Source organism: Anopheles merus, chromosome 2R, assembly GCF_017562075.2.
Source record: "Anopheles merus strain MAF chromosome 2R, AmerM5.1, whole genome shotgun sequence".
NCBI classification, from domain to species: domain Eukaryota; kingdom Metazoa; phylum Arthropoda; class Insecta; order Diptera; family Culicidae; genus Anopheles; species Anopheles merus.
The window spans coordinates 37,796,904-38,085,261 of NC_054082.1; the positions used below are offsets into that span (position 1 = coordinate 37,796,904).

The 288,358-nt window shown below is 43.8% G+C and overlaps 6 protein-coding genes across 14 annotated transcripts; 2 read left to right on the forward strand and 4 right to left on the reverse strand.

Moving 5' to 3' along the window:
• Positions 1 to 4,822: 4,822 nt before the first annotated feature.
• On the reverse strand, positions 4,823 to 18,115 carry LOC121587663 (putative aminopeptidase W07G4.4). Its single transcript, XM_041904649.1, has 4 exons — positions 17,964 to 18,115; positions 17,021 to 17,203; positions 5,206 to 6,580; positions 4,823 to 5,129 (listed from the first exon to the last, which is right to left on the reverse strand). Exons 2-4 carry the CDS (start codon positions 17,032 to 17,034, stop codon positions 4,962 to 4,964), a joined length of 1,557 nt encoding a protein of 518 aa, XP_041760583.1. The 5' UTR covers positions 17,035 to 17,203; positions 17,964 to 18,115; the 3' UTR covers positions 4,823 to 4,961.
• A 111-nt stretch (positions 18,116 to 18,226) lies between these two features.
• LOC121587664 (protein BCCIP homolog) lies at positions 18,227 to 19,735 on the reverse strand. The gene is made up of 3 exons (XM_041904650.1): positions 19,352 to 19,735; positions 19,134 to 19,260; positions 18,227 to 19,051 (listed from the first exon to the last, which is right to left on the reverse strand). The coding sequence occupies exons 1-3, from the start codon at positions 19,469 to 19,471 to the stop codon at positions 18,393 to 18,395; spliced, it is 906 nt and encodes a 301-aa protein (XP_041760584.1). The 5' UTR covers positions 19,472 to 19,735; the 3' UTR covers positions 18,227 to 18,392.
• A 4,065-nt stretch (positions 19,736 to 23,800) lies between these two features.
• LOC121588609 (T-complex protein 1 subunit zeta-like) lies at positions 23,801 to 26,030 on the forward strand. The gene is made up of 2 exons (XM_041906729.1): positions 23,801 to 24,040; positions 24,257 to 26,030. Exons 1-2 carry the CDS (start codon positions 23,904 to 23,906, stop codon positions 25,713 to 25,715), a joined length of 1,596 nt encoding a protein of 531 aa, XP_041762663.1. The 5' UTR covers positions 23,801 to 23,903; the 3' UTR covers positions 25,716 to 26,030.
• A 54-nt stretch (positions 26,031 to 26,084) lies between these two features.
• On the reverse strand, positions 26,085 to 28,226 carry LOC121588610 (CDP-diacylglycerol--inositol 3-phosphatidyltransferase-like). The gene is made up of 4 exons (XM_041906730.1): positions 27,987 to 28,226; positions 27,771 to 27,905; positions 27,358 to 27,511; positions 26,085 to 27,284 (listed from the first exon to the last, which is right to left on the reverse strand). Exons 1-4 carry the CDS (start codon positions 28,042 to 28,044, stop codon positions 26,948 to 26,950), a joined length of 684 nt encoding a protein of 227 aa, XP_041762664.1. The 5' UTR covers positions 28,045 to 28,226; the 3' UTR covers positions 26,085 to 26,947.
• Positions 28,227 to 80,883: 52,657 nt separating this feature from the next.
• LOC121603419 lies at positions 80,884 to 227,167 on the forward strand. Of its 9 annotated transcripts, XM_041932083.1 has the most exons (17): positions 80,884 to 81,040; positions 81,589 to 83,101; positions 116,098 to 116,428; positions 177,001 to 177,123; positions 192,886 to 193,056; positions 199,752 to 199,896; positions 200,594 to 200,721; positions 207,548 to 208,126; positions 217,538 to 217,778; positions 217,851 to 218,242; positions 218,322 to 218,488; positions 218,571 to 218,931; positions 218,997 to 219,061; positions 219,141 to 219,369; positions 219,455 to 219,582; positions 219,652 to 219,762; positions 219,956 to 227,167. In XM_041932083.1, exons 3-17 carry the CDS (start codon positions 116,383 to 116,385, stop codon positions 220,241 to 220,243), a joined length of 3,174 nt encoding a protein of 1,057 aa, XP_041788017.1. In that variant the 5' UTR covers positions 80,884 to 81,040; positions 81,589 to 83,101; positions 116,098 to 116,382; the 3' UTR covers positions 220,244 to 227,167. The 9 variants fall into 9 exon arrangements, with proteins under 9 accessions (XP_041788017.1, XP_041788016.1, XP_041788010.1 ...); XM_041932082.1 differs by having other exon boundaries at positions 80,884 to 83,101; XM_041932076.1 differs by lacking the exons at positions 80,884 to 81,040; positions 81,589 to 83,101; positions 116,098 to 116,428 and adding exons at positions 123,518 to 124,188; positions 129,293 to 130,008.
• Positions 227,168 to 281,220: 54,053 nt separating this feature from the next.
• On the reverse strand, positions 281,221 to 283,520 carry LOC121603607 (luciferin 4-monooxygenase-like). The gene is made up of 3 exons (XM_041932597.1): positions 283,065 to 283,520; positions 282,766 to 282,973; positions 281,221 to 282,680 (listed from the first exon to the last, which is right to left on the reverse strand). Exons 1-3 carry the CDS (start codon positions 283,191 to 283,193, stop codon positions 281,383 to 281,385), a joined length of 1,635 nt encoding a protein of 544 aa, XP_041788531.1. The 5' UTR covers positions 283,194 to 283,520; the 3' UTR covers positions 281,221 to 281,382.
• Positions 283,521 to 288,358: the final 4,838 nt, after the last annotated feature.

Here is a 288,358-nt window from a genome sequence, read left to right on the forward strand (position 1 = left end):
AGGTTTTGATAATAAGAATCGTTGAATATAAAACTATTGCCATGAGGAGAAGTGCCGTATAATTGTGCACAAGTGGTGTGGTATATGGACGAGCGTTTCTTGCGTTTCGATACTTAGATTTGATCAACAGATGATCTACCAATTGATCTACTGCTATCGTATGACTACAAGTGCGTAGCAGATGTTTTATCCATGAATTTGACGTGTTAACTGGAAATGTTTACTCGTGCTGAAGCGTATTCACCACAAGAAAATTTTCAATAGTGAACCTTAAATTGGATTATTTTAGCAGAAAAAAGTCTAGGAGGTAATATTCAACTGCTGAACAACTAACTCTTCCTAGGCATAAACTGATCAAAGATCGTTTATCATAGTTACTTTTGTAGCAATGCAATGGAATGCAATTACTTTTGTCATGAGTGGAATAATAATTCCATGACAAAGTAATAGTGAACTACAAATATGTTTCTATACCTTCGCACCTGGAACCAATTATGTCACTATTCATAGAACTTATAAGGAAGAGTGTCTTCAACATAAAGAGTATTTCGATACATAGAGTATTAAACTCCTTATGAAAGGTTCCACTGTATATCTATCAACTTCTTATAGCAAGAGAGCAAAGGTCGGATAACTATTCAATAGTCAGACCACGGACAAAAAACAGAGAAAAATAAACTGAAAACAATTGAAACCATTTTTCACAAAATCAATCACAGATAAAATCAATGTCACTCATATGGGAAGACCATTATCTTTTAAGAGTAGTTTGGCGCAGAAAACCAAGCTACCGGATTTTGATTCCCATTTTTCCAAATAGAAAAGGACTGCATTCTTGCATCACAGTATCACAGAGCGCAATTCTAACGCATCCCAACCCGCAACCGAGTAATAGATAGCCGAGAAGGAAGCATTAACCTCACACTCCAACCAATCAAACCGTCTCTAGATCCCCTCCCAACTGCTTCCACCAAGTCCCGGACCCGGACTGCCGCAATCAACTATGCTCTGTCCCGCACCGAGCTGTGCCGCTCCGATCGCGACCAAAACACCATAAAGCAACAATGTCTATAATCATCTCGTTTTGCCATAAATTTATTGATATTAAAACAACCCTGCATCATCCAGCCAGTCCGTTCCGTCTGCCGTTGGCTTGCCGTGCACGGAACGAGAGTTCTGTGACCGCGGGACCCCGATCCCCCGACCGACCGCCCCAGAGCGCTGCTGCCCAGTTGCCCTGCCGGTTTTATCTTTCTCCGGCAGCTTCCGTGTACAATATTTCAAACCTAGCAGCAAGCGACCAGCCGACCCCATCGGTTGGGACCACCCGCTCCAACGCTCGACGCTGGAACGAGCCTCCGCTAGGCTTCGCTGCCGCGCGGAGACGCCGGAGAGGCCGGAAGGACCCGTGGTCCAGCGTGCCCAGCACGAGAGCCGAGCCCACGGTGGAGGCGAAGTGGACAACGTTGGCGTGCCCGGGCTTTCTTTTCTTCCATCCCATCCCATCGGGTGTGCCCCTGCAGCTTTTGTTTCTCCCTCATATTTTTTGCCCCACCCATCAGGCCCCGGCATGTGTGTGTGTGTTCTGTGTTCGGTCTTTAATTAAAATTATACCCATCTACGGACAGCACGTATGATCGGTGCTCGCGCCGTGGCTGCGATCTCTAGTGTGTGATCGTGGATCACGACGCCTGGAAGCGCAAGGGCCGATCGGTCGTCAACCAATGGGAACCCTCGAAGGATGTTTGCATCTTTGCGTCTTCCATCCATTTTTTTTTCCTCCGGGAGGGAGAAAAACCGGGGGAAAGAAAACCACCCAGTGGACCCACACTGCGATCCCGAGATCCGTTAGATCCAGGGGAATCGACAGCGAACCTTTTATGGAAGCGCAGGGGTCGTCCGCCGAGGACTGGCAGAAACGATGAGACCGAGATGTCCGCATCTTTGCGTGGCGTTCGGGGTGGGTGGTAGGTGGTGGATGTTACATAATTCTAAGCTCAACCCTCTTCTTTAGCCCTCCGTCCCGTCCCCGTCCCGAGTAAACTTCCGTCTCAGAGCAGGGCGCAGAGGTTCTTTGTTTTGGACATCGGGTTCGTCGCACCTTTGCGAACCTTTTGCCAGCGTGCGAGCGGGTGGGGGTGGGTTTGGCCCGGGCTGAAGATTGGAATAAATCATTAGCTCTGCAAGCTGGGCAGACCGATTTTCTAGCTTTCCTCCATTCTATGCTGCGCGGAAACCCAACACATACACGAGCAGCGGGCCCGTACGACATGCTGCTGCTGCTGCTGCCGCTGCTCGGTCTCTGCTGCTCTTCTTTGTTCCCTGTTTTCCTTCGCCAAATTCGCTGCATCCAGTCGAGCCGTTGCGGGCTGCTTAAGGGAAGGTTTCTGTTCTTGTGCACATGCCCAGGAGGGCATCGGCTGGCCTACTTCGAAACCGAAACGGCCGAGTCGCTGCTGCTCTCCCACGGCACCCGCAAGGGGGGGAGGGGTTCCACTGCAGTGCGACCCACGTTGAAGGGAGCGCCGCGAGTAAGGTGAAAGGGAAGCACCAACAAACACACACACAAACACAGCGAAAAAGTAACGTTATTTACACTCCCCCACACACACTGCTCCCCATTCACCGTGCCGACATCGGGAAGAATTATGTCCCTTTTCGAGGTGCCCTTCGCCCGGGGGTGGGGAGGCGCAACAGGGTGAGGGATCAACAACCTCAGCCAAGCCCACACGAACAATGCGGAAATGCACGCGAAAGCAGCGGGTCTCTTTCGCTGCGCAAACCAAACCCATCTGCCACAACCGTTACGCCACTCTCGGTTCGTAGCCGGTTGAGCGTTGAACTCGTTCGTTTTTGTAGCGTGGCAGAGGTCACACGGATTGCCGATGACAAGCCTACCGAGAAAAGGGGGAACGGAACGATCGCCGTCGTGTGCATTAGAAAGCGCCCGGCGACGGACGGTCCGCCCACACGGCCCCACGGGAAATGTCAATGCACTCACTAAGAGTGCCCTGTGCCCCGTTGCTTGGCCGTTGGTGAAGTTTCGTTCCGTTCCAGGATTGGGGGGGGGGGGGTGATTTTGCTTCAACTCTTGTTCCGTCTCCGGGTAGTAAACCGCAACCTTTGAACCGAGGCGGGCGGGTAAAACGGTCAAACCACCAACGAGGTTCCGGTTTTGTGGAACCATACGAAAAATCCAAACCACCTTTCTTCGACCAACCAGCGCTTCGAAACACGTACGCGCGAAGAAAGATGGGATAAATAACATGCGCAACAAACTAAGTGAAATGAACCCACACGGAGGAGGGAGGGGAGGCTACGGACACTGCAAAAGGCACTCACGGAAACGCACATTAAACGCAGTTTTATTTTCATCCCCCTTTGCGCACGCATTCCCTCCCCACGCTGGGAAACGACACATTGCGTATGGGTGCTTTCCGCTCGCCACGGCATTTCCGCGTTCAATGAACCTTTCGCGCGCCGAGATGTGCTGCACCACTTTCACCGTGGGGTGGGTCCGGCCAAACAAACTGGCAGCAGCAGCAGCAGCCGGCGAAAGGTGCGCGCAACATGAACAGATTGTTTCCGCGGCCGTTGCGATTTCGGCTTCCCGCAAGCACCGTACCGCGCACCGTTGTGTCTGCCCAATCCCGCACTGCTGGCTCGATTTAATGGCTCCATTTCCATCGCAGACAGGCACCGCGTGTCACCGCATGTCAGCGTTGGTGGTACACAACTCCCACGAGATGTTGCGCCCTGGCTAGGACCGGAACTCGCTTAAAAAACCCCCTCGTGATTGAAGTACGTTGCGAGTAGTGATGGGTAAAGTTGGTAAAAATCTGGAGTCCGAATTTGGATAATTTCGGAACCGATACCGGAAGGTGGATTCGCCCAGCATTATCTTTTGGAATCGTTGCGGAGTCGTTGGAAGTCGTTCGGAGTCATTAGTAGTCGGAGTCGTTCGAAATCATTCGGAGTCGTTCGGAATCGTTCGGAGTCGTTCGGAATCGTTCGGAGTAGTTGGAGTCATTCGGATTCGTCCGGAATCGGTTAGAGTCGTCCGGAGTTGTTAAGAGTCGGAATCATTCGGAGTCGTTCGGAATCGTTCGGAGTCTTCTGGAGTCGTCCGGAGTCGTTGGGAGTCGTTAGTAGTCGGAGTCATCCGGAGTGGTGCAGAGTCGTTCGGGATCGTTCGGAGTCGTCGGAGTCGTCCGGAGTCAGCACTAAGACCTGTATACGAATTGCATGCGCAAAATGAAAGAAAAAAAAAACACAACGAAATGAAATACCTGATCACAAACACATCGCACCGGACGGTACCTGTTGACTCCGGCCAACTCCGTTTCCGATTGACTCAGATCGACTCTAGACGACTCGGAATGACTCCGACTCTGGACAACTCCGAAGGACTCCGGGCTACTCCGACTCTGCGCAGAGCTAGTGGTTCGGAATTTGCCGGAGTGAATTGGACTAACAACAGCCGGAGTCGGATCGGAGTCGTGGGTGCGCTCCAAAGAGCACATCACTAGTTGCGAGTCGAGACGCACTGCATGGAGCAAATTGTCATCCGGAGCAATGTGTAACACAGGGCGAGAAAGCAACAGAAAGCGAGATGCACAGCACACAGAATGGCCAGAGAGGTTTGGTGGTCCAGTTGTAGCTTGTTTGTGAAAGTTCAACAGGTCATTGTACGCTTGCGTTAACCCAGAGGATATTGACCGGACTGGAGTGTGGGAACAGTGAGAACAAACAGTGGGTGGCAAGGGGATGTGGCGAAACCACAATCTTGTCAGCCCCAAAGTGAACAAGAACCGTTAAACCATTTAATAAACCATCACCGAACCGCAAACTGCGACTTTATCTTTATTTCATTAAACGTAATGGAAATTCGATTCCAGATCCAATTCTCACCGGCTTCACACTGGGGAGGGGGCCAAGGGGCAAAATAACCCTCTATTGCTCTATTGCAGATGAGCCTGCGCCAGGGCCAGGATGGGCGATCCGGTCGGTGTGTCTGGAACGTCCCCGGCACTGCCAGCAATGTCCAGATGGGAATACTTGATCGGGTGGGCCGAGCTGAGGCCACATTTGTCCAGCCCGGTTGCCAGCATCAGGAACGCCGCCGGGCCCTGTTGGCAAGCAAAAAGTGGGTGATAAAAAAGCGATTACATTTCCACCACCAACCGGCACATTAGCAGCACCTACCTGATGACCGCGGGGCGTACGGCTCGATGGGAGATTGTTGGCCTGCAGCACGTCCTCGCCGTAGCATTTGCCGCGGTGGAAATCAAAGTCCTCCCGGCGCAGCACCGATATTTCGAACGGATCGCCCACCACCTCACCGGCCCTCTGCAGCTCGGGCCCATGGTTCGCGGCACGGGCCGGCCCGTTGTCCATCACGATGGCACTGTTGCCGACGGCCAACACCGCATGCCCCGTCAGCGTGGCGACCGTGTACAGGTGTGGATCGGGCAGGCCCTCGCTCAGCACGCGCTCCTTCATCTGGCAGAGCGCATCGGCCATGGCCATGCGACCCTCGGCATCGGTGTTGCCGACGCGGACGCGCACGCCAGCCCGCGACGTCACCATTTCGTCCGACACGTAGCACTCCTCGCCGACCGAGTTGCGCACCATGCAGAGCACACCGATCGCGTGCACGTCCTGCGGTTGCCGCTGCTCGACCACCTTCATGAAGCCGGCCACGGCAGCCGCACCACACTTGTCCCGGCTCATGCCCGCCATCACACCGCCCGCCTTGATGTCGGCACCGCCGGTATCGTACGTCACGCCCTTGCCGACCAGCACCACCGTCTTGCGGGCCGGCTTCGGCGGCCGGTACTCGAGGAAGACGATGCGGCCCCGGTGCCGCTCGACCGTGCTCGCCGCCCGATTGACCGCCTGGAACAGCGGGTAGTCGCGCTCGAACACGCGCGGATCGTCCACGACCGTCACCTTGACCGGGCCGCCGGCGAACGCCTGCAGCACGTACTCGGCCACGCGCGGCGGTGCCATACGCTCCGGATCGCCGCCGCCAATATCGCGCGCCACAAACCGACCCGCCTCCAGCGACTGCACCTGGCGCAACAGATCCTGTCCGCGCTGTGCGCCGTCTGGATGCAGCAGGCCAATCTTCGCGTACCGCTGGCGCTTCGCCGGTACATCCTCGCGCAGCTGCAGGGGCACGTACAGCTCGTGCAGGGCACCGAGCAGTGCTACCAGCGGGGCAGCGAAGAAGCGTTCGGTTGGCGCGGGTAATACCAGCAGCGGAAACTTTGCGCCGGCCTTCAGTGCGCGCCTCATCGCCTGACCGGCAGCTTCCGCGTACCGACGCACGTCATCGAAATCGGACAGCTCGCCGACGGGGCTGTACACGACGCGAACCGGCTCGCTGCCAACTGTACAGCGAAAACAGCTCACCTCGGAGCAGATACCGGCGTCGAACGTTTTCTGCTGTTCAATTTCGCGGGCCAGCACCGGATGGAGATTGGCATCATCGATCACGCACAGCGTGTCGCAGCGGGCGGCACGATTAAGGGCAACTTCCAGATTATCCACCGGGTCAATCTCGCACGGAAGGTAGCTGGGGACGAAAGCAATTGGGTAAAATTGTATGAGTTGGCTTGTTAGATTGAACTGTTTTTACAGGGTTTTCCAAGTCACTTTCGCATGTAAACATTGTTATTCACTGCGTGCAAGATATTAATCCACATCAATCTGACATTTCATCGCCATCATCATAATTTTTAATTTCTTCAGCATGTATTTTCAACACGAATCAAGCTGGACTGAATTTGACAGTTTTTTTTGTTATGTATTGAAAATATGTGTTGTAACTGAAATTTCATTTTGGAGGAAATACACCATTTGATAGCTGTTGAAAAACATCTTGGATACGGTGAATAATTTTGTTCACATTCGAAAGTGACATGGAAACCCCTGTATCATGGACAGAAAAGGACTGAAAATCTTATCCGTGCAGTGTTTAGCCATTTGGGTCGGATGAACACTTAACACTGTACAGTCTGTTCTCGAGTTACACGGTTCTCGACTTACGCGGATTCGGAGATACGCGGTTTTCTAAATTTGACAGATTTAATGTCAAATCGGTACAATTTGTTTCAAGTTCGTTATAAATTGCATTTTGGCTAACAAATTGAAACCGCTTAAAAGCCAGAAAGGTTAAAATTTTCTGCACGAATCATGTCAAATAAATGATAAAGTGTATAAAAGTACTAAATAAAATAAAAATAATCCGATTAATCAATAGTATTTTAGTCAAAAAACGTGAAATTCGACTTACGCGGATATTTGAATTACGCGGATTCGTCGGGAACGCAGAAACCGCGTAACTCGGGAACAGACTGTATTGCGTCCTGTAAGGCGTCATCCATCAATTATGTAACGCTGATAGGGGGGGGGGAGGTGGTGTCGTCAAACGATACGATTTGTTACATGGGGGTGAGGGGGAGTTCAACTTTTGTTACGAAACGCAAAATAAAATGTTTTAATTTTTTTATTTCAAGTAACAAATTAGTAAAAAACGAGGATCCTTCTTGGTGACTTCACAACCTTCGCCGGCATAACCGCTACCGCTTAAGATCTCGCTACTTTTTTATGTACTACACATCCGAATAGTCCGTCATTTGGTCCGTCGAATTTTGTTACGACGGACGGACGGACGGACGGAAAGTTGGATTCCTTTACTGCGAAGACTACAGTCTAATTTTCGTCAAAGATTGGTCAAAATTGTATAAATACATCGAAAATGCAGCCTAAACTGTTGCAAACATTACCGATTATGTAGGACATGACACGATATGTGAAATAGAATAATTAATGTGATGATGATACAACCTCTAAAGCCAATGAAAAATTTCTAGAAAGATAGACATATTTATGGAGGACCAGGAATATGGCTGGATGAAAAACGCTTCTGATGATGGTGATGCAAGTACGTTGCAAACCGTGCTGGGGAACCGTTTATCAGAATCTTTTTGAATTTTATTGCTGCATGGGACAACTTTTCTTTATATAAAATATAATGTAATTGTTTTTATTTTTTGTTGATTAAAAAAATGTTAATATACCAGAATAAAGTTAAAAAAAGAAAAACATACAAAAAATCTGATTTTGTTAAATAAACTAAACTGTTTGAGGGAGTTGGGTCCATCTGTTACGTAATTTGGGGGAAGGGGGGGGGGGAGGGGGCAGTTTCTTCTACGTTACCGTTTTGTAACATTAGGGTGAGAAGGGGTCGAAATTTTGCAATTTTTGCGTTACGTAATTCATGGATGTCGCCTAAGTACCTCTTTTCCATAGGCTATACTAACATACATTAAAAAATATTTAAATGACACAATCATCTCAATTATTACTTTTAAACATGATTAAAGGTTCGTTGATTTAAAACGTTGTCAGTCCAAATAGTGCCATTGATAATGAAAGAAATAGTTTATTTTTATTTAAATAAGCTTTATTACGGCTTCGGCCGTATTTAAAAAAAGAAAAATAAAGTTTAAACTGGAAAAATCGAACAAACATCACGCTTTAGTAATCCAACTTAAGTTAATTGTGTATGTTTTTACTCGCTGTACGCATTTCATTTAATTTTCTCTTGCATCATTCTTTGCTATGTTGCTTTAACTACATTATGCGCATTGCAAACATTCCCAATCTCACATTGCTAGTAGTGCGACACATTCGTCATCCTTTTCCCGTAACTGCTAATCGTGTTCTAAGGCAGGACAGGGCCGATACTGTCCATCTTTGTAAAAATATATACATTTTACAGAACAACAGTTCTTACTCAACATTTTTCTCTAGAAGATCTTTGCTTCATTCCAGGTGCTTTGTCACTTCCCGTTTTTCGTTGCCGTTACGCTATTGTAACTGTGCAGTGCCCACACCCACCCACCAAGCCATCCTGCCTACGACCCACTTGCATCCCCGGTGCGACAATGGGGCAGACGACAGTTGTCCCAGAATCTGGGTCAACGACAACCGCTTCGAAGTTCAAGGAGTCGAGCGAAAGAAAAAAGCGAGAAAAAGGCAGCACGCGAGCAAGAAGCGCGTTTAAACTCCCCACCAAACCGACCGTAGGTGGTGGTGGGGATGGGGGTAAGGTTAGTTACAAACAACAGCAAGAACAAATCGAGCCATCTCTCGATCTCTCGCCCTCACGGGCACGCTCGCGATCACGTATCCCCCCACGTGAGACATGGGAGAAGGCTAGCTTTTGTTGCATTGCGCGATGCTCCCGAAGCACCTGAGCAGCAGTAGTGGTGCCCATGGTGGTCTTTACAGATTAACGAAAAAAAAGACAAAAACACGCCACGAATCAAGAAGACCACAAAGATCGCGAAGAGTCGCTGGGAACCATGGCAGCAACGGGAGCGAACGAACAGAAATCCCCATCCCCGAGCCATGTGCCGTCGCCGCCGCCGCCACCACCACGAGACGAAGACGACGACGACGACGACGCTTCCGCATCTTGTTCTGTCCCGCGAGCACTCGAGCGTCCTGGCATCCGTGTACCTCTTGTACCTCGTGGGGGTACTTTGCTGTAGGAATACAAAAAACACACACACACACACCGATCTTGCGTCCCTTCTTTTGAGCTTCACCTTTGCAGTACTGCCATGGCAAAGCTCACCAAACCCCGTTGCGGCGTTGGCCCGCTCAGAACCGAACAACACCTTCTCTCCCCCACCAGCGTACGCCAATCCAATCCGAACGAGCCCGAAACGAGCGAATGACGAGAGAAACGGAAAACTAGGTTAGGAATATCTTCTTCTGCTCGTCCACCGTCCGGCCTGCACGGTGCCGCTGGTGCCCTCGTCTCGCGTGGCCTGCGCGTTACGGGCCCGGAGCCGGCCGCAGCAGCAAACACTAATAAAAATAATAATAAAACTCATACACCATCCGTAGCGGGCGACCACCATCCCCTTCCCCCTTAGACCACCCGGTCCCCCTCGTCCGTGCCGACTGCCACCAGCACAAAATGCACATTTACACGGCTTTGTGGCGAGAGAGGGGTTCGATCAGTGCGATTCAGAACGGTCACACTTTAACACTGGGTTGGGTGAATGGGGGGGGGGGGGGGGGGGGGGTTGGTAGCGCCTCTTGAAGGAGGAAAGCTTAACGGTAAATTTGATGATTTTACTGTATTCGTTTCACTTTGGCAGCGTGTTCGCCACTAAGAGACGGGAGAGTGAGGCTGCACGTGAGGCGCAGTGTAAGGCTCTGCATCGCACCTGAACTGTCACATCGTGTGCGAGTCGCGTGTATCATTTGCGTATTGTAAAAGAGGCACGCGTGTACGGTCGCCCATGTCAGCTTTTTGCTGCGAAAAGCCGAAGAAATGCGGTCTCATTGTCGCAATAGAATGTTCTAGAAAAATCTGTTAAATGCATACATACATACATACATGTGTAGAGTTCTGGTTCGGTGTAATATTTATTCGCCCGTCTTCGGCGGTGGTTCAATAACAACTGTCAACCTATTCTCCCTACTTGTACATGCTGTCCCTCTCTGTCACTGCTATTGCATTCTACAATCCCTTTCCTCCTCCAAGAAAAACAGTGAAAAAAAGCCTCTCTTATATTCTGTTATACAGATTTTCTATGGTTTTTCAACTTAAAACAAACAATTCACGGTTTACAATATCGATTGTATATACATCTACGTCTAATCCTTAAATCCTAACAAAAACCAAATTTGCATGGTCTAACTTTTTAATTGTCATAATACTTCATGATTCTGACTACTCTGTCGTGGTTTCTTGCAAATGATTTTTTTTTGTACATCTACATCTCGATCTTCTATTCTTCCACTTCCTTCATAGCATTAGTAACTTGATGGTTGTATCATATATGTGCTCCATCTCTCCACGTGTTCTGAAATCCTATTGCGTGTAGTACATTTCCGTGTCTCGGCCACCTCGAAGGACTTCTCTGCATCATGATTCAGGGTAAAGTCTTGTGCATTACGCTAAAGATAAGCTGCAAAAAAAAAATATTTTTCAAAATAATTTCATTTTTCATTTAACATTCCCAAACTCAATACTTATCCGATACATGTAACTGTAACTACAGCTGATTTTTCTTTGAGATCTGCGCTCAACCGCTTCAACATCCTTCGTTGGTTCAATTCTACCCGTTGTCACTTGCTTCTGCATTGCTCCTATAAATTCCGTGTCATCTTCCTTCTCGCTTTCTTTGCTTGACTTCATTCTTAACACTTCAAACACATCTACATTTATAACTGTCCTCATCGATGACTCATGTCAGACTTTTTTTTTGCAAAGTACATTCCTATTCCAACGCTTACTTATTTCAACATCTCAAAGCCTTTTTGACATAAATAACATATATTCTACATATTTGCAGTAATGTTCGATTCTTGTCTTATTTACTTCTTCTATTTATCACAATTCCTACAATACGTCGCTTCTTCGAACTATCTTTTGTATCTATAGTTCTTGTTAACTTTGCTCTTCCGTATTTTCCTAACTCATTCCGATGCATTTTAGCTTTTGTCAGTCTCACAACCATGATCAATAGACATTACATAATCTTTCATTACATTATTATGGACATTATCTTTCAGATATCATCTTAGCTGGTCTTACGGGCTGGTTTTACAAACTTGAATTCTCACGTATAATCTACTGACCTGGGACTCGTCCAAAATGTTTGTCAGTTACTCTTTATTCCATGAAGGAATGATTTTTTCCTGCACCAACTTTTGCTATCTACACGTACTGGAAGGTGTGGCAAAATATCAAACATGTTATTGTATATGCTCTTAAATTTTCTTCTTTCTTCTTTTTTTTTAACCTTATGTTTCATTTTGTCTGTAATGAATTTTCATTTCCCTTTTTTGCGATGTAAGATTGCAACTACCTTAAGTAGTCATTATGATCTCTTTTTTTAATTGTTAAGCATTAAAAATTAATTTCCCATCCCATTTTAATATTCTTCATAATCAGCTTGTTACTCTGTGTTGTCCGTGTGTATCAATCTGTTAGTGACTTCATTTCGATTACTTTAACCTTCGCTCGCGTAGAAAATTTTGCCCATTTGTCCAATCATATGCCTGTCTTCTTCTAATTGCTTTGGCTACTATCCTCGATGAAGCCTAATTTTTACCAGCTGTTTGCGTTGACCTTATTCAACCCTACTTCAAGACCTTAACCGAACTTATCGCTAATTTGCTCTAAACCAGGTACCAAAATCGGTCAGTAGGCTGTCAAATTGGACGTCCTTTCATCCTAGCAGCTATCATAGCAATTAGCCTAGCTCCATCTGGAATGGGTTGAATTTGGGATTGGTCGATCTGGATCTGGAGATCTGGACAATCTATCTGGATTGCTATTATAGCGAGTAAACCCTTCGGACCAATGTTTTTTTTTAACTTCTTCCTGTTATCAATTTTGGTATTGTATCATAAGCATAGGAAGAGCAATGATTCCCTCTAATATTTTTGAAATACTCTATCATTACCACAAACCTCCAAAGCAACTGCATTCTTAAAATACTACATGTTGTTGGATATACACAATAACGATTAATGAAATCAACAAATTGATTATTTTTCAATCTCCAATAGCTAGATCCATAGTTTATAATCAAGTCTTCTAATCTATCTATCATCATGTGCATTCCGGTTGAATCACAATTCTGTCGTGATGTATTAGCATTTGATTTGCAAACAAATCCCGTTTGTTTATATAAATGCATGACTAACGATTTTATGTAATTATTTTTAACAGTAGGAATTATTCCCTGATTTTCGTTCGCATTACATTACTTTCTTTGAAGTTATCAACAAGATTCCTAATTAACAAGACTCTAACAAAATTTGCCTATTGTATTTTTTTATGCATCAAAAGAGCCTTATTAATCAAAAGTCAGCACCACATCTAATTTTGTTTTATTCTATTAAATGTTATCACATAATACAAACTATGTCTACATTCTTTTCGTTTTTTTTTGTTTACTGTATCCTGTCTCTCAATTGTATTTTTCCTCTAAATCTTCAATTTTATTTTCTCTCTCTCTCTCTCTATGTCTCTCTCTGTCTCTCTCTATCTATCTCTATCTCTCTCTTTCTCTGTCTCTCTCTATCTATCTCTATCTCTCTCTCTTTCTCCGTCTCTCTCTATCGCTTTTTTTATGTGCAACTGTGCACTTCACATAACAGCCGGAATCGCATTCTTTTTATCGCACATAATCACATTCAAGATGTCACGCACATTGAGCTTCTCGCGCTGCCAGCCACTCTTTAGCTTGTTTTTATATTAATCTAAGTTGTCTTTTATGTGACAACTTGGCTTGCCAGATTAATCTCTTTTTCCACCACTATACTTTCCTTTCTACTTTTGTCGTCAGCGTATGCTGCATAATATCAATTTTCCTATTTTAGTATGGCAATTCTTCTAACTTGATTTCTATGTTATGGAACCATACCGGTCTAACATTAGTTTTAATGCGGCACTTCGAAATTCCTCGGTCTTGCCTTTGGTGCTAAATACTGGATATTCATACTAGATCATACTGGACTCACATTCTCATTACAATATGGCACTACAGATTTCTCTAGACTTGCCGTTTGTGCTACGGAATCATACCGGACTCACATTAACTTTAACACGGCACTTCGAGTTTTTCGAACTTGCCTTTTGTGCTACGGAATCATACCGGGCTCACATTCTCATTATAATATGGCACTACGGATTTCTCCGGACTTGCCCTTTTGTGCTACGGAATCACACCGGACTCACATTCATTTTAATACGGCACTTCGAATTTTTCGGACTTGCCTTTTGTGCTACGGAATCATACCGGGCTCACATTCTCATTATATGGCACTACGGATTTCTCCGGACTTGCCCTTATTGTGCTACGGAATCACACCCGACTCACATTAACTTTAATATGGCACTTCGAATTTTTTCGGACTTGCCTTTTGTGCTACGGAATCATACCGGGCTCACATTCTCATTATAATATGGCACTACGGATTTCTCCGGACTTGCCCTTTTGTGCTACGGAATCACACCGGACTCACATTCATTTTAATACGGCACTTCGAATTTTTTCGGACTTGCCTTTTGTGCTACGGAATCATACCGGGCTCACATTCTCATTATAATATGGCATTACGGATTTCTCCGGACTTGCCCTTTTGTGCTACGGAATCACACCGGACTCACATTAACTTTATTACGGCACTTCGAATCTTTCGGACTTGCCTGTTTACTATGGAAAAACTGCGCTATGGATTTGTAAACAGACTCGCATTTTATTTGTTTCGGATTGCTGTTCGCTACGGTCTTCGACCGGACTCGCATCTCCTTTTACGACTGTTTGTTTTTTATAAAATATTTTTATTTGCACTGCGGTCTTTAACCAGACTTGCATGCTTCTTACTGTTTCAGTTTTCATCAAAACCAGTGCGCTACGGATTTTTAACCGGACTCGCATCTTTTTTTTTAAATTGAAATTTTTCAACATCTTTCTGTTTCTGCAAACACTGTGCGCTTGGTGTTTTCAGCCGGATTCGCATTCTTTTTTATAATCATTATAATTATTTCGATATGCACTACGGTCTTCAACCGGACTTGCATGCTATTTTAAAATTATATTTATTCAAAGTCTCTTTTTATTACAAACACTACTTTGCGCTGCGGAGTTTCAACCGGACACGCATTCTCTATTTTTAATCAATAGTATTATTTTGGGTATGTACTACGGTCTTCAACCGGACTTGCATTCTTCTCGATTTTTCATATTCTTTCTTATTTTTTTTTTTAGTTTGCCAAACTGCGCTGTAGATTTCAAACCAAACTCTCATTCTCTTTTCCCGGTCAGCAAAAATAATCATGCTTTCTCGCTCTTACATATTAAAATGTTTGTTGGGTTCTGTTAGTAAGCGTCAGTTTTGTTGATTGGGTACGCAACATGGCTGTCATTTACACTTGCGCCTTTTCCACGTTTGGGACAATGCTTCGGGATTTTGCCTAACTCACCTTTTTGCCTTTCTTTCGTAAAACGCTACGTGCTACAACTTTTTTTCCCAGACTCACTCTTTCCATCATCTCTTATCTGCACGTTTTACACACCACCAACAAAAAATCGTACCGGCTGCGCCAATTGTAGAGTTCTGGTTCGGTGTAATATTTATTCGCCCGTCTTCGGCGGTGGTTCAATAACAACTGTCAACCTATTCTCCCTACTTGTACATGCTGTCCCTCTCTGTCACTGCTATTGCATTCTACAACATGCTGTAGCATTAAAAACACATTTTCAACGTGATCAAAAAGCAGAAAAAAACGATCACGATCACCGCCATCGAATGTCCCAAAATTACCGCTTTCCTTGTTGCACTCCAATTAACCTCATTGTACAGCGTGCTGCTGGTTTTGGTCTTCTTTTTAAAATTCTATCCCAGTGCCACTGGCACTGCAGATCACCCACGGAAGTGGGTCAACGAGAAAACAATCCGGGGCTTTGCTTTCGTCAGAAAGTTAGTCGTCTTCGGTGCACGTCACGCAACAGTAACGCAAACCGCTTTATCGACCGAGGAAAAAAATGTGTTGAAAAAGAAGCCTCCAATTTGTGAGGGCAAAGTGTTACAAGAAAGTAAAGCGTAACAGGGGAGGTTGCTTTTATGTGAGTGTGGAAGTACTGCCCGCCGTAAGAGTTGGTTGAATGCAACGCACTAAAGAGAGCATGAATTAAATGCAAACACAAAGGCATCACATGAATCATTACACTTATGATTCAATTCTGATTAAGCCGAAGAAAGTAGATGATAGTGCGAACAAAGAGGTAGTGATCGTGCTGAATATGATCATGTTCTGAGTGACACGTGACATGTGAGTTGGTTACACTTGGTGGAGGGCACTCATGAGCCAACGTGAAGCTAAACTCTTCTCAAGATGAAGAATGTGCGAATTGGTCTATTTACGACGGGTAGAACTGCGAATCGTTAATTTTTAGAACGCTATCAACGCTCACTCGCATAGAACTAGAACCGGGCCATAGCGAAAGAGCAACAAAAAGAGCCCATCCGTCTGTATATGATCGTTCGCTTGGAGCTACAATCGCGGGCTGGGGCACTTTTTGGCAAAGAGAAATGCTTTCGACACGCATTGCGGGATCACGTGATCTACATGATTAATTGCCAGAACATATCAGCATTTTGTACCGTCTCCTCCTCACATACACACGCACTCTCTCTCACACACACACACTCTCTCTCTCTCTATCTCTAACTATCAATCATGGTCTACTCCGCAATCGCCATCAATCATCTTCTCCCAGTCCAAGGACCGATGGTAAGACCAACACCAAAAAAAAACCGCTCATTGCGTGGCCAAAAACCATTCCAAAAGGTCATTGGCCGTCGCGCGACCAGCTGTACGCACCAATTCAAACACGTGGCCCCAAGCATGGATGGTGCCGGCGGCCAGCCAGTCTGGGCGAGTTTTCCACCTTCTCTGGGGAAATAAAAATTGTACTCCTCAAACCTTCTCCCCAACCGGTGAGAGATAGGTGAATAGGAACCGTCGAAGAAACCGCATGTCTAGGCTCGGTTTCATCTTCTTTCACGGCATGCTACGTTCAGCGGTGTTCTCGTAGGCAGTTTGGCACTCCGTACGCATCTCACGTACCAGGCAGGCGTAGTGCGTCTAGATGATGATGATGATGATGATTGTGATGAGCGGCTGACCGTCTGCGAAACCCGTTAATGACTACATTTCGTCTAACGGAGCGTTTGGATTCGCCGAAATGGCAGACGTGTGCGTCTGGCTGATCGCTCGTTCTGGAATCGATCCGATCGCCGGATGCAGCCAAGAACGATGTCGGCCCGATTTTGCATCATGACTGGGGGCACGTTGTTTTATTCCCTTCGTTCAATTGTGTTTCCAAGCGGGAGGTATTCGCGCACAGTCGATCTTGAGAGGCGTGTTGCTTCTGCAGCTATCTTCACTTCAGCTTAGCTTATCACTTACCCTTCGACGCCCATTGTGTCTGTACCACAGGGCTGCTATCGTTTCCTCGTGCACGGTTCGCTCCCGTCTGCTGATAGCTGTTTGCTGTTGCTCCGGCGGCCGATTTCGTTCAACTGTCGTCCTCACGCCCCAAAGCTGTCCCGAAGAGGTTTGCAAACCAGAGCCACACTTGATGTCTTTAATCTGTGAATGGAAGGCCCGGGAATGGTTTCCCCGATGGGGGAGGAAGGAGAGATAATGCGCGCACTTGTATGAAAACCGTCCAAAAGATTGATAGCACCAATGAAGGGAGAACTGTTTTGATTGCGTTTGTATCACTGTGTAAATGATTGTGCTCCGCCATCTCTGCTTCTTATACTAGTGTATGGCGTCGTTTGATTTGCGTGTATGCAGCGCAGTCAAATGTTCACAAAGAGCTGCGCGCACGATCAATTTCAATGGCCCCTTTTTCTGCCCCGGGTTCATCGGGGGTAGCGTGCACGGAACGCACACAACACGTAGCAAAGCCACTAATGAGCACGGAATCGATCTGGTTGCATGTACCGAATTTAACACGAACGCAGGTGTGATTCAATCGACCCTGTGCGACGATCAACTTACTTCTATATTCTAGGGCACGATAAAACTTCTATAAATCACGATCGTCCGGCTTCTTAGTCATACCGGGTGTGTGGAACATCATCACGTCGCGCCTTGTGTGACGTACGTTTTTCCAGGCTGACGTGCTTCATACATTTTAATGCAAATTATGAAAACACCAATCTATAGGATCACTGATGCAGGGAAATGATCTTTTCTATTCTACAACACACATGCTCGTCACCGAAGGGTTAACGAATATTGCACAGGCCCAGCTTGATGGTGCCTTTGAGGTTAAGAACTACCGTATCTATTTGGCTGGAAATACGATAACATTACTATTTTTACACCTTCCACTACATACCTGGTCGGTTTGCTAAACACCGGCGATGTTGTTTATGCCCGCGTTTCCCACTATTTTTGGCCAATATCACTTTGCTCGCGATAAAAAAAGAAACATGTACGGGCACAGTTTGTGCTGAATTGCGTTTTTCTGCGAAGTGTCAAATAACCACAACAAACCCCGCTCGTGCGGGGATGAATCACCATGGAGAAAGGGGTGTAGAGCGCAGACAGCAACCGAGTGGGGAGAGAGAGAAACGCTTCGATTCGAGGCATGTAAAACGCTTCATTTTACCGAATAGTCGGTACAAACCCCATCGTTCTGGAGGCGAGGAACTTTCGTTTATTTTTCATTATCAGTTAGCACAAAGCTACGGCACAAGATTAGACACACACTCACACTAAGGGGAAGATTTTTTGAAAAAATAGAAAACTTATTCGATCTACAACTCTACTTGTTCGCCACGGACGCTACCAGGTTCTTGATGGTGGCCACAATGCCGGGCAGTTTGCTCGCTTCGATCAGCAGCACCTTGCGGAATGGTTGCAGCTCCTCGTCCTTCTTCTGCCACTGGCCCGCCAGCGCCGTCGTGGTTTCCTTCTGCACGGAATAGTCGAAGCTGGCGCACGAATCCTTGATAAAGTATTCCTCCTCGTCGTTGCTGTAGATCACCTCGGCCGGTTTATCGCCGGCGGCCGCATGCTGGTAGTATTTGACGAACATCAAATAGTAGTCGAACGCGAATGGCATGCCCTTGGTGCGGGCCCGCTCCATCTCGGACAGGAGGTTTTCACACATCGGCACACAGACCGCGGCCGGAATGTTGATGAAGCGCTCGTTCAGCAGCAATCCCGTCGTTTTGGAGCCGCCCTCGAGCGCCTCGCGGAACTGCTGCTGCACCAGCTCGGTCGCGTACTTCTCCGCCTTTTCGAAGATCATCTTCTTCAGCTGCCGGACGGAGGCCAGCTCCTGTTTGTTGGCCAGATTGATGATGGTCGTCACGCCAAACACCACCTGGCACGGGTCGCCCATGTCCGTGTCCTCGTCCTCCTCGTCATCGTCCGCATCGGTGTACGCTTGCTTCAGCACGCTGCCGACATAGTTTTGAGCTGCAATATATAGCACGAGCAAGCAAAGAACAACAACGTTAGTGGAGTCGAAACAACAAGCCCGAGCAGCCTGTGAACTAACCCACAATAACGCCGGCCAGCTCCGTGAGGTCGATGTGTGCCTTTACGAAGAGCTGTCCCAGCAGCTGTTTGATGCCGTCCAGATCGGGGTCGATCGGATTTCTTCCCTCGAAATCGACGGTGATACCCTAATGGGGAGAAGGAAAACATTTAGCATCATCCTACTGCCACCCACGAGGAGCGATACCACGCCGCTGCGTCGGTGTGCCCGCAGTTTACCTCATCCCCCTCGTATGCTTCGTCATTTTCTTCGTCACTCGACTCATCGCTGCCGCTTTTCGCATCCATACGCTGCTCCTCTTCATCTTCCGCCTCAACTTTTAGCTTTTTGCTGGTCATTTTTACGGCTTTTTCCTTCACGAAACTGTTAGCGACCTCACTTTATTTACAATTGTTGCTCGAGAACGCGTGCGAGTCCGGCAAATCAGGAGAAAAAAAGTGTGTTTAATGCGACTGGGTCGAATACTTCAAAGCGTATGTCGGAGAGCTTGGAAAGGGTTTGGAAATGTTCGTGAATGTGTAGAAAATGCAACAAGGATACAATTTTAGCTTTTTAACCGTTTTTACACATTTTAACTGCATTTTTACACTAAAATTGTTTTTTTGGAAAACCAACAAATTAAAACAAATTCCTACCCCTTGGATGGACAGGTCGAATGACAGCTGCTTTGGTTGGGAAGATGCGAAGAAGAAAAGCAAGTGCTGCGAAACCAGTGTGGCCAGATTATTTTGGCAGTTTTCGGTAGGCGCATCAAAATTTTATCGGTAGTTTTCGGTAGGTTAACCGTCTTGTGTACGACCAAAAAACTTTACGTAATCGGACAACCGCCTACCCGGGTAGGCCATACATTTTGTATGAAACAATGATGTTTTTTGTGGTTAAAAGAGTATATCTTTTGAATTTCTAGTAAGATTTGAATGAAAACTGTCTTAAAGGTTCATAATAATGTTTTATAACACATCGTAGTAAAATTAGAATTTTGAAAATCCTATCGAAATTTTTTTCTATCAAAAATATGTTCTAACTCCACCACCATACTGGCCAGGCGGCATGTTTTATGTGGATGATTAGTCTTTTCTAAGTTTTACTTACGTTTCTTTCAAAAGTTCTCAGAAAAAGTTCAAAAGTTCAGTTCAAAAGTTAAAATATGCTCATTATGTTTATTAAAAACCGGCTCCGACCGGCTTCAGACAACTTCGGAACCTCCTCCACTCCAATCCAATGGAGTCGGCTCCGTACCGTACGGCTCGGAAGCTGACTCCACTCCAGCTGCTTTGGAACCGGCTCCGCACCAACGACTCCGCACTCATGGCTCTGAAGCCGGTTTTTACAGATTACACCAAAAAAATCATTTTGAATAAAGTATCAATCGGGAAGATCCATAAATAGGTGAGTAAATAATGTTGAAAGGAATCTATAAAAAAATTGATAAGTGTTGAACATTGTTCAACAATCACACAATCACATCGGGTGTTAGCTTCTACACTTGCGAGAAGATAGATTCGTTTTTTAGGCTATCATACAATGAACGTTAGTCCAGAGCCGTTGATCCGGAGCCTTTGATTCGTCGCCGGCTCCGGGGCTGTTTGTACGGAGCCAGCTCCGGAACTGTGGTGCGCTTCAAAACACCCATCCCTATTCGGCAGTAACATTATGCCAAAAGTATGAATGTGTTGCGCAGCGACCACATCGAAGGTGGCTGTTTGAATTTATAATTAAATAATTTATATTTTGTTCTTAGTAGGCTATGATAGCTTGTAATTTAGATTATAAAAGGAGGAAATAATTATAATAAATCAGTCTTACACCAGCATTTGATGAGTGCGTTTCTCTGTTTGGTGTTAAGATTCTCCCGGGTGAAGCTTTGGGCGAATACGATTGCCTTCTCGACAACGCTTAACGAAATCAGTAGCGGCGCTACCACGGAATATACCTCCCAATTTACATTGGAAAAGAGGTAACATTTTTGATTGAAACAAATATTGATAGGATTTTTAAAATTCTTATTTTACAACGATATGTTATAAAACATTATTGTGACCTTATGAGACAATTTTTATTCAAATTTGACAAGTAATTCAAAAGATATACGCTTTTAACTATGAAAAACATAATTCTTCCATACAAAATGTATGGCCTACCCGGGTAGGCAGTTGTACATGTGAAGGGTATATAAACTTAAATAACTTAAAAAAATATTTGAACATATTTGATATTTTTTATATTTTGCACATGGGTAGAAAACATCTTTTCTGAGGCATTTTTAAAATTTGAAATCGATACGATTTTTTAATTCAAAGTAATTTTGGAATAAAGATGCAAGACTTACCCGGGTAGGCGGTTGTACACATGACGGTTAAAACTCGAAACTTAACTGAGTAAAAAAAGTAAAAGCGAAAGAAGTGTTAAGCGGGAGGGGGGGGGGGTTGGGTACTAATAAGCAAAATCAAAGTTCCATCTCACGAGAATATGCATCCTTTATCTGGGATATGGATTAGATTTGGTTCAGCGGTTACACAAATGAAGGTCTTTCTGAAGTGTCGATGTGAACATTGTACTGGGAATTCTAAGCCAAAGAAGGACTAAGATGCACATTTTTTTCTCAGTGGTGACAAGTTCTTTTTCTTGGGGCTCCACGTGATCGCTTAGGGCCGCAGCAGTGCTCCATTGGATACGATTTAATCATACGTGCTGTCATTAGATTTTCGCTGGATTATTTGGATTGATTTGATTGTTTGGCTGAGTTTTATAGTTCAATGATTAAAAAATTGAGATTTTTTCCTTCAAACCCTAAATATATATATACATCGATATTTCTGGTCACTTTGCCCACAGGGCAAGGCGAGCTTTTTGGCGGCCACCGTCGCAAAACCGTCGCAAAACGTCAAAACCGACGTCGCATGTACTGCAAAGCGACGTCGCCAGCGAGCGAAACTCGCAACGATTTCGAGGCGCTAGCGACGGTTGTTTTTGACGTTTTGCGACGGTTATTGACCTTTCGAGCGAGCTTTTGCCCTGCGGACCAGTGTGGCCAGATTATATTGGCAGATTTCGACAGGAGCACTGTTGAGAACGCAACCGCTTTAACCTTTAAGTTGGCAACCGGATACCCGGGTATTTTTTTCAGCTTCGAACTGCAATAACTTTTGATTCATTGCTTTTATTGACCTGAAATTTTCCGTAGCCTCCCAACTTTTAATTTATGATTTTTTGGTGCATAAGTTGTAATTTTAAACAGCCTGTAAGTATTTTATTTTGAATTTTTTTAACTTTACCATGTAAGTTGGCAACCAGCATACCCGGGTATTCCATACATTTTGTATGGAGAATGACGTTTCTCTTTTTCCTCTTTTCGTATTGTGCTTATTTTCGAGTCAAAATCAAGCGATTCCAAATTTCAATTTGACCGTTATTTTTATCAAAAAAATGAAAAAACTTAATGAATAAATGAAATAGAAGAGAATATATGGTCGGCATAACTTGCTTACAGCATTGAAATATAGAAAGCATTGTTTACCTATGAAAATCGTTAATATTTTGCATCAAAACGTATGGAATACCCGGGTATGCTGGTTGCCAACTTCCCAAGCGCCACAGATTAAGCTTAAACGACTGGAAAATTGAATATCCATAGGAAAAAATGAAAGCTTCACAGCTTCATTGGTTTGATCAATAGATGGCGTATTACAACTCATCATTATATTGCTATCCTGTTCTTGCAATGTGTTTCGACAAGTTTCATCTTATCATGACTTATATAGCCTTATAACTTTCTGAGCAAAAATCTATGTGAATGGTCGTGTGGTCAGATACGTGGGTATCAACACCAATGACCATTGCTCAAATCTCACTTGCTTCAGTACTGGTGGTTTCCATTGGAGTTTAGTAATTAAACAATTGTATCGCCGTTCTAGTTCTAGCGATGCATAACTTCAATGCGAAACCATACAACAGTACAGAAGAAATGAGAAAGCTCTCCTCCAAGCGAGGAAGCTCCACAGGTTGGGTATCCCACAAACAGATGGCGCCACCAGCTTTTTTGCTATTTTTAGAATGCATGAGTCGTTTGCCGTCTGCTAAACGAAGTCTTTCTATATTCCGTTTAGGTAGAGAACTTGAGTCGTTTAGAAGCCGTTTAGTGGTCGTTTAGTGGATTTGTGGCACTTGGGTTTTCGCTATTTTTAGAATGCATGAGTCGTTTGCCGTCTGCTAAACGAAGTCTTTTTATATTCCGTTTAGGTAGAGAACTTGAGTCGTTTAGAAGCCGTTTAGTGGTCGTTTAGTGGATTTGTGGCACTTGGGGTGTGTAAATCTGGTTACCAACTCTACGGTTAACCGCCGACAGCGAAATGCAAATTCAAATTTAAATGATTTTCTTTGACGAGCAATTCTTGGAATCCATTCAACTGACATTTTCTACTTATTATGAACATTAAATCTTAACAGATAAAAAGTGCCAGGCAAACAAACGTGCCTCTGCGCGATAAGTAACAAATGAGGTTAGAAATCCTTGAAACAGCATCCCAAGCGCCACAGATTAAGCTTAAACGAATGAAAAATCAAATATCTGTGATTTTCGGTAGGATAAATGGAAAATCGGTAGTTTTAGGGCGGTCATCTGTGAATCCGTAGGCATATAAAAAATCGGTAGGAATACAGATAAATCGGTATTTCTGGTCACTCTGTTCGAAACACCGACTGGGCCGCTGCAGTGAAGTTCGATCTCGAGCTCAGACAATTTCATTGTAAAAGTAGTAGCACAGTGTTAAAATGGCCTCAATTAGCTTGCTTAATCCGAAGGCCGAGTTTGCCCGTGCGGCACAGGCGTTGGCCATCAACATCACCGCCGCGAAGGGCATTCAGGATGTGATGAAGACCAATCTCGGCCCGAAGGGAACAATGAAAATGTGAGTAGGAAGTGAACAACTGTTCGCAAAAAATCGTCATAAGTTCATAAGTGTGGGATTGCGGGGATACTTTTCATAAAAAATTGTTCCCAAATGAAGAAAAGATTAGATTTCGGCAAAGAAATGCGTTGCAGTCGACGCGATAGGCTGTTTTACCATCTGACTCACCTGACCCGTTTTCTAACCTCACTTTCACACTCACTCACACACCCACAGGCTGGTTTCGGGTGCCGGTGACATCAAAATCACCAAGGATGGCAATGTGCTACTGCACGAGATGCAGATCAAGCATCCGACTGCGTCGCTGATTGCCCGTGCCAGTACGGCCCAGGACGATGTGACCGGGGACGGAACCACCTCGATCGTGCTGATCATTGGCGAGCTGCTGAAGCAGGCCGACCTGTACATCGCGGACGGGCTGCATCCGCGCATCATCGCGGACGGGTTCGACCAGGCCCGGCTGCAGGCGTTGGACATTCTCGAACAGATCGCCCACCCGATTGAGGTGAACCGGGAAAATCTGCTCAACATTGCGCGCACCTCGCTCCGCACCAAGGTGCACCCGGATCTGGCCGATCTGCTGACGGACGTGTGCGTCGATGCGGTGCTGGCCATCCGCACGGAGGGTAAGCCGGTCGATCTGCACATGGTCGAGCTGATGGAGATGCAGCACAAGTCGGCCACGGACACGCAGCTGGTGAAGGGTATCGTGATGGACCACGGTGCTCGCCACCCGGACATGCCGAAGCGCGTGGAAAATGCGTACATTCTCACGTGCAACGTGTCGATGGAGTACGAAAAGTCGGAGGTGAACTCGGGCTTCTTCTACAAGACGGCGGAGGAGCGCGAAAAGTTCGTGCTGGCCGAGCGCGAGTTCATCGAGGATCGGGTGAAGAAGGTGATCGAGCTGAAGCGCAAGGTGTGCGACGGTACGGACAAAACGTTCGTCGTGATCAACCAGAAGGGCATCGATCCAATGTCGCTGGACATGCTGGCGAAGGAGGGCATCGTAGCGCTGCGCCGTGCCAAGCGCCGCAATATGGAGCGCCTGGCGCTGGCCTGTGGCGGTATGGCGATGAACTCGTTCGACAACATGGACGAATCGTGCCTCGGCTTTGCCGGGCAGGTGTACGAGCACGTGCTGGGCGAGAACAAGTACACGTTCGTGGAGGACTGCAAGAACCCACTGTCGGTGACGATTCTGATGAAGGGCCCGAACAAGCACACGCTGGCCCAGATCAAGGACGCGATCCGCGATGGGCTGCGCTCGATCAACAATGCGGTCGAGGACAAGAAGCTGGTACCGGGAGCGGGTGCGTTCGAGGTGCGCGTGCACAACAAGCTGCGCGAGTACGCCAAGACGGTGAAGGGAAAGACGCGCCTCGCGATTCAGGCGTACGCGGACGCCATGCTGGTGGTGCCGAAGATTTTGGCCGTGAACAGTGGGTACGACGCCCAGGACACGATCGTGCGGCTGCAGGAGGAGGGTCTGCTGAACGAGGAACCGATCGGGCTGGATCTGTCCACCGGCGAGCCGATGAAACCGGTCGATCTGGGCATCTTCGACAACTACATCGTGAAGAAGCAAATTCTCAACTCCTCCACCATCATTGCCGTTAACATACTGCTTGTGGACGAAATTATGCGTGCCGGCATGAGTAGCCTGAAAGGTTAAATGTTGAGAGTGATGCACCGCAAAGAGAAAGGAAGAGCGAAAGAGAGAGAGAGAGAGAGGAAGAGAGCATATGGATTCGCGAGCAGCGTATTGTATTGCATCGTTTAAGCCTTCGCGCATTGCGTCTTTAACGTTTCATTTACACTTTCATCTTACACTAATTTCTAAGCGTCGCAAGGGTGAAATCGGTTCAGTAGAACTTCGAATCCCACTCACCACTAACACAGCATCAGCGATGCGGCCAATGTATTCGCAGAACAATCGCACCCCCATAACACAAGTAATAAACGCACCAGCTTAATTATTTCTACTACATACAGAGACTGTTGCAGAAGTTTTCTTTCGAAGAATGTATTCGCTTTTCTACAATTTACAGAGAGAGGCTATTTATTTATTAGACACACGAGAAAGTCGGGGAGTTACAAATCACATCGATGACATGTATTCGAATCACTACTTCTCTACACAATTTGGGAGACATTTACACGAACCTAAATGTATTAGCCACATCAGCTCCTTTTTTCGATTGACGATACAATACCTGTAAGTGACAATGAGCTTGATGATATCTTCATGCTACACGTTAAGCAACAAATAACTACACGATTGACTCGACTGGCTAAACGTGCTTGCTTCTGGAGCTTTGTAGTGCACTTGCACAACACATCTGGATAAGAGAGTAAGTCTGATAGCAAAATATGGAGAGCATTTTCTATGACTCGGGACGCTTCTGTGGAATGTGCATTACTAATTATCGGTTGCCTTTCTTCTCGTGGGGTTTCTTGCATTCCAACAATATTCAACTCATTCTCACATGCTGTATCGTTTGTATGTGTTTTGTTTCGTCTTCTTTTTTGTTTGCAGTACATTGCATAATGGTCAGGTGCATAATGTTTGATCCCTTTCTCGCCCGACTACCGAACACACCGGGACAGTAGATGGTGGAGGGGTTTTACACAGTTTCAGCTACATTATTAGTTAACAACACTTAAATAGACTTGTTTTAAAACACATTATCATGCTTGTTTTTTTTCTTCTCCATTTGTTGTTGTCCTTTGGCATAGTGATTTTTACGTGAAGCGCTTAGAAACACCCGACCTCGGGGTCCGCCGGGAGAGGGACAAGCGTTGCATTCACTTTTAAAGTTGGGAAAATATTTCCGCATCGTCTTCAAAGAAAGAGGGGGGACAGCCCGTATTCTTTAGCGCATTCAGGGGATACCATCACCCCCTTTATTGCGGTTTCTTGTTCGCTTCCCGTTCGCGCTGTGCCGCCCGTTCCGCGACGTCAATTACGCCAATGTTGCAGCTGGCAACGAACCCGTGAATCACCGAGATGCCCGTCTTGACGACGGCCACCGGGAACGAGACGATGGCGAGCAGTTTAAACGTGGAGAAGCCCAGCAGCAGCGGCCCGGGCGTGAAATGCAGCAGGTACAGCGCTGCATAGAACAGCTCGTTGAACAGACACATGAAGCCAAGCACGGTACGGTTGGTGTAGTAGACACGCATAATCGGATTACCAGACATGTCGATAAACTTGTGCGACGTCTTGCCCTGGAGCACGGTCCTGGTGGGAGGAGCGGTGGTTGATTATCATTAGTCACAGCTGTTTTTTTTTCGGTTATTGCATTTTCGCTTACGTGTGCAGATAGAACCAGTGGCACGCGACATCGATCGCCATGGAAAGCTGGAACCAGAACATGTACTTCGGGTAGAAGTAGCTTAGCGTTACGAGCAGACCGCATGTGCCGCACCGATCGGTAAGCTGATCCAGCATGGCGCCGAACTTTGTGGCTAAAAGCATGAAAGATAGAGAGGGATAGAGAGGTAGGAAGCGCATTACAATTATCGTTATCAAACCGTGCCACGCGTTACCGATATCCCCTGGGGAGATAATTCGGCCCAATCGCACCAATCGTTATGCAATACCATTTAATTCGCACGCATACTCCGTGCTGGTATGATGGCGACGGACAAAAGAGGCCCAATCGAGCATCGATTTTCTTCCGCCCCATCCGGTGGCACAGTGGAATGGCACGGCGTGAATACTTACACTGGTTGAAATGCCGCGCCGCATGACCGTCGAGTGCATCGAGCAGTACGCTGATGATGTAGCACCAGCTGGCAATTACATAGTCCGTGGGCATGTAGTAGAAGGAAACGATTGCCAGCACGATCCGTGCGTAACCTGTGCCAAAACAAACAAACAAATCGCAACACAAATGATGATGACGCAAAACAGTTTAACACACATTTTCCACCCCCTTACCGATTATGTTCGGCACGAACAGATAGATATTTTCCTGCTCCTGCTGTTTGACCTCCATGGTGCAAAAGGTGACGAGGATTCGCACACGAGACACGACCGATAAGTAAATGCACAAGTTTGTTCCGTTTTTCCTACACAAACAACGGGGCGCGCACGCAATGAAAACTGCGCGATAGATTTTCCACCTTCACTCGCGTACGGCTGTGGGAGGAAAAGATGATGCGAAAGTGCGATGTTTATGTTTGTGCCTTTCTGTTGACAGCTGAATTGACATTCGGACGTTTTTGGCCAGCAGGCGGGTAGAATCCCACTGTGCACGATGTTGTTGGTCGCCCAGGAGACAAAAGGATTTAGTGTGCATTTCGTCTTAACAAGCTCTTAGGTCGCCACAAAGTCTTAGGTGGGCGCGGAAACCGAAAAACGATCGTACAGAAAACGAAATAACAAACGGATAGTAATGCTGGTAAGTGTAAACAATAAAAAAAGAGGTTTGTTTACCAAAACTTGGACAACTTCAGTTAAATGTGAGTTAAAATGTTGCACTGCAGAAGCATGCTAACAACTATTTCATTAGAATTTTGCAACGCCGGTGGGTGAATCTTGCGTAAAACACCGTTCACATAATTTTACAGAGTTTACCAAAAAATTATAATCACTTCACTGTACGTTCCTTCTTGAATTAACTTATTTAACATGGGCAGCAGCAATGAGACGATTGATGGCGTCAGTCTTGGACACATTGACGGTCTTGGTGCCTTGTACCGATGCCTCGCATTAAAAAGCTATGAAGTTATACCAAATTCGGTACACCTTCTTAACAAGCCAACAAGTTCCATCGCTAAATAGCCTCAAATCAGCTATAGCGTAGTATTGTTTCTAAGGTGTTATTAAACATAGTTATATATGATTACGTTATCCTTCTAAACGCATAAGTAGACCTTCGCACAGGTCATATAGTAATTCTCACCATGCGTTTTTACAACAGGCTTATCCACATGTCGAAATGGGTGAAAGGGCTGAGTGAGCAATTCAATTTTCATTTGATCAAATTTTCCAAAAAACAAGGACTTGTTGATTATGTTATGTTTGCATTTTCTTTTAAACGCATAAATTCAAAGGAGTGCATACTAGTGATGGGTAAAGTTGACAAAAATCTGGAGTCGACTTCTATCCGGCTCCGGTAATTTCGGAACCGACTCCAGAAGGTAGATCCGCTCAGCATTATTCGGAGTCTTTCGGAGTCATTCGGAGTCTGAGTCGTCCGGAGTTGGTCGTAGTGGTCCGGAGTCGATCGGAGTCGTCCTGAGTCGGCCGGAGTCGTTAGGAGTCGTTTGGAGTCGGTTAAAATCGTGGGAGTCGTCTGGTGTCGTCTGCAATCGGTTGGAATCGGAGCCGTCCGAAGTCGGCGTTCGAAACAAAGGCCTGTATACGAAGTGCACGCGCAAAGTGAAAGACAAAAAAGATAACACAACGATATGAAATGCCTGATCACAAGCACACTGAACCGGGAGGCTCCAGTTCACGCCGACCGATGCCGATTCTGGTCGACTCTGATCGATTCCGGTCGATTCCTGACGACTCCGAACGATTCCGAACGACTCTAGACGACTCCAACTCCGAACGACTCCAGGCGATTTCAATCTACCCCGAATGACTCCGGACGACTCCGGACGACTATGGACGATTTCGAGCGACTCCGGGTGACTCCGGACGACTCCGACTCCGGATGGAACTAGTGGTTTGGATTTCACCGGCATCGGACCAACAATAGTCGGAGTCGTGGGTGCGCTGCAAAGAAGACATCAATAGTGCATACATCGTAATAAAAATAAATGATTTAATCAATACTTTACGGCAAATTCGAGAGGATAGAGGCTGACACGTGTGCCATTAGATTATCGATTGGAATCTTTCTATTTAAAATTAAACTCATTTTGGAGCTTGGATGGGTGAGTACAGGTGAAGGGAAGCTCAAAATCCTTGAATTAATATATTTTATGAAACCTCGGTTGCATTCCATGAAACCTACAAAATATTCCTGCAGTAATAAATTCATAATCAAATTCAAGCGAAAGCAGCAACTGGAAAACACGATTCAAAGTGTGAGCAATTAGACGAAAATGCTCCCACTTCGTAAAATCAATTTAAATATCCTTTTCCCAGTCCGCATGCTTTCCAGTAATGGCTTCCATCCCTCTTCCTACACCCCGGGTGAGTAAACCATTAAACTTTCAATTAGCGTATTAAACCCAACACACGCGCTCAACAGGACACGGTTCGGTGACGACCGACCATGAAACCGGGAATAGACGATGCGCGTAGCGAATCGGAACCGAACCGAGCAGCATTGATTAATGGTCCGGGAAACGGGAATGACCCTCCTTGCCATGCCATTGCTACCAGCTGTGTAACCGTTTTTATTCCTTCTGTAAAACAACAAACGATGTCCAGGAGTGATGGTTCTTGCCTGCCACTCGATGTGCACCGGCTCGAAAGCACTCATCGGCGCCGAAGTCATGTACAATCAATTAAAAAAAAAAAAAACAAATCAATGCACCGATCGAACCTCGATACCCACGGTGGTTCGGTGGGATACCACGAAATACTTGTGTTTACATTTCATTAACCGCAGCATTTACCCCACTCGGGGATTCCACCACAGTGGGGCATGGTTCTTGAGAAAAAACAGCTATAATTTGCAAAGGAATTTGTCAGCTTTGCCTACCGATGGGCGAAAGTGGCGTGAAAGTGGCGCAATCATCGATTTCCCCAGCGAGATCAACACACCGAGAGATGAACCGACTCAATACGGGTTTCGTACACACTGTACCAACCGAAACCTTTTCCAAGCGTCTCGCATCGCCTTTTGAGCAGAGGGAATAAAAACACAGAAATGCGAAATAGTCCTGTATTATTTATCACTTTCTTATCGATTCTTCGGCAAACGTACATGCACACCTCAAGTTTCGCCCTTCTCCCCACAACCGCCCTAATCGGTACACATTTGATTTCTATTTTCACAACTTTTGCCCACACACACACACATGCCTTTTGTGTATGCGAACCAATTTCCAGCTAAAATCATTGATGGTTCTTGGAAAACGAACCACAGCTGCCAGCACCAACCCACCCTGCGGATGGATAAGATTGAAAGAATAGATAGACATGTGTGCAGGGGCAGAGAGGGAAAAAAGCGAACGATTTATCGATGTGGGACTTTTGCCTTCCAACAACAGCGTCACGCTTGTCTGCCGTGTGTGTGTGTGTGCCGGTATGTGGATATGCAATTGTTCGGCATCAGAAATACCGGTGATTGTATGTATGGTTCGAATAAAAATATAACAATTTCACACAACGGGTACGCACATTTGAGAAGGCGAAAGGCAAAGGTCGGGTTTGTTTTGCATAAATCGTTGAAATGAACCCAGTGAGCCACCCCGTGAGCCCATAGAGCACGAACAGCGCCAGCTCACTATCATAGGAATAGCGCGAATTCCAGTTATAGCTCGAGAGCAGTACCAAATCCTCCGCAAGTAATGTCGCATGGGTGGTAGTGGTGGTGGTGGTGGTGGTGGTGGTGACGGTGGTCGAAAAGAGGAATATCATCGTTGAGTTTCCCTGACCTGGCGCAATGATTTCCGGTCGCCTGAGCCCCACTGCAAGAGCACTTCTGGCTAAACGCAGCACAAGTGCGCGCGTAGTGTTATAGCAGCAACGCACGCAAAAAGGGCATCGTTTCCCCATGCATGAGAAGCCCACGAACCGCAGGCGAGCCCCGAGTGGGCAACCCCGAGTACCCCAGGCCGGCTGTATGCGCCGACGCAACAGAATTCGCGTGAGTTCCGGTTTAAGGAGGAGAAGCAGCATGAGAACCCGCGCCGTCGGTTTCGTCGATTCCGTTTGTGGCAAGGTACGGCTGGCCAGGCCAGCTGGATGTGTATGTGTGTGTGTGTGTGTGTGTCTGTGTTACCGGCACGCTACTGGTGCTGGTTCGTGCTGGGTGATGATGAATATATCTTGTTGTTGTTTTTGCTTCTCCTTACCAGAAGCAGGGACAGATTAGCACGACAAACACGTTGCACCTGAATGGCATACCGGAGCACCGGGGGAGGGATTCACAACCCCAAAAAAAAAAATCCGTCCACCGAGCATTTCAAGGTTAGTGCTCGCGGTTGGAGCTGTGGACAGGATTTCGGGAGGCCCTTTGGCTGCTGTGTCACCGGTGCAAGGGGACAGGGCTTTTCGCTTCGGTGTTATTGTCAGCATTGCGTGACCATGCCGTCCGACTGTTTGAAATAGAACCGCTAAAAAGCAGCACAAAATCTAGTCACGAAAATTTGTCCCCCTCCCCCTCTCCATTTCTGGCACCCATTTTGACCCTTTTTTGTGGTGACGTCCTTCCCCATTTTGTATATTACATCGACAAAACAGCACAACTCTCGGTGGTGGTAGTGGTGGTGGTGCTGCCGGAAGCAAAACCAACCCCGGTTGGAGCAAGGGAAGCAACGGGAAGAAATTTTAAAATCCGCAATGCAGCACAATGGTGCTTCCCGGTTAAATCCCTCTCCGTTTTACCCCGCATGCTCCACGTGCGGGATGCTACGACCAGTGCCAGAGCCGCAAGATCCGTCGGTCAGGCGAGAAATCTAGCCCTCATTTACATCGAACGGATGATCAATCTAGTGTGCGGTGCCGACCACCACCACCATCACCACCAAGCTCGTGCACTTGCTCACTCGCTTCTTGCAGGGCCGTTTGGAGAAGATGGACGCATTTCGGTGTGCGGCAGCTCATGAAGCGACTGTACCGGTCAGCCTGTCCGGTTGGACAGTGAGGTCAAGATGGCTCCCTCGAGAAAACGAATTAGGTCCACTTATGCTTAGGCCGTGGTTGTTTTTTTTGTGTGTGTGTTGCTTTACCTACCATACCAAAGACACATAGATGCCATGGGGAGCGGTCCCAGAGACGCCAAGGTTTTCATAAATTTGAAAATGCAATTTTCATACATTGTGCAATGGCGAAGCGAGAGGTTGATGGGTATGAACGATGGTGGAGCTGTGTGCTATTTGAACAAGCTCACGAACAACAGGGTTCAGTTCGGGAGGGGTGTGTGTGTGTGTGTGTGTGTGTGTGTGGTATCGATTGAAAGATGAGAGTTACCCAAGATAAATCAACCATGAAAATACACAATTCAGTGGTATTCACCACATGCAGGAAATGTGGCAAGCAGTTTTTTTCTCTCTTTCTACATTTATATTAATGATCTCATCCAACACTTCATAATTGTTTGAAAGGGAGTAAGGTATGCCGTAAAACACAAGCACACAGGATAATTAATCTTATTACATGCGATTGAACGGTGTTTAAATGAAACCGGAACGAATAAATTGATGTATCTCCTGGGAACCAAGTTTTCTTTTTTCTTCTTTATTTAAAAACGTTAATTCAGTGCAAAGGCTTTTGTCGCACACAATGATGTATGATGCTCAGTGGAATTTCCATATTATCATTAAATAAAATAAAGTTCTAAACATTCTGGCGGGACATTAAATGGTCCCTACCGCCCATCAATGGGCGATGAGGAATTTTTACAATGTGAACAATATTCCAGTAAAGGGTTCAGTATCCAGTTTAAGGACCGTATGGGTTTGAAATTGTTTCCAAGGCTGCATCGGTGCAGAATCACTTCTAGGTACGGAAAGGTATGGTTAGTAATAATATTCAGAATCAATACAGATTCATGGAAAGTTTCAAGACCAGTATGGGTCCAGCGTGAGGTCCAAAATCGGTATGGATTCAGAATCAGTTCCAGGACGTGGTGTAGGATTCAAAGCAATCTCAGGGCTGGTATGGGTTCGTGATTGGTTCGAGGATCATTAGGAGCTCGTGTGACTGTTCAAAGCGGAGTTTAGGCTTATTTCCTACACCGTTATGGATTAGTGATCGTGGTTCCCTGATTGAGATGGGTTTGAACGCCACAGTAGAAGTAAATCAGTAGCAGCGTATGTCATAAATTTTAAATTATTTCTCTTTTATCGCTGCAAAGCTTTAAAATTTGGCTATAAATTTAGTTTCCTTACCCGTGTAAAGCTCTCGGTTTCTTAATGCTAAGTCATAGTCACATGGAACGGAAGCAGAAGCTCTTGTGATATCAGGATTAAGTAGTATGCCAAGATGCACCGCAAATCAAATACCCAATTAAGGATGGAATCTTGTAGAAACGGATTTAGAATCAAGAACTACGATTCACGAAATGTTTCGTAAAATTATAATTGCAGATCAACCACAATCACCATGCGATGGTAAGAAAGCAACGCCATTAATGAATAGCAAGGCAAAGAAGGGAGAGGAAAAAACAAATCAGCTCGATAGTGCGTTTGACGACTAATAAGTAAGTATTTGAAAGTATTTGAAATTATCGAAATGAAATAAAACAATCTCTCGGAAACGAATTACGATGCATTGAGGAATTGAACATCACTACCAATTTTGCGTTGCCTTACAGCATGGACATAAAAACAATTTATTTCGATTGTAGGGAATTGCGAAGGGCCGTAATACAGTCGTCCACTAGCACGACTTAGCAACATGCCCATCGTGGGTTCAAACCCTGTGTAATAAGTTTGGTTTAAGGTTAGTAAGGTTTCCCTTACTGGAAACGTTGGAGTTTAGAAGCCTTACCTTGGGTAGGGGGGCATAACTAAACTCTTGAAATAAGTTGGAAGGCGAAGTATTAGGAAGCGTAACGTCCTATCTTGGCAGTCCGAACGAATCTGACTTGCCACGGTCGGAATTGGTTTTATTTATACTCAATATATGTTGTGGGTTTCGTACATTTGGTTTTGGAATATGTTTTTGTGCTAATTAAATGTTATTGTTATTGGTAACAATTTATAAATTGAAATGGTTTGGGGTGTTTGTCGATATGTGCCTATGCTTCGGTTTTACTATATTACGAAAGAAGGTGTCAACTATTGTTGCTAAAGAATGGACGTTTTCCACGCTGAGCTTATAACTTGCTATGCGTTCTCGGTTCACCTAGTTTGCCTGCAGTAACGCCTGATTTGCTTATTATGCGTCTTTCGGGTGTTTTCAAGAAGTGTGTCATAATTGTTTTTATATGAACGGTGGGGCCTGAATTCTTCCAGTTGCTTTGTTATGGTATGATCTGATTTGCTGAGTGTGTTATAATGAATGTGTTGCAATGGTGTGATTTGGCTTTCTGAAGTGTGTTACAATGGGTCTGTAGCTGATAGTGTGGTTTATAACAAGTTCTGTATAGCAGATATGCTACACCTGTATGAACCGAGCGACCAATACGAAGCGACTCACTAACGTGCTATGGGTACTTAATTAAGATCAGGGCTCGATCGATAAAGAAGTAGAATCACGAATCGAGAAAGGAATTATTGAGGATGAATTGATTTTAGTAAAAATACGACTAAGGTATTGCGTTTCTATTCCTGTACGGCCACTCAGAAATCTTAATCCCTTCGTTCGGCCGTACAATCATATTAGTTTAATCCGCAATCCAAATAGTAAGTATGAATGAACCGGAGAAACGACTTGATGTGCTCTAATTTGGTTAATTTCGTTTGTTAAGAATAGAGAGAGCCTGAATAAGGACGCATCAAGAAGACTGGTCATTTCTCGGTCAATTAGTAATCAATTATTTGCTAATGCCGGAGAGATTGCTTTCGATTCGTGAACCTGAGTCGGCTTTCTGATGGCAATAAACTGTCAAACATTCTTAATTGCATTTTTTTGTCTCTACTGAACTCCTAATTGCCCAGTCATTCACAAGCCCAACCTCATTTATTATTGATTGCAGATGGCTATTGATGTGATTATACAGTTTTAATTGATTAAAAGCAAAGGTAAATAACGATTTGATAGATAAAAAAGACCTTATTCCGTTGGTTCTCTCCTGTATAGCAACGCATACAAAGTAGAGAGATTCCTTATCGTGGCTAATACGATCACGGCAGCTGATTGCAGTTACTTACTCTACTGCGGAACCGCAACCAATGCTAAACATTCCGCACCACTGCTCACGGGCGCATGACTTCGGCAACCAAAAACCATCGTGTGCACCGTGTTTTTGCGGGCAACGTCGCAACTGCAGTACGGTTGCAGCTTGTGCGAATTAAACTTTCGCCTGTTTGGTACGCCGAGCATTAATTATGCATACGTCGAGCTTTGCATACGTACAAAGATTATCCACGCAGCGTAGCGAGGCCATCCCAAACCCGGGGTATCGCTCTTCGTCACCGAAAGCCCTGCGGATGCGTTTCTAAGCCGTGATGCAGTCTTGCCTGGCTGTCGCGCTGTACCTTCACCGTCGATGTGAGGCCAAGGACAGTGTGCATATCGTCAATGGGTGCATACACGGTAAACATTTGCACAGTGCAATAGTAGCGGTAGTAGCAGCAGCAGCAGCGGCAGCAGCAGCGTTATACCAGCAACCGTGCAATGGTAAGCAGTTGGCAATTTTAATTTCTTCCGCTAGTGCATTGAGTTTAAAAAGTGGAGCAGAATCTGCCATTTTCCTTTACCATCAATGGAGTTCGGGCTCGGTTCGTTGGTAGCACATAATGATGAGTGTTTTCATCAAATTCAAAAATGTTTCATTAGCGTAATGAAAGCATTTGTGTGAACAGGTTTACTGAAAGGCCCTATGGATGTGTCGTTCATCGTGCGGTTGGGAAATATTAGTCCCAGTGTAACATTTTCCAACCAGTAACCAGTGAACAATGTTTAATTTCACTGTAACCAGTTGCAATCGCATTGCTCAAACCAGTCATTTTCTTCGTTTTTTTCGTTCTTGTAAAACTTTCCCTGCTGACGATGCTGTTCTTACCAGGAACTTAAATCCCATTAAGATCCTTCCTTTGGTGGTGTAATTTTATTTTATGCTTACTTTAGATGTTTTCCAGTAGCTGTGTTTTTCTCTCTCTCTTCGTTCGCTTCCTCCAGCACAGTGTCACACTTTCAACCCTTTTACCCTGGAGGGCACTCGTGACTGACCTTCAAAGAAAACTCGGGTGCTCCAGCGAGTGCACCGTGCAGTTTGCGCGTCCCGTTTGGTTTGACAATCGTTTTACCAAAGGGGCAAGAAGGGGATAGCGAGCCAAACTGGAGCCGTAGGAAGGAAATGTCGATGGAAGAATTATTACCCAGCAGTAGTCGGCGGGCCGGCGGGCCCTCATTGCCACCGTTAATGGCACTTTATGGTTTTAGCCCCATAACTAACCATAAAACCGAACGCTCCGACCCCGTTTCCCGTTTTCCACCGGCGTGAGCGTGCTACACACATGCAGCCCTCTTTATTGTAAGAGCATTTGTACTATTGTGAGTGTGTGTGTGTGTGTGTATTTATCATGATACGGGGCGGAGCGGTTCGGGAAACTATCAACCAATGGTCCGATGTAATGGTTCCGGTTTTATAGCCCCGTATGATTATAACTCGATTAAGATGGCATTATGCTCTAGTTCTTTTTTTTTGTAACGCTCCGCCTTTAAAATCCGTCCTACCACCCGGATTGTGCTTTAGAGTGTCCGGCCACAGCACCGAACCCGGTTGGACGATCGTTTGCAATTTGATTACGAAACGGATTGCACGCTTAATCCCTTTCCAAGCACAGCATTTATAGATAATTTAATGAGCGTTGCCCGGGTTTGCCCTGCCAAGAGAGGTGCGGCTGCAGAACGGTGCAGTGAGGCGGTGCATGGTTTAACGTACAATCGGTTTGAAGAACCAGCACTTGGGCCGGTGTGCGAAGGATGAGAGAATCAGGGGAAGCTTATGCGCCCTTAAGACGCAGGAACGCTGAGCAAATAGTTGGCAAACACTAGATAGCACAAACAAACAACTCTTGCTATAGCAAAACATCTGTGGAGGGAAGGGGGGAGGGGGAAGGTAGGGGGAAGGGGGAGAGCCACAGAGAGATATTTTAATAAAAACAAGTGGCCAGTACATTAAACTGTTATTTTTTACCGTACCAGTAGGATTAAAGCAAATAACAAAATGGTCTGAGCTAAAGCAATTGCAGCTTGTTGCAGTTTTGTGATGAGTTTCTTTTTCACTACATTTTCTCTCTCTCTCTCTCTCTCTCTCTCTCTCTATCTCTCTCTCTCTTGCTCTCTCTCCCTTTTCTCTCTCCCTAATTTATCTCTTCTTGTTGTGATGCATTTTGTTCGTTCATTTTCTTCTCCCGAGCGTTATGATAAATACATTCCACGCTAAGCCGCACGCATCAAGCGGTTTCGATTACAAATCCTAAGCACATCTCGCACGCGCCGGGATTTCGATGTACCAGCGTCTCCACTGCGCTCTGCGGCAAGACTCGATTGTTCGTCGAGACGGCGCGCTACAAATTGAAAAGTAATTTTACCGAAAGAAATTGTACCGTAATTCCCTGGGCCTGATTGGATTACGGTCCTGTTGGCTGATTTTGCGACGTCGTAAAGCGGGCGCAACACACACACACACACACACACACACATTGGATGCACTTGCATGCCATGCGAGAGGGAACTTACCGTCACGTCGTGCTTTTACTTACCATCGGGCAACATGTTCTTACAGTGTCTGGGCAGCCAGCTTGATGCATCACTACAGTGCGGTACGCAATTTGTGATTTATGGTAAAACCGATGGACGAGGACGTTCTAAAGAGGGTTGATAGTGAGTTTAGACTCTATGTGTCCAAAAAATAAGGCAACATTTGATCTCAAACAACGCTCATCAAAGAAATTGGCGGATTGTTGTGTTTTTATTGTGTTTATTTATTGTACTCGTTGCGCTGTAACCATTTTTCTGCTGGGGATTGTTGAGAATGGTGCGAAAAGCCTTTGGTGATATAACAACGTCGAATTGTTTTACAAATGGCCCAATTTTTTACAGCATTCCTAAATGACCGTGAATGTGCACGATTTCGGGTTCAGTCGAGATTTCACACGTTTCAAGCGTGAGATTGATGGATTTCCAGGACTAGGACCAGGACCTAACATACAGTATTTTTTGTAAATTTTACATTGTAAAAATAATATTATTTATTAATAAAAAAAGTGTAGATGTAGTGCGTGTTAAGAAGCAAACAGTTGTAAAAGTTGCAAAATTGTATAAATCAACACGTAACAAAATATCACGCTTTCCACAATTTTTTAACGGCATCTTGAAGGCCTTGTCAGACGAATACTGTTTAAAAGTAAACCAACTTTTTTTTTGTGAATTACTTTTCACAAGCATAGCAAATTGTTAAGAGTGTCTCTAATTATTATTCGGTATTGAATTAGTAAGACTACAAACCAAAAGGTAAAATTACAATTTTATTTGTTGTAGTTATACCACTTTTTCCAATGGTGAGCATGGCACTGTACGGTGGACTGTGACAGTACTGGTATTGGTTGCAACACGTTCAGCTTCCCGAAGAATCCCTTCCCGTCCCTTTGTGTGTACGAAACTCAACTGCCACCGATACAACCGGGGTAATGCACCTCACCTCAGAGTAACTGGCAACAGTGCACTGAAACCGGTGCAACCTCGACGACGACGACTCGACCATCCCCTATCCCGGTGGCGTACAGCAGGACGCAACCGACGGTTGTACCGAAAGCGATTGAAACATTTTGTATTCTAAGCCATGTTTGAAGCTTAGCTAAGTCGCTACGGATGAGCTTTGGTGGCTGGCTAGCTGGGTGGGTAGACGGGGTAGAGCGTTGGTGGGTTGTTGCATTTTCTCTTGAACGTTACCGCCCGAACGACGCCCGGTGTTTGTGTGACGAAAGACGCAAAGCAAACCGCTGTGGGATGCTATGTCAGCAAGACGGTGCGCACAGAGCGGCGGTACACGTAGCGCTGTTGGTTATTTTTGGAATGCTTTTACTGCTGAAGCACAGAACTGCAGTCACCGGGCAAGGGGAAAGCGACGACGATGGACCTGGCCGGATGAGAAGTCTAGTGAGAAAAAATCGATATTCTTCTAGAGCCAGGCTCATCCATCTGCAGAATCCGAGGTTCCGTGGTGAAACTAAATACCGAAAACTTGCCCGCTTCGAGAGTGGGAAGGAAGATTAGGAAGCTGCACGAATCGATATGAAGCGTAATTTGTGCCGTTGACGTCGACCTGGTGGGAAAGGTCCTTGTCTAACCACGAGCCGGGTTATGGTGCGTGTGTGTGTGTGTAGGTTTGTGCATGTGACTAAGACAGAAGAAGTTTGTTGTAGCGAAAATGAATCCTCACTCAAGCGGTACATGGTTGCCGCTGGTGTTGTTGTGTAGTTTCGTTCGTTGTTGCAATTATACGTATGCCCGCCTTTAGCCTTGCGTCGGACGGAGTGAGAACAGCAGCAGTTCGCTTACCGTTCTTCTGCCGCTCTCGAGATAGGGTTGGCAAAATTATTGGCCAGTTGTGCATGAAGAACTACAAACCGGTATCCCTCTGCCGGGCCCCATTATCCGGGTGGATAAAAGCGAAGGGAAGCCACCGTGGTGAGTTGTTGTCTCATTGTTGCTTTGCTTTAATTCAACCTGGCGTAGGAAGTCTTGTGCTGCTTCGTAGCCGATTGGATGTGGGTTTTTGTGCTACTTTTGCTTCTGTAGTTAGTATGGCTAAAGCAAGTTAGTATCGTGGGTAGGTCTGACTGTCGCCAAATGTAGGCACTGTTGCGACGACTTGAAGGTTCGGTGATTCAATTAGTGCATGGAAGTCAATTCCCTCCATCGTGCCGTAATGCCATCCGGTGTATGACGGCACATTACGTCCTACATGAAGTGAAGAAGCTAAGAATTTGGTGTCGTTTGTCAACGCAACGCCGGGTTAATTGTGTGTGTGTGTGTGTTCTTTCATTTTCGGACACAATAAGCTTTCAATCACATCCTACACTCAAGCGCGATGTAATAGAGTTGACAACACAGCAGGGATATCCTTTCACACAGACAGTACTGCAACACGTACCTACGTATTCCTAATGGTTGGCGCATTGATTTCGCTCTTTTTTTCCCCGGCTACCGCATTCATCCATTTCCAAGCAAAACACGTTGCAAAGCAAAGGACGTTTTAGCATTTCCTTTGCCGTTGTTGGTTAAGTGTTTTTAAAACACACTCTCGGGCCCATTCAGCAGTCGATTTTGTGTAGTGCGAGGAGGGGTGGGTAGCCCGGTATAATGTCGTAATATCGTTGAGTGGTAACGTGCTTTGCAAAAAGTCGAATCGAATGGCGATGAGTCAGGATCGCCCCGTGTTTGCAGTGGTGCCGTGCGGGGGCTTAGGGTCCGGGTGAAAATAGATGCAAATTGACGGATGTATCATTCCGCCGATGGCCGGATGATGGGATTATGTAATTTAATTCCGCAAACCGTATCGATGGCCGTATCGGGTTCGGCAAACGGTTGATCGAAGATGAGATGAAAGAAGCTCGATGAATTCTTTTGCTGTGTGCATGTGTGTGTGTGTGTTTGCGTGTGTGTGAGGTTGAGGTAACAGTCAACAGTGCCATGGGACGATCGGTTGAATTGAATTGAAATTTAGAACCGACCGGTCCTGCCTGAATACTAATGGGAGTGTGTCGGGTCGGGCGACAGGGCTAGCTGGTTGGTAGTGGCCACACAGGGTGGACGGGGGTGAACGTTGTTGAGTGAAAATATTATTGAATCATTTGACAAAACTGGTTCCCCCGTGAGAGTGGAGTGGAAACATATTTGTCATGAAGATAGTAACTTTGTAAATTAAAGTGAACCGTTTGATGAATAAGCAGACTGGCATTGGATAGTATTATGGTGTGCTTGCAGATTGTATTAGAGTTGGATTACATTTTTGTCGTTGTTTTTATTTTATTTCCATAGATTATTTAAACCCACGAGATGCTTTTTACTAAAAAATTCAGGCTAAAATATTTTATGAAAATATAAATAATATTAAACATATTTCAAAGGAAATATGTAATGAAACTCAGTTTCACATATGTTTTTTTCATACTACTTACATAAAAGTTCTACAATTTAAACAATTTAAAAATGTAAAGTCTACAAAACAACATACATTTTTAACTGGTTTGTCTTTTGATAAATTTTATTTGATTTGATCGTTTGTAAATGTTATTTTAGTTTACTTCAGTTGATACAGTCAATTCTATAGATCAATGTATTACTGTAATAATAATAAATATTCACATGAATGAAATAATTAATAAGATATTAAAATGAGTTTTATATGTATTCCTTCAGAATATTTTATTAACAGTATCTAATTTTCTCATCTACTAGCTCATGTTCTCGGTTCGTTGGTATGCCAGTAAAAGTGTGTCAAACGGTCGCATAAGCAAGTTTTACTGATTGAACTGTTTTTATATCGTTATCTGCTAGATAAAAACAAAGTAAACAGTTTGTGACCGGTGGTTGATGTTTTCCCTCTGGTGGCGTCTTGAAATCTTACAAAGCTTGGGCTCCTCTCGACTCGCAAAAGTTTGCATAAAATCACAAACGAAAAGAAAAGCAACAACCGTATGAAAACAGCACGGCACTCCGGCAACAGCCGGTCGTCTGTTGAGGTGGTCCAGAGTATGTTTCCATTCCCTGCCATGCGGAAATTTGTTGAAAGGTGGAGCGTTGCATTGCCCGGACGAAGCTGGTGGTGGTGAGAGTTTCTTCGTATAAAATTGTACAGTTATCACATTGGTGAAGCAAGGTAGTTTTTATTTCCCTGGCTTCGTTTGGTTCCTTTGCCTTGCATTTTCCCTCCCCTTTTCACTCTCCACGCACCGATAGAAGGAAACGTACCAAAAATTTATTGTCACACTGGATTGCCAGTGCCGTTCCTCCGCCTCGCCACAGACGGTGCGACTAAACGTTCATTTACATATGGCAAGTTATCAGTATTCCAGGGATGCAGTGAAACAGTTTAGTCTTGCGTCTTGCAAAGCGGTGACCGACGGAGCTCCATCCCGGCGAAGAAAAGAAGCAAACCCACCAGCAACTACGGGAACTGGGAGTGATTGTAATAAATCTCTGAGAGCGTCCTCGACGTACGTACGGGAAAAGGACGATGCAGCCCACGGTGTGTTGGTACGGCGGTTCGTTCACCGAGCTACGGCAGTGTCCTCGGTCGGTCGGTTCGGCATCGGCGGGTAGGAAGAAGACCGCTAAGTTCAGTGCACGCTGAGGGCCACACTTGAGCGAGGAAACGGTAAGGATCATCAACATTAAAAAGCATGAGCATCCGCACCGTACTTGTCACGCGTGTGGCCCTTTTGCGCGTCTTCCACCACGAGTCCCAATCCCACCTCCCCATCCCCCTCAACCCAGCACACGACGGGTTGCGATGGTGGTGGTAAGGCACGTTCACTTATGCTTTTTAAGCACCATCACCGACATTTGCTCGTGCGCTTGGGTTTTTTGTGTGTGTATGTGTGTAGATGTTGTATGCGCTGGTTCTCTTTTCCTTCTGTCCTTCTGTTGTTTGTGTTGCGCCGGTGGCAATGTGTGAGCGGTCGGAAAATGGTTTAAATATTTAATGATTATATTTAACTCTCGAGTGCGCGCTACCCCGGCGGGGAGGTGGACGCTGTAAGGGAAAGAACGTCCGCAGAACGTGACGTGGTGGTCAGTCGGGGATGAGTAGGATGACAGCAAGCAGCAATCGGCATACGGGAGTCTGGAGTGCGGCGCCGCAGGTATTACTTTGCTCGCCATCTTTGCTCCGCGTGTGATGGGAGCTTTTGTTGGCGAGTGCTTCTTCTCCTTGCACCCGCCAGCTAAATGCTGTCCTAGATAATCGCTGCTGACGGTCTTGCAACCGAAACATGGCAAGACAGTAAGTAGTCAATCTTATAGTGCTGGAAAGCGTTGGTGCGAACAGAGACAAACACATGTCGGCGAGGAGAGTGTGTGTGTGTGTGCTTTTTCCCACAATGCGAATTCTTTTGAATGATGCATTTTGCAATTCTTTTCAATGAAGGAAACAAATGAAACATACTGTGTATATGTGCTTAAATGAAGAATACGAGCAACACCTGTCATATAATGATGTTTCATTTGCATGAATGAGACATTTTATGTAATAGTAGTTTGTAATTTGTGTAATCTTAAGGTAATATAAGCTTAATTATGATGTGAACATGCTGGGTGGTTATGTTTGAGAAGCAGTTGGTAGTTGACGATTGTGTACTCACAGGGAAAATACAACCAAACCGGCTCAAACAAACCGGCGAGGTTGTTCTCGGCTGTTTACCATAATACTCAAAAGGCCTTTTGTGCAGTAAACTCTGAATAAGATCGAATGTGAGGGACCAGACATAAGGTGTTTATTTTACCCTTCAATGAATTTAAGAACATAATAGGTGGTTTAAACTCTAACCGTCAATAATATAATTGCTTGAACCTATTTAATAGTGCTTTAGCGGGTTTTGTGTCGTATTGGATCTAGTGATGAACATGACTTTATCGATGGAATTCAAATAGTAAAAAATTATAGGCAAGTCGTTAGCTCATTTCTTTTTGGATTCTTCTTCTTCTTCTTTGGCACAACAACCGGTGTCGGTCAAGGCCTGCCTGTACCCACTAGTGAAGTGAGCTTGGCTTTCAGTGACTTATTATTGTTACCATAGCAGGATAGCCAGTCCTACGTATGGGGGCACGGTATATTCGGGCATGTTGTTGGGGGCACGGAACCCATGACGGGCATGTTGTTAAGTCGTTCGAGTTGACGACTGTACCACCAGACCGGACCCTCTTTTTGGATTACAGTTGCCATATTTATGGAGGATAAATAAATGAAAATAAAATAAATAAACTAAATAATGAAAAATGCGATTGATCATTGATTGATCATAAGTAAACGTTATTGAAAAAGAACTGTCAAACGTATTAAAATAAAGTAGAACTGGTCGTGATCGAAAAATTATTTCACCTCAAAGAACCTGTCGCGACGGACGAAGCTGACGAAGGCGCGAGACCGCGAGCGGTTTCGGACACTCCTGAGGTAGGCCAAGAACGCAAAGCGGGTGTAGCGCATGATAAGTAAGTAAGTGAGTGGTCGTGGCTTTTAGGTCTTGCTGTGTATTTGTACTATATGAGAAATCAGTCCTGGATGTGTTTTTAACGACTGTAAAACGGGACCTTTTTATCTACTAGCCACTGAAAGTTACACCATACGCAAGACGGTGTAGGTTTTTAGACAAACAGATCTTTTCGGAGATAATTTTCATACAATCTACCTACATAGATGCAGCTCACACAAACAAACACACATACACATACAAACAATCAAGCCAACTTTTATTCTACGACTGCCATTAATCTGTCAAACTTTCTCAAACAGCTACATCTCGAAAATCTTCCTACTCGCCGCTTAGTACGAGCTAAATGAGGGCGTAAAAAGCACAACAGCCCAAACATCCGCCAGCTTCCTGTGTGGCTTTTCGAGCAGCAAACATAATAAGGCATTGCTATTAGCTACCTCCCACGGGGGCATTTACTCACCTAATGGTTGCATCAGATAGCGGAACCGGCCATTTAAACTCCAACCGATGTCGAGAACTTTCACCGACATAGACACAAACACACACATGCTTTATATTTTTCCGGCACAAAACCAGTGCACACCCACTCCCGCCTTCGTACGTTGAAGCAAAGAAGCTGAAGCGTTAAAAAGCAGGCAGTAATTGAAACGAAATAAAATTACGTCGAAATTATTGATAAACAACACGGTTGTTTTGGAACAGTGTTAGCTGGCTAGAAACGAATGGAGCGGCATCCCTTTCAATCCCTACAATGTTCTACAGCGAACGAACTACACACACACACACACACACTCACTCACCTACACGAAGAATTCTATGTTTTTGCTCGTGCCGGTTGTCTCGCGTGGGAAAAGAAAATATTTTTCTTACGTTTGTTTGCCTCTACGGGGTGTGCGATGGCACTGGCACTCCTCCTTTCCCTCACGCCCCGTGCTCTGCCTCACACCGGCGCAGGACTTGTGGGTGGGTTAGATTACGTTTCGTGATTGTTTCCCGGTTAATTATCCGGCTTGTTATTATTCTGCTGGCATCAAAAGACGATGCGATCTTACCCGGACGCTCATAAGCACATTCACCGCCGGATGATAAGACCGCCCGCGTTGTTGTGCGGTGTGTATGTGGATGTGTGTGAGTGTGTGCGCGAGTGTTTTGTTTGGTTAGCAGTCGCATCCCGTTTTCAGGTGCTTAGTACGGTACGGGCTTGCGAGTTTGTCGCTTGTTTTACCTTTTTCTTGCTTCCTCGTGCCCGTACAAATTGAAGAACGTTTCACTACACTCGGAGCGGGAGGGTTGTTTCTCTTCCTTTCGGCGGCATGAGGGCCGCTCAGGGTACTCGTCTTGTGGAGGTTTAGTTTCGATTTCGATGCGCGATGGCGTGCTCGGAGTAGATTACCTTCTAAAGTGGCGGAAAAATAGTGGCAGGCGAACGCGAACGTGATCACTGCCGTCGGACCACTTCACACTGTTGTGGAGGGATGGTATAAAAAATCGAAACGAAATGAAAAGAAAAAAATGCTTGGAATAAAAAGGCAAAGCGAAGGCACAACCAATGGCCGCCACACTCGCTGGATGAAGGAAGGCAATTCTGTCCGCGGAAACTCTTGAGAAGCGTCCGAACCGAGGCTTCGCCGGCCCCATGCGAGCACAAACTCTCCACTCAGCTGGCCAATAACAATGGCCCCCAATAATGTTATCATTTGAAGGCATTTCGAGCTGGCCGCCCCGTTGTACGTGCCCTATTGGACTATCCCGGAAGGTGCAATTTGGCCGATTGCTTATGGGCTGGCTGGAAACGATTTAAGCGAACGGTTGTTTCCAATAATCCAATACAATAATATCCAATCAGTCGTGCTCCAGCGGACCGGGCCAAAATGCAGCTACACATGAAATCATATTTAATGGTGGAAGCGGGCTAGAAAGGTATGGTTTTATGGACTGCTGTCGTGTACCGAGCTTGGTATGGCGGGTGCGCAATGCGGCTCTTCACTTTCTCTTGGCGGACGCATGGAAACGTGTCCTCGCGTGTTCATTGGCTTTCCCTCCTTAACTCCCCCTGGCGGCACACGGTGTGACATCTTTTTTGTTTTTTAAGGCCCTATTTGCTGAGAGCCGGAGGAAACACAAGGTAAACAAAACGGGATCGTTAATGGATTGTGACGAAACGTCGACGCCATGGTGAGGAGGAGCCTATTTCGGTGAATCCATGGCACAATCAATCCCCACGCTCAGTGGGAGATTGCTGGCGCGGGAGAAAAGCTGCGGGTGTCGATAATCCGGTGTGCAGGTCGGTTAGCCTGGTAAGAGGTTTTCACGCAATGGTGGCGGTGGCTAAAGAGAGATAGAGCAAAAAAAAAACGTTTTCCCCATCAGGCGCTGTTCCGGTTGAAGTAGTTTGGTTAATCTGTTTGCGTTCGGTTATTAAATCATCCTTCAAGCGGTACGAACACGGGGCAGTGAACACACGAGCCACCGACACGAAACAAAGCAAAAAAGAAAGATACACACCGAACCGAAACAAACAACTGGCGGGCGTGTACAGAGGTCCGGTTGCAAAGGGAAACAGTGTGGGCTCCAGCTTTTGGGCGGAAAGCCGGATACAGCTTGCTCCCAGGCTTGCAGGTAGGAGCGATGGGGATAGCGTTGGAAGAGAGAGGCAAGTGCACGAAAGCAAAAAATGGTACCACCTCTTAACGCTTGCCAAAACGGTGGTAAATCATGCACACGGAATGGAACGGATTTTTCCGAATTCCCCCCCCATGCATCGTGATTGATGAGCGGTGATTTGTGCCGTACCGTGTCGAGCGAGGGCTGCTTTCGCTCTATTTATTTAGCCCTGCCCAGCACACGTCCACCGTACAGCCAACCCCCACCGACTCGCCCGGTCGGAGGGTGTGCCGTTCGACCACGGCCCACGGGTTTGTCCTGTCACTGAAAGCAGGGGGGTATTTCGGGATTTTGGCCAATGAGGAGCCCGCTGTCAAAAAGCGGCATGGTGAAGCGGCACCACTCACCAGGATGGCACGTTTTCGCTTTCTGCGTGAGCAGGTCGGGGGGTTGCAGTGGTCGTGCTGATGATGGACAACAGGCGAACGCAACCAGTCGGGTCGGGAAGCGCGGTGCTACAGCTCGGTGGATTAGGGCTGTGATAAACCATGGATTTACGCTTTTACATTGTCGGTTTGGGACAAATCGAAACAAATCAATTGAAGGTTCGGTTTGCTCACCCATCCGGTCCCTTGTGGGTTTATCTATGTGAAAGCTTCGCTTGAAAGCGCTTAGCCACTCGATGAGTGCTGATTGATTGTGGTGCATAGGCGATGCGCTTTGGTGGTGATTATGGGAAATGTCAGCGATTAGAGGGGAGGGATTTAAAATTCCGTTAGCAGGATGGTAAACTCATTACGTGGCTTTATTGACGTGGGAGCAAATTAGTACTTTAGTTTTGAGTAATAGAGAGGAAAGGTCCTCTAGAAAATAGAATTTATTACATGTAATATATTATTTTTAAGTTGTCTAGTACTCTTTATGAACCATTTAAGTTAAGTGCCGTAAATTCTTTTAAACATAGGATATTGATAAAAGTCTAAAAGTTGTAAATGAAGTTTTTAGTCAATTGATACGCGCGTCAATCCAATGACACAAAGCTTTCACACTGTTTTTTGTTAACACATGCTTCGCACCGCATATTTTAGACACAGCTTATCTGTTATCGACTTGGATGTTGTCTGTTCTCTGTACGCTTTATGTGCTGCAACATGTCCTACAGCTATGGATCTAAAAATACTTAACACTTCATGGTTTGGATCTGCATAACATCATTTTTGGTTCGATGGAAAACAAATTAGCAAATCGTTCGTGCATGCACAAGCCAGAAGCTGTGGCATCGTGTGTGCGGAAAATATGGAACCCAATAACACGTTCTGCATCAACATGCTCCAATTTCGTTGGATAAACGCTTCCCACCGCATGGTTTTTCTCCCGCCGCTCTGGTAGGATATGTGTATATGTGCCTATCTGTCCTCATAACCACTCGATACATGTCATGCTACAAGGTTCGAAAATAGAGCAGGAATTTTGAATATATTTACCCCGCTGCTCACACATTTTGACCCTTTCGATGGAGGCGCCTGGTGGCTGAGCAGAGTGGCTCGAACGTGTAGATGGAGATGCCCGGTAGTTTACTCGCTTGGTGTACAGGTGGTAGGTCAGTATGCTGCAAAAGGTTGTTTTTTTATAGAACTAGTCCGATGTGTGTCGATCGGTTGTATATAGGTGCGTTAAATGTATACCTTTTCACTAGGTTGCTGCAGTGACCTTGCTTGGGAAAACATATTCATGACTACATGATGTTGGTAAGCTGTTATGATACTTAGAAATATGTTTGAACTTAAAGTATGTTTGATACATAGAAATATGTATTCCACGGAATCTTTGTGGAATAAAAACATGCGATGTAACATATTTTTGTATTGTGACAACAATGGTGTGATTTTAAAATCTCAAACTAGTCGTTCTTAGTTAGTTTTGTATGTAGACGATTTATGTAAAGCACTCTTTATCGAAGATATTACATAGTTGGCATTAATCATATCGTGTTAGAAAATTATTATATGTATTAAAATAAAATAAAATACTTTGATAAGCACTTTGATTTTGTCAAAGAATATAAACAAAAAACAAAATCACACATAGTAGAGTGTCTGACGACTCAAGTGAATTTTTTTTATATTTTTTACTTACCCGCATGTTTACCTTCCCGATATGTATGTAATATATATATATATATATATGCATGTATTTCCAAACAATACAAACAATTGACACTCTAGGCTTGTTACAACAAATGGTAGGACGGTTGTGTGCCATCTTATGTATTGTGAAGTAATTGGTATTGAGTTGTTGGTCAGTGATATCCTGCCATTACAATTAGAGTAGTTCTTCACTATTCTTTTTCTAGTTATGCGTGTTGAACTTTATGATTTTGATATGTTTTACGAATTGTAAAACAGAAGAAAAAAAATATATATCCTGTCACGAAGGGAGCAAACGAGCTATGTCAGTCGTTTACACAATTCTTCCGATACGTTCTGCAATCGTACTACTCTACCACTCACACACAGTCCCGTATGTGAACTTTTTATAATCTCACTTAATCTTTCACCTTTCATTCCAATGCCGAAAACATCGATAGTCAGGTACGCTCCCGTAGGTGAGCACTTTTGCATCCTCGCAAATGTGTCACACGTGAAGGAACAACCTAGGAACGTACCGCACCGACTGCCGAGTCTTTTCCAATCTTTCAAGCAGCAATCAAGACCATCCGTCCATCACATTCGATGAACTTGGATTGCCCGTGGCAACTTTTTCAATTTAACTTCCAAACGATTTCGTCAGCTTCTTGTGTCACCATCGCACACCCACACCTTGGTTCTGGCCGTTGCTCTGGTCGTCTGTCACTGGCCAAAGTTTTGCTGAAGCAAAATCGAAGAATTCAATAATCATCTCGAAAAGTCATGCATGGCGTATGACGGGAGGATGGAGAGCCGGTGCTGCTAAAGACGCCCTGCATGATACTGCCAAATTTGCTGCCCCGTGCCGTACTTTCGTAGTCGTACTTTCGAATCGTGACGCTGATGCTGAAAATAAAAGTTTTCCGTCACGTCCTGCCCGAGAGTGAAAGCTGATCATTAGAAGGGTGAACAAGCTTCTGGGCGCTGCTCATACTACAGCTGCTCGTCCCTGCCGGTGGCCAAGAATCGTGGAAAAAAGTAAGCTTTTATCTAATTTCCTGCAATAAATTTTCCATTGCCGCCGCCGGATGTGGGCATGGTGGGAGGAAGCTTCGTCTTCGGCAGAATAGCAATTTGTTCCGGGCAAAAGGCTGACCGAAACGTTGCGCCGCTAACGCTGCGTGCTCGCACATTCTTCCATGGCAACGAGTTTGGCTCGAAATTTATATCCAATCAATCAAAATCAATCAGTCAGAGAGAAAATCATAACTAGGCAATGCGACGGTTCATCATTCACAGACCGTAGTAATGGTATATGTATGTATGATAGGGAGAGCGTATCAGTAACTAAAAGTAAACGTGTTATGGGAAAAGTATTACGTGTGTGTAGGCACTGTTGCGAGCCTAGCTAAGCTAGCATTAGTCAGCAGAGCATGAAAAACTTGAAATAAGTTAAGCAAAGTGTCAGTAAAGATTGACTGTCGTTGCTGTGGAAAGGTGTATGATTAACATATTTTAAAATATTATCACCCTCCGTGCTAGACCTACGGCATCCTTCTGCGAACTGTGTGCGAAGGAATAACGGTGGATCAGCAAATGATTGATTTGCCGAAGGTCGTGAGAGCAGTGAAAGTTGTTATGCCGATAATTAATTTGTCTATCGGTTGATATCCTACCGTCATTAGCAGAAATGATCGCTATCAAAACTGTTTAAAACCGTCAACAATGTACAGCTTGGTGTTTGCAAAGTTTCTCCAGTACTTCGAATTGTAAAAAGCGTTATGGTAAATGATTTTATGAAAAAGTTTTCAACAAACAAGGTGGAATGTATTACAAACTAAGAGAGTTATTTCCCAATTCATATTGCAATAAATTAAGGGTCTTGAAGATATTGAAACTGGGTGTAATTAACATTCTCCGTTGTTGTCTCATAACAACTTTCGAGATTGCAGAGATTGATGCAAATTAATGCAAGCACAACTCAATTTGTATATTCCTGCTCCTCCAGCTTGAACCTCGCCTTTGGTGTTTACCATATTTTCTACCATGAAGATGTTGACTCTGTAATCGACCAAGAAAAAGGTAAGAATGCACCAGCGACGCCGCACAGTGCAAACAGAAACCGAATCAGATTGCACAACACTTCGAATGCATAATCAGCACACCAGCTTCAAATGGTGATTAAGCGGTGGTTTCCTTTCGGTTTCGGATCGGAGAAACAAACTCGCCAACCAACGGCAATGGCAGCTCGTCTTGGACCATGGCCTCGTTTTGTACGCTGCAAAAGTGGTTTCGGGTTAAAATGCTCAAAACTGTAATATTTTGATTATCTTCGCAACCTGCTTTTGGGTTGCGGTTCGAGCGTTTCTTGCATTGTTTCTTGCTAATACGATCGCTTCTACTGCAGTGTCCTTGCAGATGGAACCCGTAATCGTACTTGTCTGCAGAGTGTGCTTTGTGCATTCGGTAGTTGTTTTTCTTTTTCTTTTTGCATTTCCATTAAGATGTTCGGTGTAGCGGGATAAAATGAAAACATAGCAGAAGGAAGATAATAAATACAATCAGAAGCATGCATACCGTATCAAACAATTTAATCGAATTACAATGAAGTTCCATGATACTTCTCCAATAAGACTGTACGAAAATTTATTGAAAGTTTAGGAAGCACACTGAAACTTGAAACACACTTAGGGGAGGATTTTTAAAATATTAGTCTAATTTTATCTACAAAGATTATGGCTTATTAGTAAGATATAATTTATAATAAGTTGATTCTAGCTAAATGGACAAGAAGAGGGATGTGTTGAACAGCTTGAAATAATTTTCATAATAATTTTAATTGTTAGGTTTATGCGGAATAGGAATAGTGCTTGAAAGACAGAATAAAAGCCATGTCAATATCAAGGGATGTCAATATCAAATTTAACTTCATTTATCAGTCAGTTGAGTACCGACCACTTAATGCAATACAACAGTATTCCACGGTCGTAGGTTTAAGTTGTCTAGTTCATGGTTTTTACATTGTCAATTCCATTAAAATAGAAGGAAAGCATTTCAAGAAACAAGCCGTGTTTTTCTGCAATAAAACTATTTGCATGATTAACTGTGAAGTACTAAAAAAAACTTTGCATACAATTTTCTAACAATCGCACTTGTCAAAAGCGTACGGTTAGGAATGTTCCATTGCGCAAAAAGGTGTATATAGTACGTGTGCAGGAGTAATTGCACGTCCGCCTCGAGCCTACATTCCCTACACAACTCGTTATCCGTTATCACCCGACCCGGCATGGCAGCCGTGCAGCAGCAGGTAAGCCGGGCGATGTGCATAACTTTTGCCACTTTATGAGAATGGTTGTGGTTTTTTTCCCCCCTTTCGGGGACAAGCTTTTGGAGCTTCCGGTTTTTACGCACGACGTTCTAAGCCTATACGGTGCGCTTTTATGGTGGTTCGTGTAAGAGCCGCTCGTAAAGGTGCCACACGCAATGCTTTTCAAACACACGCATACACACACACACACACAAAACCCAAGGCGCGCGGTCCAAGATCGGGGAGCCGTGGATTTGCCGTGGAATCTGTCGATACGAGTGCCCCCTGCCCATAAACACGGAAAGCATTCCGAATGAGTACGGAACGCACTCCGGTTGAAATCTTCCCCCATTATTTGATCCCCCGGTCTGATCCGGTCGGAAAGTCAAACTGTCAAGGACTAAGCAGCCCCGCGCCACGGTGATGAGGGAGCGGCAGGAGCGTAGGAAGCGTCGATAGGGCACCTCACCTTGGCGGGCCGGTTCCATGGTGCGAGGCGACGGTATCACTTCGTGCGAGTTAGTTCATTTTTCATGTACACTTTCCGGTCGTGCGGTCTCCGGTCCGGTTCAAGTCAATATCGGTTGCGAAGGAGATTTTTTCTGCCCTCCCTGCACTCTCTGCCTCTCCGCACGATCAACCCGCCTTCGTGCCAACTGCCGGTGCTGCCGGTTTGGGAAAGTTCTGGCCGCTCGGTTCACGCCGGTCGCTGGATCGGTTCGGCTGGTCTTTGGAAAAGCAACCGTATGAATAAAAAACTAGGCACTGTAAATTGCCCTCATCTAAAATTCATGCAGTTTCGTTCAGTCCCGTCACACGGTCACGGGGTGGTACGAAACGGGCGTGTGTTTGTCTGTTTGGCTTTTGGCTCCCGCTCCACACACTAGCCTGCCGCTGTGTGCGAGCGAGAGAGGGACACAATGTTGCAGAACTTTAGACACGACTGGAGCACTTAAAAAAAAAACAAGACTAGAACGAAAGCGTTGCCCTTTCGGTGGCACTAGCGGGAAATCCTCCCGAAAGCCCAGCTGAATTGTACGCCCCGACGGTTGTGCGGTGGGCCGGGCTATTCCGGGTTTTGCAGGCACGCGGAGACACCGGGACGATACAATTTTGAAATCAAATTGTATCGGTACGCCCAAAAAAACTGGCTGGCTGTTCTGCCCAGGTGTGCTAGCTGGAAGAAAGCGGGCAGAAAAGTTGTATCCATTTGCCCGAAAGCTACCTTTGCGGTTTTCTTGGAAATTCATGCGGGGAGATAGGTAGTTCGGGTGAAATGTAGTGGCGTTGGTGCCGCTCAGGGTGTTAGGCCACTCATGTAAACAATAGACACATGCATTAAATAAATACCAAGGTTTTTCGAGTTGAACAACTTAGCCGAAACAAAACTCGAACCATTCGAAGCGGTTGGCAGTTGTTTCAAAAGCTTTAACCGTCATTTTTATTGTTTCTCTTGACACTATAACATGTTAAACTTAAAGCAGTTATATTTCCGGGTAGCTTCCTTTTTGTCTTTTTTTTGTATTTAAAAGTTGGATAACGAAACTATAATCAGTCAGCAGTGTATATTCAAGCTATCATTAGACACCTTGCTACATTCACAGAGTAAAGAACATATAATTCCTCCAGACGATAATGAAATTAAATAAATTATTGGCACTATTGAAAATGTATTTTGTTTCATTTGCTAAAACTATCACTATCGTTTTAGAGTTTTCTATTCAGTTTTAAACATTTTTGAAATTTTTTTTAATGATTTATCAATGATTCTAAAACAATGAATCGTATGTTCGATTTGAAACTATTTTGAAAATCAAGAAACTATGAAAAATAACCTTTAGTCGAAATTTCGTAGCAACAAAAGTTGGCGTTAAAGAGTTTAATAATACTTGATGCCTAATCAGACTCCTGCTCTTACAAAATCACTGTTTCTAACAATGGTTTTATCCAACCAGGACCAGGTGTGGTATAACGTACAACCAACAACAAAACACCTATTATGATTTAAAAAAGTGTTGCACGTGCACTTTCGCCAATCACGGCTATGGAAGCGGTTTATGTAATAACACACAGAACACGCCACCGAGTGCTACAATGCATTTTGATTGCGTTGCTTTGCCGAAAAAGCAACCGCAGGTGCTGGGCAGTTGATGGAAAACGATAAAAAAAGAGGAACAAATCTACCACCGCCACCGTTATCGTTCACCCGCTGCAGGCCGTTGTCCACGGGCAACGGGTTCTCTCCAGCTGTGTAAGATGGTGTTCGCGATGGTCAATGCCGGACGCGCTGTGCCGTCCATTGAACTGGGTGATTTTGGTCCCGGACCTTGTAATAAAGTGAAATTTATGACTTGTGGGCAGCCACACCGTGCCCAGCGGGAGCCGAATGAACCTGGCCGCTGCCGCCGAGTGATTTATCGATACCGGAATGCGATGTGAGAAACGGAACGAATAGGAGATCCACCGTGCACGCCGGTGTGGGGTCAGTGTGAGAGGGGTCAGCGCATGGGAAGAAAGTTTTCATAAATATCTTACACAATCTGATGGTAGCGTAGGGAGGGGGGAAGGGCTTGCTTGGCCTTTGCTTATCTCGTAAGCGGATACGGATCGTGCGAAAGTCCATCGTGGCCAGGACTTGTGTTGGCAAATTTGGTTCGATGGGTCCGGGGGATCGGTTTCAAGTAGTGTGGATTAAAGCAACGGGACAAATACCTTTCAAGCCGATGTAAATCGAAGCCCTGGCTCGTGTTGAGTGAGTTGGAAGCGCCGGAAAGTGAAAAGCTGTCGGCTCGGTTATTAATATGAGTCAGCAGGCTCGGTAGACGAATAGATGGGAATCATTTGATTACAGTCGATGTCAATAAAAGGCTATCAGTGCCGTTTAGGATGTTCTTTTGATCGGAACGTGTGCCTGGCAGGAGCTTGAACCATGGCCTTCGTGTACCTTTTGCCGTGTTGCGTAATTATATTGACTCAAAAACTCGTGCGCAAATAGAGTGTAGATAATGCCTGCAAATTGCATTGCTTGCAAAGGACAATTTAGCAAACGGCCCTAGCAAATCCTCTTTCCAGTGTATGCTGGGGTATCATAGTAGAATCATCTAGAGTCAATGGTTGTTTCATCAAATAATCGCAATTAAGATGCTACACTGGTAGAAAGTGATTCAGTGATGCCGTTCTAGCTCTTTGTCAATGTTCGCTCAAGCGGCAAACTGTACTTTCCAGCCCTGCACAGAGGCTGCACAACCGATTGACTCCCAACCGCAATGCGTCCGTCACAAACATTCGCTCGTGTGTCTATAATCAACTGTGCTTGCTTAGCTTCGAGATTTCCGTAACACAATGGCATCGTTTAGCTTTCGGAATCATTGGTTTCGTCTATTGTGGATGTTATGGAAGATTTATCAACGAGTTCTGGGTCGAGTTGCTTGTCGTAGCTATCAGCATCCCTAGATTGTACTTCAGTTGTATTGGTTCTGCTTAGATTTATTTTGCCGCTCAGGCGAATGCAATCGAGTACAAGGGATTGTTCAAACGAACTTTCAAGCCGGTAGTGCTCTCGGGATGGCCAGCATCGTCAACGACTGTTCGTGGTAAAAAGGCTATCCCAAACGCAGGCAACAAAGGAAGCATCAGGGCTGAGGGCTTATTAAATTGGAAATGAATTCCATTGCCTTTGTTCCTTGCAAGCAAGCATGCTGGCTTCAATTCTGATGAACTGTTTGAAAAGAGAGACTCTGGTAGAGCTAAACGTCCTGCATTAAGCTTTTGCTAGGCATTAGTAAAAAGAGCATTAATGTCAACAGCTTCAATTATACAACCGGTTTTATAGTGTTGTACTACAAACCATCGTAGATGTAAATGAGCGAGCTGTAACTAGTGCACGCTACACTTTCCTGTAACCATAAATCATAGCTGTAAGCACAGCGAGTGCGTGCTGTATTGTTTTGCTCTGCTTTCTTCTCGATGGAACCATTCATAAGGCTGCGCTGCTTTGCATGTTATTGCCCGTTTTCCGGCGAAAGCTCTGCAAACCGGAACGAGCTTTCCGCTTACCTTCGGCGCACACCTGTCAGCCGTTGCTGCTGCTGCTGCTCTGTGCAGCAGCAATTCACGCCCACAATCTCATTGTAGCGTGAAAAAAATTCATTATGCGAAAACAAAAATGGGGAAAATGTGAAAAGGCGAAACATGCGAATTATAATAAAAAAAAACTTAATAACTGTTGTACTTGCTGTTAACAAGCTTTCATGCGGTGTTTTAATAAGCTACCAGCTGTTCGGTAAAAAGCTGCCCGCCCAGAAATTCAATTAAACGCCCATTTACCATGATAATCAAGGGGATGTGTTTTGTTTATCGATCGTTTCCTTTATCGTAATAAATTACCCAGTGCGAAAGGTTTACACAATAGAGAATGGCAGGTTGAGTGCTAATGAAGGCATATTATCAGTTCTCCGCTCGCAACGCGAAGTTGGACAGGGGCACAGGACACATCTTGTTAGCGATGGTGGCTATATTGGGTGCAGTAGTGTCTGCAGTTGCAGCTTGCACCATCTCTTGCACCGGTTTGGGATTGATTTTCATCCCGGTTTTCCGCGCTTCCGTTCGCCAGCAGCATCCAGCTGCTCAGCAATCCAAAGGGACGTTGTATTTTTGGCTGACCTGCTTTTGAGCCTGCCTGCCCGCTCGAGCAAGCTTGTTTGTGATCTATTATTCGGCTCGCTCCGCCAAGACCCCGCACACGGAAAGGCAGGGTGCCCGTGCGGCAGGAGCAAACAATAATTGCAACTCTCGGAACAAGCACGCTGAATAATTGAGTGACCGGGCGGGGTGAAGGGCTTTGAGCAGCCCGTGACGCGGCCCGGCTCATGAGTAGGGCAATTGCTTTTTATTTTATTTTACCGCTTTTTCGATGTCCCGGTGTACCGGTGCCGGGCCCAATCAAGTTAATAGCCACGCTACCGGGTAAGTGTTTTGGGTCTACGCGACTCGCTTTCTCGTTTCCGTTTCTTGGTGCTCTTGCCATGGCGTTTCTGTGTGAGTGTGTGTGTTTGTATCTGCGGGCAGTGCCATCGGTTATGCATAGTTAATAAAGCAACTTCCATCTGGTAAATTGAGTGGACAATTTGTTTCAAATTTTCACTCACCAAAAAGACAATTTTCGGTACCGATAGGGTGTGTGTGTGTGTGCGTGATTGTGACGCCACCGGTGGTCTATTATTGAACGATTGAAATAATTTAACACTGCTACTTGCAGTTACTCGATGGTTTGTGTCAAAACAGAAAGTTGGTTCAAATGTATTTTTCTTTGTCGTTTGCTTTTTGAGCCGAAGCGAAGACAACAATAAAAATAAAACACAGATCCAAAGCACTAGCAAGCAGGAAAAGTTGGTGCTCTAACCATTGCTTCGTTCCTATTTGCTACCCGCGTTTTGACTGTGGCTGTGGCGGAGGGTACATGTTTCTGCCAAGCATAAAATGAAACTTCCGCGGTGGAAAACTTTTAAAACAGAAGAATGACAAAGTTTTCTTTTGCCTTCCGAGCTTTGGTTATGTTTGTTTGGCATAGCGCGACGTGGAGGGCAGAAATTTGTTCTAGAAGCGAAGGGAAGCATCGGAATCAATGAATCCGGCCGGAAGTGATGTGCTTACTTGTTGTACTTTGCTGCATAGTACTTTCATCGATTTTCTTTGCAAAGAGTTTGTCAGTAGTATTCGGATCGCAGTTCGTTTAATGCTCGTTTGTTTTGAAAAGAAGTGTTTGCGGGATAGAGCTTGAGGCATTATGAAGGATATTCCGTAATTTATGTTATTTCAAGCACATCATAAAAGGTTTACGGATACTGTTATTTGCTGGTATTTTACTAATTGCGTATGTGAAAAATATTCTCACCATCATTTGAAGAAATCATGATTGACTTATTTTATGCATTTTCTATGAAAAATTCCCCTAAATCAGTGCTCAATTATTCACGGACAAGGAAGCGGCCAATACGTGTTGAGCTTCCGTTCACGCGCAGACAACGCAGAGCGTACAGGGAAAGTGATTGAATTTGATCAAGGGATTATTGAATTTCAAGTTTCCGGCAAACTTATGAGAAGGGTTTCCGTGAAATTGCCCGTCCATTGGTCGCTTCCCCTGGGCTCGAGGCGCGGTTGAGGAACGTCTTGAAACCTGCACGAAGGACATCCACATTCTGAGGAATTTGAACAATTTCCAATTGAATTATATTAGTTCGTTTCCGGGGGAACGGTGCGGTGACGGATGCGTAGTCGCAAGTGGTCTTCATCAATCGGTAGGCCTCTGTGGTCCGGGCACGTTGGATGTGAGTGAACGTTGTTCATTCAAGTTAACCGTATCTTCCATTCCATTCCGAAAATCGGACAGAAAATCAATACAATTCCTTCTGTGCCGGAATGGTGGTGCGCTGGGTTCTGTTTACATTTACGAATGGATTCTATATTTGCTCTGATTACGGTATATTTGCTGCAGTATAGTAGCATGTGTTTGCTGTTAAATTCATAATTTTTTTGTATACTCCATTTTACAATGTACGGACAAAGTGTAGCAGCCGAGCAACACCTCGAACCTTCAAATCACTTACAAACATGCAAAGTGACGCATTTTAAATGCGCGACCACACTGAAATAAATCCGCCAATAAATGTGTGCGTGTGTGCTCACTCCGTGTTTCAGTTGCACCCTGCGAACCTCGAACCTGCGGTTAAAATGCAAATATTTTATTCATCGCATCCCATCGCATGGTCACCGCGTAGTAGCGCATTGTGTTGGCCCATAATGGCCACCGGAATGTTGTATGTTAAGAGTCGGTCACGTGCGCGCTCTAGTGCGCTTATCTGCATTGCAGAAGGTCGGCTGCTTTCTTGGCTTTGCGCGAAACAGTCGTTCCGAAGCAGGTTCGAAGCTGCATTTGTCATACAAATAATGACCCATAAAGTATCATCTGCCGCTTTGATCGAGTAATGCGTACCAGTGTCGCAGGTTTATCATTACTATGGTTCGCTGTTCGATAAGAAAGCATTCGATTGACACGACCGATTCGTTCGAGACGCCTTTCATAGTGATGTATGTGTTTTTTTTGTCTTAATTTACTTATTCATGTCGACTCGCCTCATTTGGAATCGAGCTGGCAAACGAACCGAATGAAAAGTAATTAAGCAATTAATAAATTATGGTAATTATACGATGATCATCATCCGCAACGTCGGAAGAACTTTCGTGTCCGTTTTCTGTCCCATTTCCTTCGCTCCATCGCTTCTTCGCATCCGCCAAGCTGTACCTACGGGATCATGTCTCGCTTAATACGGTTTCGATTTCGCATGGAGCTGGTGTAATGGTACAGTAGGTCGGAAAACTTTGCCGTTTTGGTACGAACGCTGGACGGGGAAGATGGTTTTGGCACGACGTCGTCTTCGGCGACGGTTGGCTGGGATGGGGATTAAACGCGCACTCGGCTATAATTATGGCAATCGATCTTTCCGCTTACGTTTCGGTTTCAGATTACTTCGGTTCGAGGTTACTCGTTGTGCCATAGTTTGCTATTTGGGATACCAAGAGGGCGAGTGAGAGAGCAGGTTTTAATTAATAGTTAAAATGAAAATGCATTACAGTGGCTGGTATGCGATGAATGCGGAATGCTGGTGGATTTTAATGAGGTGTGATAATAGCAAGAAATTACAGCTTTTCATAAGAGTGAGTACATAAAAATAGTCATTGCACTGAGTGAAATTTCCTTTCACTTTATTTGTTCGATCTGACGGCAGACGGATGGTGGCTTGTTTCCATCGTAACATAGCCCTATCCATCATCTGCGTGTTTTATTTCTCTCCCAAGCTTGCTTCCGTTTTATATTATTTGCGGCAACCCATTACACGGCCTATCGCAAACAAAAAAGGCCTGTTCCGCATTCAATACAACTGACAGAACCGAACGGTGTTTACGGTGAACGACACTGGCAACAATGTTCGACACAAGGCTGAAGCATCGACATCAGCCGGCTTGTTCATCGTTCGCCTTCATGTAACCAATTTCGGGGCCCGATCTGGCCGACCGCTGCGGATCGCACGGGAATACACGCTCGGGCAGTGGGACGTGAAGCTGACAACTTCATTATTCATGTGTCATTCACACGGTGAGCGATCACGGGTCCAACATGCGTGCGCCAACCATGGCACCGGTGCACCGGTGGCTGTGACAATGCTTGCTCCTGTTGTTGGTCGCGTTGGCGCGATTCGACATGCGGGTGGGCTGAAGCGGTGCGGCTGTCGACCGCACGTTTGCTAAAAGTACGCAATGGACGTCGTTGAGGTTTTTTGGCTAATGCCCATCGTACCAGAAAACCACCCGAACCCGATCGGATGGGCAACCGAAAGACATCCAGCTGGAATGCGCGTTGTGAGGCGTAAGGGAAACGGGAAATAAAATACATACTCTCTCGTACAAGAACACATAATCAAAAAAAAAAAAAAAAGGTAGAAAGAAAAAAGGGCCATGCAAAATAGCACCCTTAGCTTGGGAAGGTAGTTGGCAGCAGCAGCTCGTCACACACGGCGACACGACATGACCACCACGGGACAAGGGAAATAAAAAGATGCCGGAGCGAAACAACATGCGATGCGCGGTACACAAAATCCTCCACTGACGAGCTGGGGCTGCCGAGGAATGCCGGCAACTCCTGTGATGTTAAGGCATGGGAAAATTGTCTGCAATGCAGTAATTGCTTACCGCGAGGTGTGCCGAGTCAGTACCGAGTGAGCGTGAGTGAGTGTGGCGGACGGCTGTGTGGCTCGGGGCGAAAGCCACGGGAACACAACCATACGGCAGACATGATGAACCACGGCACAGGGCAAACCATCAAAATTTCCCTGTTTTTCAGGCGCTGTGCTGTTTTTTCCGTTCCGATGAGTGGCGGTTCGTTCCCGGGTTTTTGCTCTGGTCGCAGTGTCTGTGTAGCAATGCTCCTACTTCCCTCATACCATTTGCTAGAAATAAGGCGAAGGGGCCTCGAACGAATCGCAAAAGGAGACGCAGAAAAACAAAATCATCATCATCCTTCCCGTAGCTCCGGAAGGCACTAACTGTAAACGGACGGCGGTGGCAGATGGTGGCCTGGCGAGTTGGTCACTTCTGGCGCTTTCTGATCCCTGCGCAAGCGGAACTCGGCCTCGGCAATGCTTCCGGTGCTTCCGTAACACACCGCGTGGAGTGGGCAAATAGGTAAACAGTCGTTAGAGACAGATTCACGCAAGCCTCAATCAACGGGCAACGGGGTCAGCCCGTTACCTGTAGTCGGGTGGCGTGTCTGGCATCCAGTATGGCCGAAACCCTTAGCACCAACGGCTCATGCATCGGTTGTGTATGGCAGTGATAGCCTGAAGGAACGAAGGGCATAACGAATTCCGTACGAGCTGCATGACGATAAGTGTTTGTGCTAGCGAAGAAAATACGGCTTAAAAAAGACACGATCCTCGCACTCAATAGTAACAAGCTGCTGTGTTATGAGTGTTGTATGAGGGTTGAAGTTGAACTTGAAGAATTCATTACAGAACATGGATTGGTTGCTGGTAGAATGTAGATCAGATTGGGTTCATAGTTAAAATATGATTAAAATATGAGAACAAAACAAAATAAAGTTGTAGTTTTTATCAGGATTCCTACAAGAGACACAAATTGATGACGGTGCGTTAGAGTCACACAATGATGCGCACTGTCAAAAATGTATGCCTTAGAGACAAACATTGATGCGCACTGTCAAAAATGGATGCCGTTCTGGACAAAAATTATGACACGCTGTCAAAAATTGGTGCCTTTAAGACAAAAATTGGTGAATCAGAGTAAAAATTTAGCGGCAACGACTGTAAAGTCGATTTTGTGATTAAGAGTAACTGAAATATTGTGTTTTGATTTTCATGCCCCGATGATATTAATTGTTAACCAGCGTCACAATCTATGTGTAGTAAATATTACGTTATTTATAATATATTACAGTGAGTAATGTTGCGTTTTTGTTGAGGAATTTTATAATCTTCTATTGATATATAAAAATAAATTCTGATTTTTTTGGATACAATGCAGTATTTTTCAATAATAAAGTGAAATGAAATAAAAAGGCAAGACAATACGGTACGGCCGTAGTTATAAACTAAAATAAACAAATACATAGATCAAATAGTAAGAAACTATTATATATGTGAACACTATCAGATCCATTATACCGTATAATTTCCATATTTACGTAACATTCTTGAAAGCATTACTATAAGATCTAAATCCAACATAAATAGCTGTTAAAATTAGTTAACTTCATAAGTTAACACAATTATTGTAAATTATTGTTTACACAATTGAAATTATGTAAAGGGCAAATAAACAAGATGTGCAGATTGAAACAATTGGAGAAAAAAAAGACTACTTAACAAATTTTTTAAATAGATGCAACGTTTCATAACTCTCTGATGGGCCGGGCTCCTGAATGTGCTGAAAATCGCGTGAATATGACAGAACTCCCTTCCCGAAGGAAATGCCCGTGGAAGTAACAAAGCAAAGCTTAAAAACCAAGAAGCAACTAAACACACAACAACAACAACAACAAACGTAAATCCCAAAGGGTACAAAAGTGCAGTATAATTTTCTTCATCCCCGCTGCAGGACGCAACAAACCCTCCAGAGCTGTGCGAGTTTCTTTGCCTAGCATTTTGGAGCATCGACGCTGTACACCGCCAAGCTCACATGCCTACACACATTGAAACACACACCGAATGGCGGCAAAAACACCTAGCACGCTAGAAAACATCATCATAGTTGCAGTGGTAGTTTCTTCTCCCACGGGTACAGTATATTTCCTTCGGACGGTACCCGTTGTAAGGGCAGCTGCTTTTTTATTGTTCCATCTTCCCATCCTGCTTTACTGCTTCGATTGTTGCAGCAAATCCTTTCCTTTCGAACCGGTTTTGGTATCTTGCGAAGCGGTCTGAAACCCGAAACGGTGGGTAAGGCGGAGGTTAGCATTGGGAAGCATAAAGCTTTTCCCGAGGTTTCCCATCCCAAACCCGACACGGCATAAATCGGCAAGGGATTTGCGTTGCATTCTCGTGTGTAACGGTTTCGTGCAAGGGCTTGCAAGTTGTTGCAAAGCGAAAATCGTTTCAGGAGTTGGTAAGAACGTGGGCTGGTGGGAACGGTGTAGAGGTATGAATATTTTCCCCACGATTTGACCCAATGTTTTGGAAATTGGAGATGGAGAGAGAGATAGAGAGAGAGAAGAGAGAGAGAGAGAGAGAGAGAGAGAGAGAGAGAGAAAAAAATGAGAGAGAAAAGATAGAGAGAGAGTGAGCAAGCAGGAAAGACACATACTTGGAAGGAAGCCGCTGAGTAATGGACACTTAGAAAAGGAAAGGTTGAGTGAAATGTCTGACAGCTTCATCTGGCCAGCAGGGTGGAGTATTTTTTTGTTGTCGCTCGCCATTGGCCGGGATTTACTGCAGCGTCGATGGTGGACGGTAAATCTTCTCATCCTAGCACTGGATGCATCTCGTGCTAGTTCCCCGTTTCGATGCACGTACAATACACGCTCCCGGGGTAAGTGTTTTTACACGATGTGCAAAACGTTAAATGGTTTCAATGGATCACACACACATATACATCCTCATTTTTTTTGGACGGGGATGGACCACCGTACAAAATAAGGGGACGGGCGAGCAGAGAGCAAAAACTAAGCATAGTATAATAGTTTTGTCTTTCCAGTGGTTGCCTGCTTACCGTCCAGCCAGATGGGACCATTTTCAAGCTAAATTAGCCGTAAAAAGCGTCTTGAGCAGCTCATACTTCAGACTATCACGTCTGAAAGTATGCATCTCCTAGTGGTGTCGTTGGTGTGCTTGCTTGCTGGCCGAAGCACGAAGCCAAAAGCCCCACGAGCGTTGGCAACGTAAAGTCATTTGCAGTTATTAAGCTTATCTTGTTTTCCAACGGGGCGGCCGGAATGAGGTGACACTTTGGTGGGGCGCTGTTTTCGGTGGTCTCTCTTTCCTAGGCCGTTCTAGGATAGGGAGCTGCTTTCTAGTTTTTTATGCCAGTAGCACGTCGCTGCTTGCTCAGTAAATGTTAGCCTTTGAGGAACGTTCCCATCTTTCACAAACACACACACACACACAGACAAACATACAAACGGAGGGCAAAAAAAACATGCAAATGATTCAGATTATTAGTGATGAATATTCATGGATGTTTTATCCTTTCGCGAACTGTCTCGTATTAGGCCTTGTGTATGTGTATGTGTGTGTCTGTAAGAATGAAAGTGAGTGAATATGGATTCAAATGATGCCACGGAAAGTGTGCTGATGAGTACTCGGGCTTGTGATTGCCGTTCGGAGACAGACGATTTTGGATTTTAAACAGCAAAGGAAGCCATGGCAACGGGCAATCACGAAGCAGCAGCCGACGACAGGGCGGCACTCGTTCGTAAAAGCTCTTTCGCGTGCTTTTGATGGCAAAACGCGGAGCGTCGGCATTGCCGGTGTGCGGGAAGGTGTGCGGTGGAAACATTGCAAGCTCAAAAGCAAACACTTTATCCGTCATCCGACTTCCAGTGGGTTTGTTTGATGTGGATGGAAGGCGGCAGAACGGCGAGAAACCGAGGAAATGCTAGTCTTTTGATCCGGCTGTGTCCGCCCCCCCCCCGTTCCACTACCGCGCCATCGTGGAGCGTGAGTAGTGAGGTGGAGAGGTAACATCTTATAAATAAATCTTATTTCGGTTCAATTTGCATAAATTTGCTCGGAGCTTCTTCCAAACACTTCACAGAGCCCACATGCACAGACAGACAGACAGACAGACTGTGGTACTGGTTTGGTAGTGGTAAATAGCGGATATCTGGAACATTTGCCATCTTGTGGTGAGGTCGATGGTTGTTTGGCCATAGGGAAGCCATCCTGCCCTTAGCTTGCGTTGGGCTGTTGCGAGTGCCTCCCCGCTGCTAATGATTCCCGGGATCTATTTTTCGCGCTTTTCCATTTCCCACTCTACATTTGTGGGGACGCGGAGCAAATTTCGTGCCCCGTTTGGCTCACTACAGCCAACACACTGCTTTCGCTGTGCGCGGCAGCACAACCTATGAGTGCTCGATACGGCGCACCGGTCGTTTCGCGTGTAGCCGAAAGATAGTGGCCCGTCAGGTGCGCCAATAGAATGGCATCGTAGCAAAGGCGACGGTGGCGTAGAGTTTCCATTACCGCTAAAAAATGGCAACGACACAAGTAATGATACGGCGTGTAGTGTCGCACACTTAAGATAAACACGATGACACGACGATGATTGCACAACATCCACCAGCGCAAGCCGCAAACCATCGCGGTCGGTGGTGGGAGAGTTGGAACTTACAAACTGCGCGACAACCGCAAACCCCGCGGAAAGCGTACTTAGGGCGCGCAACCTACGCGCGGACGTCGATTGTGGAACGTGCGTAATATGTTAAACAGTTTTTAACTTTTTCAATTTAAGTTAACCGCCACGTCCACACGGTCTACGATTATGCGGGTGGGTGGGGAGGGTGGTGTGGGTATTGCTGAAAACAATTCACGAGATGACGGCACGACGAAACCGGCGGATAATGAGGGCGAACAATGTAACGAACGGGGGGAAAAATTGACACATGGATCAAAGGTGTGAAACCGTGTTAAGCCGTCCGACTTTGCCGTACAAACATCCGCGCTTTGCCCAAGAACGGAGAAAGGATGGGATTATGGCGCAGCATTGTTTTGCACCAGCGATACAACCACACTACCGGACCGGTTCTGCACGGTTCTGGTGATGGTGGTGCAAGTCCGAACGATGACGGTGTGCATGCGGGACATGTTTTGTATAGCATTTTCTGCTCGCTGCTGGGATGGCGAAGACTTGTAAACCGTTGCTAAGCAATTCATGCAAGGAGAAGCATCGGTGTGATGAAAAAAAAAGTTAAACGAATTAAGGTGCAAAAATAACAGCGAGGGCAACAGCAGCAGCGGGAAAAACAAACATGTCACGCCAACCTTATTCTAAATGCTGTGTTGTTTCCATTCGTAGAAACGGTTTTGTTCTGTGGTGCGACATATTGTTGCTGGCTAGCGAACGATAAGGATGATGTTATGCACGTGGACACAATATTGTGTAACCAAGTGACCGTTGCGTATGAAAATAGTCGCGCCATAATCTTTTACAAGGAAAAGTCATCAGATTGAAACAGTTCGTGGGATTTCGTACTAAAGTTTTGTTGTGCATTGGTCGTTCGTAGTTAAAAAACATTTGCCATAGCTACCCACTGCTTATATATACGGAATTTTAATTCAACGTTAAATTAAACATAAATAGTCCTAAAAACAACATAAACAGGCTTAAAAGACAGGAAGCAGAAGTTGATTAGTGATATAGTTTTTACTGCCATTAAATTGATGGCTATAGCTTTTGGCGTAGAAATCATATAGACATAGCTAGCTTTTTATTCCTCTTTCATTAAGCAAACCGCGAAACACAGAGATCGATTGCACAAGTATCGTTTTTTGCTTCTATGAACCCTATAAATCAAAATGAATTGCGTTCGAGCGTAAAAACTGCACCTACCGAAAGATAAGAATTGTTATGATGTTGCGTATGAAATATGATTGGTACGATGTGGTTGGTACGACATTCAGCAAAAATGAGATAACTAAGGAGGATGGCGTCCAGCAAGATTTATAGCGATACAAAAAAGGTCAAACTGATGCCGGAATTTGGTAATATGCCTTCTTTTCCTTGAAACCAGTAAGTTTAGGTTTAAGGTGCTAAATAACAGGCAGAACTATTCGAAATTCGCTTCTATAAAATCAAAAATGTTTAATTTGCTCATAGCTCTTGGCGGTTTAGGTATTAATTTTGTGCCAAAGGAGAACTTCTGCAAGTCTTTTCTTTCCATAAATCATTATTTTTAAAGTCATCCGTTTATCTCCTGATGTATTGTACTCCATGGAAAAGTGTTCATGATTGTAGCCTCCATTTTGTCGCATAATATACGTAAGCTTTTTATTTAACATCTTTTGCCGATACTATGTTAGCTATATCATTTGTTTTGGTTTGTTATGTTTTACTGGCACAGCAAAAACCTATGAGAAATAACTTGATCAATTCATTCAAGCTATTTACTTATTTAAATGTTCTTTAGTGTTGCTTCATTATCATATGAATGGAACGTAGAGAGCCAGGTTATTAAAAACATATTTCACGTGATATTCATTTACGCACCAAAGTGTAAAAGATGCAAATTTGTGCGGATAAACAGCATAATGTGTGTGGTCACGAAACCCCATTTGAATGAAATTGAAAACCGCAATCCAATGTCCATTTTGCCTCATTATGAAATGATTGTGGATGGAGAACAATATCTGCTAGATCAACCATGCTTAATTTATTGGAATAAACCGCTCAAAAACCACACTGAAGAGAATTTTACAAATGGCTTAAATTTAAAATTATGTTGCACAATTCCTAAGAATGTAATTTTTTAACATTCTTATCTTTTTTTTCATTCCCCTACTGTTGCTAAGGAAAGTACTTTATTTTATTGCAAAATTGGTATCAAACCAACCTCAACAACAGCAATAAAAAACTAGTCCTCAACACGTTCAAAGCGCTTTGCTCGGTGTCAGTACACAATCATCACCGTACATTATGCATTTGTCGCATGCTTAAAGCACCACTCACTGTCTGCTCTTTCTTTCGTGAAACGATAATATGCTCAAGTGCAAGCCCGGATGCCTGGACCGGGAAACATACCGACCAACCTTCGCTTACCACAGACGCCCTACGCTCTGCGCTCGGGTGTGTTGGAAAGTTTGCGCATCCTGCTTTGCAAAAGTTTTATGATCTGTTGTTTGCTGGAGAAAACGCACAATTTACGAGATAATCTTTGAAAAATTACCAACATATTTATACATTATCTAGAGGTGCTCTTACACCGGCAAGCAATCCGGCAAGCAAGAGAAGAGATAGGCAACAGCAGCAGCGGCAGTGTACGAGTGCTGGTGCTGGTGTGGGCGAAAAATATGCTTGATTCATGTTAATTTATGTGCACCGTACAAGACCGCTTTGCAAAGTGGTTCGCGAAGTGGCTTTTATCCCGGCTTTTATCCTCGTAGCGAGCAAGCATCAAGCGCCTGTGACTGAACCAGCCCCGGTCAGTGCAAAGGACTGGTCTGGCGTGTGTGTGTGTGTATGTGAATGAGGAGTGTGATGTAACATTGTAATAATAAAAATAAATTGAAAATTCACATTTACCATAGAATGTACGAGTGTGTATGGTCACCATCGATCGATGATAATCGCCAAAAAGTCAGCCATCAGCTATGCTGCGGCAAAATGCGGAGGATTTATGATAAACGGTTGCCTCCGGGGGTGGCTCCAACTTTATATGCATGTTGATTGCCGCGTATCGTTTTTCAATTGGTCGTTGATTTTCAATCTGCTAGCGCTAGAGATGAAAATTCGCCGCTACTCGCTTATCCGATCAATAGATTGTCAGCCGCCGCTAGGGCAAGGGTGACTGTAGCGAAGAAGGGGGTTTCATGCGCTTTTGCCGAATAAACTGCGCGACAAACATGCCCACTCGCTCACCATAGAGTGTCTGTTTCGATTTATAATTTAACCACCGCTCTGGTTGCATATTTTAGCACGCTCCCAGCGACTGTCTCCGGCGGTGGAAAAGGTTTCGCCAGGTGAAAGGTACGAAAGAAGCTGAAACTGCCATTTGTTGGCACCGTCTCAATGGAATTGAGGGTACGATCGGTTGAGGGTGTTTTGGTCAGTTTTAGCTCACTGGGACAATTGAGTAATGGATAAATGTTTTACGGTCGACAGGCATCGATTCGAGCTGGTACCATCTTTCGGAAGGGATTTTTTGGGACAAGGGTTATCGATCGTAGGGACTCCCCGGTCGGTTACGGTGAAAAGTTAAATCAAACATTGATTATTGATTTTACGTGCAGTGTGGCCCTTCCTCGCCAGCAGGAGTTTGTTCGGGATCGACATTCGATGGACACACGTTTACACACACACATACATGCATGAAAAAAGGAAAAATCTTTTATTTCGTTTGGTGAAAGCATGTTTGTCGAATTGAGCATAATGTGAAGCTTTCCAATGTATGTGTCAATCTTCAATACGATGTTCGCTCAAACTGGAGGAGCACTGTTTGCATCTCGTCTGTGATAGCTCGTTGCTTGCTTTATTCTTTCCTGCTTGCCTTCGCCAATTTGGTAGCAGCGATGGATGCAAATATCGGCACCACTGGCAGGCAAGCTGCCACACTTCTACCGACGGGCATCATTTTCGATTCGCAAATTGAAAACGGAGATGGAACGGTAAATAAATCATTGACAGTTGCGCCGGTAGATGTCGAGCCGTGCTAGGCAGACGAACACGAACGTACGTGTGCTTTAGTGACTGTTTTTGTGTGTGTATATGTGTGTGTGTGAGTTTGGGTTCAGGTGGGAAAACTACTTTCATTTCCGTGCCAGTGAAAAGAATGCTTGCGTTATGGCAGCGCCGGGGCATTTCTAGGTCGCAGCGCTGCTATCTCGAAAGGTAAGAATAGAAATGTATCAAACCATGGCATGTGGTGTTACTGAGGGCTGTTTCCCCAGCGGTGAGAGTAAGCGTGGCATGGTTGGCGCGCCTAGTGCGGGAAGTTTTGGCCATGAGTGACGGCACCGTTTTAAACGGCCTGCCGGTCGTTGGGACGGTGGCTTCGAGCTATTGTGCGGCGAATCACTCAGCCGTCACATCATTCGCCGAGCGTTAGAAGTAAATCAAATTTGCCGGAAATTGCTACACTTGGAAGCACTTAGGGCACAGACGACGGGCCACTGATGCTTTTTGCCCCATGAATCGAACTATAGCGGCGAACGTGGGAAAGCCTAGTACAAGGTTATTTTCGGATTGTTCGAAAACAACGGCCGAATGGTGGTAAAGCGGTACAAGGAATGTAAAACTTTTATTTTAAATATAGATGGTGAGAAACACACTAGGAAAACAATTTATTAAAAATGAAATGAATAGCAAGGCAATAATGCTGCAAAGTACCGTGAACAGTAAAGCAAACAAGAATACAAGAGACAAAAACGTATCCTTTCATACTGGCCCGGCAAGCATAACTGAACCAAAGGGCAAATTAACCAACAATGGGGCTTGCATTTCGTTACTAATTGATGCACTTCGACGGCTGCAGACTGCACAACTCGCGCCAGTCTCACGCGATGCTTACCGTGTGAAAAGGTCATTTGTTTATGTTACTCGTTCTTTCCCGGGTGTTCCAGGGCGCGCTAGTCGGGACGACTGGGAATGGGGAAAAAAACATTAACACAACCCTAATGCACCACAGGCACGTAGAGGAGTACATAATTAGCATTATGGTTGAGGAGCTCTCGTGTGAAGAAATGTCACACTAATGAGAAATAAGTTATTACACGCGTCCGCTCGACAGCCTGCGAATGGGTCGGCAAAAGGTGCAACGAAACTGCCGGGAAATTGCATGTTTGCACTTCCACCTGGGGTTGATGAGAGCCCTCGGATCTAGCGATTATGCTTTCCGGTCTGAAAACGCGGATCGCATCTGTGCCCTGGGTTGGGGTGGTGCTTATTTTCCCACGCGTGAACGCACGGCATTTGTGTGTCAGAGGTCTCAATTAGTGTATAGCAGGAATTATTCTTTCACCTGACATTTCCGTGTGATCGGAGCGTGAACAGATTCTTTAAAGTTGGCCGTGCATAGCTGAAAAGAGCATAAGATGAAACTGGATTTTTGCTGGAGTTTTATATAGTAGTTTTTGGTTCGCTTTTTAATCTATCTTTGCACCTACGCTCCATAAAATGTTCAAGTTTGCTGTATGATATGATAATTTAAAATAAATTTGTGATGTTGTCTTTTTCGGGCGCTAGCAACGCAAATTCGACTGAGCCCACAATATGCTAATAATGGGTATAGCTACTTGGTTGTAAATGTCTTTTTAGTTTAACCATATATTGTCAGTCTTAAGGCCTTGGGTTGTGTCATTAAAATCAGCCGAATTCAATTAGAAATTAAAGCTCAAATCAAAATAAACAATAGAGGAATTCAAACAAGGACCATGTCCTCCACATGTAGGACTGACTGATGACTGACTGATAGTCATGCCCATCTGTTGTAAATGCAGGCCTAGGCAGACAGCAGTTGTTGCGCTAAATTGAAGAAAAGAAAATATAAAAAATATAAGAAGAATGTAAATGTATTATCTGTTAGAATAATAGAAGAAGAAGTGATCGACAGCAACTGCTGTTCCTCTTACATAATTTCACGAACATAAATCTAAACACAAATACGCGAATACGTGTAAACAAACATTTTTAATAAAATATGTGTTATTTACTGGGTTTCCTTTTTCTTCTTCTATTTGGCGTAACGTCGTCCTACGCGGTCATGCCGGGCTATACAGGCTTTCGAGACTTAATTCATTAGCTCGCTGCCGGATAAACAATACTTGCTCGTCTATTAAATTCAGCTGACGATATTTATGAGCCTGGAATGGCGATAACGGAACTGACTTCACTTTTATGTGTTCTGATTGAATCCAACAATAACAATATATGAATGTTCTGTTCGTTATCTAATGTGTATTGTAAACAAATTTTGACTCGAGAGGGCTTCACAGTCCATCGATTAATAAACTAAACTAAACTCAACTAAACTAATCATTTATTTAATTTTTTTACTGAAATTAATAATGGATGATTAGTGAAATATTCAAATAAAATTTTATTCTAACAATTAATTAAATCTTATTACAGGGTTTTACAAGACATTTTGCAATGTGTGCTGCATATTTTGTCGCTCACGAAATTTAATTTGATGCCTAGTATGTACTTGGACTGTTCCAATGTCAATTTTATCCTGTCCATGTTTAATTTTTACAGCCCTAAGGACGTGCAGATTTTCCTATGTTTTCTACATTTTTTTACATATTTTACACATTTATTGCTCACAAAGGGAAAGAAGCAGACTAAGGATTTATAATGATGGGTCGTTTGATCCATAACCCGTTATATTCACTGAGTAATTAGTATTTGAAAATGCACTCCAACATTGATTGTTTGCGTTTCGTTTTGCACTGTGGTGAACGAAGTGTAAACAATTTTGGTTTGCATTTTCAACTGCTAATTACTCAGTAAATAAAACGAGTTAGTTAGTTCTGAAAAGATAGAATATTCTGAAAGTGACACGGTAAAACTAAAATTCTTCGCCCGATCGAAACGTTAATTTGGAACCGCTCTTATAATTTGACATGCATTTCACTTCTAGCTAAATTTCACGCTATGTTAGCTTTGTTTTCTTTGTTACCAAAAATTTTTTTTCAAGATTTTACGTTCTCTTTCACTCAAAGTCTACATATCGATGACTGTCAGTATGTTGAGTTTTGACAACTGTACCAAACACTGGAGTTAGATGTGCAGAATAAATTCAGAATATTTAATATATAATTGCAATAATTTGACGTTATCAACTTCAAAAGTGCCCTAAATCCTCTATTTGAAGCTAGCAATGAGAAGATGATAAAGAGATATGCCTGTAACAAATATAATCATCTATCAAAAGATTGCTTTCATGCCGATGACATAAAAATAAGAGCCATGCAACAAAATATGTATACAAAAAGTGCGTCTACGTTGCCATTTTTTATGCTTACTGCCAATCGTATTAAACAGGTCTTTAAATTTTCACTCAATTTCCCACACAACCAAGCCCAAGTGTTATGATACAGGGAGCGTTTAGCTATTGAGTAACAGCCTTAGCTCAAACCTCGTCGTTTTAATTAATTTTGCAAACTAGCTTATTGATCAACTTTCACAATCTCGTCTGTGGCTTTTGGAAGAGCCAAAAAGTGATGCAAACCCGCTACCCCTCCCATCCCCTTCCGCAGCCGAAGTGGTCTTTTCGGTTTGGACAAAGTTTTCGTACGGTACACTTTACAGTAGCAGCAGCGTTGCTCGATGATTTCTTAGCCTATCACTTACTTTTCCCACCTTGGTTGACTAGCGTGGAATGCATCTGAATTGTGGTGATCGCGATAATGGGTGGTGCAGCAGAACGTCAGGCAGAGAAGGGAGCAGCACGAAACGGAGCAGCAGACAACCGGAAGTGCTTTTTGCTGTTCAACTTTCAACAACTTTGCCAACTCAGAACACGTCGGAACAGTGAAACAAAACCTACTACTTACTTTCCGATTCCTGCTCGAAGCATTATGTGAGTGATAAAGAGAGCATTAAGCAAGAGCGTGTGTGTATGGGTGTGGTTGGAATTTGTTATGAAAGGAACGAAAGGAAGTGGGTTACAAGATCATAATTATTCATTAGATGTCCTCGGGCGCTTACGGCTCGTAAGGCACCTTGCCACAGCACTGCGAAGAGTTGTTCACCGAGCCATTGACATTTTCTTCACGCTTTCTACCGGGATGCTGCATCGTGGCTAACCGATTGGCCGTAGAATTTGTGGATACCTTCGATCGGTGATGGTTATCGTTAATACTTAGGGCAACCGTTGGCCGCCCCGAAAAGCACGGGCAGTACATAAGCACACTCTTACACTCCAGGTGCTATCCTCGTAAACCTCGTGGAACTCAATTAACATCTGTTGAATTATTAATTCTAATGATACTGCAGCATTAGAGTACCGTCCATCACGCTTCACCTTTCTCCTGCACGGGATGCACGTGGTAACAGATCGTCAACAGTGTCACGCCCCGGGACGCAGATAGGCGAGATATTTTCCCAATCACCGGCTTTTACAGGCCCCAAATAACCGTCTCAGAGTGGGACAAACAACACGTTTACGGACTCAGCTGGTACGTTGTCACCGTCGTCGTCGTCGTCGTCGTCGTGCGGGTTGGACTAGATGTAAGACAAATTTTTATTGCTCTTTTGAAAGTTGGTTGGGCTGGGTAGGTGCGGTCCACACAAGGGATAGCGAACGCAGTTGCGAATGCGATGACCCAGGAAGGGAGGAAGGGGGAGACCAAATGTAATCTCTTCCCGCGCGAGCAAATTCCGGGGGTAGGCGTGAAGCCCACTGCCAATGGGAAACAATCAGGACCAGCACAATCGTGGATGCGGGTGATCATGAGGGTGGCTAGGAAAAGGTAATAAAATTATCATAATCAAGTAACGTTAATTATCCCATTTCGAACCACCAGTGGAGAGTGATGTGCAAAGGTCGGGTCCGCTGCTCCATGGAAAAACGACCTTCAAGGACATCAACTTACATTTCAGAGAAGCTGGGACAGATTGAAGATTGCGGTACGCCTTGCTGTAGATAAAAATGATTTAAAAGGTGTGATGTTTTGGCAAAAGAATCACTTTAAGTGTTGAAAGTTGTTGAAAAAGCTTGACTAAATTTAAATGCTCAAGCTTGCGTGTTTGCGTGAAGCCCTTTATAATTTTCTTTTATTCTTTGCTTGAAACATTGCTAATATTGTAATGGGGTTAGCACACCTGACGTTGAACATTTTCTTTAAAAATCGTTTTTTACGATCCCTTTTTCTTGGAAGCGTTATAATTATCCTGAATTGCCGGACAAACGCAGAGTTGTGTATTGTGATGGTACAATTTTCGGGACATAATTAGCGCTATAAACCCATCCAATATTGGGCCCGTTTGTGCTTGAGAGGGTGTGAAAAGCCATTTAGTGGGTTCTTCTTTCACGCTCCCAAAATCAGAACAACCATTAAGGATCACAAACCCATCATACTTTAAACTGTTGCAAAAATTGCTAAAAAAACGCTTGCAGACCTCAATGCCAAAAATCAGCTCTTGGCTGTTTCAACAACATGTTTGCTACAGTTTTATAAACACCTTTCTTCTTCTCTTTCAGCTCATGTTTGAGTGTGGTTCTATGCCAGCTATTGCATTGATGCGATAACGATCGCTTTCCCGACGAAATCGCTCGTTTGTGTTTTGTCGGTAGAATTACGCCGACCGCTTTCCCCAGTATGGCTCAGTGTGAACAAATAGTGCAGCCAGCAGGCAACGTAGCTCGAGATGAAAAGATAGAGTGTGGACACATTCGAGGTTCAAGCTCTCATAAACAACCTGTCCTTGAACGTTCTGCTGTCATGAGAACTGTAGGAAATGGGTTCCGCTGCGAACATCATCGACGTTTTCAGACTACACATCAAAGAGTGTGTCGATGGAGTGAGCTTGTCGGAAACATGCTCGCACCAGCAAACGAACGTTGTCCGGACGAACTCAGCGTCATTAATATCAGAAATCGTTGTTTATCCATCATTAACTAGGGTTGTCATTCGTCGTGTGGCGTGTGGGTGTCTGCTAAGGGGTTTAAGGTGTAGCCGTACGAGCTGGTTGATGTTCACACTGACAACCGCAAATGATGATTGAAGAGCATCGAACATACTGAGGAAAGTTAGGTAGCTCTGGTACGTGCCAGTTTCGTGCGATATGATTAGTTAGCTGAAATGAATTTAAATTTTAATGAGCTCTAAAGACTATGAACAACCATTGATGTTGAACATTGCTTTCATGGTTGTATTGAAATTCCATCATTTAGAGTTGTTGAGTCGCTAGACTCAATAAGCAATTTCCATTTGGAATCTGTTATCGGGAATGTGGAATTTATCGGCGTGTTTACATAAAAGTGTTGTTTTGTAAGGAATGGTAGTAGGAATATTTGTTCAACAGCGCATTAAAATTTTCCTGAAACTGTCATCTAGACCAAAAACGCTTTTTAATGTGAATTAAGCTCCTATGAGGTATAATGCATAGTTAATATGGTTTGAATATTTTCACTTCTGTCATACAAATCTCATCAAACATTTGTCCACAACCAACCACGCTACGAGCCAAAGCAAGCAAACAGATCGTTTGCGGATATTGCAGAGTTTGTAATAGTGTTGGGACATTCGACTTCACTAACGAGGGCGATGTGGAGTGGAATCGAATCGTGAGTGCAAGGAATTCATGGATAAGGATAAGCTTACTGAACTTGAATGAACCCATCGAACTCGAACCTGCCAAACTCGTATGTACCCACCAAACGTATTGGACTCGTTCCACCCACGGGTCGGAAATGCAAATGCTTTGCTGAACCTACTGAACCTACCGTACCTACTGGAACCAAAACGGAGCGCTCCGGGTCGCGTTTGGATGGTTCCGACCCGGTAGGTTTGGGTCGTCCCTCTCATCACTAGTTTGCATCGCTTTGAAAGGTGCAACACAGACAAACAACAATTACAATCCGTCAGATACAGAAGGCGGCTGTGCGGTGCATGGACAACTTAAACTGTTCCCAAAATATGGAACCGCAAGACACAGCAAAGCGCAAAGAGGCAGGCTGAAGCGCGAAGTAAACTTTAATCCGATTATGCATAAAACTTTGCAACTAGCACTGCAGTCCCCGTGCTAACTGCTGGCCATCCATCCTGCGCTGAAGTTGTGCACCCGTTTTCCGGTCTACTGATTGGGTTGGTTACCACCACTACCCGGAAGCTTTCCACCTTCGGGGGCCGCGGTAGGTTTGCCGATTATGCCGTGGCTTCATTCCATCCGTTTTCTCCTCTGTGGTCCGTAGCCGCATCTTTGGCGTAGTGAAGCTTCCAAAGCTAGCCAAAGTACACTTATCGGGAGGCAACGCAACGGTTGCAGCACAAAGTCATTGAAAAGTTGTATCCTTTCAGCTAGCTGTCGGACTCGGCTTTCTGCTAGCCACCACCACGAGACAGCAGTTGGGGGGTTACAATCGTTAGCTGCCCGCTTGGAAAGCGGTTGGTAAGAATAACAATAACAGTAAAACACTTGCCAGATTCATGCCGACTAATGATAAAGGTTGGTCAGGTGTGCTGGCAAAAACGCAAAACAGATACAGCGTGCTCGATCGTATTGTGCGTCGCATAGTTTGTAGTGCAACTGAGGATGCTTTAACTAATCCGACCGGAGGTAAAATATGTTAGTAGGTGCTTTGGCAATCGCTGTTGCCTGTTTTTCCCCCATATGCGATCTTGTGTGCATTCGTACCGGTGCTAATAAGTGCTCAATGCGATTGGAAAATAAATGGCAATCAATTTTAACGACTATTTTGTGACTTTCCGAGCAACACGATGTTCGGTGCCCTTCTGAACTGAATCCTGAACGTTGCATAAAGACCCTAATAAGGAGCATCTTTCCGACAATGGATGCTTGAACCTTAGGCAGTAGATCCTCCAGAATCAGGAGCAAAAAGTGGGCCGGCATATTTTTCTCCATTCGTTCCCTGAACTGAACCACTTTCAATGAATATTCCCAAGAAAAAAAAAAACAAACCATTTCCCAGTGGTTTATGGAGCGTAATAAAGTTCTGTTGACTGGCGTGCAGGGATTACCCCCGGAAACTTCCTGTTTCTACTTCCGCCTTTCAGTCCTTCCTTTCACAGTGTGTTCCCGTGTCAAGGAACCACTTTCGATCGCTGGCACCCAAAAGCCCTAGACTGGCAGCTGCAGTCGAATTAAAATTTGATGAATATATTAAATGAAGCAAAGCAACCACCACCGTTTGCAAAGCGAACGGCACGGGTGAAATTTTCCGATTTTCGGCACCTTCGACCACAGGCTCGCGTCGTAGCAAACGCGATCGAACAGAAGCTTACGGCAACTTCCTGGCTCTTGGTGGGAAAGTTTCAAGAAAATCCAACCTAATGCATACATATTTCACGGTGCGATCCTGGGAGGAAGAACTGCACCACGCTGCATCGATGCGCTTCGGCACAATACTGCCGAAACGTTCGAAAGTGCATTCCCGGCGTTGGCGTGTGGTGAGAGTTTTGTTGAATTATGCACCGCGCGGGAAAGGTTGAGAAAAGTTTTTGACAGTTTGACATTCGGTGCGCGACTGTTGACGAACGCTGTGGCTTCATGCTGGCTGTTGCCAGCAGTGGTGGTTCTGCTCGATTTTACGCTTACATTGGCTGACCTTCTGTGATGGGTTTGTTTTTATTGCACTTTGTACACTGGTGTACAGTGCACTGGGAAATGGTGTATGTGAGTGCCAGCAGTGCTGGATGCTGTGGCGTGATGATAAAGTTTTGACAAATGTAATTGGATTTGTTTCAATGCGCTCGAGCACTAGTTTGAATCAGTTTGCTCTAGAAAACGGCGATGACATTAAAATGTTATGCGTTAGGTTCTGGCTAGCATGTAACCGATTTCGTTCGGTTAAACATGGTGCATTATTTTTAGGAAATTAATACAGTTGCAAACAGACTGGTACAATACAGAGTAGCATTATGGTCTAGCCTCGGGAGTAAAAGTGTTAGCGCAATGCTTTTAGTTTAATGAAATTGTTCTGCAATTCTAGGTACTGAAATGTTTGAAAAAGGGCTCGTTAAAATGTGTTTCGTATTGCTGAACGTTTCTAGAGTTTTTTTACGGAAGGATGTAATACGTATATAATGCATTTAAACAGTGAGCTTTTGAGAACGTGTGCAATGTGAGTATAGAATCTCTTACATCCTAATGTTTCTAAAAGACGTAAAGTTATGTGCCAAATGCATGTTGTACTACGGCACAGTTTGAGCATTTGATCAAACTCACAAATGACATCACGTACTTAAGATATAAATGAATAGAATTTAAAAGATATTTAATACTTTACATGGTTTGGTCTTCTTCAGCTATTAGCCTATTGGACTCATTTAGTCACTGACTCAACAGGAGCAGTGTTGGTATATTTGCTCTTTAGTAGTATTTGTGCTTCTGTACACTCAATTTATTTTTACTCTTACAAAACATTTTCACGAGTAACTTTGCGTTCCGTTGCACGAATTCCGTTATCAACCTCACGGAAAGAGCAACTGCCAATTATTACCAGTACTGAACATTTCCTCTAAGTAACGCTCTCACCATATTCGAAATACATCATGGGAATTGTACCTTTCCTTCATATTCGTCAATTTGCAATTGACCTTGCATCTCGGCATCCCGGGGTCCCGGCGAGCTGGCCTCAGCGCCGGGGAAACGCAGCGCAGCGCTTAGAAATGCGATGGCACGTTATCCTGTATGCCTGAAGTAGCAGGATGCAATTAAAACTTCACCGAGACACACCTGCAATGCAGGCAGCGAAGGCACACACACACACACATACGTACGACAACGTGCACATGCGGGACCGCATCCGGGTGAGGCAATGCCAACGACGGACCCCGGACCGGTCGGATGCTAGGCAAAGGATAACGCAAGCACGGTTCGCACACTCATCCGAACGTGCGAAGCGCTCTCCGTCCTGCCGGTCCCATCCAGTGACCAAACCGACGCGCGGGTAAGTAACATTTTGACAGTATGTTTTTCCTTTCGTTCGGTTTTGTGCATCCTCTCGGTGCACACACCCCTGCTTCATCAGCTGACCCATCGCTTTGCCGACGGCTACTTCCGAATGGTGTTAAATGCGCCACGTGTTGACACGCTTGGTGTGATTCATTTTCGAACAACATCGCCCTGGCGGCGTTCCCCCGGCTGGGCTGGGCTGCACTGCTTGGTTGGTTGGAGCGGACTTTGGCCTGAGTTCACCCGTCCGAACGCTCAGCAGTGCAGGAGAGTGAACTGGGCCATATGTTTTCGTCCTCTGCAGCTGCACCTGCGCAATGGCAGTTCGTCGAGCGGTTCTTCCCCAACCAGTGGCAGTGAGTTCCACGCTGAGCGACGGTCGTTTGTGATCGTTGCTCGATTTGTGGCCAGTTTTCCCGCCGACGGAACCCTGGAACCCGTGCCATCGAGCTTCGGCACAGCTGCGGCAGTTTGTCGTGAGATTCGGTCGGTCGTGCACAAGAAATCTGGCGTTCTGTGGTTCTGTGGTTCGCTGCACGTTTCGAAAGTCGCTTCGTTCGCGCGCGCTCTCGCTTCGTTCTGCCAGCGTGGCACTAACAACGCACTTACGCGGTCGGATCGTGGAACAGTACGATCAAGGTTCGAATTTTAAAGTTTGCATTTTTTTTAAATATACGCACGCACGCACGCAGGCTTCCACCATCAGCAGGCTACAGGGCGTCAGCAAATGGACACCGTTTAATAATACAGTGTGGCAATATGCTCACCGGGCCGGTCAACATGTGGCAGCTGCTGCCGGAAACGTAATCGGAAAGTCAATGTTCAACGCCCATCCTCATGCCCACATGCACCCTGCGTTTGCAGGGACGCTACTGAAGCTGGAGGGATAGTGACTGCATCTTCGGTTCGTTTTGTTGTGATGCAGCTTTGCAGCATCAAGCGCTTTGCCAAGGATAACTCGCTCGAGTGCATCGAATGGTTTGTGGTTTAGTGTTGGCGTGAAGGAAAGTGAAAATTGAATGTGATTATGTGAAAGCAATTTTATGAATTTAGCCGAGTGTTGAAAGTTAGTTGAAACGGGCAAGGTTTGGCTATCATCCCGTGCAGTGCGTATGAGTGTGCGATATGATGCGCGAAGCGTTGGTATGGCGTGTTTTAAAGTAATTATTTTACCACTTTTTATACAGCTCCCGCGGGCATGTACAGCTTTCAAACATTTTAAATAAAAGCCAAATTAATAGCAGCTTTATCCAAGACAAGGGCGCAGTTTGTGCGGTGTTTTGTTGGTGTAAATAATGCCACAGTTGTTGCAGTGAAAATTGTACACCGTTGCGTCCACGTGTGCGTGTTGCGATTTCGAGTGTTTCGTTATTCGGTGTTCCGTTGCAAAGTGTCCCAAGTAAAACACAATATCCCGCGTGTCCGCGATGCGTGCGTGCAAATGTGCGTGAGTGGTGGAAAATTGCGACAAATCGTTTCGTAGTGTGCGGTGGGGCGCGATAGGCTTAGTTCGTTTTTCGGGTCGCGAAAGTTTCCGTTTATTTCCGGTACACTCGCGTCGGTATGTGAAGTTTTGGAGGATTTCGTAAAGCTATTATACCGCTCGCATTACTGTACGTCGGCAAAGGAAGTGACAAAACCAGTGTTACCGTGGGGTTTTTAAACGACTCTTGGCAGCAGCATCAGCTCCCCGGTGCTTCCTGTGCTCTCCCGTATCCGATGGGAATTAATTTAAAATTCATGCCACCAGCAACCGGAGCCTCAAAGGACGACCTCGTGCGCCCGGTGGTGTCGTGGTGTCGTCGAGGTGTTAATGAGCTGCGGCAGGGTGCGTTCCCTGCGCCACACCGGGAAACACACGCACAAACAGCAACCGTTTTAGGCACATCCGCGGAACTGGAATGTAGCATGTAGACGGCAGATCGCATCAATATAACCAAACCCCAACACAACACAAAAGTCTGAGCAAAAGCTAGTGACGTAACCGAAACATATCAATTGCTGTGAAGCAACGCATCTTGCATCAAATCATATCATTACGTAGCAACATATCGTGATCCGCGTGTCGGGAGTGTAAGGTTTAAGTGGTTCCGTGTAAAGGCTATTGCATCCGTGTGTTAGCATCGACGGAAACAAGTGAGTCGTCCCGATACCTTCCCCTACGCAGTCGAATACGACGGCACCATTGCCGGAAACAGTCAGCCAACGGAAGAGAGCCCCTTTTTGAGAGTGATGTTAAAACAAAGGTAAACTTCACGGTGCCCACCGACGCAAAGTGTATCCGCAAGGGGCACTGTGTCAGACCGAAGCAGCCCCTTCAAAGATCAATGCGCTGAGGGCGCTCGTGAATGACGGCTGAAGTGCGACGCACTTGTACGGCGGAGTGGTACAGGTTTTGAAGTCCACATTGTGATTGTTTTGTAGTGAGTGTTTCGAGTGTTTCATATGTGTGTATGTGTTTTTGTGTGTGTGAGGCCGGAAGCTTTTTGTAAAGCTGCAGCTATTTGAAGAGCGGTGCCAAGTGAGGATAGCCAACTTCAAGGTGAATGTAGCCCGTCGAGTGCGATACTTTTGATTTTGCTGCTCAATCGATCATCCTTTGCGGAAATTGGCTCTGTAACGCTGATCTGCTAGGTGGCGAAGCACTGCAAGCCCCGAGGAAGGCGACCGCGAACCTCAAATAAGAAAGGACGCAAAAAGGTGAGTTGCAAGGATATTTGTAGGGGAGGGAGATATTTAAAACATTTTCAATAACATGCTGGTTTCGAATTCAAAAAGCTTGTTTTCGGTGCGTGTTAATTATGGCAAGCAGTTGCGCAACAATACACCATCCTTGGGCAACATTTTCCCCAACTAAAGAGAACGCCTTAGCTTCACGGTAATATCCTTTTACATTCACTGTACAACATGAAAAGTGAAATGAAAAGTTTCTCTCTAAAGCTTTTAATCTTGTTGCATAACAATAGAAACTTTCTTAACGACAGGACTTTTCCTTCGAAAATCCTCAATGCTGCATGGTACCGAGAACGTCTTACATATAAAAAAACACTAAAGAACAACATTTACTCGTTGGGCCTGTGGGGCGGGTGGGTGGTTGGTGAGCTATTATATTTCTCTCTCTCTCGCTCGCTCGCTCCACCTTGCGTTGGCACAGCCGTACCGCAGACCGGCAGAATGGCTTCTTGAACAAATAAAGACTCATCACTGAAAGGAAGCAGCAGCAGCAACTGTGCCCACTTGGCCGAGTGAAACTACTTCCACCCGCCATGTGGTGCATGTCCGTTGTGTGTATGCTTTTACGGTGGATTAGATTATGCTGGATGTTGAGTAGCTAGAGCTCTATTTGCGTGAGGCTTACTTTCTTGCTATTTTCCCGTCGAATCGACGCATGACGGTAAACATCCTGAATGGGCCTTCCCGGTACGTGATATTGCATCGAAACGAGTGTCAATTTCGATTTCTTTTCCTGCTATGTCTCCTGCTCCTGTTTGGAGCATGTCAAACAAAGCCCCAATCTCAACCGATTCGAGATGGATGAGTGCGTAGCCGGTGCGTGTGTTTGTAGCTTGTCAGGATCAATTGAATTGTCACAGGTCCGGATGCTCTCATGTAGCAATGCTTCCTTCTCCTCACACACACACATACACACACACACCCTTAGGCAGGGAAATCGTGCGTACTTGTGATCGGTGTACTGTACAGCCTCGGGAGATTTGAGCAAAACCGCTGCAGATGAAGCTGTGGACGGGAAGCGGACGAGGAGAATACCGGCAAGAAATGTGTAAAAAAGTCAACCGAACGTCTGAAAGTGATTTTGATTCAATTTGAACGCAAATCAGGCCGTATTCTCGACGGCCTCTTGAGAGTCTTTTTCGCCCGTGCTCTGAGCACTTTCGAGCCCGGTGTTGAAGGAACGGCAACTCGTCATCGCTATCAGATGGGCGATACTTTATATTGAGAATTTTACAGATTTCCATTCAACCTTCACTTCAGCACGCACCATACACCCGCTGGTGGAGCGAACAGGGGAAAGAATTATTTATTGAAACGTCTGCTCAGCAGTAGGCGTTGCTTTCGCGTGATGACTGCGGCGTTGGACAGCTGGCAGGAGCTTTGCGTCGAGTTGTGGCAGCTCGCTGTGATGTTGTTCCTTGCAAAATGCTTACTTAAATAAGCGTTCCAGTGTGTGTGTGTGTGTGTGTGTAGCTGTGTGCGTTTGTCAGTTTGTTTTTGTGCAGAACCTATGCAGGTAAAAATATTCCTTTCCAGCGACCGAGTGCCGAGATTGGAGCGTGCGTAAAGGCAAACTTTTCTCACCCGGGGACGGATGGGTGGTGGTTATCATGCCCGATCTGCACCGTCGAGTTTCGAGCCCGGAGAATGGGCTGTAAACTTTAAAAAAGTTCGCTAACATTTCCGGGCATCCGGGCAAGCAACGACAAGCTCAAGGGCAGGCGGACGCGTGTTTAGAAGACGAACGAATCTGCTCAAAAAGACACACATACACACACACATACACACTGAGCAACAGCGGCACTTTTCGCGCTCTGTGCAGAAAGTTGAAGGCGTTTTCGCTCGCTTGGTGTTGATGGTGTTGTTTGCTTTGTGATTTAAGTTTTTTTTCCTTCTCTTGGTGTTGTGCGGTTATTTTTTGCTTGTTTCCTAGCGGGGGCAGGAACGATGTTATATAAAGACATCGCTCAAAAAAGCTTAAAGCTTAAAGTGCTTTACTGTCTACTGCTCGGGAGTACGCAGTTTAATGCGTGTGATTTAAATTTTGAACATGATGGTGTTTGTTTTTACACGAAATATTGTGTTTTCTTGTAAAAAATTTGTTACAAAAAAACTATTCTAAACCTGGTTGAACTTGTAGAATGTTTATCAAATAAACACTTATTAATTCTATCCGGTAATACGTTTTCGGATTGCTAAACATATTTTACAAGGAATGGTTTACATGGAAGAAAAACCAAACTAAATTAATTTGATATTCAATGTGTTCAATGAAATAAACATGTTGAAAGGTTTAAATCTGTGGTGTGATTTTCATTATTTTTACAGAATGTTGTTGTTGTTTGATCTGTTTAGAGAGGCTTTGGCTCCAACGGAGTTCTTTCGCCTCTTATTATTTTTTACTGAAAGAAGCTTAACTAAACTAAAGGAAACTAAACTTACCGCAAACAGGCGTAATAATGAAACAATGCCAACAATTTGCCAGACTTAATAATGAAACAATGCTTTGTTACGTTATTCAACTGTCGATTGGGCTATCCTCGTGGTACATTCGTCAATTCGAACGACTTAACAGCATGTCCGTCATATGTTTGTAATGTGATAGTGGCCTGTACGGTACATACTGTACATCGAACAGCGTCGCGGTAGGTCAGTTTTTACTGACATGAGCCGAGGTGGAATAATACATCGATCGAACGGACTTTTCAGCACTTGATCGTCCAGGCGATCATAGAAACCTTTAGGAGGTTTCCCTTACTGGAAACGTTGGAGTTTAGAAGCCTTACCTTGGGTAGGGGGACATAACTAAACTCTTGAAATAAGTTGGAAGGCGAAGTATTAGGAAGTGTAACGTCCTATCTTGGCAGTCCGAACGAATCTGCCTTGCCACGGTCGGAATTGGTTTTATTTATACTCAATAAGTTTCGTACATTTGGTTTTGGAATGTGTTTTTGTCCTAATTAAAGGTTATTGATATGAGGTGCAATTTATACATTGTATCGGAAGTGAGGTGTCTATCAATTTGTGCCTATGCTGCACTTTTAGTGTTTTTACAAAGGTTCTGGAAAGTTTCAACTGTTCTAGCCAAAGAACGAGTGCGTTCGTTGCTCTTTGCCTACACTGCGCTTTTAGCAATAAGTTGCTATGCGTCTGCTTTGCTGCAGTAACGCTTGAATTGCTTATGCTGCGCGATTCGGTTGTTTTCGATAAAATGTGTCTCAATGGTTTTTTCTATGAACGGTATGGTCTAGGTATGTTGCTATGGAGTGGATTGATTTGCTGATGCAATATAATGACTGTGTTGCAATAATGTGATTTGACTTTACGGAGTGTGTTACAATGTGTCTATAGCTGATAGTGTGTATTATAATAAGTTCTGTATAGCAGATATGCTACACCTCCTCCCTTTAGGAGAATAACGAAAATAATGAAATTGTTTGAAGTTATTCTTTTTCATTTAATTAAACTGAGTTGTTGCTATATATTTTTTTTTTGATTTACTTATAAAATAATTTCTTATTTCTTAAGGTGGGTAATATTTTATGTAAATAGATCTAATATCTAGAGGTAATGGATTGAGAATATTTAATTTTCTTATGAAATATTTTGATTTTTCTATAAATAGTTTTTTTAGCTCGTTTATAGAGTTTTCTGCTTTTATAGATGTTATTACTTTTAGCCTGTAGATAACATTATGAAATTTTACCAGGAGCTCTTTTAGATATTTTTGGTAAGCAATAGTTCTTCTTGGTTCTTTCACATTTACATCACATAATGTGGAATAATTCATTTTTCTAGCCGTTTTATCCTGGCAATATAATTCATTGTTTAGTTCTTTTATATACTTCTTCTTTGATTTGATGCTACGTTTTCTTCTCATAATATGTTTTAGCTCGGTTGCATGATTTTCGTTACAAGGAATCTCATTATTTATTTCCGTTTTATCTAGCAGTGATAAACTATCTGTTACTTGTTCTTGAACAATATTTTTCTCGTTGTCATTACTTGTTGTAATCATTTGCATATGTTGTTTGTTTTCATGTTTATAATCATGGTTAGTATCATTTTCACATTCTTTTGTTAAGTAATTATTCTCCTTAAATATTCTTTCAGAGTCTCTTGACCCTATCATACCATTAATTGTTTCATTATTTAATGCATTTCTTCTTTTTAATTTATCTTCAAATTTTCTGTTACTATAATTCGTTTTGCTTTTAATATTTTTATAATCTTTATGAGTTTGATCGTTCATTTGATTCGTATTTATATAGTTTTCGTATTTTAGATTGTAAGTACGACTTTTATGTTGTTTAATATTATTATTCAACTGTGTATGATTGGTTTGTTCTGTTTTTATATAAAAGCATTTGATTTTTTTGGAATTGTTTTGACTACTGTTGTTATAGTTGTATTCGCGATTATTATATCCTTGGTTAACTTGATTGTTACTGCTACAATTGTTTAACTGAGAGTGGCGTTTATAGAAACTGTAATTGTTATTATTTCTATAACTGTAGTTGTCGGATGGCGTTTGAGTTGTTATTGATTGATTAAAATTTGGGTAAATTTGATAATTAATTAGGGTATCTTTATGTTGAAAATGCCTATTGTTGCTTCTATTGTTGTTCTGTCCATATTTAACGGGTGGGAACCTGGGTGGGTTTTGTGTATGAAATCTGTTATTATTTGGGAATTCGTTGAAATTGTTACTTCCCTGGTAGTTGTTTCCATACCCTCTATTGTTCCTGGTAGCGTTTGAATATAGGATCTTTATATGATCATTCTTTCCCTTTTTCATTCTGTCTTCTAGCTCCAACTCTACTGCTCGCTCTATTGCTTCATGCAAGGTTTCGAATTTACTCGATCTCATTATAATTTTGGTCTCAAAATCTTTGAGTCCATAACTCAATGCACTGATTCCTGATTTAGTTGCTTTTTTTCTGGCTACTTCTGGTGCTATCTCTTCTGCAATGTATGCTTCTTCTAGTTGTTGGGTTAGTTTTTCAATAACGCTTCCAAAATCTTCTATGGTTCCCGTCTGTTTAGTACTATCCATTTTCAATACTATGATCTCTGGTGTTACCTTTATGCTGCACCTGTTTTGTAATTTGCTAACTATTTCTTCAATTGAGGTTGGGGTTTTCCCTACGACACTTCGCGCTTTTCCTGTAAGACGTCCTAATACCAGTTCTATTATTGTTTCTTTATTTTCTGGATTTACTATTTTCTTTAGTACGTTTAAATTTGACACCACCTCTTTCAAATCTTTCTCATTACCGTCATATTTTGATATGAGAGAAGTGGTGATTTTAATCAATTCCATAATTTGAGCCATTTCAAATTGGTTCTCTGATAATGTCGTAAATTTCCTAAGTATTTGCCCTTAATGTTGTTAATGCACAGAGCCTGTAGTTGTTCAGCTGTTTCGCCTGATCATAAATTATATCTGATTTTTTAAATATATTTTCTAATAGTTTTTGCATCATTCAGTTTCGTTATTGTTAGTATTGTTATAGTCTATAGATAATTAAAGTAAATTCGTGACCTGTTGTTTTTGTTGCTATTTTTGCACGTTTATGCAGTCTCATCAGTAAAATTTTAAATTTACGGTACCTTTTTTTTAAATACATAGCATGTATTTTTGTTGTTGCTGCTCATGATGATGCTACGCTCGTTACCGGTGCTTGGTGTTTTAATCCGTGCTTGGTGTTTGATATGAATTTCTATGATGTCATCAGTCGTCGTTCGATGTCTTGTCGGGATTGGGACCCTTTGTCCATTCGTGTCTGCCAATCCATATTGGGCAGTGAGCTCGTCTCGTCTTTTCGTCTTCCACGTTGGGAACGGCTGTTCCTTTCAATCTCGCTGGCCAAAACTTGTTTTGCACTGCTTTTTATTATTCCATATCACTTGCTCCACGAATCGTATAGATTACCAAAATGAGTTATATTATATAGGAAGTTGCATGTTATTGATTGCATCACGTTTTGCTAGAGTTTTCAATATTTTGAAAACGGTTTTAATTACTTTTTGCATGAGTATGATAGCAAGAAGTATCAGCACGATGTTCAGTTTTAACTCATGGGTTTCATGTTGCTCTGAGTGAACATTTTGTGTTTGAATAATGGCAAGATCATTATCACCATTAACATTAGCTTTGGGGTTTGATGCGTCGTTACCCATTTTATAAATATGTGCTTTATTGGTAAATCTATCGCATGGCAGTTCATATGTTTTTACACATTGGGATAGGTTCTCACAACAGTGTGTACGGGGAATGTTTGTACATCAATTCATTTTGCACTACACTGCACTAAATGTTTTTATTTTTCTTTCTGTACTGCACTTGTTTCTGGCAGTTCATACACCGTTATTGTTTACATGTAGGTCACTTGTGCTATCTTCACTGATTAAATTTCCGTAAAAAAAAAAAAATGCACATTTCACACTTTTGTTCATGCGTATACGCGACACTGCTCATATGACTTTCGGCGAGTTAACTTGCGCTTTACGTTACCGTTATACGTATCACATTTTTCTTGTTTTTACTTTAACTTCTGCCCGTCGATTGCAGATTATGGTCACGGTCGCCATGTAATGTGATAGTGGCCTGTACGGTACATACTGTACATCGAACAGCGTCGCGGTAGGTCAGTTTTTACTGACATGAGCCGAGGTGGAATAATACATCGATCGAACGGACTTTTCAGCACTTGATCGTCCAGGCGATCATAGAAACCTTTAGGAGGTTTCCCTTACTGGAAACGTTGGAGTTTAGAAGCCTTACCTTGGGTAGGGGGACATAACTAAACTCTTGAAATAAGTTGGAAGGCGAAGTATTAGGAAGTGTAACGTCCTATCTTGGCAGTCCGAACGAATCTGCCTTGCCACGGTCGGAATTGGTTTTATTTATACTCAATAAGTTTCGTACATTTGGTTTTGGAATGTGTTTTTGTCCTAATAGAAGGTTATTGATATGAGGTGCAATTTATACATTGTATCGGAAGTGAGGTGTCTATCAATTTGTGCCTATGCTGCACTTTTAGTGTTTTTACAAAGGTTCTGGAAAGTTTCAACTGTTCTAGCCAAAGAACGAGTGCGTTCGTTGCTCTTTGCCTACACTGCGCTTTTAGCAATAAGTTGCTATGCGTCTGCTTTGCTGCAGTAACGCTTGAATTGCTTATGCTGCGCGATTCGGTTGTTTTCGATAAAATGTGTCTCAATGGTTTTTTCTATGAACGGTATGGTCTAGGTATGTTGCTATGGAGTGGATTGATTTGCTGATGCAATATAATGACTGTGTTGCAATAATGTGATTTGACTTTACGGAGTGTGTTACAATGTGTCTATAGCTGATAGTGTGTATTATAATAAGTTCTGTATAGCAGATATGCTACATGTTCAAGCGCCATGAATGGATCGTGTCCCATTACGTTGGACTGACTTTGCTACTCAAGATAATCAATAAGTCACTGATATTCATTACCATTATATTGTCATATTTCATATTTCAATATTTTTTAAAATTTGCCATGAGGCTGGAGAATAGTCTTATGTACTAACCCGAACTAATATACTTCATCTAATGTAACCCAAATTGTAAGTAGCACGATATGGGGAAAGGAGTTTAGGGAGTGGATAGTAGACGGGAACGAAAGGAAGGTAAGAAGAAATCAAACAAGGTGGATGTGGAGTTGAACATATGCATAGCGCGTAACAGAGCTGCGTCCTATTGCTGTGCGACGAGAAGGAACAAGTAGTTGAGGATGAGTAACTAGGATACGGGATGGTACATATAAGGGGATGGACGGTAACGATGGTGCATCAACACAATGGGGAATTGTGAGGTTATGAACACAAAGGGGAAGAAATGAGGCTATGAAACAAGATTGGACAGTGGATAGGCGGGATTCTAGGGATAAACGACCGAACAGACGAAACAAGGAAGATCATAGGATCTAACCTGATGGACTTTGCGAACCTTGTATAGGACCTGTGCACTCTCTCAATACGGTCGATATGGACCCTAGTGGACGGCGGTCAGATCACCGAATAGTATTGAAGTAAGGAGCGGACCAGATAACAGAATAGTGTATTAAGGCATAGAAGATCAGTTAAATTAGTGGTAAAGGCAAGCCTAAACCGATAACGGTTGTTGCACTAAAATGAATAAACTGTTGATTAGATTAGATGGACCATAGAATTAGAATTAGATGGACCATATAGAAAAAAGTGTTTTATGGTTTGGCATGCTAAACTGATTCAATAACTGAAATATTCAAATTTCAATTGAATGTATTTTGTAATGTTAGTGTAGTTGTGTAAAAAGAGTTATTTCATGTTTTTTTCTGTAATTTAACAATAGCTAAAACTGAAAAGACACACGAGACAGTCCAGTGGTATACGAACAACATTGCTAGCCTGCCGCAGCATGAAAAGCTTGATTCTTGATGCAGGAATGAAGGCCGTACATCTCGTGATTGAAACTATCCCTCCATTGTCTTTTCAATCATTCAAAACTAAAGACCACCGAAGGATTCCACTCGGGTCATAGCGCCCTTCTCAATCATTAAGGTGGAGGGTTTGCTTGCTTCACACCAATTCCATGCTATTAGCACTGCTGATTTTTGAATCTTAGCTCTGATTTGCTAATTATAATACAAGGAATGGTTTATACAAGTTTAATAAGAAGGCCCAATTCCTTGGCTTGGTATTGTAGTTTTGTTTACTATAAAAAATTTAACCTAACGTTGTATCAATCTAATTTAATTGCCCAGGTCGGTTGAACAGAGATGTCAAAAAAGGGCAGAGCGTCATAAATTGTTTGCATGTAAGTCAGTGAAATATGTTTTCAAATATTCAGTCAATATTAAACAAACACTAATAAAAACCAAAATAAATAACTAAAAAGAGAATGCTAGAAGTATATAATTAAGTAGAGCTATTTTCTGCGGATCACTTTGTATGCTATTTTGAAATATTCAGTATGATTGGCGGTTATACATGGTATCCGGTTTATTTGTAGACTAACTCGTTACAGCTTTCTCGTACACAATGGCACTACACAACTTCCCTGTCCCTTTTCACTGCATCCTTCACTGCCTGCGAGCAAAGACATTTTATCGAGAAGATGTTACCCTTACCACGCGCTAGCTTTATCATGGTGCTGTAATTTAAGCAGACCGAGATCAATCACGGTCAGACGATAACGCGAATCCAGCAAATGCGTATTTGGTTGAACATAAAAATTTGCTATATTCTGCGAACACCGTCCGCGCTTCTCTCGCACCTTGCCATGGTCACCCTGCAAAAGACAATCCATGTTTGCCGCCGCGGGCACCACCGAGAAAATGATCCGTCGGTGCTCGGAGAATTTGGTTCCCACCTTTGCCCAACGGTAAATAAATTTGGCCCTATCCAAAAAAAATATCAAAAGCAACGGCCAAACGGGAGGCAAGCTCGGCCAAAAATGGATGTACCGTCCACGTGGCCCAGCACCGGTTTGTTAAAACAATTTATGGCCCTTTACCGCCGTTTCGGGAAGCAAAAACACACACAAAAAAGAAACCAAAAACGCGCGGAAATGAATGGTGTTCCTTTGCGTTGCTTCCCTGAGGGAGCGAGTTGAATCCATCGCGATCACCTTCGCGCGGTTTCTGTTCGTTAGTTTGCTCAAGCCAAGCGAATCTTGGACGCAAAGTAGGCGCTGCCCGGGGGAGGCGGTTCGCTCCGCCGAAGCTCGTAATAATCTTTTTATTAAGATAGATGTCGAATTTCAGATTCTTGGCCATTTGGTGCTTCTTATTTTCATCTCTCTCGCGTTGGTTTCTTACGCTGCTTCTGCAAGTTGTACGATTTGTACTTTGCGAGACATTGCTTTCCATGGTTTGGCCGAACTCCCGGAATGGGAGGAAAAGAGCGAAGCGTGGAAATGGTTTGCCGATTTATGGGTGCAACTATGACTCCTAGCTCCGTGGCCGTTTGGAGTGCCTAGTGCCGGGCACAGGACCGTTTCGTTGTGGACCGTGATTTTACGTCGTTCGCAGCTACCGGTAGTGCCACATTCGCATAGCATAATATTCAATATTCCGGCCCACGGGGGAGGGTTGGAGAATCTCTTAATTAAAGCATAACGACCTCTCTCTCACCGCGTACCTTTCACCCTGTCTAGCAGTGAAAGGAGAGCAAGAGCGGAACACGCTCGTTCTGATGCGTCCGGAATTGGAACGTTTTTCCAGCCTATTCAATCCGTGGTTCGATGGCATCGTCCACGGAATGGCCACGCTCCGCTCCATCGTGGTGGCGCGGCAGGTGGGTGCTAAATGTGGGCTATTATCGAATAATTATAGGTTTATATATCAATCGAGAAGCGTGCTTATTGCCGCATGCTTTGACAATGGCCGTCTAGATGTGCGCCAAATCTGCCCGCGTGGCCCGGTGCCATCTGATGTGAGCCCTCGGTCGTACATTATCCTCATTCACTGCCGATTACCGCACACCGGCTGGCCACGCAAACAGCACACAGTGCACGGCCGGGAGGGTCTATGAAATATGAGCTTCGAAGGTGCGGAGGATCGGTAGGGTGTGGGGTCAGGTGACGGTGTTTTGTGGTCGATTTGCTATTGTTTATTAACTACGGCCAACGCAATAGTGTCAGGGGGTGTGCGGTTTAGTTGCGAGGGATTTGGAGCGCCGGTGTGTTTAATGCCACCCTGTTTTCCGTCGTTTTGATTGCATCCGGTACATGGAGAAGCGTGTATCGGTTGAGGTTGGGGTTGTCAGGGTTGCCCAATGGTAAATGCTATTGTATCGGCAAACACAAAGCCCTCTGCCCCCACCCCCCTCGAACAAGTGTGGCCAGGGAAACGATTCATGTGTTAAGTGGTTCGGGTTTATCTGTCCAAAGGGTGCTTTGCATCGAATTCATTGCTTTGTCATTAGCTGTTAATAAAAATCGGTACCATAAAAAAGATAACGCTTAACTCACGATAACCCAACGGCAATAAACAGTTCAATAGGATGAAACGCAGTGCGTTTTTTTTTTCGAGGTACGTTTATAAAGTGAATGATGCTAAAAAAGGCTGGAACGATGTTTAGAAAAAGCTAAATACTGGGGAAACATTAGAATGTTTTGGTTTGTGTAACAAAAACAAAGGTACAGCATGGTATCCAGGAATTAGTAAAGTATTCAGGAAGCTCAAATAGCTTTAGATTAATTGAAGGCAAACATTTGTCTAGAAATATGATACTATATTTTTCTATCCTTAGTTTTGTTTTCTGATAACATTTTCCCGCGATGTATAAAACTCCATACATTCACAACTTTATGACAAACGTATGACGATTTAAGGACTTATTTTATTCCTGAAAACAGATTTTGAAAGAATTGCGATGCATGTACTCCTTATATTTCTGTACATTGCATTCTCTTACTAGCTTTACGCTTACCAGCAATCATTTGTTTTTCTCTGCGTACCAAAAATCAATTCACTGCATGAACCATTGCCACTTTATTCCATGTAAGCACTAATACCACATGCTCTTCCGAGCTGTACAACTGAAGCATTACAAATTTTTCGCCTCACGACTGGCTCGTACAGTCGCTCACTAATTCATTCTCATTTGGGCCCATCTTTTTCAACTTTACTTACCGTTTCCTCGCAATGTCCTGCTTATTGTTAGCTAGACGATCGTATCTCAACTGTCCCAGAGCCCAAGTGTGGGACTATAGTGGTGGTAGTAGTAGAAGGTTGAAACGTAAAGCTTTCACTGCCAGCGGAGAGGAGGGGACCGCAAAGGGCTACACTTCCGGTTGAACGTTTGTGCGTTGCCGATTCACTTTCGTGCGATTCGATTCCGGGCGGGAGCTAAATTTAGCTTCTTGTGAAGGTTTCGCCGTGGGGAGGGAAGGGTGCTAAGCAGCCGCACAGCAAAGGTCGCTGCCTTTCCGGCCGACAAATCGGCCAAATGGTGAGAAGCACACGAGCTCCGCTAATGATGAAGTATGATCTGAGGGAACTGGAAACTTCCGGTACGACGGAGTGCCGACCACTGCTACAAATAGAAAGCAGAAGACACAACCTCACACACGTCATCTATGCTCAGTTGTACCAGCAAACACCTCACCGCACGACCTCGATTACGTAGGGATAAAAGTAGTGCTCGGTGCAAAGTGTTCGGGTTGGCGGTCGTCGACGGGTCGTCGAGGTGAAAGTGCAATGGGATGTTATCGAAAAGGTCGGAAGAAGTCGAACGAAAGGTGCACACACACACACACACACACACACACACACACACACAAACGCACGTACACAAGTATCGTTTGCAGTATTTCCACCTCGCGCCCTCGAGGACATTCGATTAGTTCCATCTTCAGACCGCACCCTTGCGTCCCGACTGCGATGGGTAGTAGAAAGTTGCCCGACCGCTAAATAACGCTTTTATAACATTTTATCACGCCATCGAAATTGTTTTCCCTGCTAGCTAGGGCTGGAAAACGGGTGATAGCGGAGAACAGGGGAACAAGGGAGGATGAGACAGCTGTTTTGGTGTGCCCTGTTTTTTTTTGGGTCTGTGACACCGGAGAGGGTATGCGTGCGGCTTAGTTTCTGTTTATTATTTAAATGTTCCTTTCCAACCTCGCGCTGACTCGTGCGGTGATGTTGTTTGTTGGCGCATTAAAAACGAAACTGTATCGGTCCTGGCGCCCGACTGCGGCCTTGCACCTTTGCGCTGGCGACATTCGGAGAATCCCCGAAACTCGTATGATTAATTAGCAACTTTTCCATTTTCACAGGCCTGCGTCTGAGGTTTGTCGGTCGGTGTTGTTTTGTGTTTGCTTTCCATCCGCCAGTCAGTATTATCTGTTCCAAATCTTTCTCATTCCCTCTCGCTCTCTCGTATCACAACTCATTGTTTTTCCACCTCTCTCTCTCTGTATCACAACTCTCTTTTCACCTCATCCGTTGATGGTTGATAATGGTGGCCTAATGCTTGTCGCTCGTAGCTTTTACCCCTCCGTACGTACCGTGAGGGTATGTTTAACTTTCTTGCCCCTGCAAAGCGTGCTTTTCTTTGTACACGTTTGGCTGCGGCTCGAACTTACCGGAAACTGATGACGCATGGAGGTAGACTTGCAGCGTTAAAGCTTTCGTCGGTATGGGTGGTAGATTAACGTACTGGGGAAGCAACAACAACAAAAAACAAAACAAAAAAAAACGCAGAAACCAACGAAATAATTTATTCGTGATCTATATCGTCCCAGGAAGTCGGTGTTTTTCGACAGTCCTCACCAGTGCGACAGGAAATGTAGTTAAAGTGAACCGATAGGAATCTAAGTTTTTCTTTGATTTTTTTTGCGGTCAAAGGGTTATGCTGATGGGTTGGAAAATTGCTTCTAATAGAGTAAAACAAGAGAAGTTATTCCTTTTCAGCAATTGATAAAATGGTTTGTATTCTGGTGGAGGATGAAATAAATATGTTACTTGACATGAACCAAAGCAACTGGTTTGATAAATATTAAAACAGTTTCCAATAAAATGTTCTTCGTGTTGATTTCTACTTTGCGGCCTATTTTGCTCAGAAAGTTGCTGCTCGGAACGTAATTGCCCATGCGTACCCTAACTCATACAACCGCATGACGTTTTGATGGTAGCGCCAGTTCGCAGCACACGACTCGGCCGTCAAATCAACCAAATCGAATGCCGAATACGTCGGTGCGCTTGTACACCAACGCCGACAAAAACGAATAAGCCGATTACAGTTGGCTTACCCCTGGCCACGAAGGGTCGAATTTCAGATAGCGGACGAGTATTGCGAGACCAGATCATAAAACTGCATGTCCGACACACAAACGAAACGCACTATCCTTCCCCACGTTATTTGATGCTATTTTTGCCGAACCTCGCTCGGCCAGTGGCACATACCTGTATTTGGGTCACCGCAGCCCAGGCAACAAGTCAAAGAGAACACATAACGATCTCGAGAAAAGTACTCACACACACACACACACACACACACACACACACACACACACACACGCAGGCGCAAGTGCTATTGCTAGGAGGGACCGGATATACTAACCTATCTGAAAATCTGCCCTGCACTGAAGAATGACTGGTTCGTTAGCTGACGCTCGGCACGAGCCTGAGCTGGCAGCTTGACGCGGTAGCGTAGCGGGTCGATGAAAAATTCAAGAAAAGCTGCGAAACCACTGCAGTGTTGAAACATACGTGCGTCCGGGATACGGATTCCGCACAATTTTCGTCGCAGCAACGCAGCTTGAAGAGTAGCTTGTTAGCAAGTTGAAGATGGCAAATGCTGCTGAGTGCGGAGGACAGTTGAGGTTGTCGTTTTTTTTTTTGTTCGGTTCGGTCCCCACTCTTCTCCAACATTGGTCATCACACGTTATCGCGTCCTACCGTGAGATGGCTCTGCATTGTGGGTTGTGTTTTGCTTTTGGCCTGCATTTCACTCCGTTGAGTGCTTTGCATTCGGTTTTTTTTTGCAACGAGAAGCTTACTTTATTTAAGAGCAATGCAGTGATGTATATCAGGATAGTAAGCGAGCTGCTGAACTTTGAATAATGTCTGGTATTTGTTGTAGTTGTTGTTGCTAGGGATGTTTGAATGAAATTTGTTGAAGATGGGAGAAACTCAAAACTAGCACCATTAAGATCTGCGTTGTGCAATATGTGGAGCAAGGTACAGTTTTTTGTTCAAACGCGTGATTTACAGCTACGAGACACACAACATATTCTAATGCTAAATTTATTGGAAGCAGCGACATAGTTAGCGAATGATTCTTAATTTGATTGTAGGATAAATTGAAATACACAGTATTTACTTTCACATACTTACTTACTTATCCGGCGCTACAACCGCTTTGTGGTCTTGGCCTGCCACAGGAGTGTCCGAAACCGCTCACGGTCTCGCGCCTTCGTCTGCCAGTCTGTTATCCCGGCCTTAATGGTGGACGCCTCCACGCCATCTTGCCACCCCAATTTGGGCCTACCACGCCTCCTCTGTCCTTGTGGATGGCCTAAAAAGACTTTACATGCGTACAACATGGCCAGCCAACCGGAGCCTGGCGAGCTTGATACGCTGTACGACAGTGAGGTCGCCGTACATCTCGTATAGCTCGTCATCATAGCGGCTCTTCCATTGTCCTTCCACACATACGGGGCCAAGTATCCCTATGATCATCTTCCTCTCGAACGCGGCTAAGAGGGTTTCGTCAGATTTGAACAGTGTCCATGTCTCAGAGGCGTATGTGAGTACCGGAACTATATAGGTACTATATAGTCCTAGCTTCGTCCGTCGCCACAGGTTCTTTAAGGTGAACTGATTTTTCAGGCTGTAGGATGACCGGTTGGTAGCCAGCATCTTTGCGCGCAACTCAGCTTCCATGCTGTTGTCGTTGCTGACATTTGACCCCAGATAGGTGAATTTTAGGACGACTTCAAAAGTGCGTTCACCTATCTGCACATCACGTCTACGTAGATTCTGATTATTTATTGGTAGGCCCGCTGATGTTGCCACCATCAGTTTGGTCTTTGCCTCGTTTATCTGCAATCCGAGGCTCTCTGCCGCCTGCTCGATCTCTTGGTAGGCTTCTGCTACATAGGAGAGCCGCAGACCAATGATGTCTATATCATCAGCGTATGCCAGGATCTGGGTTGACTTATAGAAGATGGTTGCCTAAGTCTCCCCCCTCGAGTCGCGGATGGCCCTCTCTAGTGCCATGTTAAATAGGAGACTGGCAAGCCCGCCCCCCTGGCGCAGACCCTTGGTGGTAGCAAAAGGCTCTGAGAGTTTTCCATCCACCCTCACCTGGCACGTGACGTTGGTCATAGTCATTCTAACTAGCCTTATCAGTTTGGCCGGGATTCCAAAAGAGCTCATAGCGTCATACAGTTTTACCCTGGCTATGCTATCATATGCGGCTTTGAAGTCAATGAAGAGATGGTATGTGTCGTGTTTGTATTCAGCCATCTTCTCGAAGATCTGCCGCATGGTGAAGATGTGATCAGTGGTTGATTTTCCGTTTCGGAATCCTCTTTGATAGTTTCCGATTATCTCTTCGACGTGCGGGACAAGGCAATCCTGAAGGATGAGGGAGAATATTTTATAGGCGGTATTCAACACCGTAATACCCCTGTAGTTGTTGCAGTCTAACCTGTCTCCCTTGTTGTATATGGTATTTATTGTAGATGATGCCGAGATTCCAATCACAAGGCATCGATTCGCTATCCCATATCTCAGTAACGACTTGATGAATCTCGTTTTCTAGTCGTGCACCTCCATTCTTGACCAGTTCAGCTGCAATTCCGTCGGTTCCGGGTGCCTTGTTATTTTTCAGCCAACGAATAGCCTTTTGTGTTTCTTGTATGCTAGGTGGCAGTAGCATGACACTATCTGCTAGTGGCGCTTCTAGCTGTTCGTTAAACTGGTCGTTGAGTAATTCATCAAAGTAATTCATCATTCTTGCACATACACCTTACAAATTCTGCGAATGAAACAAGCTTGTCCACACCTGCTTGGGCCGTCCTTGGGTTTATTTTGTACAAGTACATTTGCATGGTTTGATTGTGAGGTTGTAAGACCCGCATTGACAAAGTCTTAAAGAAGGTTTAACTAGTGTTGTTTAAACCAGTTGCATATTATCGCCCTACTTCACGTTACTGAGCCAAACGTCATTATCGTAGAGAGAGCTTTCATTATCAAATATTCTTTATTAACTGGGTATTTAGAGGCGCTGGTCGGATATACCGTATGAAATTCCTACCGCATTACTGATGCATTTTGTTCGAAATTAAATGATATTATTTGTTGATTATTTTTAATTTTAACCAATGATGTGTAAGGAAACTCGAGCGAGTAGTTTATCAGAAGCTATTCAATACTCGTTGGAGGAATTATTCAAAACAAATAATTCATAATTACAAATTAAACGTACACTTGATTTGTAATTCGTAATTATTTGTTATAAATAATTGCTTAATTTGCAAATTATTCTTTAGTGATTTCTGCCGTAGTAAAAAGTAAGAATTACAAGAATTAAAAAGCGAACTAAAAATATTTAAATCTATTGCCATGAAACATGTAAATAACTTCCCAACATAGCAGATGTACCGATGCCAATTTTTAACCTGAAGATCACCAAATTGGACAGTTCGTTTCGATGACCTTCACCTTCATTATGGAATTATTAAATTATTCACCATTCTGTTTCCCGCGCCAAATCAACATCAATTACGCTATTTGGTCGTTGTTCTTGTTTTCGGTCTAGTTGCCAAACTGGTTGCCTAAAGATACGGACCAAGCAAATCCAATCCGGACCACTGCTAATGAAAACGGGCCCCATCAACTCTTGCCAAGCTGTTTGTGCAATCCATTTGCCCAGGCGTGTCCCTTGAGAGTTTTAACAGAATAACAAAAATCAAACCTACCGAAAGCTTGAAAAGTTCGCAAAGGACTGTTTGCTCACCAATTGGCAGGGCCGGTGTAAAATGCTCGTTCAATCTCTACCGTTAGAATCAACGCAAACATGGAGCGGTCTGTAGAGACGGTGCTTTCTACCAAAACGTACCATTCGATATGCTCGATGGACCGCTCTGTTTCATTCTATTTATCTCTCTCTCTCTCTCTCTCTATCTTTCTCTCTTTCTCTCTCTCCTTCGGCTCAATCTATTCTCTAGTTTTCCGCAGGCACAAGAACGGTACAAATTTTTCGGATTTGAAAAACAGCTAACAATTAATTACGCGCAGGGAATGACGAGTAGGCCCAATTAAACAGAAACGGTGGGTGTGCGGGTTTCGTTTGAAATTTTCTACGACGGCAGCGTCGCCTGTCGAGCATTCATTAATTGTTTATTAATGTCAAAGTTATAGGGATGGCAAATGCAGGATGAGCAACATGAACAGCGCGCAAAAGTTGATCATCATCGTGTGCTAGACTGGCGGTGGACGAAAGAAAATTGTCACTGGAGTTAGAGCTGGCCAGTTTGTCGAATGGTTCCATCGTATCGGAATGGAAATGACAAATGTTGTTTACCGTTTGGTGAGAAAGATGACAAGCTGGCAAAGACAAGGCTGGTGCAGTATAGCAGCCGTACCGTACCGAAGATGTTGGTTCGATGTTGTTTATTCTACTGGTGCGTAGTGGAATCGTACCGTAAACAGAAAGTGTTCAAGGCGGGAATGAAAAGGCATGGCTGAGCATTCGTTTCACCACAGTGCTCTGGCATGCTCGTGTTTTGCGAACGAGTATCATAAAATTAATAGTGATCTCTTCTGGTTATAAATGAGCTTTTGCACGAGATGAGCAGATACTGTGAGACTGTTTACTTGTTTATTGGCCCGTGTCCAAGGAAAGCGATTCCGTTTTACGTTTGCTCGCAATGCTAGTGTCTCACTCGACATCGACGCGTCAAAAATCAAACTGACGTTGTGTGGCGAGTAGTGTGCTTTACATCCGTTCTGACACATTACGACCGCTCACGTAAGCCCTGTCTAGCTGAATACAATCAATCATTGTCCAGCAGATGGTGGTGGTGATGATGATGATGATGTAGTGAGTGTCCGGTGATGGCACGACTCCAGCACTGAATGTGATCAGATTGATGATGACAATTGTGGAAAGAGTAGCAATTTCTCAGATCGCTCTGACCCATGATGTAAGGAGGTTGGGAGTCGTTGCACGAATCGAATGTTTGCAAGAAAATGGCAGATGTCAGGACGATCATAATAGTCGGGTAATTGTTACATGATATTGATAAATGATGCACGGCTGTGTCGAAAAATATAGCGAAGATGTTATAAAACTATAGAAAGTAACAATTAACATAACAACGTTCATCAGGCGTTTTTCTATGTATAAAACAAATAATTGAAATATATTTTTATAAAAAAACATCTACTTGTGATAGTAAATATGTTATTAAAAATTACTAGCTTTTATGTGTTTTCTTTAAAGCTTAAACTCAGACTGCTGGACACAAAAGTTTGAAGTCCAATTTCCCAACATTCGTAAGCGTGGAAAATAAATTGAGTTGATTGCATTCCTCTGCAACGACCATCTACGAGCAGAGTTCTGGCAAGAAAAACATTCTAATTCATCAATAATTTCCAACAACATAAAACTACGAGCAGAACGAATGACGTTCATTAGCAACGCCTTATGGAGTTTTCCGTGAAAATTCTTCTCTGCCACCCCCCGGGTATTGTTCCGCAACTGTGACGGGAAGGCAAATGTGTGTCACATTTATTTAATTTACATAATTTATGGAAAAAGCATTCGTTTTGTCCCGATGCCAGCTGGAGCTTGGAAATCGGCACGACGTACGACCCGCCATTGCCGCTGGGTGCTGACTCATGTGCCGATCAATCTGCAGCCGGCCCATGTAGTCAGGCACCAGCCGTGTACCACACAGCTTTTGCGCTCTTCGCGACCAGCGAGTTCGTTAATTCATACTTGGCTATGACAGGTGAAAAACATCGACAGTCGCACGTGTCGGCGCGGTCACGCGCACGAGGTGGGTGGAAATCATTCTACAGCGTGAAGAAAATTGAGTGCCGAGTGGTTAGGCTAATGGCCGTCAGCCGCCAGTCAGCCGGAGGTCCCTCATTGGAGCTGGAAAACAGATGAATATTTCAGCACGGATCAATTATTCCCAGTTCGTCGATCAGTGGCAAGCGGCGTGATGCAAAGTGACTGCGTCGGCGGCAGGAACGGCAATGCAACGCCAGCATGTGTACCGGCATTTCATACGGTAGCCGACATGTTTTCGTCGTCCGACACGGTAATATGGTGATTAAAAATTAAGGATAATTACGACATTATTTTGCTCACGGTGCAACGTGCCATGTAGCCGCTCGCTCACGACCTGTCAATTTGACGCTGCTGTCTGTGGGTGGAAATTAAGGGGACAAATGCGTGTGCGGGTCGTTCATTCGCTGAACGGGAGGTTCCATTAGGCTGGTGGAGGAGTAAGCAAAAATGCTTGTGGGACTGTGTTTTTGACATCGTGGGAGGTCAGATTTGCTTAAAGCGCACTTTTTTTACAAAATAGAGTACATTATTAAAAGCACGGTTAGACTCAAATCGTTCCACGTTGTTATATTGTAAGAAAATGCCTTGAAAAATCTGTTACCTTGCTTTTTGTATCTTAGAAGTGAATAATCATATGTTAACTATGATATGAAAGATATTTTTTCTCATTTGCGAAAAGGGCTATTATGGATTAAATTTAATCTTAAATTGTAACCTATCTCCAAAGAGTATTCTTGAGCCAATTCAGGATTCAAGTCCAAATGTATGTATTCCACCATATTGAATAATAACTGTAAATCAAGTAAATTTTGCTTAAAAAAAGCTGAAGTTTGAATCATAAATTTCACCAATGAATAATTTGGTATTGCTCGAGGATCGTACAATGCATGGTCGCATAATATTTGGTCACAAACTCGTTGGTTACTAATCCAAATGGCCGCAATTGGCAGTAAAGCCGCACGCCTTCGTATGCAAGCAGAACCAGAATACGGTCCAGTAAACACTCGTCAATTTACAATAATCTTGTGCTTCACACAAGTATACAACACTTCTCCTTCTGGCAATAGTTTTATATTCACTGATTTATAGTATCACAACCGACCGTTTAGTTGTCTATTAATGGCCAGTCTCGTGGTACAGTCGTCAACTCGTACGACTTAACAACATGGCTGTCATGGGTTCAAGCCCCAAATGGACCGTGCCTCCATACGTTAGACTGACTATCATGCTAAGGGGGGTAATCCAAAAGTCACTGAAATCCAAGCCCACTAGTGTGTACAGGTAGGCCTGGACCGACAACGGTTGTATTGTGCTATAGAATAAGAAGAGCTATCACAACTTTCAGTGACTAAGCAAAAATCAGAATTAAGGGAATGCTCAATGTAAACATGTCCTGATTTCACACCGGCACCGAAAGTATGTATCACAAACACTCATGATATCGCTTGCAATGCGAGATTGTAATCGTTAGATTAGTAGTTTCACTGTGCAAAGTGATAAACTAGCTCCTACAATAGTTTGATAGTCATCTAGAGCCAACTTTTCATTGCGCCTCTCATGAGCAATTTAAGGAAGTAGGAAGCGTTTTAATTTGAAAATGAGCCAGTAAATACGCCCTCCAGCTCTGAAGCAAATTCTTTACATTGCATCAGCATATCACTTTCATCTAATTGCCAACATTTACGCTGATTGATGCAAACAGTATCAAAAGGCACGTCGATGATGCCTGCTTCTGCTGATGAACGGTACTTCAAAAAGTTCTTTCGGCAAAGGTAAGCACTATAGTTTTATCTACCCATTGAAATAGATGAAAAACGAAAGCGCTCATTTATCGCTCCCACTATCTGATCTGAACTGTAGTAGGTTTCGTGAAGCGGTTACTATACTTATTTGAGCGGAAAGCCTCTTAACGAAACGGCTAATTAAAATTGCTTCAAGCATCTGCAGCGGGAGCGCAAACGGTGGGTACACACTCATCAGACGGCGTGTAGCGAATGTACCATTAAAATACATATGCCCAAAGCAAAGCCCACCGGAGCACGAGGGCACATTCGATTCGGTACACGGTTAAAAAGGGATCCAGCTCAAAAGCGCTCAACCTATTTCACTTCAGTTTGCGATCGATTAATAATCGATCGATCTCGGGCATTTGCTTTGAAACGGGTCGTGCCCTTATTGGTGCTTCCACGAGCTAACCGTATACAACGCAAGCCGCTTTCCGTCTGTTCTGGTTTGAAATCTCCGTCCCTGTGCCATTGTTTTGCTTTTTCCCTGGGAGCAGGGAGCCCGCAACCGTGCAGGCAGACAGGCAGGGAATATAAAGCTACCAAAGCGTAAGTAATGTGCTTTCATCTCTAACGAACCTTCCACTATCGAATTTCCTGCCCTACTATAGCTTGGCACCGTTTTTCCGTCGTCCACCGCCCGTGCCAGCATCGATCCGGCCAATTGATGACTGTCAAATAGTTGTTCACCGCTTTAAACATTAATGAAGCTGGGAAGCGCCGAAAAAGCTGAGAGTGAGGCTCCCATTCCCATGCTCGAGTAGCGTATCGATCGAACGTGATGATTACATTTCCGGGGCGAAGCGAGCGCGTGTAAAAACGCGTGTAAAGAAAGGTAAAAGCTATAATGCCCCATGTCTCTCTCTCTTCGTATGTGGTGGAAGGTTAGCACAGTGTGGAACATTTCCTTCGTCCCTAGTCGGACACGGAGGTCATACGACCGGCGCCGGTACCGATTCCCCCGTTCCCGGGATGGATTGATGGAAGCGTAACGGGTGCTGATGGGTTTGAGAACGCTTGAAAAATTGGCCCCCGACAGCATATGGGTTACGAGCGCTAGTAGCTGGCCGCTTCAGGCGCTTGCTATCGATTCGGTCTCGAAGTTAAGGTCGTGGTGAAGCTGTTCGGATGTAGGCGCACGGTACTTCAAATTGATCGTGCTCCCTTGGGAGCTTTAACAACCACGGATGGGGCTTGAAGTGTTCGCTGTTTCATCCTGCTATTTTTGTTTCGCAATTTCACGGTAGTAAGATATGTTTTCTTTTTCGGTTTAGAAAATGTCAGCCAGAAGCAGGGGACCTGAAAGCTATAAAATCATAGCAGTGTACCGAAATTGAAACTGACACAATATCTGTCCAATACACAATCAAGTTGTGAGTGATTAGAGTTTTTGCTAGAAAATGTATTAAAAGAAAGATAAATGGGTGGAAAACGAAAGAGAAACCTCCGATTTTTTGACAAGGGCCACAAACAGAGCTGTTAATGGGGCGAATTACACCTCCTCCTCCCCAGAGTCACCAAAAAATTGGCCACCGGATTAGCTGATGATGTGCTTGGGCACTTAATACAGGAAGTTTATTGCCTCATTTCCTGTCAGATTTGCGTATCCAATTGCGTGAACTAATTAAACGGCTCCGAGATACCGGGGCCGCTCCGTCTCCGCTCCTGCTGTCAGTAAAATCTGATACAGCGACTGATACTGGTGGCTGGCAATTAAACGAGATATTCCATTTCTTTGCGAGCCCAATCAATTTGATCAAACAGTGTGGCAAGCTGGCCAACCTTTCGCCCTGCTTTTGCGTTCTGCTGTGTTTGCTAATTAAAAGCATTCAGCTTCTCAGACATCAACCGTCCCCCGGCACTGATGCCCGACCGGCACGACGGATGTCGATTGTAAGGCAAAAATCTGGCAACAAAACAGGCCCTCATAAACGTACGGTTTGGCAGCACGGCATGCAAACTGAGCAACTGCAGAACGAGCAAGCAGGCAAGGGACGGAGGAAGCGGGCACATCTCTAAATGAATCTCAGCCACCTAGGCCGAAGGAAATCGAAAGCTCGGCAGCCGTAACCTGGGGTAAATAAAACCTAGCAGCTAATTTCCCATTTCCTGATTAAATTCATCGCTCTTTTTGCGGTCACACCGGTATTGTGGGTTTTGTGTGGTATGTGCGGTGCGCTGAGGGTTAGCAGATAAAAGATTTGATGCTCAATCTCCCCGCGACGAGGTAAGCGGAGTCCAGTTTGAGGCCTGGCAGTTTGAGGCACGGTTCGCTTCACTGGAGCGGTACTTAATGCGATTCACTTTTGATCTTATAAATTTGTTAAGTGAATCCCGGCGCCGGCTGTATTGTCCAAGTGACCTTGCCACGCCACTGTAAAGGACCCATGCCATGGTGTGGATTCACGCCCGAGCGGGGAAGATACGGTCATCAATCACAGAGTGAAGAACGAAGGAAGCACAAAACTTTACTACCGAGATGGACGAGTGCGGTTGAAAGGTCATGACATTGAGCAACATTTTCCCTTTTTTGAGTTGGAGCGCCAAAAATAATATGCATTGTTTTGTGAGGTAACCCACATCATGGCGCTGGCTTTAAAATCAATTACACGATCCTTTGCACCTTTGTTCAAGAGAAAAAAAAATAAAGAAAAACATATTTTGTGGTTACCCATAAGTGAGTTAATAAAATGGCCGTTTGTTCCGTTTTGGGGCCCGGGACTGTACCAGGTTACCATGTACCGTCCTTCCGAAAGCTGTGGCCGGTTTTGTGGTACCACAGGAGTGAAGTTATAAATTAACTTAAATTTCTTCACTTCCTAGGCATAATTTGGACTGTGCCGAGGCAGGTATGAGCCAACGAGCAAAGCAGGGGTTGAAGGGAACGGAAAAATCTAATAAAACCCGCACCACGGGCCGAAAAAGCGTGGGGAAAGCCTAGACCGAGGTTTGTAAATAAGCGAATGGCGCCCGAAAGCTGGGGTGCGAAATGGAAGCCACGCAGACAATTTCGGAGGAGCAAAACTACCTTAATCTCATTACCGGTGTCTTTTCGGAAGGCCGGAGCCCGAGGACACAAGTTTTCAGAGGGGGGAGTGTGAGACTTTCCTGCGTTTTTTTTGCATCTCCCTTTCCCAACTGAGATATTAAAGAATTCTTGGAACTTAGAACAAACAAAAAACCCGAAAGCATGCACAACAACAAAAAATGTACAAACTTCGTCCTGCCAGTGACAAGGCTGTTTTGTTTGTCTTCGGTTCATTCTTTTTTTGGTTTGGTGTGCTCTCCTTCGGGGGATAACGTGGGAAGACAGATATCCAAAACGAAAGACCAGCTAATCCAAAAGTCACCTCAAAAGTGTCTCCACTGCCAAACTACACCCCAAACCCGGTAATGGTAAGGTTTTACCTTACTTTCGATTTCGTCTCCCTATTTGTACTTTCTTTTTTCCATTCAGAGTCACGTCCCTGGCTAGGGCTGGTGCAAGTTAATGTGTTTGAAAATGAAGACTGACAGAGTAAAAGAATCCAAGGAAAAAAAAATCCCAGTAATGGCGCCCGGCTAACCATGACGAGCGTTGTTGTTCACGGTGTAACTGTGGGAACAATTTGGCGAAGGTGAAAAGTACGAACATTTATTGCAAGAGCAGATGCTTGGCAGAAAACAGAAAACAAAATGGTGGAAAAATCATCCACAAGCGGGTTTTGTTTTTAAAACAAAAGCTGTGTGCTGACTTCAACATTCAGGTAAACAAATCCTTCTGAGTGTCGTTTCTGTTTAGGGTCATATTTTTCCCCCTGATTAATGGCAACACCAGTTCGTCGGTTGGCTTCCTTTTTAGCAGAAATGGTAGCAAAATAAATGTGCAAGCTTTGCGTTCGTCACTTCATTTACTTCGTGGGAAAGGTATGACTATCGGTAGAGTGGCTCTGATTCAACGAGAGGTGGGTAAGAAACTGTGTGGCAAAATAATGATATTAATCCTTGAACCTTTCCACAACCAACCTTTCTCCCGTGGCTTGGTGAAGCAGGCTGTTGTTTCATTGAAATGTTCTCACTTTGATTGAGATGTTTGTAAATTGGTGTCAGATTCAATATATTTTACAACCCCTGCTGATTTTTAACGAAATATACTTTATTGTCATCCTTATAGATTTATTGGAGCTTCAATAATTTTTCTTGCAATAAAACTGTGGACCCGTAATTAAAATCATGCAAAGAGTTCAAATGAATTGTTATCGGAAAATGATTATTTATTGACGAATAAACTTATGACGCTATGACTACAAAGTTGAATGTTAATAGCAAACATTGGTAGTAAACAACAAAAATTGCAGTAACTGATGTACAATTGAAAAATACATTGCAACACTTTAACAAAATAAATAAATTTATAGGAATATAAGAGCGTCAGTTCTTTACAAGTAGAGTTGAAATGAGATATTGTTGCTCATAATGAAGGTAGGTGCTTAGTTCTGGAATCGATCAGAATATTAACATTGATTAGCTTAACATCTTGTTATTATTACTATTCTTGGAGTAACCCGGATCCCCCAAACCCGGATCAATCTTAAACAGATTACCTATGCAAAAAGTCCGTTTTAACAAACTTAACCCAATTGATCCTTAACTGTGTCTTGAATTCCTGTCCAGTTAGGCAATGAATAAATTATGGATGTTGTTTGTTATGAGAATCATTCATGGGGTAAAACTATGTTACATATCCCTATGTTTATCCTCATTATACGCTTTTTACTCCTCTAGTAACATTCTTAGTAACAGCAACAACATAGTTATCATATGTATTTCAGAATAATCATTTTTACTTTCGAAGGGAATTTAAACAGTCAAAATAAGCATGTGTGTATGTTGATACAATTGTACGAAGGGCAAGTCAAAGTAATGTTGATTTAATAAGTAAATATTGTTTAAAAAAGCTTCTATCGTTGTGTACCTTAAACAAACTCACAAGGCGTTACTTGTATAAATCACTCTTACCTTCGTTCTACTTACATTTAATAGAAACCAGCGCAACGTCCGTCAATATGATAATCTAAATTTAAGTCACTTCACACTTCTCCAAGCGTAGTAAACGTTCCTTTCGTTCTTGGCGGTCCTCCACTAGCAACTGGATTTTAATGCTGCTGATAACGTTAAATTGATGCGGGGCATGGCCAGTGCTTGCAGCAGGTCGTCCAGCACTTCCGGCAACAACACAGCGGCCACAGGACCATGGTTACAGCAAGGTGGGAAGAAAATTTATTATTTGATTGATCGTCGTCGCCACCCGTTGATTTAGTGCCCTCCGCAAGGACTCAGCTGGCTGGTTGGGAAAGGACGGTGGAAAAGCAAACGACCTTCCTGCACACTCACCGCACGGCACCGCGTTTATCGTGGCCCAAGGGTTGGCCCCGTCGAGACGAATTAACATTTTTATATTCAATTTGACGTCTCTATTCGTCGTTGGTTGTTTGCTTTGCCGATGTCGCATCAAGAACGCGCACCTGTGCACACGAACTGTGGAAGCAATATTGATGGACTGACCCATGCCTGCCGATCCGTACCAGAGCACATTAACAAGCAATCGACGTTGTCGTTGTCCTGGTGTGGCTCTTTTTCTCCTTTTCCTGCTCTTTCGATGCCCTTTTTGCTTGCCAGTATTGAGTGGCTTATTTACGTTTCATTAAAATTGTTACGATTCACCTTGCACTGCGCCAGAAACCGGAAGGAACGAGTTATGGCCGTCGTCTTGAGCGTCGAATCATGAAAAAAAAGAAACAAGATCGTTTGGTAAACTTCTCGTGCCTGGTATGGGAAAACACAAACACAAGCCAGTGTCAAACAAGAGCGAAGTAAAAAATAACCATATTTATCGATTACTTCTATATTTGTTTGCTTTTGCTGATTGGAGTTCGCATCCCCATGAGACGGGGTAAAGTAAACGATTCAGCGCAAACAATCCCCGGACGGGGATCATGTTGCGTCATTCGAGACCGATTTCAATGCACGATCGCTAGTCGATTGAGTGCGGGTTTGCTGCGTCTCTGACAATGGTGACGTTACAGCAGAGCAAAAAAGTGATGCCGGAAATGTCGTTTAAACTAATCATTTCCAGCCCCTACTGCAAGGGCAACGAATGGACGCGTTCTAAGCGAAAGCAACCAACAACGTACGGGAAAACACGTGAAGGAACAAAAAAATGCAAACCGACCACCGGAAACGGTCTGTTGAGGAACGCTTAATGAAATGTAATGAAGTAGAGCCTGCGAGTCCGCGGGTCATAAAAACTTAACGACCGACGGCAGTTAAAAAAGTTTGTCAAACAACCAGCAAATGGGCGAACGTTTAATGAGGCGTATCGCTTCGAAATTCAATCGTGTACACATGCAACGATTTTATGCGTTGATGCGGAAAGATTTTTATTTTCTCGTGTATTGTTGTTGATGGTGCTGGTCTTTTGAAACAAATAAGGGGGTGCTATTCTATTTAAGCTTCATTCTATATCTTAAATAACGCTTCGTACCCTCATGACCCACCGTATTGTACACAGTTCCAAAACAATCATAACAATTGCACACATATCACTCTACGCTTTCTAACAATCATTTGATTTGGAATCATATAGATTATTCCCACAACCTTATAAAGCTTACTAAAAAAATACATTGTTAGATTAATACACAATCATTGAAAACAATGTAAAAGTCAGTTTGTTTATGCGTTGCCCTTTTTTGGTATTTTGTGTATGTTATCATTGATTATTTGGTTTTCTATTTTTTCATATCCACTTTTAACTTTGATTATATTCTGCCAGTTATGCCGCCCATGGTCGTTTGATGGCTGTTTTGGATTTATGTTTCTCCAATTAAAACTTATCAATAACAATAGGTTCATTAAGTGAAATGGAAGCAATGTTCATTATTGCTGCTAACTGTTGCGTGCCGAGCAAAATAAACAATGACCAAACAAACAAAAAATACACTCATACACACAACATCATCAGCGTACCTGGAGTGCCGAGCTTAAATGGGCATTCTGCACAAAACACGGAGCACTGCACAACTTCAAACCCACGGAATGTGGAAACATTAAGCCCTGTTCCATTCCGGTGTCGCAATGGGCACCGGTAACCTTTTCCAATCGTGTACGTGCACCTGACCCTGGTACCGTTTTTTTGCGAATTCCTGACGGAGGGCGCATAAAAGGGAACCCCCCCCCCCACCATTCGCCTGCCCGGGATCGCGCTGAGCGTACGGAAGCATCGGGGCGGTTGTCCATTTAGTTGTTTCTTTGCGGTCAGCAACCCAAACAATAGAGTTCACTTGGTGGTGTTCGGATCGTTAAATGGAATCGCAAAAAGGGACTCCCATTCAAGAGCGCTGGACGGGTGAAAAGTAAAATAGCGAGCTCCGAAAGGATGTAAGGACGCTGAACCGAAAAAAGAAAATATAGTAAACCATCCGTCCGGGACCAGGACCGGAACCGTCGCCAACATCATCCTTTCCTGATTTCCGTCCGGTGCGTTACAGTGACAATGAGCAAAACGGGGTCTTTTGCGAAAAATGAGTGTCAACAACGGGGCCAAACCACCATCCGCTAGACGATTCCAGGTTACTGGTGGTGCTACTTTTTATCATTCCTTGACCAAGCCAAGCGTGGACAATGCGTTGGTACAGGTGCGCGAGGTGGCAACAGACAGAGCACCGCGCCGGTGAAGGCGGAGCAGGAGAGTGCGAGCCAGCGAGAACATCAATTATTTAGATTTATGAGCACCGCGGTTATAAAAAGGGGGGATTTATTTGTTATAAAACTGTTTTGAATATTTCAGCAGGATTTACGCCACATCGGACGGTCCAGAAGACGTCAACGCACTGTTGAACTAGGACGATTTGTACAAGCAAAGGTAGCAAAGTTCGCTTTGTTTTAGCCACACGTTGCATTGTATAAATGGCCGGTAAAAACCCCATCGGTAAAAGTGGTTAGGTACTCATCATACCTGTGCTAGGAGCGCTTCATCGAAAGCGGGGTCACTACGTGTTGAAACAATGGTTGATAACCTTCGACGAAAGGATCACACTGGTATGGAGGAAGCAACGGCACCGGTGTGAGCCGAGCACATTCACACCCCAAAAGAATATGTATAGCTTGTGTGTTTTGGTGCTACTTCCACACCCGGAAGCCGCTTCTATTTGCAAAGGGGCTATGAATACAAAAATTAATTACATGATTAAATATGTATTATCATAACCTGCACACCTCGACCTCGACGAATGGGCTACAAAGATGATGAAGTGCCGTTTCGTAACACACAAACCACAACGGGCCGAAGTGGAAAGAAGAACGAAGAGTCGACAAAATGTTGTCACACGCACTTGCAGGCGACACTCACTCGTGCTCGCTCACGCCGTGCAACCGCGTGACGTTTGTGCCACCCCAGTGCCAGTGCAGAGGCAGTCTGGTAAGGATTGTGGTTAAGCTGGTTTTTGGAGGGAAAAATAAAATTTTATACTTCTTAAGCAGATTAACTACCGTTTACGGGTGTGCTCGTGTTTGTTGCGTACGAGACGTGAAAATTTATCGACAATATCGTACGTGCCCGACTGGTTGGACAATGGGTCAAAAGGAGACACTCTAAGGGAACACTTGGAACATTCACAGTAGAAACTTAGCAAATGATGACGGGTATTCATTTTGGTATATTTCGAGAGAATGATTTAACTCGACGTGGTTCTAATGTTTCTAGTTTTATAAAGGTTATCGGCTAAAAGTGATAAGATTAAAGCTAAATCAACAGTCTAATCTTGTGAAAAATTATTTTCAAAATTTGATTTTTACACCAATATTTTTGTGTATTTTGACTAAAATATAATTATTTTTTTTACTAGCAGCTGTAAAAAAACTTTAAGTAAAGCTGCATGGAAAAAATGAAGGAAGCCCTGGTTTTCTACATAAAAAAATGTAAAATGTAAAAAAAAAATAGTATATTATAAAAAATACTAATAATTTTTAAATATATATAGAATGCTTATCATACATTTGTCCTTATGCGGGACAAGTAATAAATGTACTACCGTGTACTTTTTCATTGCATTCCTGTTAAAAAGCTAGAAAATGTGTGCTATTTTATTAGTTTAAAATTGTCATTACAACAATTGGCAAAAACAAGAAATTAATCATCCAGCTCAATTTCCTTCTCAAACAAAATCACACTGTGCAGGTGTGTAATTAATGGTCAACACCATCCACAGACCTTCTCTGCACGTCTTCTTCCGGAAGAACTGTGCTGTAACAAAAAGCATGTTTACGCATCCCATACATTCACACAGCATAGCCATTTTGATAAATAATTGATGAGTAGAGCAAACCTACAGCATAAACCTTCCCTCCGTACTTTCCTTCCAGATGTAGAGGGCCATCGTAGAAATCAACTTAATGAGACGTACCGAGGTCGTCGAAAAGGGTTGTTTGGGTGTCAACTCGAACACACCCATGATGAGAGTGTTTCGTTCCGAAATGCATGCAGGTGCTGTTCGTTAGTGCAATGGGAACAGAGGGAGTTTTGGAGTGAGTGCGAGTTGATTGCGAATTCTTGATTAACTGACAGCCTTGCGGGCTGAGCCGATAATGAAGCCTTCTTAAAATCGAGCCGCGGAGAAGATAGAAGAATGATTATATCGGACAAATGTTAGGATATGTTGCTGTAAACGATAACATGATTGTGAAAAAGAGGATAATACTGAAGAATATTGCTTTGTTTCCATCGTGATTTTTTACGATCATTTTTCATATTTCACATAGAATAGAACATTCAAAAAACCGCAGTCATTGTTAGAACTTATCGTAGTGTATTGAGCAAATGCAAAAGAAAACAAATTCCAACAACGCAAGCGATGAAAAGCATTGCAAAGCACACTTCTAATGGAATTTAAGCACACGCCCTTATCTACAAAATTCTTCACAAGAACAATTCACATATGCTACTAATCCCCTCATTAGGAACCATGCGCTGAGGTGAATTTGTTTGAATCCCCCTCGATGATTAGCCAATTTCCGTGCAGCTGAAGCACGTACCGGAAACCGGCAACATTCGTGCTTGAGCATGATTTGCAAATCGAGCAACCATGGCAAGGGCATGGGCATGTGAAAATGAAAACCACAAACCCTAACCCGAAAATGTTCAACGTATCGTAAACGGTTGGATAAAACATGGAATAGCTCGAATAATCGAACTGTGGTTTGATACGAATGTTCGCTTCATGAGCGTGTGAGTCTGCTTCAACCTGTTTGTTAGGTTGCTACAAGCATAAGTATCGCATGTGAATGAGTCGATCGAATCGATACTTTCGTATGTTTTGTCATGAAAGTAGCAGTTGTTAATGCACTTACTCAACACTACACAGATAACGAAAATGAGGCTTCATTAGGAAAACGAAAACAGATTCACCATTTGCAACAAGTAGTTGTTATAAAACATAAATGTGGAATGCAAACGTATGACAGTTTACTTTTACAATTGCAATGAACATATAGCAAAGTTTATATACATAATTATCGCTTTGAAAATAAGACAGCCCAGAATTTTGAGTTTTTCCTATTTGAGCTGTTTATACATTCAGTTAACTAGATTCTTCCAATCTTTGTCTCTGCTTTTGTTTCAATCAATCCCTAATGTATTCAATCGAATGTTTTTGAAAGAATAATGATGTTCAAAACAATCAACGGAGCAAATATAGAGCACATACTAAACTATTTGCAGCAATCGGAACATGATATACACTCAACATTGAACTGTTGAACATCAAGCATTTTCTAAGCTTTTTTTAACCTCTTTTATCTATAGTTTAACAAAAAATATGCAAACTTTCAAAATACTGATACGTCAAAGCACAAATAACAAAACAGAATAACCTGTTGCGAGTTTCCTATGCTTGAATAATCTACTCTTATCTTTAGAGCTCGCATTACGAGCAGCAAGTGTGCTATTTCACACGAAAAGTTTAACTAATTAATTTGATCCCATTAGTAGCGGCATCGTTAGCGTAACGTAAATTTCATGATGCAGATTCTGTAGCAACCTCGTTCGGGCTAGGGTGTTCGCCAGCCAATGACGGGGTCAAGGAAGCTTTGCTGAACCCCAGGCTTAAGCCCATCATACTCACAGTACAGTGCACTGGGGAACCGTATGAGCCGGATTGCATTAGGTGTCTATTTGTCTCGGCAGTTTATCTGACAGCACTGGGCAGAGGTGGAGGAAATGTAGTACCTCAACTCTCAGGTCGATCATAACCGAGTCTCGGACGTGAACAAAGTTCCCCTTCGCCCGTCTAAGCCCAGGCCAAAGAGAATCACATGAATCCAGCTTAGGGTGACATTGTGAGTCAATCGCATTCAAGTGGTAGTGGTCTCGTTTACCGTTCCTAACCGGTCCCACTTAACGACCCTTGAGGTAAGGTACTCTTTTAATCTACCACCGTGCTAAAGCTCATGATGAGCCTTGCCGCGACGCTTGAGTGTGTATGTGTGTCATGCGTGCTTACGGGTGCAATATACTCACCGTGCTAAATGATGATATATTTTTATAGCCATTTTATTCATTCGCCCAGCCGTTTCGCTTTATTTTCATTACAGGGGGTTTCCAGTGCGAGTGACGGCTGCAGTGGAGACGGGGCGGGAGAAATTAATTTCACATTCAGTCGGCCCCTCTCTCATTTACGCTTCACCGACACGGCCGACAGCCAGACGGTTACTGCAGACGAAGATATTGTGGCTCTATACGCGCTATATAAACACGGACGGAGGACGATAAACAGATACAAAAAAACAACAACAAAAACACTCCATCTCCAAGGATAACGCCTTTCACGACGCCGGCACACGAGCACGGCGCACAAACAGTAACGAAAACATATCATCATGTTAGTGACACTGCTGAGAATTTTCCTCATCGTTTCCATTCTCGGTAAGTAAACAGTCTAAACTTTAAATTTGTTCCCCCCCCCTAGAGTCATGTTATTAAAGGATGCGTAACATTTTCTTCACGATTTTGAACTGAAGGGGTAGTTGAAAGAGAATGTGATTCAAGCTTGTAACGGTCGACTTGACGGAAGCGTTTCCATCAACAGTTGTAAATGTTAAAGTAGGGTGACAGCTTAAGCGCGGCAAAACAAACTCAAGGAAACCTGTTTCTAGTTGGTTGTGGCGAGAAAATGTTTACATGACCTTGGGCGTCAGCTTTGTTCTGCAGGTTTCGATTTACTGATCTGTAGCAATCCTGCAAACAAGAAATCTCCATAAAGCAAAGCTCACACTCTTGAGCCTAAAGCTTTAGTATAAAGCAGAATTGAATGCTTTTGTTTATGAAAAGCTTTCAGAGGGTATTTTAAATCAATTAAGGTTTCATGCTACTTAGTGTCTTTGTGCACAAGTTTTCTCATACAAGAAAAGCACACTGTTCGCAGAAGCTTCATCTGTACTGCGCATGCGAAAAATATGTTATACAATATGTCCAAGCTTGGTCGACGTTTCGATTCAGGGAAACCCGTAGCACACTCCGAGAAGCTTTCTGAGGTAAAATTTTCACCATTCATACTTGTATTCGAATGTTGAAATAGAAATGTATGCTTTCAGCAACGGTGGCAGCTTCGAATCAGAAGCTTTGAGAGTGTTTGCAAGTGCGTTGTGCGAATAAATGTGTTTTTGATTATTCCAAGCATTTCGTTTAAACTGTTATAATATGAGGTTGCAGAAAAAATATTGTATTTTGTGTTATTTGAGGCTACCTTGAGAAGCAGATATCCAAAAATTATTTTTCAGCCATTAGCTAACATTGCGCTGTGGCTGGATGTGTACTAGATATGGCTAACATGGTAGGAACGACTTCGTATAGTAATCTATTATTTTTAGCTTTTATTATTGTTATCATTGTTTGTTCCGATTTCTTTGATATTTATTATAGCGCACACTTAACAAACAAGGCAGTTGAGGGTTATATATAAAGCCTTATTTAGTGTGCATCCATTTGTTGTAAATATTTGACATTTAGCATTGTGATGGAGACGCATGGTGTTTTGTGACACATGTTGGTTCTTCAGGGTTAATACAGATTTCAGCTTAGGTATGAACCTATTTAAGACTTTTTTTTTGCTCAAAAACCGTTGTCGGTCAAGGGCTGCCTATACCACTTGTCAGGTTGGCTTTCAGTAGCTTTTGGATAGTCCCCCATAGCAGGATAGTCAGTCCTACGTATGGCGGCAAGGACTGTTTGGGGCTTGAACCCATGACGGGCATGTTGTTAAGTCGTACGAGTTGAAGACTTTACCACGAGACCAGCCTCATTTAAGACTATCCTAAAACAAATGAACCCTATTTTCAACAGTTTCAAAACAAAAAAAGGATAATAAGTATTGCTATTTATCTCTTGGATTTGGCATCAGAGTTCACAAAGTGAAATTAAATCGAATTCAGGTAAAAGATTCACTGCCCTTAATTCACAAACAAAACAACCTGGTTTACCCTGTCTTCTCATTTATCCTCCTTTCCCTTAGTGTGGCAAACGTATGTGATGGTGCGCAAATGCAGTTGAGTTACGGCAGCACAACTGCTCTGTCTATTGCTTATTGTTAGTCTACAGCTTTTCAACAACCAACGACTGTCGGGCACTGTGTGAAAAGTATGAATAATTGTTTAACGCATCGTGTTCACTATCCCAGTCTCCTGGATGTACAATGGTGACATTACAGGTTGTTTCCGGTGGTTCACTGCCACCACGACTGTTCCTTCATTCGAGGAAACAAATCCTTAGAACGTTTGGTGCCAAAGGCCACGAGACGGCACGAAAAAGCAACCCCACAACGGTCGAGTGGTTGCAAATGTAAATGTGTGCGATTAAATTATAATTAGCCTTTTGTGCACCGTTTGCACACGTGGCCATACAAACACACATACATTTATTTTTCTTTTTACCTGGGCCGCTGGGAGGCACACTGGCGTGTTGGGACGAAAAACGCCGGACAATGATTTACTTACCCCTGATCAACGATTTTTAATGGTGCTGCATATTTGCATGCACAGTCACAGTCACCACAGCCCGAACAGTGCTACCTACCGGGAAAGGGGTTCCATATTTCTGCATCCTTTTTTCGGGTTGGGCTACATTTTACGGCTACAACACGACAGGACGACCACGTGGCCTCAGCTAAATCATGTATTTGAATGGGTCAAACATGGCTTTTGTTGCAAAGTTTCAACGGGAGCTGGTACTGTACTACTTTTGTCGTGTTTTCTTTGCCGTACTGCACACGATTGCAAGTGACCGATAGTTTTACTGTAACAGAAACCCCTCATGAAAGTATCGTCAAGCACTTGTACTTGTATTTAGTGGACCTGTTTAAGTGTTTCTTTGTCATGTATCTTTTATACATTTGCTGGTTTTCTACCATAGCATGTATTGGAGATTTAATGCTGTAGGATATTGTTGAAAGAGACATTAAGGATACTTTTTATACTCCTTTTATATTTCACATCCCTTTTTCTCTCTGTATCTCTATCGCGCTCGTTGACCATGTTTGAAACCATTAGCGTGCATCAATGTGGAACGATTTCATTATTTTCGTCTCAATTGATTGATAATCAGCATATAATGTGTGTGGCGACTGTCCTTCTGGAGCGAGATTTGAGCCGAGCTCCGTTCCCTTCCCTGGCCTCTTAACGTAGTGCAAGCTAGTCTCGATTGTGTGCATTTGCCGCGTCTCTCTTTCTCTTCAACTAGTGAGGGAGTATGATCTCATTTGAGCAGCGATGCCATTCAAAATAAAGGGTATCTTTTTTGTGTTTGTGTGCATGCTTCTATACTGCACCGTTCGACCTTTGTGCTGGTTTTACAAAAGCTTCCAGAAGGGCTAGAATGGCATCGGGATCAGGATTAGCTCGAATTAGTGCAGCGAAATGAGCATCGATCGGTTGCGGACGGCACCGGCATTCCGGGTTTCCGTCGTATGGTTCGATGTCCTTGCGCGTAGTCGCGTGGCAACGCTGGCAGGACCATAGTCTGGTACTCATCGGCGTGGGCCATCCAATCGATAGATGATCCATTATTTAAAGACGCTCCTGAAATAGCTCAAACGATTGTTCTGGCCGGAAGTAGTCGTTGTTCGGGAAGAGTTTGCTGGCCGAGCAAAATAGTGCATGCAAGACGTGGAAAAGAGTCTGATAATTTATTCAAATATTGTGAAATCCAGGAGCGATCGTGTCAGGCAAGTTATGGTGTGAAAGTTTGCAATAAAACCAATCATTACAAAATGTTAATTCCAAATATTTCAATATCTCAAATACTCAAAATGACAAAATGACAAATTCACAGCATTGATATAGTGTTTGAATCCTGAAAAGTAGACTTGCTTCCAAGAAAATTACAAAACTGCCCCGGCAACGATATAATCATAATCCGTCATCCAAACCTGCTGATGGACACCAAAGCTCCACTGACAATCGTGTGACACAGACACCGCCCGGACGGGGAAATGCTCTTAGCCATAGACTTCACGATCTCGCCGAGCTTAGCGTGGATAAAGTCAACTTTACGATTGCCCCGCGGGATTTGTAGCAAAGCGGCAGCTGAAAATTCCTCGAACCGACCTGTCACTCCCGTACTAGCACAACGGATTACGGGCACTTCATGAGCGGCGCTGGTCGGGTCGCTGGTCAAGCAGTGAGCGTCTTTATGCGGTTCGCAACGCAACACATTCGTGTGTTTGCGTATGAGTTTGTTTGTCGTTTTTTCGGTGCTTTTTGTTGTATTGTACCTTTTACTTTTCGTACGCTTTAAAAGCGGCCGCGTTAATTGGCCACAGTTGTAAACCGTTGCCGCTGTGGACATGACAGGGCACTTTATTGTTTCGCAACATGATCTGCTCACGGCTCACTGCTTTTCTTTCCGTGCCACGAACAGGGAGCTGGGCTAAGCCGGGAATTATCATTATCCTTGTGTCGGAACGTTTGACGAACCTGAACCGCGCATTGTGGCAAAGGTACGCTTTATCTGGTCGCCAAACAGACAGACCCACCGGCTAAGCAATGGTTGGTTCAAGTGAAAAGGTTTAGCTGCAATCACTAGATTAGAAATGGAAACAGTGGCGACCGTTTTGCTCGAGTAGCAATATTCTGTGGAAAGGGCGAGACTCAAGCTCGTCCTCAAGCTGCTAATCGCGGCTTAGCGGCTGGTCTGGCTGGCGTGATATGCCATTTAATCAGGTGAAAAGATTTGAGCCGAGGCATTCCTTTCCTTCGTTGAAATTGCAATTTCATCTCGTTGCTTAATCATCAAAGCTCGTTGGCACCACGCTTGAATGCACCATCGTGTAGAAAGAGGAAGTTTTTAAGAATTTCTCACAGGAAAGCAACATTTTTCAATGTGTTGACTCGTTCCTTTTGCTCGATCGCCTCCAACATGCATAAAAATCCCATCAAGATGAGTTTTAAAAGTCTTCAGCTTACAAACTTTGCGCCTCCTCACTGTTGCGTCCCACTCGCAACAAAGCCACCAGCCGCGATGGCAATAGTTTGCGTTTGTTTGGATTGGGTCAAAGCCGTTGAAACGCGAACGACACCGGCCCCGAATTCCTCGTGTCGCGCGATAAGAGCGCTGGCTGTATATGCCACAAATAGCTTCGGCCATCTCCCGCTCGCCCGCAAAGTGTGTTGGCCAACTGGGGTAAGATTTATGGTAAGTTTCAGTGTCACCCTTCTTTTCGGTCCCGGTTTGTTTTGGTGCGCAAGCGAGCGCGCTGAAACTTACACCAGCGTTCATGTGTTTATGTATTTTTACGTTGCACCGTGTAGCTTCTCCTCCCGAGATCGCTTGCATTGCTCTAGTTGCTGTACTGTCTAGCTGTACCGTACGCCAAAGTTCTGCATGTCCTGGACATGGCTTATTTTTTCTTAGCTTGTCCTAAAGGAACGACAAAGAAAAAAAAAATACACGCGACATCTAACATCTTGCCCTCTGTTTCAAATAATCCACGCGCACTCGCTGCAGTAGTGTATGTGTGTGTGTGTGCTGAGGGAGTAGAAAAGAATTTCTTAGACAAGAGTCTTGTTTACCATCACGAGCCAAACATTGGCCTTCGCTCTTCTTACGCCGTACAGTTACATCACTCTCGCCGAATGACCATGGTTTGGGGCAGGTTAGGAAGCACACCCTCAAACACACAAAAAGGCGGAGTGCGAGGCAAGAAAAAGAATCGCTGAAAGCAAGTCAGCAGACCGAGGAAAGGGCATGAAACATTTGGGCACCATCAACCATCCGTCAGGCGTACGCCCGTACCACCTTGCATTCCATTCTTCGCTGCCGATAACTCCGTTCTCTCTTTCACTCACCGCTGAGCCAATGCCATTCTTTCTTGCTGGAGCGACGGTGCGGATGACGGTGGACGAGCAACGCGAATGCATAAATTTTCACTCCACACGCAACCTGCAACTCGCAGTGCAGTGTGTAATGGCACCACGATACCGTCTCGAGGTTGCTTTGCATGGTACGGGGCAGGAGCTAATGGAGAGTGATATGAATAGCTTTCGGGTAGCCGGGGAAGTGATGAGATATTGGTCGCGACGGTTGCGACTTGCCTGTGCTTCAAGGGCTCTTGGGAGCAGTGATTGAAGAAACCACTGGCTAAGGAATTCTTGTCCACGCCCGAATTAGCTCTGTCTAACTTGTCTAATGAAGCTTTATGATTCAGTGAATGCGCAAAAGTAACTAATTCGTACATGTTTGAAAGCATCGTTGTACTGGGGCAACATAGTGAGCGACTAACATTTCTTAACAATTTACTATCGATTAATTATAACTTCTAAACTACTTGCCAGACATATACATGATGCCGGTCAAACAGAACAAATAAATTGGAAAATAATCTTTCAGTACGAATTTTCATTAGCTGTAACTCGGGAAAGAGAATTTCATTAGTTGTATCTTCTCCTAATCTGCTTTGTGTGAACTGTTGCACCCTTTCTTATGTAAGATTCAGTGTTTTACAAAATAAATATAAATTAAGCTACTTTCATTACATTGCCATCAATCAGTTTGCATTAAGACATTGTTCGGAGGCTTGTCCACAGTACAAATCTTGGCTAACACTCACATGATGTTCCAGACGAGAACAACTTAGACAGAACACCATTGGAAGAACTTAATAAGAGAAAGTAAAAGATTCTATCTACAACCACGTTGGTCAAGAAATCCATTCCAAATGCACTTTCCGTAAATGTACGGTTCTCGAACTCGGAAGATATTAATAGCGGTTAAACTTTCATTCTTCATCTCAATTAGGCGTTCTATTCCAACCAAAACACTCTACACTTAGCCAGTCAACCTTTCAGGTATGATGGATGGGGTCAAGTTTTGTCTTATCGCACCTCCACCATTTCCATACCGTGCCATTTCACAGCGGGCTCGATGCCTGGGCCACGCAGACCTCGAATCTTTATCGAATTTTTCTCTCTCGTCCCTGCCGCTAACCTTCACCATCACGTCGGGACGCCTTCAATTCCATTCAACAATATTTAGCAGTGTAATTGTCGTGACCGTTTTAGTACAGCACGAGCTCGCGCCATGGTCGGTTTGTCCCGTTTTGCCTGAAGGAAAATCCGTCCGTCTCGCTTCCACTTTCACGGTGCAAAGCTTTCTTCGCCTCCTCCAAGTGAAAAGAAGGGGAAATGAAAGCTCAAACCACATTTGCTGCCAGCCGCCGCCACCGCTGCTGCTGCTGTGTTGAAAGCGTATGGAAAAGCTCTCCGACTTCGTGGCAACCGCTTCGGGTTCGTTCGGGACTTGTTTTGGTTTCGCGCTGCAACCTTCTATAGCCTTGCTGGGACGGCTTATTTTCCCCTACTGTGCGGAACCACCGAAGCACAGGCAAGGCAAAACCACAGCACCCGAACAGCCGAACGTTTGTTTTGGTGCGATCAGGTGCCGACAGTACGGCTGTGTGTGTGTATGTGTGGTTGTGTGCGTAAGGTGGGAGGAAGAAGGAGGGTTGCTTACGAGTATCAACCCGAAGGAAAAAGGGTCCACGTACCACGCGAACGAACGGCCGTCGGTTTGCAGTCAGTTGCGAAAGGACCGTTCTAAGGGACGTGAGCCAAAAAAAAAAGTCGCCCGTCCGTACTGGCGCTGTAGCGTGTGAGTGGCCAGTTTTGCAATCATTGCTTCGGTCAACGGTCAACGGTACCCAGGTCCAGTTTGTGCTCCTTTGCCCTGGTGCATCCACCTGCAATTGGCTGCACCCCAGGCGGCATTGGCGGTGCATTGGGCCGAGTGGTGCAGTCCATGCAATTCGTTGCGGAGAAGAAAGGGAGAAGAAAGGGTGACGCGGGCATGGGTTAAAGTGCAAGTGCAGTGTGTTTGTGGCAAGGGCAATCTCGCATTTGGTGGAATGGCGTTTTGTTGCCAAGCGATATTTCGTACGTGCGGGCAGCGAGATAATTACTATTAATCCGAACCGCAGTGAAGCAAAATGTGGAACGGTTGAGGTTGCTTGGGTGGATATTGCTGGTGATGCACACACACAAATCGAGAGGCTCGCTTAATGGGTTGTTGTGATTTTCGACATGCGGTTATGCGGTTACGAAGGACAGTGCAGTGAATTGGGAAATGGACATTGGGTGGCTTCTTATTCTTCCAAATATGTTTATCTTCCCAAAATACAATATAATAAGCAAAAGAAGGTAACGTAAATACGGTTTGTTGCCATCTAAAGGCGTCGCTGCACAGCCAAAAACATGGAGTTTGCGACAAAATAGTTCAATGTAAAGCAGTTTACTTGTCAGAGGTAGCAACGATTTTACTACCCACAGTGTCGAAATATTTCTCTTTCCACCAGAACGCGCTCAGTCTGCTCCCCTTACTGCTTCCGTCGCTGGCAAATAAGTAGGACTCACGAAGGTCTGCCATGCCAAGCCCTCGGCATAACAAACACAAAAAAGAAACACGTATGACTCACACAATGACACACACACACACACATGCACGACTATGCTTCGCTCAATTTGGTGTGTGTTCGAGAACATTTTCGCGTGCCGTGTGGGAGACCCTCTGCGTGGCACCCTGTGGATGTGCCTTTTCGCACGCAAAACTCACCCTTCCCTACAGCCTAACGACCACCACGAGTTGGATCGGCAGAGTGGGCAAAGAACACGCACACACTTACACACATACACGGCAAGGTATTTGACGATCGAAAACCATCTTCGATTCGCACCTTCTGAGTGAGTGACACCTTCGTCGAATCGTTTGATGCAACCGCTTTCCCTTCCCAGCGGGGACGCCATGATGATTGAGTTGTCCTTCCTTCGCCAGTAAATGCAATTTCATGCACCTGAATGGTATGTGTGTGTGTGTGTGGGCGCAATATGTGGATATCTATGTGTGTGTTAGTGAGAAAATGCCAGAGTGTGAAGAATAAATTACTCCACGCACTTTCGCCCTTTGGATGGTCGCAGCAGTGGGGAGGAATTTTAATTGCATTCTTGAAGGATTGCATCGGAACGAGATTAGATCGATGGAGGGTGATCGGCGCGAGTGACATTACGGACGAAGAGCCACGTGGAAACGGACCACAGAGAAAGGAAGCAAGGAAGAAAGGAGCGAGAGGAAGTGCGAAATGCCACCCGACGCTGCGTTGGCTCCGTAACACCTCTTGGCGCACGTCGTTGCTTTGACACTTGGCGCGCTCCGTGCACGGGTGCTTCCGCCAAGGACGAACCGTCACCTTTTTCCAACGCGTACGTACGTACTCCTAGCGGTTGGCGTGTCGGCCGTGCCCTACGGCACCGAAGGCGGCCGTTTCGTGCTCGTCGAAGATAATTAGTTTATTATTCTAATTTGAACTTTTCGGGCCTGCCGAACCACGATCCAGACCTCCGCGAACCGTTGGCGCTCGTGCGGCATTGAAGCCACAGTAAACACAGCAGGGCTGCGTTGCTATGCTGCTGGCGGCGTATTTAAAGCAGCTCGCTAGTTTTCTCGATTTCTGGTCTGGTGGCTTTTTTTGCCCCCCCCCCCCCCCCACCGGGTTTGCCGTTGGATTTGCAACAAGCGGTAAAATCATGAAAATTAAGTTAAAAAATAGAGCAAAGTTTTTGAGAGGGCAAAACTTCTGCCCCACTGCCTTGTAGCAATGTTGAGGCCAAGCGACATGCCAAATCGCATTTTGTTTTACGGAAAGAAAAACTTCGAAAGCGCGCATTAAATCAGCGTCGCCAGAGTTTGAGCTTTTTTTCAGCGGGGGCGGTGTTTTTGTGTGTTGCTGCTTTTTGCTCGTTCCAACGTTCAACGGGAAACTAATTGAGTGTCAACGGGACAGGACCGATGGCATCAACGATCAAACAACGTGTTGTACGGCTTTTTTGTTTGTGCACACTTCATCCCACAAAGCTCGCGGACGATGTATCGCCGACCGGATTGATGGTTAACTCATTTTTGATTTACGTCCCAGCACACGGTATCGGTCCGCACACGAGCACGACGCGAATCGAAGATCAATCGAGTCAATCGTCGAATTAGTGGCGCTGCTTCTTCTGCACGCTGCATAGCTGCATTGCTCCGGAACGACATTTTCCCTTCGGGCGCTAGTCTCGTGGCATGGCGTGAAAATTACATTCGCTCACCAGCCCCTTGACATTCGGCCCCGGTTCCCCGGTTGGGTTGCTGCTGATGGCAGAGTCGATTAAACCGGTACCGGATCGGCGGACGCGAAAGTTCGTCCTTTGCACGCGTTGGCCCAGACGTACTGTTTGTATCGGTATTTTAGTGAAGAAGCAAGGAAAGCAACAAAAAAAACATCACCCCGGGTAATGCAGTGCCATCGGAAGAGGCGTTTTTGTCAGCAGCGAGCAAATGCGACTGGGGCAGTGTGTGCAACGGAGCGCAACTATCGTTTTAATCGAGCTGTGTATACGGCCACGTAGCACACGGAGCAAAAGATCTGAAGGGATTTCTAATGACAGTCCGAGGCGTGCAGTGCAACACTGTCTAACAGTCCGTCAGAGGAACAATCTGCTGCCAATACTGGTGAGATCGGTGCAAGTAGCTAGCAGAACGAATACGAATGCATCAATCGTTTTTTTTTTTGGTTTTGCGCCAGGCTTGAGCCATCACCGTCCACGGGGAATAATAAAGTCTAGCGCGCTGATGGAGCGTAGTGTTAGTGGAGTAGAAAAACGGCGAGAGGTTCAGATTTTTCAGGAAGAAAATCTAATAAACAATTCCGTGGCTGATAGAAGAAAAACACAGCTAATTGACACAGCGTGCTGAAACGAAACGTTTTAGAGTGTATTTTAATGTAGAAACAAAAAATCGCGAAATATTTTCGGAGTGGTTTTTAGAAGAGAGCTTTTTTAAATGGAAGGACAAAATGAAGGTCATTCTAATGAAGCTTTCTATAAGCAAATTCGTGCATTTGCACCAAAAGCAAGTAAAAGCTACAGTCTCCAGTGTTTCAAGCGTATGGTGCCTGTATGTGTGTGTGTGTTTGTGTGCGCTTAAGTGCATTTCCTGGCAAGCTTATCGATGGCAATGTGTGACCATATTTCATTTCCATTTGTCCACCGAGAGGATGTGCAACGATTTTCACACACTTTTTCCAACGCTTTTTGTAGCTTTATGTTATGTTGGGGACCTGAACTATAAAAAAGACACACACACACACACACACACACACACACACACACACACACCACACACACACACACACACACACACACACACACACACACACACACACACACACACACACACACACACACATTCACACACTGTCCTCCCCCTCCCTCTCTTGCTCTCTTTCTATGTCCCTCTTTGTATCTCTTTTTATGTGCGTGTGATTCCGGCGGTATAGTTGCAAGCAGCCAGTGCGCCACCATTACCTATCTAGGCTTTCCCATCAGCACATAAAAACAAACTACCCACAAAATTGCGAACCACTCTGGCCATCCAGCCCCGCGCCAGTTGCCGTGCCCATTGTGCCGCCGGCTGCCTAGGCTGGGTTGAGGTTGATTTTGATATTCCCCGCAGTGTGGTGTGCTTCCACAAAATGTGGCCAATTTGCCGGCCTCAGAAAACCCGGCCCGGTCGCCGGTAGTGTGCCTAGGTGAGTTCCCCTCGCCCGTATCGAAATGCAGGTCAGTCCGGGCCGCCGGGTGGACGGATGGGCCCAACCCAAAGCATATTGCATTGACGCACAATGTGCCTCACGTACATCGTTGCACGCCCTCCATCCGGGCCCCGAGTGTCGGTTTCGGTAGTGTCTGCGGTATTGTCAGCCAATGTGTACAGGCGCCCAAGTCGAGGGGGTTTTTCGGTCGGGTGATGTGCGAAAGGTAGCGTTTGGATGTGTGATTTTTTGTTTGTTTGGGTTTTTTTTCGTCCGTCTACCCACTGCACTTCCCCTCTTGCCGGCCGGAAAGATTGTCCGTGCTTCATTAAAGTTTCACTCCATTAAATGCGTTTATCATTCAACGGCAAGCCGGGGGCGGTTGGCCATAGTGACGAAATAAAAACAGCCTACTGCAGACGAGCGACAGAGAGAAAGAGGAAGAGAGAGATAGAGAGTGTGCGGTGGTGTCGGTTGTGTTGGGAAATTAGGTAGCTTTTCAGCCCACCTACCGCCCATCTGGCCGACTGACCTGGAGCTGTCAGAGAAGTGTGTTTTTTTGTTGTTGCTTTCCTTCTTTCGCACCCTCCCTTTCTTCCTCGGTGTGTGTCAACTTGTGACGAGCTGTTTTTCATATTCGCAAACCAATTTAGTCGGCGGTTTATTGAAGTGTGCTTGAAGCGTTTAGAAATGGCACAGAAGCTGCTGCTGTGTGTTTTTGTGTATGTGTATGCTGCCTCCGGCCAGTTGGTTGGGGGGAGCCAAACACAACAGTTAAAAAAATGAAACAAAAATACAAACTATCATTTCTGCAGATCTGACCCCATCCTGCCAGTCATGGGGCAATTTGGTGCCATTCTCTTCGATTGAGCAACACGGCAGAACCAGCGGCAGTTGGGCCGTGGCGGGGCTGGGCCGTGTGCCGACCTTCCAACGAAAGGTGTGGGAGGAAGTCCAGCTGCAATCAACGTAAAAGTTATACGGTCGGTTCTTCCGTTCGCGTTACCATTAGTGTTACCACCCGCCGACCACACGGCTATGCTCGGCTCCGATCACACCAGCGCACGATCTGGGGTGCATGTGTTTGTTAAGTGTAATGAGCACAAGGGTTGATCCCCAAACACCCGGGGTCCTGCGAATGACGTAGCAGCGTACAAATTTGGAATTGATGGAAAAGGAGGAAAGGGAGGAAGTAAGAGCAGCAAAACTGTCAGCACGGGCGGTGGAATATTATTTTTAATGCGCTGCCATACTGCTCCCAACGTTATGCTGCTTCACGTTTCGGGAGCTTTTGGGTTAACCTTGAGGCGGTCGTTCTGCTCAGCAGCAACCCCTCCCCTCCCCCGCCTTGCACTAGTGGTTGGAACCGTTCCAAAGAAAGGTTATTGCTTTCCCGCTGAGTTTCTTCCGAGGAAGGTTTTCGAAGGTTTCGGCGCGTGGACGAATGGCCGAACATACGCGTTCTTCGGTTCGCCCGTTCTATTAATTAACTTTCACCCTCCCCCGTAATGGTAATGGGCTGTTCGAGCCGAGCCTTTATTTTTATCCTATCGACCTGCGAGCCTCTGACCTCGCCCCGAAGCACCGGAGTGCGGGTCCGGTTGGCTAGATTTCCACGCAGTTGTGCCCCCACCATTAGCGGGAACGTCCAATCGTCATCGTTTGTCTGCGTTTTACAGTGTGCACGATAGCAAAGTGTGAGCGTTTCGATTGTGGTTGTATAGAGCGTAGCCGTGTGAAAAGCAACAGTGGGTAGTGTTTGTGAAAAAGGAAAGATAAATCCTAAAGCTCAGCTCTAGAGGTGTGTGTGTGTGTGTGTGCAAAGCCCATTTCAGTTTGCTGTGGTAGAATGTGCAAGCGTCGAGTGAAGAAGCTGCGCGGAAAATGAGATCCAAATGTAACGTCAACCGGCAGCAGCGGCCAGCGGCATCCGCGGCAACGGACCAGAAGCGTGACGGTACGGTCGAGGCGGAGTATGAGCACAGCACAGGGCGGCGTCCCGCAAGGACAAGAGCTGGTCACGGGCCACGGATGTCGCTAGGGGCGGCAGTGCTGCTCGTTGCACTGTTGGGACCGGCGCTCGAGGTGCGCCACGGGCCGAGTACGACCGGTGTTAGTGGGAGCGAGTTCCCGGAGCGAGAATGCTGCGATCCAGTGTATCCACCGATGCCCGACCCAGACCCGGTTCCGGGGCCGGCCTACCCGACGACGACCATTTCCACCTCCTCCTCGTTCCAGACCGGCCAGAGCGGGATCGGGGGCGGCGGCTTGATCGGTGGTGGCACCGGGGCCGGCGGATCGACGGCGGTCGGGAACGAGCTGGGAGGTGGTCTGATCGGCACGGGATCCGGTAGTCAACTGTCATCCTCTCGGCCGATGCATATCGGCTATTCGGGTGAGTTTAAATGGGAAAGGGAAGCAAACGCAGCGCGTCATTCCAAGACATATAATAGTCCTCTGAATCTTTTTCAAGTGTTTTAAAAATTAAAAAAAAGATGCAGGATTGGAAAAAACAGGGGCGAGATTTATTAGGGGTTTAAATTTTAAAGAAAAGTACTTGATAACAAACAATAATCTTCTTCTTCTTTTTGGCACAACAACCGCTGGCGGTCAAGGCCTGCCTGTACCCACTGGTGAAGTGGGCTTGGCTTTCAGTGACTTATTGTTACCATAGCAGGATAGTCAGTCCTACGTATGGGGGCACGGTCTATTCGGGGCTTGAACCCATGACGGGCATGTTGTTAAGTCGTTCGAGTTGACGACTGTACCACCAGACCGGCCCGACAAACAAACAATAATATTACACTAAAAAGTATTGTCATGGAATCCTTATCATTTTACTGACCTAAAAAGAATCGTTATGGTTGCAATACGATAAAAAAACAACTTAAGGTTGTCGTGGCAAACATCTGACATTGAACATTTTTTTAATATTTGACGTATTGGACATATTTTCTGTACAAATGATATGTCTCATATCTTTGATGTAATCAATCTTTAAATAGCTCTTTAATATTTATCTTTTAATTTCTTTATTATTAAATTTCAATAGAAAGCTAGATGTTTACTTGTTTTACAAACAGTAAAGTAGTGTTACAATGTTGATTTTTTTTTAATGCAAGTAAAAATAGTTCAATCTTTCATGTTTAAATATTTAAACATTCAGTTCGATAATATATAATATTATTCGATTATTAAAACGAATAAAGGCAATGCAAATGTGTACTTAACGCTTCCTAATATTTTTGTAATTTAATCATCATTGCTGAAACCATTCCTCTTGTCTGAACAGCTCATGATCATTCATGAATACGTGGTGTAAATTTAGGAAAATTCAATACTAAACAACTAAATACAGCTAAACGAATTATTGAGTTAGGTTCACTACCTACTTTTATTACTTAATTTAATTTACAATCTACACCAGTTTACCTTCCGTGCTTTTCAATTGTTAAATTACATTCTACTACAATTGATGGTTTTCAGCGGGAAATGAAATTTAAGCTAAATCAAATAATAAACCAATTCGGAACTATGTTTTTTTTTTCACGTGACCCTCGCCAACATTTGTTACCCACCTTGTAAACTTGACCAGCCCGTTTCCACCACGCACGCACATTTGTTATGCTGGCAGGAGCGTCGGGGCAAAAAAGGACCCGGAACTGGGTATCATATTTCATCTATTTTTAATACGTGCATTTTCTCACCTTGCCACCTTTGGAAAAGCCGAAGAGAGGACGCCGAGCAAAATAGGGTGTTGCGAACGATTATTTTTATGAATTATACCGTTCGAATGTTTATGGGTCATTCGTTTCGGTTATTTGCTCACTTTTCACCCTCACACGGGTTTCTCATAGTTGGACAACTTCGGATGATGCTTCTCGGGTATCGGCGAAGGTTTATGCGGTGTTGTTTTGTCTTTTTGTCGCTCCCTGCCCTCGTCTGTCGCACGTGGAAAAGTTTGCAAGTTTGTGGGCCAGCACAGGAAAGCCTCCAATGGGAAGCGGGATATCAGACCCGGGATCCATTTACAGGTGGTAAAAGGGCGGCCTTGGAAAACCCCACATTTTTAGTCGGCTTTATCGAGTGTGAATATATGTGCAAAGAGCCACCACCAGCCGGCCAAAGTGTGGCCTTACGATGCTTCGTCATATAAAAAAGGTCGGGTTATGCTCCTGGAAAGGTTGCGTTCGAAGGGCTAACCTTTTTTTTTTGCCCACCTTCTTACTACACCTGATGTTCTCGCCCGATGCTGGTGGCGGTTTCTGTTCTGGACGGGTTTATTTTATGTAAGGTCCAGCAGGGAACAACGGAAAATGGAGCTGAGATCAAAGTTTCGCTCTCACACAAGGCCATGAGGTCGGTCAGGCTGGTCTGGTATCTATTTGCCAGGCCGAGAACGAGTGTGAAGCGTCAGAGTAAAGGTGTATGCTTTGAATTTTTGCAGACATGCGATGGTCAGTTACAAAGCAAAAAATATTGCTCCATTAGAACCACAATGAACCGTTACAGAACAGTTGTTTTAGGATGTTGCAAATCGTGAAAATATGTCTTAAGCAGAGGAGGGTCACAAGATTATTACATCTTAAAATGAATAATGGAAAGAAAAGGATAGGACTAGAGTTTTCTATTTTTTACAAAATTTGGTTGTATACAATGATTTGTATTACAAAAACATTGAGTTCGTTTATAGCCAAATTAATGAGTCTCTTATTTACTAGCAATGAAGAGCAGACTTACTAATGATTGTTTAAAACCGATTTAATTTAATGACTAGGGAGATTGTAATTGAATACCTATTTTGTTTGAGCTATGGTGTTAATACACGGCCAAACAAAAGTAGGTCTCCAAATGCCAACAAGAAATCGCAAATTATGAAATATAGTGTAAACTTATTTGGTAAGAGTGAATAGCCGTACCTATTACGTTAAACCCATTAAACCTGCACAAAACTCGATCTCGGTTGCGACAGAAAGTATCGAAACATATGCGCTGCATGATTTATTTATTTCTCCTGCTGAGTAAATTTATCGGTCTGCTGCACATTTGGTACAATTGTTGACACGCAAATCATACTAGCTGAAGTGTGAAATTGCTTCATACGTTACACACCACGCTTGCAAAAGGACAATGGTTAGATTGATTGCGAGCTCTTTAAATGGGAACGCATCGATGCATGCATCATGCTTTTTGACGAAATAGTGCAACGTACGGCTGCGCTGATTAAAGCTAAAGGAGGGCTTGGGCGAAGGGTTATGGACCAGCTGGCAGCATGTTTCTTCTTATTGTTCTTGTTGTATTGGACCAAATAAGGCCAATACGTCGCATGTTGTCATGTTGCTTCAAATAATGCCTACCTTGCTTGACTAGGCAGATCAAACAAGGTAATTTTATTTGATTTTTTATTTTAATAAAACTATTAAAGATGAAACCTTAATTGGCTTTTTTGAATATGTTTCTTAAAATCATCAAACTACTCAATCATTAACATTAATTCAAATAATTGTTATTGATTTTAGTCACTCATTCTAATTTTATGTCAGATTATTGCTTTTCCATTATTTAGATCCATAATCGAGAGTGAAGAAAGTTTTTACATACAGATCAAATAAAAAAAGGCATTTTTGCTTGCTTGCAACCTTCAGTCTTTAACAGCTCTATAGCACTCCGTGACTTATGTGAGCAAACAGAAAGCATCTGATAAAAGCTCTTCCCACGACAAAATAAATCGATCCACTCTCCCATCCACACTCGTCGCTTCCCAACGAACCTATAAACGAGCTACAATTGATTTCCTTACGCTTGGTCAAACGAACGAAGCAGACAGATGCAACTTTCACTTTTCCATTTCTTCTTACATATTCCACACAGTTAACTTTCACCAGACCAGCGTCTCCAACTCAAACAAAGCCGTCGGGTGAGGAAAAATGTCAAATATTTACGACAATTCGCTTTACTTTGCTTCTCCTCTTGTGCCTGTTGTCATAAAAAAACAACAACAACAACCCTGATACAAAAACATAAGAAGCAGCCTTCTTTCCACCCAATCTTGAAGCGAATTCAAGCTTCAATCGTACCGTTACGATCGTTGCCCAGGGAACGGAGAACTTATCTGCCGTTTCGTGGTAAGACCGGCAAGAGTACAAACTTATAGTTCACCACGCACAAAGAAGTGCAAAATCTCCCAGGAAAAGAACGCCAAAATAGGAGCACTCCGGAACCGCAAGCCACAAACCATGCGGCGGGTGCGGTGTGCGGTGGGAGGGCGTGCAAACAAAAACGACTACTGCGTGACCATTGAACCGACCGGCCGGAAATCGAACTTTTGGGTGGGTAGGAAATATCGAAACAAAAGGAAAAAGCGTAATGTCATTAGGGCAATCAGTGAGGGCCCCCGGGGGAAAAGCGTGTCCTCAAAATCATCATCATCATCATCATCATCATCATTGTCGTTTGGGTTTTCGTAGCGCGGTCCTGCACAAAAGCCTCCCGCAGATGGGTAAAAACTCAGTGTCAACCGTTTGTCGTCGAGTACTTATCCATACACCCCCTCACGTTTCACCCTCCCACGGAAAGCGTGCCAGGCGGGAATGTGTGCCCTGGGAGCGTCGATACTGTTTTCGCATTCCACCACCAGGCTTACCTCCTACAAGCGGGCGCGTGTCTGGCATTTTACCAGGTGAAGTGGACAGTAATCGTGCGACGGGAGGCGAGGAAGAAGGAGACAACGTCCGGACGCGGTAAAAGCATTTGGAAAATCCTGCAAGAATTTATGATAATTTTAATGGCAGATTGAGGCATCAATGGGATGGAAAGAATACGCGCCCCGCCGTTCGGTGCGATGTGTGAAAAACACACTCCGCGCGGGGAGGGGCAGTGAGGGCAGGTTTGTGAGCAGCGAAGCAGGAAGGGAAACCGGAAAATATTGCTCCAAAATTGCTGGAAACACTTTGAACGCACTTTGATTTTGGCGTTTGGTGGGATTTTTTTCCCTCCGACTAACTTTAACGCGAGCGCACGAGTGGAAGGTGATAAAAATGGGAAAAATGGTGAAATTAGTTTCCATTACTCGGGGTCCACTTTTATGCCGCGCGGTTGGAGGATGCAGACCTCTCCTCCGTACCATTGTTGGATACTGGCGGAAATGGACTAATTATGTATATTGACCACCCGATCGCTTCGTAACGCAATCGGACCTTTTTCGTGTGGTTGCGAAAGGGCCGCCGAGTCGACCGAGCAATTGCTGGGGAGTTTTGGTGTGTCTGCAATGCTAAGATTCGCATCCTCATCGATGCCACTTTCGTCGCCGCTGAAGAGATCGTCCGGCTGAAACAACAGCACTCGCTACGGCAAAGTTTGTGATACGGGGAATGAAACTTAAGCATTAAAAAAATATACTTCTGAAACGGACACTTTTCGGATGGAAAAATTGAAGCGTTGCCAGTGGAACGAATAAAAAGTTGATCGTTTTCGCTCGGAAGAGTGTGTTTCCCCGTGAGGGCAGAAAAGGGTAACACTGACAGAGCGTACGAAAGCGAGCACGAAAAAAATAAAAGAGAAACAATACAAGTTTGTGCAACGATCGCGACGCGCGTCACCACCACGGGTGCCTTTGGAAGCGGGATTTCGTTTTCAATTATCAACTTTGCAGATTAAAGAATCAATTAAAGCACTACGGTGACGGGTGATTGCATTTGAGGGGCTTTTTTACTTCCTTCCCATGGGGGAAACTCGGAAACTCTCCGCACGCTCGGCACGGTACGTCCGAACGGGTTTACCCGGGTTTGGTGGAGGCAAATGTTTAATCAACTAAAGAGCTCGATAAAGTTGAAATTGCTCGATGCAAAGTGACACCAGCATTACGGGTACGGCCTGCCGGCCAGGATGAACTTATCCTGCGCGCGTGTGTGTGTGTGGAAGGGTGAATAATCTCGGAATTTTGAACAAACTTTCGCGTAGACGGAGTGATTGTGTCCTTTTCGGGAGCTTTTACCGTGAGGATTCTGTTAAATATTAGATTCTATAAAAAGTTATTGAAACTGTAGCAACAGCTATGATACATTAAATGCTTTGTCTACAAGTTGGTTAGTAAATTGTGGAGTTTAAAAAAAGAGAAATACTAGTATAATCTAATTGTTATGTTCTTGTTAGATCGTGATTCATCACCAATAAACGCAACCAGCAACGAAAAATCGAGTAAAATAAGGACACAATTGTACGAAACACTCATTCGTCCTACTCTCCTTTCCTTCGTCTGTTCCGTCCCATCGATTCGTCAAACAAGGTTCAAGTGGCGCCTAAATGAACAACTTCATACAGTGCTTCCAACCGGTGCTCGACTGCGACGCAGTGCACAGTAATACACAATGGCACATTTTCCTAGTGACCAAGCAATTATACCGCCGTCATACACGACAAATGAACATCTCGGTTACCTCGGTCATCGTAGCAACACGCACCACCGAACCTCAACCGTTTGCTCGCAATTTGCTTGCACGAGCAAAACGAGTAACCACCCGAGGTCCCCGTCCAATTCGTCAGCTTCAATCATCACCAAAGCATGAGGCACGAACGAAACGAACGTAGCCCAGTGTCGTGTCCGTGTGCCGTGTGTGTGTGTACGATGACATTCCTTTGAGCCGTTGACCGAAATGACCCGCGGTCGAGACTTAATTGAATACACATAATTCTTCCACCATGCTTCCCGCCACCACCACCATCCAGCGCGACAGTTATGTTCCATTGCCACGCCACATGCCTTCGGTGCAAGTGATTCTATTTCGCATTTCGTTCCCACATAGCTACATGGTCGGGGCTTTGAAATATTTTGGTTGTATGGTTTTGTGGGGCCGACCGGGGCGTCAGCAATAGCGTACTCTTGAGCTTGGCCAGTTTGGACATTTGGCAGGCGCAGGACCGAATCTTTCTCTTGTCTCTCTCTCTCGCACTCTTGGAGTGATGGTGATGATGATGATGTTGATGATGATCGTTCTGCAACGTTCCGTTTGTGCCGAGCTCATGAAGCGCGTCGTCGTCCATCAACAGGCTGTTTGAGGGGTGTATTAAATCTCTCTTTATATTTTCATTACGTTTGCGGGTGGTACGTGCACTCAGGGGAAGAAGAATTTTGCTCGAGTTTCTGACTAATCGAGAGTAGTGTTTGCGGAGGCTGAAGCGGGATGATGGATGCAAATTGGATTGCATACAACCGATTGTGTTTGCTCCAATGTTAGCAGAGTCATAGCATGATTCAATCACACACATGACCCGGTGCAAGCTAAGTGTGTCGTTGAGGGATATTACTATCAGAAAATAATAAAGTATGATAATTGTTTCATTGATGTAAAAATATTGAAGAAATTGCGTATCATAATTAGAAACATACTTAATGTAAGGTTTATTTAAACTATGTAAAGATTATTTTTTCACCGTATTCATTCGCCTCGTTGTCCCTACAGCCTTCAAAAGATTGTACAATCTCTAAAACACAAAGCTAGTGCATTGCTAATGGATGATTTAATTATGATTCCAATGCTATCAACCGAACGAAAAGCTGAACAGAAAATTACCATGATTAGGACAGGATTGCCGCTGGAAAGGGGACAGCTACCCTTCCCGTTCCATACAAACGGTCACATGCAAAGCGAAAACTGAATTTACTTTAATCAATCGAAACCACCCCGACGTGGCCACGGCCCAAAGCCAATTCCACCCATCCCTTTTAGCTTCGGGGGCTATTTTCTCTTCCACCTGGTGGCCTAAATTAACTAATAAACTCAAGGTAAGCCAACTCCGGTCGTACAGCTGAAGCACGGGGGTCGTCAAACGAAGCAAAGTAGGCCAACGGGACGGTACGACCGATTTGCGAGTGCTTTTCCCTTCGAAAAACGAGCGACTACGTTGGGCACGGGTTCTGTCTTAGCTTTGGCCGCCCTCACCACTTCACGGTGGTGCAGAAGAGAAACGAACACGGTGCGCTGCGGTTTTGCCGAATTTGGTTTCGGTTTGATGGAAAAAGGTTTCCATTTCCGCCGGTTTCGTGAATGATGGTTTTGCCCGGTTTTCCTCCTGTTCTGAGAAACGTTACCCGCGACGGGACGTGGGACTTTGCGGAAGCCTCAGCAGGTGGAGTACTGTTCCGCTCGACATGCTCTATGAATTATTTGATAATGCTCTTCCTGGTAGATGTGAGATTTTGGACGGGAAGAGCAAGATAGAACACAAGCGTTGTGAGAGAAAGCGGGTAAGCAACAGAAAATTAACGAAATCTTGGAGCAGGACACGAAAACTGGCGAACGACGGTTGGGTTGATTCGTCAACCCGTAAAGATATTTATGAAACTTCCATATCCATAGTCGTGAAAGATGCTGCTTCAAAAGAAGTTGAAAACGTTTCCAATTTAAAAAAGAAAGAGTAACGCTCGACTCACAGCAAAAACACAAGCCAAACATTTCACAAACGAAAACCAACATCTTTCAATGTTGAACATAATCGATTGCTGCTCTGTGTTGTTCTGGTTAAAGCCTTTGACAACAATTCAAAGCAACAAGATAAAAGGCTGCTCGTCCATCCCACCCTACGGTTGAAGCAGCCTTCAAGCATCCCGACGACAAATGTGACCTGCCACGCGTATCTTAATGCATGCCACCATTAACCGGTAAGCCATCGGGGTTCGATCTTGCGGTTTCATCTTACCTTTTCGGTTCGTTTCTTAACTTTCGCCTCCAAGAACACACACACACACACACTTACACACTTGCTCCCGTTCTTTCCTTCCCCAAGAAAGGGGTAGGAGTAAAATCAATACCGGAATATCACTTAACTTCCGCTCCCGCAGGAGCTCTTGGCTCGAGCCGGAAACGCTGTAGTACCTTGGCAAAGCGGATAAACACGTCCATTGGTTATAAGCCTACTTGGAAACCGGCCCGCCACGAGCGGTAGGAGCAGAGAACTGCCGGGCGGCAAAGAAGGATAAGAATGAGGACGAGGGCCAGTTTTATCGTTGGCAAATAAAACAGGAGGACATGGTTTTATTCTTGTCGTCTCTTCGTAGCTATAGTCGGTGGAGACGTGTGTGAGTGCGTGCAGATAAACGTTTCAACCGATAGTGGAGCGTAAGGAAATAGAACGAGACAAGCTAAACCTTTCGCAAATATTCTTGATCAGTCGAATCGATGTTAACGTTGGAGAGCGTGCCTGCGCCATCTCACTGATGGCAAAAGTGTTCTGGGAAACGGTATACAAACCGTTTCACGCTGCTACGGTGGAACAAAAAATAAAGCCGTAGGTGCAGAAGCAGGTATTGGGAGGACGGCAAAATCGACGTACGTAAAGTTTGCACCCCACAGAAAGAGCTCCTGCTGGTAAAGTTAAATCAACCAGCAGAAGGAGAAAACAGAAAGGCCGAGAACGGACCGAGGAAAAAACGAACACAAAAATAAAACGCATACTCACAAACCACACACTGAGAAACGGCGAGGTAAGGTCTTGAAGCTTTTGCATTTCACTGTCGCTCTCCCGCAAAACATACACCTGAACCTGCCCATCCGAGCCGGGGCGAGATGACGATTGCGAACGGGTCGCACCGTTTCCGGCCTGTGGCACGTAGCGGAAGCCATCCCGTTGGGACAGCGCGAGGGACGGGAATGGCAGAGTGCCACGATTTATGTTTTCCTGTTCGCCATTTGTCTCCGCGTGATGCAGATAGCGCGTTTTGGGGTTTGGAAAAATTGGTGCTGCTGGTGCTGGTGCTGTCGGGTCCGGGGCTAGCATTGGGAAAGGGCATGGCCGTAGGAAAAATATTCCAATCCGGAAGCTTTCCAGGCCTTCCCAGGGTAGAACCGGTATTGGCGTTTTGCCTTTTTTCCTTCTTCCCTTTTTTGCCCATTATTTGACCAAGGGGCGAGAAGGGAGAGAGAAGGGCCTAACGGCAACTTTGTTTTGTCATCGTTCCTTTTTGCGGATGTTACTCGCCCGCGGATGGAACTGATTAGATGGAAAGTTTGGTGCGACCGACACCAAACTGGTGTCGATTGGGCATGCGTTTGTGTGTTGTCATGCCGGCGGGAATGCTTTTCGCGCGATTATTTCCGCACGGTATCGGCATTTGGCCGTGGGTCTTTAACTGCCAAGGCCTGAGTGGTGTAAAGTGTTCGTCAGCAGCGATTGCTGATATGCGAGTTTTGCGTTGTTGTTGTGAAAAGATTAATAGTGTAGTCTATATTTAGCCCCGTTGCCCATCACCATTACAAGGCTGCAGGGCACACCTAGTAGCCGCAGAAATCACTTATCATAATTCACGCTTGTTTCGAGTGTAATCGGTTGTATTATTCGATGTTTAAATGCAAAGAGCACATCTTCATGCACTACAAAAAAGAAACAAGTGCTACTACTACATGGCGTAACATTATCCCATTAATCACTTGTCGGGCAATTGTCCCGGGACAGCACCACCATACCGACCTAAAGGGATTGGAAATGAGAAATGTAGGAAAGTAGCAGAAAAAAAAACAAACAAACAAAACATAAAAACATGCATGCCGTGCCTCGGGAAACGACCACGGAGTGCACCACGAAACCAACCACGGTGTACCAACACACGAGGTGAACGCTAATGCGCTTGTAATTACCACCATCCTTCCGGGCTTCCGGCTTCGAATGTCTGTTATCGAACGCTACCGGTCTCGAATACTTGAGGCCACTTGACGAAACAATAATTTTCAGCACTTTGTTGAACATTAGCTGGCTGCCAGCAGTAATAATCGACCGAGCTGTCCGTATCATTTCGGGTGCCGCCCGTATATGAGCTATTCACTTTTCTCGTCCCGGCAAACTTGACACTAGCTTCGATTGTGTGGGGTTTCGGAAGCGGGGGTTGAAGCTGCTATTTAGCTGCCATACCCGAACTCGAACTCGATGTCGATGTAGGGTGACATTCGTGCTTGCGACGGAATGCTAGGTTACATCTGCTTTAACAAACAGCTGCTTTGGTGCGAGAGGGAAGGTGGTCGCACGGTTTTGGATAGCCGCCGGAACCTCGGGATCCTCCACCAGGGACACGTGCGAGGGACGATTCGATTGCGTGTCGAAGGTAATTTCTTGCCTCCTGCCTGTATATCGTATGCACTGTCTGACTGACACTCTCTCGGCTCAGGTCGGCTCTGTCTTTCGCGTTGGTTGCTCGTTTTCGGGGGCAACGCAACCGCCCGAACCCGGTTGCGAGGGACAAGCAAGATCGTTAGACGTAAATGCGTGTCGACATCTACGCACCTGCTACCGTCGAGGATTTGATGGGAGTAAAAGGTGTTGCCTTCGTGTAAACGGCCCTGCCTCACCGCATGAGACAATTTAATTACAGCAGCGCTGGGAAAGGGGGCGTCTGATAAAATTATGCAATAATTAAGTGCTAATGGACAGGGATAAAACTTTCGATTTCGATGAGGGTTGCTATTTAGCTCATCGATTGTTAATGGGTAGGATATGTGGGGAAATCTTTGTAGATAGTGTTTCATAAACCACTGGAGTTTCTGTTCATTTCATGTGATTTAGTTGGAAATGTAGGCGAAGGGAAAATATATATTTTCTTACTTTTTCGTGTTAAATTAAAATTGCCGCATTGCAAGTTTTTTTTTACATCTTCATCACAGATTCTTTTTAAAGCTTATCCGTTAAACAATAAATAAAACATTAAATATGTTTTTCAATATTATTATCAAAAACATTGAAAAGGCAAGAAAATTGATTAAAAAAGAAAAAAAATATGTTTAGTTATAAAAGCATAAGCAAAATGCTGCTGAAAGTAATACATGGTGATATTCCTGTTTTTTCAGTTAGTTTACTTTTTCTTTTATAACTTCATGCTGTGTTCAAACTGTTCTTCCAAACGTCCACGCATCATTAATTCTTTCACAGATTTATTATTGTATTCAATTCTATTCAATTGAAAGATTACTAAAACCTGTTCATAATGCTATTTGCTCTGGCAAACTTTAGCAGCAGTTTATATTGCTTATCCTGCCGTTAATACGAAGACAAAAAGTAGAGCCTACACTGAGTCTAGTAAAAAACACACACACTTAGACTTGCCCTTTAATAAGAACCCCAACACACCAACAACAAAAATTCAAACGTTAGAAACTGCTGGAAGTTCTTCGCATTGCTGCACTTCCAGTTTCTTCCATTTCATTCTACGCCCCGTTTCGGTACCATGTTGCGTTGGCCGTGAGCCTTTCAGCTAAAGTTTTGTGTTTATTTTCCGTCCGAAACCGGACCCGGGCTCGTACGCGCAACCTGAGCTCCGTGGCACCGATGTATCCTCGTGTTAGTGTGACCGGTGTTCCGGTATGTATGAGAGTGAATTAGTTACGTTCGTTAGCATGCACGCAACCGTGGGCCAATTTCACGCAGCCAAAGTACCGAGAAGCACAACTTTTCCGTTTCTTTGCCAACGTCCGGTGTTTTGTTGTCTTCGGTGTACATAACCAATGTTTCCACGCTGCTATAGTAGCAGCGCCACCACCGGGCAAACAATTTCGTTCTCACAAACACACACACACACACGCACGCATTCCTGTAGTACTGTGAACATGATTTTCCTTTCCAAAATCCCGCCTGCCCGCTAACGGTTGGTAGGCTCCACTGTCAGGCGTTGTCTTTCACCACCTGGCTGCCGATGGGGCAAGGTTTAGCACATCCTCGGAACGCGCAACGTTCCAGCTCTGTCCGCAGCGCTTGAAAGCCGAAAACCGCGGAAGCATCTTCACCGATTGGAGAGCTATTTTGCGAAAATATGCACGGTATTGCTTCCCATTCCGAAAAGGAAGGCTCCTCTGCAACCGACCTTAAAGCGCGTTGGCACTGATACAGGCTCGAGGAGGATCTCCTTACTAGCTGGGCGTTCAAAGGACGTCTCCGGGTGGGGAAGAGAAACGGAAAAAAAAGAAACACAATCTCCGACGCTGAGCAAACCGTGATGGAAAACTTTCTCTTTCATCTTTACCGCGACAGCTGGGGCACGGGCAGGACTGTGCCTCCTCCGTCTACAATATACTCACTTGGCCTCATCTGCTGCCGTGTGGCGAGCCTTTCTGGGTCTTGCTTTTTCAGAGCAAAATGGGAAACAATGTGTAGCCGTTTCAATTCGTCGGGCTCGGGAACTTTGAAGCGTGCTGAGCGTACGTCCGTTAGACCTTCGAACCTCAACGGCGACCATCAGAACTTACCACCTCGTGTGGCTAATGTAGTGCGAATGGTGGCAACGAGCGTTTTGGGGTACGTTGCCGGTGCGTTTCGCAGAGAAACGCACCTAATTACTGGCGTGGAAAGAGCGCGGAACGCAATGTTTGGGTCGCCTTTCGTCGCAAAACCCTTTCGTCCCGGCTGCTGGAAACTGCCCTTTTCCCTTCATTAGTGGTCAGCTGGGGTGACGCGTGAAAGCCGGATGGCGATCCCTTTTGGCGAGCGTTTGTCAAAATTACGATGACGGCGTAAAAGGTCCGCAGGGCATGGGTTAGGTCGGCCGTTGCGTTCGGGAAGTGATTAGCTGCACAAGTTTTTCGCATTAATTGCCTAATGAAGCAGCAGTGTTGGAAGAATCGGGTCAAGACGCCCACTTGGATGGGCGAGAGAATTGTTTTGATTTCTTAAAGGAAAAACAGAACCCTCTGGTGCTGGTTTATTAAAGCCGAAACGAGATAAAACGCTTCTATTTTAGTTTTAAAATGCATGCATCCTTCTGAAAAAAATGTTTAAGCAATTAATTTGATGTCGCTTTAAAGTCATTAAAAGAACAGCTTAAAGATACAAAAACACGATATTGCTTCCATTTATGTTTTTTTTTATAATTATGTATACACATTGTTTGCTATGGAAATAAAGCATTTATTAATAAACAAGCTAAAATAGTATAATATAACAAATATAAAAGGGCAGAATAAGGTAAAGAATATGGCAGATGGTTGCTTAACGTTTTCTAAGAACAAAATGAAAGGTTAAATAAGATGAGTCGTTATTATTTCGTGAAAAAATGCAATACACTTTGCTGAAGTAAATTTTTGATAATGGTATTATCAGCAATAATTATGATTTTCAATCCACTTTCTTAAGAACCACAAATAATTGTTAATCGATCTTGTCTCCAAATGTATCCTTTTAATTGTTTGAATCGTTAGGGTTTGAATCTTTACATGACAAAGTGGACGCCACAGCTGGTTTGGAACAGTTAAGGACTCGTACTACTTGTACTTGTACAGGCCATTTGTTCGAACACTTATAAGTAGAATAACAAGATGTTCATTCTCCATCTCTTAGGCCCATATGGCTATATTACTGGACACCCGTGTATTAAATATGGCTTTTATGTTGTTGTTTTATGACTAACTTTAAACATCACATATCAAACCGTGCTTTTCACAATCTTCACTGTTCGTAAACATACTATATTACCTATACTTACCCAGATGCGATGCATTCGATCTGAATTTATTACCGAACCATGAGTTTGAGTAAATATTTTCCTTTCCATCCAGGGCAACAGGTACGGCAGCGGTAGATCTTTAATCAAATTTGCTCATAACCGTGTTGGTGTGTTGTTCTTGGGCTCGTAGTTTTCCGGTTCGCCCAGCGCTCGAGCCCTTTCGACCAAACAAACACGGGGGGGGGGGGGGGGGTCTGTAAAGCAAACCCCGAGTCCAAGCCCGGTGGCCATTTCTTCTCATCGCAGCGCACCGGGACCGGGGCTTAGCTGCGCGGCCGGTGTGCGTTGCGGACGAGGGAAGTTTATTTGAAAGTATCTTTCCTAACCTTTTCCTAAGAGCCTAACCTAATAAAAATAAACACACTGTGCTTCGAATGAACAAGGTCATGCGATTGGGGGCCGAAACCCTGCCCAGCCCGTTGGCGGGTGCAATAAAACCGAGCACCCTGATACTACGCCAACGGACCGGGATGGGTAGTAGGGCGTACGATCTTCTGCACGCTTCCTACGCACGCAGTGGGGAGGATTCATTTTTTGTTGTTGTTCTTGTTGTTGGTGTGGGAGCCTTGCCCACAAACGAGGACACATCAACCAGAACCAACCGCGTCCAGTGTGCGTCCTGCTCTATCGTTCTTTCGGCTTCGGCTTTCTCTTCAACCGCCCACCCTCCGGCTTGAACGACGGTTGGAAACGTTCCGTATTCAATTATTCATAATGCTGTGCTGTACACATTCAATCCTTGAGTTTCCGGGAAGGGACCGTGGATGCGGTACCGACCTGGAGTGCCGGAGAGGAAGAAGAAAAAAATCATTACCGAGCCTCGAACCACCATCATGGCTCCGGCTTTTGCCACTGCTTTGGCCACATTTCCCAGCCTGCCCGCATTCCCCCAAAGGATTGTCATCAGTTCCGAGCCGGGGCAAACGAAGAAAATCAATTTCCGAGAATTACGGCGCTACCGGGCCGACCCAGTTGGTAGTCTTTCGTGTTTTTCTTCTTCTTCTTCTTCTTCTGCTTCATTTTGGGTTCCAGATTCCAGGGAAGGGGTGAGGCCAGGGCCAACTCTTCCTTCATTACGCTTTAATGAGCGAAACGGTGCTTGAGATGAATGGGCAAAGGAAGGAGAACCGTTCGTCTAGGATCCGGTTCGGGCTTCGGAAAATGAACTCTGGGATTCTGGCTCTCTCCAGGCTGAGCAACCCGTCCCGTCCTAACCGTGTGAAGGACGCACGGTGTAAGTTATGTGCGGGAAATAGCCATACATTCGGCCACGGTTCGGCTGTGCCAAGCGGACGGACTGTACACGAGGTGGTGTTACAGGTTTAGCAGCAGAATTGCAATCCGCTTTCGGGGCGGGCGGATTGGCACATGTCAGCGCTTTTGCGGCTTTCGATGAAGATCGTTACAATTCGGGCGGCGTGTGCCGAACTTGTTTTCCTTTTCTGACAATTCAATCGCGCACAACAGCACACAGTTCGACGGGAACGATGCAACACGTTTTGTCCGGGCGCGGTGGATTGGTTGGGCGGATCGGCGGAGCAGTGGCGGATGAACGGACACTCGCAGCGTGAGCGTGAATTAGAATCACAAAAGACCGCGCCGGTAACATAATTAACATCCAGTTTGTTCATGAATAAGAAACAATTCGCTGCCAGCGAAGTGTCGCCCTTAGAAAGCTAATGAAATTGATCAAAGCACCACCGGGAAATGTGCTAGCGCGCGATGGAATTGTTTAATTACTAAATAGCTGAAGCGCGCAAGACGAGAATGCATTGCAATTCTCAAGACTTTTTTTTATTTTCTAAAAGAACATTCTAGTGCTATGGTATGATTGTGAAGCGGACGGATTTATTTTTATGTTTAACCTGTTTTGTGTACTCTTTTTGGTTACATTTGAAGTACACAAGTACACAGCCACTGGAATTTAAGTTTTGAATTAGAATATTGTCACAAATGTTTAATTTCAACGAGATATTGTGACCTCTGGGCAGCACAATCATTGAAATTATGATCTATCATGCAAAGGGAAAAATGTAAAAAAGCATTCAGATGTCATTACTCAACAGCTTTCATCTACCCGTACCTTTTCATGAAAGTGCAAATGATGAATAGTTACCATCAGATTAACGATCATTTAATAAATGCCCATCTAAAACTCTCATCCCCGCCTACCATCAGCTCCCTTTTAAGCTTAACGATTTAGCCATCTTAGCGATGGTGATTAAAAGCTCGCGATCAGCACGTGTTGCACGTTCAAAGCACGCTATCGGTCAAGCGGAACGGCTGACAGCACCGTGTCGCTCCGTTCCCACGGGCCACGGGCCTACCAGCCGAGAGACAGATCAATCATTTGTACATCCCCCTTCTCGCAAGCGCGAAGCCTGAGACGAACGAGCGAAGGAAGGAAGGCAACGAAAAAGGATGGTCACGTTGATGGTTTCCGTGAATTCGCCAAGACGCCTTGGTGCGATTGTGCGCTGAGGAGGCTGCTTCAACGCGTTACCAGATGAAATGGATACGTTTCGGCGACGAGTGGCGGCTGGTCGGCGTCATGAATACCTAATCAGCAGAAGGCAATCGGTGAACTGCGAACAGAAACTTCAACGAGGTGATGTCAATCGTCAAAGCAGAGAGCGCGCGCGAGCGAGCAAAGGAGATCAAATACAAGCAAACAAGTGAAAGAAGTGGATCGAACACCGAAAAAACCGCAAGCCAAATGTCAGCCAAAGCATTGGGTGGATCGGACCGCGTGGAAAACTCAATTTCCACTCGTTTACATCGAAAAGATAACATCTTTTTCCCATCGTTCTCTTCCTCTCGATCCACGGTCTCGACGCTTCGGATATCTGCGATATTGGCCTTGGAAACGTCTTTAGAATTCTATTCATGGTTTTGATTCGTTAATTTGCCCTCAGAAGAATTCGTTTCGTGTGCGATTTTTTATTCTCTCTCTCTCTCTCTCTCTCTCTATCTCTATCTCTCTTTCGCTCTTGCCATTCATTCGTCTACACTCGCGGTTTTCCCCCCATCTTAGCGTGTTTGGTGTCTATATTTTCTGTCTGTAGGAAGCATCCTCGATCAGATTAGAGAAATCGTTTGCGTTTTCTGCCGAAAAGCGCTTATTTTCATGCTCCAATCGGTGTGTTACGATGGCATACTTCCGATTGCCAGCCGTGCGGAGTGGGAGGTTTTTCCAAGAACCGCCTTCCAGCGTGCCAAAGTTTGCCCCCGTTACCTCTGCAAAGATTGTTTACCTTTTTGCAGCTTTTCTATGCTTCAAGCTGTTAAGCCATTGAACAGGAAGCTGCAAAATAACAGGCCTGATACATGGCGAAGGAATGCTAGATACTCACGCCCTACCCCGGGACAATGCTTAAGAACACAAAAGCACACCATAAAAGAAATCTTTCACGCTTTCCCTTCCTCCCGGCGGGGCGGTTTTGAATTTCCAGACGGCTGCCAGCCTTTCCTCGCACCACATACAACACAAACACACACACACAAAAGGGCCAATCGACGCGGTCGTCAATCGCGGTGCCATGGAAGCGAACCATCGCTCCGAATCAAGTTTGACACAAATTTGTTAACTCACTTCCGGCGGTACTCCGCCGTGGCATCTCCGCATCGCCCTCGTCCGGGAAGCTGAGGTCGCCCCCTGCTTGCCGTATCTGACAAGCTTCACAGACTACGGCTGTCATTGTTTCCGGCTGGCATCACGTTCGAGCGTGCTAGGTGTTACGAAGACGTTCCTGGCTAAACAACCATACACACACCCAGATCCACAAAACGGTCGGATGTTAAGGCTTTGGAGGGCAAAATTCAAACGATGTGATGCTGCCTGCCAATTCGCCCTGCGATCGAAACAGCGGCAAGGCATCGGATAGGCTTTACAGCAATGGTGATACGCCAACCTCCAGGAATCTACCCCCGTCTACGTCCAGGACGATCCGGCACACGGCACACGTTGCCTGAAAAAGGTTCGTGGAATGAATTGAGCAGGCTGGAGAGTCCTCCCTTCTCCTCCTTCCACGTCGATCGGAAGCATCCACTTCACGCCTCGGGAATCGCTCGGGAGCTCGGGCGAGGATTTTTATTCACCACCTGCTTCCTTTTATGTCACAATGAGGTTCTTCGTCGGCTTCCTTTTCTCGCTAAAGATCAATCCGTTTCTACAAACAGGTGAATCCGCACGAGCGTTGCTCCCTTTGTCCCGCGTGTTTCCAATCGGTGGCTTAAAACATGCCACCAGTACACGCCGATTGCCAAAGCCGATTGGATCGAAAATTTATTACCCCTTATTGTCGGATGGAAGCGTTTGTTGCGGGAGAGACGATGACTGCGGGACGAAGAGTGCGTACCGGGACGCTTCTGTTTGGTTTGCATTTTAGAAGGTATTAACCGTTGTGCGCGTGCCGTGTTGCCCGGCTTTACCCGGCTGCAGACTGGTGCGAATGTTTTCCTTTTCAATCATCGGCTATTATTTATTAACAGCCGTTGCGGATGGGTGAAACATACAGGTGCCTACAAATATGGTGCTTTCAACGTGTGCGTCCGCTAGGTGAAACGGAATTTGCGTCAATAATGTAAGACTGCTTTCCTCCCCCGGGGGAAATCAATTGTGAGGCCACAGACAACTACCGCATGCTTATTTCCATTCAAAGCCTATTCTTGGATGAGATATATGTGTGTGGATATACATAGAAACTGCGAGCGAGAGGGTGCGAAGGAGAGAAAGCAAGGCGTGCCTCACAGACGCATCGGAACGGCACGGCCTCAGGTGGCTGATTTGGAAATCAAATCACCGGCCGTAAAATCGTAAAATTCAGATGATCTGGTCTGGCGTCTGTGTTGCAGGACGCCGTACCATCGGCATCAGACATCAAGCCATCGGACCATCAATCAGTCCATCAATCAATCAATTCGATCGATCGCTAGATGGATAAGCTTAAAAAGAGAGTGAGAGAGAGATAGAGAGAGCGAGAAATGTATAGACCTGGGCGCTGGAGGGAAAGCAACGTGCGGTGTGCAAATGGTCATGAATGCAAGTGTTTGAATTGAAGCTCATAATCGGCTGATTATATCATTCCCGATTCGATTACGGCTACAAATCCTGCTTGCGGAAGGACTTATCGTGGTCATACGTTATGTATCACTGTTGTATGGACTAACTCCACCACGGTGCCACGACCACGGTGGTGTCGATAGGGCAATAAAAATGCTTCACATTTGGACCTGCCGCAAACCAGGGCGCGCGGCAAGATGGCCAGATGGGCTGGTTGCGGGAAAAGTTGTTAAATGGTATGACGATGTGCACTGCCTGCCCGCTGCCCGCGGCACATTCTGCTTCGACCGAACGACATACCGCCGGTAAGCAAACATAATCCAGCAGCGTTCGGCGACAGGCGACCGATGGTGGGGCGGGCTGTATCGATACAGTATTAATTGAATCAATTGATAACTGTAACTCTATCAACATAAATTCTGTACCATCCGCCTCCCGGTGGTCCGCTTTCGTCCCGGTGCGCCCCCGTTCCATGCTTTATGGTTTGCTTTCAAGGTTCGAATCAATGCTTCGACCGTGTGCATAAATTGTACCAAGGTATCGGTGATTAATGTGCACCACCGTACACCGAGAACGGGCGGTCTGTTCCAAGCCCTTCCCTTCTGCTACACATCCATGGATCGATGACATCGCGTTGCACAGCAAAGGAAATAGTTGCGCTTCGCCAATGCAATGCTGTGAATAATTTTTGTCCGGCCACATTCCGAGGTTGCAATGGGCAGTGGTTGGGAAGGTGCAATATTTGTTCCTCTTTATTTTTATTTATTCGTTTCACGCGCATTTCCTGCTGATGGTAAAGTGCTTGCGAGGGGGATTTTTTTCATGCAATTAAAGGTACGCTTGTTCGGGATTGTGACTGAAAAATCTGACCCTTTCCGTTATTAGCATTGATACACTGTCAGCGCCGGGGGATGGAGAACGGTTCACTATATAATCACGGGAAATTGTGAAAATATTGAGGTTAACACGAAAAATGTGCTATTATTCTTTAAATACATTTGATTAATTTTGTTCTTTTCATTTTCTTTCTAGGTAAGTGTGACAGCCATGTTCACGGTTTGAATTTCTGTGCTTCCAGGAATTGATGACCTGGTCGAAAATTCAATGGAAATACGTTTGAGGTACTTGCATAATTGTGAACAATTGTGTTAAAGTAATTCATAAATTATAAATGGTATTAGCAATTAAATTGTTTTGATGCCATTATTTTATTTTGTAAAATATAAAAAAATAAAATGAAACTGAAATAAATCTGAATATTTTTCCCATTTCTTCTAATTATTTCGGTGGTAAAATTTGTGTTTATTTTGCATTCTTTCATACAATTGGTATTCCGTTTTCGTTGAATCCTGTTTAATGTTCAATTACGACTTTTATAAAGAATAAAATCATCCAAAGGTATCGATTAAAGCAATAAAAATTATTTAAAAAATGCATTCAACGTGTGTTAAAATTTTTCATCAAAATTAATTATTTTGGCTTTGATTTTAAGAAAACTGTAATTAAATTGATCGCCAGTTCTCAAACAAAATGTATGCAGTTCCCGGTGTTTATGTGTGCGCAAAATACTTCCATCATTTTACATACCAATATAGATCATCGTTGCCCTACCATTCTCTGCAGCTGTGTCCATATGGAGACAATCGTATCGGAGGAAATGGTTGTACTTCTTGAGCCAAACAGAAAGCTCAATAGAATATTTCCCCTCAGCACTGTTCATGCAGCGGTATTGCGGGGGATGGAGCGTCCTCCCTCTGCCCGTTCGCCAAACGCAAGAATCGATTGCGCAGAACGTAACCCCAATCCAATCGAGACCATATCTCTCGGTCAAGCTTCTTTGTGACATTAATGTGCTGGTCGCAAAAGAGGATAAGGATGTTTTCCTTTCCGTTTTAGCTACTTTTCTCCCGCCATCTTAGCGTCTTTACACCATTGTTTGCCTAAGAGTAATAGCAGTAGTAGTTGTAGCAGCAGTAGTAGTAGTAGTAGTAGTAGTAGTAGTAGTATTATTAGTAACTGCAACAGCAGTAGAGCATGATTTGTGTCCATACTGGAGCAAAGAAAACCGACCGAACGTAGGAAAAATGTTTTGCAGTGTTCCCGTTTACCCTTTGGGGAGATCTGCGAGTGGTCTTGTTTTTCGGTTCCGCTTTTTTCCGTACCCAAGCCTCCGGTGCATCTTCTTAAAGGTAGCTGCAAAGCAGAAATGGCAGGAAAATAAAAAAAAGCTACTCCTTTTACTTTCTCCCAGCCTTTATCCATTCTTGTTTGCTAAGTGCAGGAGAAGCGCCTAGCTTCGGGTGTTCTCGGGTTGCGCTTCGCCGGGGAAATTGAATGGGAGGATAATAATGGCTACAATCTTTCCCCACTTGAGCGCACTTTCTTCGAACGCTCACCCATTGTCGGGCTGGGCGAACAGGAGCAGAAATGACCGAAAGGAGGAAAAGTAAGCCCGTACAAGACCCTTAAGGGAACGCTGTGTCGCACGGCAAAAGCCACCTACCCCGATTGCTCGGGTCACTTGGGGTAGCTTAGGATTGGCCAGGAAGTCGCTTTATGGAAGCCATTGCACAACGAAAAAGTGCCGTTTGGAAAAGTCAGAGGTGTTTGTTGTTTCCGGGTAGAGCCGTGACTTACGACCCGGCCTGGAGTGGCAAGCTGGTAGAACGCGCAAAGTGGAAAAGTTCCGATACGGCAGCTCTTGTGCGAATGTGAGCAGCAGCAGCAGCAGCAGCAGCAAGCAAGCAAACAGTCAAGCTTTTGAGAATGAGAAGAAATAACATCCCCCTAAGTGCAACACAGTCTGTGCACACGCCGAACAAAAACAGGAGATAAACTTTAGAATGGAATTTATTATTGTTCGCACCGTGAGAGCGCATTGTGTGCCTTCGCACACCAAAACGGCCTCGCCGGAACTCATTACCGCTATCGGGGTTGGTCCAATGTTCGCCAGTTCTGACGCTGCAGATGCTTTTATGAATGCTTCTTTTTTTATCCCTTGCTATGATTATGCTCGGCGCTTTGCGTTCCGGCCCTAGTGGGGCGAAAACAATATTGCACAGAATGCACCGTGTTGCATCGTGTTCCATTAATATTACGAAACCATCCGCTCACGGCAAAGTTCCGTTAATCGGATCAAATGTGATTTGCTGTAATTTTGCACACAGTTGTCGGAAATGAAAATAGAATTGGAAAAGTAGTAATGTATAATTGTACTCGCCAAAGGTATTTTTGGATTGATCGTATGTCTTCTTCAGCTAAATAATATGAGCACTTGTGCTAATCACTTATTATTTACTTACTACTTATATATAAATCACATACATAAAATGCATTCCATTAACAATCCATCCAAACAATGATGGACTCTTAATAGTTTCGCGAGGCTCTAAATTGAACTTCCTTTTTCATTTCCTTGCTCAGTCGAATAAATATTTTAATCCTTGCTTTCCCTGACGAACCTGAGATGGATTTGCAGTTCATTATGAGTTCACCTTCAACTGTAGTTGCAAGCTTATCGTTATGGAAAAGTTTCACGAAGCATAAACCAAACTGTATGCAATATCAAACTTTGTTCCTAGATAAGCCATTGTATCTGCACTCATTAATTACTGTGTAATTTCCGTAATGGCGTGCAACAAATGCTCGAGTAACTGACTACCGTAGTAAACTCGTTGAAATGGTTATTCCGAGCTTATGTTACAATAAAAAAGCTACACTTTAGAAACACATTCTCTTTGACCGTTAAGGACTCTATTAAACGTGCATTTTGATATGTTAGTTCGTTGTTATGTCGCTGTCCGAGCATATCAGCCTGCCGCCGTTTCATTATATTCTTATCATAATTTACCTGCTCATCGATCGGGTACACGAGCAAGACTTTGCTCCAAAATGATGAAAGTGATTTTCAGAAGGTCAACGTCTACCCAAAAACCCTTTATCAGGGAAGCATCGCCATCGCAATGCCAACCCACACCGGTACATGCCAGCGAAAGGCCAATACGGTACAGCATTTCATGGTAAATTTAACATGAGCGAATGCTGATTACCTACTCCTTCTTCTTACCTTGACAACGGGTGACTGGGACGGCAGGTGAGTGGTAATGAATCACGACTCTCTCTCTCTCTCCACTCTGACCGAGTGCACAACACAACTTTCCCTGTCCATCGTTCGAGGTTGACGCTGGTGGGGCGTCGTAATGACTTAGCTGGAATGGAATCCGTTAATTTACTCATAACTCAATTAATGTATTTAATACGTCGACTACACTACGGCACTATGGATGAATGAGTTGGCAAAATGATGGGGCAGGGCGGTAACGCTTCTTAAGCAGTGGTGGAATTTTCCAAAGAACTTCCACCAAGGCTCATCAACCTTTGTCAGAAGGAAACTTTAAACGGAAAACAACTTTTCCATAAATCCTTGCGAAACGTCTACTTTAAGTTCGTGTCTCTGTACCGTACCAACTGTAGTCCCCATGCAACAGGCAAATAATGCCAATGTTTTGTGATAATCGTTTCGGAATGTCAAGATAACGTTCAGGACACTCGAACGAGAGTGCTCCTGCTGGGAATTTGTTCTTCAGTAAGCTTCAAACCCTCCACAGAACCACTATAGCAGAACCGCTCTTGGGCATCGCACACTTGAGGATCGTGCTTCAGGGACGCAACGAGATAAACGGGAAAAAGGATAAATCGAGAAATCGTTGCCGTATTGTTCCTGAGAAAGAAAAGAGCGGTTGCTGTGCTGTGTGCAGACGAGCAGAAACAGATCAAAGCGAAAAGATTACGCAGCAAACACTCGTAAGCTTACCGCCGCTCTGAGTGATCGGTTGGGTTGGATTGATTCCCGATGGCTTGTTTCGAAATTCGATTGCCACTCGCCGTCAGGTGGAAACGCTTTTTTCACCCTTCCGCTCCTAAACTTCAGATGCATATTCAGGCTTCCGGTCTTAAGAGTGCTGTGCCGCCGAAAGGTCTGATTGGGCGGGTGGGTAGGTGTGGAACTGGTAAGCATATTGATCCCCAAAATAAGTATCTGAAGTGAACGACCGACAGTGGATTGGGATTTTTCCCAGTAAAACCGTGGCTTACCGTTGGGAAGCTTACACAGATCGTTGCCTCGATGCCTCAGGCTCGAAGGTAAGCGAATGTTACGAGATTTGATCCTGCCAAGAGATTCGTTTCGTTTTGCCAACGCTCAAAAGGCTAAGCCCTCCGGGCTGCGAAAGGGTTCCTACCGTAGGCTGTAATATGTTCGGGGCTGATGCTGCCACTGCTACTGACACTACTGGTACTCTGCTAAGAACCCTTTTTTCGATCGGGATGGTTCTGATGTTGTGATAAGAATGTTGCAAACACCAGTTTAGCCGCCGGGGTTCGGCGATTCTTTGCTTAGGGTTTGTTGGCGCATCAAACCACGCCTGGGAATGGATTGGTTTGGCGTCGGCACGCTTCAATTGCCGGCAGCAATCGTGCTCGAATGAGCTAAACCCAGAAGAGTGGTTCGTTTTGTATATCGAACTTGAATAAAAGTGGTAACTTAACAAAGGCAAAAATAAAACAATGCTATCCTCTCCAAGATGGTTACTGGAGCTTGAGAAAATACAACTGTGCTTGCAAATTTGAAAAAAATACAAATAAACAAACACTTATAAATACGCCATTTTTGGGGGCTGCACTCGAGCATGCTCTTCTGCCGGTGCGACACGAAATCTTTACAATTCGGCGCGAAATCTTCCCTTATTCGTGCTTTTCACTCCCTTCGCGCGGTGGATGAAAATTTATTTCTCTTCCGAGTGCTGTTTATCTTACCATTACGAGCACCTTTACGACCGCCCCTGACCAGCGCTATATTGGCCCACTGCTAATGGTCCCCTTCTTCCCAGAACTTTGCACACCACAATCACCGGCACTTTTGTTTCTAAGGGGCTCGATGTTTGTTAGAAAATGCTCCAGCCCATTCATGGCTGATGTATCTCCGCACCGTACTAGCAGCGCTATTATAAATAATTAAACTACATTTGCCAGTTGTGCACGATACGGGTGCTGTTGGATGGGGACACACGGTCGGCCACGTTGCCCGAGTAATTCAAGCTGCCAATCAAACGTGTTCTTTGTGATTCTCTGATCAGGGAAATTCTATCAGCCGAATGTCAAGGCTGAAATATTTCACAATATCACAACAATCAAACACCTATTATTTTGATTGCACGCAATGTGGCGCAAATGTTGTTTTGTGAGCGAAAAGCAAAACTTTTTTTAAATGGTCAGGTTCAAGCGATCAGAAATTAAACGTTTTGCATTTATTTTGTAACTAACCAAGGGGCACAACCGGAGGGGGGAAAAGGGATGACGAATTAGTGTCCGCTTTTAAATTGAACATTGATTTATTTTCGTACATAGCAACGAAGTAGCCAAAAAGGGGGAATTTTGAAGGTTTTGAGTTTTGAAACATAATCCTATTGCTGTTGATGATTCACGCTTTCCATTACCCTTATCGCTGCCGGGCTGGCGATCGAGCGACCTGATTGACGAGGAAATGATGCGTCCAGCCATAGTATACGGTTTAATGTGGTAAGAATTGATTTCCAATGCAATGGGCTGACTCGAATGGGCGCTCATATCGAGACACAGCTCAGCCGGGGCACATTTCATGTCCATAATACTGGTACACATTCGTTCCTCGTTTTTCATAAACGGAACGGGAAACACTTTGGCGACACGAGAACTTTTCTAGTGCCGGCAGAAGTACGTAAGCTGATTAAAAATTGAACAACTGACAGACAGAATGTCTGGTGCAATAAATGTTTTATGTCGCAAGGGGAAACGAAACATGGTGTTGTCCGGCACCAACACAAACGCCCATTGGATCGTCCTCCAACGACAATGGTGCGGGTTGAATAAAGTGTAGGAGCTATAGTTTAAGGAAGAAACAAAGCAAATGTTCCATTGCTGCTTTGGAAGTAAAGCGACTTACGAATACTATTGCATTTATTGATCGATGCAGCAGAAGAATTTAAAGGGAATTGCTTTAATTGTTTGCACATTGGTGCTTTTAAAAATGGTGCTTTTTAAAATGTCTGTTTAACTTTTGGCTGTTTGCTGTTTTGTATGACAAATGGAGACGCCCAGTAGCTTAAAAAAAATACAAATCTATTGCTAAATGTATAAGGAACAGTGAAGTTGAAGAGGAAAAATCAAACATTTATATTCAAATTCTGATATAAACGATTGGTTTGTTGCAGCTTGATTCGATTAGAATAAAATAAGAAGTGATTGAGCTTAAAAACTATAAAATTAGAGAAAACACTTTATTTGGACCGCAGTAATGAGCATTATGATACTCTCTCTCTCTCTCTCTCTCTCTCTCTCTCTCTCTCTCTCTCTCTCTCTTTCTATCTCTCTCTCGCTCTTGGTTTTTCGCACACTAAATTTCACTCTCAATACTAAAATAATGTATGTTTACATCGGTACGACATAAACGCATAATTTAGCTGATTCTGTTTGAGCTCACTTCCATAAAAATGATGGCACCTTCTCTTCCTCACACGAACTACTGTTTTCTCATCCACGCCTACAAATGGTTATGTGTCTGATGCTCCAAACAATATGCGTGTAACATTCTCACCAGGGATATTTGTGCACAGTTTTAAGCTGTTATTCGCTAGAATCCCTATCCGGAATGAGACTTATAACGAGCCAGAGCGCGAGGCGCGAGGGTTTTAACGGCTGCAAATGTTGAAGCTTGCCCGAAAAACAAGTAAGAGATGAGAGAGAGAGAGAGAGAGAGAGAGAGAGAGAGAGAGAGAGAGAGAGATACAGGGGAAAGAACAACCGACACGGAACGAAAATGAGTGTAACGTAATTTATCGTAATTGATTCAACGCGCGGTATGGATGGGAAGGTAGGGAAATGCTTTCTACATGAGGGGTGTGTTGTATGTGCGATAAAAGTTAATCCAGAGCAAGTGTTCCAAGGATCGGGCACAGCTTCATGCCGGGTGCTGGGAACCAAAGAGAAATAAAGAGAGAGAGAGAGGTAAATAGAGAGAGAAAGAGAGACAGGGAAAGAAGGTCAATGGAAGGACCCCATAGCAACACGGAGACGAACGGATCGCGCACATGTGTATGCAATAAGATGGGCCGAGAATCCTTTTGGAGACACCTCCCGGATGTCACATACCTCGCCAAAAACTGGGGATATCCATGGCAAAACCCGAGAACGCAGTACTCAGCTGATGCAAACCGCTGCCTTTTCCCGTGTTAGGTTTGTGGGCGAGTGGCGAACGATGAGTCAACCGGTTGAAGTGAGCATAATCCACGGTGGGAGAGAAGTGCCGGGTAATGGGCTACAGTGTGCGCTGTACAGACATCAAGAACGATCCGAATGCCCTTCTGCGGATGTTACAGATCCGTGTATGTGGAAGTGTGTGAGTGCGGGTGTATTTTTCCTTGTCCCGTTTGGTGAAGCTACACGAGCACATAAATTTCAAAATTAATTAATTTGATTCAATTTTCTCTCTTCCTCGTACCGAGCCACAAAGCGTTGCCGCTTTTTCCTCGGAAAGCTACTGCGGTGGGTTTACACTGGAAAACGGTTCGTTTGTGTTGGTAACTGCACCCTTCGCTGTGTGTGTGTGTATGTTTTTTTTACTTGCGTGATACACATACCACGTAAGCGGAGTGTGTGTGCCATCACCTAGGAAGTGTAAAAAAGTGGTAACCTTAATGATAATGCTCCCTGATTACTCACTTTATGCTCAGCGAAAAACATCTCGCTGGTAGTTAATTAGCTTCCTCTTTCTCTGCGCCACTTTTATCGAGATTTCCCATGGCGAAAGCGGTGGAAGAGTTATCTTTCATCTTGGTGCAAATACCGAGCAGCACCAAGTTCGGCTGCCTTATACATCCACCCAGCTCGGTCGGCCTTAAACCTTGCCCCAGTTCTTGCTCATCGTACGGGAAGCGATTCGGGCACTGCGGTACACGACACTGCCCTAAATGGGTTTTGTGGTCCAATAATTCAGCAAATTATTGTCACCGGAAGGCACGTTGCCAAAAAAAAAAAAAAACAAAAAAGTTCACGGAACCGATAGCGTAACCGGCTGCTTCCGGTTCCGTTAGCAAATCGCATTCGGAAGCGTAGTTGTTTCTTGTTTTATGATTTTTATTGCTCCGTGCGTTTCTTTCCGACCAAGCGGCTGAACTTGCACGGTTTGTTGAGTATTTATTGCATTGCCAGTGTGCCGGTGATCGATACACTTATGTTAAGTGGATACATTTATATTGATAGGATAAGCATATAATCTCTTCATTGCCGATGGAGCGAGCCGTGTATTGATGATGTGTACTTTTGTTATTTTATTCAACGGATGAGAGTGGAATTGTTTCGTAGGGAGCATTGTTTTGAATCTGGCCTGAATTGAAAGGATGATGAATCTGACTTCTTCTGTGTATTGATTTAATTTTGAAGACCTTATTTCAATTGCCAATTTTTTAGATTGTATATTAATTTTACATCTTTCAGTCACATTTCTGCCTTTAACTATCATACTAAAATCGAAACATCTTCTGTTACAATCCCCAATCCAATATCGACAAGCTCTATGAAGACATGTCGCAACCATCCTGCTGCAGCACGTTGCGGCGACACTCCATTGTGCACCACGCGCAGAAATAGCATTCGCGGTTCGTAACTCGCACAGTTTGCGAAAGACAAACACCGCCTGTAAGCGTGTACAGCACCGACGACGGCGGTTGACCGTTGGCAAACATGAACCATATTAGTCGCGCAAACATCACCCATGTGCTGAACACTTTCTGTACAGCTTCTCTACCGTCCTCACTCTCTCCCATCCGAAACCACACCTACGTGCATACCAGAAGTTTATTCTGATGAGTCAGACACAAATCAGTCAGTCCCGACGACCCGACTATTAACCTTTGCCAGCCCTTTTTGCCATCGCATGGGGCAATATGCAATAGGGAGCCACTATGCAACGGAAAGGCTAATATTGACCATCTTTACGGTTTTCGGGCCAGCGGTGTGCGCTGCGGATGAGGATGAGCGGGTACTAATCGTCTTGACGACTAGCGACCACTAGCAAACGGCGCTTGCCCACCCTCGTAAGCTACTACGTAACTAAAATGCCACGTTTGGCGATGCGCGTGCTACTAAACGACTGGAGATGCAAGAGTAAAAGAAACGCCCGATAACGATAAGCATGATCGCTATATCATCCCGACTGCTTCTCGATACCATCCCACTCGTCTTTGATTTCAACTGTATCCTCCTTCCTCTACCGAATTCCATGATATCGTAGCTGTGGTTCGTGGATTTAAGGTAGCAAGAAATAATGGCCGACGGTATCGACATTCTACCCAACGAAACACACCTCACGCTTCAACTTTGCCAGCCGGTAGTCCACCGGTGCCGGGCAAAACCAACTAATGGCGGTCAATGGTAAATGGGAAGCTGGCAATAAATTTTAACACCTCCCCGCGTTTTTGGTCAGCCAACGGTGGATTTGTGTGAAGGTTGGAAAAACGCGTCCGTGAGGGATGGGAGTTGGTTGAGGCCGGGAACCGTCCCGCCCCGCCGTGATGCCGTGAGATGCCGGGTTGAGATTTTATTGCTCCAAACGAGGGCGCTACATTTGCTTCGGTACCGGTTCGCTGCCACATTCGTCCACCTTGCAGCCCGCTTCCGCTTCTCCGCTTCCGTCCCGTGATAATGAAGCGCTCCTGCGTTTGCAGATGAGTGAACTAACGAGGTTAGACCGTCGGGGGTTTAACCCGGGGAATTGCAAAAGTGCGTTCCAAGCCGAAATTAATGAACTTCTCGCCCCGCGCCTGGCAGTGGTACCGGTGGAATAGAATTCCGTGGGAGAGGGCGGGTAAAAGGGGGAAAAGTGTCATAAAAGTGGTTACGTGATAAATCGAGAAATTACCGAACGTGATTGGTATCGATAGTGATCCAATTTATGTTTTCGATCGAGGCGCTCTAGTGTCCCGTCGACAAAGGTGCAAGCTAACGTGCTTTGCACACAGTTCGTACCAAGGACACAAATCGGAAAGGGTTCCATCAATTTTCTCGTTAAATCGCTGCCCCCATTTGTCATTGGAGCAAACTAGATAGACAGCGTTAAACATCCATTTCGGTATGATTTGCGCGTCCCGCAGTTATGAGCAGTAGTGAATAAAAAAAAAAGATAAGAACATACACACACTTACAAGTGTATTTATTAAAAGTTAAGTGATTGTGAAACGCTCACTTTAAACAACAGAATGCAATAACACTTAAGTGGGTACAACGATCGCACTTGAGACGCAGCGAGACAATGTCAACTTTTTTTTCTCCATTGCCGCTACGTGCGGCTGCAAAATAAAAGAAACCCCAAACAAATTCCCATCATCCTCCCGCTACACGCCCGCTGCCATCGCACCAACTTTTGCCAACAAATGTTTACGACCCAATCAAATAGAACAGTTTTTCATCGAATTTTAATGAATCATAAAGCGAGCGAAAAATGGAAGCGAAAATCGACCGACCGACCGTCCGACCGAAAATCGCACCGTTTGTTGCTTTCGCGATCGATGGTTCGCTTCCCTTTTGTTGTACGACGGTGATGGGCGTGATGGAGAGGAAGAAGTGTCTTGTTTTGGTTTATTTGCCGGTCAATTCACTTTGCCGCATGCATACAACTTATGGTGCCTCAATTCGTTCAACCGTCCGAATCGACTTTTGATGTTTTGGAGTTTGGTGAAAAAATATTGCAACGTACCGTTACCATTTGGTGCTGAGAAACATAGTTTTTTTCTTCTTTTCTCTCTCTGTGTTTTCAGCAAACGACAAACGATTAACTGCTGCTGAGCACCGATGTGATTTTTTTTTCATCCTTTGGGGCTTTGGTCGTTTGCAATGTTCATAAACATGTTTGCAATAATTCAATTTTGAACCGTTCGAAACAGCATCATAAATTAGACATTTTGTCACAACACACTTGTGCATAGGGAGCGGAGCAGTGCAGTGTGCTGAAGATTCGAGTTGTGTCGTAATCTATTTTTATCACTTTCGTAACTATGTACACCATTGTGCGCAATGGTGACATTTACCCAAAGCTTTCATTTTCATTTAATCACCTCCATTATTTTTCCCCCCGTTTTGAATCTTCAAATTCTATCTCATTAAAAATCTTCCCTCGTCAGGGCTTGATCAATAGTGTCGTCGCTGCATCTAAGCTGACCTAAATCAATTGAGCGAAACGATTTTTCTGCTTCTTAATGCTCTTCTTCTCATACATCATTCACTATTCAACTTGCTGTGATGCCGCTCTATTTATAGTGCATTTCGATTCGCCGCTGCAAGCTGTGCACCGAATGCAAAGCGAGTGCGCCCAGACGAAATATGACCAGACGAGCACGACAACTTGGGCAGAAATGAAACTTAATTTCTTCGACCACAGATCGGCACCGTTGCGGGAACGAGTACGAGCCGAGTATGTTTGATGAGCACGTCTGTGACCCAGTTTTCGCTGATTTCGCAACCAAAATCCGTCACCGGAGCTAAATTCGATAACCGGTTCCAGCAGAGATGGGTTTTGCGATGGAAACTGGGTGGAATGACGTTTTTTTTTTGAGCAATGGAAGGATTTTTGAGTTGATAAAAGCCTTAAAAGAAAATGAAAAGGTTGAAGAAAATCCTGATTCGGTCGGTGTAGAAAGCATTTCAAGCGCATGTTTTCGCTACTTCGTACAAATGGCTGCGAAGAGTAATTCCTCGTTCATGCGCGCTGTGACAGACAGTAATGTGCTGAGATATCTTTCAGTGCAAGAAATTTATTATCATTTCAAGATGTGTATGTGTATGTATGTTTCACATATGCATCCCGTAATGGATGCTCTACACATGACGAGGGCACAAAGTTTTGCCAGATAAGGGAGCCCCAACATCTGAATCACAACCTTCGAAGTATGGATGTGATCAATCAGTTAACATTGAGCACGGCACAGCACACGACACTATACGTTGGCTCTCTTTCCTCACTCACTCTTTCTCTCTCTCTTTTCTCGCTCTCTCTCTATCTCGCTCTGTCTATATAATTCTTTCACCCTCTCACTCTTTCTTTCGATATTTGCTAACAGAGCTTCATGCAAAAGAAGTTTTTGATCTGTGGAAAAGTTTTCAAATGGCTCGTTGCCGAAGTTTATGTGCTTGAACTTTAGTGGTCTTTTGGCAGTGCTGTTGAAGCTGTTGCTCGAGCACTTTTGATGAAGGACGGGTGATGGTAAATGCAGCCGTCAGAATGGAAAATATGCCTGTAAAGTTCAACATTCAAACAAAACTGTATGCCGTAGCAAATCACCAAGACAGAAAAGGGGATGGACGCGTTGAAATCAATCCATTTTCTAGCGGCAGAAAAGTTTCGTGACGTTAGCTGAATGTTATGATGTTTTAGGATGGAGTGGATCGATGGGCTTTCACGCATTTTATTCAAATTATGTTTCATTTCACGTTTATATTGCAGACAACAGCAAATATGCATTTGCTGAAAAACATGCATCATTTCGCAAGATTTTTCAAAAACACAACCATTTCCAAGCCAACACTTCACGACTATGGTTCATTTTGATGGATGCAGTCTGCAAATAAACAAAAGCCTCTGGCGCTCTCGAGCCTTATCAGCACATTTGCAGACCATCCCGTGTCAGGAGGTAAGAAGCAATTCTCTACCCTGTTGGCAACCGTGTAGCTGAGCTTCGCTGCATTTGCATATCAATGGCGATGTAAAACCACCAGTTGTAGAGTGATAAAACGCTTTCGAACGTAGCCGTCCCCGGTGGTCCAGCCTTTCAATCCAGTTGGCTGCAAAGCAAGGCTAGTGGTCGGGCCGTACGTGTCACAGATTGAACCCGAAACATAAACAGCACTTTGGCGTGGTATCCGGGACTGCGGGTCACTCGCACTGCCGTCCAGATTGCACTTGCAATGGTGGCGAAGGTATGCAATGGTCACATGTCGATTCCGGCAACCTGTGTACGATGCACGACCGTTACAAAGTGAACGGGATGGCGAAAAAAAAAAAACAACAAAAGCAGGGTTAAACTCAACCCGATCAAAATACACCGGAAGAAGTGAAACTAAGCCGCATATTTTCGTGGTTTTCGGTACGGGATTTTCCACGACGCTTCTTACTCTTATTCAACGAAAACGCCATGCTCGTCCTGCCATGCGCTTCTGAACGATCGAAATCCTGTCGATCGTAGCCCATTCGAGGATGTGGTTTTTTGCACTCATTCAACCATTGTGGAGAGTTCACGTGTGTGTGTGTGTATGGGGAGATTTTCGATTGTTTCACCGGCATGGAGCTGTAATAGCGTGCGCAAGAACGAGTGACTGCACTGGGTGGAAAGATAAATGGAGCCGCCCGGTGGCTGTTGACGAGAATGATGCTGCTGCCTCGTTCGACGCTACGACTTTCCCTGCACGCCTAATCCGTGCACAGGTGGATTGCTTTGTGATGGAAAGCAAAACCATGGCTATGCACAGTGCACCGTACCCAACGCTGCCCACTGATGATGTTGATGATGGTGCTGATAAAAATCGTATGCACTGGGTGCCGGTGAAAGCGTGCGAGAGAGACCAACCGTGCGGTTACGGTGGTGACAGATTGCAGGAGAGCTTTGTGCAGATTGCAGCAGAGGTTTTAGCCGCACAGAAAAAGCAAGCGTGTGTTTGGAGAATTTTCGTCAGAGACTGCATCGATAACAACACAAAAGTTCAGCTCGATGCAGGAGGGCGCCACAGTGGCCGCAAACGTGACTTTGTGCTACACTGCGCGCATACCTGCCCGATGTGAAAGTAATAATAGTTGCTCAGCTTGAACTGTGAAGAACAAATGCGTGCAGCTTGGTTGTGAATTTCCGTGCGACAGTGGTTCCAACGAACGCCGTTTGAATTGCCGTCTATGGCTGAGCTTTTCCACGACTGAAACGCAATAGATGTACACCACGAGGGAAGGGCCGATTTCCCGGGAAAGGGCAATTCACAACAGCAAACGGTTCAGCTGGTGGACAGTACCGGGAAAAACCATTGATGCCAACAAGCCACAATCGTACGGTTAGCGATGCACTTTACTCGTCCGATTCATCTGCTGTGCTGCAACCATACCGCAAACCGAAAACGCACTGCCGTGCGCCAGTGGATGATACTTTTGTGAAAATTATACACGTGCACGAAATTGCAAACCTGCAATCGGCAATTTGGATCTGTGAATTGCAATCAAAATGCATTGACCGTGGTTGATGGAAAGATGCGCTGGCCATGGGAGCAATTTGGGCCCGGCTATCAAAAGGTGACGATTCAATTGCACCTGAAAGGGGTTTGAAGTATCACAGTGTTAATTCAGGGTTTAAGCGATCTGGCACAATGTTTTCAAGTTGATCAGTGGATGCGATGTATTTATTTGATTTAACGAGTCACAATAAATACAGTACACTAACGCCAGGCAGGTTAGCCGGAAATTTTGCCGGATAATTTTCTCGTCAAATGTGTTAGATGTGGACGAGATTTTTTGGATATTTTCATGAGGCAATACGGCAACACCTTTGTTACATGTACTGCGTGGTATAAAATATATATCTTTCGGTTACCAAACGTATCGCCTGGAAAAATACAAAAGCTTTTGTTGAACGATCACTTGGCTACACATTACTCATGAACTGATTAAAATTTTACTCCCCTTTGTGTTTAGTACCGCGGTATATTTTAACCTTCATTTTGTTCCTTTTATCAATTTTCCGCAAAATATTACACTGCGATCCATTTGTTTACATGCGCCAGCAATGGTCGCTTTCTGTTATTATTTCCATTTCTGTTTTGTGCAAGTCAAGTGCCGATTGTATACCTTCCAGTTCCAGTATCCATTGAATTTGTTTCTTTTTGTATCGTATTTGCTCTCCGCTGGCTTCATACTAGCAGCCAACGTTTGCCACGAAACGTGCGGTTCAGTGCACCATTTCAGTTTCATGTTCTGTGTTTATTTTGCACCGTTTCCTTTCACCAGAAAAAAAAAAAATTGCTAAATAAAACTGGCAACATTCGAAATCAGTTCCGGCTTTACCTTTTTCAACAACCATTCGACTCATTAAATCATTAATTAGAGACCGATTTGCAGCTTCTGAATGTACCTTTGCGAAAACGGTTGGAATGAGAACATTTCTGGCGGATGTCGCAGGCGTGGGCATAGCAGACCCTTCGTACGAATAATTTCGGACATCCAATCAAGGCCATAAGGAGTGGGAGCTGCTCAGAAACATAATCCCCGGATTGCCCACTGGCACTTTATTGTGCCGTAGATGTTGTCGTTAATTTGTCCACACTGTTTACGCCTCCAAGATGGACTCCGAATGGCCAGTTTTTACGCTCCCAGGTCACAATGGAGAAAATGAGAAATTTTAACTACGTTAAAAACGAGTCCTTCCGTTTTGCAGCTAAAGTGCAAAGCTAAGAGCAACAATGATAGCAAAGAAAAAAGGGGTTTGCAAGCCATCATTGTGACATAATTGGTTTTATGATCCTGTGCTCCGTTCGCCACTATTACACGGACTCCCGCTGTGGTCACATTTTACACCGCATCACCACCAGGACGGCTCGTTTTCCAGCCAGCGAGTCGCACCGTATAAGAGGCACGTAGCAAAAATCATGACACCCACAACCAGTGTTTTCCGACCCCGTTTCAACTTCCGGTACCGTTTCTTCCCCGAGCCACTGGTACGCATAGAAACAGAAAGGTAGCGGAAGCCTTTCCCCAACAGATAACTTCCGACTGGCAGCGAAAACACATCAGCAATTATCATTTAGTGCTTACAATAACAAAAAGCCACAGCAAACTTCCTGCTGCTCCCCAAGCACATACACAAACACACTTTGGCACCTAGCAGAAGCTGGGCCCCGGAAAGTCCCTCGGGGGTGTTTCATCCGCCACCCTCTCGCCAGCCGCATGCAGCGTACCCACGTTTAGAGAACATTTGAAAACTTTTCTATTATCCAAGATGAGCTTCCTGGGGCAACGTGTCTCATCGGAAGGCGAAATTCGTTCACCCAAAACCAAACCGGGCTCTCCCGCTTTCGCTAGGCATCGACAACGGAAGCAGTTGAAGGCCTAGTTAACCCAAAGGTGGGGAAAGAGCGGAGAGTGAAGTACTGAGTTGGACTAAATGGGTGACGCGGGACGCGGGTGTGGGTAGGATTTTTAGTAGAAACTCTAACAAAATCGTCAGCATGCCGGGCCCAACCCCCGGAAGAAGTTTCGACGCTCTCAAAAACCAGAAAGTACTTCTAGTGGGACGGTACGAAGGGGTCACGACATTGGTCGGGCGGGAAAAGACAACATCGTCATCATCATCATCATCATCGTGTACACCATCATCGTCATCATCGCTGGTCGACCGCTGTGTGAATTGTGGCAAAGGAATGCTAAGGCAGACGGGCAGACGGGAAGGCGCGTGGGGAATCTTTTCCCAAAACTCATCTCATGCTCACACCAGCCCCAGTCCCAGAGCGTGCCACTCAACCGAAGCCCCATGATGGCATTTCCCGATACAGGGCCACCCTTTCCATCCGTTTGCATTTGTCTCATTCTACCCGCACAAAGGACCGACGGGGACGGAGGCAAAAACAAAAGTTAATAATTGCTCATATCTTTGGGGAAAACGAGAAACGAAACTGGTGACTGGGCCGCTTCATGGCAAAAGGGACAAAAAGTGAAAATGGGAAGGGAGGGGTTGGTGCTTCTTTTTTGCAGCCAGCTGCTACGGTCTGGTCCTTCCTCCCAGCCCAGGCCTTACCGGGTTTCGTTTTTCTCTGCTCAATTTCACTTCGAACCTTGGGCGCCAAGAATGGTCGATCCAGATCGATGGGCCAGGCAAGGGGGAAATGGATGTGCACGCGGTGCTGGAAACTTCTCATTCACTTTTCGATCTTTACCAGCTATAAATGTTGTGCACAATTTCCTCCTACGCCTCCCCACTTCCTCACAGGGGTGGAGTTGTGCAAAAGAGACTGTTTCGAACGGAAGAGCTGGTGGGATGGTGTCATAGAAAAAGTGAGGAAAACTTGTGCCGGGAGTTGATTCTTTGGCGTTACAGTGCCTTCTACACCCTACCACTCAAGTTGGCCTTTTGATGTTGGCTTGAGGTTACGGGATGGTGCTGGATGGTTTCATCTTGTTTTGGGTTGATGATTAGTTTGCTTACATCCGATCAAACGTTCAAATATGTCCTCTGTGTCCAAGAAGGTGAATCGAGCACCACAGCACTGCGAAGGTTATGACGCACTCATTTGGATGTGCAATTAGAGAAATTGTTGGCAATCTACATCGAGCGTGGTACATTTCCTACCTTTGATTCTTGTTCGGGTCAGGTGAGAGAATTGTTGAAAGGATGATGATTAGATTAAAGTTAAAGTGTTTTTGTCATTCCATTTAATCGAACAGAAAAAGGATATACAGCAGTAGAAGCTTTAAAGAGGGACAAGATAAAAACATCCTTCTAGTTAGTCTAGCAATTTTTTTTTTGAAGTTGAACCGACATTGTAATACGTTATCTGTCAGTAAGTTGTTGTGCTAAGCTCCATTGAAATTAATATTGAAAATTATGGCGGTTTTCCAAGCCCAATGGACACACAGCCATGAAGATATATTATTACGGCGAATCATGAAAAACCATGCAAACAATTTTTTTTAAAATTTGAAGTACTTTAGAAACTTCAGCTCGACAATGTTAGTTCTTTAATAGCGTTTTAATATATCTTTCAATATAAACTACAACAGTAAGCACAAAGATTAAAACTATTCTGTGAGACAAGAACACTAAGCTTCAAGGCAAAATGTCTTAAGCTTTCGGTAAACTTGAAATAAAATTATAAGACGCGTAAAACGTTTGCTAACCGAATAAAAGTTCCAAGAAGTAGCTTTCATTAGCCTAATTAGTGCCTACTGATTCCCTTTGCCCTCTGTTCAATAGGACCGTAACCTACGAAACGATGTCTAATGAGGCTAGTTATAGAATCCGTGGATATGATATTAGTGCATTTCGTGGAAAGGCAAGCATAAAATCGTAGTAGAGCAGATTTTGTGATTCTTCTTCAAATTTTGAACAGGTTCCACGCAAAATAACAACCAATAATTCTAAAAAAGCCGTTCCTTGTCCTCTCAGCAGTATAAAATAGCTAATGATCAGATTCGGTATTTATTCACAGTAGAACGATGCAGATTTATTATCGAGCCAAGATTTAAGCAGTTTGTTTACAAAAACAACATTTTTTATAAAACAACACTATATAAATTTCTTCTTTTCTGTAAAAGAAAGGACTTGTTGTAAATGTCTTTTTTTAATTATATTTTTTAGGTTTAAGCAAACTATTCATACGAATTTTACAAATGACATTGCCTCGCTTCACCGACACACTCTTTGCATCTGTCAAGGTCACTTTTCAACGGCCATTTCATTCGCACCATACCACACTACAAACGGGCACTTTTCTGCAACCATGCTGACACACGATGGACCGAGGGAACGTTTTATTCCATATTTTATTGCGCTCAAATGGATAAATCATGTTTGCTGCTGCTGCTGCTGCTCTTCTGCCGCACACCACAGCACCGCAGGAATTGGTCTGAGAACAAGCGCACTGAGCATTTCCCACACGTTCCGACTAGTCTTCTCTTTTCCCCAAAGCTTTCATTTTAAATTTTGAAGAAAAAAATCAATTTACCAACCGGTCAATGACGGTCTGAAGGCAACCTTACTTGAAGTTGTATATTTGCGTTACAGTCAAAAATCAATGCAAACGCCGGCACTTCGTTACTGCTTTCGTTTGGCCGCTCGGTTTGGCTATGATTTCGTAATCAACCTCGGCGTGTTCAACTTTCGGTGCGGTTTGTTGTCGCTCAAACTCTTCACCTCTACGTGGTTCTCCTTTTTGCATCGGAAACGCTTCGTATTTTTAACTGCCGAATCAAGCCAGAGACTGGTTGCGCAGCAACCTTTTCTAACTTGCTCTCGTAAAGTTTCCGTACCTGCCCTGCCTTTCTTCATCTGCCCCCAACAGGCAAATAAACTTTATACACTCTTTTCCCTCCCCGCTTTGCCAAACCTTCCGATGGAGCAAGCATCCATGTTCCGGGTTACATTTTTCTCACCACCCTCACACGCACACTCTGCACTCCCACTACCTGCACACACTGCTGCTCTTATTCTGGCGGGCATCGTTGCCATCGACGACCCTGCAAAAGGGGAAACAATGAAACGCGTGTGCTAGCATTTAAAATTCACAAGACCATCAAACACTCCAACTTCTGGAAAAAGTCGACCTCAATTTCTTTGATTAACTGGAAGCCACCGTCACTGCACTCCCGTGGAGCGTTTCTTCGCTGTGCTCCCTTCGACAGCGACTTCAAATGGAGTGGAGATGAAATAAGGGGGAGGGAGGGAAGGGGGAGGAGAGAATTTCTTGACCTTGGGTGAGCACTGAGCCGGAATGTACGCGTGATACACGGTGCGTCCCTGCAAACTACCATTGTTGTCCTGGTCGTCCTCATCGTCTTCATCAGCTCAATCCGTTGCTTACCGTATTTGTTACCATCGCGTCTCCAGGCAAATCCATGTAAACGCTTCTTGGTTGTTGGGTGAAAACCAGTGTGTATGTGTGTGTGCGTGTACATAAAGTACGATGTTTTTTCACCGTATTTGCTCTACGCTTCTCCTACCGTTTGTGCAATTCCGCAGAGGACAGCGCTTCCACCCCCGGCGCAGCATCGCTTCGAGTTCAGAAGATGGAAGCGTTCTTCCACTTAAGAAAATACCATCCCATCAAATTAAACCAACATAAACTGTGAGCGCTGGAACGCAGACGGGATGGGGCGTCCGTTTCGTGCCTCTTAAATTTCCCCTCTCTCCCTCGAAACCTCAACCCAGCGCTGCGGTAGAAAGTGGCAGGAATTGTAAAATAAAAGGCGAAACACACACAAAACATCCAACCCTCAACGGGATGGCACGAGTAAACAAAACCCCAAAAGAAACGGCGCGATGGGAAGCGAGCGGAGGGGCACACTCATTCGGGCAAGCTTTATTTAAATTCTTATTTAACGATCGTCACAGACTGACCCCTGCACCCTCCCCCTTTCTGTCGCTGGTGTGCTTGGGCTGGCAGTTGCCGGTAAAAGGGTTGCGAGTGAAGGTACGAGTTAAAGCGACCCACCGTCTAGGCGGGACCAATTGAGTCGGAACCGCTATTGCGCATTTTAAGGAAATCAAAAAAGGTTTCTTTTGTATTGGGTCTCGAAGATGAAATCGAAACACGGGTTGCACGGGTTGGTTGCTCCGGCTCAGGCTTTACGAGGAGGGGGGTGAATGGGCTCGTTTGTTTAATTTACCGTATGCCTCATACCGCTGCCACAGTTCCGCAGGGAGTGCGATTGGTTCGGCGCTTCCCAAGCAGCAAAATCAACATGCTTTCACGCTCTTTACCAACAGACCACCAAACCTGGCAGAGCGAGCAAGCATGTTGATTTTGTTGCTTGGGTTTAGTGGTGAAAAGTAAGGAACGGCTTAGAAGAACAACAAACAACGGCCACGACGGGTGTTACTCGGCTACGGATTGCTTTCACCTAATTGACTTTTGTGGTCAATACTTACCGGTAGGGGTCGGTGCAAATCATGGGTAAGCAAACAAAAAAAGAAACATAAATATCAGGTAAGCAGGCCAAGAGCAAAGGTTTTAAGTAGTTCGGAAAGCAATCAGCAATTAAAGACTTGAAAATCAGTCAGCTCATTAACGAGTGATCCTCCATAACGATAGATGGATACAAGATTTGAGTTGAACTCCAGCTGATCAGAGTATAAACACCATTTTTTTGCCTGAATTTAGAACATTATTTTTTTGAAAATTTTACTAGAACAATTCAACTTGACCAAGGATGTTGTTGCTTACAATTACAGGCATTCAATTCTCCGGAAATGAAAAGGATACAAATATAACCAGCTAATGAAATGAAAGTATAATGAGACAACATTCACGTAGCTTCTCCGATGAAAGCAGCTTATAAAACAGGAACAGGAACTTGCAAGTTCTAACATGAATGAAAAAAAAAGAAAAGTAAAAAAGCCAGCACGGATTCTTTACTCATGTCATGAATGCTTCATGAAAGGATTCACTAGAGCAGCGCATCATATTCTCCAACCGACAACGGCCTGAATGCAAGTGTCGAAAGGTTGTTAGAGAAAAACAGCGGTAACAAAAACAACAACAAAAAAGCGTAGAATGTCCAACGACTTCAAGGCTAGGTGTTTTTTGAAAGCAGCACAAAATGAGTGCCAAAAGGGGGAGGTTAGTTCGTAGAAAACAAAAGAAAGCGAAAACATACTTAACCTTTTCACTTTATGATGTTTTTAGCTATTTGGTGACAACCTTTTTTTACTATTCAGCACGACACTCACGATCTGGGGTGTTGGTTTTAAGCTTTTTTGTAGAGATAGATAGTGGATTGTGCTGGTGCACGAGATGAAACACAACACGCTTCTTGGCTTTCCGGTACAGTGTTTTGTTAGTCGCAAGTCTCACCACGCTTTCACTCTTTTCAGATAGTTGATTTTTATTGCAGTTTCTGTGTGCATGTGTGTTGGTGAGGGAGTGCCGGTACTTATAGCGACCAACAGCGTATAATGAAGCATGCCGTTTTAACAACAGTGCTGTGTTTTTTGAACGTGTTGATGTGTTGCTGAAAACATACCACCTGTATGTATGCGTTGTCGTACAATTCATGCACGGATAGACGAAAATGCGATTGACACTATTTGCAGTCCCAATAGAGAAAGTGCAGTCTTAAAGCATGTAATTTGATTTACCGGCGTGTTAGGCGTTGTTAATTACTGAAACGATGTTAAGTGTGTTGTCTGGCGTGGTATATTACACATACAGGGTTTTCCATTCCAATTAACAACTGTCCACAGTCTACTAGCATTCCTCGATTTGAAAAACACGATTGTCTACCACTTACAAACAAGTCAAGCCGTTTTTGGTACACTGTCCATTTCAATTTCACAATTGTCGTCTTCAGATCGTCAGATGCGGCACGGGTGTTTTGGTTTTGGCTGGAACGTGTAGACTGCTAGTAGACTGTGGAAAGTTGTTAATTGGAATGGAAAACCCTGTAAGGCTGGCATATTTTGCTGCAATTATTTGGTTTTATGCCAACGAAATGGTTACAAACGTTGCAATTAGAACGATGTTTTGCGTGCAATAGCAGGGATTTCTGTAGAATCGTCAAAATAAATCATCACCACCGTTGTTGTGAATGGCGTTTGTATAGTACAACATTGATAGCTGTGATTCGAATGATAGGGCATAGGGCTACCATGCCCTTCTTTCGTTACTGCCGTGTCTACGATGCGATGGAGAAGCATAGAGATGAGGCTGTAGGATGCACCAATAGTCTCTTTTTAAAACAAACATGTCAAAGAAAAGGGAATAGATCCTAATTTGTTCAAATAGAATGATTTGTTTTGAAAAATTATGTCTTTTTTCTACAACTAAATTAAAGAACGAAAAAAAGGGGAAGCGGAATCGCTTAATCGTTTAAATTCTGTCTCTTTCTCTTTAATATGACTTTATGACAAGCATTAATTATTTCACTGCAAACATAAACACACACTCATAAACCTGGTATAGGTTGTAGGCGACGCACCTTTCCATAACAAACAGCAAATTCCATAATCGTAAAGATTAGAGCGAACTCATCCCCGCAAGATCCGCCTACTACGCATCCTTGGCGGTGGAATTGTGTTACGTTAGCTCTCTTTCCGGTCACGATTTTCACGATTGAACCCACAGGCCAACCCAAAAACACTCCGGCTCCAGCATTGGTAGCAGGTGATCTCTTAGGCCATTTATCTTTCTCTGTAACTCACACGCACACACACACCTACTGCTAGTTTAACTGCTTGTTGCCTTGTTGCCAGTACGTGGTGTTAAAGGTATCCCAACAAAACCCCGCTTCGCTATTCATTGTTACAAACAAACGGATTGTTTCGCTTCCTGCTAGACAGCTAGACAGGCCACCCACTGTCGGTTCTGTATTGGACAGTCTGTTCGGATGCTTCTGAAATTCTGAACCAAACGACTGCGCTAGAAGTAAGATGTAGAACCACAGAGGTGGACATACTTTTTAGCAAAAGCATCTACGACCGGTCACTACTTGGCACTGTTCGGTCGAGCAACGCCCAGTGCACGAGTGGACGAGTTTACGGAGCCTGGGAACAAAGTTTCGCAACACAGTCTTACGGAGCCAGTCCCGGAAACAGCAAAACCATTGCACACCAATTTCTAATGAGGTGATAAAATGTTTATTACACGCTTGAATGAGCACTGCCGTTCCTCACCGGCTCTTGAGCTACCTCTTTCCCTGTGCGTCGAAGGTTGTGTATTTTATGCCGTTTTACTCGTACTCCTACCCCCCTTATCTCCCCGGCAACCAACAAAAGCCTCGGTTGAAATAGCAGGGAAATGCCGACGAGGTGAGACGGGAGCATCGGGGAAGCCAGCTCGCTCAGCTCCGGTTGCGACGTTTTGCATGTAGGAAGTACGGAAAAGTTTTGCCCTCTACGGTGTGCTCTACGGGGAAAACATGATTCTCCTGGTTGGAGCCAAGCTGGGATGCTCCGAAAGCTCGTGAACTGTTGTCAGAAATGCTGACATACTTCCACCAACCACACACACACACACACTCCCAAACGAATGTACGTATAGACACGCACACACATACCCAGCACGACCGGATGTAAGGTTGCCTGTGTTCGTTCGCGGTCGCCCAGTCTGTCTGGGTGTTCGTGGTCGGGGAGGACGAGGGCGGAGCGAATGTAATGAAGCAGTTCAAATGGGATAACAATGTAGCCTCACAGTGCAAGTAAGCCTTTGGGACGACACCGACGCAGACTACTGATGTAAAACCTCCCGGAGCATTGGTTGCAAAAAGGAAGCGTGCTCGGCAAGTTTGCAGCTCGTCCTTGTTGTTTGGGTTGTAATTCGGTACGGTCGATAATCCAGTCGCTCCCCACGCGCTGGGAAGTCATTTAGCAAGCGCTTTTTAGCCAACCGAGATGACTGTAAAGTCTCCCCCGAGACTGGGTGGGTGGGCCGGTGGGCTGGAACGTAGAAGAAACACGAAATGTGGTACTAAATGTGGTGGGAATGTGTAGAATGTGTTCGGCTCCATGCCGGATCGGGCAGGTCCCGAATCAATTAGTCAACTCGCAAAACTACTACGCACGGTGCGGCCAACGGTGCCGGAAGGTGAACGATTCGCATGTACCACGCGTAAAGGAAGTCATTAAAACAGGGATGGGAAGGACAATAACAAAAACGAGCGAAAAAAAAACCTTCCCTCCCTGCCCTGAACGGCTTGCATAATCGAAGGTGATGAGGTGAGAAGAAGTAGTAACACACGCACGGCCTAGCCACGCACCCGCAACAAATAGGTACACCGATATGAAACACCCTGCTTTGCTGCTATGCCTACGACTGCCCTGGAGAGATTGGGACCATGTGCCAATTTACGCAACGCAAATAAAATGGCGGGAAAAAAGGGTACCAATTGGTTTCTACGCGCTGCTTTGATTACGTCTTATCGCGGTGATTTCATCTTTACCTTCACGACCAAACGCACCACGTTCGCACTGAGACGCACACACACACACACACATAGACCGTATGTTTCCGTTCATTGCCTCGCATTCCGTCATTTTCTGGGAATGGAGTGGTTTTTTGTTCGCATTAAACTTTACGTTCACCTTTGCGGTTACTTTGTGGCGCTGGTGGTGGTGATGGTCTGCTTTGTAAGGAAGGCAATCGATCCGTCGCTTTCGTAACAGTCGTAAAATGTAGCCTTTTTTGCTGACGTAGGGAGGGGGTTAGGTCGGGGTCACACAGTCATAAAGTGGCATTGTTATGATCGTTAAATTTATTATTGACTTGATGAAGCGAGCCAAAGTGTAACTCGCTCCCGTTTTGGTTGGCGCGAATGTAGACTGAAAAGAAATTTCACTTCTACGGGTAAATTTGTTGTTTTCAATCATTTCAAAGGAGGGTTTTTTGCTGTTGTTGTGCAAATCATTATGCAATCCGCAAAGCAAGAAAAAGTACTAATGGGGTTGCTAAGTTTCAACATAAGTTTGAGTTAAGTTTGATGTAATGTAACCTTTCATTATACCTTCACTTGTGCTTCCAATTGCTGCTATGATTGTCAAGGGCAACAACAGTCAATTGAGACCCTATATACTACTCCATATTAACAACAAAGATTGAAAACAAATATAAAATACATTATCAATTTAGTTAGCTAGTGAATGAAAGCGTTTGCTTTGATGTACTTTGTTTTCAATGTGACAACTTTTCACAGATTTTAGAAAGCATATTCCAACAAAGTGTTAGAATCAATTTATCCGATTGCACTTTTATTGTTTAGCATGCAACAAAAATGTGCCTTCGGGTTGGAAAAAGTACAGCACAAAAATATTGTAAAAAAGCTCAATAAATGTCTCCAGGTACTAGCTTTACTTGGTAAATGGTTCTAAAAATAACGACCGACTAGCTCATCAAATTGATAATCCTTTGAATTAGATTGTTCCAATGAAACTTTGTATTTATAATCTAATAAGTGACAGTTTTAATATAACAAAATAAACATTTTACAAGCACAATGTTGACAACTAACATCTATGAAATTAGACAAGATTTAGGATAAGCCTTTTAACATAAAAAATCACTACTCAACTTACACCTTATTACGGTTGGGTATTTCGTCCAGTCGGATTATTATTTAATCTCCTCCAACAGAGAACCACTCGGCTTCAGTGACATGTAAATACGGTACAGCAAAAGCGTGTAGTAGCGCACCGAAATGAAAGACTTCGCCCCGTGCGCCCTCTCAAAGTCCGATAACGCAAAATATCACGCTAAAAAATAACAAACGCTCGAAACGTGCACGTTGCTGCCGGTGGACCATCACACCCTACGCCGCCTTCCCTAAAAGAATTACAACCCCTCGCCGATGGGTGTATTAATTTTAGCACCGCCAATCAACAGCCAACCACGGTCTTTCCGGTGGTGACCGCGTTTGCACGAAGGCGTGAATTGATTACTGCCAGAGCTCAGCTCAGACTCAAGCACATTCGTCCGGACTGGGTGGAGGGCTGGTGGACCCGAATGGCACGACAACGGCGGGCAGCTGACGGGTAATGTGCTTCGTCCACGCACTACCCCGCGTTCCACCGGGGCGCTTGTACACATAGTATATCGCACGCAATAACGGTTAGTCGCCGGTGGAACATGGGCAAACATGATGAGCGTGTGTATGTGTGTGTGTATTTAAGTTACCGTTGATGGGCTTCACTCGGTGCAAAATGGTCTAGAAGCGTAGAAAATAGTGCAGAGAAATCACGCCTAAAGCCTCTCCACGCTAGATGCTAATCCTGTCCCGCTACGGCGTTTTGAAACTTCACGATCCTTGCTAGCAACGTAACCAGCGTCTAATGCAACGGACATCGGTGTAGCTGAGTTACATTCATGAACAAACTCTCAAAGCACAAGGGCAGAGGATTTAGGGAAGGATTTTTTTTTTCGCTCGTAATTACCGCTCATAGAGCTATTAATTTGTTTAACAACCGACACGGTGCAAAAAAAAACAAGCATTTGCAATATGGCCGACGGAGAGTGTTCAAAAATTCATTTCGCGCAACAAAACTTTCTCACTAACTCTTTTTAATATGTTTGTCTTTTCCTTTTCTCTCCCGCAGGATCGAATATTAAGACTGCAATAGCTATTTTAAATTGTATATTAGCACGACAGCTGTGCTTCGAGGACCCATCATGCTCAGCAATTCTCGAGATTATACCGCGCGTCTGTGGCCCAGTACCGGGTAAGTAACGAGTTGCACGTTACCGTAGGTGATTCAAGCGTTGCTGCTCGTGAATCATGTTTGAAGTGAGAAGATAAGTATTGAATAAACCTTCTTTTTTGTTTTCAAATAATCTTCATTGTGACGTCTACGGAGCGCAATAATCTATGGATTAAACCAATATCAACAGTGTCATAAAAAATATGTTCGCTATTTGTTATTATGTTTAGAAATAGGTTCAATAAGAAAGAATCACATAGTTCTGTTTAGGCAGCCATTAACATTTATCAACCAATAGTGATTACTAACCCAATTAAAACCCACTTCTTTTCTTACGCTTAAATTTATTAAATCAATCGTTAAGTTTCGTTTTACCACATTACACGTCTTGCTATTATATATATTTATCTTGCTATGGCCCAACCTGCCTACCATATTAGGACACCCACCGACGACTTTAACCATGGCATATCCCACGTTCTTTCACGACTTTTATAGGCAGACTTAAGCAGCTGCTATTGATGCTTTTGGAAAACCAAAATCATTTTATCAAACTAACGCTTTCACCATGCAGTCAGTGGTTATAACATCACGGTATTAATACACGGTCATTTTTCTCTTGAGCTCCCTTTATTGTTGCTTCATCATGCCCTTAACTCCTCCAGAGCTATTCGAATCCAAAAACCAAGGATTCATTCGATGCCTTTGTCTGTTTTAGAAACCGAAAGGATATTACAAAATAGGTGGAGTAGTCGTCTACGACTATCACAAAGTTACCTACGATACTCCATCTGTACGTTGTGCTGATTGTTGGAACATGTCATCTCTTGCATATTTCATTCGCCTTTTTGTTTCTTGTTTTATTGCTCGCAGTCAATGCCTAGAAATATGCAAACAGTGAATGCTGGATCATTATCGGTAAAGAAATCGCCACAGTTATTTCAATATTTTATTGCATACGGTGCATTTTTTAAAGAACCTCAGTAACTAGGCTTTCTCACAGCGGGAGTGCGTCAACGACTGTGCCAAAGTGAAACGTTCACACGTTTTTCGCTGCTACCAAACAGGTGAACACGCAACTCGGTTCCGGTGCAACGAAAGCTTCATGTCGAAGATTGAGCTTCTTGGCAGTTGTCATAGCACGCTTCTGTCTATTTGTCGTACGTAATGATAGGGTGCAAGCTGTGCTGTGCTACCAGTTGTGTGAATGGCGAAAGGGGAAGAAGAAATAGTACACATACACATACTCAACACACCCAACACACACACACACGGGAAACGCTGAAAGGCTGCCTAACGAGTAGTGGCAGGCCTTATTTTCTAACCACTTGAATGCACGTCTCCACAGTTCTTATCGCGGTCGGAAGGTCGTTGATATACTGGCTCTCTTTCTCGCTCCTTCCATGTTGGTGTGTGTGTTTTTGTGTGCAGTTGTGCGATTTCACTAAAGAGTAGCTGAGGAGAGCGAGTCGTCGCTGCTGTTGGGTAAAAGGAATACATTTTTTGGTTGCAGCTTACCACTGCTGCTACTGCTGCTGCACCTGCCAGATGCACCCGAACCTGAACGGGAGTTTAATTAAAGGAGCCGCCACAAAGTCTGCACGGTCGCGCGCGTGGCGGTGAAGTTGAGTTTGCGTGTGTACGCGCTAGCACCTTGCGAAACACAATAGCGCAAGGGATGCCAGGGTTTGATACTGCTTCTGTTTCTGCACACGCCAATGTTAACGATGCAAATTCGTGGAAATTCCTGCTACATGGTATTGTGGTGTAGGTTTTCACGAACCACGCGCATGCTGCACAACGCAACTGCACTGGGTTGACTTGTGAAGGCGGCACGAATGGAAAAGAAAGCGTACTGGGTTGTGTGATTCTCGCAAGAAGAAATGTGTGTCGTTGCAAAATCTATACTCATATATTCTTTTTTTTAACTCAATTTTTAAAGGTAAGCTAAAACATCATTTGATCAAAAATGTGATTTTTAAATGCAACAATCCGTCCTGCAAAGCCTCTAGAATAGGATGACACTAATTAGAGCTGAAAACTGAAGGGCTCTCCTTTCAAACAACCCCTCTCTTTATCGGCACACGTTTTGAGCGAGCCCTCAGCTGCACCGGATGTTGCAACTGAACGGCTGCAGCTAAAGTCAAAACGATCGCTCAAGTGGTCACCCTATCCCTTCGCTCCCATTTCTACCAGCATTAATGTTTATCCATTTAAGGGAAGGCTTCGTAGACTAGCGCCAGCCGGTTGCGTTCTTAAAAGTCATTAATATTCTTTCCCCCATCTAAAGACGTCCTCCATCCCTTCCGCCGTGTCGATTTCTTTTGTGCTCACACGTGAACGCAGCTGTGTGTCTGTGTGACTTCGGTGGAACAATCTTGCATGGTGGTTAAACCGAGCTATTCAATGCTTAAGAATCTCGTTCGGGCGCGCGTAACAACAACACCGGGTGGATCTGGAACGACAGAGACACAGAGATAAGCCTTTTGCATGTCGACGTTCGGGCAGGCCGCTCACCCGTCATTGGCTGGGAAGTGGTACCGCTTTTGCTCATGATGTTGCTTCCCGTGTCCCATAAAGAGCAAACCTGTATCAAGTTCAAGTGCTCCCACCAGCGTCGAGAGCTTGGTTGACGCTTCCTTCCCATGACCCTACCGAATGGCACAAGATTCTGATCAACTCATTCCACCCCGGCAGTATACACAAAAAAGAGCTTTCCCACGGTTTCTGTCCCACTGGTGGTGCAAAGGCAGCTGCAAGCTTGACTCGTACCAGCTCGCACGGTGGTGCCCGAGTGTGGTAAGTGTATGCAAATTTATGCAACGCCTTCGCAACCTCTTCCGCCATGTTCGGGTGGTCACATTTTTCGTGCGGGGGTCCTTCTCCGGACGCATGGTTCTGCTTTCACGGTGTGTCCAAATTTCTGCCGTATTTCGGTTGTGTTGCGACACCACGCCAGACGTTTCCCTTGCGTCTGCGATGGGACAACTTTTTCGATAAAGACCGGAAATACCAACATCAGCACTGCTTTAGAGCGAGAATGTAGTGGGCCGAGCGGTCAAATCTGACTTTCGTAAAAGCAAATGGGAGCAGAATGGTGTTAGAAAAGTCGTATGTGTCTGTGTCCTGATTGGAAATGCGATCCGAAATGCAAACACGAGCTTCTGGATGACGTGGACGAATTCCACGTTAAATAGAGCCATGAAAGAAGATGACGGGTTACGGTAAGTTACTTCCTAAGTACTCTCGTGTACTTTGAGCAGATAGAAGAGAGTAATACCATGAATCGATTGTTTGGTAAGTCGGCCTTAGCAAGTGAATACCTTATTGCATATGCTATTTTAATGAGGTACCACTACAAGTCCATTGTGTTTTCGTGTTGTATTGGAAATTGAGATGGTCTTCACTGATCTGCTCACTGCTTTTCGATTATCAAACTAAGGATCTCAAAAATGTGCAATGTATGCCAACATCGATCTTGTGCTGTTTTGTCATTCCCCCTTTCCACTTCCATCCCACCGAGTAGCTTTTCAGAATACTATGCAAATGGTTCGTGATCATCATCATCATCGTCATCGTCATATTGTGAAGAAAAATGCTATCAAATAAAGGCAACAAAACGAAACCCACTCCCAGTGCTCCGAGAGCAGGAGTAAAAGGGAAGGCGAAGCTGATGGAACAGATTTTGGGATGTAATCTGCGGATGATGAAATTTCGACATTTTCCGGCAGAATCGTAGGAGTGCTGTAGGGAAAGGGGCTGTAGGGACTGTACAGGGTTAGACAAGCTTGACTGTTTAGAATGCATCCAAAATTCCATGTAAGCCGGTTCTTTTGTGTAGGACGCTGCCCAATCTCGATGGCAGATTGGCAGATGAGTTGGATGATGACGACTTGCTCTTTTATAATGCAACCTGTTGAAATATGTTTTAGGGGTTTGCCCATGTTAATGTGTGTATGTATCGTTCTTTGTGAAGAGTTTGTCAAAAGCTCTTTTCATGGCATGTGAATCGGATGTAGTTTTATTTTTCTATTCATGTATTCCGTTGTTGTAATCGAGATGTTTACTATTCTACCCTATTACCAACGTTAAAGTTTGCATTATAGTAGGGACCTTATTTACCGTATCAGCATATTTTGTTGTTTTCACAAGACATTATGCAAAATGCAAACATTGCTTCAAATTTGCTAAACCTAGAACTTAGAAAGCATCATTTAGTGGAGATTAGTTGCGTAGATTCTGTTTTGCAAAGCCTTTTCAGAGTTGGAACTGGATATTGTTAATTCAATAAGATTCATTTTTTTCTCGGTACGCCTTGTATTCTCGGTGTGTGCGTTTACTTTTATTCAGAGCAACTGTATTGTATATTGAAGTTAGGAGAATATCTTGGAGAATGTGAAACAAAGTAACTGAACCTTAATGCATCCTATCAGAATATTAACGTTTGAATGCAATCTGATTGTAAAGCTACAGTTAGTAAATCATCCATTCCATCGCACTCTTATTTCCCGCAGTCTGCAGCACAGCAAAGGTGAGCTCTTTACATTTGCAAATCAAACTGTCTTCACTGTCTTCAACTGAACTTTCTTTTCTCCGTTTACTACTCCTTACCATCTCGCCCAGTACTGCCGTTGTACTGCTCATCACGGTCAGACCACTGCACCGGAAGCAAAGAAATGCAGCAAAAGAGACACCTTCAAGTAGAACTACCTGGCACCGGTATCGATTTTACTTCAACTCAATCGATCGCCATAAACTATGCGCTCTATTTGCTTCCCGGCAGCCAAGACTCTTCTTGTGGCGTTACTCGGCGCAACAGTACACACTGCCACTGCCGCGTTGTTCCTTTCGCATTCAACGCCAACCAACTTCTGCCCAGAAACCGTTTCGACCGTTACTCCCAAAACGTGTGGCAGTGATGAACTTTTCCTCTTTTCCTTACGGGACCGCTTACGTAAGCACTGGCCGTCCTCGGACTGCAGTATTAAGTCCGTTTGTTCCGGGGCACCTTGTGCACACTTGTAACTGCTGCCAATCGTGGCGAGGATGGGAAGTGATTCTTCGTCCTACCAAGCACCCAGCGAAGCCAATGGATGTGGGAATTGGAAATGCGGACCAGTGTTTGATTGGTCTCTATGTGTGTGCCGATCCACCCCGAATTGACATCCAGCCGGCAGTGTATCAATGTATTTCGCCGCCGAAAACTGCATCGCTAGCATGTTTGCTTTCGGGTTTAGGTCCCGCCCCATCGCTTCCCGTTTGCTTCCAGCTCGCGCAGCTACAGTAGTGTTAGTATGCTCGATGTGCCTTTTGGCTGTTCAATTTTGATATCGGAAGTAAAATACAACGAAAATGCAAACGAGCGCGGTCGGAGCACATCTAGCTCATCTTCCCTAGCACTGGCCCAACGAGCGGACATTTATTTGCTACAATCGCAAAACTTTTACGAGCATAAATTTGCATATCAACCGACTCGAAATGAATACGTTTCGAGTGGGATGTGAAGGCGGCTTGCTGGAGAAATGAGAATGTGTTTGGCTCCAAATTGGACCACTGCAACGCAGGAATCATTTCCAATACATTTTTCTTGAGTGAATCGTTCTGATCAGCAGGTCTTCCCACAGGACGAGTGGTACAGGAAGTAATTTATAGTCTACATTTGAGAGCATTGTTCATCGAATATGTTTCGAACTAGAAACAGCGTCTTTAACATTTACCAGTTTTCTTAACTTGGTGCCCATCTGGTGGTTTTAGTTATGAAATTTTGCGTTACTACAGCTCCAGCCTTATTTTCCACTAAACAATCCGGATCTCCCGTACAAAGACTTGCTATTTAGCGATGTGCTCCAGCGCATCAACAGGCGCAACCTTGACCATTCCCTCAACTATGCGGAAGATGAGACGAACAAAACTAATCGGCTGCACATCGTCCTAATTTGGGGAAGCGCATCAAACTGCCTGGTCGTTTCAGCAACCGACGTTAACTTCCTCTCACTGCCAGTGACTGTAATCATACTAAACCCACACATACTCACAGACACACACGCACGCACAGGCCCCGAAACTAGGTAAGATTAAATTGATTGCGACAGTCGTGACAGTGACAATTTTATTAATACACGTTCACCCGTCTCAACGACAGACAGGGACATGGATCAGGGTAGGTGCAATGGCCGATGACAATCCCTTTTTCTTACTGTTGTTAACGTCTCCACGCTAAAATGTCAATAAACGTTTTGAGCCGGTTATTTTCATCGCTTCTCCTCGGCAGCAGTCAGCCAGTGAAACCCGGTTGGTTGTCAGAAAAGGTGGCAACAACGCCTATGAAGGACCATTCCGTTTAGAACGGATGTATATATTCCAGCAAGGAGCCTAAGCCTTTTGATGGAGTCAATCCGTGCTCAGGACCCGGTAGGTGGCAAAGATTTTTTTTTTTTGTAAATGTCATAAACGCAAGAGGTCTTTTACATACGAATAATAAGATGGTGGACGATCAAACGTGATAAAACTGTACCTAAAACCAAAACGAATCCGCATGTCATCGCACCTGAGGAAAACGTCCGCGATGACATTCTCTTTCAGCGTGGTGTCTGTGACCGGTGCTATGGTGATTGTCATACGCCTGATGGACTTCCCCAATGCGTTCCGCAATTGTATGAGTGAGGTAAAAGTCTTTGATGTTTCGGTAATACCCCTGATTCAAGTGGAAGAAACTCCCTGCAGCATGGGCAATATGTCATGGAAGAAAGCATCACTTCACATTGATTGCACAGGGCTGATAAACAGATCGATAAGTTCAGTAATTGTCAGTCTCGGTTCTTGATTGACTGTGCAAAAGCTGTACTGCAAGCTGTTACGAATCGAAGCGGAAGGTCATCACCATTGCCAGCTTTATCGGTAAGTGCCGTCGGAATTAGGTCTTCTTCGTACATCGGCTCGACCGTCTCAAAGCTCATAATCTCTTCGCTTTTCCGGTAGTTTACGCCACGAGTCTAGGAGGTTGATTGGTTCGGCATGTATCGATAGCAGGCTACATTATGCTTGTTTTTTTTGCTTTCCCTCTCCCCGAAAATGGTCGATAAATCAGATTCGCTTAGCTTTTTCGCGTTCGGTTTGTTCGCGCGTTAGCGTCCTTGGCATTCGTGGGCGAAGACTCAGCTTCCACGCTCCAGAGGGCTGCCGTTTCGGGCAAGCGATCATTAGAAGCGAATGCTTTGGCTCATTAGGGTGAGTTTCGGAAGGGAGGATTGTTTCCCCCTTCTATTCTCACCTCTTGAGCTTCCATATTGTGCCATCATTATCCAGGCCACTCTCGGCATGTGACTTTCTTGAGGAATAGTGTGTGTGTTTTTTTCTTTCCCTCGTTCGCCCATTTATTCCCCGTTTCGAGGAGGAAATGAGCTCCCGCAGGAGCTGATAAACCTGACACTTGACACTTTTGGTGTCCTGTCATGTCACGGGCAAGATTGAGCCGGGACTAAACGTTTCGTTCGCCCGAAATACCGACCGAATTTCTGTCCCGAGTGATTGATGAGCCGTCGCCATGCTGGGGGAAGCAGGAGAAGCAGAGCAGCAAATACGGCTCAAAACAAGAGATCGTGCTGGCACGTGTCCCGTGTGTGTTGCGTTCCCGTAGTGGTGTCGTGTTGTAACGTTAATTCAATGAGCAAATATTTAACCCACTCACACGAAAGCTAGCAGTTTCGGTTCTTTTTCAACGACAATGAAAGATAATTTATAATCACAAAGAGCAATGCGAAGTTTATTTTCCTAAGCAATAGGAAGGAAGTACATTTTACGCATTTCAATGTCGAAGGCTTGTGTGTACGTGCGTTTCTGGTTTGGTACGGTGCGGTTTTTATTTGCCTTTTCCATGTTTGAAATTCCAACCAGGATGTGAGATTGGAACTTTTTAACTCGACTAAAAGGAATGCATTTTTTATATAAAAATAAGCCAATTTTCTCATCTCGATGGAAGTCGTTTTCAATAATCACGAAAAGCATACAGAAGTACCTTGTTGAAATAAAACGCCAAACAAATAGGAGAGAAAATGTTCTTCTTTTTGCCCCGTCTATATCGCACTGTACCGTAACCGCAGTGCAACCCCAGAAACACTCACCAACCATGCTTACCAAATTGACTTTCTCAATTAGGGAAATTAAGATCCGTTCCCCCGGCGGCCACAGACGGACACCGACCGATGGAGAGCGATGGTGAAAATTTTCACTTTTCCACCGCGCTTCATTTATCTCTTCGATTCGCTGGCCTCGCTTTGTTCGGAGCGGCTGCCTGATGGGTTGCTGTGGCTGGTCGTACGGTTTTCTTTCATTGTGGTTTTGTCTCCACCGGTACCATCCCACGAAGCGTCCTAACGAACGTCGACGATTTCATTTTAAGTGCCATGGTTTCCGAGCAATGAATTACACATCATTAGACTTTTGCAGAGATGCGCGGACGAACGGTATGCAGGGGTGTTAAATGAGTCAGCGAAAAAAACCCACACTGCGAGAAGAAATATCTTCTTCCGAGACCATCAAATCACGCCATCCAGCCATCCGTCCTGCGCACGATTTCGATCCACCTTTTACCATCTTGGGAATCTCGGAAGCGATCGAAATTGGTGATGGTCCGGTCGATGTAATTCTTTGCTTCGGCCATGCTTTTTGTTTCCTTTCTTACTACTCACCACCCTCAAATGCGCCATTATTTTTCACCCTCCGCAAAGCTACCTTTCATCGCACTGCCCGCGCCCGTTGAACGGTCGTGGGTAATTGGCAACTGTATAAAACAAAAACAGTAAAAAAACAACACACACACATAGACTACGGAGGAAAGTGAAAAGCTCAATGCGCAATAAGCGTGGTGTTAAAAACCGAAACACATCAGCGAAGCGAGAAAATTAAGTGGAAGAACTCATTTAGCTGTGGACGAAATTGAGCAAAAATAAATTCATTATTGTTTCCCGTCGAGCCCCGTTTGGTTCCCGTAATTCATTATCGTCCATCTGGGCGTCCATCTTCGCGCGCGTTCGCTGGACAGGGCGGGAAAACAGTGAAGACGTCCGATTTAACGCTCTGAAGCAACTGGCAGCGACTAATGCATTCGCAGGGGGTAAGCGAGGCACGGGCGCATAATCGTCCGCGGGTCCTGTTTCCTTCCGAGAAAAGTGTCCCATTTGGTGGTTGGACTGCTGGAAGGCGGTCGAAACCCTGAGGCAGACAGCAGAAGGGCGCTGGCAAAAAGGTAGTAAATAGCAATTTGTCATTGGCACGATCTCTTTCCGAGCAGCGTCCCTGTTATAAACGCATCTGTCGTACGGAGGCTGGATTTTTTTTATGCTCGCTGAAACTCATTGTTCTTAAAGCGTTTTAGCGAGTAAATTGAACGAAAGGTAAAAAGCAAGATGTCTCATAAACGGATGGACAGAACTCGCGCTCAAACGCTAGACACTGGCACTTTGCTCGTGATCGCTAAGGTAACGAGGCAAAGATGGGCCAGCACGAACAAGACGCACCTGTTTTTTGATGTCTCAGCAGCTGTCCCAACTGTCTGGGTGATATCTGTTTTCGTTCTACCCGGTGCGTGCTCTGTTTTAAACATCTTTATTTGCATTCATTTGCCGTGTTGATGAACGGTTCCAGGCGATGGCGTAGGTTCGTAGAAAAGGAAAAAATAACAGTTTTCATAGAAGTAACAATAAAAAAGCATTCAAAGATTGAGACATTACGCAAAAAGCTGATAGAAAATGCAGATGCAGACAAAATGCTTTCACTTTATTCCATTTTTTAAAGATTGTTTTGATATGGTAATCTCTGATTCATAATTTATGTCGAAATATTAAAGTACTAAACATTAACACACTTTGTCTGCTTAAAGAGTTGCGCATAATGCTTGTTTTGGCTTTGTATAAATCAATCAGTTAAACCGATATATGGATAATTTGTTTGCGAATGCTTTACTATTCACTTTTGACGGGACGGGGCGGTCCCGTGGTACAGTCTTCAACTCGTACGACTCAATAACATGCCCGTCATGGGTTCAAGCCCAGAATGGACCGTCCCCTCGTAGCAAGGATTGATAATCCGGCTACGTGGTAATGAATTAAGTCTCGAAAGCCTGTACAAGCCGGCATGTCCGCGTAGGACGTTAATCCAAATAGAAGAAGAAGAAGAAGAACCACGGAACTAGTCTGTGTGGTATTTTTGTAATAAAAGTAATTAAATATAGTTTATCAAAATTTACTCTCTGTGGAGCAAGTCAATTAAGACCAACTATACTGCAACTACTGGCAAGGTCTGGTGGTACAGTCGTCAACTCGTTCGACTTAACAACATGCCCGTCATGAGTCTAGCCCCTAATAGACCGTGCCCCCATACTTAGGACTGACTATCCTGATATGGGGGGTAATTCACAAGTCTCTGAAAGTCAACCTTACATGTGGTACAGGCAGGCTCGTTACTCAATTTTGAGGTTTTCTACATAATCTTGTATTATCATGGTACTGCCCTCAAAGCTCAATGTTTGTGCTGGATCTGTGAAGGCCGCGGAAGCAATCATTTACATTAAAGCTTTTGGATCTGGCTCTAATAACGTTCCTATTCCTATTCCACAGGACCCGTATGTGCAAAATTTCAACCAACGAACTATGTTTAAATTTGTTTTTTATTATTTATTTACTTGCACAGGCCGCAAATCATTCAACATTTTTTTCTTCTTCTTCTTTGGCTCAACAACCGATGTCGGTCAAGGCCTGCCTGTACCCACTTGTGGGATTTGGCTTTCAGTGACTATTTTTTTTCTACTTGAACTTATTTCGAGTTCGCATCGTTCCTAGACTTTAATGTTGATTGATTCAATCGAATTTATTCCTGAGTGAAAAATTAGAACTGATATTCGACTGAAGAAAGTTTCTTTCCCAAAACCTGTACCAACAAGGAAAATTCATGATTCCTAATCCTCATATTTAGATAAAAAATCTTCAACGAAAAACTTAAATTTTGTATACCCAATCTATCATCTTCCTTATCCAATGAACGCGTTTGACGTAAATCTCGACAAATGAAACCTTGAAACCAGTATAGCCGCAAAAAACAAGCACACACACACACACACACATACATACTCAAGGGGAAGGAGGCAAGTTTAGGGAGCGTGGTTTTTGAGGGGGTAATTTTTCGGTGGAAGTACTTAATGTGAGTCAATAACGGCAATCGGATTACTCAAGGTAGAAATTGCCTCTTTAACCTTTCCCCTTCAATTCAGCGTGAGGCCGGGTGTTTGGATTTGAAAAGGGTTAATTCACGAGCAGCTAGGTTGAAATTAATGATAGCGATTAGGCTAGTCAGTGATTATGCCGTACGGATTAAGGGGAAGCTTTACGCTCAGTTATTCGCCTTTGTGTAAGGCAATCCTATTAATTTATAGCAAACATTTGATTACAAACATCACGTTAACATGTAAGCTATTTGTGGGAACATTTCATTATTTGGTTCAAGGTGAGAAGACCCATAAAATAATCGATTTATCGAGTGGTCAAGTGTTGCCTAATAAACTAAATCATAACTTGCATTAAACTCATTTGGTAGAAAAATCTCTCAATTTTACGAAAATAACAATTGATTGTCTCAAAACTAAACACAAAACTGAACTTGAATTTTTCACGTTTTGCTTAAAGTGGATGTTAGCTTTACTGGCTATTCGTTACCTCCTCAGTACCACCGTTTCAGCCGCTTCCTAGGTTCTAGGCAATCGATACCGCCTGCTGGTGTTGGTGTGGAATGGAATGTACCCGTGCTACACGCGTTTGTGATGGTGAACCACGGTGATCCATCCAAAATCCATGCAAATTACCACAGCTATCGTTATGGTTGATCGTTTGACCTCCGCCAGCTCAATTCCAACACCATGGCAGAGGTTTCCACCAGCAAAACAAATGGCAAAAACCGTGAGCAAAAAAAAAACAAAACATGAAGCTAAATCAAAAGAGAATCAATGGCTCGCTGCGTAGTACGGCAGAGTATTCGGCAGCAAAGTCTCGCATCGGTGGCAAACATTGCTTCACGGAAACATGGACCGAAGAATCAGCACGACCACACCGGCAACAGCGGGGAGCTAGTAGTACAGGTTCCAGTTGTAGATTTCGCAATCCGATAGCCAAAAGCGGCGTGCGGTGGAGGGCAAAAAAAAACAAAAAAAAAGTAAAGAATCCACGGATGGCGCTACCAATACGGTTCGTTGTAAGCTGGATTTGAGGCCGGTCGAGCGACGGTCGATTCTTACCTTGAAACGTCACGGAATGGAAAGAAAATCGACAAAATCGTGAAAGTATAATTACAGCTCCTTTTTTTCGCTGTTGGCTTACTTCGTTTTCACTCACCCTTACTCTTCGTTCTTGCTTCTTTGACAAAGTTTATGTTCTTTTATGAATCTACCATCGCGAGTGAAGAACTCTATAGCAGTAGTAGTAGTGGTAGCAACAACATGAGAAGTAGTAGTAGTAGTAGTAATGGAAGTTTTCTTCACCTTTTAACACACATTCTCCTACCGATAGAGCATACTTTCTGTGTGCGTTCCATTCTTCGTTCCATTCTTTTCATCCAGTTAATCGGTGGGGGTTGGCGGTGGAAACTTAAGTAAAACGTCGTAATAAGATATGCTACACCTCGTCATTTGTGGTGGAAACGAATCCGTGGGATATGAAATATTTTGTTGAGTAATGGGGGGGAGGGGGGGGGGGGGGGAAAGCAAATTACAGTAAAGCTGGAGTCAAACAAACTTTAACTCACGTTACGTTACGTACTGTGCATTATGTCGATCATCGAAACAAGCTGACAGGAAGGTGCAAGCTCTTTTCTTTTCAATGTTAAACTAGTTGTTTAGTGTAAGCTTGTTTGGTTCATTTATACTTGAAAAACACACCATTTAAACAAAATTAAAGAACATTGTGTGCAAATGCTTCTTTTTACAAACACTGCTGAGGAAACATTGTGAACCTTACTCTCTTCTACGCACACAAACACATACACACATACTAAGTTGTTGGAGTTCTTAACCGCTATCTAGAAGTACCACAGCACGATGGCCACCGGCACCCACCCTCGCAGCTCATAAATATGGCTTGTAAATAATTTATTATCGGCCGATAATTGCCTTCCCGCCTGCGGTGGGAAAATCAAGACATGGCAATCACACACATACACACACCCACACACACTGAGAAACTCCTAAGCACGCGCAGTATATTCGATGTGAAAAATGGTTCCATCATGTGGTCTTTGGGGTCCCGGGTAAGTTTGGGGCCCCGAACTGTTTCGAACCGTACCTCTTGCGCACGCTACGTGCACCTTCCCTTCTCAAATGCGTCGATTTAGCACCAGTTGAAGGTCAGCACTCGGCTATTTTATTTTATTTTATTTCGTTTTTATTTTGTTATGTAGATAGCTCCACCACTCCGCGGGGTCATGAAGCCGGTGCTAGTTGCCCGTTTCGACCCTACCCTCCTCAGAAGTGTAGCGCTGGCATGAACTGAATGGTGCTGAAACACATTGAGCACAACACTGACCTCCGATTTGGGTGGCCGTCCGGGGTGGCCGTTCCCATTCGGTCACCGGTGATTGTGATCCTTAATTTTGCACGCTCGTAGTGTTACGTTGATGGGGCACGAGCCAAACTTATGGGGAGCAATATGATTTGGTTTCTTCTTCAGCACAAAAAAAGGATATAAATATCATTTTTCATTCTGCCATCGGGTTGTGGAGTAGGGGTAAAGAAAGAGAACGGATTTGATTAAGTGTCTCGGTATGTTTTGTTTCGCTGAATTCTTTTTTCCCCTATGAGTGTGACAAATGGAATGGGGTTTGGCGTCAGCCTTCGTATTTATTTCTGCCAAAGTACTGTGCTGCATTTTAAATTGCAAATGATGCGCCTGTTGAGTTTACTAAGGTACAGAATCTTGGTAGAGAATGGTCTGAATAACTTGGAGATAGTTTTTTGTATGTTCTATGGTCGAGCATGAGAGGTTGAGTTGTTCATTGGTGACGAAATAAATCCATTGAAGGGAAAGAATAAATTATGAATCATGGAAGCATTAAAATTCGTATACATTGAGTCCGAAAACTCAGATTCAATCCAAACTACTGCAGCCAAAAGGCATGGAACTGCAATTTAATCGACATTTTCTGTTTGAATATGCATCATTTCCAAGCAGCTACAACAAGATTTCTGCTTTTTTGTTGTGTTGCTCTTAACATTCCCTTCAACCCATCATGTGATTGATATTTTTTCACCGTTTTCACAGAACGAATTTCCAGTCTCCCTCAAAGACATCAGCTAACGAAACTGACGGTTCCCACGGCAATGATAAGTAACTATGTTCCTTCCTGTGGCCGCGTTTTTGTTCCTAAACCGGAAAGGATGCAAAAACTTACGAAGCTCGCAGGTTACTCGCAGGTTTCGCTTTCGCGTGACCGTGAAGCACCCAAGGAGCATAAAAGCGGCGGAGCCATCCGGCACGATTCGCGACCGGAACCATGCCCAATTTTATGCTTCAACTTGTAGCAGAGCGACATAAATTGGGGCGACGAGATGAGGGAGCCGGGTAAGCTGGAGCAAAAAAAACTATGAAAGATAGATGGTCTATGGACGCTGCGAATGTGTCTTATTCGTGGAAATGGAAACGCTACGATGCTGAGCACTGGCATGCTGGCGGAGGTTTATAAATTATTCAAAATATTTTATTGAACCATCGAGAGTTGAGCGATGCTCCGACGGTGAGGTATTAAAGCTTGCGCACCAGTACTTTCAGCAGTAGTCCCGTCAGGGTTCGTAAAGTAAGGAGATCGAATACCAAATGCATTGAGTGTTTTGTTTTGTAAAGCATATTGAAGCCACTGGAATGAGCTACAATATCGCACAATTTACTAACCACTTTTGAGCCGCATAGCAAAAGTAAGGCATGCTACTCAGCGCCTTCTTCCTACATGCTTGCCACAACCTTCCCTAAACCCCATTTTCCGAAATATCTAGCAGCTGGTGAACAGTGCTTTTAATAGGAATTAAATTTTCATTTTCTAGCACCTGCGCCATGGTTCCGGTAAACCACAGCAATCCGATCCCGAAACCGACCGTACGGTACCGGTTTTCTCGATTTTCGCTAAAGGTTCACTCATAAAAATTCATTGACACTTTTGGGTTTCGGTTTGAGAGGCGAAAAAAACTGGTAACCGGAAAAATAAGAAAAATTGAAAATAGATTCAGGATAAAAAAAAACAACACACAATAACCGCAATCCCGAGAAAAAAAACTCCCTTGCAAAACTAGCCACGGGTCAATGAAAAGGACTGTCTTGGAAAATATGTTCAGAAAAGGGAATTTCGAGCACCAACCTGAGCGGGCAGCAAAAAGGAGTGATTTTGATGTGTTTTGAAAAAAGAAGGGCAGCAGCAACAAACAAAAAACCCATCTAAAACGTTTACATGATCACGCAAGGATTCATTTAATCCATCCCGACCTAAATATTGCCTCCCAAGCCAGCACACCTTTCTGGCCGCTGCTAGCGCGAACCATTTTTCGGTTTTTTGTTTTCATTCTCCCAAACAACGGCTCCTAAAGACAAAAAGGGAGCAAACAAAATAAAGGGCTCAAAAAATTACTAACGACTGCTTAAGACGTGGGAAAATCATTAAACAACCAAGAAATTCTTCACCTTTTATCGCGCGTCTCCTTTACGCGCTGCGTTCGCTTTCATTTAACCCCCAGGTTTTCACTTTCCTTTCTCTTTACAGTTGCCTGCAGCACCGTTACCGTAACGAAATGTCAGGCCGCCCTCCGGACGCTGCAGGCGTTTCCCTTTTTCCGGCCCACCTGCCTGTGCAAGGAGCCGGGCATCGATCCGGACTGTAATTATTTTCGGGACTTCCTGTTCGATCATCCCTGCGGTTTCGTCTCGAAGAAAGGTAAGCAAAGCGGCTCCGCATGGAAAATTGTGCCTCCCTCCGTTTGTTCTTTTCATTTTTCAGCATCAGGTTTTGCCAGGTTGTGTTGTTGTAAGGTAACTCTGGTTTTTGTCTGTTAGTCTGTAAGCTGAAGGCAGATTGTATTGAAATCTGAAGCATAGTAGCTGTGTTGTTAATGACAACAAATTCTCTTAATTTTATCGAAAAAATGATAACTAAAGCTAAAGAAACAAAATTAACACCAGCAATACGCACAACCCTTTGGTACAGCATTGCTGCTGGGAAACATGTCAATAGAGTCAACGTACTTATGCTCACGATAACTTTTTTTGTTGTTATTTCAACTATAAAATTCATTACGCCAATGTTACTGGAACTGGAACAACTAGCCCATTACTTAATTATCGGGCGCTTCAAACAACTAGCTCATTACGGGAATGAAATGTTGCTCGAAGCATCAAGCTCGGCAGTCGGGTACGCGTGGTTGCATTCAAAATATAGCAATAAAATCAACGACCCGTGGCCCGTCGTTCAGCGCAACCTTCAAAGAGAGCCACTCCGTAATGCGCTGGCGGCAACGAACAGAATCCATGGAATAGCAATGGAATAGTTTGCCGACAGTTGTCGCTTACTTTCAAAGCTCCTAATTAGCTGCCTGATGCTTGGCACTTATTCGATGTTTGTGAGTGCAGATCATATTCCGGTGCAATGTTTCCAAATGTTGATGTTTGTTGGATTCTTGGATAAATTGAACATATTTTGTTTAAATAATATTTAACCAAATACACGAAACTTGTGCATGAAAGTCAAATTGAAAGGAAACTTTTGATAATGATCCGGTGTTGTTTTACAATTATGTGCCGCTTGCATGCTCCAGACCACAATACTCTTTCGAACTGCGTGTGCAGACATGAAATGTGAGGTATGTTTTCCTTTTCGTGCATTATTTTCTCTGATTTGTTGCATAATACTGTACAAAATAAAACAAACCCTGCTACGTCAGTTAGTGTTGGTATGTTTTCAGAGGGAGGGAGAGAAAGGAAGATAAAAAAAGTGAGGATGAGAAGGGGCGTGGATGATAGAACCACCCGGCCTCGATTGCCAGCCAAGTCTCTTCTCACCGGCTCCGGTAAATATTTTGTCTACAAATATTCACTAAGCTTTGGCTGGATAGAATTGCTTCACAAGAACGATGTAATTACGATGCGACTGGATGAGCAAGAGCAGGATATGGTGCAGGATGGGGCGAATGAGCTTTAAAAATATTTATCCGAGCAAAAAATAATCCTTCCAGTGCGGGAACCACCGGTACGGAATGCTTTTCCAACGCTTCCATTGCTCGCCTCCTGGTTCAGCAAGCAAGAAAGAAACAACCGAATCCCAAGCTCCGGATGTTCAGGTAACATATAATTTCCTCACCCTCCGGAGGTTGTCTTCCGAATCATTCCCTCTTCCGCTCACCCAGTTTGCCGTAGCTGCAGTAGCAGCGAGCACGAAATATGGATCTCCAGCAGCAAAATTTATTTATGAGCACACAAAAGTTCACCACACCGCTGCCGTTGGCTCAAGCTCTTATCCTTTTTCTCTCTATCTCTCTCTCTCTCTCTCTCTTTCGTTTTCTCACGGAGAGACAGGAAACTCTTTCGTACGCTTTCGGGTTTCCGTCCTCGAGGGTGACTGACGAGCTGACTGAACATGACAGCGTATTATGGCTTTGACGGTGGTCTACACACACATAAAGCAGAAAAGAGTGGCCGTTGTGCTGAAAGGAAGTTTGTACGTAACGAAACAAAAACGGGTGGCACAGGAACCGCCGTAGTAGCTCAAGACGGGTTAGAATGTGAGCGGGATGGGCCGGGCAGGTACGCGAAACAGTCTTACATTCATCTCCCAATTCGAATCCATTTACCGGTGTTCGGTGTTCCAAAATGTTCAGCTCCTCTGCTGCATCACCTGATGGGACTGAAGGTCGTTCAAATCATCTACACCGATACCCATCGCTCCACAAAAGTTACACACACACACACACCCACAACATTTACAAGCGTACCGTAGCTCAGAGATCAACAGGGTGGTTGGTTGGTTGGTGCAATTTTTATCCAAAAACGAACACGGAACCAACGATGACCTGGACAGTGGGGAGAAAGTCTTGAAAAGTGCCATGAAGAAGGGTTCAGAATTTCATAACTTTCGCTGGCTGTCGTTCTGCGTTTTGCTCAAGATGGAAGGGAAACGTGGTAAGAAAATGCAACTTCCGTGATGGCAACCATTCGGTGCAATGGCATTCTCGCATGACAACTTCATTTGATGAAAAATCCGTCCGCCCTTGCATCACTATTGCTGGGGCAAGAGTTTGACGTAAACTTAGGGGATTATAGGTTGATGTGAACACAGGAAGCTGCTTTGAGATTTGACCATGACATGATGGTTTAGAAAGTACTTCTTTAAAGAACAAACTTAACAGACATAATAATCAATTCACATGGATGGTTTTAATGCAACTTAGGAGAACATGGATCAACAACCAATCGAATAAAGTGGAAAGCAGCACACTCCGACTCGTCCTTTAATATAAGGAAATTTTAAAGCAATGAACTAAGATAGCGTTTCCAAATCCTATTGATTGTGTTATGATGTCCCATTAGCGCAAACAGTTTTGCTGATGAACCTGTTCTACTCCATGCTTCTTGCTTAGCCAAACCCCCTGCCCTAACCACCGTTTTTGTTATTGTGTTGCGACCTCCATTCGAGCGGAGGCTGTTTAAATTTAAGAAAACCGAAAGCTTCCTCTGGTAGCGCATGTGTGTTGTGTACCGCAAGCCCCAACTTTAGCCGAAGCATAATGTTTTCCCCTCAATTTATTGCACTCCCGCGCACCGTTCAACCCGCCTACACTGCATGGCGTGAGTCTTCGAGCACAATCTTCTATTGACTGGCAGAGGAAATTCAAATCACGTTCCTTTGCGACCTCGGGCTTATGAGAAGAGGACAAAAAAGCGTCTCTCTTTCTTTTCTTTAAGTGCAACCAAAAAAAATATCAGTTACGTTCTATGTTCTTTATGTTCGTAGGAAATAATTAATGAAACATGTCATCCAATGGGCATGGGAGTAGAAAAAAATCAAAGAAAATAATGTTCGCAAGCACTTTAAAGAAAACCCCCACCTTCCCTACAATGTGTGTCACTGGGTACGGTTTATTAGCAAACGGTTCGCCGGTTCGCATGTGTGCGCACGGCTACATTAGTGTCACCGGGCTACGTGTCGAGATTCGATACACTTCCGCATTTGCGCTGGTCACGCGTTTAACTTTTCCATTCCGGCACATTCACACAAGCACACACATTCACACAAGCCGGGCCACTAGTGGAACGTACCGAAGCGCCGAACAGGACAGTTTCGTTGGCACGTACGCGGCGTTTGTTAGGGCGAAGAAGCGCAAAAGCTTTTATTGCTTGCGCTTCAATCGTGCTTCGGCAGTGCTTCGGCGGTGCAGTGATGGCACTCCCAGCCCGGCGGGGTTGGTTAAAACCCCCAACGGGAGAGTGCAATTTTTATGGTGGATCATTACAGCAGTGCACTGATGTAGGGAGAATGTGGGACAGATCAAACTCGTTTATTTTTAAGGAACCATTTTCGTTCAACTTGTGAAGAATATTTAATTGCGACATTTAATTCCGACGGGTTGTGTTTTACAACTTACTTAAATGAGACAAATTTTATATGGGTAACTAGTTGAAACTTTTATTTATTTTAAATCCTGTTCAACCTGACACCTCTAATCGATACAAACAAGAATGCACGTATCCGAACGGGAGGAGAATCATTGTGCCGCTACGTTCGGCGTCCATGGTACCTTTGAGCACGATTTCATCTAAAAACATCCTTCCACTCCATGCACTGGGACTGAATGACAAAACCCGTCATCCGAAAGACGATCCGTGACTGAATTGCGCGAAGCTTTTGTTTCAAATCGGTGCATGCGGAAGTCGGCACATATAAAGGCAAGCCGAGCCCTGTCCGTATTGTTCGCCTCTGCCGCCTGATTATGGGGCACTTATTGTTATTTTACTGCCTTTCTGTGCTGGCTCTTTCAAAGGGAAAGACCCGTTCACCCCCGTGCTTCAAGCAACGGCTACAGTGCGCTTGTTTAATCGAGCTTAAGAAGATTTTCCTTTCGTTATGTGATTACTTTTATGTTTCTGTATTATCGTTCATCCCTGGTGGAGCGGGCACACAAACTGCCTTATCGGTGGCCTATCCATCCGCTGGAAGTGTCTCGAAGCGATTGCTATTATCAAGCGAAATCGAGCCTCTTTGAGCGATCGGGCTTTGTTCTAGGTCCCTGCATCCCGTTCAGAGCTAGCCAACTCATAGCTTCCGATGTTTCCCGGTGTTTGCAATGCAGTCTTCCGTTTGATGACCGTTTTGTGTTGAGCGGTTTGTCTTGTGCTTGCTGTGCTCGTGCCTGACCACATGAGACGCTCGTAAAGAAGGCAACGGGAAACAACAATAGCAACCAAAACCCGCTTGACTTGCCTGGAGATGCCTACGAAGAATGCGCCACCCATTCGGCGTAAAAAAACCATAGCCGCTTCTTATTTAAAGCATGCAAGAAGGGTGGAAATAGTGAGCCAGCAAGAAAAAAAAACACAACCTACCACTAGAACACATCACAACCGTACCGGATGACGGCGACTAGTGAACAGATTGCATAGTAAATTACTTCAAGCAGAAATTTATTGCAAATAACAGCTGCCTCGCCTGTTTGGTGGCGCTTGCTCGAAAGAGAGAACAATGAAAGCTATATAGAAGAATGCAAACACACACACACATATACACACACGAAGAAACACACCATATCCCCTTTTGGTTTGCATTTGCCCAGGTAAGCGGCTCAAACGCTGCTGCAATGGTAAGCGGTGCAGTGGTTCTTTTGTGTTCGCACAACCCTGCCGGCACTACTAGGAAGGTAGGGAAAATGTGCTGTGCCTAAAGTGTCGCGGAAGTGCAGCATTCGATTCCTTCCTGGGAAACCTGGGCACCTATTTTCGTTGGCGAAAATGCGGAAGGGAGTGAACAAAAAAAAACGACACAAGTCTCCACACGACAATGCCACCGCACAGTCCTTTCCGTTTGCAATTGAAGGATGGCGCGATATGGGGAAAGATTTTATTGTTTGAAAATAATCGAGCAATGTGGTTTAGAAGAGAGAGAGAGAGAGAGAGAGAGAGAGAGAGAGAGAGAGAGAGAGAGAGAGGGGAGGGAGGGTGAACTGGGGGAAGAGTGAGTGAAACATATACCATCCGGTTGTCGGTTTTTGATCATGTTTGCAATTTTGTTGTGGCTTTTACTTGCACGGTTGCATTTCAATACAGAGGAAAGGATGATTTTCTCAGGCGGGGGACGCAATTTGTGCGAACAAATTTTTCAATTTCTCCCAGAATTTCTTGCATTTTATTGCATTTGTAAACACTTCGAAGAATTCAGTGCGATGCATTTGCAAAATAAGATTAAAATTCTTCCCTACCACAACGCAATATCTTGCGCAACATAATAAAATAATTCAAGCGCATTGTATTTTTACCATGTTTGGATCGATTCTCGATGGCTCACTGCAGCAGTGGAGGTCATATTTATTTAACCCTTATCTGACCACACTTCACTGCATTGTTGGGGAAAGCTAAGAGTACGAAGAAAAACTGGAAACTGTTTGTTGCTTCAAGTGATTCGATTCATCGTAAAACCGTGTCATGCATCTGGAGCATCGGAACAGCACATGCCGATCGCCCCTCGCCTCAAAAGCGTACCTCAAATAGATAGCTATTGCGGGCCCCGAGCCCGAACGTGGGATCCGAGCACTGGCAGCACGCTTTGCCAAAAGAGATTGGCACTTGTGCCTTGAACCAGCACCGTCTCCATACTTGCTAAACATCTTTAATATCCATCCATACAAGTTCTCAAACGAGCGTCTCAACATCTCCGACCTCTCGTCCGGTGCACTTCAAGCAGACGGGACAGTTGCACCCGGCTCCAGGTTCACTCACCCCGGAGTGCTACCAGCTCCCCGAGGTAGATCGATTGTGCGGGGTCGTAAAATGCACATACTCGTGTGCTACTGCTGTGGCGGCATAGAGCTGCATGGTAAACCGAAAACATGTGTTAGTCGTACGCTTTGAAGCGAACCGCTTGAGCAACCCCTCGGGTGGCAAACATTATGCAAATCAGCATTCAATAGCATCAGTTCGTACTGGAAGGGGTTCTTCTAGATTCTGGCTGTGTATTCTCTCCATTGTGGAAACCAGTGGCTCTCAGTAGCGAACAAACTAGATAGGTCGTAGCGATCGTGATCGGTGGTGCTTGCTGGTTTTGGTTTTGTGATGGAGTCATGTGTGCTATCTCGAGGATAAATAAACAGTACAACATTTTCTAGACCGTATGAAGCTGATATTTTCCGTAAAAATCTTGAAATGTTTTCATTTCAAACTGTTGTTTTATGAAAACAACATTATTCAATAAGCTTCTCTGAAAAAGTATTACATTTTATTTAAATAAACTTTGCACTAAATATTTGTACGTGGCATTAAAACCACATTAATAAATTGTATTTGCTCTTAATTTAACATTCTTTCTTCTTCGGTCTCTCTTTTTCTCTATTTCTCTCTCTTTTCTTTTTTCTCGTTTTCTCTCCATTGCAGAAAAAGATCCTTACCCGGTGGATGCATTACCGACGTGCAATCATGCACTATCCGTGTGTCAGCAGGAGCGAAAGTGTATAAAATTGTTCGAAGATTTTAAGCTTCACTGTAAAGTGCGGGAAAACAAGTGCCGCATGGAAGATAGGTATGGGAATTGATGTGGATGCAGCAAGACGAACCCACCCATACGCGTCCGTGCCAGCTTCATGCTTGATGTGATTGGGGTTGGTTCAATATTGGTCTGGCGTTGGAGAAACATTGGCAGCAGCAAAGCTAAAGTCTAATTTAATTGCTTCTTTCGATGTTCACTTGCACTTCTTTGCATTTTTTCAATCAATTGAATTTTTGTTGTACGCACCAAGTTTGATTTAAAATTTGAGAATTAAAATAGATTTTTTTTTTCTTGAACAAACATTTTTAATGAAAAATGCTCTTTGGCTGAACTAATTGCTGTTAAAATGATTCAATATTATGCGTACATAATCGTTACCCAGCAAGTCCTTTTCCCATGACCGCAACCACAACCATTAAATACAGTACCATAATGTTTCTCCAAACGCCATTTTCAAAATGTACCAGCCCTCGGCGGGGTTAAAGATGCTTCCCCCGACACCGACATTGTGTGTTGCGACTAGAAGCGATCTAACCGAAATCTTGCCAAAACACAATGTGGCGCAGTACGATGCCACCACGAAACAAAACAAAAAAAATCACAAACAAAGCAACACGAAGCTTCCGATGCCGTGGGCAGGAACCGCAGATGGATAACATATACGCACCCGTGCAGGCGCTCCACTGAACCGTGTTTCTTAATTATACCCCGTGTGTACTATATTCAACAGGGATTTGTGCTACGAGGCGTGGACTAATCTGCGATTATCGCCGATGTTCGGCTGCATCTGCCCGAATAATCACATGAAGCGCAGATGTGATAAAATATTTAGCGTTGTTAACCATAATCCTTGCGTCGGTAAGTTGCTCCCCATCACTACGCCACAGTCGTCTTCTTCTTCAACTACCTCTACTACCACTGCTACTGCTACCTGCTCGTTTCGATCGGTTCGCGCATTGCTGCCATGGCCCACCATGCAAGCTGTACGGTTGCGACACGCGTGTGGTAAAGAGAGTGGAACGTGGGCGATTGCAAGCAGACGCACACCTCAATAAAGTGCACCTCTTCCCGTCATTGATGCCCCTCGCTGTTCAAGCAGTTGCACTTGTTCCTTTCAAGCGTCCTTTTGAAAATCCTTCCCCTTTTCCTTTCGTCTGGACTCCCCTTTCGCCACACACGCGCCACGCTCACGAGCAGCCGTCAGCTTTGATGGAAAACTTTACTCTTAACTTTGCGACTTCGAACCGTTCGAGATGATTTGTCTCTCCGTTTTACCGTTTACTATTGGTTTTTGTTCTACCGTTTATTGCTCTCCGGGCTTTTTCCGGCCTTTGCTCACTTCACAGTTTACAGTTTTGTTTTTGTTTCCAATTGTTTGTGTGTGTGTTTTTTGTCCTTCCTTCACTCTCACCATTACTACCTTTTCACACATCTTTCCGCTAGACGTGTGAGAAAGAGGCGCATCCGTTCGTAAGAAATTCTTCATCTGTACAACCCGTAGAACAAACTTTCCTTTCTTTCTCTATCCCGTTCGGCTGCACCAGTTTCAGCGCGCTTTCGCTGATCCGAACGTGTAGTACATACGTTCCGTACCGCCTGCCAAGCTGGTTTGTTTTATTGTTCTGATAGATTTTTTTTTTGTTTCCTGTTTCCTGTCTTTTTTTCTGTTCATGCCAACTTTCTGTGCCAATATTTACGAGATTTCTTTAACACTTCTTGGCACAAACATCGATCCCTGTTACGGGTACGGTCTCGAACTCTTTGGCCTTGTTTGTTCATGTTTGTGTTTTTCCCTTTTTGGCTGCTTCCTTCCCGCTATAAAACATTTGAAAAAGATGAGAAATAGCTTAGCCATGCCGTAACATTCTGCAAAGCTGGCTTTAAACTTCCCAACGACCTGCCGTTTATCTCGTACGGAACCATTTTGTTAAATCCATATTTGCGAAGGAGTTAGCCATTCTTCACCATCTGGTGTGTGATATTCGCGTGTACTGTTTGTTCGCGTAATGTGTTCAATACTTTTATTACTTAATCTTTCACGACAAATTTTACGTTCCAGCACCAAATCAATGCACCCGTACCTTTTAGCCATCCTTTTAACCAATATCTGTATAACGTGATAGTGATGCACAGGAGTCAATTATGTTTAGCACTATTTTAGTTTGAAATTTAAGGAACAGTGTGCACGTCCAAACAAACTCAATCCCAATATTTCACCATTATTTCAAATCACAGAAAATCAACCATAAATCATCATCTGTCGCCTTCATTCTGCTATTTGCGTCACGTCTTAACAATGCAATTTTCATTTAAATCACAATAAATAATGCTCAACCTTCTAGTAAGTAGTCCCAACTGTCCGAAAAAGCCCAAATCTTAGACAGTTTACTCGACATTAAGGTTACAAAAACAGGGTTGCAGCTTCTCCTCTTTTCTTGAATTATTACAATCAACAAACAAAACTAACTTAAAACTAAAAAAAAAACAACGCAATCAGCCGATTTCTGATAGTGTGGCATAAGAAGTAAATAAATCAAACAAATGTTGGGATACAGTTTAACCAAACTACCATAAGTCATACACTCCGGCAAATACCATTAACATCAGCTGTGCGTTCATGCATCCTTGTTTAAAAGAAAAATCTTTAAATCTTTATTATATTCATTCAGAAACATTCGCTTATGACTGTGAATCCGACATTGTTCCTTTTGTTTGTAAACAGCAAATACATAGACAAGCCTGACGTGGTGAAGGTAATGTAGCGGGGAATTTGCAAAAACAGAAACCAACAAGAAAGACAACATACAAAAAAGGAGTAACGATGCGAAGCACACCCTTATCAACATCATCAACACCGGAACTTTTTATCGCGCGCCTAGAAGAAGCGAGCAAAAGGGAGCTAGTGAGGAAGCTCAAGATTTAGCAATGAATTGCAATCCCCTGCTACTGCTCGGAGCGCTGTCGTCCACATCTCCATTTACGTCCGGGGTTTAGCACGGAATATGAGCACTTGTACACGCGATCTAATTAAACATCTTCCAAGCAGCGGTACTCATGCATGCGACCAGCGGCGCACGGACCTTCTTCTTTGATTAGTTGTATTCAAAAGAGTGCAGCAACTTTTTCCGGTATGAAACCATCTCTGTGGACTTTTGATTTCAACGCGTTTTTCCCTGAGCAGTACGTGGGGTCTGCCTCATTTACCTTTGAAAAGAGATGTTATGAGAAATGTAGCCACTACTTCTAATTATTACCAACGTAATTTTGAACAAGAATTTATACATTGAAAAAACATTGAAACAAGTTTAACAACCATTACGAAGGGTGAAAATCCCTGTATAATCCCTCAGCAACGAATTCTTCCTTAGATTATACTGAGCGTTCCCTCTGTCTATTAGGTAAGGCAACGGCTGTTACCAAGCGACTTCTCACCATCCATCGTTCTGGAATATATAGGCAGTACCAATTTTACACTGCCAACGACGCTACCAAACGCCCACCAAAGGTGAGCTGCGTGAGAAGGATTCCATCGCCACAACAACAAAAAGAAAATTCCCCCCGGGATCCTATCCTGTGGAAGAGCCTCCGATTACAAACCACACGTACCACCATCAAAAGATGTGCCCACCCCGACTGACTGTTGTTGTCCGCTGCAAACATAGTGAGCGTGTGGGCATGGCTGTTGTTTTTTCTACATTCTTGTATACTGCAAACGTATACTCCATCCCACGGCACACGTTCACCCACCGTCCGAGGAACCGGGTGAATCAATTACAATGGAATGCCCCGGGACGTGTAATGCGTGCAAACGCGCCTGTGCCCGATTTCAAGTACGGCACAAAGAGGAAAATACTCCACCAAATAAGCGAACGCACCTTTTGTCCTTACGGGTAGCAATACGCGGCACCAACAGCAGCAGCACCGGCTGCCTAAAACCCTACCGATGGTGTAAACCATCAAGCTTCCCTCCATTTGCGCTTCCGGTGCTGTTTCGCTGCACACGCAGAGAAACCCGCGTGGGAAGGATAATTGAGTTCCTGGTAGTACGGGTGTAGTACATAAAAACAAGATTTAACGGGTCACGGGAGGCTCACCCGTAAAAGGGTAACATGCCCCTCCGTGTGTGGTTTCGTTTTTTTTGTATGCCTTTTTTTTTGCTCTCTCTCTCTCTATCTCTCTCTCTCTCTCTCTCTCTCTCATACGCGAGACGATCGCAGGTCCCTGGTTAAAGTAATGAAAATTTTAAACCCCGCGCGGTCGCCGCACGTGCAACGGTGTGTGATTTCAGCTTGCCCGCTACTTCCTAGGCTGTTCTTCACATTCAGCGTAAAATTCCACTCGACCGTAACACGGCAAAGACGCGGCAATAAGTCACGCATGGATGGAGACGCATGGGTCGGAGGCGTTTACAAATGGCCGGCAGAAGAGTTGTATACTGCTAGGGTTTGTGTGTATGTGACAAATCCTCTTAAAACACTGCAAAGTGGAGGCGGACACGCGCGAAATAAGCGGCACTACTGCCACTGCCCTGGTGCGACACTCGGCCCCAAAATGTCCGGAACGTGCCATTACTCTAGAGATGGCATCCACACGCCATCTGATTGTTCCCCATCTTCAGGTGACGGTGAGTGTTGTGAAAATTTCAGACCCTGTCCTCGATTCGCATCGATGCAATGAAGCGTCCCAGAACGTGCCGCGGGTTGTTACGCCGACCTAACGAAGGGAACGTCAAGCCAGGAGTCGACAATAATGGCTACAAAGGCGCAAAGTAAACAAGATACGATCGCGTCAAGTGCTGTCGCCCCTTCGGACGCCCACCGGCGGCTCCGAGACTTATTAGACAGGAGACAAAGTGGTGTACTTCTTTGTGGTCTGTCTGTGAGTCGTGACATCGTTGCAACGCGTACACTTCACACTCGCTCAGGACGACTGAATGCACGTCAGCGCGCACAGTCACAGCCATTGCACACAGGGCGACACGAAAGTGGTCGAGAAGGTGTGCGCACAAGCTGGTGTTCGTAGCGAAACTCTTTCCGGGAACATGAATAATCACCGTGGCACAGCGTGAAAGACCATTCATCTGCAGCGCGAGTCTGTGGATATGGGAATACAGTCCAGTACAGTCATTTTATGTGCCCAGCACCAAACTGACAACTCAATGAATGTTCAATGGGAAGGTGTTGAACAGTGTCGTCATAGAATGTGAGATGGCACAAAACAAAATCAGCACCTGAAAGAACCTTACTTGTTCAACATAATTGCAACGCATTGAAGATACATTTACTCAGCCTCTCTTCCCGGTGCATATAATGAATTGCTTAGCATACATTTGAGTTCGATCAATGCAATATTAACAATCACTTACGACGAATCAGATTGTAGTTATTAAATATCAGACAATTAAAATGGCGATTTTATGATAAATGACTGTTTAAGGCGTAACATTTTGTGTTTGATACAAATTTAAAAGTTTTCCTTCTATTAACGAATTTCACAATACAAAAAGAAGGTACAATTATTCGTTTCCTTTGCCACGGTTTGAGCAAATGTTTCATTGACGGTTGCGTTCAACATTTTACAACCAGTTGACACTTGAATGCATTCCAGTGCAAACCAGTTAACGAGAACCATCGTAACAATGCGGTGCAAGATCAAAGCGTAACATCAAATGCAACTAGGATGATGTACCATGACGACTTGAACAGATGGTTTCCAAAGTAGTCGCAGTAGAACTGGGGTTGAAAGAGGGTTGAAAGAGCCAAATACAATGCACAATCTAGTTTGTCACGGCCCTTCTGTTCTGCAATCGAAAAACCCCCAAAAAGTGTATGGAATGCTCAAAAATATGGCTTAATTTGATTCATATTTGATTGAAGAAAAAAAGTGGTTTGGCTCAAAAATATTTGTTCAAAATAACGAGGCATGGTTTCGAATATTAAGTCAACCTTTTATTTCCACGAATACCATGATGATATCTTAGCGCAAACAATCTAACATGAAAAACCACCACCAACGTATCCATCGAAGCTTTATATACCACCATCGCAACCCTCTCCCAACGACACGTTCATCGAACGGCAGGCACTAACTTTTGCCGCTTACATTCCAATTAAAACCAATCTCCCTCGAAAGAGTTGTAACCGGGCAAACTTAACTGATACACATTGCAAGGTAGGAAGGGCAAACGTACGTCCCGCGCAGCAACATAATTTGATGTAAAAAGATCACTCTTCGTGCCATCATTCAGTTCGGAGCGGTAACAAACTTCTGCACCCCAAAGCATGGTGCAAGAAAAACCTTGCACTAAATGGAAGGAAAACTTTTCTACCCCTCCAGTGCAGAAAAAAAGGAACGCTAGTTGCCCCTGGGAAGGGCAAGAAATCACTCCCACGCCAACAAAAAAGGGGAGTGGAGAAGGGAAAAGTAGGCGCTGGCGTAGCGCCGAATGCCCGATCCGTAATCCTTTGCTGCGCCGTTTGTTACCATCTACCCATCCGTGAATGAAGCGCAATGAATTTGATGACGGCCGGAGGGGTGCACGCCCGGGCCGGAAATGAACAAATAAAGAAGAAGCTCACATTACGTTCGGGGGTTTTTTGCCGGGAGTCCGAGAAATTTACAACAACTTTCGGACGTGAAGCAAGCAAGATCAAGTAAACGCGCAGAAAAAGTAGAAAGTTATGCCAGTTGCAAAACACGCCGAACGTAGCTGAGCGTCAGCTAAAGCAAACCTTTCCAAACGAGGTAAGCAAAGCGGAAGGACAGTGTCTGCAGTGTGTTTGATGCTGTCTGTGGCGCTACCTTGCAGGCAAAGCACATACAAAATGACGTGATCTATTAAAGCAATTTGTAGTTCTCGCAGTTTCTGCGGCTGGCTCCTGCAACGTTGACGAGGGGTTGTTCTGCTTTTTTCCACTTTATTGTGGTGTATGTTGAATGCAGTGTTGAGTTTCCTTTGTGAAACGGGAGCTCACGGGACTGAGCGCGCGGCGTGTAAAGTGGAGGATTCTTTTTTATTCTTCCCGCGCGCATATCGCTTGCACAAACTACCACAACACTCAAGCAAGCGCATCAAGCTGGAAGAGGAGCGTACGAGTGGAACGATCGGAGTTTTGATATTTAATGCTTAAACAGCTGCACACTTGCACCGGGAAAGGAAGTTCGCTTCCTTCCCTTGCGAGATTGCACGGGTGCAGAGCAATGTGTAAGGAGTTATGAGAACAGCTGATAAACATCCCAATGCATCCATGTGATGTACAAAAACCGAGGTGTGACGATGTGCAAAAATCCGGAAATTAAATGTGCTAGATAAATAACAAGAGCTTTTTCAATACCTGTTATGACTTTATTGCACATTCTTTAACGATTTATCACGAAAGTCTAAATGACCTGCATGCAAAAATTGCGAGTGTTTGACTAATGGTTCTTTGAATAAAATCGAAATATTTGTAAAAGGTTGTACTCCAACATTTGTTTTTGGTTTCTTGAATTCCAGCCACACTAAATACAGTACATCTCCAACCAAGAACTTTGCCACTGTTTCACAAATCTAGTTTACTCTTTAATGGAAAAAAGAAATCCAGTCCCCGAACAAACAGTGACTCTTCCCAGCGAAACGAGCTACCATAAATCATCCATTTTGTGTACTGTATTCTTTTCCCGCACCCGTTCACTTCTCTTGCAGATGTGCTTCCCTCCGCACTAGACATATCTTCCGGCACTGCCACCAACTCCATCTATCCGAACTTCTTTCCCTCCGATATCATTGAAGATCCGCCACCCACCAGCACGTATCCGTACTTTCTGTTTCCCTCCAAGAAGTATCCACCGTCGGCATTTGGATCCGCCATTTACCACGCCACCGTCGACTACATTAACCTTCCCGATGGGCCGGGCACGGGCACGACCAACGGCTCCAGCCCGGACACAGATCAATCCTTCTCCTCCTCCTCCTCCTCTTCCTCCTCCCCTGGCCACCCACGGCAGCACTCGGGAACCGAGCACAGCTATCGCACTAGATACGAGCACAATTTTGACACCAGCATGCACCACACCAAGCACCAAAGTCCCACTCACAGTAGCGGTAATAATGCACCGATCGCACCGCCCTGGCCCGATCAGCACCAGCACCAGCAGCAGCCACATCAGCACCCGTACTGGCACGGTGGCGAGAACGGTACCGCCGACACTGCCGGTCACGTTGGTACGGGACGATGGGACAGCATGTCGGTCCCATCTGACCTCCAGCAGCAGCCGGAGACTGGTGAGAAACTCGTTATCATTGTCTCTGTTTTCATCCATATCTCTATCTCACTGTTGCATTTCTTCCACCACACAGCTTAGGAGGGAGCGCGAAAGAAAATGCGACGTTGCTCTGCGGGGGGGGGGGGGTGAAATGTTTGGACAAGTGTTCGATTGACGCTGAGAGGTGTACTTAAAAGAGTGCTTTAAAAATACTTACAGCTCAAGTCGATGTTGTGACCCGTACACTTTCGTTTGCAATCCAGCCAATCACTTTCGTTTGCATCAATACAAGAAGGGCTCAAGCATAGTTCTTTACTTTCTATCACTTGTATTATTCTATTCCTTCTTGTGCGTTTGTCAAAACATACAAAGATTTCGGTTCAGCCAATACTGTTAGACACTCTGCAATATTGAACACTTGTGCCAAAAGTCCGAAAATTATCCTCTTGCCAACAACAGCACTTCTGTAATCACCTGCACCGAAGCTAAACTGTTTGACGCACTCCGCAATGTACTCACTAATATGACTATTTTGCAAGCACTCCCATGACGCACTACCACACAATCGTACGCCAAAACTTACGCACCTGCACTGTGACGAAGAAACGCACGCAAGCACTCCACGCGCACGGTATTGGTCTATGGTAAACACATTCACGATATTCATTCTGCCACCCATACTGATAAACCCATCCAATTACCTCATCTTAAAACTTAATCATTCTTTTCACAGGGTAGTAACAAAATCGAAACATAAAGAAAAAAATACAATCAATTCCGCTTGTTATGTTCTAATGAACATAAAGGGACATAGTAGATCTTTGTACTGTGTGTACTTTACAGTCCAACGGATCGTGCGGGCCATATTATCTAAAACACACCAAAAGCTCAAATATAATTAAATCATATGTAGGTTGTGGTGTAGGCTGCAAAACAACAAAAAATCTATTTGTATCGAGTGATGCAATGATGTGATCGAAAATCATCACATAAAAAATATCTTTGCTCGTTGTAAACTACTGGGCGTCTCCATTATCTTTACTGTGAAAGATAATACAGAAGAATTCAAACTAAAACCTTGAACTGAATTTAGTATGGTGGCTGACCTAACGTGTACGAATAAATAAATTTAGCACTCGTCAGATGTGATTTTATCAATCGATTTTCATTGTTTGTGCCCCGAATAAATTTCTGAGCGATTAGCGCTTGCTGACACCTGTTATCGAAATGGCGCTTTCATCAGCTTGTAATGATATGATTATAAGTTGTACACCAAACATGCTTCAACGTGCAACAGGTTTAGCTATTATCATTATCCTGCTTAGATGGATCACTGGCTGACTGTGGGATGGGTTTCCATGGAACGTTATCGTTGCACTGATTGGATCTTAAAGTGTAACCATTTAATAAATCCCTATTGAAACGCTCATGTTAAGTGGATGGGAAACCAATGGTAGATTCGAAGGCAAATTTAATTAATAAATTGATTTACAAACGAAAATTCAACAAAGGGTTTCAAGTTTAATGTAGCATTGTATTAATTTATTTTTTATGTCATCCATTCAATTGGGAAACAAATCTCCAAAAAATCGCCAATGATTGGTTTAACAGAATAGTTCACAAAAAAACGAGAAAATTTTGTCACTGGATACGGTACAGCAATTAAATGCAACATCATTTCGAAATAAATTGCTTCGTACTTCACTCGTGCAACTGTCCGTGCAGGTCAAAAGCTGAAAGTTGACTTTTGGTTCGTAAATCAAACCACCCTGCTGGGGTTCATTGACAAAACAGAAAAGCAAACGAACAGGCCCACATATTAAACCCAAAAAGCCACACGTCAGACGTAGGTTTTATGGCTTGTCGCTGGTGAGCGTACGAACGAAATGGAACGCGCTATCTCTGTCGAACGGAAAAGTGCATCAGAAACAATTAAAACGAAGGGAGCAAATTGCAACACAAAAACAGCACAGTTCAGTTGACCCATTCCACACGTACAGCGGGGATTTTTTGTTGTTGTTGTTTCAGATTCACTTGAAACCCTTCAACTGCACCGGTTCGCCTACAGCGGATGACCGGCACGTATAATGTTTATTAACTAACCAAAAAAAAGCGAACCTCATGTTCCACACTGGTTCGAGGTTCGACAACTGGTGCAGTTTGTTGATGTTCATCGACCGCAGTCGGTTACTTAAACCGAACTCATGAATTAAGCGCTATACCAAATGAAACATTGGTTATGTACCGCCTCTTCCAAGTATTTCCCAACTCCAGCAGCATCCCGACCCTGCTCATTACACAAATACTCACCTACACACACTCACAAAACCTGCCTCGTATTGTTTATCCTCTGCATACACTCTCTCACACACACACACTCGAAACAAATATATTAACAGGCACTCACACACACACACACACACACACACACACACACACACACACACACACACACACACACACACACACACACACACACACAGATGATTGCAACCACTCATCCACTCATGCAACAAATTAAAAAGCCATTGAAGATACTTCACACACGCTCCCTTGGTGTGACCCACACACACACACATCTCCACACCACTCTATATATCTCTTTCTCTCTATCTATCTATCTCTCTTTCTCTATCTCTCTCTTTCTCTCTTTCACTGCTACATCGATATTCCTCCACCCTCATTCTCCGTCGTTGCAGTGCGGGCAATGGGTGTGGACGATAATTATCACCGTCTGCTGGACCAGAATATGGCCCTGATCGAGACGCCGCTGGTTGCGCCATCGCATTCCTACTACCCGCAGCACTACAAGACGGCACTCTATCCGTACAACATCAGCGGCTACCACCATCTGCACCAGCACGGCGGAGCCGGTGGTCACTTTGGCAGCCACCAACACCAGCACCAGCACTCCTACGGTGGGTTCGAGTACGAGTACGCAACTGGTGGTGGTGGTGGTGGTGGTGTCGGTGGCAGCATCGGGGGCCTCGGATCCGGGGGCTACCTGGCAGCGTCGGCTGGGTCCGCTCCGGTCGACAATATTCTGATCAGTTTGAACGGTGGCAATGGAGATGCGGCCATCGAGCTCGACGGCTCGAGCTACGAGCATACGATCGACAAACAATGTAGGTACCCAACGGCGGACAGCGCCCTGCAGCAGCACAGGATGTCCGGCTGCGTCTCTATCTGTTTCCCAGCCTTCTTCCCCTTTCTCTCCTATCTTGCACCTAGTCTACCAAGCGCGTGATCCTGCATCTGGGAAGTTGGCCGCCAGCCGTGCAGCAGTGTTCGATTTCGGCGCATGATTGTCTTCAACGTTTTGTCTTCCTGTTGTGTTGTTTGTTGTCACATGCCTTTCTGTGTTTCTTCGATGATGGTTGTACGATTGTGACGATTTTTGATGAGTGTATTGTTGAAACTACCACTTTACGTTATTTTTCTTGCTTTTCATGTCATGTTTTCCAACGTCTTTGATGATGGGATAAGCTTTACAATATCCTCCATGGAGAAAAATGGTTAATAGGTTTTTTTTTCTGAAAGTGAACAATTCTTTCGATATCAAATAATATAAATATATGTGTCTTCACTCCTGGATTTAGTTGGTGTTCTAGATACTTTTGCATATTCTCACAATAAAAAGATTCAAATAATTTGATTACAATCATGCAGTCAGCAGCATATGACAATTGTTAAAATAATACTTAATTATATGTCGAAAAAAGAAGCAAAAATATCAATATTTGCTGATATTATTTTCTTCATCGAACCTGAATTGCTCTCTGTATGGAGTTATAATTACATTTAAATTTCTTTGGACATAAACTCAAATTCATCCATTATGATTAATGTCTTTAAAACTTATCTTTCATGGATTTGAATAAGCGTTAAAGATTACTTTCACAGGCAACGTTTTGATACATCTTTGCAAAATGAAGTGAATTAATTTCTAATTGAATCAATCGACACAATCTTCGACCCGTTGCGGCCGTACTTTGTTTTATTCATCATCTCCCATTGCTTGTACAGGCTTCGTTGCAATAACGTACCGTGTTGATGTTTTTATTGGATCCACCACCATCTTCGTACACCCCAAAACGGCCCCGTGTGCCATTGGAATGATCCATCGTTCGATTTACGCCTCACCAGTTGCTGATGTTGTTATTGTTTGTTCATGTGTTCTCTGCCTTCTCCCCTTTTATCTGCGATATGCGCATAAAGCAAATGACAGAATTTACCCGTCGCGTTACGTTGCTGGATGCGCTGGGTGTGAAGTTCTGCTGCGTTGTGCAAGTGTTTTCAGCTATCAGCACCATTAATCCGACGATGATCTGTTGATTCAGCGTTCCCGTGCATGGTATTATGGCGTTAACCAATCACAGCATGCGAAGATCCTTGCCGTGGGAAGTGTTTCGTTTTTCAACCGAGAGCCATCAACCGTTGTATGTACTCGTGAGTGTGTCTGCCTGCGTAAATAATACAGTGAAAAAGCGTCACACCAGTGTGGAGAAGTAAACCATTGCACATAAACACCGATACGCTCACATACCAACCACACGAAGCCGACCAGAAGCAACCCGAAGTGATCGTTAGCGTCGTCCGTGGGTGAACTTGTAGTCGAAATTCAGCGGCATACCACCAGGGCAGCGTCTATCAGCGAGCGACCTTCGTTGGCTACACGCTTTCTTGAGCACACCTCCAACCGTCACCATCATTCGACCCTCCCTTCTTCGCACACAACTTCAGACATTGTGTCCATTTCTCATTACAACACACTCGAATCATAATTTTGTCGGTGTCGGGAAGGTAAGTTCTGTCGGGTAGTTTATGGTTTGCATTTTCATTTCCCCTGACTGTTTTTCTTTTGATTTACAGTTTTGAAGTGATGTGTTTATTTTCCCAAAATAAAAACTCACACAACACACTCTCTTGTACTTGTGCATCCCCGCAGTAAAATAACACAGCAACAATTACAATTTCAGTATGTGCTTTTGAGTTTCTGTATTTCTGGCATCTGGTGTGCGAGATTTAGTTGTATATGTCGTTTTACGTTGATCTTGTTTTTAAAAACCGCAAAATGATGAGATTGATTTTGTTTTGTTAAAATTTTCCGTATTTTTACGTTTGTAACGTTTGTTTTCTACAGTCACGTGGGTTGCATTTGATTTTTGTTTTTGTGATTTCCACCATAAAAACCACAGCAAGCATATTATTTTGCGTAATTCTAGAAGCTACATAGAAGCCTTAAGCCTGTGCACATGCAAATGATGAAACGTCAGTATATAATATGATCAATTGACAGAGCTAAAGCGCTTTGAATAATATACGTTTAATGGAGGAAGATCAAATGGATTAAATGAGAATTGAATATATAGGCATAACACATTCAAGACATACATTGATTCAACGTAAATACATAAGAGGATCTTCTACCAAAACCATTGTGTTACTGTGAACATATATTTTCAAATATATGGTGACTTTATCTGGTTTATTCTTATTACTAATATTATTTACCCATAAGTTAAAGTCACATTTCGAATCAACTGTCTTTAAAAAAAAAAGAGATTCGTGTAATGCACTGTACATATACTTAACAGCCCAAACACTTTGTCAATTTGTCATAACATGTTGATTCTCTGAAAAGTAATGATTGTAAATAGAACAATGCCATGCAGACAAGAACAGGATGTTTAATTCGTGATAGTTTTAGCAAAAAAAAAAACCATTTATAGCAGCAGCATATACAAAATTCTGCCGTTCACTTCATACAATATTTGGAAGGAAACTTGTTTTAGATGTAGCATATAGTTTGACGAACGTATTGCATTTAAATGAGTTGTTTATGGATACAGAAACAATGTGCTCTCGGTAACATTCTTCCACCCCAACTTTCGTAAAATGACACATTTTACACAAAGAATCTTTTTTTTCCTTTTTTGTACAGTTTACATAATATGTGTGCAACTGTGTGTGTGTGTTTTTTTGTATGTGAACACACTCGCAAAAAACTACTGCTTGATACCGTACCGACCACAGAAGACATCATTCTTAAAATATGCTCATAAAAACAACCGTTTAGCTTCCTTCAAACACCGACTCGCTTACACACACTCACACACACACAGAAAACAACCTTCACCAACCATAGTTTGGCTTTAGTTTCCGGTTGATGTTTTTACCCTACCCAGACTCCAGCGAGAGGCCACCGCTGACATAACGCTTGCGTCGCAGTGAAGCTACACGGAGTCGTGTGCTGTAAATCTAACTCCAGGATGTGGTATACTTTCCTTCCTTTTGTGTATTTTTTTTGCGTTTTAGGTAAAGAAAATTTGCCTTCCGGTAATGTTTTTTATTACAATCGCGGTACTGTATGCCCAACGACGCTCAGCGGCCCGGTTGGCTCAGCCCATGATTTACGATAATTTTATTTCTTTGGTTTTTATTGATTTCCAGCACTGGGCAAGCTAGCTGGACGATTCTAAGCCAAAAAGAAGGCTACAACGAACCGTGTTTCCGTTAACTTTTTGTCCTTTACCACGTGGTTTATGATTTTGTGATGAGCCACAGCCATTCTGTAAAATATGTTTAGAGCATGAGGAAAATCTAGCAATTCATTTGGTACAATTTTAACAAGGAAAAATCGTACTATGTGTGCAGCAAGAAATTTGAAAAAATAGCACTTAAAAGTTAAATGGCAAAAACATTCATCTCAGATAATACAAAAAAAACACTTTTCCAATTAAAAGCAAGTGTGAATTCACCCACGCATTGACATCACTTAGCGAGTGGATTCGATTTTCACCCTCCAGCTTGCATACATTTGCAAACCAAATTTAAATCTATTCAATGGTTCAACACCAAGCACCAGAAGAATCACTTGAAACGACTCATAATTGCTTGTTTTTTGCCTCTTAATTTAATTACCTTTGAAAAGGCATTAGCGGGAAAGAAAAAAAAATACCCGCCCCAAAGCATCGCAAGCTAAAATCACTCTCACATCCTATGCATTTCAAGTGCTTCTAACTTCTACTGCCAACAGCTGGCTCGTGGTCCACGGTAGTGTACAACGGATGGTGCTGCGGTCGCAGATTTAAATGCAAATTTATTTATTGAGTTTTTAATTTTCTCCTCATTAAATTTGTCGACCGAGTGTTTTTTTTTTCTTCCTACTTTAGTTTGCGTTTTGCCTGACCGTTGCAGCAAACGAGGATGGTGTCCTTACAATTTTTATGTTTTCTTGTTCGTCCATTTCTAGCCACTTGGCAAAATGATCGTCGCAATTTTTGTATCAATGCTGTCCTGCTCTTTGCTTTCTCTCTTGTCGTTTCACTTTCTCTCTTCCCCGTACACTTGCAACAGCAACAACAACACACACACGCACTCAAACATATTCCTGAACCTTGTTGACTTCCTGTTCCCACCACAACACCAAGAAGGCATCCCGAATACACACGCTAAACGCCAACTTGCTCATAATCTTCCTTCTCAAATTCAAATCCTACGAATCCTGCCGAAACATCATTGAGTTTCAAGGAAGAAAGAGAGATGGATGGAAACAACTATGGAAAGGGGGGGGGGGAGGAGAAACTTAGTGAATGGTTCCTGCCAGGGAGCTGTAGGGAAGTGGGGGTGAGGAAATCATTTTCATCGAGTGGCTGCGCTCATAGACGACTGCAAAATTATCGTCATCCGTCGTCGTTCACGGAAACGTCAGCTGCGCTGTTCCGGCTGTTCGTTGAAGCTCGTTCGCTCCACACCCTCGCGCATCTCGCTTCCAGCAGAGGGCCATTATCGCTACACGCCCGCTAGCATACGACCCGGAACCGTCCGCAGTGCTCACAGCTTGCCGACCTTCCCTATTAGTAGCTTTAATAGCCTCGCTCCAGCTGCGCCTTGAGACGGCATCCCAGCATCCCTCGTCAAACGATTTGATGCTAAATTTCAAATTTATGTTTTATTTATTAATATTTTTCCACTCTAACACCGCACTTGTACCGTGCGGGAGGCGGACAGGCATTTCAAGGGAGAGCAAAAAAACAAAGGGAAAGACGGTAGGATGGGATTTGCCGCTGTATAATGTTGCTTCGACTTCTTTCAAGCGACCCAGACTAGCGACGCGCTTTGAATGTTAAAGCTCGAACGACATTGTTAATTAAAGCGATTTGTGCTGAGATTAATCGGTAACAATGTTGGCCGTCTTTGGCACTTTACGGTTTGGAGGAGGGTAACACTCTGTTTTATGTTACTGGATAATGATTTTTGTAAGTCGTCGTCAATAGCAAAAAAAAAAACAATCTATTTCGATCATAAAAGTGACGTTTTACACATTTGATCGAATCTAATCCCGTATGACAATCTGAAAATTAAAACAAAACATTCAACCAATTAACAATCGTACCATTCAAACGATCAATCGTAACATCACCAATCAAGATCATTCATGCGCTTCATCATTTACAAATTTTCTGCACATTAGCATATGCTTCTACGCTAGAATAGTATTACTGCATTTTGCCTTGCCTTACTTTACGTTTTACTACTTCTAGTTTGTCACTTTATAGTTCCTTACTGTTGTTAGTTGATTTGTTTGTTTGGATTACACTAGCAAACGGCGTCACTAGCAACGCTTATCTTCCGACAAACGGTTCCCGGCTCATCGATTCAATCCACGATGGCATTGGAAAAGCTTTCAACGGTGTTGTAAAGAAATGTTCCACTCTCCTTCCACACATATCCTCGATCTCGTTCTCGCTGCCTTCACTAGCTCTTCATCTTCGTACGTTTCCGTTCCAATACACTCATCACAATCGTCTATCGGTCAGAACCAGCAGCTCGATTCTTCTCTTCATACGTTTTCAAATTGTATCGTTATCCTCCTTTGCAATTCTTTGCCTCTCTATCTCTTTTCCATTTTCTCATTTTGGATTACCATTATCTCGTACTTTTCCTTCATGTTCGTTGCCATTTTATGACCACTTCTCTCAAGCTACTGTTCCTGAATTGTCGATGCAAAACAGGTACCACCGACACCTTGTTCTTTTGTCTGTTTTTGATTAATTACATTTTTGAACATCTTCTTCAAATATTTCGTATTATATTCTTCCTATAACTACACACATGCATACATATATCAATATGTATATGTTTGTGAATTCTACTACGCTACTACTGTGTTCGCTGGTGGTGTAACATTTATGAAAACAAAACATACACAACTGACTCACGTAAAGACGAAATAATACACATTCCCGAGGACCTTCTGCTCGGGCGACGACTGTTTTACTACCGCATACTTCCGGTGCAGATGATTACGTTTTAGCAACGGCACTTTCTATCTCTCTCTCTCTCTGTTTCGCTCTAATTTCGAATGTAAACTTGATGTATGCGACTCACGCTATTGCCTGTTTTCCCTCCCCCCATCACAAAATAGTCGGATCGGACGACATAGAGGAAAAGGAGGCGGAAATGAGTTTTATTCACTTCCAAAGTACCTGCCATCTGGCGCTCGACTCGTGTCGCGACGATCAGGTCTGCTCGTCCGCCCTGAAGACAGTGCTGATGCACTGCGATCAGCATCGGTGCAATCGGAATGCCTGCATGGAGTCGCTGCAAAGCTTCTACAAAAGCATCCACGACGATCTCAGCCTAGACATTGCCTTCTGCCTGTGCAGGTAAGCCTTCGCATCGCTCACGCTCATTGCACTCATTGCAAAAACTTACACTCCTTTACCGACCGTCGGCAGAAAAACGCCCAACCGGCACGACAGCTGCATGATCGCGCAGGAAAAGCTGCATCCCGTGTGCGCCCAGCGACCGCCGGAAAGCCTCAGCCAGCAGCAGTCTTCATCGACCGGTAACGGCATCGCGTACAATGCGCCGCCAGCGTGCCACGCGGTCGCGGAGCTATGCCGCGAGGATGAAGACTGCCGCGCCCGGCTGGAGGTGTTCGAGCAGTCCTGTGCGGTGGACAGTGTGACCAAGAAGTGTGCCGGAAAGACAAGCGCTTGCAGGCAGGCTATGCTTGGCATTCTGGGCACACCGCTCAGGACGACCTGCGCCTGCCAGGGCTCGGACATGCAGCAGCTGTACGACTGTCTAGGCTGGCAGCGGCTGCTCTGGCTCAACCCCTGTGTCGGTGAGTACTGGCGAGAGTTGGGAGGGAGAGATGGTATTTAAAACTGCGTCCCAACACGGCTGTCTTTGACCGCTTACAGTCGAGTCGCAGAAAGATTTTCACCTGAAGCGGCTGGCCGAGCTTGGGCTGCTGACAACTACGACGACAATGGCAACTACCACCACAACCATGACTACAACTACCACCATGCGAAGCACCCGTATCACCCATCCACCAACGCTTCCTCCAACCAAACCAAAGCCAGTGGTAAGCGGAAATCTCTGTCCATATATTCTTTCTACTTCCTTTTCTTTTACACCTGCGTTTAATCTACAATTTTTGCGCACAGTATCGACCAAAGCCTACGGAAATGCACACGATCGAGACGAACTACGTCGAAACACCTGACACGCGTCCGGAAACGTTGGTACATAACCAAAATGGGCTAATCGAGCGAACGGATCTCGATCGGGGCCATCCACCGCCGCAGCCGGACGAGTACGATCGATCAACAGGCACACGGCACCAGCCGGTCGATAGCGACAGTGAGGATGATGATATGGTGGGACGCTACGACAAGGGCATCTATCAGCGGCCCGACGAACAGGTGCTTCACGTGGCCAGTACGGAGGTGCAGGAGCTGGAAACATTTCCACCCACCACCGTTACAACAACCACAACCGAACCGACAACAACGCCGGTTCCAATCAGTACGTTCCCGTAGTCCAGTAGCATCGCTATCGATACTAAACTCTTTTACTCCGTTCATTTGCAGGATACTGCGTGGTGCAAAGATCTCACCAGCCCGATCAACTGATCGCGGAAGGGAAAAGTCGTCGGGTAAGTTTACATCAATACACGGTTTTGCGTGAAAGGTTGTGTGCTTGATCTCACCCAACTTTCTTTCCACCATCAACAGCTCTACATTCTCGATGATGCCGAATGTAGCGAGCTTTGTACGTGCGGCGGCGGTGACTCGCTCGCCCTAACCTGTCATGCGCTGTGCGTTCCACTAGCTCCCTGCCGGACGGCCCTGGCGTACTACAGCCATGCCGCTCCGGCATACCAAGCGTTCCGTGGCCGATGCCTCTGCTATTCTGGACGGTTCATCTGCATGAGGCCACCTCCGGGAGAGTACCAGCTTCCGGGTGAGTCTCTATATACAAGCGTGATCATACAGCGTCGAAAGTAGTAGTTTTGGAGGATAACTAAATTTCCCTCTGCACATTTCAGGTGGCATCTTTCTTTTACTAGGTTATAGTTCAACCGACGAAGCACTGTTAAGACCGCACACTAACTTAGGAGTACAGGACGCCGTACGTGCCCTACAGCAATACGTCCTGCAGCATATCGATAATTCGGTAAACAATTACGCGAAACGGCATGTAATTCATCTGCTGATGATCGGTTTTTCTGTTCGACCATTCCAGACCCACTGTACATTAACACTGTTCAACATCACCGAAGAGAACATCATTCTTTCGATCAGGCTACCGCTCGATCCCAAGCTCACACCGATGCAGTTGTTAAAGATGGAGAAGGTAAGCGGATGCACCACACGTACACATTCATTCGACCGCAGTTGCTAACTGATTGTTTGTTTGCTCGTTTCTCTCTCTCTCTCTCTCTCTCTCTCTCTCTCTCTCTCTCTCTCTCTCTCTCTCTCTCTCTCTCTCTCTCTCTCTCTCTCTCTCTCTCTATCTCTCACACGCTCTCTGCCTCCACCTTACCCAGGACCAGTGCACCAGGATACTGGAAACGATCAGCCACCAGATCAACACACAGTACGTCGAGCTGTCCGCCCATCGTTTGCTCAGCATCTTCAAGATGGCGGAGGTACAGATCGTATGGCCCGAGGTCAGTTACGCCCGGCGAAATACCACACCCCCGCCGGTGGTTAGCTTGATCGCGGCCCTAGTGACGGTGCTGCTTACCGTCTGCGGCACGCTACTCCCACCCTTGGTCCGGTGGAACCAGCGGAACCATCAACGAAGGATAGCAGCATCCCCATCAGTTACGTGACGATCGACAATACCGACCTAAAGTGGGAAGGAAGGAAGCGTAGGGCACACGCACAAAGCCTCTCATCCCTTTGTCCACTGTCCTCATATTGACGGTGTGAAAAGCAATGGGGTCCGAGTACGACAACCGTGCGACAAGTACGCGAAAAGCTAGTAGGACTGTGTTAGTTGTAATATAGTAGGATACTTTCGCCCCATGACGGTTATTTAGTGTACGATTTTAAGTTACAGCACCCATCCGATCGGATGATGCGTGATTGAACGGACATCGTTTTACTCAACCTCATTATCAATGCCATTCAACACACACCCACACACCCTCACCAACACACGCTCCCGAAGGTGCTAATACTCATGCTTTCACTATGGCTTCGATTACTATTACCACTATTACTACTACCACTAATACTATACTGCTACTACTGTTAACAAACTACACATACTCTTATCACCCTCATCCCACGTTGCTATCTCGTTTTTATGGTTATCATTATCTTCTAGAAGAAATAAAAAGAAACCCCCAAAGAAGTACTACCTACTACTTCGCTCTACCACACACCAGTGTCACCATACTGACACCGACTGACGTGATCGTGCTATTGTTGTAGATGATTCCTTGCTCAGTTCTTTCGTACCGACCGAGTTCTACTGTGCAAAGTGCGAAATCAAGATGGCGTGAGATTGAAACATTTCAATCTTCTTGTCATACAAACTCGGGTTAGTGTGTGTGTGTATGTGTGAGAGTGTGAGCATGAAAAAAATAAGTAACCAGCCCAGTAGCTGGTGCGATCGAGAGTGATCCGTTGTGTGCATTGGTACGTTGTTTGGTGAGCGTGAACGGGTGCACTACTATCGGGTGGCTGAATGGACGAGCTTAAAGTGCTTTAATTTTAGTTGGAAAATTCCTTTCACCAGTGAAACTGAAGCACAAACTAGCACTGGATGCCGATTAGTACATGTCGATCGTCGTTAGCTCATGTGTGTTTGTAAGTGTGTGTGTGTGTGCTTGTATATTTGTGCTTTATGGAAGAAATATAAGTTGTGTGGGAAGACCCAGTGATTTGAAGGTAGGAAATGATCGGTTTTATGTTGGAGTTTTATTTATTCTTCTTCTTTTTCTTTGGTACAACAACCCCTATCGGTCAAGGCCTGCCTGTACCCACTAGTGAAGTGGGCTTGGCTTTCAGTGACTTATTGTTACCATAGCAGGATAGTCAGTCATACGTATGAGGGCACGATCTATTTGGGACTTTAACCCATAACGGACATGTTGTTACGTCGTACAAGTTGACGACTGTACCACCAGACCGGCCCAAAGCATTATTAAATCATGCAAAATAAAGAAATACTTCCAAATTTTTCAAATCACGATGATTCAAACTACGATTCGTATGCTTTGTTGAAAGGATATGTGTGGATATTTTTTAAAATATATTTTAAGCATTTTTTCATTTATGAAACACTTCTTGTTTCATCATTCTATAATATACAATCATCGAACTGTCAACCATTTTTGTACAATTTGATTAAAACGGAAGCCTTTATTCGATTAACGTACCCTACAAATACTTTATAGCACTTTGATTTCACCCAAACGCATCGTAATCCAACTAAAGGTAAAATGATTTTCACGAATTCTTTTACGGTTTTATTCGAAGTTGCATATTCTGGTACTTTAATACTTGTGGCACTTTTTTCCATCTTTGCATTGCCATTGCTTTTGAAAATTACTCTTTGCAAAATACATTTCAACCTCAGCATTAAATCTGGCACCGTCGTCCGGTGCATTCTCGACAAACAAATCTATCCCTCAACCCCGATGCACAAACCTGCCCAAAACTAAGCGGGCATAGAATTGTCCTGTGCTACAGGGCGAACACGCGAAACCGGCAGCACCCAAAACCGGCAAGCAAATCGCTCTGCATTCATCGAATCATTTACCCGTGAGACCTCCCTGCATCCAAACTCACGCCACCGGAATGAGCGATAGTGTAGCAATGGCAAGCACATTGCGCTCAGTCCAATAGCAAGCGCGCAAGCGAGCGTGTCGGGCTCGGTGGGATTCATCAGTGGCGCTACGCCATTTATTGTCATCCTGTTTCAGCAGGGAAAGGCTTTTTTTTTCGATCCAACTCAGCCCTGCCTAAACCATTGCCTCGAAAGTTGCGTTTTATTTCAGAACAACGGAGTAGCAAAAAAAAGGAATTCATCAGTCGGAAATGTGGGCCAACACACAGAGGGTGTACGAGGCGGGATGGCGAAATGGTCCATATCATCGCCACGCTTCTATGGTTCAGTCTGCGTCTGTCTAATGTAAAGATGAAAAGAAGCGCACGGTACAAACTAAAACAACAGCCCATCCTCCCAAAGACCACACTATCAGTGCCAGGGTGTACAATGTGTGTGTGTGTTTGTGTGTGCTTCTGTGGTTGCAAGCACGGTCAGAAATAGCGTAGGGGAATTACAAAAAAAGAAACAAGAACAGCTTTGCTTCGATCCTATCAAGCTCTCTAACCTTTTACCACTGGCCGGAGTAAACAGTGGCCACTCCGCAGCACACGCTGTGAACGGGGCAGAAAATAAATCACCGAAACTCACCGAAAAGAATCGATAATTTGAGAATTGGACATCCGTTGATAATGGCCATTATTCATACGCGGCTGCTGGAGCGGTTCGGCACACCCAACCGTTGTTGGGAATGTAACAACGCGCACCAACGCGAATGTGTTTGAGAAAGGATTTTCGATGGAGGCGTACCAACGCTAGCTTGTGCGAGTGTGGTTCTGTTCTAGCCTACTCTACCCCTTTGTGGAGCTCATAGGACCATGCACCGTGAGCTAGGTTTGCCACATTTAAAAAACTGATCCAACAAAAAATGTGTAAACTTGCAGAGCAGAGTGTTCTGGAAAGCTCGTCGGTTCCATCCAACCGATGAATATGGAGCATTTGGTTCGATTTGCACTTCGACACCGTGCTTAGTCTGCCACTTCCAGTGCTCGACCAACCATGATCTTTACACGAGAGGGATCGAAAAAAAAATCGACAAACACTCACACACATGCTGTGCTCGTGCTTCAAAAACGGATTTTATAGTCCCTTGTTCGACACGCTGTCTGGGCGGCTTGGTGGGTGATTGGATTGGATGCTTTCTCCGCTCCAGTCCCGTACCGACACCGAATTGGATTCGAGTGGGGTATCACTGTTACACGTCTGTGTAAGGTACCGATCTCCCGGGAAAGCTTGTTGAATGTGTGTGAATGTGTGTACAGTGACAGCAGCGGTAGTATTATAGCAAGCGATGCTCTGACATTTAACTTGCGTGCTTTGTTGTTCTTAGCTCGACCCTTGCTGTGGTCCGGGTTTTAAAGACACGGTAACAAGATCAACACCGTTCGTCGATGACCTTTTTTCTTACTCTCTGTCGAAGATTTGGGTTCACAGAGGACGAGTTGAACTGTAACGTATGCTGCGAACGCAACCAGCAAATGGTACGGTGGCATTTTTGACATCGTTTTCGGCCCACGTGAATTTTTAACGATCCCCTGTAGGGTCATTAATAATGCAGAGCGTAAGATTGTTACTGTGTTTTGTTTAGTATACACTGTTTTTCTTTAGTTTGCTTTAAGCGAGAATTAATTCATATGATAGGCTTACGCAGAAGGCGTCGTCCACTGTATGCACCTCACTGAAATCTGCCCATTTGTCCTCTAACGATCTGATTTCGTCTTTTTTCTCAGATTTTTATATGTTCGCTTTAATTTCACATTCTTTTTTTTTCATAATGTTTGTTTTTTTTTTCTACGATGTACTTACAGAACCAAGATACCTTCCTTCATATTGCTTGTTATCTTTTAGCTTATAGTAAAGCGAGGTTATTTATCGAAAAAAAAAACAAAAATGCTGAAAAGAATGAACCAAATGCAATGTTTACACATATCGTTAGCAAAAGCCAGAAGGATTGATAGAATCCAGCAGAAATATGTATAGCATAAGGTGTACACATTAGCTCCCGTTTTGTAGCAGTAGTGACAAAAAACAAGGCCATGTCCAACCAGTGTTTCGTAGGTAGCGGATAAGGTAGAGCAACAGGCGACTGGCCATTTCATTTTCCACCGGTGCGCTCTAGTTTGCTTTTGTCGATCCTTTGTGTACGGAAGTTTAATCCTTACTTTCTCTGCGACACTACAACAAAACGCTTATCAGGACCCATTCATGTGCTTTGACTGCGAGTGTGTGTGTGTGTGAGGAAAGAGTATGAAAGCGAACAAATGTGTGTGGAAAAGTGTGCTCGAATGCGTGCGAGGAAGTTAGTGGTTGCGTGTGTTGGGGTAGGTACGGGCAACATAATTTAGCTGGTATAATAATAATAATAGCGAACGACCGTGAAGCGCGTTGGTATGAAATTGAGAAATTAAAACTATTCAACTCTTGCACTAATGATATCGGCAGTGCGTGAAATGAAACAAATGTATGATCTTACAGTCGTATGTTTGTAAAAATGTCTTCCTTAACAAAACAGAATAACAATTCGAACACACAAACACTCAGTAACACTCTGAACACGAGCATACACACACATATTCGAATCTGGTACACACTGCAACATCGTATACACTGCGAAGAAATCAAAATACTCTCACACTCACTCACACACAAAACACACAACGGTTATTTTGAGAAAACTGCACTCAAAAAGTAAATTTAGAAAATCCACTTTCAAACACTACTCATCACATTGAAACATACTCATACACAACACAAAAAGCGAAACACTAGAACAATATGAATTGACTAATTAAGAAAGTATAAGATTAATAAAACCAATGTTTGCCGCTTTACTGTAAAATGCAACTTTGTAAAACAATGTGACGTTACACTATAGAAAAAAAAAACAAATGTTTAAAAATAAACATGTGCGATGGTAGGTGCAAAACATGGCCACGTGGTGTGGCCGGTGTGAGGAACGTGCACTAGATTACAGCAGGGATCTTAGGGTCCCTCCAATCGAAGAGCACCTTCAGCTGTAACGAAGGATTGCACAGTAGAGATAAATAGTATCTGTATCAGTACTCGAAGAAGCTGTGAGCTATCTGTCTGTTAGGCAAGTGGAACCCTGAAAGCGGAATATCCAAACTAGTGAAGTAAACCAAAAAACATTAACAAAACCTAGAACATACGCAGCGAGAGAGTGTAGCGAGATGGCAAAAACATACAAACAAACAAACAAACAAACAAATGTTTCTGAACAATATCACTTACCCTAGGTGACGATGTTAGCAATAAAAGACACACAAAAACAAACAAACAGTCATGCCGCGGTATCAATGCGCTAAACTAAAACAACCCAAAATGTAGTACCATCCAAACAACGGAAGCGGAGGAAAAGGCCTCCGAGGTTTGCGGTGCGGGAAGCTCTGAGAGCCGTTCGCCACGCTCTCGGCAGCAAGCGAGCGTCGCGCGAATGTACGAAGGTAACTGGTATGTGCATGTTCTTTTGACATTTTAGACACTTTGGAAGCTTGCGTTTTGAGTGAACATTTTAGGTTTAAGAGCCGTTGGTTATGATTCCTGAACGATCCGGTTATGAACGCATGGCTGAAGATTCGAGCCGCGTTAGCGTAAAGGAAAACAACTGAAAACGATGGGTGTTTTGTTTGAATGTAAGAATACGCAAAGAGAATAATAATGCATACCACTAAGCAAAACAAACTCACATATCATACAGCTCATTTACACATACAAAACATTCGCAAGTTTTCAGAACATAAGTCGTAAAAGACAAGCCCCAACAAATCACCCACACAAAAATACCACGTTCATACCTTCACAAATAAAACAACTAGAAACGGAGCACTGTAATCGAATATGACACACCAATCATCCTTACCAGTCGTTGAACCACACATACACACACACACATATCATACGCAAATACACTGAGCCAGTTGCACTGAGGATTCATAAAAGCAAATCTAGAAAACATTGTTTATCACAAGAACAGTTTTTATCAAAAGAAGCAGCTCCCTTCCCAATGGCAGTGCTTTATTTGTTACGGACCGGTTATTGTTGTGGGGTGAATGGTTGTTGCTGTTTTCAGTCCTATTTTTATCATGCACGCTTTATGGGCGCTTGTTTAGGTTAAATTTTAGCAAATTTTAAATAGAAAATCCGTCACATTCTAGACCAATGCTCATTCACAGGATAGGAAAGACGTGCAAGGCCTGAGAAAAACCAAATAAGAAAAGCAAAAACTGTTTTGAATGACAATTGTTTATGTACGTCGAATGAATACAGTAATCTTTTAACGACTTTACGAGACCCGCCCAGCCAATTTGCCGAGAGAATCGAAAACTGAAAAAGTTGAACAAATACACGAATATCAGTGCAACATGTTGTGCTTCTTCGCGAACGGATCGAAAGTACGAATAGTGGCACCAAACCAATGATCACTCCTTTACCACTAGGAAAGAACAGTAACAATACAATACTGTTTTACAAGGTTTCCTGCAACTTTATCAGCATCAACGCCCTCCTGTTTCCTTTTCATAAGAAAAACACGTTTTTATGTTCGTATTGTTAAAATCATCCGTGGGTTATAATAGGTTCAAAGGATTGACACAAATTTAAGAGCAATGTCCAGCATAATGGCAAACAAAAACATTACTGATCCGAAATGAAAATGTTAGAAGCAAAGCGTGTAAAGATAGTAATTGAAAAGAAAATGAAAGAATCCCCTAACTAACCAATATTTCACCAAACATCAGTTCATAGGCTCGAGATATGGCGTGCGAGGCAACGAAAAAGATTGGGGAAAACGGATACTTAAAAAAAGCTAACAAAAAAAAAACTAGTCCAATGTAAGCTCCCTGTAAGGACTGGAAAGCGTGGTGTGTGGAGAATAAAACAATCTAAAGACAAAACTGTACCGGATTAATTGCAGGATTCAGGTCCTTACAAGCGTATAAGCTTCGAAATGTGTAGCGCGTGGAAAGAATAAAGGTATGTCTTGTTTGCAGCGGAAGTGAGAAGGGTGGCCACATAATCTCACCTCAACTTGCTTTAGGAAAGGTAAGCTCGTTACGGTATCATCCAACCGTTCAAACCGATGGTAAGTTTGTATGGTTTTCAGACGTTCGCCGGTATATGGATCGCTGTTCGTTCAACGTGGCAATGCTGCTAAATCCTTCTGCTTATGATTGTTGTAAACCAATATTCGTGGACAATAGGAACGATTATTTTACCTTTACCTATGGTTTTACACTTAGAAACTATGATTGATACTGTTGCTTCATCATTGTGGAGAAAAATACCAGATTTTATTGAAAATTGTATGACATTTTTAAGCTGCAGTATGAAGTGTAGGAACTACTAGTGCTAACGAAAAGTGCTAAGCAAATGGTTAAAACTCCCAAAATCTCTTTCAAATTTCATGAATGGATGGCTAAACCACAATTAATGCACAACGATACTTAAATGACAATTTTACGGTCGTGTTAGAGGGTTACGAGCCTAGCGAGTCTGGCGGACATACAACCTCGTCATAAACTAATTGATGTTATCACAACCAGAACGAAAGATTTGAAAAGTTCTGTTTCTTGCTTCTTTTACCATTTAGAGGAAAAATTGTTTTCAAAAAGCTCATCTCATGTGATACATTCACTTGCTTTGGAGGTTGAGCTGGCAAGATGTATATATTTTTTCAATGCATATTGATTTAGATATTAAAACGACATTTATAATATGTGCTGACTGCCCAAAATGAAATAGTTTTAGTAAAAGTTTGAAATACTTTATATGCAAAAAACTTATAATCATCATAATTATCATTGGCATTATCATATTCTCCTTTTGCATGTTTTCTCTATTATATGATCTTATTTTAACTAGGTATCATTGAATATTACGTAATTTGGTATTAACAATATCTCTGTTAACTAGGTTTTGTTGTATGTAAAATAAACGATAAAAATTAGGTTTTACAGGCCATATTAAGCGGAACACGTTTACTTCATCAATCCATTCAACATGCTTATAAACTAGAAAATATTGAATCAAAAGTAAATGATTACCAAACAACTCAAATGCTAAGAGTTTCATCTTACCTGTTTCAACGCGTTTAAAGCTTTAAATACATTTGAACACTCTGAAACGCCCGTGCGGTTGAAAACAATTCATTTACTGTGCTATCGACGGCATGTGCGCAAAGCGATACGTTATAGAGAGAGAAGAAAAATGGATTCATTTTTCTCCAATTGAACAATGGCAAAATCGATCCTCCGTTATCCTTTATGCCACTGCACCATCCTAGTTGTCAGTTCTGCGCACTAAACAGAGCAACTGAAGAACACATCCCAAGGAAATCATCATCATCAATTCCCTTCGGCCAAAGATATGCTTCCTTTAGGGTGATGATGTTTGAAGCGAAAAGGGTTATGGTAGATATTTTGTGATTAATGAAAAGCTCATAAATCAAATAATTTGCATAAAAATACAAACGAACCACAGCGTCGTCGGTTGCCGGTTGAACGAATGGGATTGACTGGCAAACAAGGTGGAAAAGGAAAAAAAGTGCATTCTCCGTGAATTCAAACATCTACATTCACCGTGCGACAGTGACGAAAGCGCTTCGATGAAATTTCCTGTCCCACACATTCACGCAGTCGAAAAACGGGATGAAGCATTTTCTACAGAAAAAAACCCTTCCACTATCCGTCGACACGGTCTGGCCCGACTGTGCGGTGATGATTGTTTGCCTTACCCCGTTTGATCTTCGGTTGACTTTTCCAGCGAACGGCGCCAGTCTTGGCTTCAGCCAGTCCCAGAGTGGTGTGGATTGTGAAAAGTCACACGACTGACAGGCGAATAGTAGATTCTCTTTCCACCACCAATCGGGAGCTGTAAATCTTGGAAGTAATTTTTCAGGACTGTCAAACGAAAGAATACTAATGAGCTTTCCTCGAACGGACGACGAAAGAACTGCATCACTACGCAGCGACGCAGCGCTCTGTGTCCCAGACACGGAATTGGTTATTGTTTTTTGTTGTCCGAAAACCGTTCAAACAAACCCCAGATGCAGCAGCTTTTGTTACGGTTGTTCGGTACCAGCAGTACCGCAGCTATTCACTATCGAACCATTTCATCGAGCCAATCTGCCTCCCTTCCCCAGCCCGTATTCCCCATACCCGGACAGCAATGATCTGATTGGATCATTTCCGTTCACTTCGGCTACCGCTGATAATCTTGCGGTGGAAACTTTCGTCGCCACTTGGTCGGTAAACGGTCGATTTGTTTCGTCTCGAAGATGGTGCAAATTAATCATGTTACACTTCATCCCCGTGCGTGTGAGAGCGCGGGGATTGCGGGAACCAGCCGCTACCCAATCGGATTGTCCCGGATTTTCCGGGAAGGTTTGGTCGGCAGGTTCTTAGCCACTACCGCCAGCCCTGCCAACCCGGCGCACAAGACGACCATGTGTCCGAACAGATTTATTTTGCTTATCAATGATTAATTGAGGCACGTGGGTGGGTCCAACCAGCAAACTTTTGCGATGCTCTCTCCACTAAGACGGTGATGATGCAAGCCGGCAGCCGGTAACGAAGGTGCTGGCGGTGGCTTGCTACAAAAACCTACCGTTTTGGCATTGTTATTGATTTGAAGTTAAGCACATTGCCATTATGAGATATTTGGCGCAATTTATCATGTAAATGAAGCCAAAGTTTTGGATGACGCACATCATAACGGACATCGAAACTAATAAGAAAGATGAACTTATTTACATAGGACGGAAGAGATTGTTTAGACAATATTTAGAGTCCCCGGCGTCACTTTTAAACTGTAAAATCCGTGTTTTAAGGATAGGAAATTCTGCTAGATTTCATACATTATTTTTTGGCTGTGTTCGAACACCGTCAATAATCCAGCCTTTTTACTTTATATCCTTAGATACATTTATTGAATTTGATTTATTATTATTGACATTGTATTTTGAATGGATACAACTGTAGCTGATGTTACTGACACAATTGAGAATATGAATTGAAAATAATTTAATGGATAGATTATCATTTTTTTGATTAAGCTCATTATGTGTGCAGAGAATATTGAGTATTTGGTTTTCCATTATTTGTTATGTACAGCTTAAGCAATGATAGATGTTTCTGGTTTTTTTTCATTTTAGTAAAGATGCAGTGTTCTAATGATACACCATTCCTAGAAAGTTCTTAAGGCGATCTCCCCAAGGCGACAGAGCTTGATGGTTGATAAACAGTATTAACCAATTATAAATAACCTGCTCGTTACCTTTCCAGATGCGGAAGGTTTGCTGCGACCAAGCTCTCCCCGTCTAATTGCTTTGTAATTAAAAACATTAATCTAACGCTTCGTTTGGCCTTCTCACTTTATTAGCGAGTGCTAACGAAATTGATTGAGCTGCTGGTGTTGCTGCTGCTGCTGATGGTGCTGCTACTGCTTCGACTGCAGCTCAGGGCAATAACACGAAAGAACGGCATGATTATGTGCATCTTGTGTTACCGTCGATTGAAAGATGTTGTTTTATCGTCGAAAGTGCTCCTTGAACCGTTACTAACTGCACCGCACTCCACCCATGTCACATTTACACCACCGGTTCCACAGTACCATACTGGATGCGTCCGGATTGCGATGGTGATGATGACGATATGAGCTTCAAAATCTAATTAAACCTTATCCGCAAAGTCCAGCTAAGGCGCGCAGAGCTGGAGCCTCTCAGCAAACACACAAGAATAACATAAACCTAGAAACCTTCACCGAGAGAACGGACCTCTGGTGCCGGTTCTTAATTGTGTCTGCCACTTCTGCTCTGGTTCTAGGATGCAGACGTGCGGACACGGACGGTACGGCACGAGCTGGCGGCAGATCTACCTTGCAAGGTACATGATTAAGATGCCTTCTGGCGCGTGGATGAAGAAGGTAAAAAACGGTACATGACTCGGCAACCACCGAACCGTCTTACTGGCCTGATACCTCAAAAATACGTGATATGATGTAATTAATTTTCACATCAAAGTTTTTCCCTGGCAACACCCTTAGCTTCATCCACCCGCAGCACTGGAAAGGTGCAAAGTTTATCCTTTATCGTCCCTTTTCGAACTGTCGGCAAACATCCAAGGGAAAGCATGCAGGAGCGGTGGAAACAACCCAACGGATGATAACTGCCTTGCTCAGCGTTAACGCTGTCACCGGTAATGGAATTTTCGTCTACGAGGGAGTTGCACACGCCCGTACAAGTGAAAAGGTAATTTGAGAAATGTAGGCACTAGTGATTAACCACAAGGCTCGTTATGTTTTTGTTTTGTTTCATCCTTGACCCTGTACGTAACCCTTTTTTGCAGAACTGAATGCACTTTCGTTTTGGTACAATATTATTACAGCAACATTACAAACGGCGAGAAAAAACGTCATTCTATGGAGTAAACAGACATGTTTGTTGTTTAATACATGGTTTATCATTCATAACAAATAATCTACCATATTGATAGTCGTATATGAAATTGTATATTTTGATGGAGTTTTGTAGTAAAAAGCGTCCGACAGAAATGTAAATTATATTTTTTTAATAAATGCACTCTACCGGTCAATGAATGATATAAGCATTACATTTTATCTAACAAAAAAAATCCATTGGAACAAGAATGAAGATGCCATTAACACTTTTGCCATAAATGCATTCTGAGTATGTCAGTGCCAATACTGACTATTATAAAACTATAAACGCATTGTAAATGCAATTGTAAATGCATGAATGCAAAAAGTTCGTTTCCCAGGAGCATATATAAAAGGAGAAAAAGGAGGAGGATTCTATATTTAAAAAAAAAAACAAAAAAGAAGATTTAAAAAAAGAAACATGTTTTCAAAAACAGTAAAAAAATTGTTGCTAAAATTCTTGAATGAATTATTATATAGTATCAAGGTTGTTATAATAAAGCACGTTGGGCATTTAAGATAGTTCAGTTTATTATCATCGATTTAATGAAGAGCATGAATGTTTTAAATATTTACTTGTAGTTAATTAAGGTTAGCATTTTACAAAAATCAAAAACTGATTATATCTTATAGATATAAATATAAATAAAACTTGATATTTATACAAACTCAAAGCAATCAAACACAATTGTAATTTAAAATGCATCAACATTCTATATCACACGTATTTTTTTAGATGCTGAACAGCCATTACCTCACATATACGAGCAATTTTGTTTTACAGGGCAGAGTCTTTTTCTAGTTGCATGCTAGATTACACCGACTAGCCTACCGAAGCACGAATGTCAACCCGCAATCAACAGTTTTCAACAAACAAATGACAATCAACCGTACAAACCAAACCACCATAAAGCGGTACGTTACACTGATGGCCGGAAGGTGAGGGATCTGTTTTGTAATGAATTATTTTAATCTATGACACTATTAAATTAAACTCCCATCCACCTATCCCTTCCCGCACGGATGTTTACCTGTTGTAAATCTGCACAGAGGTTATTGCCATGTCATACCTACCCATTGCCTAATTTCGTATTAAAGCATGTTGTGCCGTGAAGTAGCTGCAATCAAGAGCATCCCGCACATTGTACCAGCCTGATAACAGTGTGTACACACACACACACTAACACGCAAACAACAAACCTTGCCCCGCTTGTGCGTCGTAAATCAATAAAACTTAATTAGAAACTTCATTACAATCATCGATATAATAAAATGTCACACACATGCCCCATCAAAATCGGATGTCAAACCGCAGAATATGGCTCCGGAGCATTCGGTCGGGGCACCACAGCAGCACTGGAAAAGGAAAAGCAAGGGTAAAAAGGAAGGGAAAAGTGAGCAAAGAAGCACAAGAGTGGCGGAGAAATTCAAAGAGAACAGTAGCAAAATTAAATGAAATATTGAGCCAGTACAGGGTGGCAGCGTTAGCGCCCAACGAAAGCACCATTTTGCTGCCGCCCGTTCAAAACTCTTCACAATAGACACTTGGCACAACTTGCAAAACAGTTCCAGGCTGAGTGCATGCCAACAAGGGGTACGGAGGTACTGGCACCGGGAAGTGCCTTTTGTAAACAGTTTTGAATAATTTAATTAAATTCACGCTAAATCACACCGCCCCGTATACAAATCGAGCGCTGCCCGGGGATGCCAGCAGACCGTAAGCTCCCGGTGCTCGGCGCTGGTTCCAATGAGGCTTCCGAATCCCGGCTCAAAAGTGCACCATCGCTACCATCGCGTCAATGGAACCGCAATGAACTCCTGCGCGGGACATGAAATGGGTTGATAAAAGTACATCGGCCGGGCGTACTTGCAGCTCGTAAACATGACGCACGAAGCACGAGATTGATGGTGCATGGCTTGACAGGAGACGGTTTCGGCCCGGCGTGCAGCGGGTAGACGCCAGGGCACATAGGAATCAGGTAGCTTGTACTGTTCTGATTACGATCAATTAAATTATTCCAAAACCGTAACCATACTGGCTCGTCGCACAACTGTCAGTCACTGTGGTTGCAAGGAACTGAGGGAAAGGGTCTACCGTTGTGGGGCAAGTGTTGGAAATGGTGGACCACGCCACTAATGACGCGCTGAATGAACGGTTTTTTATCATTTATAACGTATCATTCGATGTAAGTTAAACATGTATAATTCTATATTTAACATTGCAATTGCTGCTTTGCATGTAACAAATTGCTGTGACGATATTTATTTCATAAAAACGGTGAAACTAATTATAGCAAAAACTCATTTTAACTATTTCATGTATACCAACAAATGATCTCATTACCTTCCATACTTGTTAATTTGTTGTAGTATATATATTTCACTGAAAATGAGAACATCCGTTGTGGGTCAAGCCCTTGCTATACCAAAAAAAGCTTGACCTTCAGTGACTTATCGATTGCCCATAGCAAGACAGTTAGTCCTACCTAAGGGGCATAGGTGATATGGGACTTGAACCCATGACGGGCATGTTATTAAGTCGTACGAGTTGACGACAGTACTACGGCACCAGCTACCTTTATATATGCAAATGCTACATTTATAAGTACATGCTACTTTCACTATTGCTTATTACTTTTGTATGGTGAATAAATAAAAATAAAATAAGAAAATATATACCTGTGGTGAAGTACAATTTTGTAAGCTTTATTTACTTACTTACAGAACAGTAAATACCCTAATAATATTATCAAACGGTTGTTCAATTTCGTTACACAATGAGCTCTATTTAGGCAATGAATTTTGTAAAACAATCCCTCACTCGCGGTTTCGAACACGCATTTCCAAACAATTATCTTAATTTTCCTCGTTAAAATGCATACCGAAAAGAATGATAGCCGCAAATTTCTATAGCAAACAGTAAATGAAGCCTGATGACTACCCAGTTCCCAGTCCGCTTGACCCACAGCGAGTTGCATTAATTTATGAAAGTATCCCTTCGAGAGCGCTACCCGCCCAACACCGTATCCCTCTCCTAGATGCAGCTTTCTAAAGCCTACAATCAGCTTCCGCAAATCGGCCCACTAAACGGCACTATTTCATTTTCCGACCAGCCAACCAACTGAGCCGTGCCGAATATGCTCGCACTATTGTTTTTGGATGCCACATGTTGGCATTGTTTGCCGTGCCGCGGGCCTGCATCGGAAATGGACTGCCGAATCAGGATTTTGGTTCACGGCACGGACGTAACGAAAGAAAAACAGACCATTCAAATCACACAAAAACACACACACGCACACATTTCGCAAAGCCGGAAGCCGGTGTCAAATGCGCCGAACACACGGCACTCTCACTCCTTTAGACAAACGAGGTGGCCGAACCGTTTGCTGTATGGATTCGCTTCACCATTTTTTGCACTAACTTGGAAGTTCGTAAAATGATAGCACGCCTCTGAACGCGGGTCGGCTGGGAGATTTGGGCAGCAGGAGTACAAAAGTTTGATTTAATGAACAGCATAAATTATCTGTTTTAACTACCGCTCGGGTAAACGCACCCATACGGCGACTTCATGAGGTGGCTGCTTCGCTTGTAGCACCGCAGAACTAAATCACTAAATGAAATCGCATGGGAACAACAACGGTGCAGCTAATCAATGTGCGCGATCGATCAGTAGCGTTCGCTAATAAGTGGATACAATTACATACAGAAAACTGCGCCACGCGGAAGCTGATGCAGTGCAAACAATTCCGCTCTAGCTGATGAACAGATCGGCGAGGATACGCATGAAACCTGGCATGCTTTATCAGCTACCATCGAATCGGAGCAGTTTAGAAATCAAAATGCATCGAAAACAAACACGAATCGAAACTAATGAAGGCATCTTGCCACGTGCCCAAAACCCCCGGGCCGTACGGTGGCCCCGCACCGGATCGGGCATGCTAATTGCTACCACACCACGCACAATGTAATGCACACCACACCAGCGCCACCGCCAGTGGACGAGTGGCACTCATATTAATTGGCTGGCAGCAGCGAACCAAAGTCGACACGCGACCAATGCAAGCACGCTCGGAGCTGAACGGTGAGTGGAGAAAGTTTTTAAAACTGTTTGACAACACTAAGTACCCTTTAAGGTGAAGCGGATCCGCCACCGCTCCGTCATACCATCCGCACGTGCGTCCACTGCTCGCTAATGGAGAAGGCGCTGATACACACACACACATACTGTCACTTTTGTAAGTATGACACGGTGTGGCACTTTATAGTGCCTTGCCACCGGTCGTCGTGCCCCTGCTGCAGCAGCCGCTGACGCAAAACTTTCGCGATGAAGTGAAGATGGCGCCTTCGGAGAACGCTTCAGGTGCAGCTGTATTTATCTTAATTACTTTTCACAAGTAATTAAAGAACATCGGTCCTTGGTGTTGCAGTTTTTTTGTTTGTCGCAAGCGTCGAACCGTGCGAGCAGTGTGAGTAACTTTCACTGCAGCTTCCTCGCGGTATCTGTCAGTAATCAGTGTTCGTGGTGATGTGTAAAGAGCACACTAAAGGTGAGGGAAACAATTGGTCAGTAAAAGGTATGGTTCAGATTAGAAAAAAAAATCAATTCGTTTTCTTTAAACATCCATCACTTGGTTAATGGACAACTAGCAGACATCCATTCACAACTATCTACGGAAAAGTAAAATCAGGTATCAAAAATACCAGGTAAAATTATTTTGAAAAATCCAAAGCAAAAAGGGATGCGAAAAGGCAATGCTTTAAAACTACAAAAAATATTTAATTATTTTTAAGCACAACCAAACTTATTTAAATATCCATTGTAGTAATGCAGTGATACCAAGAGCAACCCTTGAATAATTAATTATAAACTGCAGTTGGGCTGCTTATCAACCCATCGTCCATAATTAGCAAACCCCTTTTCGTCATTTTCCATGTCGAAAATAATGGCGAAAGAATGAAAACATTGCACCGAAAGTCGTTAATACAAAAAAAAAATAAGAACGATTTTGTACGAAAAGAATCGTGACCGGTGCTGGCATGCACCAGCAACGGTTCGAACGATTCTACAAACGACAGTAGAAAGAAGCGCCGACAACATCAAACGGATTGACATCCCCGGATCGCCTTTTGGTGTCGAAATAAATCTTCCCATTTTTCGATTAAATTGAAATTCACACATTGCACATCCACAGAATTCGTAACGAGCAATTTAGCAGGCCGATAGTGAGCAAAGCGCAAACCGGCATGGCTTGAACACAGAGCGAGAAGCATTTTCACACCAATCTGGAACAGGAATAGGGTGAAAAAGCATTACCTACAGACCGTAAATCAGCCCCTAAGAACCAGAACTAGAGGCTGCAGGACGGGGTGGAATGGTACTGAAGCTGTGAAGAATCGTTAGCAGGATAGCCTTTCCCGATAAAATGGAAGACAACCCGCTCGAAAATGGATGGAGATTACGCCTAAGATCCCGCTCATTCGTTCCCATTCGTTTCGATTTCAAATTCTGCGAGCTGCAACAGCCAGAACCGAGCTGCACCGAACCGTCTGTGCCATTCATCCATCAAACGCCCCGAATGTCAATAATACCCGTAAAAGCTAGTAATAATGCATCGGCTAGTGGGTGCATCCGGGCTCATCCATCGGACACGACGGAGGGGCTGCTTGACGCCATCCGACGAGTTCGTTTTCTCCAGAATCAATATCCATTCCCATTTGCCAACCAGTCGAATGCTAATGCGTATGTGTGACTATGTGTGTGTTTGAACGAGCTTGTGTCTTCACCGATGCCCGTGGAAAATAGGAAAAGTTTCCAAACGCTCGGAATTCCGCGCAACTTGAGCCACTCGCAAGTGTCGTAAATCAGGCGAAAAATTTAAATTTAAATCCCAACCATCGTATCCTTCGCCAGGTATGCCGGGCGAGTGGCGACCCACGTTCTTTGCCATGTCCCCGCGGATCCCGTGCCATCACGAACGGTGTCCATCCGCTCAAAGGCACGAAAACGTACGTGTGCGGGATTTGATCCTTCGGCACCATTTCACCCGAAGTGGATTTAAAGTCGGTAAGGTGAAAAATTACGATAGCTGCTTCCTGTGGACCGCAGGGACGGGTAGGACACGTCGTGGTGATGGCAGTACGGGTGGCGGATATATCAAAGGTGCGTAATATCCTCTAAACGTACCGGCAGCACCGAACGTCGGATGAGTATACCTGTGCACCAGATACCCGCCTTGGCGTTGGTGGACTGGCGAGACGCACGTCCTTGCAAAGGATCCTTACTCTCCATCAAAAGTCTTCAACTAATCTCGTGCTATTTACATAAATTATGCTCGATTTGAACTCGTATCCTTCCCACGTCTCAATGCATTTAAATTTGGTGCTCTCGCTCTCCTCTCCATATCTCACTGTCTCTCTCTCTCTCTCTCTCTTTCTCTCTATCTATCTGTCTCTCGTCATTCCATCACACATCAAAACGCTGCTCGTTCGGGTCACTTTACCTATGCCTTCTTGGATTCGTCCTCCCGCTAATGCAGTGTTACACATTTCACCCAGCAAACCGTAAGACGCCGTGAGACAGTCGCTTGTGGGTTTGTTTTAGGGACCCACGTTGGGCTTAATGACATGGAGATTCAGTTACGTGGCGTTGCTTCAACCTCGCTTACACCGGTGTCGGTTTGTGGCGTTCTGTGTCGTCCCCTGGATTAAGCCCAAATCTTGCCTTGTACGCTGATTAATACACCGGGCCATGCTGGACAGACGGAGGCGTGTCAAGAGAGGATTAGACGCGCCAAAGGTGTGTACGTTCAGCATGATAACAAGATTTCGATTTCATCAGGCAAGCAAATTTTTAAACGAAGATAGAGATTTGCTTTGAAAACGAAACCAACACTGACTAGTAAGGGAAAAAACGCTATGATGTATGATCTTTTACCCTCTTCACAAGGCAATCCACTCCATTGTGTTCGCCATTTTGGCAAAAGCGTTATATCTTCAATGGCAAGTAATTGCCCAAAGAGGATGGCAGACCCCGCTACAGTGTGCAAATGATTTGTGCTGTACTGTTCAACTGGCACCCGTACAAAACAATAACTGTAACGATGCTCGCACTGCTACATACTTCCTCTTTTGCCTGCTTGTACGAAACGAGTTGGAATGTTTCAACAACTTTGCTCCGATTTTGAGCATAATGGTTAGTGGCAGTAGTTGTACGAACCATTCCTTCCCTACGCCCACCGGCAAGAAGCAGTCGGGAACAGTAACCTCCACAACCGGGTGGTTCGTGCGTTGAGAAATAACTTCATCAGTCCGATGAAAATTAGGCACAAGAAGAAGGGTACAACGCTACACCAAACATTCCCAGCCCTTTGCAGTGCTCGTACCATACTTAGCTACAGTTTTGGTTTCAGCTTTGCCTTTTTTTTTTGCCCAGCCGAGCCTTCTAAGGGCAAGTTTTTCCAGGGCACGACACTGGCATATGACTTTTTTCTTTCTTTTTCAGCGGAGGCTGTGCGTTCTTGGTAAATGTAAAAGAAAGCTTCTACCGGCGCTCATTCTCCCTTCCCTTGCTCTCCCTTCAAAATCATTCCTTGGCGATCTGGGTCGGGAATGAAACTTTATTTCATTTTAAATTACATACTTATAATGCCATTTATTTTCCGCAGAACGACACCGTACCGTCGACGACGACGACGACGACGGCGGGCTCCATCATTCCGCAGCGAATGCAGAACGAACGCGCGCGAGCGCGTAGTGTGTGAAGGCGAAAGATGAAAGCGAATAATGGCGGGTAATGTGGGAAAACGAATGAGCTTTGCTTTTTGAAGCATGTGCCAACGCAGCCCATGTGTGTTTGTGTCTGGGTGTTGGAGGACGCATTTATTTTTTTCTTTCTTGCGTGTGGCTCGTCCGCAGAGGCTGCTGTCGTGCAGGTGCCGTAGTCCACCTACTGAAGATGGCGATGGTATGCTGAGGCGTCTGATGAAAACCACAAGCCCAATAATGAACTGGCGAACCGGTGTCACAGTTTTTTCTGCGCTACTTTTTGTTCGAGTCTCCTTGATGTCGCCTAGACGGGTAAGGCATACGCTTGCGTTGACGACATGCTGACCGGCTACAACGAGCTGGCATCCATTCGCTGATGCGGCATTGCAGGAGGCACGTGTGTATTCACTGTTCCTAAACTTTTTTTTTGAGACACACGTGTTCACAACCATTCAAACTGATGAGTGCGCGACTGATGATGTTCTGATGCGTTAAAACATCAGCGAACTGAAGGTGGGCCATCGCCAGCGTTATAGCGACCGACGGCGAAGAAAATTACAATCTGTATAATATGCACCAGTGCTGTCAGCGGTGCATGTAATTTGTCTGTGATTTATGTATCGCAATTGCGCAATTGTACGAGACTGTGAATGGCAGTTTAAGAATGGTTACTGGAAATATGATGGATTTGTTTTGTCATACTAGGGGTTTCTCAAATTAAGTGGACACATTTTCAAGATCATTTTTATCATTTGTTTCAAAACTTCTGTATCTATTCGAATATAACAAACCTAGTGCGTTCCATGCAGTTTTGAATGTGTTTGATTTTTTAACGACAGTACACATACACTTTGAATTTGCCCTGAAGTTATGTTTTTGTTAGAAAAAGAATTTTAGAAAATGAATGCCACAAAGATTGCAGGGTTTTCGAGGATTTTATAGACATGTTCAGCGAGTTGTAGTTTTGTTCTGGCATATAAAAGACTATTTCAATGGGATATAGCATTGTTCGGAAGTAGGCGTTGACAACTATTCTATAGTGCTGTCTCTTTCGTACCCCTTGGACTGCAGCTTGTATCATTCTCATCATTAGTCATCATCATCATTATTTTCGGCAGTGCTATTAAAGACAGCCTATGCTTTCCAATTCCTCGGTTAAATTAGTTTTGTATTATTTCCATCCGTTACAGACAAAAAACAAAAGTTTTACTTATTTTAAGATAAACCATAGTGAATAAATCACTAATAATTTCATTTGATGATTCATTTTATAATATACAAAACATACAATTAAAGAAAAAAGCATGTCTTAATCGGTGTTGTTAGTATATAAAATCTCGAACTTCAAATAAATTCAAAAGACGATCGCGCCTTCCTTACTGATCAATACAAAAAAAAAAGAAAATGCTTATGGTTGATATATTTTTTCGACATTTTTCTTTTTATTTTTTCTAAACGATAAAGAGTGACTCCAAAATGGTTCAATGCATAGAAAGCACTTTCAAAATCCATTCCTTCATCTAGGGCATGAAATTCTCTATTGCACAAAACAGTTTTGCCCGAACACATCTCTGCTCCATTAGAACTCAATCAAAATGCCATTGTTTTCATTTTTACTTAATTAAATTGATGCCAAAGACCATTAGAAAATTTGCAATCCTCCATCGTCCTCGTCTCCCTAGCATCGCACTTCCTTGTTAGCAAATTTGTTTTGTTTTTGTTTTTTTATGCTTTCTGCTTCGTTCCATCGAAAGACATTAGCATTGAGGGAATGACCAGCCGCACACCGGTCATCCTCACCCTGTCTCATTCGCTGGGCACCCAACTTCCCAATGGCACCGAAATTCAAGCAAAAATAACACCAAATTAAAGCATTCGGAGCCGGGATTGGAATTTGGCGTGGCGTTTTAGCTGATTGTATATTTTCGTTCCCTTTCCCCTCTAGGTTACATGGGTTCCCGTACGGGTGCTTTTCGAGCTTTTCTTCGCTATTTGTTGTCGAGTGTTTGGTACGATTTTTTGTTTTCATTTCCTGCCGTCCACAGAGCCTTCCGGTGTGTGTTGTTATCGTACTCCTCACGCAAAAAGTCGTGTACGGGATTTGGTTTCCACGGAATCGCTCGAAGGCTTTTACTTGGCTGCGGCAGCAACAACAACAACAACAACAGCATCGAAAACAGATCCCAACGTTAGCCTTTTCCGCCTTTCGGACAACGTAAACTGACGCGCAACCGGAAACTCACTCCTGCTGCTTCCTTTTCCCTGTCGAGGGTTTCCAATTCCCCAAAATCTGAAGGATGTGAGGCAAAACCAAAAATAAAAATAAAAAAAGAACAGGCAGATGAAGGTTAGAACAATCGCCACAGCTTAGTCCGATCCATTCTTGAGCCGGACGAACCACTTAATTGAATCCAACAAGACGATGCCCTTTTATCCTTCCCATATCCTTGTAAATTCCTTAAGTTTCATCCATTACGTTGGCATTTTGTTCAATGTCTGCCTTATTTGTGTGGACTCAACAACAAAAAAATCACTGCAAATAAAGCTCAAGTGACTATCGCTTATCATTTTCACAGGCAAACAAAAAATAAGGGACAAGCAAAGATGCCGTCGCTATGGAGTGAACCTGTCGACGCAAGTTGTTCGACATCTTAAACTCCTCCAATACGCCGATGGAGCTGCTAACCATGTGGTGGATATTGTTTAATTACTGATGTAATTAAATACGGCCTTTTGCCATGTTGCAACAAAAAATGAGAAAAGTCCCAAAATTTCCATAAAATTGACATTCAAATTGACTTCTAATAATCCCCTCAACCTCTAAACACCATCTAAATGACCTAAAGGACAACTTTTTGGGTAAGTTTTAACAGTAAAAAAATCGATAATTTTGTCCAGTTCTATTGCTTCCTTTGATTGATAAATTGAGTGATTTATTAACGTTTTATACTGACAAACAGCATGTTCTTAAAAAGAAAATGATAACTCCTGTGCAAGAAGGGTTTGTAAAGGGTTCCCTTGTTTGCCAGTGTAGTCATGATTAACCTAAGATCTAGACAGGATAAGCGAGAAATATATATTTTTAATTAATTAATATGCGCCAATCCATTCAAATGCGCTTCATTTCATTATTGTCATTTACAATATCAATTGCATTTTATAAAAAAATCATATTAAATCTGTTAGCATGATAAACATAAACTACCAAAATATAAACTAGAACACTCATGTGACCTTAACTTACCTGCTCAAGTGTTTGCTCAGCAGCGTTAATCAATTTGTTTGTCCTCAATACACGGCCGATATGTGTCGCTTCCAATTGAAAACAAACCTCAACTGATATTGATCTGTTTTTTGTACTGTTCCAATCATTCCATTTCTCAACAAACGCAAAAGCAAACACCGCTGTACGTCATCATTCCGTCCCACCGGATCATAGCTGGGAAACGCTTTGTTTTGCTCTTACTTCTTTCCAATGGAAATATGCCACGGCAATCAGGGAGCAATTTGCAACAGATATGAGCGCCGACCTGGCAGATGTCTTCCACCTTACCCACGATGAGTGTATCATCAGCGTCATGTGGCACTGATGTTAATGAAAAGATAGTTCCCATCGCGAAGCCACCCTGTTCTGGTGGAACACATTACGCCCATCAAACTACACGCAACGTGAGCAAACGACGAAAGCATACGCTTTGCCTTCCCTGCCAGGAAAAACCCCACACACCGTACACACCCAAGCGCCCATTTAACACATGATGGCTCAATTTTCTTCCCTTTTGGCAGAACAAAAAATTTGCCTCCAGCATTGCCCCGAGATGGACGTAATGCGGGACAAACAGCACAAACACACTGTGCTCCGTTTCCGTCTGCATGGTTCGGTGTTTTTGTGTGCCCTAGCTCGGCCCCTGGCGACAGACGCTTTCACCAGTAACGCCTGATATTGTCACCGAAGGAAAACATCTCACATACGTATTCGCCAATGTTGGGCACGGGCTCATAACAGCCATATCAGATCGCATCCCATTACGACGAATTTGTAGTCATTTTTCATGTTTTCCCTTGGACATCTTGGCCCGTGCCCGTGCGACCCGCCGCGAAAGCAGAACAAAAACAAAAAGGGCAAAAATCATTTGCGCATGCCACCGGGTGGGGAAGTGGGAGTGGAGAATGACCGCTCTATTCACTTACGACCTGATGTTTGCTACCTTTTGTTATTCAAATTGCTATGCTTTGGTTCAATGTTTGGTTTTATTTGTATTTCCAAAGCCGTAGCAAATGATGATGCTGAGGGTATCGTTGGTTCGCTTTATTGAATGGAATTGTTACTGTGTTTTCTAACACACATACACAGCGTATGCCAACTATTACGATACAGTTTAACGGTGTGCTCTTCTCCTTGAGCTTGCTGTCGAACATTCTTTCTGAGCTTCATAATGCAGTCAGAAAATTATATGTACTTCAACTGTTTTTCAAAAAAAATAAATTAAAAAAAGTATAAACTATTAACAGCTAGTGTAAACATAATAAGAACAACTAATTTTGCGGTACCTTTTTCTTGAAAAATGAGATGAACGTTAACAAAATGTGATCAATAAAATTCAATGATTTCGTCTTTATTTCATCAAACGCGACGATCGTTCCAATCATTATCATTGGTTTCAAAAAGCTGATAATTGATTTTCTACCTATGGCAGTCAGAGGACGAATGGCAAAGTACACAAACAGAGCACCGAGTGACAAAAAGCATAAGCTGAATACGTTAAAGCGAGTGCCAGTTGCACTTACGGCCAACACAGCATGATGCTGAAACAATGGAACAACCACCGGAGAACAAAGGAGCGGCCCGATGGACATGAAGTAAAACCACATCAAAGCCCGCATTTCACCGGTTTCATGGACGTCACGTGGGTTTAGTTGTAAAATTTGGAAGATCAATTGAATCATTCTATGAAACCTTAGATGGCCAGCGAAAGGAAATTGGGTTGGAACTGCCCGTCAGCGGGCAAAACCATTTGCAACCAAACGTTAGCTTAGTTCTGTGGGGTAATGAATAGGTTCGTTCGAGTAGACAAAGCAAGCTAACATAATTGCAAACAATGTGATTCCTGCTCAAACGCATTTTTCCGACTAGTTACGGTTATCTATTAACTTGAAGATTAGTGTTATCTTGGAAAAAGGACAGTTTTCGTTCAATATTTTGTAAAGGAACAGATTCAAACAAAAGCAAAAAGATCAAAAACCATATTGTTATCAGTTACTTTCCCAAACTCGATCGAAAGAGGGATCTTGCATCTTGCAGTTGCCTAGATACAACGAATGCTTCAACAAATGCTTCAAGTTTCAACATCGCTCAGCAAGGCGACATTTTTCCATCAAAGTTTCGACTTATTTGGCTGAAATAAAGTGACAAGTGGTATCTGGGATATATTTCAAAACTAAATTATTACTTAATTTTTATCGGCTATCATACATTTTGTTAGCAAAACAACACGTGATTGGTTCAGGAAAATAGATTGAACTTACTTCACTCATATAACCTATCCAACATTATCTCGCTGATTGAACCCTCTCCAGCTATCCCACCTTTCCGCTTAACCTTCACTAGTTCACCATTCGCAAAACCTAGACATTGCAAGAAGTCCAAAGAGCAAAAATCTGTCATCAACATTTTTCAACCTAAAAAGCGAACGTAAAATAACATGCACAAAAAAGTCCACCTCCCAAACAGCTAGCTACCATCGCATATAGGGTGCCGTTACCGCTCCGCAGAAGCACCAGGCAACGCAGTAGTACAACAAAAGGGAAGGATAATATATTTTATGTAAATGTTGCGCTCATTTTCTTTGCTCAATCTCATTCGTTTTTTTTTTTGCAACCACCAGCACCTTTTTCCCTCCTCGGGTGTACAATCCATCGTCCTGGGCATGCGATTCGGTGACATTCGTTGAGTGATTTAAAATTCAGATTCACAGGCCAAAGAACGGGCAGAACCGCTCCTCCGCCACACGTGTTCTGTTTGCGCACGGAGCAGCATGGAGCCGGTGAGTGAGCCTTTTTTATATATTCCTTTTTTCTTATCGACAAGCGTTCCCGCCGGATTCATCGTTTACGGCTCAGTCTCGTAAGGTTTTGACTGACGGTTGAAGAAGCCGATGCAAAGCACGAATGAATGGTCATCCAGTGAAGTGGTTTTGGATTGTTGCTCAATGGGTCAAAAGTTGAACGGTAGTGTGGAGTCTAACAACCGCCAGGCATACACAACTTATTGTATTTTATAATTGTGATACAAAAATCATTCACCATTTCTCACTTCCTTTGTCGTCTTCGTTCTCACGGGTGGATGATCGCTTGCAGGATAATTAATTTTGATCAACGCTGTATATCCGCTCAGCCGTGATAGACATGATACCGTGATACACGTAACAGAGGGTAATTTCATCCTGCCAGCATCAAACGACAAACGAAGATCGTACAGTGAAACATCACCACTTGAAGGCCACGCTAAGCTTCCTACGGCCCTTTCTCCTGCTCTCATATGCTCCCAGTCTTGTTCCTTTCGTCGACCGCTTTGGGAAGGTCCTTCAACAAACCTAGCAACAACATTTCATGTCACTCAATATGTTGACGTCCGACGTAAATTCGGACGAACCAACGAACATAACACAATGTTTGTGCGTTGACAAGCGACAAAAGGCGGGCAACTTCCTACTCCTACCGTCCACTCCATCCTTCAGCACGAGCATGATAAGTATGGTGAAATAATAAATGACAAAAGAAGGTTCTCATATTGGGATGTAGCAGATTTTTCCTGAGTCTCTTCTCCTTATTAACATTCCAGCATTCACAATGACCGTGTTAGTGTACCTTATGTTACGCAGGGAAAACTGTCACATAAAAATTTAGCTTTCTCTCTCTGTCTCTCTTGCCCACTTCTCCATTCACGCTCTCCACATGCTATTCCCAATCAGAACCATATCAGTGCCGTTGGCACGTTCCCTTCCGCCACGAACAGTGCTTTGAAATAAAATCAATTTCGAAAAAGATAAATGGATTTTTAAACGATATTTTGTACCGATGCTTGACTTTTCCGGTCTGTCTGTCGACTGTCTTCAAACACTATCCAAACCGATAGGGAAAAAAGAGAGGCAGTCTCGATTGTGGGGATTGTCGGTGAAAAAAAGGATTGCCTTTGCCTTACGCATCCAGCCGTTTCAATGGCGATTTCTTGCTGTAAGCAAACGACAATGGGTGTGAACTCACATTTTTGCCATTTTTTGGGAAGGGGGAGGGAAGAAGAGCTAAAAGCGTGGGCGGTACAGCATCCAAAAATTTCTAACCTTCGACAGCGCAGCGACCACCGTGCGGATATAAAAGATAAACATCCCTAATCGCACACGGAAAAAGGGGATTGAGCTTATTGCTCTTCGGGCCGTACCGTGGCTGTAGTTACCCCTTTTGCTTGATGGATGCAAGATTTATGTACCGTTTTCCGCCTACCAACCACGCATCTATGTGATGGGAGGTCTGGATGGCATAGCAAAAAATGAAAACACACACACACCTACAAAAGGGTAAGAGTAAAATTTTGCTGCGTTTATTTCTGATCGTTGGTACCGATGCTTGCTAGGTTCTGCCCACACACCAGTTCGGCTGTGGTTGTGGTAGCCGAAAAAATACAACAAGCAAAGCCACACAACATCATTAATCTCTTATGTGCTTCGTCGAATGTAGAGTGAAAGGAAAAGAAAGGCACACGAACGCCGCATAAAGCCCGATATGATTTTTTAGCATCGGAAGGTTTGTATGCCAATAAGCCTTTTAAAGCACCCTTTCTGGAGCTTTTATTTGTGAAAAACAATGAGCTACTAAAAATAAAACAGAAATAAAGAATAGAAAAGAGTGAAAACAATTACAATCAAACAACTGTATTATTGCATCTAACTTCATCTAAAGCGTTCGCTGGAAAAGCCGTCTAAAAGCCTCCAGGAAATTATTGTTGTGGGTTGTTTTCGGGATTGGACTATCCTGAGAGAGCTCTAGTTTTACCTCAACGCCAGGACAATCGGAAAGGATTACTAGAAGGCTTCCTATGTTGCCTTCCACAAAAAACACGTCAATCGTTATGTTTATTAACTTTTTCTCCTGTCTTTCTTCGTCATTGATCGATCAAAAGGCCCGAGCGCGAAAAAACGAACAGCTTTCATAAATACAACATTCTGTGCCTGTCCAAATCTCTTCCTAATCTCACCGGAAGGATCTTCTTCAAACCTCACAACAAAAGTATAGATGCGAATGTCGGTCGACGGTGTTACGGATGAATTGACCACTCTAGCATGAGGAAAATCGAAAAGATTACCAACGTAAGAAATAAATCCCTGCTTCGATACTTTCCTGTCCATCTGTCTTTAACTGACCACAACTCGACGAGACAACGCAAGGAGTAAATTCATACGAAAAAAACGGCAGACAATTGTACATACCGAAAGAAGAAAGTCGTAGGTAGAACAATATTTTCACAGGAAATGTGAGCTAAAATTGTGTTTGTCAATGTACAATCGTTGTTACCTCACAACAATTCAATTCCAGCCAATTCTATTTCACTTACTTATTTCATAAATCCCACCCTGCACGAAACGCGACACTTAAAGATGCTTTAAGTGAAGCGAATGTTACAATTTTTATTGCCACTTGCAGTTATTTCCCTCTCCTTCCATCATTCGATCGTGCGCCTCCACCATCCATCCAAACGCAAACGGTGCTGTGAATAGCGTGCAAAGTTAATTTGAACATCATTATGAGATTTTGTTATTTCTTTCCCCTCCCCTCGAAACCGGTTTTATGAACCTCATGCATTGATGGGATTCGTTACGCCAACGAGATACCTTTCTTGTTGTAGCCTTTCTTTTTCCGCATTTCCTCCACGTACGCTCTAATGTTTCCTGCCAGTCGGCCACCCGCAGTCGAGGCGCATTCCTTTCACTCTCCCACCCCGTTAAATTATTCCCTTTGATGTGCACGTCATCATTGACTTTGCGCGATGATGCTGCTGAACGCTTCTCCTTCTTCGGAGTGAGTGAGCGAAGAAGCTGCGAGGTGTAGTTGCAAACCTTCCCCCTTGGCCGACAACGGTCCTACAATCGATTGTCGTAAGAAGGACTGAAAATAGGTTAACTCACTGGAAGTTTGTGTGTATGTGAACGAATGGTTCGGAGTTGAGCAGGAGCCTATCAGCAGTGCGTTTTTTTAGGTAATTTGCATCCAACGCCGTTAACTGTCCACATTGGAATCATTTTCAAGTGCCTGCGTTCTTCAAGCGAATCCATAACAGAAGCGAAGTTTTCGAAGTCCAAATGAAGGGGAGTGTAGTCGATGCAAGGAAATGTTCTTTGTAAGGAATGCATTATTATAGATCGAGGGCATGACAATAAGTGAGCTACCAGCTATGCTATGTATACTGAGCTTCAATAGCCAAGCAAAACAAATTCCAGACATCAAAGAGCTAAACATAATTAATCCGAAAATGAACTCTCTAGCTAAGCGTTTCACAAATTCTAAAAATATTTGTTTATTTGATATGGTTGACACGAAAATCCCTCTCAATTCTGTAGATATAAATGATGGTTATTGCTTAAGAATACATTATTTTCCCTTTTTGCTGATTAACTTATCCCCTAACTGTTGATTAAGAACACTTCGAACACAAAACGCTATTTCTGACATGTTTTTACGATTGTGCTTTGTAATTGGATTATATTGAACTAGCCTCATTACATACGTTAATCTGTAAACTAATTGCTTGTACATATTACAAAACTCTTCAACAAAAACTCAATCACACAACAAGTCACCATAACTACAGTTCATCCCATCGTTTACACGCTTACCCCAGTGTTAATGCTAGCGGGCACGAAAAGCCAAAGCCATCCCTCCGACAAAGGTCAAGACGATTGGCTATAAGAAGATTATGTCCAATCTGGCCACCAAACCTGACTGACTCTTCTACTACCAGCAGTAGCAGTTTTTATGAGCATATCCATCCAACACACGTGACTGTTTACGCTGCAATCATTACAACGACTTATATCTAAATCCCGTATGGATTGCGCATTAACACGCGAACAAAACTAGGCTTTCAGTATGTCTTATCAGAGTTCAAACAATTGAACCATGTTGGGTATGAGCATCTTAGGCAACAGACAAGATTGTATGCATTGACCAATACGGTCTGCCAAAGTCAACCAGTCTGTTAGGTTCTTCCAATGTGTGGAAGCAAGCTAAGCGTTCTCGCTTTCCCTTAGCAGTTTTGATGCAATTTCAAGAAACCCACCAACTAATGACGTCGATTTAGTGAACGAACCGTTTGGAAACGAAGTGGAAAAGTTTCCCTTATTTCTTTTCATCAGCGCACACTTTTTATGCGGTATAGTTTGGTGATGGTACGTTGCCGTAACGTCGCTGTGGTTCTGCAACAGCATCTGCATCGTGGCGTGTCGAACGTGCCGCCGCACTAAGGTAGCGCTCAAATCATCGCCATCCAAAAGCAATTAAAATTAAAACTGTTATGACATTTAATGTTTTCTTCGAAAACAACTAACCTAAGTGCAAGCTCGAACTGAAAACGGTTCCATCTTAGCTCCAGAAAGTTGCGGTCCATGCTGCCGCCCCGCGTCATGCCAGTAGTCCCTGGAAGCAGGCATAAAAGCTCAACTTTATGACCGACCGACTGCATTTGCCTCTTTGGTTGAGTGCACCTTCAAGTAGAGAGTATAAATCTGAGAAAAATTAAGCTACTTGAAGCAAACAAGGAGCTCATTTCTGCCTGCCAAAGAGGTTACTCAATACCCGAATGAGTGATGTCTGCTCTATTGGAGGTGCTTTACCACTTTCAATAATGGTTATTCAGTAGGTGTCAGAACAACACAGCTTCGTTAAATTAAAATAATTCTTTTCATTTGCTTTCTTCTCTTTCTTTCTCTCTCTCTCTCTTTCTCTCTCTCTCTCTCTCTATCTCTCTCTTTCTTTCTCTCTCTATTATATAGCGTCTATGATCTCATATGATCTGTATTGATCTGTTTACTTTAATTATAAAAACTTTATAATGGTAATTGCAATATCAAGATACATTTTTAAACAAGTCTATCGATCCTGTTCCAAACAAAGACCACAAAACACTCAAGAAAGAAAACTACACCGGCAACAGCCCATCCCATGGACAAGACTATCCAAAACGGTACCATATGTTCAAATCCTATCAGGTCGTCCATAATTACGGCACGAAAAACAACACTCTCGGCCAGTTGCGTGTACCTATGATCAGCTAGCTTCGCAAACCCGAACGCTCTTACCCATTCAAGATTAATCGCAAAATAGTCCCTCAAAGCGATGGCATGGCGAGCAAACAGGTACGATGTACGAAATGTCCCCAGAGGTTCGCGCAAAACAAAGTAAGGTAAACGACCCGATATAGGATCAGGCTTATGCAGTACATTAATAACGTACGATGCACGTGCCGGAGTGTCAATGTACGCATACTCTTTGGATAATTTCTTCACAGACGAAACAATCGTTGCACGTTGGATAACAGCGTTAGCCAATTTTGTTGCCAACAAATTTAAGAAGCGTCGTTGACTCGCTGTAATGCTAATTGGAATGTTAGTAGCTAATAGTTCGTCCACAGTAGCTGGGTCTCTGTGAAAGCGATTAACTAACAGATAAGAAGTTATTTGCGCAAAATAGCTCTCTACCAAAATGAATGATATTATATTAAAAGACATTTGAAGAAAACTCCCTGCCGGCTCGAGTCTAAACATGCGTCTTAGCAGATTACCTAGGCTTGTGTCAGTTCTGCTCAGAGCATTTATGGTATTAAACAATAACACAGAGCATGCCACTGTCACCCAAAGGCTTTGTGAAAATGGTCTAAATAAGTTATCCAAATTAATGGCACTAGTTTCTCGCGGCACTACAAAACTCAGATACTCTAGTTCCGGTAGCAAGATCATAGGAAAACGGGTTTCATTGCGAATTTGTTTAGGTGTCATCGTAAAATCCATCCTGCCTGATGCTAAATTTGTTTCAACCGCTTTAGCAGCATAACGTGGGTCCAGACTGCGGTTTCGAGCGTCAATGATATTTGCATCAACGTTAAGATACTCAAAAAGCCTCAAATACAACAGATTATCGATTCCATCCAATGTGTTGAAGGTTGCTTTGTACATGTAAGGAAAACTGGCCATCCACTGAGTGTTGATTTTAAGACGATCGAGAACCCCTAACCGACGGTAGGAGTAAACGGTTTGAAAATCCATTACACTTTGGACGATTGTTGTTTTCTCTGCTAGATGGATTGCGTACTTAAGCGAACGACTTCTATGTTTTGTAGTTACTGCCCAATACGAGATGCCTATTTTTCTAAATGTTAAATCTAGGTTATTTATGGTTGAAGATAGATCGAATAAATGATTTTCCACCAGAATTAACACTTTTGCCGTGTGTAGTCTAGAGCCTAGCTCATTGAATTTCGAGTAAATAATGTTTGATGCTGCTCTCTGGAAAAGAAAAAAGCGAGATTTAATGCATTTTTGGTTATTTTTTCCCGGTATTTGTATTTACTTCATTTTGCATATCAAAAAAGAATACAACCAAGCAGGATTCTTCCAGGACTCCAATGGTTTGTTCAGCATCAATGATAACTCTTGGGACGTATGATAAACTAAGCAATGGTCCGAATACAGTGCGATGTTCTAGCCCAACCAGATACACAGTAGCAATTGAACAATGTGAAGCACTTTCGATGAAATTCGTTAAAGTACCTGTTACACTAAAGGTCTTTTCAGAAGAAAAAATGATAAGAAACAAAAGTGAATTAGATGTGGCCAAAAGTTTCATTGCAAAAATACTTTATTTTCACACTGTTCAGCTCAAAGTTTCAACACAAAGTGGAACTGCTACCATCAGAGCTTTCCCCCTTCGTCCAAAGTAATCCCATAAAAGGAGATAAATCATTCAATCGGCTACGCACCTGCCTTTCTTATCTTTCCTGTTGTGGTCAGAATAATTAAAGCTTTCGTTCTACTACCAGCCCGCTTCACTGTAATCGCTTCACTATCTATTTCATCTAATCGTTTCTGACCGCATGTTGTATAATTCTACTTGCAACAATTGAACCGTATAAACGGGCCTTCTTGCTATTTCGTCTAGCTACAAATTCTACGACTCAATGACAATGATGATGGTGGTGATGGAAACGAATAAGTTCCCGGCAGAAAATAACCTTCAGGTAGGTTCCCAGCAAAGCAGGATACCAAAGTAGTGTGGTCGGACGATACATCGAAATAATAGAGCCCCTTCATCCAGCTTCGAAACGTTGTCATTGTAATCCTAGCTTCAGTGCAAGCCACCATACTTCAACGAATAGCAGTTATTACGGGGTTTTATATGCCTGTCATCGTTCGTTCTGGTTGGTTGCAATGGATAAATCCATCGACGTGTAAGCACCATGAGCATATGAACTCCAAAGGTCTACGTAAGAAGTAAATCTCACGTTGTGCGAACTGAATGCGAAGTGTATATTTATTAATTTTCATGTCACGAAAGCACCGCGAGGGTAGCAGAAAAATGTTCGAATATTACATATTTTCAATAAATAATGTAACAAAAGTTGAGATAAAAAATTGAAAAAAAATTAGATACAATTTAGAAAAAAAATTACAAAAAACAATATTTAAATTTTATAATGAGCTTTTACTATGAAAATATATTATTAAAATTATAAATTTTTGACCATTGTTAATCGTCGTAGAGAGCTTTTATCGTATCTACATGTCGAAGCGTGTTCATTTTTGGAAACTGGTTACTTACAGCAATACATTTTATGAATGTTGAAAAAATAAATACACATAAATTAAAATCTAAATAAACACATCGCTTTCCTCGTAATCATCATTGCCACTTGTGTTGGGTAAGGAATAATGTTTAGTTATGCTCTATTTTTGTTTGAATTATCTTTCTTTTAATCTACCATTCATTAAGCTTCCCTCACTTGAAATGATGTCTTTCCTACATAAACAGGAGGGCTAATTATTGAAACGCCCCATGTTACTGTTCAACTTAAACACACAAGTAATTTCAAATACAAATCTTTCCTTTTAAAACCTACACACCGAACAGCGACATGGCCGTTGTTTTTTTTTATTATTTTTGCTTCCGTTTTCATACCTTCCGGCAATTGAAAGACGTTATCACACGATTACCATGCAATAAAACAATTCATTAAACATTCATTAATCTTATTCCTTGCGGTTGGCAGCCAGCACTGCCAGTGCCGTGCGAGAACGACGGTCCAGGCTGCGGCCAGTCGTCGTCCTCGTCGTCGTTTCCGTCACCGTGCTGCGGTTTGTACCCAGGTCAACATTCTTGCTTCCGGAAGTTGGTTTTCTTCTGCCAGTATACCGCCGGCACTGGCTGTGCACAAGTGAGCATAAAATTGGCTGCTATAAGCCATACCAACAGTCAAACACTCGCACACATACAAGAAGAAACACTGGCACGGCCAAAAAAACTATTCTACGAATAGAGTAACTTCCCACGAGGAGAGAGAGCGAGAATGAGAGGTATCGCAAACAAAAAATCGGTTTCAGTGTGCTTGCCGCACTAAGTGAGAAACGAGCGGAGCACATTTCGTTGATGCCAACATTCCACGGGAAGCCATCGTCAGCACGATCCTCGCACGCTCTGGCCCCGCTGATAAACGAGGTATCATTTATCTTTCTCGATTTTATTTGAAACTGTTTCCGCCATTTCCACATTGCCGTCGTCGTCCGCCGTTGCCGGGGTTTGCCGTCGATAAGACTAACCATAAGCATTATCCTTGCAATCCGAGCGGTGCTTAACGTCACCAACGCCACCCCACCCGGCGAGTGACCATCTGATACGCGTATTCCCGTCACACAACACCCGCAGGTGCGGCTCGGTGGTTCTGTAGTGCATCAATCAGGCACCTCCACCCAGGGCAGTTCGCCCGGATCATCGCCAACGATGCGCCTGGTGCGATAAGTTAATCTATCGGATTCACCTAATGAAAGGCATCCCGCTGCACAATGAAGACAATCGCCTCCGTTACCGTATCGTTCTGCTGCACCGCTGGAAATGGCCTTTCAATGAAGCAGCTTCAATAGGCTGTGCGAGGGCCACGCCATCATACGGGCACCTCCTGCAGGCGATAAACAGTGTGCCAAACAATTATAGCATTCAATTATCACCATGTTCGTGAGGTTTCCGCACTCTTGAGGTGGTTCCTTGGCGAATCGATGCGATTATGCTCGCGGGCGAGACATAAAAATGCCCACCACAACAGAGCAGAAGGGCGGCTCCAATGGCTCTGCTGGGTGGCACACTACATCGAAAGCGTTCGGTACTGGAGCACATTTTACGAACAACATCTTTGTCACCTTCTCCGGCTAGAAGCCATCGTTTCTAGCGGGTGCGAGTCTTGTTCCCTTGTTCCGTTTCCTGATTTTACCAAACCGATGCCGTTCGCGATGCTTGAATCGTTAAATTAGATTTCATTTAATTAAAGAAGATTACGGTTCAGACATCTTTCTTCTGCACCACTTCGCCGAGCACCGCACCATTCATCCTTCTCACAGCGTTTCATCACCCGGGGAAAAGTAGAAGCACCAGCACGTGAACGGTTCGAGCACAGTTTTGCAACAATAAAATAATGCGATTTAATTAAAAACGAAAATCGTTCCAATAAAATCCGTTCTCCTTCTCAAAGGATGTGTTTTGTTTGCGGGTTTGCGCTTTTTTTATGCGGAAGTCTTTAGAAGCCAATTCTACGTCCCGTCAACCCCAGCTTGCCGAATGCTTTGGAAATTTATGTTTATTTTGTGTGAGTGTGATACTTTCTGGCGTCTGAAGACGAATGCTGAAGTGAACCATTGAATATTGCAGTTTGTATGGTAGCGTTTGAGAATCAACGCTCAAATAAAGCCAAATGACGTTGTTTAAAGATAATTAAACACTTTTCAATTATGACGCTACGATCTTGTATGTTGCCTGCAAAATTGCATTGGAGTAATTGTTCAAGTAGCATTGATATTGTACGTGCATTTTACTATACATTTAATTTTAATAAAATTGACATTTTTTTATTTAAATTACCACCAATATATGTGGTATAATACTCTTCACATTAAACTTAAATACAATAAACGAACTCTCTTCCCCACATGGAAATAAATCATTCATGAATTAAAACATCTCGATGGTGTTGTGACTTTCAAATAGGAAAATAAAATACGGAAAATTACAGCAACATTATTTACCGTTTAAAATTAAATTTTTATTGTGTTTTTTTTTTCCTACAGAAACTTTGAGTCTATTTGGCTCATTAACCTCTTCTAATATTAATAAAAAAACTTACCTTAGAAACTCAATTTTTTTCTTAGCAGGCAATTTCTTGATTTACCTTAAAGATTTCCCAGTAAGTATCTCAAATGAGTTTGCAATTCTTTCAAGATGATGAATTTAATGAAAGATAAGTCTGATTTCAAACACTCACGCTTGGATAGCATAAACAAAGCATTATAATTTGTTTATTTTATCAATGTATGTGTATTATAGAGATGGGTTCTCCGCATCTCACCCACGGTTTCGCTCCGGTTCCGGCACGCATGATTCCGATTCTAGAGAAAAGGAATCGCTAGTTTCACCAGAATCGTCCAGAATCGTCGGAATCGTCCGGAATCGTCGGAATCGCCCGGGATCGTTCGGAATCGTCTGGAATCTTCCGGAATTGTCCTAATCGTCCGGAATCGTCGGAACAGTCGGAATCAACCGAAATCGGCTGGTATCGTCCGGAATCGACCGGAATCGTCCGGAATCGTCCGGAATCATCCTAAAATTGACGGGTTGACAAATTGACGGGTGAGTTGATTACATTTAGTTTAATTCGTTTAGTTGTAATTTTTTTTCTGAAAAATAAAATGAAGGAGTGAAAGCGAATCAATTAACAAAACACTGTTTCAAAATCAGGCGCACTCTTGCGTTTAGGAACACTGAACATAAAAATTTATTATATTTTATGTTTATAACCATAAGCCAACATACTTGAGGCCGGATTACATTATCCGTACTCGCTAGTGTAATTTTGAGTTTCCGTTGTGCATTTGGCGGCAGTCAGTTAAAGCTTTATTTGCGCATAGAGGGAATGGTCGTACTGAATCTCAAAATAAAGTATATTTTGTTTGATTTTTGTAAAAAAAAAATTTGGAAAAATAACATATTTTCTAAAGCGGCTCCAAATAGGCAAAATGCTTCGATGAGCCACGGCCAGATGCGCTAATGAAAATTGAAATTACTCTAGCGAGTACGGACAATGTGCCCCGGTCTTAACGATAGCTGGATGACACAATTCGATAAATAAAATAAATTACAAAGATGAATAAAATAACAACTAAAATGTTTTATGATTTTTATTTCATAAGTATCAACAATTTATTTTTCAATGGCCACAATCTACAACTCCTTGAGCGACATCTTGCAATGAACTCGATAATCACACTGATATTATCTTCACACCCGACTGGTTGATTTACTGGTATTAATCTTATCAATATGGAAGATAACATAATATACTCTTACCAGCCACAATTTGCTCAAGAAACTAGAAATGTACCATTTGTCAATAAACGTTGTTTTCTTCTTTCTTGTTTGGCACAACAACCGTTGTCGGTCAAGGCCTGCCGATACCCACTAGTCTGTTTGATTTTCAGAGACTTATTGGTTACCCATAGAAGGATCATCAGTCATACCATAGTAGAGAGGCACGGTCCATTCGGAGCACGAAACTATGACGGGCATGTTGTTAAGTCGTACGATTCGACGACTGTACCTTCAGACCACCCAAAGTGTTAAAACCGGATCGACCTAGAGACGGTCAGTAAACGTTATTGTATTTAAAGTAGGTCTTTATTTTTTCTATGCACCTTCCACAAGACCACTCTTTGCATTCTATTGTAATTTGCATTCCTTTCCCTCTAACGAAATTTCCAACATTTCCCCTTTACGGTTCACAAAATTGCTCCATGTTCTCTTAGGTATATAGTATCCATACATTCACGATTTTACATTTACCAACCAACTGTCTTAATCGCTTTGTTTCCGACACCACCACCGATCGCGTCGCGTCGAAATGGAATTAATTCAATTCCAACCTCCACAACTCCACACGGCCGTTTGTCGGTGTCGTGAAAGGACATTACAAGCAAAACTTTTCCAACTCATTGACATCTTTCTAGTACCATGGGTTTTCTTTTCCTTGCAGTGACTTCAGATCGGTGGTTACAGGTTTTCTACACCGCGCATCGCCTTTATCTATTGACTTTGATTGTCGCGAATGCATTCAAAGATTCTTCCACGAACGGAAACCAATTTTCTTTGGTGCAAGCAGTTGCCTTCACGTACGATTTGGCTCTCACCAATGCTACCTTTTACTTCCTAGCTTGTTTTATTGTCCGATCGGTAGTTTTTTCCCTAGCAACTAACACTGTTATCGAAAGTTCGCTTCATTTTTCCAGATTGTTTTTTTTTTTTTGTGTGTAGCTATCTTTCTTTTGACAAAAGCATCTAGAGGATACGATCGGACACTTGGACGCTCTTGGCTTTCCTACTTCCAGCACACAATATTAAAGCACGAGTGCATCGGTTACGGTGCGAAACAGGAAAGTCTCACGGAAAACTAGCATTCTTACCCGCTCGGCGTATACCCAAATGTTCCCACGAAAAGGGAACGGACGTTGCGCACCGGTTTCGTAACTTCACGGCAAAGGCATTGCGGGAAATCGCGCAAATACACAGCGATCCAAACTGTTGGCACCATCGTCCGAGCGTCACAACTTTGCCCAAAAGTTCAACCGATGATCTCTTCTTTCATTAGTTCCGCACGTGACCAGCCGTCGTTGGATTAATGGCTTGATGCGAGGGTAAAGTTTGTGCCGTTTACGGTGTCTGCGGGTGTACGAACACGGGGCAGAGCACACGGAGCAAACCAGCATGTCCCGTTTCGATGTGGTGCAGCTACGTTTAACCTATTTTTACCGGGCACTTCAAAGCACCGCAAACGCTTCTGTCTCAACACTCCTCTGCTCTCGTATGCCCCCGGACAGCGGAACAGCGAGATAGGGAAGATATTATTCACTGACAGAGAATATATATTTATATAAATTAAATGCTTCACCACACTGCAGACGAAGGCAAAGTCGGGCCGACATTCAGACCCAGCACGCTCTTGTTATTGTGTATATGCATGCATGTGTGTGTGTGTGTGTGTGTGTGTGTGTGTGTGTGTGTGTGTGGTGTGTGTGTGGTGTGTGTGTGTGTGTGTGTGTGTGTGTGTGTGTGTGTGCGAGTGTGTGTGCGAGTGGCCCCGGGTAATCAGGTCCTCCCGGACGATTTGGGTGTAGTACCGTGAAGCACGGGCTTTTTCCGACACACCCGAAGCATGCCACATGAGATATCTTTTCGAAACATTCCGAAGCTTTTCGTGATTAAATAATAACGCTTGAGGATATTATTTTTCCACTCTTCATAACGGACTACCCGTCCCGTCATGTGCCCCTCCCAAACTAGAGCCACTCAGCGAACTGGCCCCCTTGCGGGTGTGAAATCATTGCTGGCAATGTAGCAAAGTGTAGCACAAACGTTGGTACGTTAGCGGCGTTACGTGGTACGGTACGCGGAACCGGGTCTGCGATGCAGGAAAAGGGTATAACAAACGGGAAACAGTGGAAAAGCAAAGCATGAATCATACACATCCAAACGGAATCGCCGAGTTGAGAGTGAATGATGTGTGTGTGTGTGTGAGAGAGAGAGAAAGTGTGTGTGTGTGTGTGTGTGTGTGTGTGTGTGTATGTGTGTGTGTGTGTGTGTGTGTGTGTGTGTGTGTGTGTGTGTGTGTGTGTGTGTGTGTGTGTGTGTGTGTGTGTGTGTGTGTGTGTGTGTGTGTGTGTGTGTATGTCTAGAATGGAATTTATTCTAATCCCGGATCCGGATCCTTTTATATCTTTCATATATTTTTTTTTGCTTCGTTCTCTCGTTGCGTTGATGGTCGTACTCCTCATCATAATGTTTCATCTCGACTGCTAGTGCCGCATTCTGAAGAGTTCTGTGTTATGTGTTCCCTTTTTTCCCTCCTGCATTGTTGAGCTTCCGCGGCCAATCAGTAGGCAAGGGCACGTAGTCCATCCCCAAGCGTCGCTGGTCATCTGATGCGCTTGATGTGGTGCGCTTTATCGGGCGTACTTTCCGTTGCAAGATTTTCCACATACCACCCAGTTTAGCACGTTAGATTTGCTCGTGAGCGGCTCATGATTCCGGAATTAACGTTTGCAAAGCAAAGATGCGATATAAAAAAAACCCTCATCCCCATCTTAACCACGACACTTGAAACGGAACGCTTCTAGGGCAGAATATTTTCACAAGTGGATTAAGCATAATTTACCGCAGCTTCATTTTGCTCTTGACACTCATAACTCACGATCACTAATCGCTCGTACACTTCCGGGTTGACTCCGCATCCACGCACCGGTGTAGTGCAGTCGTACTATTGTGAACCATGCCGTTGAACAGTCCGCTGAACGTCCTTTGAAGTGTCCGTTGCGAACGAGCTGAATTTAATTATCTTCCATCGCTTCCGGCTGAATTGGAGTAGCCCCGAGAACGAAGCGATGACACTGGTGACGGAATGATAATGATTTCTGTTTTATCTAATTGAACGAACCCGTGCACTGCACCTCTATCGGGGACAACATAGGGTAGGATAGTGAAACAAAACCCTAACGAGAAACCGTTCCTTAGAATCTTTGTTTTAGATAAAGGAATCGTTTGTCTCTTTGCGTATGTGTATGTGGCTGTATGGTAGTGTGTAGTGGCCATTTTCCCGAAGGAACCTTTTGGGTCGAAACTAAACTCCCACAGTGAATTGTGGGTTTTATTGAGCCCATAAATCAATTTCAGTTTCATAAAATGCGTTGATACATATGGAGCTGTGTGAGGTGGCAAATAAAAGTGTGCAGACAAAAAACACGAAACACGCCCGTTCTTGACAATCATGCTTAGATGGCTTACTGACTGGCTAACCCCAAATCGAGCTGGTCCAATAGTGATGCTGATCGGTAAGAAAAAAACAAGAGCAACCCACTTTCAATAACGCGATACAAACTGAGCGTGGATGAGGAATCGCTTTAAAAAAGGAAAAAAAGAGATATCCTTTTTTCTTATAAGGAAAAGATAAAACATAAGCCACTGCTGTGGGTTTTATTCAGCCGCAACCCACATTGAAATTTCTTTGGTCAAATGCGCGTTAGCCTTTAGATAACCTTTCGACTGCTTGTGAGGTAATAAAAATAAACATGTCATGTTTTTTTTATTCAATATAGATTTATGTCGTAGTGGTGAGTTGAATATTGCTGAGCATCGGTGATCAAATGTCGCTAATAATTCACTTCTTATTTTCTCATAGCAGGTTTATTTAATTCACGAAAGGAAAATTCAAGATATAAAGCTGAATGTTTCTATTTACAACGATTGAATAAATCTTCATACATCTTGTAACTAATATCAAATAAATAACTAATACGTTATTACGGCTAATGTAGCATTTACAACACATCGTGTATTGACAGATTTCTGTTCTCAATGCAGTTTACATTTAGCATTTTGCATTTTAGTTATACGCTATCGTACGGGACCGAGCACAATTGCACTTATCGAGTTTAGCGTATAGCGGAACCTTATGCAAAAAAAGTTTATACTACCGGTTCAAGGGTCGAATAACATCGAAATGTGATTTTTTAAATCAAATACTCTTGTTTAAAAACAGGTATCTCTTTCACAAATTCGATATAACATGATTTTCAAACATTTCAAACGGCATGCCTTTCAAAAAGAGCACTAAATGTATCGAAATATTAAAATATTTTCAATAACAATTGGAGCTGACTAATGAGGAGGAATTGCGTATTTCAAAATCGCGTATATCGTATTAGGCACTGCGCAGTGATGGGTTAAGTTAAGGCAAAAATCCGGAGTTGACTCCGATCCGACTCCGATAAAAACGTAATCGACTCCGAAAGGTAGGTTCGCGCTGCAATATCCGGAATCGTTCGGAATCGTCCAAAATCGCCCGGAGTCGTCCGAAATCGCCTGGAGTCGCCCGGACTCCGGAGTCGTTCGGAGTCGTTCAGAGTCATTCCGAAACGCCCGGAGTCGTTCGGAGTTGCCCGTAGTCATCCGGTGCCGTCTGGAGTCGTCCGGAGTCGTTCTGAGTCGTTCGAAACCGTCCGGAGTCATCTGGAGTCATCCAGAATCGGCATCAGACGCAATCATCCGGAGTATTCTAGAGTCGACCGAGGTCCGCTTCCATAGGAAGGGCACGCGCAAAGTAAAAGACAAAAAACACAACGAAAGGAAATGTCTGATCATAGGCACATTAAACCACACGGCTCCTGTTGACTCCGAGCAGGTCTGATCAACTCCGACCAACTCCGATTCCAACGACTCCGGACGACTCTGACGACTCCGACGACTCCGACGACTCCGGACAACTGCGACTCCAGACGACTCCGAACGACTTCAGACGATTCTGGACGACTCCTGACGACTCCGACTCCGAACGACTCCGGGCGACTCCAGAAGACTCCGGGCGGATCTAGTGGTTCCATTTTGCCAGAGGCGGAATCGGACTAACATTAGTCAGAGTCAGATCGAAGTCGTGGGTGCGTTCCAGACAGTACATCACTAGTAATGTGGATAATTTCTGTATGTATCAAGCCTTATGTCTGGTTGATATATCATAATATCATACTCAGTTCTTAATTGGGTAAGTTATCTAACTAATGTACTACAATATGTGGGTAACGATGAATTTACCCACAACTTTAACGCATATTTCTTTCCTTGAAATAGATATGAAAAAGAAATATTTAAATATTACATATTTAAAAAAAGTTTTAACCTTTTTAAAACCTTGTTAAGTGCTTTCTGTTTCCATAGCGCATCCATATTCTAAAACTATTCCTCGTGCCATCTTTGTCACTTTTACTCACGATAAAAGTTACGGTTTTCCTACAAACTAAACAGGACTGCTGCTGGCAGAAACTGAAGCTGAGATTATTGAATTAAAAACAATCACCTAGCGAACGATCCATTTCGGTGGAACGTAAACTACAAAGCTCGCGCTTTGTACGTAGCACAGTTGAAACTTTTCCAAACTGCATCCTTCGTATCAACGGGAACATCAGATCAATTTGCGAGCCAAGCACAAATCCAGTGTCCTAGACAATTAGGCGAAGAACACACGAGACAATGACGTTGGTTGAGTTCTATTGGCGTTCTTTAGCAACTACCAGCTGCTTTATTTGTACCTTTGAATTAAGTTCTTTGGCCGTTCTTTACTTTTCAAGCGGACTATACCGTATGTAGTTCTGTGTCGGTTTATACAACCGGAAAAGCAACGACCATTGACTTGATAAAACATGGATTAATGCTTTAATATATAAAACAAAACCATTGATAATACACAGTATATTGAACACTTTCATAGTAGCATGTAGTTTAGTCTTGCAAATTAAGGCCTGTATCACGGGTACGCCCCAACGGCGATAATTGTTTAGATTTATGAAAACAAAAGATCGTCAAAGATCACACAAAAGATCGAGCCATTAAAGATTACACAAAAGTTTTTTAAGTTGTTAAAATGAATATCCGAAAATGGTTCATTCTTAATAGATAGTAATCAGCTCGAGTCCGGTAGGACAATCGTGCTCATTATTACTATAGCCTCTTCCTCTCATTCCCTCCAATTATGTCTATATCTCACTCTTCCACCATTTCCTACACTCATTGAACCAAAATACACCGAACCATTTGGTCCTTACATTTCAAAATCCCATCAATTATTCGCATTATTACACCGCTAGTGTTTTCAAAACCTCCCGTACCAACATCAGAAGAGCTGTGATAAAATCCTGCAGTGTGCGTAATGGTATTGAACAAAGTGAAACAACCCCCCAAAATCATTTTACACCGTGCAACACACAACAGTGCAACCTAATGCATGTTGGTGCTCGAGCTTATTCCTCGAATACTATTCATTAACGGAATTGATTCTCTACCAACGCAGTTCTGTATTGGAGAGGCGCATGGGGAACATTTGGCTGTAAGTGTACGTTGTGTTGTGCAACGACGCACGTGCACAATGCACATTTGCGTTCGGTTGCAAGCTCGTTTCAATTACTGCTCCCCAGAGTGACACGAGCTTAAATATGTGCTGCCGAAGCCCGTGCACAAAGTGGCTGCAGCACAATTTAACACTACGCTCGCACGATAAAACTACCAAGTTTGCCAATTAAATCGAACCATTTTCCTTGCCTCGCTGGAGAGGACGTGAAAATGAGACAAGAACGTTTGCTAAAGAGACTCGGGCAGATGTACCATCGCCGAGTCGATTCGCTGCCACAATTCAATCTGCCTTCCGTAGCCCATCTGGCTGGCTGTAATCGAAATAATTCGATAACAAAATCGTGTCAAAGTGATTGCTCTCGCTTAATCGCGTTCCTGCGAAGATTTAGGTCAGCGAGGAAGACTCTCCCCAAAACGGTTACGTCCGCAAGTGTCTGGACGAGATTGTAATTAAATACGAAACGTTTGCCGCCCGCCGTCTCCTTGCCCCGAGTGGTAATGCTGTATGAAGCCATCGAACGGAGAAGGATGCTGCAGATTTGAACAGAAGCGTGCTGATGGTTTTACCGTATCGTTTTACAACACTTAGCCCGGATGAGCCTTCGTTGGAGGCCCATTAACCTCGCGATACGAACGGTCTAATGATTTCAGCTCCCATTGAAATCATTTTTTTACATGAATCTTAATAGAATTCATTTGTACATTCATTTAAAATTTTTTTTTTAATAAGTCTCTAAACGTAGAACATAATTGCAATATTGCAATATGAAATAATTTAGACATTTTGTGTTATAAGCCGTTATTATATTTCAAGCAAAACTCCATTGAACTCTATTTCTCACATCTTCACTACCCATTTCATGTTCATTCATTACATCGTCATTTGAACATTGTTTCCAAACGTCTACATTCGCTTTGAATGTTATTTCCTGGCATTTGAATACTTCATCAGACAGTGGGCCGCGTTATGCTGAACGTGGGAAAAAATGAAAACCTCGAGAGGTGAAAAGTTCCACCCCGAGTAGAAAGTGCTTCATCATAAACACCGTCATCAATTTTGTGGTTGTTTTATCACATTTTTCCACCAACTGCTTCTGCTGCGTCCGCACCACGGACAGACCGCAGTACAGCACAAAACTTTTTTGCTGAAATTGGAAAAAATAGGAACAGACACGATAAAAACTTACTTACAAACACCGCAAAAACAACAAAAAAAAACCTGTACGATACCACGAGTCGGAAGCTATTCCATTTGCACCTCCACACCTTCGCCACACACCAAATTGCTCTTAACATTAAAGAAATATGAATAAATTATGAATCGCTCACACCATGCGCTTCACGGCAGAGTGTGCCGTTTCCTTCGTTGGTGGAGTGAGCGGTGCTGTTTTCTATGCTTTCTCCACTTCTCTCCTGCCTGGGACGGCTGATCCACGTATATTCACCCAAAAACGGAAAGAGGAGGCTTTATCAGTTTTTTTGTCGATTCGATTACAGCAAAGTTTGTGCAGGTAGTGCACTAACTTGAAAGCATCCCGCTTTGATTGACCAGTTCATTCCTTCTGCAAATTCGAATGGTTCAGCAAACACACGCTTTCCATCAACAAGCAGCGGAAAATATAAAAACGGAAATCTTTTCACCGTAAAACTATCTCAAACATAAGCAACGCTGTGCGCTTAGTTCTCTACGGTTGCACGAATGGATGAAGATAAAAACGCAAGATATGAAATATCAATTGAATTTTATTTTTCCTTATCCCAGCCTTCTTGCAGGGTAGTGTTGCAGCAGACACATATATTTGGACACCATCCACCTATTCTATTACCTTGCGATACGTTCATGTGATAGTGACAGAATTCACATTTCATCAAGATTCATGATGATGATACTTTTCAGTAACATCGCAAACGTATCGAAACCGGTCCATAAATATATCATAGATTTACGGTTCTTGCGCTTTGTGCTGCATAGGTTTTCTTTTTCACGTAAAGAGATATCGTTTAACATTCATTGCACATATTTTGTCGTGGTTGCAGCTTCACAGCATTTTATTTTTTTTCTTTTTGAGTAGAGTGTCCTTTGAGTTTTGAGTAACAATAGTAATCACAATTATGCAACATTCATCAATTACGTAATGTTCATACCGAGTTGGTTCGGGGGAGGGGGGGGGGGTTGGTGGAGAGAGGGATGTTCAACAATCGTTACGATTTGTACGCATAGGGAAGGGAAAGCGGGGGAGTGAATCTTTTGAAATGCAACGCAAAATACAATTTTCAAAAAACGTAAAAACGTACGTCAAATAATAACAAAATAATACTACAAGATTACTATTTTTATGCATGTTTTTGAGTTTTAATAGCCTCCATACTAGTCCGATTTTTATTTAAAATATGTAGTTAGAAAGTTGGTGACTTAAATCTAAGATTCTTTTACGTAATTTATTGCGAGAGATTTCTCCCAACATTATAAACAACATTTTGTTACATAAGGAGAGAAGCGGGTCAAAATATTACAATTTTAGCAAAACGTACTTGATGGTTGAGGCCTTGAAAAAAAAATTCATGTAAATGAATACATGAAATCGATAATGCAATGTTTCAATGTTGATATTTCGATAATAAGACATCGTTCATGCTTTTATTTAAAAAAATATATTAATTATTGTTTTAATTGCATATATGCTTAATTTTGATGATATAGTTATTTTTTTCAGAAATAATGACTAGCCAAATAGCCAATAGTGTAGACTATTACAAGAAGTCTATGCTATTATTTTTATAAATAGAGTACAATTAGTTACATTAACAATCCTGTTATCTTAAAAAACCAATTTTTTTTCCAAGTTACCTTCAATTTCAAAAATTGATAACTGCTTGAAAAATAATTCACATTTTTTGCTACTAATTTACAATTTAATTATGCTACATTCTAGAGCAAAGTACAAAAAAAATATTTATTGCTCGAATTCAAAATAAAATAGCAAATGTTCAGACGAAAAAGGTCAAATGAAATCAAATTTATTGACCATAAAACGTGACTGTTTGCATGAAACCTAACATCATCAACCATAAATGAACGCGCTCATTCGAGCTTATTTCTGGTTGACCTCTAACACCATTCAACCGATCTTCAGAGGTGATTCACGGTCATATCATTTCCACATGCATAAACCATACATAAATGCAGCATTCAACCATACGCAAAGAGGATGGTGAGGGAACAGAATATGCACAGTGGTTCAACGTTTGAAAGCGATCCGTGAGGAAAATTATTATTCATACCGAATAAACACCTCAACACCGTGTAGGTGACAATGAACGGGTGCAATAATTGTTCTGCCTTTGCATGGGTTGTCGTTCATTTTTTTTTTTTGCTCCATCCTTCCCATTCACACAATACTCTACCGGTGCCACACTGGCCTGTATAATGCTGCATAGCATAGCAGTACGAAAATCCACCAGCCTGTGCACGGTAGAATGCATCCATTCGTAAGCTTTATACACGAAATGCTGCTGCACCTTCCGTAGCGGCTGTAGCGAAATTGAGCCGGAAACGCTACAGCAAACGCATTACCCGTCGCGACAACGCGCCCGGAAGTCACACCGCACACGACGAACGCATCATGGTGCAAATGGTGACGGAAATAATTACCTTCCTCTCCATTTCATTGCAGTGAATGAGATGCATGGTAAGGAAACACACACACACACACACACATCTGCACACACACACAAAAACAGCTACCTTATCTGAGAACGCTCCACATGAGATCGCACTCAATTTTCCAGCTGTAAACCGTCATAATTGTATGCCATTTTATTCGTGTAATCAGAGCAGACGCTTGATGCGCCCGTTTGGATCGTAAGGCAATGATGGCAAGTGGTACTGAGCAAAAGGCAAATTATACGACAATTAAACCATTCTCGAAAGCCACAAACCAGCGCTTCAAGAGTGTATACACCCAAATAGAGACCTACAGCTGTCGTGTCATTGGGTCTCAAACCCTTGAGGGGAGGGAAAAAGGATTTTGACCTCTCTCGAAAGGATACCAACAATTGCTCCAAGTATCACAACAGTAACAACGCATGCCAACCAACATCAAGAACTGCCACTAAGGATGGCCCGATGCCCATTAACACATCGCAGATTTTCCAACGATTGGTCCGATTGTACCATTCCTTCCATGTTCGGCTGCTTCTGTGCCTGCTATTCTATGATGGGGATGATGCTGATGATCACGATGTTGCGTCAAACCATCAACTTCGTCTGGCTCTTGCTCTTTTGTATCCCTCGACAAGCAATACCTGCGTTTAGCAGTACAGTCCAGTGTGTCTTCATCGCTATTTTGCGGAATGAACCCAATGTTCTACTCTGTTGGTTTCATTAAATACGTTCTACTGCCATCACTAATGTGCTGTGGGTGTGCTGTGGTGTGAGCTCCGCAAGAAATGAATCCGGAGATCGCTGCTTTGTGTCAATTACCGGAGACCATTAAAAGGGCACCGGCATCAATTGTACCTCTTGTTTACTGATTCACTCTAATCGTTCGCTGGAACGCTAAGAACGCTTGACACTTTCAGGACATCCGATTTGGTCGTCTAATGTTGAGAAAGGATTAGCTTGCGATATTCCGGTTTGGATTAACATTGATGCTAATTGTTCTTGATTTAGTTAAGCCTCAAAGCTTTTGCTTTATTCATTTTTTTTTAGATAAGTGGGAACATATCTTTATTAAAGTAGAAACAAAATACAACCGCAAAAACAATTTTGTATGCACCAAAAAAGATGCCTTTATGGGGTATTCGCGTAATCGATCCTCAATTTTCTGGCACATATGTGATTATGTAAATACAAGTTGAAAATCGAAAAAAATGCAGTTGCGAAGGGGTTATAAATTTTAACAAAACATATTTGTGAATGTTATATGTTAAACGGACAGAAAATTTTACATACTTTTTTAACGCTTGCTATTCCGAATACTAATAAACTCAAAAGTAAATATGTGTCCCATTTCGTGATAGTCTACTAGCCACAAAAGTTTCAAATTTTGCATGCCATCGTCAGCATAGCCAATGTGATAGTGTTTTTTTTACAAATATAACCCTTGATCGCTCGTTGAAGCGTTGGTAAACTGAGTGAAGATGAATTGAAAGAATTTTGATTAATGATGTAGGCTGATAGCGTGGACATTGATCGATTCTGTTGAATTGTGTATCCCGTGCTAACATTGTACAAGTTATGGTTGTATTTTTACAATCCCTGTTCAAGGGGATCATATTAATAATAAGTTGACGCCAGCAGCTAGATGCGATTCATGGTTTACTTGTACAAACCACTTTTTTTTAATTGCACCAACTCAAAAAGTTATCAATATAACTGTACTAATACATCGCACAAAATGTAAGCTTATTTTTTCCCTTGCCAGCTCAACAATTGTTTCCTATTTATACTCTTTTTTTATTTCGGTGTGATTTAAAATACGACCTGCTCGCCTTCCGCCGGTTATATGATCTAGGTACTACAACAACGTGACGTCAATCGTTTGCAATTTAACGAGGCATTTGTAAATAAAACCGTGCGCCTGCGATAGAGTAACTGCAATCAGTTGCCGTTAGTAACGCTATTGGCGTTCAGCAATGGATTATAATTACACAAAAATCAACGAACACGCGTTTGCCAGAAGAATCAAACCGCGTGTGGCCAGGATGCGATACCGAGAACAAACGGATTCGTCGAGCAAGATTGCAAAACAGTAATAACAAAAGCGCTAACACACAACATCCCGACCACGTTGCACAAACGCTCAACGATGATAAATGGTCACTTCATACCGGTAGAGGCGCAAAAATTGCCCCAAAACCGGACACCATCGATACGCCTTTCTATGGAAACGATCGAAACGTCGGCATCGAACGCCAACATCATCGCCATCATCAATACCGTTCCAAGCTAAGCGCCCGGCTTTTTGTGCGGCCACAGCTCGCTTCGCATTCTCTGGAAATTTTCTCTCACTTCAAAACAAACAATTTCCTCGCTTTTCGCGTTGGAAAACTACCACGACCACCACCACCACCAGGCTGCTCCTGGTGTGGTACTGCAGAACACGCACGCATTTCGATGCGGTCGATGGGCCGTACGAGGCACTTCCAGGCATTGGGCGATTCAACACAGCCGCGCACCGTTCAATCGATCATAGAGAGCGAAATTTCCATAATCCAATTAATTTTTTACCACCATCGACTAAATAAAAGCGTTATGAATAATATTGAGCGGCTGGTAGGACTATCGGAGCCGGGACCGGACGAAGATGTTTTGGCTCGTTTCACATAGCCCACCCGGCTCCATCATCGCCGCTTGTACGATGGTGTTTGGTGGATGTGTTTGTCGGTTCGTTTGCGCTCCGCAATGCGATAAGTGCCCGATCAAGCACTTACTAATTAGTAAGTGATCTATTTATGAACGAGGACTTGATTTTTTGGAAATCTTGGATAGTGTGCATAACGATGACTTTCGGCACAGCAATTGGGAGTTTCAAAATTTAAACCACTCCAACACAATACGGAAATTTAGGGAAATGTGTTTATATTTATTTCAATTTAAATATTAAATTCAAATATTTTACAAGTGCCTGCTAAATTTAATAACAACTCGAATTTTGTATTTGAATTTTGTTGTATTAAGCAAACTAAATATAATAACTTCCTGCTTCATATAATTTATCTTAATTACGGCACAGTTACAGAAAAGAGAATTTTTGAATATAAGCGTAAATTCTGTATCGTGTTACAGCAACGAGCTCAAATAAGTAGTTTCAAAGAATTAGCTAGAAGAGTATCTCTCTCCCTCTCTCTCTTGTTGGCCTGCTCTCGATAGAGCACGTCGATGTGATATGGCGAGGTCAACAATCATTCTCCAGGATGCTCAGTCGCTGGCTGCAGCCACCCATCCATGCAGACACCGGATCTCCGTCAGGTCTCGCTTCACCTGGTCCATCCATCGAGTTTCTCTGTGCTCCCCTGCGCCTTATGCCGAACAGGAGATCGCTGTCGAACACCTTCTTGGTGAGGCATGAGTCCCGCATTCTCATGCCATGCCCCAGCCATCGTATACTGCCAGCCTTCGTCACCGTCAGGCCACTTGGTACGCCGTACAGCTCAGCAAGCTTAGCAAGCAGCAAGCATTTCGTGCTTTATGCTTAAAGTCTTCTGGATCTCAGCAGTCGGTGAAGCCCACAGTATGCCCGATTCCCCTGAACAATGTGTCTTCGAATTTCGCTGTTGATGTTGTCGCCCGAAGTAACGACCGTCCCGAGATAGCAAAACTTCCTTACTACCTCGAGACTGTCGCCGTCAACTAATACGCTGCTTCCCAGATAGTCTGAGTCTCTGGCAAGAAGTCTCTGAGTCTCTGAGTCTCTTCGTCTTCGTCGCATTGATTCTCAATCCAATCCGGTAGACGATCGTGCCACGTATGTCGTTGTCTAGTCCCACGCCTCGAATAAAACCTTGCCGGGCGATGTTGAAGAGCATCTAGTAGTATCTAGTTTAAAAGTATCTAGCAGGAGATTCGAAATAATGGTCATGACAATTGAATGAAATAGGAGAGTAAAAGTAATTTCATATTTCAACCTTCCAGGAACAGTATGACCGTTATATGGAAGTTGAATGAAATAGAAGTTCAAAAGTAATTTCCGAAAAGTTTAAAACTTACTAACAAAAGGTAAGTTACAAGTTAGTGATTGTCGTGGTGATTTTTTGTTAAAGAAATAAACAACATATACTTTTTGAAAATCTCTGTAAAACAAGGAAGATATATTTTCCTAGCTTAAAATAATAATTATTTGCCAGACAACTGTTGTTGAGCTAAAATGATATTTTCGTACAAATGATTTAACCTTGTATAATGACTACTCTGGGGAACAACCCATTGATTCCTTAATTATTATTCATTCTTTCGTGGCTTTTCATTCCAATGCGCATATCGAAGAGAGACCGTGTGCTCAAAACACATCAAATCAAAGGCCCAGAAATGCACATGTGAAGAAAAGTATGTTTTCAAAAATTCCTAACCCCTTAATTCAACGTCAAAGCTACTTGACCTACATGTGGAAAATGTTCTTAAACGTCGTTCTCGAAGAATCCCCATAACAAACACATACCCACACACACACCAACACATTTCCTGCAGAGTTCTTTAATCATGTTTCTCCTCGCCGACGTCAGCTAAAAAACAACCCAACCTTGATATGGGAACATGCCATCCCGCGGCAGGTGGAAATATTTTTATTTATCCACTCTCAAAACCAACCGGCACTCGGGAATGGCATCGCGGGACTAATTTCTACTACCAAACTGTGCAGATTTATTCTAAGGCCTCACCTATACCACTCACACACTGCCACAACCAACACCACCAGCACAGTACACCGTAAAGGCAAGCTTAAATAGAGTCATATCTCCACCTGGGAGATGGTGGAAGCGCCCACCGGTGCCGATACCGGATCTTTACAGCGCTATAAACTGTAAACCTTCTGCGTTCCGTACTCCCGTGCCGCGGTATGCCGGGTGCCATCGGGCGTATCTACTACAGCCAACACACGAGTGCTCGGAAAGAGTTGCATCGCAAAACCGTTGCAATATTTCGAGCAGCTGAGTGAACACCGGATCCACACTGCGACGAGATTGTACAGCGTAGAAAAGTGTACAAGAATCATGAAGCTAAGGTCACACAACTCCCGCCACCGTTCATCGCTTTTGCTTGCTTTTTTTCTATTTTGTTTGTCCCCGAGGGCTACAAGAATTTGCCGATTGACTGGAAGCGAAGCATAAAATAACTGGCGTACAAATAAAATAAAATCTGTGTAAAAATGTAGCTCAAACATAAATACACTCGACATTGCCGGGCCAAAGGGAAGATAAAAACCGAGCTTAGCCAACTTACGACATGCCGGTGTGTGGAAAGGAGGGCGGTCAGTGGCACCATCAAAATGTTGCAGGACTTCCGGTTTCCTGTTCGTTTGGTACGCCATGTTTTGGGCCAGTCTGCAACCGTCGACAGTCGTATCAGAAAACACGGCCTTTGATTCAAAGACCTGATCATGCAAGTGTGTGTGTGTGTGTGTGTGTGTGTGTGTGTGTTTTCTTTTACTCACACATATATGATTAAACTGGCAACCAAATCGAAAATAGATCCAGATGGAGAATAAAATGAAGTAAACGCAGCAAATCGGTTGCTATTTGATTTCTAAACTAAATCCACTCCGGAAGCGACGCATCGGTGAGTGAGTATCAAGGCGTGGGAAGGTGGGAAGGCAAGGTGGCTGCTGCAAGCCATCTCTCCACCCACGTGCTTCCGCAAAACTGGCCACCGAGCTGCATGTGCGCCTGAGTCTGAAGCGCAGCGTTAGCATTTTCCCATCACTTTCTTCATCCGGTACCTTTTGTATCTTGCCATTTGGTTGAAACGATTTTTCCCGAAATACAATCAATATGTTTTATTGAAAATTTATATTTATTTGGCTTCGCCTTTCAGCCCATGCTTGGCCGACAGTGCCAACGAGCTAAAAGCTTGTTGAATCGTACGTCGGCAGTACGCTTGGATGAGATTCATGAACTTTTTGCGAACGATTTCGCCCAGGGCAAAGAATTGAGGGAGATCAAGTACCTTCCTCGTTTCAAACGAAACAGAGAAAACTGGGCAGCCTCATGCTGTTTTTTTTTTTTTTTTGATTTTAGTAATGCTAAACGGCTCATGCATATTTCATAACGCTTTCCACTTGTCGCATGAATCGATTCGATGCATTCGCCCCATACCCGGTACAGACATTCCTGTAATCCAGTCGCATACTAATGGTAAAAACCGCCGGATGGATGTCATGGGTTGTATCATCGTTCCATTTACCTTTCATATTGCCGATTGTTGAAATATTGTCTGCACATTAAGCTCCTGGATTAGCACCGATCGTAGTATTATGTCTTGAATAATTTTCAACAGTCATTAGACCACATTTGGACATTTAGTCCCTTTAACTTTGGTTGCATTTATTTGACCCTGTTCAAAGTTAATAGTTCAAATCTATTGCTCTCCGATAACAATCCAATATAAATCTACCCATTGCATAACTGATGTCATCTTTATTCTTTCTCAATATTCTCTCCCATGATTCACTCAATGCACCCTCGGGCCTTGTTCGAAAGTGCGTTTCATTTGAGGAAGAACCATAATGATAATCAAAAAATTCTTTCATCTATTGCGTACGGAAGTACATTCTTTCTCGATCCAATTAAAATACTACTGACAAAACATAATCATCGATTGACTTCCTTCTCTAGCACATACCGTTTTACTGTTTTCAGCGGTATTTATTCCCCATGGGTGGAATAAAATATGTATTCATAACGACTGAGCATTTTTTTTTTAATGAGAAGTGCGACTGGAGCTTTTGATTTGCTCTAGCATGAAAATTAAAAATCGCTACAAATATTTGCAGTCTTCCTGCTATTTAAAAATAAATCGGTAATGTAAATATGATCGCAGTTGTTGAAATCGTTCGTTGATGTGCTATGAGCATTGATGTACAATCAACATTAGGAATGTTTTGATCCAGCAACAACTTCAGCTATTTTTTGAGAATATACATCATGAATTAAAAAGCTTTATAACTCATCCAGTTAGCAATCAAAGTTATTCACTATTACAGGGTTTCACACTTTATCTCAAGACCGCGGGACCCCTTCACGAATCTGTCTTAGCCAATGCCAAGACTGCGGTATGATGCTTGAAAACGTTGATGATACCTGAATTCATCGGATGCAATGCTGAATCTGCGGCACATTTCTCGAACACACTGTGCCGCGCCGAGGACATGCGGTGGAATATTTTTTTTACACCTATAACCTTTGTGTACATCAGTGTACTGGACACACCTCATTATTCTTTTTGTGTTTTTACCAAAAAAAGAGTATTTAAACAGTTCAAACTACTTTCTTAACACTTGTAAATAGTTTAATTAAACACATATGCTTTCACTCATTTTATTAAATTGTCTTTTTTTGGTTAAAACACGAAAAGAATAATAAGGTGTTTCTAATACACTAATGTGCACAAAGGTTATACATGTAAAAAATTATTCGACCGCATGTCCTCGGTGCGGAACAGTGTATTCGAGAAATGTGCCGCAGATTCAACATGGCATCCGATGAGTTCAGATATCATCAACGTTTTCAGGTATCATCAACGTTTTCAAGCATCATACCGCAGTCTTGGCTTTGGCTAAGACAGATTCGGGAAGGGGTCCCGCGGTCTTGAGATAAAGTGTGAAACCCTGTATCTTAAGGTCACGTTACTGACTTACATCCTTTTAGTTTTGACATCATAGATTTTATCATGTACCTTGCTGAAATAATTTTAGAAGTTGTCTCGAAGAGCACTAAGAGCGAGAGTATCAAACAATTATTTGTTTGAAAACTAATGGTGGATCGAAAACCTCTCACAAAAGATAAAAAAAGAATACATTATAGGCCTATTGTAAAGCGTATTATTTTACCTTATGATTAGTATTTATATTTAAGAAATCGTAACAATTTAATTTAAATAAGGAGCTCTTTTTGAACTTGTGATGCATCAACATTCTGACAGATCAGCTATGTTTCATCACTATACATGGGTAATATTTTATAATTGTTTTTATTTTTTTTTTAACTTTTAATAAACTTTGCTTCCAAAACAAGCATGCCCTTCATGCAACTCTTTTCAAAAACATGTTTTTGCTGTTCATGTTGTTATTGGGCCGGTCTGGTGGTACAGTCGTCAACTCATACGACGTAACAACATGCCCGTCATGGGTTCAAGACGCGAATAGACCGTGCCCCCATACGTAGTAGGACTGCTAAGGTAACAATAAATCAATGAAAACCAAGCTCACCTCACTAGTGGGTACAGGCAGGCCTTGACCGACAACGGTTATTGTGCCAAAGAAGAAGTTGTTATTGATATCTGAAGTTGTTAATAACCAATGATAAGACACTTTGGGTACTATCCAAAATATTAGATAAAACTCTTTTGAGAAAAAAAACCGTAGCATACCAGGACAATAAGAAAAAGTTTATGGAAACTGTGTTGAACTCACAAAATAGGGCAAGAAATTCGAATTGAGTTGCCGTTGATTATCATACATGATTTTTTATGGTAATAGTTCATTTCTCGTTCAATGATTCAATTCTCGTTCAAATATTAAAAAAAAACTACAATTCATCATTACGGCTTGCTTTACGTGGCAATCGTTATAACTAATTCCCTGATTATTACTTAAATTATGGTTTAAAAGTAGAAAGTAATGGATTCCTTTTAATAATTCGTTCATATTTGTGTATGTATGCAATGTGAGATTTGCAACAAATGTTAAATTAAATGTTTAACTACCAATTCACGTTCAACACACACCTTCATCCATGAAGATCATTCTGTGAAAATACAAAAATGGCAAAAATATTCCCGGATGTCCGTTTCCCAACAGGTTTGCACGGTGCAACAGCTGATACCGATGAAGTCTGAATTGAACAGGGCTCTGCCGGAAGGCTAACGTGAAGGTAAACAAGTGAATGTAAATTTTATTCCGTTGTAATGCCATATGTCGGTGTTGTAAAAGTTTGGCTTTCCCAGCCGATACCTTTTTCTGACAATCTTTTTGAAGGTATGGTTTGCTTAACTTTGCATTATTTATTACGTTTACCAACAAAAAAAAATCAAAATACCGACACAAACTTCATTCTGAATTCATCACCATTCATGTGTTTAAAGCTTTTTATTATTATAAAAAAAACCTCAAACCTTCCCGCACAACTTCTTCGTGCGATTGTTGCCACATTTATCGTGCTCATTTTCAGTGCCTTTATCTTAACTGCCATATTTTACTGATCGTGCTCATCGTAACCGGATGATTTCGCAGCATAAACCAGTCGCACAGGCGTCGCCAATGGTTTTTGTTTTTTCGCTGCCATCTAACAAACCATTCTTAACTCATCACTCGCGTTTCGGTTTGTGTCGCATGACAGCCCCGTCCCGTGCTGCAAACAAACAGAATCAACAACAGCATCGTTGGAATGCGTTTAATGCCGTCTGTAAAAAAAAAGTACCTCTTACTCGCTGCCCTTGCTCTAACGCTGTAAGTGGCATCCACGCGAATGGATATTTGATGGTGTATTGCTTGGTAGATGGATAGATATTTATTTTCCTCAAACGCCCTTTCACCCCGCTGGCCCACTCCCCGGACGGCTTGCGAAGTTTGGAATGATTTTGAAAATTTCATTTCCATCCTGAGAACCGAAAACGATTACTACTTTGTCGTGCGACAGGATTGGGGCAGTAATATTGGACGCTCCAACGCATTCTGTCGTCTGAAACCATAAAATGGACAACACAATGGTACTGACTCTCGGGCTGCCGGTGGTGCACATGCACTACATCCTTTGGTTCATAGTCTCAACAGAGCAACAGAGGAAAGCGGCTGAGCAGCGGGGATAGAGGAAACAAGACGGTGTCACGAAACAGTACCTCTTGGCATGATAGGGTCACAGGCACTCCGCAAGCTAACGGCAAACCAAGCCACTTCGGCTGTTATTGCCGTTATTTTATTATCATTTTTATGATTTTTGCTACGGTTTCAGTGTGAGTAGCTAAAACACGGGAGCCGTGTCCCGAATCAGACTCCACTTGCAATGTATTTTGTAGAGAGGTGGGGCACAAGCAGAACCTTGTCTTGGGAAGTTTTAAAAACAGTGGTTACACAAACTGATCCACGGTTCGCAAACTTTGTTTTTGGGAAGTTTTGTGACCGAACGCGATGCTGCACACAACCGATCAAAGCGATAAAATTTAAAAGCTTTTCGTTTTCAAACGATTTGCGTTTTACGCGCAATCTTTTGCAATGGCAATCAAAGCGCGATGTGCTTGTTTCTTGTTCCCGTGCGTACAGCAACTGAAACACAGTGTCACCGCCGTAAGATGGTGTAGAAGCAAGCTTATACCGAGAGCGATGCAAGTACTTTGTAACCATATTGTTTAGTTTTGAAGTATACAATTACATATTTATCGAAGAGTTTTAAAGAGATTAGTTAATTTAGCCATGTTAAAGGGGTGTGCAACGAAATTTCAAAGATCTTCTTCTGAAGAGTACGCTGATATTATTGGCCTGGAACCCATTCCAAATCAGGAACTGTTAACGAATCTTACCAATCATACGAATCATACCGGTCTTGAAACATTGGAACTGAACCTACTTCGAGCAGATCTTGAACCATACCTGTCGTGGAATTGATAATGAACTCATACCGATCCGGTAGTCCTGGACTGAACCAATACAGTTCCAGTTAAAGTCCACAAACTATACAGGTTTTCGAGTCATATAATGGAACAGTTAAATCGGTTAAGAGAATGTTTCAACCCGTAAGTGGAATTGTACAAGCAATTTTTAGATGTTTGCAATCATATAATGGAGTGTTGCAACCGAGTTGTAGAGTTTTGCAAGCATACTGTGGAGCGGCTGTCAGACAATGGGTGCCAGTACCTGCTAGTCGCCAAACCATATCCGGTAGTCAATTTGCAGCGTAGGAATAGCGTAGGGAATAGCGTAGGAATTTAAGCAGAATTTATAAATTGGTTTTAAACCAATTTTGTAAAATATTTTCAAATGGGTAAATGCTTAAATTTGTTTTGCCTTTAGTAAGCTCAAAACTTTATATGAGTGACTTTAACTATCGTGAATCTAGTTTTATTTCTTGCGAATTACCTGTTCTTTCAATTACCTTAACAGAGAAATATAAACAAAAATCACTTTCATTCCCTATCATTTGTGTTATTTTTTTTATTTTGATCTGTCAGCTACTTCAGTTACTCTTCCTTCCCTCAAACGGGTGGCTTGAGCAGAAGTAAAAACCTGAAGACCAATGGCATTTAATTAAAAAGTCATTTTACCAGATGTTTCCGTCACTTCCCATCTGCACGGGCAGCAGGAACAGAAGAGAATGGTGTAAGGTGGAGAAAACGAGTTTCCTTTTTTAAGCTGTCTCCGTCTTGTGGCCTACCCGTGCAATACGGCTTTGCACACAGTTAAGTGTGGTCCGGATGCTCTACGGAGTCCACAACATTTCTTCCGACATTAGATAACCGTCTGCGGATGGACCAAAAACTAACTTATACTTTCATCATACTCAGCCTCCGTGTTGCCCACTTGGCAATTCCACACCTTTGCTCCCTGCACCAACTCTTCTGCCTGCCGACAACACACACACAGTTTACTGCGGTTGGCGGAAATGTTATGCTCAACTCTACTCCCTCACGCCAGCACACTGTAGCTAAACCAAGGCATCAAGAGACCTACCGCTTCCCTCTACAAATCGGTATCGCGATCAGTGGGGCAGGAAATTTCGGCACGATTTGCTCGAAAAACGAAATTGTAAATCAGATACCAGATAAAGTGAGCGCTATACACTACGTCCCATCTAACTACACCCGAAGGTGGTGGTAGAAGGTGGTTGTTGTTGTGAGGAGAGCTTTCAACCATGCTGCCCAGTCGCGTTGGTTGGTAATTAATAAATTCATTCCATAACTCGCAACTAAACAAATTTCCAAAACCGTTTTCCATCCAACCGTACGCGTTTGGCCAGCTGTTCCGCAATTGTCAATGCTTTCTGGTTCTCTCCCCCCGAAGCCCCCATCCCCGCACCGCTAACCGCACCGGTCGTGTCCTGTGCGGAGAGTAATCGCAGAAAATTGTCGGAACTTTCCACGCTCGGCCAAAAGTTGTACGCTTTCCCGCGGTGCGTTTTCCGGTGCCGCGCGCGCAATGCAAGTTTATTTCGCTAAACCATTTTCACCGAAACTCGACCAGCAGCTGGCAGCTGACAGTTTAGCATTTTGCCGTGCCGATTGCCAAACCTCACCGTGCTACCTTCTTTCCCTTCAGTGCAGTCACCGCAAACCCCCCTCCCTCCACAAAACGGATACGGATGGAGCACATTTGCAGCGAATACGCGCCCAACTACGGTCCGGTAAATAAGCGCGAGCGATTGTATCGTTCTTCGGTCGGCCAGAGTTGGATTAAAGTGTTGAAGAAATATTAATTGCTTCCATCTCCGGCATTTCTCGCGCTTCCGGCTGCGATGTTTTGCAGGGAGCCATGACTTACCCTAAAGATAACATCAGTTGGTTGGTGGGAAGAGGAAAATGGACATCTTAACACACGGAACCCGTCCAGTGACGTGCACCGAATGCCACGGTGAACGGGAGACAAATGAAGTGACACTAAAGTTCCTTTTTTTACTTTGAACCATCTTCGCAAGCTCAGAGCCATTTGATTTAAAGGATATAAATACCGCACGGAAAAGTACCATTTAAGCACGATTTTGCTTAATATGTTGATCATTTGCTAAGGGTACGGCTACGAAGCGAATAGTTCGTGATGATATTATTCGTGGACATGCAATTTGTTGCACTGAAAGGGTAGTTTTGTCTTTTTTTTTGGGTAATCTTTGTCTTGAATTAATTGCTCAAGCCAGACGCTTTTAAACATTTGTCCCTTGGTATTTTACCTTATTTATCAATGCATTTTTGTCTACCAGACACAATATACCAAACAAGAGTGTGTCTGCTCTTTTTCTCAATAAAATATGCTCCAATGTCCTGGCTCTTTATACGCCGAGGTCAATATGGTTTGTTTTGAATTGGTATACTCTTGAAATGCCCACATCTACGTTTCACAATTTACTCATGATGATTCATGTATCAATTCCGAAACTAATAATAGAAGAGGAAGATAATAACCTCAAGCGTTACAATTTGTTGGGCGAAGCTACAAGGTTGATAAAAAAATGATCAAATAATAATAATAATAATGATTTCCGCTTATTTTATTGAAGGACTGGCATGCGTCGGTACAGAAAACTTCTCATTTTTTAATATAACCCAACTCCTTTCAAAATTTAACCATTCCTTTGACCTATTCAATATCACGCAAAAGGATAAATCCTTGCGGGGAGACGGTTTATATGACGCTTGAACCCTTGGCGGGCATATTATTTAGTCGTAAAAGTTGACGACTGTACCACGGAATCGCCCTTCCGTTCCATACAGTATAAAAATGCCTCTTTAACATTAAAGGGTCTCACTGACCAACTCAACATCATAAGCTTCATTTGCAATTCATAGAATCGCGTTTCAACATATCGAAGTGTGTTCCGAATGTAGTTCCTTACACACATAAGTTGAATATTTAGATTACTTTTGTTATTGTTATCTTAAAACTACTTTTGCCCGAACCGAACACACTGCAGTAACGGATCAGAATCGCTTATGCTTTCTTACACGTACTGAACATAGTTGCACCTTGCAGGTCGACCCGAACATCTCCTGGTCACTTACAGATGGCTCTGATCCGGTAGGTGTGGGTCGATCCGCACATTATAAGTTTGTACCACGTAATCGGAAAGATGTGCAGGATTTACTATTCACCATTAGACCACCCATTATTACTTTATTTCTTATTTTTCAATACTTCATTCTTATACTTGACATTGTTATGAAGTATTCACATTCTTCAAAAACTTAATACACCACCCAATTTTTTTTTTTATTATTTCCTTACCACGACTAGACTGACTGTCAATAATCACTGCTTACAACTTTGATTTAGTATTTTTAACCAGGTCCCTTAGCTCACGGCGCAATATTTTACCGCTCGCAGTCTTTGGAATTTGCTCGATAAACCGAACGCCACCGTACAAGCGCTTCTGCTCCGACACCTTGCTCGCGACAAAGTCCTTCACCTCCTGCTCCGTCAGCTGCTCGCCATGCTCTTTCACAACGAACGCTAGTGGAAGCTCGCCAGCACGCTCGTCCGGTACGCCGATAACAGCCGCATCACTTACCTTCGGATGTTCGAGCAGTATCGCTTCCAGCTCGGCCGGCGGTACCTGGAAGCCCTTGTACTTGATCAGCTCCTTGATCCGGTCCACGATGAAAAACTCGTGATCATCATCGTAGTACGCAATATCTCCCGTGTGCAGCCAACCGTCAGCATCGATGGCCTGCTCCTTGCCCACATATCCTTTCATGATCAATGAGCCCTTAAAGCACAGCTCACCCCGCTGGTTCGGTCCGAGCGCACGGCCCGTCTCCGGGTCAATCACCTTCACCCACTGACCCATGCGCACCTTTCCCACGCTGCCCGCTTTGTTCTCGAATCCGTCCTGCATCAACACACCGAGCGTGGTTTCACTCATGCCGTACCCTTGCCGAATGAAAGCTACACCCAGTCGCTCCCGCACCTGATCCTCGATCTCCTTGCTCAAAGGAGCCGCGCCACAGAACAGCGTCATCAGCGAGGAGAGATCGTAGTTGTCCACCATGGGATGTTTGGCCAGAAAGACCATCAGCGGAGGTACGAGTGTCATTAGATTTACGCGATACTTTTCAATACAGCTAAGAAACAGGTGTGGATCGAACCGCGGCATCACCACACACCGGCAATTGTTGGTAACCATATTCAGCAGCCCGACACCGGCGACGACGTGGAACAGAGGAGTCACTGCTAGCGCCACCAGCTGATCGGGTAGCTCCAGCAGCTTAGCCGACTCCTTCGAGTGTGCGATCGTAGCAATGATGCTCTGATGCGTCAACTCAACTCCCTTAGGTAGGCCTGTGGTTCCGGACGACAATACGATTAGTGCCACCTGTCCGGCCTTGTTGACTGGCTGCGGTCGGTAGACATTTAAATCCAACGGTCCATTGTCGAGCAGACTGGCGAACGGGATCAGCTCCGGATGTTGTCTAGCGTCCGGAAGTTCGCCACACAGCACAACGCGCGGCTTTGGTCCCTGTATTCCACGGAGCGTGTGCATCAGCTTTTGAAGCACATCGGGCGATATGAAGATAAGCTTTGGGTTCGCCAGTCCTATCGCGTGCCTTAGCTCCCCTACGAGAAAGTGTTAATTTTCTTATCGATTCAACCCACTGCCGATAAGCGAATGCAACAGCGCCTTATATTACCGACTTCTCACCTTCGACATAGGCCGGATTGAGCAGTGCCAGCGGAGCACCGACGAATATGCTACCAAACATCGTGATGCAATACTCCAGGCTGTTCTGGCTGAAGATGGCCACATTGTCCGTCCGCTTGATGCCTAGCTTCGCAAGTCCAATGGCAAGCCGCGCAGATCGCTCTAAGATTTGGCTGTAGCTCAGTTCTTCCAGCGTAACCGGATCTATCTACGAAGATGTTACAAAGAGGTATGAAAAAAGAGCAAATTCCAGATTAGAGCACGCGATGGTATACGTGTTGACACGTTGTTGACAATACCAAACCAATATTCGTCGGGCGGAGCTTCAACTCTGCAACTATCACCTCTCCGAGCGACCCATAGCGGTCCAGGTCAGTTGGGTCGGGTCCACCGTACAACACGAACTGGTCGTCCTCTTTGGTATGCATTTTCGCTATCGGAACACAAACGTTTCACTCAGTGCACGCGATGCGGAAGGTGACCAAAACCACACGGAAAAAAACAAAACACACACATACACCAAAGCTCCAAATCGATTGGCCGCCCTTTGGACTGGACTGGGGCACACGGTTAAATTCCACGAGTGAGCTGAGGGGTGCGATAGGGCAGCAAAAACGAGCAAAACAAATAATCGCTCAACCGTCAGCTGCTATGTGCGGTGCGTGGCGTCGAAAACCGGTTTCGAACGCGCGAACGTTGCGTGACGAATGACGCCGGCAGCACCTGCGCACGCCGCGGTTAAGACGCGTCAGCTAACTGACCAGCAAATACGTAATAGTATTGGTGAGGGTTGAAATTTCTTCACTATGGGATTTTACGTAAATTGAAATTCAGAATTAAATTTAGGTAAAATAGGGAATCACTTTATAATAAAACATAAAAGTCATACACATAATAAAAAATAATGGTCATACAAATAATAAAATTTAAATTATTTTAAAATATCCTAACATTGCTTTGATTAAATGCAACATAATGATTAACTCTGAAAAATTATTGCTATTTTACAACAATCAGCTTTTTATCAAAGTTCAGAAACTTCAAAGATAAATTAAAAACTAAACGATACTATTGGCGGTCATGCCACAATAATCCTGATATCCAGCCAAAGCATGGACTCCGTTCGCCGAAATTCGTTCGCCGCGACACCCAATCTCCTCTCATTTTCATTCAAAAGTGAGTGACGTCTCTCATTTTTCAATAAGAAATTCGTTCGATCCCGTTTGTATGGGACGAAATCCGCGAAGTTTTGCGGCCCGGATTCATGTGTTGTACGCTCATTTTGTAATGGGCGCCGAACGGATTTCAACGAACGGAGTCCATGCCCTCGCCGATAATTTTAGTAATGGATTCATTTCAAGATTTTTATCCGTGTTGCTCAATTTTCTCCCGCTTCCATTATTATTGCTCACAAAAATCAATAGCAATTGTTATTAAGTACGTATTTAACCCCATGTATCGTACAATATATTTTCAAACTGCATAAGTACTTCAAAATGAAACTTCTACCGTTGTTTTGTATTCTGCTGTACCATCAAGTATTTGCTGACTACAGAGATAGGGAAGTTGTAAAGTTTGTAGCAAATGTTACTCACACTCTCGCTGCACGCCGCACCGGGACATTTATCTGTTGGTTGCTTCTGTTCAGCATAGAATCTTCACCCGAACAGCTTTACGGTGATCTATCTAAAGAGCTGTCTGTTGGTGAGCAAGTGACAATCGTACAAGCCGATTACACCAAAAATTACGAGGCAACGTACCCATCGCCCAGCGTGGTAACTATTTTCGTTGGCGCATTGAATCAGAAGCTGAATGATGAACATCTTATAAACTGGTTGGAAGCTATACCTGTTGAATGTTTTGTGATTTTAACATTTAAACAAACATCTGTTAAATTAGTGCCTCAAATAGCAGCAGGTTTTGCCGGGTACGCGGTGGTAAACTTCATCATGATTGCGGTAAACGAAGATGTCATCTATTCCTTTCACTATATGCCCTTACAAACATATAGCACGATGGGATTTCCTCCACCCCAGATCGTCTTGTATGATCGATTGGGTGTACTACAGCTTAACGAAATATCTGGAACTTATTTTCAAGATGCGTACGCTTATCCATTGGCTGATATGATGGCTGGCGTGGATAATAAGCTGTTCGCCTTGTTTTTTCAAATGCTTGGAATTCGCTTTAAAACCCAACCAGCGTCATGTAATGCATCGGTATCGTTTAGCAAATGTTTGGATATACAAAATAACACCGATATATTTATAAATCAATATTTCGCACACCAGTTCAACGATCAACTGATCGATTCAATCGAAATGCAGCAGTTCGGACTCTTCATTCCCAACGGTCGCCCACTTTCGATTGTGGAAATCTTCATACTACCTTTCGAGGCGAACGTCTGGCTACTAATAGGCATTCTGTACTTGTTTTATTACGTAGTACATCATTTTACACCAACACTTTTCCGGAACAATATTATTCTGCTTGCAGTTTTCGGTTGGGAAAAGCATACCCTGCGATTGACGGAACGCTGTGAAAAGCTGTGCACCTTAGCGATCATTGTATTATTCTTTCAACTCCAATGCGCTTACGAAACGATTGTCATCTCCAGCATGATCAACCGACCAACCAAACCAATTCCCCAAACAATCCAGGATGTACGAAAGCAAAACATGAAGGTACTTTACGACGCGAACATGCTGAACTTAAAGCATTTCGATATGAATCTTCAAGGCATTGTACTCAATAGTGGAAACCATTATGTCGATCAAGAAAACACAGCCTTCTTGTGCAACTTATTTTCACTGGAGCTTCTTTCAATGGACGTTACAAACATTGACATAACTGATCCAGGACGACCTCGACACGTCATTCTGAAGCAATCTCTATGGCAAAGTGTAGCGTTCTACTATTTTCGCAAGAAATCGATCTTTGCACAACGGTTTGCCAGATTCCGACGGTTGGCATTTGAGGCAGGTTTGCAGCAACAGTGGAAACATGAACTAATAATGTATTTCAAACGTAAACGAGATATGTTTTACCACCAAGCAATTGATCGTGATCGTCACATTTTAAATATTGATAATATGGAGCCTATATTTAAGTTGTTTCTTGTCTTGTGGGGTGCCGCAATGTTTGTGTTCATTTGTGAAATTTGTGTTTTTTGGCTAAAGAATCATGCTCAAAGCTTGCTAGTCGCATGGTACAGTCGTCAAATTGAACGATTTAATAACATGCTATGGATAATGAGTCATTGATAGCTAAGGCCGTTGATGATACAGACAAGCCTAGACTCAGCTAAAAATGTTGAATAAAAAATGTTTGATAAAATCATCAAAGCCGCAATCTTAAAAGAAATAACACTTTCATAGCAGGAAAACTAAACATAGACAAACGCTTCAAAATGCATACAGTATGGCTCAAAGAAGGACCTGTTTGTACATTATACAATCCAAATCAGGAACAAAGTTAGAAGAACCAATGTTGTCAACAAAAGATAAACGGAACTAACTAAATGATAACAACAATTTTCATAACAAACACGTAACCCATAAACAAACGTATGAAACTTCGCATGAGCATAAATAAAATCACCACTGATATTGGTGATTTATATTTATTTTTATTGTCAGAATAGGAATATACCATTATTTAAATCTTTTCAATAGCTTTAATCCTGGTTCCAAGATCAGGCCTCTTTGCTCCTCCGTTTCCGTTTTTGCATCAATTAGATTTATATCGACAAAAATGGTAATGATGTTGGAAGGTCACAACAGCCAAGGTGCATTCAATCACATTTTACACTTTTCCATTATCACTCATACCCTCGTTTACATATTCCAATAATAATTACCTTAATTATGCATATTTACCCAAAAAAAAACATTTATTTTTATTTAATCGCATCGCTCGTATAAATATTATATTACTTTACAGGGTTTTCCAAGTCAGTTTCGAAATTCACCGCATGCAATATGTTTTTCAACAGCTTTCAAATGGTTAATTTGTTTCAGAATAAAATTTCAGTTTCAACACATGATTTTCAACACATAACAAAGAACTGTCAAACTCAATCCAACTGTCATGTTGAAAATCATGCTGTAGAAATTACAAATTATTGTGATGGAAATTAAATGTCATATTGATGTGGAACAACATTTTGCATGCGGTGAATAACAATGTTTACATTTGAAACTGACTTGGAAAACCCTGTAATGTGCATTCTATAAGCAAAGCGTTACTAGTAAATAAACATGTATACTCCTCATGCGCCATGCATTACAATTATGTTCCTTTGCTTAAAATTAAAGCAATTTTAATTTAAATAAAAATAGAAGTAGTTCATGTAAATACAAAGATAGAAAAAAACATCCAAACCAGCGGTCGGCAAAGTCCGGCCTGCGGGCCAAATGCGGCCCGCCACAAAATTCAATCCGGCCCGCGAAAGGATTTGACTGATTTTGAAAGATGGGAAGAAACGATTTGTACACAAATTACTAAAGATCTTTTAGTATACCATATTAAACCATCGTACTTTTTCAACTTTTAATTAAAGTACTATGGAATGACGGACCGTTCAGTATATTCGAACTCGAGGTCAATATCCCCGTAGCTTTTGCATGATAATGTAAAAAACTTTAAAAATTTAAAGTACAGTTTGTCGCTTGTGCTTTGTGACTTGTCAGAGCTGGTTTTAATTAAACTCTACAAGCAACCATGGTTTGTGGTTCGATTTGCACCGCCACCGTGTACCTGATAACGACTGTGACGAAAATATGCCATTTTTGGCTGGCTGTAGAAAAAAACTAGGAAGGATAATTTCTTTACTTTTACATCTGTTGAAAGGGAATTATTTCAGATTACTTGCACAAATAAGTTAAAGACTTTGCGAATTGCCTTTCGTCAGTTATTAGGAATTTTTACCATGGTGGACGGAGACATGCATGATTTAAGTTCTACCTTCGATTTTCATCAATTCCTCCTAAGTTTTTGCTACTAAATTGTTAGAGTAGAGTTTTTGCATCACGTTGGTGTAGAAAAAATCGATGGGACACAGATGACGGATGTGGGACCAGTTTGCGGACTAGGGACTAGGGTATATCGAAATTCTGTCGAAATTCACCTGACATGATTGCATTGAGTTTTCGCGTAATAGTTTGCCACTGCGAAGCCAGTGGATGCGATTCTTAGTTCCTGAGCTATTATTTTACTGTTTGGTGCGTTACATCGATATTCCGGTCCAGCTAATGCAGTAATGTAGCTACTTGTCCCTCTGTCTTCATTTCAGCTTCTTTCGGAATCTCAAAAATGAACCTGGGCTTTCTTTCGATGCTTTCATTGTTGCCTAATAGTGCCAAGATGTTGGCGACCAAAATGTCGAAATGGGTATATACGACGTCCAAAAACTTCTGCACGGCTTCCATTTTGGACGCTACGGGGTGCCATTCTTTGATCGCGCACGCTTTTGATTCACTTTTTTGGCCATCATGGTTAGAGTTCGACTAATAGAGGTGTGAAATTTTGTCTGCTAACCAATGGGATAAGACTTTCGAAATGAAGATTGTATACGAAATTTTATGATTTATAT

Coding starts and splice junctions, on each gene's coding strand:
- LOC121587663 (XM_041904649.1), bottom strand. Junction 5,130..5,205: donor GTACGCCCCGCGGTCATCAG/GTAGGTGCTGCT, acceptor GCTTGCCAACAG/GGCCCGGCGGCGTTCCTGAT.
- LOC121587664 (XM_041904650.1), bottom strand. CDS start 19,471: ATGACCAGCAAAAAGCTAAAAGTTGAGGCGGAAGATGAAGAGGAGCAG. Junction 19,261..19,351: donor AAGCATACGAGGGGGATGAG/GTAAACTGCGGG, acceptor TCTCCCCATTAG/GGTATCACCGTCGATTTCGA. Junction 19,052..19,133: donor GCTGGCCGGCGTTATTGTGG/GTTAGTTCACAG, acceptor TATATATTGCAG/CTCAAAACTATGTCGGCAGC.
- LOC121588609 (XM_041906729.1), top strand. CDS start 23,904: ATGGCCTCAATTAGCTTGCTTAATCCGAAGGCCGAGTTTGCCCGTGCG. Junction 24,041..24,256: donor CCGAAGGGAACAATGAAAAT/GTGAGTAGGAAG, acceptor ACACACCCACAG/GCTGGTTTCGGGTGCCGGTG.
- LOC121588610 (XM_041906730.1), bottom strand. CDS start 28,044: ATGGAGGTCAAACAGCAGGAGCAGGAAAATATCTATCTGTTCGTGCCG. Junction 27,906..27,986: donor GTTCGTGCCGAACATAATCG/GTAAGGGGGTGG, acceptor GTTTTGGCACAG/GTTACGCACGGATCGTGCTG. Junction 27,285..27,357: donor CACTGGTTCTATCTGCACAC/GTAAGCGAAAAT, acceptor TCCTCCCACCAG/GACCGTGCTCCAGGGCAAGA.
- LOC121603607 (XM_041932597.1), bottom strand. CDS start 283,193: ATGCATACCAAAGAGGACGACCAGTTCGTGTTGTACGGTGGACCCGAC. Junction 282,974..283,064: donor GCCCGACGAATATTGGTTTG/GTATTGTCAACA, acceptor ACATCTTCGTAG/ATAGATCCGGTTACGCTGGA. Junction 282,681..282,765: donor CAATCCGGCCTATGTCGAAG/GTGAGAAGTCGG, acceptor ACTTTCTCGTAG/GGGAGCTAAGGCACGCGATA.
- LOC121603419 (XM_041932076.1), top strand. CDS start 129,498: ATGAGATCCAAATGTAACGTCAACCGGCAGCAGCGGCCAGCGGCATCC. Junction 218,243..218,321: donor CTGGCTCAACCCCTGTGTCG/GTGAGTACTGGC, acceptor GACCGCTTACAG/TCGAGTCGCAGAAAGATTTT. Junction 218,489..218,570: donor CAACCAAACCAAAGCCAGTG/GTAAGCGGAAAT, acceptor TTTTGCGCACAG/TATCGACCAAAGCCTACGGA.